Genomic DNA, 288358 nt, shown 5'->3' with positions numbered 1-288358 from the left:
AACTTCTAAATGAAACTTAGATTTTTTTTTATTTATTTTTTTTTCTTTTGAAGCAATTTTTCTCTAATGGAGTTTCCTGAAGAATGGAGACTAAGATTTTTGTAAAATTTATTCTTTCATATTTTGGCAGGAAAATTGCTTTATTCTTAGAGCATAAGCTATAGACACCTTTGGTTTTATTGCTTTTGTGAAATAAGTAGACGATTGTATCCATCATATTATGCTAGTCTTAATCTTATAAACCTTTGATATGACTATATAAATTGTACTGTTGCAGAATTAACGGTATCTGTTTTTAGAAAGACGGGCTAACCTTATCCTCATTTGAAAACAAACTGTTTCATTGTTCAGCTCTGTACTTGCTTATACACACCCTGTACATATATGTGCGTTACGTGTTTTATGTTTTGTATATGTATACAGAGTTTATAATAAAGTTCTCTAAAAATCTATATGCATAAATAATTATAGTCTACATTGTTTCTTACTGTTGCCATCCGTGTAAAACACTGCAGGCAGCAGTGCACTGCATAGCATAGAACTTCAACATAGCTGTCCAACTGAAGGTTTATTTTTTAAGTATTTTAATAGAATAAGCAAAACTTGCGCTTCCTGAGTGACTTCTATGTCAGACATGTAAAATATCTAGCAGACACAGATACAAGTTTTATCATGGAAATGGTTTAAGGTGACTTATTTTAAAGTTACTAATTTTAAGAAGGAGTTTTTATTACTCCTAGTTCTGGAACTGTGCCTTTAATTTAAGGTATGCTTCTGTGTTTCTTAAATGTCAGAGCAAACACTTTATATATTAAAATCAAGAAGCACCTTGCCATGTTTCCTTGTTCTTGTACTGGAATGAGATTACAGAACATAACTGGGAAGATATTTCTGTTCCTTTCCAGAATCTGATCTCATTGGTTTAGTCAGCTTTAGCTTTTTGCTCAGTTATGACTGTGTCAAACATGGTATACATTGTGGAAATAAACTCCTGTTAAGCTGATTCCATTAGTCCATCTCACAGCTTTGAAAAAGAAAGGTATTTCTTCATGTATAGTATTTTTGTCCCCAAATATGTCTGTTGGGTCTTCAGAGTGCTAGAAAGAAAGCAGCAAGTCTCCTACAATTACCAGCTTTGCATCTTTCAGCCAGCTCAGATGGTTTCTAATTTTCTGGGGCTAAGAATGCTGCTTTTAGCAATTTTTTTATCCAAGTCACCTTACATGCTGCAGACAGAGTAAAGCAGATCTTCCTTTTTTTTCAGATCGTTAGAAAACATTCACATGTATTGGTCTAACAGTGAACAAAACAGGCGCTGTGATGTTTCTTTTTAAGAATTGGTAGTGTTTGTCTGGAACAAGAACAAGATATGTTCTTATTCTCTTAATGAGGAAACTTAGAAAGACACAGTTTTCATCACAGACAGATCAAAATGTAAGCTTCAGAGCAGGGATGAGGTGGAGCAGATATGCCAATGCTCATTCATAGCTGCAGGCAAACAGCCCATTGGCTACTGTAGGAATAATGAAACAGCAGTACTTGAACAAAGTATCTGACAATAACAGCTACTGCCAGGCCAAAGGTCATTTTGCTGCAGTTTTAAATGTTTTAGAAGGCAAGACAAAAAAAGCTATTTGAGCTCAGCCTTGAACTTTCCTTTTTTCCATCTGTTTTTAAATTTGGTGAAGTAGCTGTAGAAATAATTTTCTTTAAAAAGTTTATCAGTGCTGTTTATACAGATGAGGATGGTAGATACTGCGTATTCAGTACAATAATTTCAACTGTACTCTTCAGATTTTTTACATACCATGATATCATGATTAAGTTGCTTGAGTTTTTCTCATTTCCTCCGAGAAAGTCATAGTATGGAAATTTGGGTGCCGATAAATTATTCCTAAGAGCTGCCAGCAACACGGGATGAAGTAACTATTTGAGAGTCCTGAACTTTGGTGGCAGAATTTCTTTTCCTACAATGTGTTTCTTTAGTGAATGTTCTGGCATATGTCTGAGGTAATTATGAAAAGACGAGTCATGATGGGAACCGTAAAACTTACCCTTTTCTTCCTTCTTCTTATCACATGCATTTCTAGTACTTCCATCTTCCAAAGACTTTTTTTCTTTGGGTGGTATAAAAGGGCATTTGTACATGCATTGTCATAAAGAAGAGATAGGATTTGTAAAATTTCTCCAAACTACTTTCGTTTTCCTGCTTATTTGTACACACATTTTCAAATTATAAAGTGTCACAAAAAATGTCAACAAGATTCAGTAGTAGGGTATTTAGTTGATATTTCTCCTTTCCTTATTTATTCAGTGAATAAGCAACTTCAGGGTAAATCTTCTGTTTATCCTCCAGGGGTTTGATCTCCTCATTTATACTTTATTATTAGTACTTTTATGCTGAAATCTTACCAGTTTTGTAGTGGAGACAGAATTTATGCAAGTTTCCCTAATTGTTGCCTAAAGTGCTTCCAAAGGGATATAGAAAGGTCTATGGAGCCCTTACTAAAAGATAGAAATGAAATTATAAATTTTGTAGTGCAGTATCTTTATAATTTTAAATCTTAATCTCAATTTTTGGGGGAAGAGCAAAGTTCATTGTAGTATGCTTAGGAGGTTAAACACAGAAAAGTCTCGTGGTGCGTCACAGTAGCAAAGATTTGATTCTACTCTTTTAATGCTTAAGATTACACTCTCCTTCTCTACTCCGAAAATCTGCAAGATAATAAGCCATAGTCTTACATCATGGATAACAAAAAAGTACCCATTTGGATAGCAAATACAGTTATGCACACTTTGAGGAAAATCTCACTAATCACATATCTTATATTCACTGGCAATGTAAATGTTTCCTTGGGAGACAAAAGGGTTTTTCTATGTGTCATTGTGTGGATCTGGCATGGAACTTACTTCAAATTTTTTAATATTTTTTAAGGCACCTGTACCACCAGCTCCAATGCAATGATTTTAATGGTATTCTATGTCTTATAGTGAAACAGACAGAACTAAATTATTTGTTGTAATTCATTTTACAACAAAATTCAGTAAACAAATAGTTTGATCCTCAAAACTATTTCTCATACTGAATTTATTTGCAGTTTTTTCAGCAATAAATACTTGATGAAAGAACTTGGTATGTATTCTTATGTTACTTGATTGGATAACATTTGTTTAGTATGTATTTGGGATTTTTATATTCCATTGAGTAGTTGTACTTATAACTTCATTTTAAACAGCTTTGTAAGAAGTAAAGGCATATGTTCACTTTGTGTATCTGCAGGTGTCTATCTCCATGTCTCTTTGATTCCTACAAATTATTTTCAAACCCATTCTTCAGTTTCAGCCGTGGTTTATTGAGCTGTAAAATCAAAAACAGTGTGTTCCATCAATTTCCATGAAAACCAACAACGGGGTAGAAGCATGAAATTAAACTACACACTTTAGCTTTTCATTAACTAGCAGAAAATCTAGAGAACTGTACAAAACTAAGTTTAAGTACTCTTAACCAGAAATCATTGTTAGTTGTATAAAACAACTGATCCAACAGGGAGCAAAAGTAGTAGTTACTGGAATTATGAAACTTCTGCAACTTCTGTTGTGGAAATCGCATAGCATTGTTTCTTTATAATAACTCAGAGAACTCTCTAGCATACAGAATTTCAAGACTGAAAATCTAAGATTCAGAAAATCCTTTGAAGAGTATTTTAAGCAAGTGAGCTGACAAAAAAACCAAAAAAGATTAAAAATACCCACAACTCTTTCATAAAACCACTACAAAACTTTTAATTGCATAGTTCTTTCATTTTAAGAGAACACCATCGGCAATCATCTACCACAGGTGTTATGAAACTACAGGCAAGTGAATCCAAGTGACTCTCAGATTTTTAAAATTCTTTTTTTCAAAAAAAAGATGTTTTCCTATTTGTAAGATAATTGTGAGATGGCAAAATTTGCTTTAAAATTTACAGGCATTTATTTAATCACAGTTGACATGCTGTTAAAGGTTATATCCTCCTGTTGGAGGCACAGAAAAGGGCCATGATCTTCATAACTTCACTAATAGAAAAAATAAGGTGGACTTCTGTGCTGATTGGAGAAAGTGATGAAAGCTTGGGATCTTTTGCACATGAGAATACATTTATAAAAAATATTGAAGTAGTAGACAGGAAAATGATTTTTCCTTCTGTAATGTGATTTTTCCTTCTGTAATGATTTTTCCTTCAGTTATGTGATGGGATATATTTACAAAGTGACAAAAAGAGTCTGGGACACATAAAGTTCATAGTGGAAAGATATGAGAAAAACAAGTGAAAAAATATTATTGTAGATGATTTCATCACTCAGATTTAGTCAAGGTGCACATCTGGTAAAGGAGATTAAATGTAAAAAATACAGTCTGATATATTATTAGAATGTCTTATCATTAGAAAAAATGCAAGAAAACTGAAGTCCTTGAACTAATACTCGCTAGTCAGAAGGAAATATTTCTGATAGAACTTGAGGGCAAATAATCAGCATTTTTATCAGCCTTGGGAAACAAGATAAAAACAAAGCTGAAAATACCATTAAAAATGTAGAATCTGTAGCCCCATCTATTGGCAGATCTGAAATGTTTCTTACTAGTATGCAATAAACAGACAGCTAAGATAAAGAAATTATGAAAGAAATCTGATATTTGGGCCCTGGTGAATGACAAACCACGCTGGTACTATTCATTTCTTACTGCCTCATTGGAGGGTTCATTGGGAGTTGTGATTCTGCAAGAGGAGAGAAGAAACAAGTGGTGCTGATATTGAAACCACACTAATCATTCTTGCACAGAGCAGAAGAAAGCTAGACCACACAGTCATAACAGCTTTTCCATACCTATCCTTCTAGTAGGGAAGATAGAAGAAAGGAAGAGAATGAGGAACCAACAGAGAAGTTCTAGTGATTTGGAAAGTAATTGAAGCTAATATGGAGTGTAGAGCCGAGTGGCAATAATCATACACTTGCAGTCTTCTCTGTTTCACCTAGGTAGAAGAAATTTGTCTGTTCTAGCAGGATAAGGGTGGGATACTGATTTAAAAAAAATTAGAATTTAAAACCGGTCACTATAAGTCATAAAATGCTGGAAAACAAGATAAGGATGGAATAAGATTCTGCTTATGTGGTATTCTCTATTTTTTCTGTGCACTGCTTTTGACAGTATGCATGATCCTGGGCTTCCTATTAAGCATCTTTGAAATCACGTGACCTTTTGAGGTCTGATCAACACCTTATAGAATCAACCCTGGTATGCCAAAATTTCTTGGGAGGTGTCGACATTCCAGCACAGATTGTTTTTTAATTTTGCTGATTATGTTAGTTTGGTTTCTTTCTTTGTTTAGTTTCTCCTTTAGTGATGTTGAGAAAGTAGCCTACAGCTTGTGACCTGCTGCCACTCCTGCTTCTTCTTATTTAAGACAATGGATTTGATATATAAATATGATGGAAAACAAGACAAAACAAAAAAACCCAAAAACCAAAACCCCCTAAAAGAAAGGCTGTGTCTTTTCAAGGAATGCTAGCTGAGAGGTGAGACACTTGTTTGCAAGTGTCTTGTTCAGTTAATATTTAAGTACTATATGCAAAGTGGAATAGTATCCAGAATAGAAAACAAAATAGACCTAGTAATTCATCCTAAAATACCATCTAGTCTGATGATTGCAGCCTCTTTTTTTGAGTTGGCACAGCTGTGGGATAAATATGAGTCTCTTGTACAGCAAGCAGCTGTCTTGATCCATAGGCAAAGTCTCCTTGAATATTTTTCTGACTAAAACTTGTTTTCCTGGTTTTGCCTTTGTTAAAATATTCTAACTAGAAATAAGGTATTTAATCAGAATAATTGAAAATTTCACTTGCACCAAGGAGGAATTCTTAAAACAATTTTTTTCTGCTAAAGAAATGGAGACTGATTCATGAGAGTTCAGACTTAAAGAAACTTCTCCCCACCCCCAAATTTTCAGTTCAGCCCTGATTATTTTCATAGGTCCTTCAAAGAAGCTGTCTCAAAATCACCTCAGTCATTAAACACTGTCTACGTAGGATGGTCTAGACGAAAAGGAGTCTGAATGAGGATATTAACCAGACTATGGGGAAAGAACAATGCAGTGGGTCCACAAAACTGATGAGTCCTCTAGTCAAAAAAAGGCATTTGTAGAATGAGATGCAAACAGCAGATACTTTCAATTCTCATACCTGCCTGTTATATTGCCATCACAAATGGTAACACCACCCTACATCCTTTCACCTTGCGGCTGCTAAAAAGTACTGTGCTCAAACATTTAGTTTGACCTTTCCTCTCCTCCTTAGTTGAAGCTGGGCTGCATAAAAATAAAATTAAAAAAAGGCTTGATTAGATTCCCAACTTGTTCATGTATTGTAATGATGTTTACAATTATTATAATAAACTTTCTTCTTTTGAGAAAATCCAACATATTAATATAGGAAAATTGAACTGACTAGGACAACGAGGGGAGGAAAAAATGAGATAGACCCAAAAAGAAAGTGTACAGTAAAATATCATGCCCTGCAGGCAAAATCTATTCAGAATCATAATTTTGTTAGCAAAAAATGAGAAGAAGAAAGTCTAATGGCAATAATAAGAGACTGAATGTGTGATTTTGCTTACTCACAATCAAGAGAAAAATGTCAGAAGATGCATAAAGTTGGCAACTGAACACTCATATACACAATGATTCCTATTTCCAAGATTCATCATATAGAACATGATTATCACACAAGTTCTCAAGAGAGTAACAAGAGAAGACAGATACAAAGAATAATCACGTGCACACAATGATTCCAGTGGGTAAAGAACTACATCATGAATAGAAGCATTGGACTTCAGCAAAAAACACTTTGAACATAGTATACATGCACTGACATATTTTATTCACTGACAAAACCTGACAGAATAAGCCTTATTCCTTAACATATTCAAAGAAATGTGATTTTAAACATGATTTACAATGATATAATTTGCAGAACAACCATTTCTCCCCAAGTCTTTAGTAATTTTCTGGAGACAGACTAACGACCAAGCGTAAAATGGTAAATGGATGATTACCTGAATAAGTAGCAAGTCAGATATCAGTAACTCCAATCACTGTCACAATACCATGAGATCTTTCATTTTGTTGGACTTAGAAGTCTTGTTGTCCTTAGTTTACCTGTATTGAAAAAATGGTGTTGGTGTGGGGTTAGAAGAGTGGAGGTTGTTCTGGCATAGAAAAAGTGGTAGTTTTCTTCACACAAGCAAGATATTATGAAAACATGGCTCAGAGGGAAAAAAAATACCATGCACAGCCTTTGTGTAGTTAGCTTCTGCTAGCTGAAAAAAGCTTTTTGTCTCAGATATTCAGTGGACCTAAAAATATAGAAAGATATATTAGAAAAATAAAAGAATAACCAATCAAGACCACTTACACCTAAGAAGTTCTCCTATTGTATATATATATAGATCTCAAACATTCTTCTCAAGAATCTAAAGAACAAAGCTTTTTCTTTCTTTTTTTATTTAACTTGATAAAATGAAGTTCACTTAAAGGGCTGATTAACGTGAGCTAAGTGTATGTGCTGGTTAGAAAAAGAAAGAAAAGGGCAAATAGATTCCCAAGCAACTTGAGATCCAAAGGACTCCTGATCCTCCCAGTTTACCCAGTACTGCGTTTTTCTTTGTCATAAATATTTTAGCCATGCTTCTTTAACATTCTTCAGTGCAAATGGAAAAAGCTGTAGATGGGGAAGAACGCATCTCTCTAGGATGGTCTTTCAGGTAAACATTCATATGAATTTTCATTTGTTATATGAAATGGTGGAGTACTTTCTGACACAGATACTAGATCTTGTCTTAGGTGTTTATAAAGAAGGATTCCAGGACAGAACATAGAATCTGGGGTCTGTTTTCAGGAGACAAAACATAAGTTAAGGAAACAGAGGTAAAAATATTTATGAGGAAAGGGATGTGTGTGAAGTTATTGGCACTCGCTGATGCTAACAGCTTCTAGCTCAAAGTAAAAAGTTTTCTTAACCCGTTTATGCATACCTTTCTCTGCTCTCCTTAAAGTAATATTAACTGAAGGATTGTCAATGCACTAATGAATTTAGGAGTGTGCCACAGTCATGGTATTTGATGTCTGTAGCAAACAAATCACCTTTGTTACCATCTGTCATTACCACTATTGATTTTCCTTAGCTATTTCTACAATTTAATTTAGTTTTATTTTGTTCTGGTTTTTTTTAGTCTATATATTTTCTTGCAGTCTGTGTGGCTGTGGCCCTAGCAGAGTTCTCAGTGAGAACTATTACTTCTATGTGAAGTGTTTTCAACCTCAAAATAAATATTCCCATTTCTGAGGTTTTGTGTTTGTGGGATTTTTGGTTTTTTTTTTTTTATTTCCTTTGAAATTCCATCTATGTTTTCTGTCTGGGTATACTGAAGACGATTAAAATTTTCTCTGCAAGTACTGCATTGTGTTTTTGGATATCTCATTCATCTTTGCACCAGAATCCCATTTCTGTGTAGTAAGAGAGGTATTATATTCAATGTGATATTTCAGTCGTTATTTGTTGGATTCATTTGTCTGTCTGATTCATTTGTCTGTCTGTCTATCTGTAAACCTCATGAGCAGTACGGATGTCTACAGATGAGCAAATTCCTCTAGGCTGTCTATAATCTCCCCCTGTCATTAATATCAACTGAAGAGACCATTTAAGGCAATAGTCATCTAACCATAAGGCAGAAGTCTAAAATCATGTGAACTATTGCTTAAAATGGCTGTTTATCTCTATTTACCATAGAGAGATTTTAAGGTCAACGGTTAGAATTACTTTAGGTACTTGAAGTTGGGCATTTTTTCATAATCAGTCTTTAATTTTTATTTTTGCAAAATAGTAAATCTGTCCAAACTATGGACTTGGTTTTGGCTTGTGTTTTCTTCCATGACAATGAAATGTTTTATACAACTTCTTTAAAACAATCACTTCAGCAGATTTCCCTAAAGGGTATTAATTTTCAGAAGTTTCAAACCTGTTACAACACCATCAGTTGTTTGGGGTTTTTTTTGCTTGTTTGGTGTTTTTGTGTTTGGGTTCTTTTAGAAGTTAAAAATAACATCTCCCAAAAGCCATAAAGTTCTTGTACAAGGGTAGAAAGTCTTCCTTCTTGTATTACAAAATGTTTCAAATTTATGTATTTTGTCTGCAGCGTAACCTCTCTTCTTCAGTAATCTAGAACGCAGGAATAATATCTTCACCTGCTGGCCTAGAATTCTTCAGGACAGTGACTTCCTGAAAAGAAGCATGAGAAAGACAAAAAGAGGCATCTTTTGCCTGAGCAGTCCGGCCAGCCTGCTCCTTCCAATGTCTTGTCCAGGATGAGGAGGTTGAAGGGGCCTTCTCCGGGCAGCTGAAAGTAGCCTCACAGTCCTGGTTCCTGTGGGGGACTTCAACCACCCTGACATCAGCTGGGAAGATCACACAGCCAGGCACATGCAGTCCAGGAGGTTCCTAGAAAGCACTGATGATAACTTTCTGATGCAAGTGGTGGAGAAGCCAATGAGGGGAGGCATGCTGCTGGACCTTGCACTAACAAACAAGGAGGGACTGACTGAGGAAGTGAAGGTTGGGGGCAGCCTCAGCTGCAGTGACCATGAGATGGTGAAATTCAGGATCCTGCATGGAGGAAGCCGGGCAATAAGTAGGACCAAAACCTTGGAATTGAGGAGAGCTAACTTTGGCATCTTCAAGTACTTACTCGGAGGAAACCTGTGGGTTAGGGCTCTCGAAGGCAGGGAGGTCCAAGAGAGATGGTCGCTATTTAAGCATCACTTTCTCCATGCTGAAGATCAGTGCATTGCCCTGAACAAGAAATCTAGCAAAGGAGGCAGTAGACCCTCATGGGTGAGAAAGGAGCTTCTAGCGGAACTCAGATGGAAGAGAAAGGTCTACCCAATGTGGAAAGAAGCACAGGCCACTTGGGAGGAGTGCAAGAATGTTGTCAGAGCATGCAGGGAAGCAATGAGGAAGGCTAAGGCCTATCTGGAATTGAAGCTTGCAAGGGATGTCAAGTACAACAAGAAGGGCTTCTTCAAGTACATCATCAGCAAACAGAAGACTAGGGAAAATGTGGGGCCACTGCTGAATGAGGTGGGTGCCCTGGTGACGGAGGATGCAGAGAAGGCGGAGTTACTTTTTTTTTTTTTTTTGGAATAGTAGGGGTTGGAAGGGACCTCTGTGGGTCATCTAATCCAGCCCTCCTGACGGAGGCCTTGGAACAGGCTGCCGAGAGAGGCTGTGGATTCTCCTTCTCTGGAGATATTCAAAACCCACCTGGACAAGGTGCTGTGCAGCCTGTGTTAGGTGACCCTGCTTTGGCAGGGGCTTTGGACTAAATGATCTGCAGAGGTCCCTTCCAATCCCTGTCTTTCTGTGATTCTCTGATTCTGTGATTCTTTTTAATTTAAAGATAGATATATCTCACTGCTTGAGACAAAATAAACATCTACGTGTAATCTAATCTCGTGTGTAGTGTAAATTGTAAACCTCAGCTGTGAAGTACTCTTTCAGTAATTCTGAATCTCTAGATCCAATACACTCATGTCTTTCAAAGTGCTTTCTGTTTCATTTTCCATTTAGAGAATCTTTCTGTATTAATATCACTAAATGCATCCACTTAGCGATTTTTAACTTCTTTTCCTTGTAATTTTAGACAGAGAACTATTTACAGATTAGTCTGTATTGGTGTTTGAAGCACTGTGAAGGTATATGAGTCTTCTTTAGAAAAGCTACACTTTATATTATATACATTTCCCTTTTAGGCTGGGTTATTAGAGCTAGAGAGTCATTTACCATGCCATGCACTGAAGTTTGGAAACCAGCCTTAGAAGGTAATACATAAAAAAACTAATGTTACTGACTTTTCTAACTCTTTTCGCAAGCAGTAAAAAATAATCAAATTTAAGTGTTCTCCATTTTATGTAATACTCCAGTCAATTTATTTGCACTTGCAAAAGTCCCACAGTATTTGTTCCGATGAGAAATGAGTAGAGATTCAAAACATGAGAGCAAACACAACTATCCAAAACTTGCTAATTTTGTCACTTCTTAATTAGCTGAGAAATCCTCTAGAACAATATTTATTACCGTTATTATCAATGGAACTAAGATGTATAACCTCAGTAAATAACAATGCAAGATATAACCTGCTCAGTAAGTGAAGCTTCTTTTTAGGAATCTGTTTCTTGAAGATTAAGATCTGCTAAATTTTATTTTAGATATTCATCACTTTAACACTTAAGACATCTGGATTTTTTAACTGAAACTGTGGAGGATGTAGTTACATTAAACCAGGATATTTTCTTTTCTTTATTCTTTTTCATTACTCATTCTTTCTTCAGTTTTAAGTTCCCCTCTCTCCTTGATTAAAACTGTATGAAAGTCTGGTGAAAAAGAATTATCTGGACACCTTATGTCCCTAAAAAGTTACAGCCAGTGAGTAATAGTTTACATTGACACAGAAAAAGAGTGCAAAGAAAAGGCAGGCATCCTACAAACTCTTCGACATGTGGAATATGGAAATAACACATGTACGAGATCAAAAGAATTTCAAAATTGCATGCTATTTTGTGTTCCATCTCTTAAGAAGAAGTCTTCAGAAGATTTCAGAATGTGTATGCTTTGTTCCCCCAAAATGTGCATTTTTATGAATCGTCTGAATGCAACAAAATATAAACCTAAATAATATGATTGTATTATGAGGCAAAATTCTTTTTGAGCACTTTGAATTACTTCTTGCTAATTTTTCACAGTGTATTTTTTTGTTTATTTGAGAATAAATTAAATAATCACTCTACTCCCTGGAAATTCTGATGAAGCCTTTTACTATTAATCATGCTTGGCTATGACCAGGAATAAAATGTTTATGCATGTCTGGAGAGATCATCCAGTATTTCATGGTGTACTGTTTATTTATGTTGTTCTACAAAATTTTCAAACCATTTTACCCAGTAATTTCTGGATCCATTAATTCATTATACTCTCAAATTGCATTGTTTCATGGCTGGTAAGTGCTTTTTATTAGTTATTGCTTGCATATGTCTAAATTGCATACTTATTCCCTGCCAGGGACATAGTAGTTTGTAGCATTAAAGTGCTGAAGTGAGAGGAGAACTCCCAAGGGAAAAGTATCATCACTGAATTAAATCGGTTCACAGAAAGAATGACTTCACCCTCTTTTTTTTTGGGAAACTAAGATTGATATTATATCTCTAGGTTGTCATTTCAAAAGATGTAGTTGCAAAGCTAATGAGCTAGGGTCACAGAGACAAATTAGATTGAGGGAGGCTTTCTATTCTTCTTTCAGAGTTTACGTATGTGTGTCGCGTTAATTTGGCAGAAAATAAAACCCCTTGTGTTCTAACTCTCTTCACCGGAGTAAGAGGCTAGGTGCGGCTAGGTTTAAATTCTGAGTGATGTACAATTTGCCACTACCAGTCCAGTCTCATTTAATATGTATATTAAACTACCATGATTCTGGATACACTAACACCAGTCTGCACTTTCAGTCCAGTTGTGCTCATGAACTAGCACGGCTGTGTTTGGTCGCGTTCAGTGAGAAACTGTGACAACTGGCTACTTAAACAGTGCAGTGTCATTTGTGCAACACGTGTAGAGGTTTTTTAAATTGCCGGTGATAGTAACTGTCCGCAAGAAAGCACGTGCAAATATAAAACGCATGAAAAGATTATAAGTAATACAGCCTGGCTATAAACATCAGGGATTAACTATTCCTGAGAAAAGCGCTTAGTTTAAGTCTCACCCAAGGCGTCCCAAGGCAGGGAGAAGCAAGGCTCAGCCCGTCGGCCAATCCCGGCTGTCGGAGGCAGTCTGAGGTGGAGTTTCCCTTGACTTGTTCACGGTGATATCTTCTTTTCCTCCGAAAATCCCCTATTTCCCTGGCTATTTTTATACTCTTTCTACATTTAAGGTGGAGTTTGAGTGACTGTAGTTATACATACCTTTTATCATGATTGGTGTATAATTCTCTCGCTTCACGTTTCAAGGTATAATTTGCAAAAAATTGAGGGTGCAGACTCAAAGAGGGGTGGTCGCACCTCAGAGGCGGGTAGCCTTTGGAATGGAGTTGTGTTTTGGTATTAAAATGATATTAAAATGAAAAAAGTTCATGAGAGGATAGCACTTTGACAAGGTTTCTAAAACCTGTTGGCTCAGGGGGCCAGATGAGCTGCCTATCAGTTCTAGAGGACCATTTCTTCCTGCTTTATCATCACGGAGCAGGGCCACAGATTCTCCCCTCCGTTCCATCCTCTATGGTACATTGCAGGGAGTTGCTGTGTTAGTGGATTCCTCACATGCCTGCTGCAGCTGTGTCCCATCCTCAGAGCTCCTTTTGATTTCATGCTTTTCCTCAATGGGTGATCACTGCTACATTTTTCATATAAACCTTAATTTTACTAATAATTCCACAATGTGATGTAAATTACTTATTTTATTATAATGAGAAAACATACGTCATGCAAACATGGCATTACAGTGGTGACAGTTCCTGAATGGAATTCTAGTTACAACTTTGGGCTGGGTCCCAAACCCCTTCTTTGTACAGTCAGGTATCCGAGATATTCATCCTTTCCAAGCAAATAGAATTCGGAGTCTCACCAAACCTTAGCTAACATGCTGAGCTGGCTGTGTAGCTCTCAGCCTCAGTAATACATGAATTGTTTTTCTAGGAAGCAGTTGCACGGAAAATCCACCACTGCCCATGCCACTAAGGTACAAGGATTGCAAAGAAATCCACTTGCAAATACATGAAAATAAAATGCCTATATATATGCTTATCAAAGAAGTCCTAAAACACTGCTTCAAAAGAAATACAGCATACATCACAATTTCATCCTATCCAAAGCTATAACATGCCAAACATTTTTATTTTAGTCATACAATAATGACAGATTCTACTATTTGCATTTGTAAACACATAAGTTGATTCTAAATTTGGAGTGAATGTAAAAAAAAAAACTTGAATAAACAATCCAAGACAGTATCTCTTCTACTTCAGCTTAACACCACCCCCACAATCATGATAAACAGTTGGTGGGCAGATACACTGCATAGCCACCATTTTTTGTGGATTTTCTGAATACAAAAATAGGTGCTTGACAAGGTGACTGACACCAAGAAAAAAGAATATTTTTAATTGATTCTTAGTATACTTTAGCCTTTTGTAATTTTTCCTCCCATATTTCACAAATATCTCTGGAATTGCTTCACATTCCAATAAAGAAGAAATCCCTGCAAGGGTGGCCAGGTACTCCTCTGTTCAACATCCCAGGTCAGTACAACAGAAGAAATCACAGTTTCTGTTTACCCAGTGAAGAATGGCTAATAGATGTTTTCCTGAGCTTTTTGAGCTCCAGACACAAATGAATACTGGAATCTTAAAACAACATGTTTTGAAATAAATCTCATTCATTGCCTACCAGAGTTAAAATAGAATTGTTTCACACAGTTTGTAGAAGCACATTTCCAGAAAAGAGTAAAACTTAGGTCTAGGAAAAGTAACATAAAAAGATATTTTCTTTCATATGTACATTTTTACATGTTCTTCTATGTCCAATTTTTATTTTAAATGGCATGACTTCAACTGATGCACTGTTTATACACACAGAATTGTCCCCAGCTATCATTCTTGTATCTGCCATGGCTTAGTTTGTATAGTCAGAGTGAACATATGCCAATACATTTATAACAACTAACATTACTGAGAACAAAAGAAGAAACAGTCATAACTGAAATCCACATTATTGGATTATTCATCATGGTTATATCTACTTTGTGAAGAAGTGCTGTGAAAAAAAAAGTGCTATCTCAGGCTATGAAAGCAGCATAACCACCTTGCCCAGATTTACGTGTCTGCTTCTCCATGTCCCACTGTACTTTTCTGCAGGTACATTTTTGTGGTTTTACCCCAGCCAGCAGCTAAGCACCACACAGCCACTCACTTGCTCCCCCCCAGTGGAGTGAGACAGAGCATCAGAAGAGTAAAAGTGAGAAAAGTCATGGATTGAGATAAAGACATTTTAATAAGTAAAGCAAAAAACCACGTGGACAAAAAAAGCAAAATAAGGAATTCATTCACTACTTCCATTCAGCAGACAGGTTCTCACACATCTCAAGGAAAGCAGGACTCCGTCACACAGAACGGTAACTTGGGAAGACAAACACCATCATTCTGAACACCCTTCTCCTTCTTTTCTCAGCTTTTTATTGCTCAGCATGACATCATATGGTATAAAATACCCCTTTGGTCAGTTTGGGTCAGCTGTCCCAGCTGTGTTCCTTTTCAACTTCTTGTGCACCACGGGATGAGAAGAAGAAAAGGCCTTGGCTCTGTGTAGGCACTACTCAGCAATAAGAAAAAGATGCCAGAAGGGCAGGATGCCATCCAGAGGGACCTGGACAAACTTGAGAAATGGGCCTGTGTGAACCTCCTGAGGTTCAACAAGGCCAAGTATAAGGTTCTGCACATGGGTCGGGGCAACCCCCAGTATCAGTGCAGGCTGGGGGATGAAGGGATTGAGAGTAGTCCTGCCAAGAAGGACTTGGGGGTGCTGACGGATGAAAAGCTGGACAGGAGCCACCAATGTGCACTTGCAGCCCAGAAGGCCAACTGTATCGTGGGCTGCATCACAAACAGCGTGGCCAGCTGGTCAAGGGAGGGAATTCTGCTCCTCTACTCTGCTCTGGTGAGACCCCATCTGCAGTCCTATGTCCAGCTCTGGAGCGCTCAGCACGGGAAAGACGTGGACCTATTGGAGCAAGTCCAGAGGAAGGCCACAAAAATGATCAGAGGGCTGGAACACCTTTCCTGTGTGGAAGGTCTGAGAGAGTTGACATTGTACAGCCTCAAGAAGAGAAGGCTCCAGAGAGACCTTACTGCAGCCTTTAAGTACTTAAAGATAGCCTGTAGGAAAGATAGGGGCAATCTCTTTAGCAAGGCCTGTTGTGACAGGATAAGGGGCAATGGTTTTAAACTCAGGGGGGCTAGATTTAAGCTGGATATAGGGAAGAAATTTTTTACAATGAGGATGGTGAGACACTGGAACAGGTTGCCCAGTGAGGCAGTGGAAGCCCCATCCCTGGAAACATTCAAGGACAGGTTGGACAGGGCTCTGAGCAACCTAGTCTGGTTGAAGATGTCCCTGCTCACTGCAGGGGGGTTGGGCTAGATGACCCCTATAGGTCCCTTCCAACCCAAAGCATTCTATGATTCTATGATTCTTAATGTGAGGAGACACACACCATTTGTTTTGTGAGTGTAGATTGCCACATTCTCTAGATGTTTTTTTCTGATTGCATAGTGACTACTGGCGTTTAGTTATCTTATTAGCATGGCTGAAGAAAAGAAACAATCAACAAAACAGTTTGCAATTAATATTACCCATATTTACTTCTTGGCATTAATATCTACACTTAAAAGGAATAAAAGCACTGTAACTACAATTATCATTTCCCCAAAGTGCATGCTTTTCACATATTTTCATAATGGAGGAAAAGAAAAGGCTTCAGGTGGATCTTGGGCGGTGAGTTTAAAGTCTTGTCAAATCAAAATACTATTTCAGAGAGAGAGATAGGAGTTATCATTTGCTTTTTAGCGTTTTTCAATACTAGCGAGTCAATAGTAGCACTAGTAACAATTGTAGTCATAATAGTAGAACCAAGTCAGAAGTACCTTGTAATACAGATTGGAAAAGGGTGTCACTCTTATTCTTACTATAGTCCACTGTGGCAAGAACGGCAATGAGCAAAATCACACAAGTCTGCTCTTTCCCGACTTTTGAAATTAAGATTATCCCACAAAAGAAAGAAAAACAGCAACAAACAAAATCCACAAAAAAACCCCAAACCCAAAACAAACCCTAAAAAAATAAACAACCCCTCCCCATGCCCTCAAACAAACAAACCCCTAAACCCCAACCAAATTAAAAAAACCCAATCTGTATTATTTTAATGTATTAAATTATTCAGGAGTATTTGTTTATTCTAGACAAATGCAGCAAGTGCGTGCTGAAGTAGTTTGTAACTGTGAATTTTCACAGGAGGAAGAAAGTAGATCAGCTGAGGATGATTTGGGATAGGTTGTAGCAGAAAGGCTCCTGAAAGTCAGTAGTGTTACAGGACTGCAACGAGTACTTCAGCTCTTTCAGTTCTTACTTTATTACTAAAGTTTTAAATCTAATGCCTGATGAAATCAACTGTTAATCAAATTGTTAAGATAAATGTTATTTCCAGTAACTCCTGATATAGACTTAGCAGATCCTTCATCTTACTATATTGCTTCGGAATTTCAATTACTGCTGTATCGTTGTTGTAACAGAGGCCACACATCATAAAATCCTAATTTTCATTGTGATTTGTCTTTCACAATCCAATCATTGCCCAGGTCAAATAATAATAATAACAATAACAACAACATAGAACTAAGAGGTAAAAAATGAGAAGGTTTCTTGACAAGACAAATTTGACACAGTTATAGAAAACTTCCCTCCATGTCAACTATTAAGTTGAAATACAGCCTAATGCTCTGTTAATGTATTCTAGACAGCACACTTGCCCTGTTAAGGTAAACAGATTTCTCTTAATATAGAGGCAGTAATACAAACAGAAAAAAATAGAAAACCATAAAATACACTGCTGACCTTGTTCTGTCAAAAAATTAATGAAACAATAAATGAATGTAATAAAATACTACATTTGCTTCCAATCAATTATGGAATAATTGTGAAATTCATGATGCTTGTGTCGACACCTGCACCTGTTTATTCTGATAAACACTAATTAGCTATAGAAGTCTCCTATTTAATAAGCAGAATTACCTACTTTTGTGCAAGCATTGTCATCTTTTTCTATTTATTTCTTCTTTTATACAGTACATGAGATATGAATAATAGTTACATTACCCACTGTCGAAGCAGGCAGTATTTTCATGAGGAGAATGTCCTATATTTGATGCATATTCATTTCCTTCCTGCAATATGCATTATTGGTAACTTGCATAGCAAATCTCATTCTAAGCTTCCAACTGTTGAAGGTTTTCCTTTTCAGATTTTCCTTTGCTCTTCTGCACAAATGCAAACGCCTAAGTGACAATGCAAAACATGATTTTACAGCTGGAGCAAAGGATCAATCCTTCTGCTATTTATTCAGTAGCACAGCTGAAATGAAAAATAAGAGACAGTGGCTTTAAGCCTACTAGTAAAAATTGTTTTATTTGAAATAATATAGTGGGTTAACAAACCATATACCTGATGTTTTCATTGCTTGAGACTGAGTTGATTTTGCTCTTGAGAATAACTCTCTGAAAAAAACTCTGGATCATTATTTTCAGTTAGGTAAAAAAACCAAAATCATCAGACAGTTAACGAGAGGGCTGATGAAAAACTACCCTTTTTATTTGTACCGTGGATTTTAGGCAACATAGTCTGAGGCTTCTTATAAACACTTCTCTTTTGGGAAAAAAACAAACACAAAACCAACGGAAACTCTCTGAAAATTCTAGATCAAATCTTGCCATTATTACCCATGATAAGTCATATTTAATTTTGTAAAGATTCTCATTTGAACCTAATGTCAGAGATAAGTTACTACCCGAGGTGATCCAGAAATTTTCTAGAGATTTACTTACTTCCTCACCTCATACTGCTCTTTATGTCTTTAGTGTCTCACAACCCTCAGAGTAAACAATTTCTTCCTTATATCTCATTGAAATCTACCCTCTTTAAAGCCGTTACCCCTGGTCCTATCATTACACACCCTTGTAAAAAGTCCCTCTCCAGATTTCTTGTAGGTCCCCTTCAGGTGCTGAAAGACTGCCAAAGCCATCTCTTCCCCAGGCTGAACAGCTCTAACTCTCTCAGCCTTTCCTCACAGCAAAGGTGTTGCAGCCCTCAGATCTTTTTGTGGCTTTCTCTGGGCCTGCTCCAATACGTCCATGTCTTTCCTGTGCTGAGGGCTCCAGAGTTGTGTGCAGGACTGCAGGTGGGGTCTCATCAGAGCAGAGTAGAGGAGCAGAATCCCCTCCCTTGACCAGCTGGCCACGCTTCTTTTGATGCAGCTGGCCTTTTGGGCTGTGAGCACACATTGCCGGGTGATGTCAAGATTCTCATCAATCAGCACTGACAAGTCCCTCTTGGCAGGGCTGCTCTCAATCCATTGTTTGCCTAGCCTGTATTTGTGCTTGGGATTGCCTTAATCCATGTGCAGGACCTTGCACTTGGCCTTGCTGAACTTCATGAGGTTCACACAGGCCCACCTCTCCAGCCTGTCCAGGTCTCTCTGGATTCCATCCCTTCTGTCCAGCATCTGGACCACACACCTTCTGTCCAGCATCTGGACCAGCTTGGTGTCGTCAGCACACTTGCTGAGGGTGCACTCAATCTCACCATCCATGTTGCGAACAAAGATGTTACACAGCACCAGTCCCAAAATCGACATGATTTATGGCTTGAAATGTTTTGCAATTACTTCATAATAACAACTGACAAAATGATATCCTTATTTTTCTGGTCCTTCCTTTTGCTATTTTTCAATAGAAGAGATGTAAGGTGTTTTGCAATATTTCACAAGCAGCACACTCTGGTTTGAAGGTGGTGATTCTGAGACTGTACTTTACACTGATTATAGTAATACTATTGTCCTTTGCATGTATGGTAAAGAATTACGATGGAGTGTATGTTGTGATCCTCCTGTGGACTGACTGACAAGTTCATGGCCTCCAGGTGCTTGATTCCAGCTTTAGTTGCCTGTCATTGTCTTAGTTAAGTGTGTCCAAAGTTATTTTTCTAAATAGTAGTCTGATGACAATGGCATATTTAAAGCAGATTATGGTGAGATTAACAGAAGTTATTGAATCAGACTACATATAAGGGAAAGGAAGACGATTTCATCGCACAAAGATCCCAGTCTCTTAGCATAATGGCATGTTTCAAAAGACTCACGAGCTTGCCATTGATTGCAATCTGTATCTATCAACTACTCTAATCATCATCATTTCTCATTATAAGCTTGCAAGGTTGTCAAATAGAATTAATCAAGTGTGTCTCTTTTAAGAGTCATTTTCTTATAAGTTCAGGCTGACAACTAGACAGGCAAAACATCTGAAGTTACAGGAAGAACCTAAGACATTCTTGTGGTGGTTGTTTTTCAGAACACATAAAGATAAAGAACAATAAAAATGTATTTAATTTCAGGGCATTTGTCATACAATGACCTTTATTATTGACTTCAGTTGTTTATAATAATATACAACTATAATCTCCGTATTACTTTGCAGGGATATTTTCTTCTGTGGTCCTCTGACTTCACCAGAATGATGGAATCACCTTTACAATGTAGAATTCTGACCAACGATAACTACATTGCACCCACAAAAATATTGGAAAAAAATCTTGAAGGAAAAGAAAGAGAAATTAAATGTTATGAAAATTCTTTGTCTTAAATGCTAGTTTCAGATATTTTGCATTCTTTAAGCAGTCAACTTCCTGAAAATCATCCTGAGAGTGTTGTAAAGCATAACTGCAATTTTATAGAAGGCAGCTAGGAAAAAGAAGATATCTGAGGTTGGAAAACTAGCAGAACTGGAAAAATACCAGAATGCTTTCTGACTAGCAAAACTGCAAACTTTTGTGAAGTTGTTAAAATAGAAAAAAGACCCACCATAGTTAAAAAATATCTAACAAAACCTTGGCTGCTTAAAAATTATCAAAGGAAAGCATCTTCAAGCATTTCTCACATCAAATTCATTCCTGTCCAGTGTTTACTCATAAAAGAAAGAATTTATAGGCCACAGGGGTTAACTTCTCCTGATCAGCCATATTGTAAAAAATCTTTAAGGATTTTTGCTATTTAAATGAAAAACACTAAAAACATGCCAACTGAGAAAAAATGCCCATGAATCCATATACTGACTCCTACATTCATTTTAAGATTTGGATACCATTAAATGGGTAACAATATTCTGAAAAGAATTCTTCGATCATTTTACAGTAATTTATTTTGAAGCTCTGCTGTACAAAGTGGCTGAGTCATTGCTTTTGTCACTCCACAGACTAGAAAATGATCATAGTCTTCTTAACACCACTATAAAGTTCAGTTTATCATGTAGCAAGCTGTCAATGCAATTAAATCTTGATACACTCAAACAGAAGAGACTACTAAGTAGAACTATTAAAGATAGGTCTAGTTTCAAAAAAATCCAAAATTTTAAAAAGCTCTAATTAGCAAACAATGACAAAAGGATAACTTTTCATATAGTGTCATTGAACATTGAAGATTTTCTGTTAGTTCATATGTGAACATGAACGATGTCATTGTTTGGCTGTTTGTTCACAGTTCATAGTCAGATCTAATAATAGACCACTTGGGCTACAGGAGTTTTTACATAATAATGTAAGTCTGTCTCATTGTAATAGGTAAAAAGTGAGAAACGACAGAACTTAAAAAATCCCTCTATCACCTAAGTATCTCCTAAATTTTTATTTGCTGATTAAGAAAGAAATAATCTGGAGTGATCAGTGAAATAGAAAATCAGGTTCTTACTTTTTCAACTTATTAATAGATGTTTGTCTACAATGCTTTCCAAACAAATAAATGTTGTTCTGAAAAACTATTTCCAGTTTCCTCCAGAACACCAAGAATGCTGAAGATCCTGAAAATTAACTGAACTTAAAGGTGTTTCTAAATGAAGAGTAGAGTCATGCTGTGCGCAAAGTCGTTTCCAGAGGCCTTAAAACCTTCAACTAAAAACATTAGAAACACAAGACTGAAGTGTGCCATTTTGGACAGCAACTTCCAAGTATTGTTCAGAGGTAGGAGAACATGCTATTGTTAATTAAGGGAAGTAAAAAGAGCACCAGGATGTGATCTCCATCATTAAAGAGAACATTCACAACTAAAGCAGGTGTTACAGAAACGAAGTTAATCATGGTTATGAGATTAATTACAAGGGTATACAAATATTTCAGAGAAATATCTGAAATATCAGATGAAGATTTACAAAGTTAAACTGAAAAAAAAATTCAAGCCCAAAAACATTTCAAGAAATAAATCAAATACTGTAAAGCAGGGAACACAGGTTCTGGAAATGACAAGGTATTTATATAAACTGTCCATTAGCCCAAATTGTGCACCACTTGTCTTTACTGTGCCAGTTAAGGTAAAAGGCAATTACATCTCACACTCTCCCAAAGGCTTTCCCATACCGCTGAATGGATGTTCAGGTACCTGGAATACCCCAAAGCTCTCCAGGCTTGGAGAGCTAGGAAAGATTGAATTTACACTGCAGAAGAATTTATGACTTCTCTGAGGATCCAAAGCAGTCCTTCGAGGAAAGAGTGAAGCCATCACGTCTGTTCTCCCTGGTGAAGAGATGGCTCAGGGGGACCTCATCCCAATATTCCAGTACTTCAAGGGCAGATCTTTCCATAAGGAGCCACATGGAGAAGACAAGGGGAAATGGGTACAAGTTGCAGTGAGAGAGGTTTCATCCTAACAGAAGAAAGACCTTTTTTTACAGTGAGAACAGTTATTCATGAGAACAACCTCTCCAGGGACATAGTGAAGTCCCCATTGCTGGATATTTTCAAGATGCAATTAGGCAGGGTGGTAGATAATCTCACCTGGGCTCCCTTTCTCACAAAAGACTGGACTGGAAAATCTCTTGAGGTCCCTTCTCACCTGGGATGTTCTGTGATTCTATGAACCGATACCAGAAAATACTTTATTAGGTTTCCAGACCTGAATTAATTGCCATTATCTTTTTTTCTTTTTTAAACTGAAAAGCAGTTGAAAACATGTGTTCCTCAGCCAATAACAATGGGAAATTTTTCTGTGCTTCATAATACAAATTTCTACGTGAACTCTCATGGTTTATTTCAAACATTAGGCTGAATTTGGGAAATAATAACAGAGTGTAAAAATTAATAAAGATTCAAAAGTAAAAGCAAATTCGAATTGACCTAATGTACATCTCAAGCAATTAGTATAATAGGAATTAATCCTGCAACTCAAGAAGCAAGACTGTTGAAAGAAAACAAAATACTAATCTTGTAAATCTTCTTTTCTACAGAAATTATGATGCTTTTTGCAAGTCACATGTTTTGCTCATTAACTAACATAAATCTCGTGCTGTCCAATGATGCACGCAAATGAAGGCAAACAATTCATATATATCAAAACATTCCATGGTTGCAATTTTAAACATGTTAATGAGAAGTGAATTTCAATGATTCTAAGTCAAAATATCTCCATTGTTTCGAGGGGTTTTTAATTTCAGGGCTGTGTTTAATTTTAAATGTGATAGTGAGCAGCTCGAGCTTTACATGGATATAGTAATTTTCCCTTGTATCTGTGAACAGATGACAATACTAGTCATAAGGTCTGTGCAAACAGGTTAATTCTAAGGTGAGAGCCACGTTCCCAGCAATGCATCACCATCCATACTATTTTTCTTTTTTGTGTGTATGTAGTTCTTTTCTTCAGATTTTGATTACAAGTAGGAAATATTTAATAAGAATAGGGTCCGTAATAAAATAATTAGCCCAGTTTCTTTACACGCAAGGATGGTATCTGAAATTTTGACTGAATTCTGCCCTTTTCTGCCACCTACTGAAACTAAGTAATAACCTGTTGAGTGCTTATGTCTAAAAGAAAAATGTTATATATTTTCATGACCTCTGTCACCTACTAAAGAAAAATAAGTAAATGCATGTAAAAAGATCATGAATTGCTCCATAAATTATCGATTATGTGCTTATGCCACATATTTTGTACAATATATTTTGTGTTCCATGCCTTGCCCTTTAACAGCTAGAGCTGTTGCTGGAAGGAGAAAGAAGTCAGGAAGTGACCAGAGACATATCAATTTCTTTAATAAATTGTAATAAATTTTAAGGGAAGTTTTGGTATTTTTAGTAATAACAAGGTCAGTGTTTAACTTCTATATAATTTATTTTGCTGAGCCCATGTGGAATTTGAATAATTTTCTTTGAATTTTATGTTATTTTACTTTTGTTCTCCTATAACTTTCATGTTTTTTCTGTCATTTTAGCTACACATTCACAGACTCCCATTTTCTCTCTCTCAATATTCTATGACTGTTATTATTCATGTCATACTAACATGCTTTCTGCGTTTCTGCTAGAAGATTGCAGGAATCAGGAAAGAACTTCCCACCTCCCCAAGAAACCTTATCCACTTCATGAATGGGTAAAAGAATTTTCCTCTATAGTCAGAATAGCAGAAATGGAGAATTTTCCTTCCTTGTCATTTGCCAACTGCACATATGCAAAAGTATAATATGGAGACTCCTTCCTTATGTAAAAAATATTGTGATTCTCAGAGTGGTTACGATGTGTGTGTTTATAAAGATAGTGATTGCTAGAAAACAAACAACTTTTAAATTAGAATAGGTTAAAATTCTCAGATATATTCTGCATGAAACCACTTCACAGAAATTATAAACAAATTCAGTTTCAAAAGGATTGCAAAGCAAAAATTGTAAAACTGTGCTAGTCTACTCAGAAGTAAAAATTTAGGGGGCTTAAAAAGAGGTAGTTTCACTAAATAATAATAGATGTACTTTCCGTAATTTACCAAATCTTTTACTTTCCAATAGTTTTTTCTTGTCTAAGAAGAAGGAAGAATAACAAAACACTGCCATCTCAAACTACATCTGATTTTAATTTTATGGTTTTACTTATATCACTGATATAAAATGCTATTTTATATGTAAGATGCCATTACGTATTTATGATACATAACAATATTTGTACCACAAATACAATTCCTTTAATTACTTGAATAAATGGCTTTTTCACGTTGCTTAGTTTCAGAATTAGTTTCAGATATTTATAAAGATATATATTATGTTCTAAACTAGAAAAATAAATGAGATTTTTTCAAGGCAAATTTCGTAGTGCATTCATTACCACTTATGCTGTGGTTTTGGAGTTCAAGATAATTATGCCTCCTTTTTTGCTGCATTGCTTTTGCAAAGGTTGTTCAATAACTGTTCTTTACATCTTATTTTTTTTATTGATATGCAGAATCCACACAGATGAAGGTATTATAAAGTTGCAATGCATCAGGCAGAGCTCACTGTATTATGTGAGAAGGTTTCAATCAACTTCTTTTGGGTTTGGATCAAGTTTTATTTGCTTGTCATTGTGATAGAGACACCTGTATCTACCTTATGTCAAAAGAACTCTAGTGATTAATTTGGTCCACTACTAACCAGTCTTTGATCAGTATGGCACAGAACACTAGCAGCTAGAGAGTGAAAAATGTATTTGTTTTGCATAACACTAATGAATTACGAGTTACCCCTGTCAAATTTAAGCAAATAAACCACTCTTCTTCTACAGCCAGACTGTTAACTTTGTAAAGCCTGATGCTACACGGAAATACCCAATTAAGTAGGTAAATAAATAAAGGCAGAAAATCAAACACAGGAATATTTTATTATTGTTTTGATGATATACAGAATTATGCTTCTAAGAATATTTTGAGAAAACTAATGAAATAAAAATTGGCAGCTAGTGTTGCCCTGTGCTGCTTTGTATCAGCCATATCAAAATGCAATGAGACCTTGTCTTCTACGGATTTTGTCACCTTTTCTAAAACTCCAGCACCATTTGCTGTGCGTTGTGGTAATTTGCTTGGGAACTGTTGTCCCTTCTGCCAATGCACATTTATGTTTTCACTTTTTTACGGAAAAAAAGTTTTCTACGGAGGCTTGCAATGACTCAAGCTGATCAAAGATATCAGATTGCTTTGGGCAGGTGCATTTTCACACAGCAGCTTTGTGAACTTTTAAACTGCAAAATTGTTCTTCACAAATCCTGTTTATATAAACAAACTCAAAGCAGAACAAGCTGAGAGAAACCATGTCTCCAGACAGACAAGAAATTACAGTGTTTATTAGTGCAAATCTCCTGAGAGATCACATTACTTTCTGACAGTGGTGCAAATTAAGCTAGTCTCATCATCAGTTTTTACAGAGGAGATAAAATAAGTTAACAGCTACCCCCATGTTCCAACTGCCCTCCTTGCTTATTTTTCATTTTTCTTGAATTGCAGATCCACATAGATGCTTAAGTATTTGTGTCTTAAACTCTTGATTGGTAGATCTTTGGGAGGGGGGGAAGGTTAGCTTCTCTCTACAAATCAATGTTCTGAACAGGAAGATCCATGTCAGTTTGCACAAGTTTACAGTCAACAGATTTAATCTTTCAAAGTGGTGTCATGTATGCCTAGAGCATAATAAAATCAAATTATTTCACTTCTATTTTTCAGATATCTCCTCTCAAAAAGCTGCAGGCATGAGGTTTCTAGATCATAATCAGTACTAACTTTCAGCTGTGAAAGTTGATTTTTTACCTGTCACCACTGCAAGTACAAAACCAGGTCCTTACTAGGCATCTTGATCACCCAGTACAGTTCGATAATTGAAGTCCAGCTGCCCCACATTTGGTACCCACAGATTCTGAAGCATTTTAGTGAGTTCAATACCTTAAACCTATCTTTGTACTCATCTTGCTCTGTATGAACTCGCTAAGGATTTCAAGAGTCCAGGGACTGTTGATCAGCATATTGAGCATAGTACTGCACGTGAAAGGGAGAAAATGCAAATAACAACAAATCAAATAAAACATCTATAAAAAAAACCTTGAAATGTTGCATTAATTCGCTCTTCATTAATGTTCAGCTTCACAGCTTTGCTTTTTTTCTTGGGGAAGAGAAATAGAAAGATGTTTCTGCCTTTCAGTCTTTTTGTTCAGTCATGTCAATGAAATATAGGAAGAGATTGTTAGAGTATTTTGTTGGCATAGGTCTCACCAATACAATTTTTAAATAGCGTCAGCTGCACATTTCTTACCAGGGAAGACAGGAAAGGTAGCATCTTGGATAACTGGTCATAGGAAGATATTTTGAATACTTAGACAAAGGTGATATTCAACATACAGTATACTTTGAAATAATAAATATGAAGACTTCTTATTCTGTGTTGTTCTTATGCAATGACTTTCAGAGCAGAACTTGCACTTTAAATAATAAGATTTGTGTGCATAAATCCTGAATTACTTTGAAATGTGCCTCTGAGGAACCAGTGGCCTTTTCCACTTAGCTCTGCAACTGTAAAAGACTAGAGTCAGCCTCAAGGCCTCTCTGAATAAACAGCTTTTATTCAGCCTCGGGACTGTGGAATAGAATAGGTGTTTTGTTGAAATGCAAACAGCAGTGGCCCACTTCTCTTTACTTCAGTTTGCAAACAGTAATTTATTTGAACCGATTGGCATTAGGAGTCTTGATTTCCCCTATGTGGTTCACTTAATATGTTTTTCTGTTAAGCTTCTTATGATGGGAGCATTCGACCTGTTTCCTTCAAGAGGATAAACACGACCAGATTAATCAGAACACAGATATTACCAGGGCTTTTTACTCACTCAGCAGCTGAGACATCTGCACAGCTCCATGACTTAAGTCTGAGACCCATGCCTTTTTCCCGTCTCTGCTAAAGCCTTTCTGGACATAGATGTCCTGGACGGCATCACAGTTTCACCCTTACCCAGCAAGGTACCTCAGCCTCAGTAAAATCACACAGTAAGAAGAAGAGAATTAAGCTGTTTTTTCCCATTGTACTTATTGACTAATATTTTCCCATCTACCCTCATTACTGTGAACACTGGCATTAAGCAGAACAGACTGCACCCTATGAAGCTATTTTCACCTTTTTCTTTTTTACTTTTATGTACATTAACATTGGAGTTTTCATGTCTGGTATGAATCTAAAGAAACTCAGTGTTCTGAATTTTGTTATCTCTGGTCTGGTGAGTGAACTGTGCTGTGTTAATTTTTATTTTGCTAGATAAACAGTACTGTGGAGAACTAATCAGTTCACATCTTTTTTCTCATTATTATTATAACTTACTGTCTCACACTGAATCAAGGGGGATTTCTTCTGTCTGTTCCGCATTCTGAGGAACACCCCTTTTTTGCTTACCAAAAAGATGAATGTCCAAAAAAGCCTGGGCCACATTTCCAGAGATTAAGCAAAGATTCTGAATTAATGTGTTAAATCTATTGAAAATATTTTGTTCTCTTCCCTTACACAAAAAGCTAAATCACAATAAATGGACTGGAATATACTGAATTTTCTCTTAGGAAGCTCTACTTTTTAACTGACCCTGAAAATACAAGCAGTTCCTTTCCATCCTATCTCTCTAAAACAGAATGTGTAAAAATACATACAGCTGTGTTATATTTTGAGTCAAGTCTTTGCCAATTTATTTATATGAGTTTCTGGCTTGTATGAATGGGCAAGAAGACTAAAGGGCAGAATGCAGACTGTTTGGCTCTTTTGTAGACTCAATTTATGTCTCACACTGATGTCCAACATAAAAAATTCTCCAATAGCTTGAGTTGTTTTTGGAAAGGAGAACTTCACACCCAACACAGCTTTGCCACAATAAATGATAGCATATATGCATTAGAAATTTCTGCACAACTATTGAAATTTCATCAGAGCTTCCTTTCCTTCTCTCTGAAGAACACTCTTCCAAGTAACCTTCCAGAATTAACTATTCATATTAATTCAGCTCTATGTTCTGTAGAACTATAAGTGCACTTCATTTTTTTTCCCCCAAATTACCAGTTTTCAATGCCAATTTCCTTAAGATAAATTCCTGGGACATGATCTACCCTGTAGAGTGAATAGTACAGCCATATATATATCCAGGTTAATTTTTCTGCTTAGTTTAATTGCACTCCAGGATTTGAATTTGTCTTTAACTTGTCTAACTTGCTGATCCTGCTGTAGTAGGTATGGGGGAAAGAAAAGAAATTTTGTTGCACTATTAGGCGTGTACTGCTGCAAAAGACATACTAAACTAAGATTCATATACCTCTACCTGCCGTTCAGACAGAATTTGAAGAGTCTACATCTCTTCTTAACAAACCCCAAAACACTCCCAGTGGTCTGACGTCTTTCAGATTTCTGTTGTTTAAAGCCAAAGAAATTTTCTTACAACTGAGTTCATTTACAGACCTACACACTTTGATCCATTCCTTTCTGAGTATTTTAGTATATCTAAAGAATACGAGATATGACACAAGCCACTAACATACTCAAGATTATGTCAGGGGAGGTTTAGATTAGATATTAGGAAAAAATTCTTTACTGAAAGAGTGGTCAGACATTGGAATAGGCTGCCTAGGGAGGTGGTGGAGTCACCATCCATGGAGGTGTTCAAAAAATGTGTAGATGTGGCATTTCGGGATATGGTTTAGTAGGCATGGTAGTGTTGGGCGGATGGCTGGACTTGATGATCTTAGAGGTCTTTTCAAACTATGATTGTATAATTCTATAAGACTCACTAGAATAGCTTTTCTGTGTAAGGCCCATCATCAGAGATAATATTTTATTTACGCAGATGTCATAATTGAAAACTTTTAAATGAGTATCTTGTGACTTATTCACTTACCTTGCTAAAAGCAGTCTGCTTTCCCATGTCAGTAGAGAGTGCAGTGTGAGCAAAGATGAAATTACTAGGGGCATTATACTAACAAACAAAAAAGTGAGTTTCAGTGGCTACATTGGTGGCATATGAGTGGGAAGAAATATATTCTAGAACTAACTCTGTTATTACGAACTCTTTTTTTTTTTTTTTTTCCATGTGGTGTGTTTTTCATCTATTCTTTTCTGGGACCTGATCCTTCAAACAACTAATTTAATTTTTTCTATATATATTTCCCACAAGTTATTCAGCCATGATATAAATACACTGTGCTTTCTATTCAGAAAGTGTTCTGACTGCACAAAGTCTTTACTTCCTTATAACATTTGTGGTGGCCAGAAAAATTGATAAACAACGGTAAAGATTAAAGCTGGTGTGCTGAGTGTCACAGATTTGACTGAAACAGCTTAATCCCCTTGCAGAGCATTAACGAAGATGTTAAATAAACCTGGATACAGAAAGCTGTTTCAATCAAATCTGTAGATGATTCTAAACTGAGAAGACTTGTAAATACCAAGGAGAAAAAAAAAAAAAAAATTCACCCAAACACACATAAAGAAATTAGCAAAAAGGAGAACCACAGGCAGAAGGTCAGAAGAGTGTTAGGATACAACAGGGAAGACAGCTTTCTGGGCCATCAGAAACAGTCACCTGATATTGAGTTGATAGATATTATCTGCTTAATGAATGTTACCCATTATCTTGCTATACTCGCACACTGTCCCAGGTTGTTACACCTTTTTATACTCCACATTCTTTTGTTCCGAATTCTTCCAGCTTGTAGTCAATAAGAGGGACATGGAAAAGGATTCTCTGGAGTTAGTCTGCAGGCAGAAAACTAGACACATTTTTGCAGAAACATGAAACCAAAGGACCTCACTGTAACTTGAACCAAGAATTAATATCCCATACAGTTCTCTTTTATCAAGTTGTTGCCACTGTTTATCCTGTGATATCAATGTGAGAATCTGAATGGTTTGGTGCATAGAAATTTATTGCCAAACTGAAAGGAGTGAAAAGAAGAGCTATAGGTATGAGAAAAGCTCATTTAAAAATATAATCTCTCAGCATGAATGCAAGAGTGCCAGCACGGGTAGAATCAGACAGTTTGGTAATGAACTTAAATACAGCCCAAGCATGAACAGTCAGAGCCGTAAGAAGTTTGCAGACAACAACCAACCATAATAAATAATACCACTAAGACAGTGTTCAAGAGTTAAAATATGCAAAACATTAAACTGTAAGTTCAATTCAGACCTAGCTTCTGGAGTATATGTATATAACCTATAACATACACTACAATAATCTTGGCAAATGAGATTTTTTAAAAATTCTGATTATCTGTAAATATTTTGCTCCATCTCAAACCAATATACTGAACAAATTTAAGTCAATCAGAAATACATTTAAGAATTAATGTAGGGCTTGGTTTGGCTAATGAGCTGAAAACTTAGTTATTCACAAAGCTGCAAGAAACACATTCAATCAATCCACCTACCTAAAGAATTGCTTTCAGTTTTACCCAATGCAGTTTTCTACAGTGGAGTAGTTCTCCATTCCCTATGTGTGAGGAGAAGTTATATTTCTTCTAGCAAAACTGAATGCACAGCTGCCTTCAGTCTTTTTGACCCCAAGAAGTACTGCATATTTAAGTGGCTAAGGCAAAAAGAGGTGTGTTTCCCAAAGTGTTTAAAAATGAGGTATTTCTGCAAAAATAACTTCAGCTTGTGGTCCCAGTATTTTTTTTGTTCAGGTTGCAAAACCCACCAGTTGTGCCATTCCTGCTTTTCTTGAAGATATGAATCTCAAGATGTAAAGTATTTCTTAAAATAAATAGAAACATTATTCTTAAATATAATATTTGCGATTTTCATTCATATGTGGAATTTTAAACAAATGAAGCCTGGTAGATTTCACAGGTTTGGTTATTCTATAGTATCACATACTGATGAATAAGGGGATAAAAATTTATGTAGGTACGTGGTTTCCTGGTTTTTACCTACCCGTCATTTCTCAATCAGTTACAGTGCTGGACTGTACTTCCCCTCTCACCACAAAAATGAAGTAAGAGGCAGGCTTCTGAAAAAGATTATATATTAAAAATCCCAGCAGATAGGAGATCTGCCAGTATCATTCCCTTGAAGTCAACTTTCCAGAACACCGTGGTAGTGTTTTGCTGGTGCCAGCCCACAGAAAGTGAGACATAAAGAAAGATGGATCTGGCTGCGTCTGCAACACAGGCCACAAGAGGGGACTCCAAACAGCTGGCTGGCAACCAGTTGTAGATTGTGGGGCCCCAAAAATGTTCACCCTCACTCTCGGCACCAAGGAAAGCTTTTTTGTCCCCACTATTATAGGGCCTGGCTGTCTGCCACCTGCCCCAGGGACTACAGGGCCTCTTGGGGATGGGGGTGGGGATAGGGATGGGATGGTGGACTGCAGGTTGTGGTACCCAGCCTGACCCGTGTCCCAGCAAACAGAAAACTGAGGATGCACTGGGGTCCAGATGGCATTATCTCATTGCTGCTTGCTCGCCTGCACTGTCCACAGCATCGCTCGGTGTGAGGTTGGCAATCCCTGTTTACCCCTGTCTGGCACATACAATCGAAACCTGGCTTTAAAGAGGCTCTGCTCTTGTATCAAAAGCAAAATATGTGCTCAGAGTTTTAAAAGGATTTAGACATTATTTGCTGGACAGCATTGGATGGATATGGGTTTGTTCAATGACGGAAACAAAGTTAGGGTCTTTGAAAAGCTTAGCAATCCATTACTGAGATGTTACTACTCCTTTTTGAAAATCTGCTCTGTGTAATAACAGCGAGTTGTATTATATTTTGCTTTTTTTTTCTTCAAAAAGCTTTGAAAAACTTTTAACATAAGCTCTTCTGTCAGTTCAGCAGTTATCTTTTTTAAAAATGAATCGGCCTTTGTTTTATTTAATATTAATCTAAACCTCTGTCATAGACAGAAATCGTGTAAACCTTTGATGGTTTTATTCATAATATATGCTTAGACACATTTTACTATCTCTTGAGACTAAATATTAATGTTTTAAATAACACTGAGATATAAAACTGTTGGAAACCAGACATAAGGAAAGCACTGACAAGGATTTGCTGAGACAGGAGTATGTTAAATAAATAAAGTGCAAAATGTGTATGAGAAGAATAATGTGTCAAAATACCATCTGGGAAAGAAGAAACAAACTAATTCAGTGTTGATATAAGCAAAGAACAAGAACTGATGATATATGCAATGATAAATATGAGAGCACAGCTAGTCTTTGTGAGAAGAATGCTGGTGGGGCCTCAAGTGGGTTGAGGAGGGTCGTGGGAGGAGACTGCCCTTGCTACTCTTCCGATCACACAGTAAGCTGAAATAACCAGCACAAGAAAGTAAGTTTTATTTTCTTTCTTGCTTACCAAGTTAGTTTCTTGCTTACCAAGTTAATTTTCTGCCCTTTTGGGGAGCTGAATCAAATTATGATGTGGCCAGATAAGTGCCACAGAGAGAGTAAAGTAAGGTGGACAGGTATGAGAAAAGGAAACAGGTCACTTATCTTTAAGCAGAGCAGAGCTGTTAGTTTAGCACAAGTCATCTTATGAAAATACACCCTCAGGGATTTGCTCGCAAAACCTCTTCACAGAAGAGACAGTCTACTTCTGACATGCCAAAACCAAGGAAGGGTAGGATTTGCACAAACATTTGTGTTCTTGAATTTTTAAAATTGCAGAATTTTATTTTCTGCAGCTTTTCTCTTTTGGTAGTGGTAAAACATTCTTCTGAAGACAATCTGTGTCAGAAAAATACAGAGCTACCTACTACAGTTTTATATGAGTATTTTTGTCCTTCAGGTGGAACACAGCCATTTGTATAAATTACCAAAGTTTGCTGCAAATAAAAATACAACACTGTTGATTTTAAAGACCTTATAAATATTCACACTCATTAATACAGTACTTCTTAGGAGTTGGGCAATCTGGTTCAGAACACTTCAATAACAGGTTGATCCTGAAACCAGAACCTGTGTGACAGCTGGATGTGTACACTGGTCTCTGAAGAGACATCTTCTACTATCACCCGTTACAAACTCTGGAGCTCTTCCTGGGATAGCTTTGTTTAAGGCATTCTCAGACTAGTCTTATCTAGTAAGTCATGCAGCTTGTGTTTATTTTGACTAAAGATTCCAATGAAATCCAACAGTGTACTTGACTGACTGGAACACAGATCTGGGTCAGAGAGGTCAGAAAGGTTCTGCTGACTGCTATGAACAGAGGTCAAGCTGATGAATAAAGCCTGATTGCTGCAGCGACAAAGGCAAAACCCTTATTGACGGAAAACTGGAAAGGGTAGGTATAAAGCACATGGAGCAACATGAAAGGGAGAGCCAAAAAAGAGATTATTGTAGCTAATTTTTCAGAACGTATTTAAAATATTCTGTAACTTCCTCAATTTGATGAATGATTGAAGCACTTTTTTAGTTGTCCCATTCAGCTGAGACTGCAAATATATCACAGAACAAGGATAACCAAATATTTTTTCTAATTGTAAACCATTTCTGTTCAGTAATATTTTGCAGTATGGTTGTTATGTGAAGGTTGATCCTCCATTTGAAGGAGACAGCACTTCATGTATATCATAGTCCCTTTCTTGCCAATTGGTAAATATTGAAATAGAATTTAAAGGGACTGTATTCCCAATTTGATTAGTTGAAATTATGAAACAACATCTACTCGAATGGTAAATATTTCTTACAGGCTTTTGTAGAAACTATCAATGTTTAAACAGTTTATAGAAAGTAAAAGCTTGTAAATTCTGAAGTTAAACTGTTTTTCTGAGCTTTCTAAGCAGACAAAGCTGTATTGTCTTTGATAATTTTTGTCACAATTTGTGAGCTTGGTAATTTCTTAAGAGCTGCACGGTTGCATCAAGAACTGTAAACACTCAACAAAATGAAAATTCTACTCAGCAGTAAGAAATTAAGGTCTTTATAGTAAAAAACAAACACGAAATTTTCAAATATAGCTATTGGAAAATGTATCTGTGTATTTTGGAATGTTATTCTTCTTCCCTGGTTCAATTTTTTCCCCATGTACCTTGTTCTGCTTGTAAAGGTGTTAGTAAATAAAACTGCTATATGTTACTGAATATCATGTCTTAAAAATCCATCCAAACAATTGGATGCCAGGTATCTCTCCGTCTAAAAGGTAGGATGACCCTTCTTAGGCTGTTCCTTACAGATTCCTTCCACCTTTGAAATGAAAAATCTGCTTTTCAGTTTCTCCTTGAGAAAGAAATCCATAACCCTCCTCCAGGACTGTCTTCATTGGTGTCCCTGGATTATTTTTACCTAATTTTTAGCTGTAATACATTTCCAGGCATGTGGCATTTCCAAATGTTTTCCTGAAAATGGTTCGAATGGCAGTTGGAATGTGGAGGTACCATAACAACTTTTTAAGATAAAAAGTGTGAGTATTGGCCAAAAGGTATGCACTCCTCCAAGAAAATATTTTAAACAAGTGAGTTTTATACGTAAAATCTCCTACCTATGCTTGCTGTTTTATTCCACTCTTTATCCAAATATGCTTTGGTATTTATGTCCTTTACTTTTTGAAAGCCAAGTGACAGAAGTCTTGCTGCAGATTCAGCGCTTGATCTTGCAGAATCTCATAGTAGCAAATCCACACAGTTCAAAGCAATGCCGTGTCAGATCAGATCTAGACACGGGAAATGCACATTAGGGCAAGAATTTCATCTGAACTAATAATCCCCAAGTCTCAACAGGGCTCCAGAACTGTACCATCTCTGCACCATGTCTGGACCTAACCTACATTACATCTGACAGCTCAGTGCTTCTGCTTTATGTTGCCATGTACTTTCCAGGCTAGGGTTAGGACAGATGAAGTCCATACCTCACACAAGCCCTCACAGACATTGTGCTGTCAGTTTCTCTAGGCTTCGCAAACCTTCCTCTCATATTCTAGGTTAGAGGACTTGCAACAGTCTAACATAGAGCCCAGATTTAAAATTAGACGAAAAAAATCCATCTTTACCTGTGCTGTCGCCAAATTGCAATTTAGCTGTTTCTGCTCGGTTAAGCTTAATATCTTTTCTTCCATCCATTGCCTGTGTATCTCCTTTAACGACTATCCAAGTAGCAAATAACCCACCAAGATGAATATGCACACAGAAGCAGGTGTCATGTTCATTAAAATAAAACTGATATTCCCCTGTCTGTCATCTCCCAAATTTACCATTGTCATCATGATGCATTCCCATTAATCAAATTAACGCACATTCATGGTAAAAAGCCCTCATCTTTTAAGGAGTTAGAGGCATTTTTTATGTTTTTCCACTTTTTGCACTGAAGGAAGCTGATGCAGATACCAGTCATGACAGAAAGACATAAACTATCCATGTAGCAGAATGTGTTCCTCATTTTAAAAATAGCATCCTGTTGGCCTCCTAAGGCAACTGCTTTCCTTGTGGATGCTGGTACGTACAGATTTGCGAGTTGTGGCTGTACAGGACAGGCAATTCATAACAAGCTGAAGCTCTGTGGCATTTTGAGAGCCCAAACTCTCTGTTTAACATTGCATTTATGCATTTATATTACAGTACTTGTACTGCTGGAAACAACACTTTACAGTGTACAGTTTTCTTCTGGCATTTCTATTTCATGATGCACAAATTTATTTTCTCACAGATCACTGAAAGATACAAAGCATTCATTTCAAATGCTGAGTTAGTTCAATAACATTGCTCAAGGGATTTACAGTTAATCTTAGTTTTGGCAGCAAATCAACTCAGGCACAAGTTTACTCTAGAACATAATTGGCATCTAATTTGATACAAAACAGTGACATTCTGACTTTGACATCTGGGAGATATTTCTGATATCTGACACAGTTTCCTAGCGCTGCCAAGACTGAGATGGTAAAGCGTTCCTCAATATATTGGTATTGCAATGTGATGATTAAATGCCTGCAAATATTTAATACAGCATAAAGATGTGACAAGACAGTATTCATCTTCTTCCTTTTTCTCTCCCCCCTTGGAGCCAACTGTGTTGTTTGTAACCCTGAATCTTGCATTGGCTGCTGCTTGAAGTCTAGAGGCTGTATGACCCTGTTTGTTTGGTCAGAATGCTTTTTTTATGCCTCATACATTACTGTCATTATCATGTGAAAAGCTCTTGCAGAATGTAGTATATTTTATTTTGCTGTACTGCTGTAGCTCCGTTGTAATTCAGAGAATATAGCCCATTTTCTTTGAGATTATGCATCTATCTATCAGATAAATGGAGCCTGCATGTCCAACATGAATTATGAAAAATTGTGTTTATAATGAATAGTTCTACTAGAGAAAAATAGATTAAATTGTGCCCTAAGTTACACAAAAACCTATCAGTTTATCTCTGTTATTCTCACTGCTACTCCCAGCATAATTTAGGATAATTTGGGGCATGATCCTTTGTATAACTCAGTATATCTGTACTGATCTCAAGTCACTGTTTACAAATGCTCATTACATTAAAAAATACTTCAGATAAAGGAAAATTACCATATAAATAACTTCCAGTTCTCATTCCCCTTCCTGTTTCCTACTCACCTAGGCTTTTTCTTATGATTTCTTCATACAAGAAATCATATGAAACGTAAACACATTTTATTATTATTTTTATGTGAACTGATTTTATGTAACTTGGCTAAAAGAACAGAAATAGACAATGAAATGGGCTGGTAATCTGTTCTCACTGAATAGTCAAGTCTGCCTTGATTTCCATCTGAGCACTGCACTGTTTTGATATGGAAGTTTAAAAAGTGTACAATAGTATCACATCATTTGGCAATTATTTTGTTTATATAAGGACAAAAGGATTTGACTTGCATGCCAGGATTTCCTCTACTTACTGTTGCAACTGTAGTGACCTCTGTGAATAAAAAGATGTTAGATACCATAATTAATTAAAAAATGTGGCATATGTTAATTAGCATTGACAAAAACATGCTGGTGTTCTGCCAGCTTAATTTCCTTTGGGATGCATCATTTGAACCACAGTCTCACTGCAACCTTCAAAATTTGGAATGCTAGGAAACAGGTTGATTCCTAGTTAGAGAAATCAGTAATAAGTAGTTTCCAAAGTATGCCTATTTTGCCTTAATCCCATCGCCTTCCCTACTTCCCCAGCAAGGTGGTTGCAGCATGCAGTGTGTCTCAGCTGCATTCCAGGACTGAGCTAAGCTATTCCTTTGGGCAGTGACACAAATGTCACATTTCCCTCTCTACAGGCCTTGCAAATGTCACATAATTGAGCTCCTTGCCCTATGTCAGATTTGGCTGATGGTGGACAAGAATTCAAAAAGCAGAGGCACAGAGGCAGATAACACAATTTCATAGGCCTTGTTTCTTCAGGGAGCTAGGCAGGAAATCAAATGAAGATCACAAAGTTCAACTGAAATAAAACAACCTGTGGAATCATAGAATCTGTATCTGAAAACTGATTCAGTGGAGACAAACTTCAAACAATAGATGAAGAATACAAACAATATGTGTGTTTTTCTCTCAAGGCATCAGTAAAAAAATAAAAACTATACTCACTTAAACCTACACAGATTAATGTGTTATTTAGAGGGCCAGACCTCCATTGTTGTGTTTTACTGCTAGTTGCTTTTTAATCTATGGTGTTCTAGGCAGAGATTTAACAGATGGTTTGGATTTTATCTAAGCTATCACAGCTGGCTGCTACATTGAAACCAACCCAAAACCTGTAATAAACACATCTGGATTAAAACTCAAACATTAAGTAAAATAATCTGACCTAATGCCTGTTCTGCTTGATTTTCTATCAAGCGTAAAATAATGGGAATGAAGGGCCTTTGATTACAAAGTCAGGACCAGCTACCTGATTCACTGCGACAATATCTGGAATCTAAGTTTCTCTTTCCTATGCCCTCACCCTCCCTATGCCACATGCCCTCCCCTTCTGGCATATACCATATCATCTTGCACAATAAGAGAGCTATTCAGAGCTCTCAGTAGGATACCTATCCTCATTTCTTTGATTTATAGGCAATATTCTTGGTCCTAAACCAAGAAAGATACAACAGCATTGCTTTTACTTCATTCCTGCTAAACATCAAATTCCAGAATGATATGTTTGACGCTGTATTAGATGTAGAACAATCTTAAAAGCAATATTCTTCAGTTAAACACACTTACTAATAAATAAGATTGGAAAACAAATTATCTCTCTAGCCCCTAAAGTTATTTTAAAACCCATTGTATCATTACGAGGTTCATTCACTATTTTAACAGAAAGAACTGAAGTAGCTAACTTCCAATGTTTTGGTTCAGCCTCCTTGTACGTGGATGAAGTTGTACTTTGCCCTGGCCCCAAAGCACCAGAACATTGGGGAAGATTGAAATTAGGTACAGTGTTACAACTCCTTGCCATAAGGAATAATTGCATTCTACAGATACTCGAACTTTGGGATAAACGTTACTCCAGGAGACAGTGACCACTAAATCCAAAGAAACAAAACTGTTTGGGCTGAAAATATAGTGTGTTCAGTGCTCAGTGGCCAGGAGGCTGAAAAGCTGCAGTCACAGAATCACAGAATCACAGAATCACAGAATGTTAGGGGTTGGAAGGGACCTCTGGAGATCATTTGGTCCAAACCCTCCTGCCAAAGCAGGGTCACCTACAGCAGGCTGTACAGGACCTTTTCCAGGTGGGTCTTCAATATCTTCAGAGAAGGAGACTCCACAACCTCCCTGGGCAGCCTGTTCCAGTGCTCCGTCACCCTCAGGGGGAAGAAGTTCTTCCTCATGTTCAGACGGAACTTCCTATGCTTCAGTTTGTGCCCATTGCCCCTTGTCCTGTCGCTGGGCACCACTGAAAAGAGTTAGGCCCCATCCTCTTGACACCCATCCTTCAGATACTTTTAAGCATTTGTGAGATCCCCTCTCAGCCTTCTCTTCTTCAGCCTAAACAAGCCCAGCTATCTCAGCCTTTCCTCACAGGAGAGATGCTTCAGTTCCCTCATCATCCTCATAGCCCTCTGCTGGGCTCTCTCCAGTAGCTCCTCATCTTTCTTGAAGTGGGGAGCCCAGAACTGGACACATTACTCCAGATGGGGCCTCCCTAGGGCAGAGTAGAGGGGAAGGAGAACCTCCCTCAACCTGCTGGCCACACGCTTCTTGATGCACCCTAGGATTCCATTGGCTTTCTTGGCAGTCAGGGCACACTGCTGGCTCATGGTCAACTTGTCATCCACCAGCACACCCAGGTCTCTCTCCGCAGAGCTGCTCTCCAGCAAGTCCGCCCCAAGCCTGTACTGGTGCCTGCCTGGGGTTGTTCCTCCCCAGGTGCAGGACCCTGCACTTGCCCTTGTTGAACTTCATCAGGTTAGTCACCTTATTTATCGCCAGCTAAGCTGCTGCTTGTTGACATTCAAAATAAATGGTTTAACCACTAGCAGAGCTAAAATCGGGGTGCAGAAGTTCCTTGCTCCCAATAACAATAGTTGATGCTACTTCTGGGAAAACCTCAACTTCAACAACTACAGAATTAGAAGTCAGTATGAACTCTATCCAAAGCATACTCAGAACCTGACAGAAACGATGTGTATTGGGATGAATCATTCATCCTTTTAACAAGTCTTTTAGGTACTACGTAGTGAACCAGGTGATTTATTTATTTAAGCATTTTGCCAATCACCTCTTCCTAAGCTTCCTTGCTCTACAAGAAAAGAAGCATTTAAACATTTTCATTCTGGAGGAACAGATTTTTTTTCATAAAGAACACACCAAAACAGCTGTGCTGAACATATTCTTTTAAATGAGAAAGAAAAAGTTCATGCTGTATAAAGATGGTAGTGGTCAACTGCATCTATTTTTGACAGCTGAGATCTCAAAAGGGAGACTACTCAATGGACACTCCTTTTCCCATTTGCATCTTCAAAATGGCTAAGCAATTTTTAACATGAAAAGGAATATTGAGCAAGTATTCTACATTGTTTAAGCTGTCTTAAAATGGAGTTCAGCAGCTGAAGTCCAGGAGGCGTGCCAGGGTCTTACAATGAGATAACATTGCAGAAAGAACCAGAAAATACTCTGTGGATCAATTCTTTGAGATGAGATATCAAAACCAGTCCACTGCCTGAAAACACAGGCTGATTTTCATGCTCTCACACCACAGCAACTGTCTTTGCTTCTCTTATTACCGTGGTAATACAAAGTATCTTTGCTGTAGACTGAGATGGCAGGTTTTATTATAGCTCCTTTGTACATTTACTGCAAAGTCACCAATACATAATGCTTTCAATTTTTGTGTCTGTAGAGGGATATCGTTTTGCAATTCTATTAAGAATCTGTTAGAGAAATTAAGGGCTCAAAGCCAAAGAAAAGATCACCATTGTTTTTACACCAAAAGATGTAAGAACATAATGGGTTTTTAACATGAAATATACACTTTTTAACAGAAAGATGATGATGTCCTAGGTTAGTGGACTCACCAACAATATGCAAGGCATGCATTTGACTGAGACAAGAGTTGCACAAGCCTTTCAGATCTCGTTGTTAATAGCTGCCTTGTGGCTTACAAGTAGTCAGTACAGATTCTTGTCTGAAGTAATCTTATCTACTTTTTTCAGTATAGGTGCAAGATGTTCTTGAATCTGCTGTCATCAAAATATCACTGACATTCAGGTCAATTAAGCCATTTTGATTCCAGGCTTTTTGCTTCCTGTAGCCAGCAAGAAAAATACCTATCCTGGATTTATGCTGTCGAGAATTGTTGAAGGCTCTTGTAACCTTTTAGCAAAATAGAAGATGTATGTCCTTAATTAACAAGATGTTGCATTACTTGGGACTCTAGTGGAGTGACTCTGGTTTCCAGATCTCCCAATGACCATGGAAATGTCATTGATCCAAAAGAGTAAATGTTCTTTTCTCTCACATTCAATTTAAATGTGGTTTTCTAGTTGTGCATTACTGCCAGGATACATTAGTTTTAAAAAAGGTAAAATCAGGGGGTGACTTTGCAAGTCTTCCAGAGCCAAAAAATGGATTCACAAGGCAGCCAACATGCATTTAAGTGGACAGACAGACAAGAATGCATTTCTACACAGGCTGTAAATTAAATTCCCAACTTGACTTGTATGCTCAAATGTGTAGTAGGTATACTACATGCTGTAACTCTGCAGCTAGCATGTTGTTTCTATATTGATGAAGCTGAGCAAAATGCACTCGATTAAAAGCTTTTCACTCAATAAAGCTCAGCAATAATCCAGGGCTCAAATTTTATTACTTTGGAGATATTTTTTACCCATCAAGACATGGAAAAATAAAAGGCTTTTCCTTACAAGGAACTGATTAGGTAGAATCAAAGGGAATGGAGGAAAAGAAATATTTTCTTGTCAAGTAATTTGTAGATATGCAAAAATTCCAAAATTCTTACCATAAAGTGAATTTTTGAAAAGAACTGATAGCAATAATTATGTATTGTACACTTATTAAGACCTACACCAGAAACAGATCTTGGTATCTTAACCCACACTCCAATATGACTTCATAAAATTAATCTTGATAATATTAATCTCCAAATACTTTCTTGTATCTCAAAGGTATTTTGACAGCAGACCGACAACAAGTTCTGCAACAGTGAGAATTCTTTCTTATTTACGTCAAGGGCCTGAAGTTCAAGAAAACCACAGTACAGGGTTCTGTCAAATTTAAACTGTTACCCATAAACCAAAATATATGTTTTCTTGAAGATGATACATATAGAATGACATGCTACTTAGTGATGCTATATTGCTGGAAGGGTTTTTTGTGTATCTGGAATAGCTGAAGTAAAATTACTTTTACAGCTGTGATAAAATATTGAGCATATTTTAAAGAATAAAGTAAATGAACATTCAATGGTATGAATACAACAGAGCTAAAGCCAGAAGGGTTTTTCATCGACCCTGTATTTTGTTATCCATTTTTTATAACTAGGTACCTGAGATTCAGAATTTATATTATTTAAGCTTCTATAATTAATACAGATGGTGTCAGTATATCCTGAATAGCCATCTCCTGTGTTGCAGGATGGATTAAAATGATGTTGGTTTTTTTTGTAGGTTAAGAAAGTACTAGTGATCAGTGCAAGTGTCTTACTAAATCAGTGATGGTGATTGCTATTCCCCTCTCTCTTTTGGCATGTAAAAATACAGCTTTAGAGTTATATTGTAAGAATAATAAATCACAAGAATAATAAAAAGTGGCATCTAGCTGTCATTGTAGGAAAGCTGAATTAGTACTTATTTATTTCCAAACAATAATGGCACAGCCATCCTCATAATTAAAATTCAATATATTTTGCCTTCAGTTAATGTAGCCCTACTGAGATGAAATCAGGAGTCTAGTTCCTATATGGCACACACATTGTGAAATCAGATGTGTATATTTAGGCCCAATACCAAACTAAAATAAGCAATAATTATTAAGTTAGAAAGAGAACCCAAGCCTGCAAAAGAATACTGGGGTCTCACAGAGTTTTAACTAGAAATAAATGCCATGGTGCCATCAGGGTTTTTACTTGTGGAACTGAGAGTAAAGCAAAGTTCTGTTCGTGCAAACAAACTTGCCTTCTTCTCCTGCATCATCATTAGCATTCTAAATGAAATTTATTAATTTAATTACTTTTCCCACTTGGCCATGCATCAGTTCTGCCCAAGGTTGTCTTCCTATTCTGCTCCTGGATACTGCTACTGTTCTTCCATTTAGTTTCTTCTATGTACACACCTGTGTACTTGGAGTCAAAGTCTTTCTAGTCAGTGTATTTAAAGCCATGAACATTTTCATATTTGGCTTCATTTTAGACATTTTTTTCTTTTAGATCTGCCCTAAATGAAGGCTGTTAACAACCTGACCCACTCAACAAGGTCACCTCAAACTAAAATAAAACTCACACTTAGTGAATGCTTAGTGACGGCACTGAGCCTTCCCAATTATCACTTTGAGCACGTATTTCAATAAGAAAAGTTGGACCAAGGGAAGCAGAGATGTAACAGTTACTTGTATGTATTCTTTGAGACTTTCATATTCTGGACAGTCAGCCCATTCTACTGCCAGGTGATTACGATAGCCAGCTCACTGCAGGTATGTACGATACATATGCTTTATAAGTAGACCTGTCTTCATCAGGAGAGCAGATTGTTGTGACATAAAGACCATATTTCAAAAATGTAGCCAAAACTTGCTGCACTAGAGACACCCAAATGACTGCCTAGTATAAAAGGTTGCCTCATGAGAGCAGATGTCACTGGGCAGGAAATGCTGTGCAATATCTTTTTCTTTCAAAAAGATTTGTTTTGTACAAAGTGAAGCTGTCTCAAATATCTCAGTCTCCTAAGAAATAAACAACTCCCTGGTCGCTGTTCTCAGAAGGCAAAGAAAAAAGCTGAAACCAAGTTTTCTATGTCCTGGACATAGCCATAGAAATTGTGTATTTTCTTTGAAAGAAATATTTTCTGTTTAGTTCTTACAACAACAAAGGAGTCTTCAAGAAAGTGTCTCTATTTTCAGGAAAATGTTTGGGCACTGTCAAGACACTCCTTCCAACAATATATTTTAGGGGCACTTGCAGGGCCCACCCTTGGCCTGGATAACACCACCTCATCTGTTAAGAGAAGAATGTTAGCATGAATAGTGTGTATTTGAATTGAATATACAAAAATGAACATGTTAAATGACAGAATAACTATCAGCTGAATTAAACATTAAGGAAATAATTAGAGACACTAGACATGAAGAAGGAATCAGCCTGAGAAAAAGTATAAGAGAAGCAAGAAAATACCTAAACTTAGGGAGAGAACTTAGAGTGGAAACAGCAGTAATGAAAACTCCCTATGTACCTGGAATTCATATACTGTAACCCCTGTATAAGGCATGCTCCTGAGTGGAGTATTTCTGTCAGATTGCACCTCGTTGTGCATTCTGGCTTCTGCAGTCCCATTCTGAAACAGCCACCGACTATATCCTGCATTCATCCATTCAGATATGCACATTATTTCTCAGACTCAATCAGAGGTTTCTTTCTATGTCTATGGAATACCCTGCTTACTATGTAAGTTGTTTTCAATAACATCCTCATATTTATCATGCTGAAATACTGTTAAATAATTTGCCTTTGCCTAGAGCTCTGTGTCTCCTAAATGATTTATGGGTTTCCCTGAGGTTCTTGGATTCTGGTATGAAAGACATAGGAAAATATGCTCTGGACAAACTGGACACAGATTTAGAGGCACAGGAATTTTTTGTATATAGAATATGAGGTATGTTTGTGTATTTGAGCTTCTGTTAGTGTCTGAAAAGGTACTGAAAGTGCTATTTAAGATATGCCCTTTCTGTATCCATAATTACCAGCTATGAGAAAGCCACAACTTCTGGACTGTTTTTTTATCTCGAAAGTGCATGAAACACATGGAAACACATTCAGTCTCCAGTTTTAGTCCAGATGTTGTACAAATTCTGTCAGAGTTATGTTTAATTAAGGGCACAATAACTGTCCATGTAGAGGCTCTTTCTTTTCTCTCCCTTATTTTTTTTTCTTTCTTTTTCTTTTTCTTTCTTTCTTTCTTTCTTTCTTTCTTTCTTTCTTTCTTTCTTTCTTTCTTTCTTTCTTTCTTTCTTTCTTTCTTTCTTTCTTTCTTTCTTTCTTTCTTTCTTTCTTTCTTTCTTTCTTTCTTTCTTTCTTTTTCTTTTTTTCTTTCTTTCTTTCTTTCTTTCTTCTTTTGTACTTTTAATAGCACCTGAACATTCTGTGAATATCTGGTCAGAATAACCCACATTTTTTCCGCAGGAGAGAAAATCAGTAGTAGTGACATGCCTGTAGTGATACCAATATTTCATGATGCAGGTACTTCAGAGGCTCGTTCATTACAAAGAGTAAGATGAAAACTAGTGCACTTGCAGTGAACTTAAACCAGATGTTTTGTAGTTACTTCTCAGAAACTCCAAAGGAACTTTTCTTTTCTGAAGACACAAAGCAATCATAGTTTTAATGAAGGATCCAAGAAACTGTGGTGGTACTTTGACACTCAGCTGCCATTATTCTCCTGTGCTTTTTGAAGGCTCTGGGGAGACTTTTGGACACAGCTTAGAAACTAGAATTGTAAGAGTCTCTGGGGACAGGAAAAAAAAAAAAGATGATCTTCTAAGGAATTATGGTCTAATTCAGAATACACTATTCTTTATGTCAGATCCTAAGGCACTCAATAAAATAGTGGCCGGTTACAATAGCTATTCACTAGTATACACTATCACATATTTCCAAGTAGCAGAACACTGATCCGGGGGGAAAAAAAATTTCTAAAGGCCAGTCAAGCAAATAAGTTGTCAGTCCCTGTGCTTGCTTTGAAGGATGTTACAGTACTTACGTGAGACTAGCATTTTGCCATTTGCAATGAAAGTAAAATTTTCTTTACGTGTTCAAAAAACAAATTTTCTTACTTATTTCATTTGCCACTTACAACACTTTAGCAGTGCTAAAAATGCCACCTTCTGAGTGGTTTGCATATGTCATTACCTCACTAACCACATTCCTCCAAAAAGCATCCTTATCAAAGAAATAACTAGTATGGATTCCAAGAAGTAAATGTCCAGGAATTCAAAGCTTCACAGTTATACTGAGAATCTCAGTTCTAACTGATATTGAGCGTATTCTGTTTTCAGATGACCACGACTTATATACAACCATTCTCTGAGAAGTATTTGTTTCTTGAACTGCAGCCTTAGGAAGGCTGAATAAACATACTTAGCATCATTTCTAGATTGGATATTGGAAACCGACAAAAAAAATTTGTTATATAGTCTAAAGGAAAGTCATCCTAAATTTTGTATTCTACCACATTATTGATTCATTAATGTTGCCTGAGGAATACTCCTTACTGCAGTACATATCATGTCTAATACTTGATTCCAATACTTGTTGTCATTCCATTCTTCAGCAACATATTAAACCAAATGAATTGCCCTTGGCAGGATGACAATGAAGATAAATGTCAAAACGGCTTCATTCAAAACTAAAAAAAAGTGTCTAAACATGCAGGCTCTGTGCCTGCAATCTTTGTCACTCTAAATAATATATTATCTAAAAATTTCAAACATTAGCATTGTATTTTTGAGTAACTTCTACTCCAGCACAAAATATGTTCATATAAATATACTTCTAAATAAAAAGATTGAATACCAGTGTCGCAAAAACTGACATGGTGCTATCTTGGTGGCCAGCTCTTAGTGTGAAAACAGATGATTCAAAATGGTTGAGCAAATAAAGTTATTCTGGTTTAAAAAAGAAAATTAAATAAAAGGTGGATAAATGTAGAAAAGAACCTGAGATCTGATTATTACCAAACCAAAAATAATAGACAAGAATTTATGCAGATAAAGCTGACCACTCACATTAGTTGGTTGAAGTGTTCTTTGTACCTGAGAACTTCAGATTTCAGCAAAATAAAACACCTTCAGTATATTTGTATGACAGAATTAAAGAGTATTTCAGATATTAGAATAAATAGCAGTTTAAAACATCATATTTAAATCCCTAACAGGTGAAATTTCAAAATGGATAATAATAATAAAAGACATCTCTCTGGTAAACTGATAGTTTCTATGAAGGCAAAGTAATACACAAACACACAAGCAGGCGAACAGCAGGTGATGTTTTTAGTCTTTATCCTTCTACATCCATGTAATAAGTACACTTTCATCAAAGACATGAGTCCAGAGAGTACAAGAACAGAATGCACTACCTCTCTAGTTCATGCATTTAAAAATCCATGTGTTCTTCATGTTTGTGCCTGGAGCCCCAATTTTTCTATCCTTAGAGACATCACGAACTTGCATTTCCTGTTTCAACCAAAATTAAAATACCACCCTTCAAGGACTATACTGTCCATTTCATAATAATGAGGCTCTGAAAAGATTTTGATGACATCTTTTTGCTAAGAAATGTTCATACTTAAATTATGTATTCTGAGTAAATACATCTGTCCATGTTTCTGCTGTGTCAGTATGATCCCTCCAAAAGGAAAAATACCCTAATTTCTAGGGTAGGTTCTAGAAAGAAGATGTATCAAATATTAATGCAGGCAAGCAGAGATCACAATCTAGTAGTATGTGTTGGAAACTAATGAATATGGGAAGCTGCAAAGTTTTTATCTTCCATTTATCTGGGTAAACTTTTTTTTCGCACCAGTGTGGTTTCTGATTATGGCAAATATAACAAGGCCATAACAATAAAATATTTTGTCCACTATGTTTGGCAAAAGTCCTGGTAAAAGCCAGCTTATCTATTACCTTTACTCTTAATGCTCAGTGAATCTGGCCATAAATTACTAAATTATTTTTAAACTTGGCCACGAATCATTGGACAAACTTATTTCTTCTTGGTTCATCGCTTGTAGCTTCAGTTCACTTAAGATTAAATGTCCAAACTAAATCAGCTTCCCATCTGCTCATGCTTCATGCCAGTGGAAGGATGTATATCCAGAAGATAACTGTAATTCTCACAAAACACATCTCAAATGATGAGAAGGAAACATTATTTGTCCTCATCCCCTTTCCCACTCACATTTCACTGAGACAGCTGGCCTTGATATCCCTGGCCATATTTAATTCTATCCCGGTTTTAGCTTTCCTAACCTGAACAATTGCTGCTCGGACAATTTGTCTTTATTCCTCCTAGGCTACCTGGCCTTACTTCCACCCTGTGTAGGTTTCCTTTTTGTACTTGATTTTGTCCAGGAGTCCTTGTTTGTTCTTGTAAACCTTCTGGTGTTTTTGCCTGACTTCCTCTTTGTTGGGATGTGTCACTCCCGAGCTAGGAGGAGGGGACCCTGGAATACTAATAAGCTTTCTCGGGCCCCTCTTCCCTCCAGGGCTTTGTCATATTTAATTCTATCCCGGTTTTATCTTTCCTAACCTGAACAATTGCTGCTCGGACAATTTGTCTTTATTCCTCCTAGGTTACCTGGACTTACTTCCACCCTGTGTAGGTTTCCTTTTTGTACTTGATTTTGTCCAGGAGTCCTTGTTCGTTCTTGTAAACCTTCTGGTGTTTTTGCCTGACTTCCTCTTTGTTGGGATGTGTCACTCCTGAGCTAGGAGGACAGGACCCTGGAATACTAATAAGCTTTCTCGGGTCCCTCTTCCCTCCAGGGCTTTGTCCCACGGTACTTCACCAAGCAGCTGCCTGAAGAGGCCAAAGTCTGCTCTCTTGCAGTCCAGCGTACTGAGCTTGCTGTGCACCCTCCTCAATGCCCTAAGGATGTTGAACTCCACCATTTCATGGTCACTGCACTGAAGGGTGCCCTTGAGCTTCACATTCCCCACCAGCCCCTCCTTGGTGGTGAGAACAAGGTCCAGCACAGCACCTCTCCTTGGGGGATCTTCTGTCACTTGGAGAAGGAAGATATCATCACTGCAGTCCAGAAGCCTCCTGGATAGCTTATGGCTTGCTGTGCTGTCCCTCCAACAGGTATTGGGGTGGTTGAAGTCCCCCATGAGGACGAGGGCCTGCGACCATGAGGCTGCTCCTATCTGCCTATAGAGGGCCTTGTCCGCTTGGTTCTACTGGTTGGGTGACCTGTAGCAGACCCTGACTACAATGTCACCAGTCCCTGTCCTGCCTTTAATCCTGACCCACAAGCTCTCAGTCAGTTCCTCATCCATCCCCAGGCAGAGCTGCATGCACTCCAGCTGGTCATTGACACAGAGGACAACATCCCCTCCTTGCCTCGCTTGCCAGTCCTTCCTAAAGAGCCTGTATCCTTCCATTCCAACACTCTAATCATAGGAGCCATCCCAGCAGGTCTCCATGACACCAATGAGATCACAGCCCTGCAGGCACGTCTCTAACTCTTCTTGTTTATTCCCATGCTGTGTGTGCTTGCACAGAGGTATTTCAGTTAGGCCCCCAACGAAGCTCTCTTACTGGCTAGAGTTCTTTTGTGCTGCCCTTCAGGTGCTCTCCTGCTGACCTGTGATCCTTCTCCAGGCTCTGGGCATCTCCTTCTGGATCAATGATGGGACCAGCATCAAACATCACCAGCAGTGGGATGGACTGAGGTTCCCCTCCCCTGGCATCTGTAGTTTAAAGCCCTCTTCACCAGCTTCGCAAACCTCTAACTGAACATGTTGTTCCTTTTCTCTGTCAGATGGACATCATCAGTCCCCAGTAGACCACGTTTCTCAAAGCTATTCCCATGGTCTAAGTAACCAAACCCCCGGCTGTGGCACCAGTCCTGTAAGCATTTGTCGATTTGCCAGATTTGACTGGCGCTTTCAAATCCCTTCCCTTTGATTGGGAGGACTGATAAATGTGTAGATGATGTTTCACTGAGAGGAGTCACTGACATCATGAATGGCAAAAATCTAAGCCAGCATGACCTCGGGAAGTTTATGGATTGAACTGAGAAAATCCTCACGAAGTTTAACAGGCAGAAGGGTCAAGTTTGCACCCAGTGTGGAATAGCTGTGACTGATGGAGACTGACTAGCTGAGCAGCAGCCAGGCTCAAAGGACTTCAGGGTGATAGTTGACCACAAGGCCAACATGCTCTTGCCCTGAGCTAGATGATCTTCGCAGAATGCTCAGCAGAGAACTACAGTGATGGCAAGGGGCCTAAACACATGACTGACAGAGAGGTTGAGTGAGCTGAGTTGCTTTTAGTCTAGCAAAGTTAAAGCTAAGGACCATCCTTGAAGTACAGTCGCAAAAATAGCAGAGCTAAACTCTTTGCAACAGTAGCAGACAATGTAGGGACTACACAAAGGACAGTGGCCTTGAAGTGTGAGCTGGACAGACCAGGTTGTATATATGGAAAACTTTCTTCACAGTGCAGCACTACACCAGGACAGAAACTATGGACACACTATCAGAGAAGGTTATGAAGAAAAGTCTTTGGTTGATTACCTCCAAAGCGAAAATGAAACAGATTATATCCAGAAATCCATTCTAACCAGCATTTTTACCATTTTTTTCAGTTCTCACTGGACACAGCTACCCTAACTGCAAAAGTCTGAAAATTTGAAGGCAGAGTGATGTAAGTTTCATATTTTACCATTTATTAATTTACATTTTGCAGGCCTCAGTTTCAGGAACCTAATGTTCAGTGTGACCTTTCCTGTTACTTTTCTCCATGTCATGATTTAGTTCTTTCAGCTATGGGTCTTATAATGCATTTTCGGTTCATTTGTGACTGCATTTTTCCAAAACAAATGGAATTTTCCTACTTCTTTCTTTTCTTTTTGCTTTTACAAAACTGATTCTTCCCTCCCAGCCGCTCCATAACTCAGGTGATGTTAAGCCTACAGCTTCTTTCCCAACATCCTTTAAATTTTGCCCTAGAAGCTCCAGTCTCCTTTTCTTCTGCCACAGGCACCCAGAGGGTCCATGTCCCCGGACTCATCCTCACTGTTGGCTTGCAGATGGCCCTGATACCAGATAATATGTGCTACCTCATGTTCAGCAGGCAGGCTCCTTTACAGCTGTCTTCTGACGGCCTCTGGGCCTGCCAGATGCCCATATACCAGCCTCCTACCTTCAGTGCAAGCCCTAGGGCATGGCCATGGCTGCCCTAATCCCATCCCTCCCCACACAATACACTCCCACACCAAAACTGGAACGGTTATCCTGTGGACAGGTTTTATTTACAAAGTAACTGGAGAGCCTTGCTATGGACCGAGCACATAATCCATGAGAGAAAAAAAATCTGTCGCTTGGGGATATTCATGCCATGTCACACTTCAGGCGATTGTTTGTATAAGGAGAGGGATACTTTTATAACGTCATGGTGATCACCACATTTTTGCAATCGTTTGCTTTCACTTTGCAAAATATCTGTTTGAACATATTCCCATTTTTCTCATGTACAAAAGTGGTCCTTGTCTTTAAACAAATTCAAGTGCCGAAGGTATGTCTTGTAAAAAAAATCCATAATTGTCAGCTTTTTTTTTTTTTTTGCACACCTCATAATTTCAAGCATATTGGTTGCTTCAGATCACTTTTCAGATGCCAGATAATGAAACACTGCACTATTCTGGAAGCATTTCAGTAGGCACTTCTTGTATATACAACACCGATAAACCTACAAAAGGACGCATCAATTACCATAATGTCACCTTAGCTGAAAAAGTTCTGCTAGTCTTGTAAAAATGTTTAGGTTAAGGGAAAGGAAATACCACAAAATTTTGGTCATTTAATGAGACAATCTAGTTGTCTCCTCTGGTTTGAAACTTTATGAAAAAATATTTCAGTGCTAATTTTTTGCCAACCATTTCTGAAATCCCAGTAGAGTTTTATTGTCCTGCATTGAAATGTTATCTTGGGGTAGTATCTGCATAGTTTACTGACATCAGCTCAATTTATATCCCAAAATTGAATACTTACCTAAAGATTTAATTATTTAGATCTACAAAAATCAAGAAATATGGATTTACCCCAGTGCCACTGATAGTAGAATAACACATGATACATGTGAGTGCATGAAATTTACTTTCCGGCATGAAACCCCAGCTAATGCAGAGCTGTAAACAACAGCATGTGATTGATAAGAACTATGATTTGCAGTGTCCTCTTCCAACCACATTTGTCACTTAAATTAGGCCTACATGTTTATATGTGTTCAGTATTTTTGCATTACACACATTGTGTAAAACCACTCCTGGGACCAGGTCATTCTTTTTCATATTTGCTGTATTTTTCTGAGGAAAAATGTGCATTATTTCAGGTGTTTTTGGTACAATAAAAATTTCACACACAAGCTGATGTAGAAATCAGCATAGCAGAAAATTATTTGCAAGTAGTAATGCATTATTTCACTAGATTTTTATTGGGCTATTTTCAAATATAGAGGAATGCATTCTGTTCACAAAAATAAGAGCTTTTCCAAATATTATTATTAGATAATAATGGAAGCGCTCAAATTATCATTTTGAAATTTTCTTATTGTTTCAATAATGTTGTCCCTTCTTTAAACAACTCTGAATATTAGTCTCAAACAGTAAGCTCTCCAATTTTAAAACACAGGTTATCCAAAGAGGGAGCAAAACCAAGCCCATGCAAGTTCTATGTCCAAACATGTGATTGTAATGACACAGAAATGAAATCACAGTTAAAAGACTATAAGCCAACTGTAAGCTAAAATGTGTGGGAACAAAACACAGCCATCATTCTTTAACAAATACAACGGTTTCATTTATCCATTGCACCAATGGAAATTGACCAATAACTTTCTTTAAAAAAAAAAAAAGTAGTCTAACCATGAGATGATCTCAAGTTTTGCCAAATGAGGGAGGCTAACATTCACTTAATTAGTTCATTTGGTGCTTTCATGACACACTGTAAAAGCTTTTTATGGCTTCAGAGTCACAAGCAAAGACAGAGCTCAGGTCTTTCTCCAACAAACACAATAGCATGAGCATCTTTTGCAGTAGCAGGACTTGTGGCACGTAATTCAGCAGAGCTGGCATTTCATTCATCAGCAGGTAAGGGTGCGCATGCGTGCACACACACACAAACACACACGCATACACTGGTTGGCACATTAGAGCAGAGAAACACATTTTTAAAGTATCTGCCCTTTACAAAGTTAACCCACAGATTAAAAAAGGCTTGAATTCTCCATTTTTTGTGGTTGAAAGATCGTTTTTCTGTTGCCTAGTACTTAACAGGTTCTATAAAGCAATCAGGATAAAGAAAAACTATTCAGCTTTACAATTCAGATAAATATGACGATTTAAGTGGAATATTTTAAGTGAACTGGGAATCCCACGCTTTACTCTTAAAATTACACACAGGCTAATAGACTAAGAAAAAAGGAAAAATATATTTTTATTCAAAACAGCTCTAGCATTGAAATTTTCAGTAACTCAATAACAAAACACTGCAGTAGATGGATAACAATGACTGTTCTTAACTGTGAACTGTAGTTTGTTCTAAGAAATAACCTGTTTTTCTGTAGCTTCTCAGACTGCTTGTGATCGAATAGTATCAACTTCATGGCCTTGTCAGTAAGCTAAAACAAACAAAAAAATAAACAAAAGGCCCTAACACATGCACATGGAAAAAAAAAAAAACAAAAAACACCCCCAAAAAACTGAACCAGTCTTTCAATAAAAGGAAACAGTTTACAAAAAGGTCTCCGTATAATTTGGGAAACCACCATTATCAGACTACATGCCTTTCATTCTTTAACATCCAAATCTTCACTTGCTAAAACTCACTAATAATAAAAAATCTATCCCATTATATTTTTAGATTTCTTTGTGTGGATAGTAAAATAAACTATGTTCTGAAATCAAGAGTTAAAATACCTCCTCCTGTTTTCCATACATATTTGCCTGTATAAATATACTTCATCATTTTACAAATTACAGTATTTATATTAAAGCTTTCAGTCAGCAAATCATTACAGCTTAACATGAGCAAACAATTCTTGTGTTTTGGTTCTGTCTTTAAATCATTTTTGGAGATAATGAAAACCAGCCAAAATGAGTGACTGCAAATAATATAAACAACACATTTATTTTGAAAAATAAACTGAAAAGGCTGCTTGTCTGTTAGATTTCTCCGTGAAGTATAGACAAATGACTAGAAAAATTTTATGTCAAATACATATTACAAATGACTTCTTTAACAGTAACTGGGATTGTAATGTCAATGTTCAATAGGAACATTTTTTATGTATAATTCAATAGACTAAATTTCTTGGCTGCTAATATGATAAAAAATGGATGCTATTAAAAAAGATTATATCCCCTTCTTAAATACACTTTACCATTTTGATGCTTTTTCATATATATACATATATATATATGTATGTATATGTACGTATTTATTTAAACCTAAGAAAGGACTATAGTCCTTTCTGTGAAGAGATCCCCATAGTGAAAAAGAGCGCAATTGTTTTTCTTCAGTTTTAACTTTTAATTCCTTTTGGAGCCCCGGCAAAATATAGCTTCTTGTGGTCAAAAATCTCCTGGGGCCTTCTGTGCAAATGGTGGTGCACATCATTACCCTGAATGGAAGTGACAGTGCAAATACTAGAAGTGCATTGAGATGCAATCTCTAACTTCTTCAAAGTTGGGTGGAGCATAGGAGACAGCATCCTTTTAAGCAATTCAACATCACCGATGCCCTGTTGCTGTATGGCTTTGAATATGTACAAGGGATGACAGAGGTCTTCTTTCCCCACAGACAGTAACATTGCTCTGTTACAGTAAATGTATTAATTTTCTCCTTTCATCTAAGTGCTTCATTTCTCCTTTTGGCTACATATTGAAATATTTTTGGATGCTGGATGGACCCATGAAAAACTCATTGTTTGTTACTATGGTTGCTCAGCACAGAACTCCAGTGTCAGGCTTAGAAAGATCAGTTTTTGCAGTGGGGCAAGACATTGTGTCCTCTTTATTCTTCTTTCCCACTAAACGGAATTTAAGGCTGTGGCTTTTGCCAGGATGAAGCTTGTAGCTGTCAGATCTGAGAAAAATGATTCAATGCAGATTACACTCGTGATCAGGTGTGCTCTGACTTGAAGGGCTTTTCCATTTTCCACGGAGGGTCAGGTTACTGGTTACTTCTCAGATCTGGCCTGCATGAAGTCACAATGATGAATCTGATATGCAACAAATTAACTGACGTGCCTCCAGATATAGATATTCCTTCAAGCCTGAAGGTGCTGCTAAAAAGAAGACAATGACAAAGTTATAAAAACGTTACATTAAATAGACAAAGTTAATAGCAAACAAAACAGATTTTTGAATGGTAATTCTATTTTTCACCTAAGCAACAGTTTAAAGAATTACAATATTTCAAAACATGACCTTTTATAATTGTACTTTTTTATTTATATAAGCCTTGGTTCTCTGACGAGGTAAGTGGATTTAACTTCAACAGTGTATTTGAAATCACATTACTTTACATCACCTGAGAAACCGATCTTTACTATTCTAGGTCTCCTAGTATCCTAGTACACAGGGATCTTGAAATTATGATTTTTTAATCATATTTTTTTTATTATCCTTTTTAAGAAGACTACCCTTCTTAATACACCTAATCTAACAATTCAGCTTAACAATATGCCTTGGGGCACAAAATGTAACAAGAACTCCTGAGATCTTAAAGGTAGAGACCTATACATTAAGCGTTTGAAAAAAAAAAAATCTAAGAATTCAAGTCTAATTTAACCTGAGAATCTGGATTCTAATCCCCGTTCTCAAATTAAATAGAAAGTGAATTCATCAGAAGTTTCTCACTTGACAGATAAGCTTCTTAATCACTAAAATACTACATAAAATTTTGATCTGGGTCTCTCATATTCTCTTTTGTGAAACTGCTTTGGTTTATACAGAACACTGAAATAGTCCTAGAGTCAGTGAAAGAGAACGATGCTCCAGTCTAGTGCGGAGATTCACTGGCTCACTGAATTTCCTTTTTTTATGTATTAGACAAAATAAAACAGCATCAAAAAGAGAGATCTTGGGATACTTATCTGTTGGTAGCTAGGGCACTAACTTGGATTAAATAATTAAATTCACACCTCCTGAGGCAAAGAATGAGAACTTCTTCTTCCAGTGTTGGTAATTTACAACCAGAGCCACATCATGCAAGGGGGAGGAAAAATACTTCTTTGCCGTCAGTTTTATGAATCCAGCTCTTCATTCACACTTCCTCTTATTTCATGTTAACTGGTATGCTTCAATTTGATAAAGATTGTCAATGGGTAGGACAGAAATTCACTTTTGCAGGGGAAAAAAAAAGAATCTGAAGCTGGTGTGCTGTGAACCCTTTTTATTTTTTTCCCCCAATTAAAACAAAACATCAACTATTCAGGGAAACTTAATTAATATTCAGGACTGTGACAGTGGCCCAATGTAACCCAACAGTCTACCAAACATGGTATAATAAATGTATGACAAAATTGTGCTGGAAGGAATTTTTTTTTCCTAATCTACTATTTGGCTCACATTATTCATAGGAGGAGTATCCTAAATATCTGTTGGCAGCTTATTTTTTAACTGAGGACAGGCTTCATGTCACTAGAAACACACAGCATTTTTTCAGCTGTCACAGTTTCAGGCTTCAATTACATTTGGGCTAATGATCCTTGTATGTTAATACCTCACAAAAATCACACAAAAAAAGATGGTATTGCCCTAGAACTCAGCTTAATACTCTAGAAACAGGATTAATATAGTACAGCAAAAGACATGTAAAAGTAATAACAACAATAACAACAAAAAAAGAAATAATACAAATCACATTCATTTTCTGTCAGAATTGTTCCTCAGACTTGTTCTGAACATAGTATAGTACAATGCTGCGTAGCTGTAGGCATGAAAAGCAATATAGTTTTTTTTTCCCTCTGGGTTACAGTTCCTAAACCTGTTCAATATCATGACCACAAACACCAGCATGTTGTATATCAGGTATACCTGGCTTCCTCTAAGCATCTCTCCAATTCAGTTTTTACGCCACACAACTAGATTCTTTCCCCGTTGTACATCCACCTTCATTTCATCAACATCCTACCAAAGAGGAACAGCCCACGTTTTGTTTCTTTATGATATCTCTGCTAGAAAGCACAAATTGCACCACTATGAAAAATGTGATGCAGCTCTCCACATTAATAAAGAATTTGTTCAAATTAGAAGGTTATGATTGTGCTCGCCCAGTGAAAATTCAGAAGGTGTCAACACCTGTATTAACAACAGAAGAAGCAGTTCCTCTTGCCACCTCCAAAAAATATCCGTAATTACAAATACTTGTTGTACACAAGACAAAGTGATGCACAGAGAGAAAACAGGCCAGTCACAGAAAAAAAAAAAAAAGTCTACGAATTACAGATTCCTATCCCGAATTGTCTAGCTCTTAATTCTATAGTTTCTACTATATTGACAGCAAGGATTTACATTCAAATCACTACATTTAATTCATCATTACAAAATCTGTTCATTACACCATAACTTGTCGATATCCTCCTAGTGAAAGAAACTGACCTTAATAGGGAGCCAGAGTTCAGACTGTTTATGGGAGACAGTTTTGTTCACTCACATCCCTTCTCCTTCCCTTTCTTACTTTGGCAGCATCACTGCATCATTCTCTTCCTGCCTAAATACTGATACAGCATCAGTATTTAGTTCCAAAAAAGAGAGACGCAGACAAACCAACGTCATTGTTTTCCCCATTCAAAACATGATAACTACTCTTCTGTAATAAAAAAATATCTTTTACTTCTATGTCAGTATTACCCAAAAAATATCTACTCCCTTCAGTTTCCTTCTGCTTGTCACCATTTTCTTAAAAACTGAAAGTAAGTCCAGTCCAGTCTACCATGACATGCTCCTCCTCCTCACAGCCATGACCATAGTGTCACTGTGCAGAGTGCTATGCAGAACGCTGTAGATGGAAAATATGAGGGGAAAAGGCTCCAAAAGGGAACCACCCTTTCACCGCAGATCTATGGGATGGCTATGCATACGTTGGTTAGCATAAATTGAACAATGATTCACAGGTTTGGTACAAAACAGGAAAATCATAGGAGGGGACATTTATCCAAGCTTAGCTGAACAAGCAATAAATTTTGTTTCCAAGATACTCAGATACAGAGATACTCAGGTTCAACTTTCAATATTTAAAGAATAATAAATGCAGTTTGATTCTGTAGTGGCAGGACAGAAAGACATGAAGCAAATTATACACAAGACATCACCTTTGAACTGATCAGTGCAGTGCTGACTGCCAATGATCTCAAAAAACGGTTATTTTATACGCAACTTTCTATGTTGAGTTTAGTGCCTTTTATCAAGAAAAAGGAGAAAACAACTAGGAAATGCATTTCACATTCAGTTGAGAAAGAGAGATTTAGTTGATTAATACTAAGGTATGTAATTTCCACCTCATTTTAAGTGTCTGATAACAGCACCTGAGAGACAGCCTAATTAAAATCTCCATTATTTGGGCTATTTTAGCACAGACAGCATTATTTGGACATATGTTTTCACCTGTCATATCAGAAGCACACTAGCAGTCAGAGCACATGCCAAGCTATTACCTGTACTCACATATTTAAGATTATAATAAATGTTTGTAAGAAAAAAAAAATAAAAAATTACATAGTAAGAAACCGTCCTAAACCTAGTGCACATATATTCTAGATATTGTTTAAAAAGTAATGACATCTGTTTCAGTTATTCAGTTATACCTGAAAGATACAGAAATATTGAGCTTCAGATACAGACTATTTTATCCACATTACTTCAGGTTTTTTACTCCTTTCAGATACGATGCATTACTGTGCTAATTCCTTCAACAGAAAAAAAAAAATACTGGAAGAGAAGGGAATGCTTTAGTAGGTTTTTTTTTTGCTTTTCGGTATTGTCCAAGAAATCCCCGTCATGACCCGTGGTGTATTTTTTTTTAGGTATAAATTTAAGTAACAGATTTCAGAAGACACACAGCTTCAGTCAGAAGCCAGAATATTCCAGATAAAATTGTGTATGTTTTATGATTAAAGGAATTCTGCTGAATGCAAAATCAATGCTTTTACCAAGCATTTTATTTCTCCATCAACACTTTAAATATCTAAGCCACTGCCAGCATTTTTGTGTTCTGTGGTATAGCACTGTTGAGACATCTTTCTCTGTAAAAACTAAAACAACCTGATCTCAACAACCCAGAATGTTAACAAATCCACCACAAAACTTCTTTGCAATTCTTCCTATTTTTTTCCTGAAAAGTCTCAGAATACTTATTTATGTATGATTTCCTCATCCTACTGTTTCAGTCTGTAAATAATTTATTTGCCAATAAGAAAAAAAGAATTCCCGATAGCTTATTGGAAGCTTTTCTTTTTCCTTCAAACCTTTGAAATAGATTGTAAATGGCATAAAAAATCAAAATATCTAAATTTATACCTTTTCATTTTTTCCTTTACACACTATAATGCATTTATATGTTGACAGCATGTATTAGCTTCTACAGCAGCATTATTTTTAGTTTCGCTAACCTCTCTTAACACTTCCCTAATGTGCTTATCAAGTCCTCTGTTATTCCAGCTTTGATGTCTCTACAGCTTTCTCTAAAACCAGTTCTATATATAGTTCTATGAAGATAACCCTAAATAGAAATCTGTAAATTATGTCAGAGTATACGACAAAAGCGTTTATTAAATACACTTTTCCAATTGAACTCATACTGCTTAAATAATGTATTTGTAGAAGTTTACTGTCTTTGTGTGTTTGCACAACAAAGTGACCACCATCAGAATATTTGCTCTGAGAGCTACTCTAGAATAATTTTTTTATAGTGAAAAATTAATGGTAACAGAAGGATGCAATGTCTATCAGAAGCATCGTGCTTGTCAATATATATGAAATTCACTGCTGGCCAAATCGCCATGCTGCTTTTCTCAATAATGTCCCAAACAGTTCAGATTTGACAGAAGCAATTTATGGGTCTGACAATACAAAATTAAGCCTTTTTGTTGATACCACTAGTTTCTAACACAGCTGAAATGTAGGCACCCAAAGATTCCAGGTGATATCTTAACACCATGGAAGTAAATAGTCTACATTAGGGGTTCCTGTGATGAATGCAAAAAACGTCCAAACTCTGACTAAAAAGTGCTAAAAGGGGAAAGAATGGCACTGGAAAAGTCATGATAATGTATCCTGGGAAACTCTGGCAGCTTTGTTCACTGGTCAGAGGTATCTTACCTGGTAAGAGAAATATACATAAATTTAACTAGAGAAGTAAGATCTTACTTCCTCCGCGTGTACAGAAAGGATACATAAAAAAGCATTTTTGAAATTCCTTATATATATTTCTTGCCTGAGATAATACATTTCTGTTTACTATTTTCAACTTAAATAAAAATTTTTATGCAGTCATTTTTCTGAATGTGACTTTCTTTTCATTTACCTTTTTGGTCATTCACCCACTTGGATATCGGAAAACAGCTTTGAAAATGTCTTAAAGCATGTCTTAAGATAGTATTGGTTACGCCGAGTGTGAATACATTCCTAGGAAGACCGTATCTTTTTCCATTAGCTTTTGGATATGTTACGATGCATCTTTCATGAGACAAATGCTCACAAAATGTTTCTAGGAGGGTGTTTTTTCTTCATTTTGTCTCTGGGATGCATGTTTACTAGCTCCCAGAAATACTGTTTTCTCCAAAATTAGCTTTGGACTACATTTTGTCTCGTATTTGACTAAAACGCACAGAAAAGGTAAGAAATGATCAAGAAGAGGAAATCAGCTTTTCTTTTTGTGCTAGAATAGGATATAAAATTAGAGCTATCTTTCAAAGGAACAAGGCATGGATCTTCCTAATTTTCATTTACAGTTCGGCTTCTGACGTAGACCAAGTACACTTAAATGATTGCATATTAATGGCTGTAGTAGAATATATATACATATATGTAAATATAAACATATATACATTTATGTATCTATAAGATATACTACTTATGTGTATACATACAATGTACATATATACATTAATTCCTCTTTCTTCTACAGAGTTGGGTTAGCTACAGGACAGTTCTTCAACAATGTGCACAAGGCTGCAAACAGCTAGACTGCAATTTCCAAGGTCACTTCAAAAGCCACAGTTCTAATGGCCACTGCAGTTGTACCAGCAGTAGTAGCTGAGCTACAACGTGAAAACTAGATCAGTTCTGTCTATATGGAAGTAGTCATCCTTCAGCTTAGTTAGGTCCCCAGATGAGACATGCTAATGATACTATGGAAACGATTTTAATGTATTGACAGCCACTCTAATATCTTGTGATAGTTCTTGAAGAGTAGATCTCAATTCTTTAGCTATAAGGTCTTTTAACACAGAAAGCATGAGTATTACTTTAGAAGGGATTACTGAAATAATTTATACCAAATGTTCAGTGAACAATAACAAAAGCATAAAGCTAGACTTACATATGAGACACATAATTACATTAAAGGAAATTTGGGTCCGCTTTCTGGTTTGGCTGCAGATTTTCTTTCAGATTCAAGCAATACTTTTAATCTATGTTTTGCAAATTAACAGCATTTTATTTGACCCTGTCACTTTCACTCTCTACATATTTCTGCGTCATCTTTTCAGAATGTAAGCACTCTGAAACACTGAACCTACACGCACAAACACTAAAACAAGAGAGTTTCGATGCTTGTTGAGGGCCCTCTATACTTGTGAAACAACTGAAACAAGTAAACCCTACATTGCTCATGGTAAAGAAAAAACTTGCTTCTTGCAGCATCCCTCTGCTGAATACCAGAGGAGTGGGGATACATGGTTAGGTAAACTTGAGGCTTACTGCCACTTTCCCAAATGGAGGCTCTGCATCTGAGATACACAAAGAGAATCTCTTATAGTGATATGGAAAAGAATATGGTCCAGGGAACCCACCTATTCATTCTCACTGAGCTTTTTTGGTTTAAAAATAGGCTTTTAAACATAAGAGCTAGATAATATGTGATACTATTTTAATATTTCTGCCCTTATTTTTGCCCTCCTTTTCATGTTGAATCAAAGCAAATTTCTTTAATTAGCTTGAATGCACATCCGTGTCAAATGAAGGTAGAACAAAGATGAGGAGAAGAAAGAGAGGCAAAAGACAGCTAAGTCCCTAAAAGAAGTAACTTTCTATTTCTAACTACTAGTGAAAAATTAGCTAGTAACACACTTGGGCATTTGGTCACAAAGTTTATCTATGTAGTTTAACACAGGCAATGCCATAGCAAGCAAATAATGTGTCCTGGGTGCAGCTGTGATAGGGTTAATTTTCACAAGAAGCCAGGGGGGCTGACCCAAACTAGCCAATCAAATAGGACATGTGATACCGTGTGGCATCATGCTCGATATTTCAGTGCAGAATCTGGCCAGGAGAGGGTAATTTTTGCTAGTTATTGTGAGATGAGCATTGGCCAGTAAGAAAATTGCACTCTGTACATACTTTTTATGAGTATTCTTGTTATTTTCGTCTCCCTTTGCTGTTCTGTTAAACTGTTTTTATCCCACCCCACAAGTTTTGCCTTTTCTTTCTGATTCTCTTCTCCACTCCACCAGGGGAAGGGGCGACAGAGCGGCCGTGTGGTTCTTTGTTGCTGGCTGGGCCTAAACCACGACAGCCCTTCTGGTGCCCAACATGGGCTTGAAGGGGTGGGATAATGGCAGGTCCAACCAGTGTTAAAACAACTCAGTAATAATTTGTTAAACACATTTATTATATTAGTTAAATAGTAGCAGGTCACAATGTTGTTTTGTTTGGTCACACAGTTGAGTTATGTAAATTCTTGCTTGCTGTGTGCATTCCCTATGGTGCTGTTTATCACCTCTGGGAAAATGATGAAGGTATTACCAGTTTGTTGTACTGTGGACAGTACAAGGACTTGCATCTGCTTTTATTTAAAAATTTTGAGTTTTATGTTTCAATTTTTAGAGTTTAGAGGTTTTTGTATAATTACACATCTTAAAGTGACATGTGAATGGTTTGATAATCATTCTCCCAGAGTACATTTTCCAGTTGACAGGTGTAACCTTTTCTCATTCAGCCTGGAGCTAGGCAGGGTGGATGATAAGTGAGCTGGCAGCCCTCCACTGTCTGAATTAAAAAAAAAAAAAAAAGTATATGGGTGAAAGGAGCCATGTAGGAGACAATGTAACTATCAATATTTTGGCTTTTTTTGACATTCACTGATCTTTCATCTATTTCAAATTACTCAAGAAATCCAGCAGCCTTGTAGAATTAGGTCTACTTTGCAAGGCAAAAGGACTTAAAAGACATCAGAAAACAGCTGTAAATATTTGGCTTAGCCTTTCTGTGGGTTTGCCTGTTGAGGAATGAAATAATTTATGATTCTAGTTGACAAAGGATGTTCATTAACAAGTGTTTTGCAGGATTCACTTTTTTCTTTATCATTTGGCACAAATATTTTGCCACAGAAGAAAAAAAATTAGTTTCACTGCCAGCAGAGAAATGGAGATTACTGAAACTACACTATCCTTTTCTCCCTAAGCATGCCAATGTGACTAAAAGTTCACAATGATTCATTAGTATTCTGGTTAGTCAACATACTCAAATTCAATTTTTTTCTTTACAAAAGAAAAGGGTTTTCTGTGACAGTTCTGGACACTGGGAGGTTCTGTCTTAGTAGCTAGGAATTTTTAGCTGCTAGAAATTATTGAGCAGCTCACTGCTGAACCTTGGGCAGAAGTCTACAAGAGACACCCTGAGGCCAGGAAGCAATGGCACAGTGTTTACTGTGAGTCTCTGCACTTCAGCAGCGTACTGGAAGACTTCCTAACCACCCACTGCAGGCCTTTTCCATCACAAGGCACTGTAGAAACAGTTGCATCTACTGCTTGAGACTTCATGCATTGTGAAAGAAAAATACTGAAACTTCTTCACATCTGTTTACCAAGGCTTAACCAGCTACTTTCTTGAGCTCCCAAGGAAATCACGGTATCAGGAAGAAACTGAAGGTGAACAGCAAACAATATTCTAAAAATGTAACAGAATATATGCTTAGATTGGAAGATGAAAAAAACTCCATGGCTAAGAATCTGTAAATTTTCCTATGCCTTGTACTTTCAGCAACAAAATGCATAAAAGAGATCAATTTGACACGACATTTACACTGAAGACATATGAAAGAATCTATGTATGGACAGCACTATTTAATTTCTGCAAATATTTAAATGCAATTAATGTAAACCTTGGTAAAGAGCTGTGATTTTTGAAGTGGTACATACTCTATTAGAATATACTTGCTTTCTGGATTATAAAAATAGACATACAGGAAGCTAAAATTTTTGCAAAAATGCAATGGTTCTGTGTAAACTTTCATTTTAAGTGATGTTAGCTTCTGTTTCAACAGCTGCTTTAAATACGTGTATATAAAACAACAGATGTTTCTGTGCATCCTCTCTTAAAACCTACTTATTAGCTGTCTTATTCCCACTCATCCACCACTCCAAACATAACAAACCATATGCAACTGATGTTTTAAAGGCAGAAATATCAGTAATTATCTTTTTCTTAGGCATTCAGAATGATACCTTTTCATTTGACTAATCCTAGAAGTGAGTCTCCACAATTCTGTTATATTGGTGTGACATAACACTGTATTTGAAACAAAAAGATTATCTGGGGGCATCTCTGGAAAAAGTCAAATATCAGCTTTTCAGCTTCTTATTTTGCAGATCTGCCACGGGTCACTTTGTAGCCTGCTTAGTCATTTTAAGCTGAATGCCCAGAAATCTAGACTTGAATGAAACATTTTTTTTGACAAATAGTGATTACTGTTTATCTCCATTCAGTTCTAATGATGTATAAAGTTACATACAACTGGACAGGACAGTCAAACACAAGCTTAGCAACAAATCTTTACCTCCATTTTGCCTTTAAGAAACTTAATTCCTCTGTAATAGCACAGGCATTCCTATCGAAATCTATGTATGTGAAAAATGTAGTGAAGAACTACTTCAAGTGCATAGCAGCATGGGGTGAACTTCAGCAGGAAAAGGAGATTATACAGCCAACTATCTATCCCAGTTTCAGATGTCTTTCCTTACTGCAGGAAAAATTCAAAGCCACAAAGTATCTCTGCCTTAGACTGTTCATACTGTCCATGAAATATGCTTAAAGGATTGTCTCACAGTGAACATAAAATCCTTTTTTTTTTTGTGGATGTTTTTTGGTTTTTTCCATATCAGCATTTGCAAACTTTAAGACCTTTGCCAGTGCAGACTGGCTTTCTGACGTAAAAATTGCTGGCCATCCCTGCTTCAATACAAGCTGGCTAAGGTTCTCCCCAATGTTGTTTTCCAAGCCACATTTCATACTAACAGAGTTTGCAGCTCTTCAGATAAGTCACACATGTTCTTCTGTATATTGAAACATCTCTTCAAGCATTTCCTCCTCTGCACAAGACAGAAGGCCAAAATCACTGTTAATTCTTTTTCAGGTAGGATGTACTTTCTATCTCTCATGATATACAGAAAGGACACTCGGTTTTGTTTTCTGTAATTGATGCATCCAGAAACAGTTTGCTCTTGCTGAAGTAGTCAAAATTATTACAAGAAAGTACTTAAACTTGAACAAAGATTTCCAAATCTTACAAAGTCTATGCTTACGGTTAGTTATGTGCTCAAATTTCAGATTTTCTGAATTTACTTTATTTTGTACACCATTGTTCTTTAAATCCTACCCTATAGTCTGTTAACTTCCTGTTTCTGCTGTTTGAATCCAAGCAAGTTCTTACTTACACATAATCCCAATTGTCCTGGGTTTGGCCAGAACAGGGTTAATTTTCATCGGAATCCAGTAAGGGGCACAGCCGGGGGGTGGGGGCTGACCCCACCTGGCCAAACAGAGCCCGGTATTCCATACCATGTGACGTCACGCGGGGTTCCGGTGGGGGGAGGGGCGGCCGCGTGGCGCTTTTGTTGCCGGCGGCAGCCGAAACCGAAACATTAAATTGGCGCCCAAGCGTGGGGCGGGGATAACGGCAGGGCTGAGCAGCGGGTGTTAAAACTGCTTTCTTAAATTTTGTTAAATTTTGTTGTAGGCATTCTGTGTTACTTAAATAGTCGCCGGTAAAAATGTTTCTGTCTTTCATCAGATGGTTGTGGTTTTTGAATCCGTACTTGCTGTACTTGTTCCCTGTGGTGCTATTCATCGTCACGGGGAAAAGGATCAGGATTATGATTTTACTGTACTGTACGATATCGACTTATGACATGATGACGTCAATGTGCATGAAATTAGGCTTGTGTTTGCATGCGGCACTGCGGTCATTTCCGTACCTCGGACCCTATGTCTTAGAATTTGTTAGTAATCAAACACAATCTGTGGGGAAAACCGAAGGGGATACCTTCCCCCACTCTTTCGCTCCCCCTTTCTTCCTCAGGCTGGTCCTAACTGCTTTTGAGAATTTCGAGTACCCCTGGGATGCTCAGGGCAGCACTCTCCTTTTGTTATGCCTCCTGAACGGGTTTTGGTTTTTGTTTAGGGTTAAGCAAGTCGTTAAGAACAGACAGAGACCTGCCCCGGGGCTGGATAGCTGTGAGTGGCTGGGTGTGTGGGACAGCATGGGCAAGTACCTAGGGCAGTGGGCACCTCCGGTGTTTTTTAAACTCACCCCTGAGGAAGTACAGGATCCGGACAAACTAGTAAAGTATCTGCAAAAAGTGTGCTGCCACCCTGGGAACTCCAGAGAGACACAGATCACCGCAACGTGCTGGGGTCTGGCCCACGCCTACCGAGCCCTGTTCAACACTGTTCAGTGCCTTAAGGGGGAAAGGGGGGGGAACGAAGCAGCAGGCACTGCAGCTGGCGCTGCCCCCCCAGCCGGCCCTGCAGCCCCTCCAGCCCAACAGGCAGTCACAGCCCCCCCGACCGGCACCGCCGCTGCCACAGCTGCAGGGTCTGCCTCGGTTTCCCTGGCAGGCACAGCAGCTGCTCCAGCCCCAGCTCCAGCTGCAGGCAGCGTGGCTGAGCCCAATGACCAACCTGTGCCGGTAGCAGTCGCCCCCGTAAAACTAAAGAAAGATGCAAAGAGAGCAGATCGCTCCGGGAGGGATGATAATGAGCCAGGGTCATCACGGGAGATAGAGACAGAGATCATCACCCGGTCCCTGTCCCTGGGCGAGCTGCGAGACATGCGGAAAGATTTCAGCCGCCACCCAGGCGAGCACATTGCCACCTGGCTGCTGCGGTGCTGGGATAACGGGGCCAGCAGCTTGGAATTAGAGGGCAAGGAAGCCAAGCAGCTGGGATCCCTGGCCAGGGATGGGGGCATTGACAAGGCCATTGGGAAAAAGGAACAAGTCCTCAGCCTCTGGAGGAGACTTCTCTCAGGGGTGAGGGAGAGATACCCCTTCAGTGACGATTTTGTATGCTATCCTGGCAAGCGGACCAATATGGAAAGGGGTATTCAGTACTTGAGGGAATTAGCTGTGCGGGAGCTGGTTTACTGTGACACAGATGATGAGCAGGTACCCACAGACCCAGATGAACTCCAGTGCTCACAATCCATGTGGAGGAAGTTTGTGCGGAGCGCACCCTCCTCGCATGCCAACTCAGTGGTAGTTGTAAACTGGAAAGGTAAAGACGCACCAACAGTGGATGAGGTGGCTGTCAGACTCCGGCAATATGAGGAAAGTCTCTCTTCCTCCCTTGTCTCAGCTGTGAATAAACTGTCCCGACAGTTCCAGCAATTCAAAGAGGATATGTCCTACTCCCCACCTGTGCGGGCCCGCATCTCAGCTATTAGGGGCAGGCGTTTCTCTGCTCAGGAGAGGGAATACAGAGGCTATACACCCCGGGGCACCCTGTGGTTTTACCTGCGTGACCACGGAGAGGACATGAGGAAGTGGGATGGAAAACCCACCTCAAGTCTAGAGGCCCGAGTACGTGAGTTGCGAGGTAAAACAATCACAAAAGGGGACTCTGTTAGGAAAAATGCCGCTCCAGTTTCCAAAAGCCAGCTCTCCAGACCAGGCAGACAGTTTGACCTTGATTCCGATCCTCTGGAGGGGACCTCCAAGTCATTTTTACAGCAGGTGAGCAGCAATTTCTCTGACCAGGATTAGAGGGGCCCTGCCTCCAGCCAGGTGGAGGAAAGGGACAACCGTGTCTATTGGACGGTGTGGATTCGGTGGCCTGGCACGTCAGATCCACAAGAGTATAAAGCTCTAGTGGACACTGGTGCACAGTGTACTTTAATGCCATCAGAGTTCAAAGGGTCAGAGCCCATTTGCATTTCGGGAGTGACAGGGGGGTCCCAAGAGCTGAGTCTACTGGAGGCTGAAGTGAGCCTCACTGGGCAGGACTGGCAGAAGCACCCCATTGTAACTGGCCCCGAGGCTCCGTGCATCCTTGGGATAGACTATCTTAGGAGAGGCTATTTCAAGGACCCAAAGGGGTATCGGTGGGCTTTTGGCATAGCTGCTGTGGAGACGGAAGAAATTAAACAGCTGTCCATTTTGCCTGGTCTCTCGGAGGATCCTTCCGTTGTGGGGTTGCTGAGGGTTGAAGAACAACAGGTGCCAATCGCGACCACAACGGTGCACCGGCGACAGTATCGTACCAACCGAGACTCCCTTATCCCCATTCATCAGCTGATCCGCCAGCTGGAGAGTCAAGGAGTGATCACCAAAACTCGCTCACCCTTTAATAGTCCCATATGGCCAGTAAGAAAATCTACTGGAGAGTGGAGACTGACAATAGACTACCGTGGCCTGAATGAAGTCACACCACCGCTGAGTGCTGCCGTGCCAGACATGCTAGAACTTCAATATCAGCTGGAGTCAAAGGCAGCCAAGTGGTATGCTACAATTGACATCGCTAATGCATTCTTCTCCATCCCTTTGGCAGCAGAGTGCAGGCCACAGTTTGCTTTCACCTGGAGGGGCATCCAGTACACCTGGAATCGACTGCCCCAGGGGTGGAAACACAGTCCCACCATTTGCCATGGACTAATCCAGACTGCACTGGAAAAGGGTGAAGCTCCAGAACATCTGCAGTACATCGATGACATCATTATATGGGGCGACACAGCGGAGGAGGTTTTCGAGAAAGGGGAGAAAATAGTTCAGATCCTTCTGAAAGCCGGTTTCGCCATTAAGCGAAGTAAAGGGACCTGCGCAAGAGATCCAGTTTTTGGGAATAAAATGGCAGGATGGGCGCCGTCAAATCCCAATGGATGTCATCAACAAAATAGCAGCTATGTCTCCACCAACCAGCAAAAAGGAAGCACAGGCCTTCCTGGGTGTTGTGGGTTTTTGGAGGATGCACATCCCAAATTACAGCCAAATTGTGAGTCCTCTGTACCACGTGACCCGGAAGAAGAATGATTTTGAATGGGGCCCTGAGCAACGACAGGCATTTGAACAGATTAAACGGGAGATAGTTCATGCCGTAGCCCTTGGTCCAGTCCGGTCAGGGCAAGATGTTAAAAACGTGCTCTACACCGCAGCCGGGGAGAATGGCCCAACCTGGAGTCTCTGGCAGAAAGCACCAGGGGAGACTCGAGGTCGACCCCTGGGGTTCTGGAGCCGGGGATACAAAGGATCCGAGGCCCGCTATACTCCCACTGAAAAAGAGATTCTGGCAGCATATGAAGGCGTTCGAGCTGCTTCAGAAGTGGTCGGCACTGAAGCACAGCTCCTCCTAGCACCACGGTTGCCGGTCCTGGGCTGGATGTTCAAAGAGAGGGTCCCCTCTACGCATCATGCCACCGATGCTACGTGGAGTAAGTGGGTCGCGCTGATCACCCAGAGTGCCCGAATGGGAAACCCCAGTCGCCCAGGAATTCTGGAGGTAATAATGGACTGGCCAGAAGGCAAAGATTTTGGAGCATCGCCAGAGGAGGAGGTGACACATGCTGAAGAGGCCCCACTGTATAACCAGGTGCCAGAAGATAAGAAACAGTATGCCCTGTTCACGGATGGGTCCTGTCGCATTGTGGGGAAGCAGCGGAGGTGGAAGGCTGCTGTATGGAGCCCTACACGACAAGTCGCGGAAACTGCCGAGGGAGAAGGTGAGTCCAGCCAGTTTGCAGAGGTGAAAGCCATCCAGCTGGCTTTAGACATTGCCAGTCGAGAGAAGTGGCCAGTGCTCTATCTTTACACTGACTCTTGGATGGTGGCCAATGCCTTGTGGGGGTGGCTGCAGCAATGGAAGAAGAACAACTGGCAGCGCAGAGGCAAACCTATCTGGGCTGCCCCATTGTGGCAAGATATTGCTGCCCGGCTAGAGCATTTGGCTGTAAAAGTCCGTCACGTGGACGCCCACGTCCCTAAGAGTCGGGCCACTGAAGAACATCAAAACAACCACCAGGTAGATCAGGCTGCTAAGATTGAAGTGGCTCAGGTGGATCTGGACTGGCAACATAAGGGTGAACTGTTTATAGCTCGGTGGGCCCATGACACCTCGGGCCACCAAGGAAGAGACGCGACATACCGATGGGCTCGTGACCGAGGGGTGGACTTGACCATGGACACTATCGCACAGGTTATCCATGAATGTGAGACATGCGCTGCAATCAAGCAAGCCAAGCGGGTAAAGCCTCAGTGGTATGGAGGACGATGGCTAAAATATAAATATGGGGAGGCTTGGCAGATTGACTACATCACACTGCCACAAACCCTCCAAGGCAAGCGCTATGTGCTCACAATGGTGGAGGCCACCACTGGATGGCTGGAAACCTACCCTGTCCCCCATGCCACCGCCCAGAATACCATCCTGGGCCTGGAAAAACAAGTCCTGTGGCGACATGGCACTCACGAAAGAATTGAGTCGGACAACGGGACTCATTTTCGCAACAGCCTCATAGACACCTGGGCCAAAGAACACGGTATTGAGTGGGTGTATCACATCCCCTACCATGCACCAGCCTCTGGAAAGATTGAACGTTACAATGGGCTGCTAAAAACCACTTTGAGGGCAATGGGGGGTGGGACTTTCAAAAATTGGGATACCCATTTAGCAAAGGCCACCTGGTTGGTCAACACCAGAGGGTCCACCAACAGGGCTGGTCCTGCGCAGTCAAAACCTCAGCGCCCCGTAGAAGGGGATAAAGTCCCTGTAGTGCACATGCGGAACATGTTAGGGAAGACGGTTTGGGTTAGTCCTGCCTCGGGCAAAGGCAAGCCCGTCCGCGGGATTGCTTTTGCTCAAGGACCTGGGTGTACCTGGTGGGTAATGCGGAAGGATGGGGAAGTCCGATGTGTACCTCATGGGGATTTAATTGTCAGCGAGAATAGTCCATAAATAAATTGTATAAAGTTAATTGTTAAATAACCCTGTCACTGTCTGTTATCACTGTTATAATTGTTATATTTTGTACCAGTAGTAGCATAGTAAGAAGACCATAACGACAGATGGAGCCTGAAGTCATGGATTAAATGAACTCAATGGACACTTTAGAGTGATGATCCATAGACTAAAGGAATGATATCTGGAGACAGGAGAAGTGGTGGTGATCAACTGGACAATGGGGGACCTGGGCATGACGTAGATGGTATGGAATAAGGGGTGGATAATGTCCTGGGTTTGGCCAGAACAGGGTTAATTTGCATCGGAATCCAGTAAGGGGCACAGCCGGGGGGTGGGGGCTGACCCCACCTGGCCAAACAGAGCCCGGTATTCCATACCATGTGACGTCACGCGGGGTTCCGTTGGGGGGGGGGGCGCGGCGCGGGGGGAAGGCACTCACGGCTTGGGGGGGCGCAGCGCCGGTCCGGTTTCGGGAGAGCGGCTGTGTACGGTTCGTGGTTGTGTTTTCTCCTTATCTGTATCGTTGTTGTTCCTGTTTTCCCTCTGTTTGCTGTTCTGTTAAACTGCCCTTATCCCGACCCACCAGTTTCTGCCTCTTTCTTTCCATTCTCCTCCGCACGCCGGCGGAGGGAGGGGCGGTCGCGTGGCGCTTTTGTTGCCGGCGGCAGCCGAAACCGAAACACCAATGCTTTACACAAACCTATGTCTGCTGCTGTGACCTTGTATGGGAAGGTGATCTCTTCTCTTGAAGTCATGGGGAATCATCACTGTTTTGATGCTTCTGCAGATGCTCTGAGAGGCATCTGTGTGTCCCCAGTGACTTCTCCAGTGCCCCTATTTTCTTTCTGTGGAATGGAGAGTGTAAGAATGTGTAGCAATACAAGAAACAAAACCAAGAAACACATCAGGCCCCAGAAGCTCTGTGGGGCATCTCTGTCACAGCCTCGAAGAGTCTGGAGGACAATAAACTGCGATCTCTCTACCAGAATGATTGAAAAAAAAAAAAACAAACAGACCCTGACAAGTAGATAATCTCTGATTTTTCTTAATTATACTCTTTTCCTGTGTTCCTTCTTTCCTTTTAATACTAACACATCTAAAAAAGGACTGGTGTTAGTTTACACAGACAATAGTACCCATGTAAGACACTGACCATGCATCAGCAGTTCAAAAGAGCAACTTATTTAAGGTAGGGCAACTTCCAGGAAAAGGACAATTGACAAACACTTATGACAGTGCTGTATCAAATATGACAATAGGAAAAATTAAATATATTTGGTGAAAAATAGCACTTTGGTCACTATGACAAAACTAGATAAAGGAACTTCTACAGTGGGTTATCAGTTGCCCTGATGGTGCAGTAAGCCAAATATAAGAAAACAAAGAAATGTAATACCATAAAATTTAAGTAAATTAAGTCATTAAAAAAAATTCATTCTTTGATAAACTTTGTAGAGCCCAGACATGATTTTAGACATCAGTGAGAAGAGCGTGGTGGAGACAGCATGCACCTTGTGTTAAGCACTGTGTGACAAAGCAATATACCCAGAAGCAAAAGAGGAACGAAAGCCTGCTGCATCCATAATTTGGATAATTCCCTTGCAAATAGTTGAAAATCAACTCTGCTCCAGTCACAACGGACCTTGTATTATTTTGGTAGGTTTTGGGTTTGTGGGGTTTTTTTTGTGCAAAGAACTGTGCTCCGGACAGCACCATGAAGAGGAGAAGTATATATTGGAAATTCTCATCTGATTAAAATAACAATGAAAAATAAAATAACTCTGTATTTCTCTTGCAAATCCAACAACAGAAGCTGGAATTTTAGCCTGATGAAACTTTCTTCTACAGTTAATACTGAAAAATGTATTAAGCCTTAATATCACCATTTTAATTACCTAAGACTTATAATTCTTAATGCCTTAAAGAGCCTCTAATGAAGAGTGGTACAAAAAATTCTAAGTGAAGAAAACTGGTACAGCTTGCTTTTACTTCCAACACTTATATTTCATATTCTCAAACGTGTCCTGAGACAATAAACCAAGATAATAAACTGAACCATCTGCATCAATAATTAGAAGTACATGCTTACTGCTTACGAAGAAATACTTAACTTTCAAAACACATTTACTAAAAAAAGACATCAACGTGTAACCACCACTAAAAGTAAAGATGCTAAATTTACCTTTGTAAACTGTTTTACCTGTGTCATAGTGATTTTCCAGTAAGAAAACCAGGAAAAAAAAGCCAGAAAGAAATATAACAAGCTCTGGGCATGTAGGTATATAAATCACTGACTAATCACAACTGTACGTCAATGATCAGCTGAAAGCTCATTGCTGACATAATAAAATCTTCACTTACCATCTCAAGCCTGTAAAGTCTATAATGGATAAATGGCAAGCTGACAGCTGACTTCTGAAAAGCATTTTACCACAATACCAGCCTCCATTTTGAGTGAAGTCTTGCCACTCCTCCCACCAACACAGAGTATGTGCTGAATGGTAAATTGCTAGCTGCATGCTCCTGCAATCTTCTATTAAAGTCTTAGTATAACTGTGAACTTAATTTTCTTTGAGAACCAAATTCCAGACTATTTTGGGGAATGTCTAAACATATTCCAGCAGAGAGCAGGTGAAAAGACACTCAGCTGTCTTTTTTGCTGCAATGAGCATCAGGTAACCAAGTCACTAAGAGCATATGGCTTTCCTTAAAGGGAGGGGAAGTTAAAAAGTGTCAGAAGACTTTACCTCCTCTTTGTGGCTTGGGAAAAGTCAGCTTCTGGTGTGGGACTTAAGAAGGAAGGACAGGAGGTCAGAATTTGGTGAAGTTTTTGCTTGCAGTTTTTGGTATTCATGGCTGTTGAGAAAAGGGGAAAGCGGGCACAAAGCATGACCTGGCTGGTGGTCACGTTTGCAGAAGGAGCAGCTCAGAACCTGGAGGAATCCTGACGGAGAACTGTGGGCAATGGAGAGGCTTTAGATGTAATGCCCCAAAATAGGGAGTGCCCTTGGCAGTGTATCCACAACTGTCAGGTAAACTGAAGAGGGTATGTGTTTGTGGAGGCTGTAGAAGAGGAGTTCAATCCATCCTGCAGACATAGGACAAGCAGACGAAAAAGGTGTGCTTTCTCCTCTCAGTGTGGTGTTTATCGTCTTTCTAAAACACAAGAATCATCTCAGCACTCACTCTCTCCTCTCTTGTGGCACCTTCCTCTACGAAAATCTCAAAGAAGTCAGAGGTGTGGCCATGAGCAGCTGAAGCCATACTGCTCCAGACAGAAACACAGAGCATGCTTCAGACACCAGGGAAGCTGCAAAAATGCCTCAGGCAGAGAAACTCAGTTAGGATTTCTCTTATCTCTAGCAACAATTGGCAAAAGAAAGGCAGTCTACAAACACCTTCTCCTTCTCCAGCAATTTGTAAATCTAGCACATCTGTCCATGCTTTATTTATGAGTGAATGAAAAGCAATTGGATTTGTGTCAGCTTGAATATCTAAATGCTGAAAGGAATGACAGATTTCAGTTTTTCCTTTTGGCCATACAAATACACAGTCCACGTTTTACTTTCGGTGTGAGTCAAAATACACTGGCTTTCCTTCCAGAGTTATAATTAAACAGGATGGATACAAATGAACAGTTTGGGCCCTGCTGGCTTGCATTGCTTGAAATAATGCAGCCTAGTGGCCACCTCAGATGGAGATGATAGTGGAAAAGTAAAACTGCCTTTGTAAAAAGGTAAAACTTCTCTTTTCTTTTTGATGACTTGGACTCTAAGACCAGTACTGTTTTAGCTATATTTCTCATGTTTCTAATGTTAGTAGATATATAGCAGTAAAGCTACAGATAGCAACCAAAAAAGTGAATCTTCTATCTTGCCTGTGGGCTGAAATCAAACTATACATTAGTTAAAAAAGGGAATTATCTTCTATGAAAGGATTTTCTAAAGTAGAGATTAGAGGTGAATAATTCTTTCTGTGTAGCATTCTCCCCCCTTTACCCCATGAATAGCTCCCATCAATAGGAAAGTTCAAAAAGTGTGAACTGATTAAGAGTTAGCTGAACATTAGTAACCGACAAGAATGCACCAGCCGTAACTAAAATGTAGTTTCTGCTTTAGAGGTTTTAATTGAAATACAAGTCTTATGCTGTTCAGATAGTAATTTTTTAATAAATCTATGTGTAGAAGCAATTAGTAATAATTTTCTTTTACTGCAGCTGTCAAATAGTAGCAGTACAAAAACTAAGTGGGATGATGGTGTCTCAGATGTGTTTTTCCTTTAAAAAATAGGTAATCACAAAAAAGTAACAAAAAAGCTTCTGGAGAGAACCAATCTTCATCTTGATCAAGACAATATCACAAAGTTCTCCCTCAGAAAACTGCAAGATTAAACAGATAAAGCCCTTTTGTTTAAGAGTTTTTTGAAATAATGGCATATTGACTGAGATGGAATTAGAAGGAAAATCTAAGGAGGTTATTTATGTTATTTGTATTAAGTAAAATGTAATTCCTAATGCTGTATCCTATAAGAAACAGCCAGTACACTAATCATGTTTAATAACATTTAAATTTCTCATTTAATTTTTCAGCAATTAAGAAAACTATGTTTAAAAGTCCCCTAAGGTGACAGATCTTTAGTAAACTTAAAATCCAGCTTATATTTAGAAATCACACTTACTCATACAATTATTTGCTACCTTTCAGTACTTACAAAAATACCCGTGTACTCACAAAAACTATTTCCAAACAAAAATCAACTGAAATAATCACCGCCTAATTCAATGCTCTTACAACAGACTTATTTCTTCTGTAATACCTTACTAGTGCTAAATCCATGGGTTTTGATGGAAGATACAGAAGTAAAATATGTATTAATCATATAATTTAATCTTTCTTACTGCTGAAATGGTTATGCTCGACGTGGACTATTTCAGGTTCACTTGCACCTTTCAAATAAGACTGTAATATAGCAACTACATGAAAGGCCACTTCACCTATCTTTTATTTGTTTCAACCCCATTACTTATGGTGATGTCTGACACCACCTACATAAGCCCTGCAACATGGCTGGCAGTATAGCCAGGACCACAGTCAAGATATCTACATCAGCAAGAAACCAAACTACACGTAACTTGCAGACATAGCGCCATGGTAGAGACAGTGATGACTTCTACTGTCTTTTGGTTGACACACAAGAGTGTGTCTACGTGCACCACCGCTGGGTACATGCACAATAGCTGGTCGGGGTGCGATGTTCCAGCACCAACACCATTCTGTACCCCACTTCCCTGGCTAGTCTCAGCTTCTGCGAGGGCACGCAGACTCACAGCCAGGGTGAAGCATTTTAACTACTGTACGTGCTTTTTTACTCGGGAAAATCTTCATCTGACAAATACCCAGCATATAACAATAAATAGTGGTTTGACATTTTATTTCTTCTGATATTTACTGAAATACTTCCATCAATGCATTGTGTAACATAGGTGACATATATTTTTGCCACATGATATTTCCATCACTTATTGGACGCAGTTGGGGAACACTGCAACGAAGGATGAGGAAAAGGCTGAGGTACTTTACACCTTCTTTGCCTCAGTCTTTAATAGTCAGACTGATTAATCCCATGATATTCAGCCCCCTGAGCTGTAAGACAGGGGTTCGGCCATGACAGGGTTAATTTTCACCAGAAGCCAGGAGGGGACATAGTCGGGCAGGCTGACCCAACCTGGCCAAACAGAACAGGATATTCTATACCATGTGCTGTCATGCTGGGTTCCAGTGGGGGGAGCTGGCTGGAAGGAAGTGGGTGGCGGCTCGGGAGTGCACAGAGCACTCGGGAGTGCATTTCGCTGTTTGTTCTGCATATTCTCCTTATCATTATTGTTGTCGTTACTGTTCACTTTGTTTGCTGTTCTTTTAAACTGCTATTATCCCGACCCATCAGTTATTGTCTTTTCCTTTCCATTCTCCTCCCCACCCCAGTGGGGGGAGGAGGGACAGAGCGACTGTGTGGCCCTTTGTTGCCAAACACAGCCAAACTGCAACAGATGGAGAGCAGAATAAACCTCCCACAATTCAGGAGAAAGCAGTTAATGACCTACCACACCACCTAGACACTCACAAGTCCTTGGGGCCAAATGGGATCCACACAAGAGTGCTGAGGGACCTGGCAGAGAAGATGGCCAAGTCACTCTCCATCATCTATCAGCAGTCCTGGCTAACAGGGGAGGTCCCAGATGACTGGAGGATCACCATTGTGATGCTAATCTACAAGAAGGACCGGAAGGAGGATCCTGGGAACTACAGGCTTGTCAGCCTGACCTCAGTACAAGTGCAGATTATGGAGCGGTTCATCTTGGGTGGGCTCACTGAGCATGTGAAGGACAACCAGGGGATCAGGCCCAGCAAGCACAGGTTCATGAAAGGCAGTTCCTGTTTGACCAACCTGATCTCCTTCTATGACAAGGTGACCTGACTAGCAGATGAGGGAAAAGCTGTGGACATCATCTACCTGGACCGTAGTAAAGCGTTTGACACTGTCTCACACAGCATCCTTCTGGAGAAACAAGCTGCTCATGGTTTGGATGGGTGTACTCTTCGCTGGATAAAGAACTGGCTGAATGGCCAAGTCCAGAGAGTGGTGGTGAATGGAGTTAAATCCTATTGGTGGCTGGTCATGAGTGGTGTTCCCCAGGGCTCAGTTTTGGGGCCAGTCTTGTTTAATATCTTTATTGATGATCTGGCTGAGGGGACTGAGTACTCCCTCAGTAACTTTGAAGATGACACCAAGCTGGGTGGGAGTGTCAATCTGCTTGAGGGTAGGAAGGCTCTGCAGAGGGATCTGGACAGGCTGGATCGATGGGCCGAGACCAGCTGTATGAGGTTCAACAAGGCCAAGTCCCAGGTGCTGCACTTGAGTCAAAACAACCCCATGCAACGCTACAGGCTCTGTGAGGAGTGGTTGGAAAGCTGCCTGGCAGAAATGGTCTTGCGGTGTTTGTTGAGAGCCAGCTGAACACAAGCCAGCAGTGTGACCAGGTGGCCAAGAAAGCCAGTGGCATCCTGGCTTGTTTCAGGAATAGAGTAGCCAGCTGGAGTAGGGAAGTGATGGTGCCCCTGTACTTGGGCAGTGGCGAGGCCGCAACTAGAGTACTGTGTTCAGTTTTGCCCCCCTCAGTACAAGACAGACTTTGAGGTGCTGGAGTGTGTCCAGAGAAGGGCAATGAGGCTGGTGAAGGGTCTAGAGAACAAGTCTTATCACGGGTGGCTGAGGAAACTGGGATTCTTTAATCTGGAGGAGAGGAGGCTGAAGGGAGACTTTACTGTCCTCTACAACTACCTGAAAGGAGGTTGTAGTGAGGCAGGTGTTGGTCTCTTCTCCCAGGTAACTAGCAATTGGACTGTCCTGGGTTCGGCCAGGACAGGGTTAATTTTCACTGGAATGCAGCAAGGTACACAGCTGGGCGGGCTGACCCCACCTGACAAAACAGAGCCCGGTATTCCATACCATGTGCTGTCATGCTGGGTTCCAGTGCGCTGTTATGGAGAGCAGTTCTCTGGGTTGTGCAGTTTGTGTTGTGTTTTCCCCTTTTCTGTATCGTTGTTGTTACTGTTCCCTTTGTTTGCTGTTCTGTTAAACTGCCCTTATCCTGACCCACCAGTTTCTGCCTGTTTCTTTCCATTCTCCTCCGAACCCCAGCGGGGGGAGGGGTGGCCACGTGGCACTTTTGTTGCTGGCTGCAGCCAAACCATAACAAGGACAAGAGGCAAGAAGTGTCACGGGAGGTTTAGGTTGGATATTAGGAAAATTTTCTTTACTGAAAGAGTGGTCAAGCATCGGAACAGGCTGCCAAGAGAAGTGGTGAAGTCATCATCCCTGTAGGTTTTCAAAAAACATGTAGATATTGCACTTCGGGACATAGTTTAGCAGGCATGGTGGTATTGGGTGGATGGTTGGCCTTGATGATCTGAGAGGTCTTTTCCAACCTTAATGATTCTATGATTCTATGTAGCTTTATGAAAAATGGAAATTTTCTTTCCATGGAAATATACTTTGATACTATTAGAACGCTTCCAACTTGTTGATCTTTTCTGCTATTCCTCCATAACTACTTCGAGTGACCGGATCAGGAGGCTCTCCAATATTTCTGATCTTTTACTGAAGCAAGAGCGAGTCAGACAGTGTTAAAAAATGCTCTTGTACAGATGGGCCTATAAGATTCTTTCCACCCTATTCTTTTCATGTCTCTGGACTTTAATACTTCCACAGGCATTTATGATCCTAACATTAACATGACTTACTCTAAACCTAGGTATTGCTGTCTTTGTTCACATGTAATACACGTGAGCTTGTCATACATTAGGGAGGGGATAAGCTCAGAACATACTGTTCCAGTTGCAAACTGTAAATTTATGTAATGATAATAATATACTAAATTTCTTTCAACAAATGGAAATATTCCTTTCTATTTTGTTGGTTATCCAGTTTCCTAGCACTCATAATAGTCACTCAGTCGTCCTCTCTTCAATTTCTTAATCATATTAATTGCATTTTCTACATGTCTGATCAGTCCTCTGGTCTTACACAGTTCAATGCCCATTGACTGCTCCAACAAAGCTATAGAGAGAAGAGCATACTCCACGTATATTACATACATGTACCTTATTCCGACAGTTCTACTCACCAATGACTTACTAACTTCAAACAATCACCAGATACACAGCGAGTAATTCACCTTCTCTGTTTTCTGTCATATCTCCTTCCTCTTGCTATGGACTCTCAAGGATCTCTGGAAATGCTTTTAGACTGTCGTATAGCTTCCTGCTGCAGCTCCTAAAGAATTCTGCAGTCAATTCCGACCCTGTGTGGGGTCAGCAGCTGACGTACTCAGAAAGTAGTATTATTTAAGCATGTCAGATATATCACAGTTGCTAAAAACGCTACAGTTTTCTATAGCATAATCATTACAATATAGCTAACTTGCAGTGTTTCTCATGGTTCAGTTCTATCTCAAATTAGTAATAGATGTGTGGAAGAAAACTAGTGGAATATTCTGTTTTCTTCTTCTATAAAATACATACCTTGCTGCAATTTAAATAATGAAAAGGAAAAGTGATACTGTTATGTCCAAGTAACTTTCCTGTAGATTATCAAATTCATATATTCTTCACACTTGTCATAATATTTGAAAATATTGTTTCCAAATTCTGTTGTTTTTCTTTTTTTAAATTCTAGGACATGCACAGAAATACACTGTTTTTCTAAAAGGCAAACTTGATTAGCTGTAATGATGCAATTCTGCCTTGGTGTCAGAAGGCACAGCATTAATTATTACAGAAAATACATAAACCAGTGATACTCAAATCCTAATGCACAGCAGAGTTATCCATTAATTTTAAGAAGGTTATAGCAAGGAATCCTAGGTTGAACATAGAAAATATGATCAGATTTTAATGACTACACATCATTAACCACTTTAAGGTGTATTTCAAACTCATAAGGCCATCGTATTTTGTACCCACTGCACAAATCGAGGACCAGAACTTGCTAAATAATGTATTTAATAATTTATGTATAGAATATCTAAATGCAAATAACTGCAAAGGATTGGAATAGATGCTCTGATATTTAAGCCAGGGTCTAGTTGAGAAATGCTTAGGTTACTTAAAATTTCAGTGTTTTAAACTTATTTTCTGTAGCTTCAACTAACCTACTTGCGTTAATTATAACCTACTTGAATTAATTTCACAGTACATTCAGGAGGTTTATTTTTTTTATCCACTACCTCGTTTCGATAATGCCTACTGAATGCACAATTACATTGATGCATTTTAAAGATAATAGGAAGATAATAGAAGACTCTGCAGAAGAAATAGTATACAGATAGTTCTTATCCATAAGAACTTAGAAACCTGGAGTATCGGAAATTCACCTCTGCTATAGAATTAATTCACTCCTGTGACCAAACTTGTTTTTAATTTCACCCTCATTAACACCTCAAACCACTAGTTATACTGTTTTCTACCTGACCTGCCTAGTTCCCAAGGGAAGAAAAGCCTACGGGCTATTCCCATTCCTGCTGGTGATCCTACAGTGACAAAATCGCTACATCATTTACACGCTAACAGTCAACCACTGTTTTTCCACCAATCCCCCACAAGATCAGAAGGGCAAAAAAGTTGTCCTATAACTTACTCTGAAGTAAACTGCAAGATCAGCTTCTTGTTCAGGATCCGAGTGTACAGCCTAAGAGGGTACTGGGCCCCAAAGAGATGAATGCAGCAGCCATATATAAATGCTGCAGAGTATTTTGACAGTGATTTCTAATACAAAGTATTTTAACAGAAAATTCTCTGTTGAACTTGCCAAAACAGCTTGTTGAGAGAAAACTTGGGTACCTTTTAGACTTCAATAGCAGGGACAAACTGCAGAACCATTCCCAGCATCATCTGTTTATCCCATCTGCCTGTGGTGGTGCCACATAAGCAGCACCGGGCAGACACCTTTGCTGGAGGACACTCTGGGAGCAGATGGGATTTGTAAGAAGAATGAAGCCATCATATGGCTATGATACCAACTAAACGTAGCGATGCTCATCTAAGCACAGTCTTTCCTTAAACCAAGTCTTCAGTTCCAGCAAGACAGGACAGGAAAGAGATACATATGAGGTGGCCAGGATGGAGCTATTACCATTAAATCATATATACATGATATCAGAATGGTATGTAATATTACTACCAAGGTACAAAAAAGAAAGCTGTCAATAGCAAAGTGAAATCTTTGCACATTCAAAAGCATACACCAAAGTTGCGTTATGTTGAGGTGGGGGAATTTCAAACTGTTGGGAAACTAAAAAATGTCAGAAGACAGAAAGAGCAAAAGTCTGCTTCAGCCAAATTCTATTTTGATTTGCATTATAAGTCTTTATGCAGAATTTATATCAATTCTACCTATAAAAATACAGATGTAAGCTAATGAAAACAAATTTCAGGGAATCTAAAGTTAATATCCAGAACAAGAATTCTTACTGCTGCTTACTTCTAAAGAAAGCATACTGTATACACATTCTCAGCTAAAATTTCCAAGACACAAGATAGTATATAAAAATAAACGGTCACATCACGACTTCAGTTTTGCTTTTATAGGCAGGTATAAGGTATCAGCCAACTGAAAGTTTAATCTCTGCAACATATGTTCCATGAAAAGTAATTCCAACTAGACTATGCCAAATATTCAGGAACAAACAATCACTTCCAGTAGAAGTCAGCAGCGAGGAACATTGTTCTGTCAAAGTGAAAAATGGTAAACAGAATAACAAAAATATTTAATCTGAGTTTTGTTCCTAGACATATCTGAAGTTTTCCAAAGGTTACTAGGATTTCAGGTAGTGATGTGGTACAAACCCACTAGTTTATCTTAGAAGGGTCATCTGAAGTTCATCGAGTCCCATCCAACATGCTACACGTTAAATCTCATGGTACAGATACCCAGAAACCAACACAAGTATAGAATTCAAAAAAGCCTGTGTTTACCGACTACTGAATCTTGGAGAAGCCTTTAGTTAATAAGTGCTGCAGCTTGCAACCTCACGTATTTTGGGTTTTGTAGATCAGCAAAAGCACTTTGCAGGGCTGAGCCACTTTGCCCAGCTGACATTCATGGTTGACTGGGATTCAGAAACAAACATTCTTTTATTTGACTTCCATGTGAACACAGATTCTCCTAGCAAAAAGTGATCGGATGACATACACTCAAAATGACGTGATTGTCCTTTTTTCCTTTGGAAATGTGTCCACAGAAGGCACACAGAAGAGAGAAGGAACAGAGACAAGAGAGGAAGAGATGAAACCAGATTTTAAATGTTAAAATATCCTTCTAGTAGTGAGAAAAGCAATGTTCATTTAGCTCCTGTCACTGGATTTTAATCCCAGTCTTCTATTTACAAGACAATCATAATTCTCAATTACAAATTATTTTAAGAATGGGATTCTCCCCCATTGTTTTTGCTGAAACTATGGAACTTTTACAGAAAATAGTGCATGAGTCACTGAGCAAGAGAGAGCGTGACTGCAGTTAACAACTCACTACAGGTGATGGAAGGATCATGATGAAAGAGGATGATAAACAAAGAAACACATTTTATACTATAACCAGACTTACTTCCTCTTCATTCTGTCCTAATCCTGTGCTACCCAACAGGATTTTGACAGCTACCCTAGAGCAGTAAGCAGAGAAATTACAAGCAAAAATGCGCTCTCAGAATCTGAAATGGGATGCAGTTTTCAGGTGGATCTGGCAGCTTCTTCCTTAAATTGAATATGCTTCAGACACCAAAAGGTCTTTCAATTTTTAATGATTGGTTTCAGTAGGGCCCCCGGAATAAGGCAACATTTGGAAAAGACAATTTGGATCTGTTATGTGAGACTGGATCAAAATTAAAACGGTTTTGAACAAATCTCCCCTTGTCAGGATGACCCTCCAGGCTTGCTCTACATTCAGTTTTTTCTTGTGGCTTCCCACAGGTCAATAAACCTCAAAAAAACCCACTTTTTTTGTTTTTACAAATGTGTCTTCCTTGGAGTTTGCCAGCGCAACAGTGCTAAACATTCTCTGCCCATTCCAAAATTTCTAACCCACATGCCCAAACGTCTTGCTCTGCAGCACCCTTTGCTCTTGTCCCAGGAGGCATAGTCTACCCCCATTACCTGCTGTACCTGCAGTACTTACACAGTGCCCAAAAACTAAAATGAAAAAAAGGACAGACAGAACAGTCATACCAGCTGTCACACAGACACATAAGACGTCCTAACACAGTCACTGCAATTTACAGATGAAACAGCAGTCTCATTATGGAGTTCAGCCCAAATCACCCACATCGTTGCCTCCTCATTTTGTATTCTTCTTCACTGCTTCAACTGGTAATTTCTTGAGTATTTGCAAGACACAAGAAAGATCGGCATTTCTTGTAAATGCTTGACTTTTTGGTATACAGCAATATAAGACAGCAAGTAGTATTTCCCAGTTAGACATTCTTCCAAGATCTACTGACCACTAATAAATAACTAGATAGACAGACAGACAGAAGAAACATACTCCTACAGATGGGAGCAATAGAAAATGCCAGATAATCTTTTCCTCGGGTGTTTCTCTGGAGAAGTTTTTCCAGGTAATGAACCCCTGAAAAAAGATTCTAGATTAGGGAAGCAATCAGCAGCTAGGTTTCATGTCAATCAATTTACTGCAGTAAGAAGACTTGGGGAGCAGTTGAGTGCTGAGATTTCACATAATTTCCACCTATTTGTGTTCATCTGTACATGCAAAGAGCCTGAGCTGCTGTCTATAGTCATTTAATCACTACAATTCACAACCATTCATTTAGCCTGAACATTTTATGAGCTAGCTTTGGGATTATTTTACGCTCCTGTGATTTTCTTTCTCTGCAAGGCAAATGAGAGTGCAAAGTACATGAATACTTTCATGAAAAATTATCCAACAAGATCTGCTGTTACTTCAGAAATTACACTAATTTTGATCTGTATAAAGAACACACTGCACCACCAGGTTGCTTTATTGCATATGATACTGAAGACAACAATGGCCTGCCAGTGCTACTGGAATGCTAAGTGACCAACACTTTTGCAGAACATTGAATTGCTATTGAAACATGGACTGACTCAGAGGTTGACTAACTGAAATGTAACTTTATGTGTTCATCTGTTCCCAGCACAGGCAGAGGCAAAGCTCTTCTTTTGGTTTTTGTTCTTAAATGGACACATGATATTTTGCTCAAACCCTGTATATGGACTGTGGGACACAGCTCCACCACTTTTGTGATGTGTCAGAAAATTCACTGCCATCTCAAGTCTTCCCTATCACCCCAGCCTAGCTACAGGGCAAAGGCTTTTCACATCTGCAGCCTGATTGGCCATGGTTGGCCAGCAACAGGACAAGAACTGTTACAAACGAAACTCACCAGGAGCAGCCAAGAGACCACACCTTGAAGACTCGCGGGTGCAAACGTGATTGGTGTAAAAGTGACTGGTGTGAAGGTGACTGGTGCAAGGTGATTGGTGTGAACTCAGCACCCCAGATTGACTCGGATATAAAAGGACCCTCTGAGAGACTGTAAGTGTGCACTCACCACCCACTACTGAGAGACTGCTGCCGAGTCATCAACGAAGGAAGTGTGGGCTGGATGAGTGGTCAGTGAGGTGGATTGAGAACTGCCTGAATGGCAGAACTCAAAGGGTTGTCATCAGCGGCACTGAGTCTAGTTGGAGGCCGGTTACTAGTGGTGTCCCCCAGGGGTTAGTACTGAGCCCAGTCTTCTTCAACTTCTTCATCAATGACCTAGATGAAGAGTTAAGAGTCTACCCTCAGCCAGTTTGTTGATGACATAGAACTGGGAGGCGTGGTGGATACACTGGAAGGCTGTGCTGCCATTCAGCGTGACCTGGATAGGCTGGAGAGTTGGGAGGAGAGGAAGTGCAAGTGCAGGGTCCTGCCCCTGGGGAGGAACAACCCCAGGCAGGCACCAGTACAGGCTTGGGGCAGACCTGCTGGAGAGCAGCTCTGCGGAGAGGGACCTAGGTGTCCTGGTGGATGACAAGTTGACCGTGAGCCAGCAGTATGCCCTTGCTGCCAAGAAGGCCAATGGGATACTGGGGTGCATTAAGAAGAGTGTGGCCAGTAGGTTGAGGAAGGTTCTCCTTCCCCTCTACTCAGCCCTAGTGAGGCACCATCGGGAGCACTGTGTCCAGTTCTGGGCTCCCCAGTTCAAGAAACATGAGGAGCTACTGGAGAGAGTCCAGCGGAGGGCTACGAGGATGATGAGAGGACTGGAGCATCTGTCCTAGAGGAGAGGCTGAGGGAGCTGGGCTTGTTCAGCCTGAAGAAGAGAAGGCTGCGAGGGGATCTCACAAATGCTTACAAATATCTTATGGGTGGGTGTCAGGAGGATGGGGCCAGAATCTTTTCAGTGGTGCCCAGCGACAGGACAAGCGGCAATGGGCACAAACTGAGGCACAGGAAGTTCCGTCTCAACATGAGGAAGAACTTCTTCACTCTGAGGGTGACGGAACACTGGAACAGGCTGCCCAGGGAGGTTGTGGAGTCTCCTTCTCTGGAGATATTGAAGACCCACCTGGAAAAGGTCCTGTGCAGCCTGCTGTAGGTGACCCTGCTTTGGCAGGGGGGTTGGACTAGATGACCCACACAGGTCCCTTCCAACCCCAAACATTCTGTGGTTCTGTGATTCTGTGAAGGACCCATGGGACCCCCTGGGATTCAGGGTGGTGACTATCACTCTTTCTTCCTACATGTGCACCCACCACCGACTGCTGAGGACCATCAACGACGGACCCACAGGATGCTGCAGGATCCAGGGTTGTGACTATCCCTCTTTCCATTCCCATTGCTAATCTTTCTCTCTCTCTCTCTTCTCTCTTTTCTCTTTGTTTCCTTCCTTCGTTCTTCCTCTCCTTCATGCTGCTTGTGTTAGACCATCACTTCCAGAGCTGTTGTGAATAAATTGTGAGGTTAGTTCATTTACTGTTATCATGTCTCGATTGTGCTTTGTCCAAACTCCAGGATCGCAAATCTATTTTATTATCAGTCGGGGTTCAGGAGGGACTACTCTAACCGCAGGCCGGTAGAGCACCCCATTGGTTTCACAGGTGGGCTCCACGAGGGGCTGACAGCATTTTGGTTCACAGGCAGGCTCTGTGAGGGGCTGACGGCACTTTGGTTTCACAGGTGGCCTCTGCGAGGGGCTGACTGCATTGTTTTCCAAGTTAATGTCATATGACTGTGTGTGAATGAGATGTACAAACAAGTACAAAGTGTGTGTGTAGTTCTGATCTGCAGTTCTGCTCTCCCACTAGGGAAGTAGCCAGAGACGAACGAAGCATAAGAAAGGAGTGAATGTTGATCTTTCAATTAATTATCACATCGTTGTTCAAAACCAAATATTGTACCCCAACATGCATATGATAAAATTACACTCCATGCAACTTTTATTACTAAATTCAAAAAGGAAATGCTTCTTGTAGGCAAAAAAACATTCCATAAAAAAGCATCCTTTTTTGACCAAGGCACTTCCTGTGTGGTACCCATCTCTCAAAAACCACATCCAGTCACTAGCTCAGCACACTACTAAATGAATTCATTGGGCCACAGCACCTATAGACAGTACACCAACAATATCAGTTAACACCGGAGCAACAGTAGGCATGTTTGTATGATTGTGTTAAGGAATGGAAAGGCAGGTATGATTATGCTCAAAGACATTAATACTTGGTAACTCAAAGAAGCAAGTTAATGTTAAATTATAATACCGCTGACATTGTCATTAACCAGAACTAATGAAATTCCTGATGGTTATACTCTCTGCTACAACTACAAACAACAGTGACATATGGTACAAATGATAGAGCAACACAGTGTTTTCATTTCAGTTCACAAAACAACACAATTAAGAATGTATAATGGTGGTGGAAAGACTAAATCAACTGTGGAAAGCATTCAATGAACAGCCTGAAGGGACAGACTCATATACTTGGAGCAGATATCCTTAGAGCAGGAAAAAGAACGATGCTAAACATGACTTCAGATAACAAACAGTGTTAACACAGAAAGACTGAAACACAATCTGCAAATTTATGAGGGAAATTCAGACTCACAGAAAAATACAGTTCACTTTCTTGCCACTTTTCAACTAATTCAAGAAAATTAAGAATGAGAGAATTCTAATATATGTTCCTCCAGATTCCTAAATCTGAAATAGCCCATGGTATACACATGCATCAATAACTACTACGTTTCATGACATGTTAATCTCTGAGAAAAATCAGGCTTAATACATGTTTTAGAAAATATATAGTATCAATGTCAAAGATTTCACCATTAAATTAGGCATTATTATTAGTATCTGTCCATTAATGAAACTCCACATATTGATGGATGCTGGACAGGCAGCAACTTTCCAAGACAGTTTCTTCAGATATTTTAGTTACCTCCAACCAGCTCATTGAGATAACAAAATCAAAGAAAAACCGAAGCTGGAAGGAATAGGTGGAGTTCAATCCAAAGCAGAGCAGACTTTAGTTAGACCAGATTGTTCTGGGTCTTGTCCCAAAGAAATTTGAATATTTCCAGGGACAGACACAACACAACACTCCAAGCATCTGCCTCTAGTGCTTACCTGCTCTGAGCATAAAACCATATCCATAAATACCTCTGTTTTCTGATGTCTGAATGCGTAACTGTTCAGAATTCTTAAATTCTGGAAGTGTTCAAGACCAGTTTGCATGGGGCTTTGAGCAACCTGGCTAGTGGAAGGTGTCCCTGCCCATGGTAGTGGGTAGCTAGATGATCTTTAAGCTCCCTTCCAACCCAAACCATTCTATGTCTCTATGAGTCTATGATGTTTGGACATCATTAAGTCAGTACTTATAAAATAAAAGAATTAATCTAAAAAGGGGTCTGAAACTAAGACTTCATATGTCCACTGTCTTCTGAAAAGGGATTTTGAACATAGCATGATGGGGATTCCATATTTAGTATTTTTTTGAAGTGCAGTACATATGCCTACAGTGAACCAAGTGGTCAAGAGTTTCTCTGTATGTGAACCTGCTGTTTTCTTGTAAAAAATGCTTTTTTACAGTAATACGATTTCAATGTTATTTGTTGTTGAAGGATATGAAGTAAGAGGAAGCCTTTTCAGAATTGAGTATCATTATTATTCACAATAGAATTCTTAATTTATTGCTATGAAAAAATGCTAAAGGCTCTTATGACATGCTCATTTTCTTCTACTCTTCAAAAAAACCTCTGTGATAGAAAGTAGCCTGTCTATTTGATTCCTTCACTGTTTACACTAAAATGTTTGCATGACTCATGATTGAACTCATGCTGTACCTGCAAGGACACTTACCTGAAAGAGACAGAATTTTAGCCCTTCCTTTTAATCATGCCTGTTTTCCACCCATCCTCCACGGTTTCTCTACCCACAGCTCACTATGCTATTTTGCTTTTTCTTCTCCTTTACTTAAATTTTATCCTTCCTCAGATCATGAATGTCAATGTAATTTGGGCTTAGGGGCAAAAAAGCTTGAGCAGAAGTAATCTTTACAAGCATAAACATCTAACACAGTACAAATATATTTTATTTATAATATTGTTTTCTAGAAAATTAAATGTAATTTTCAGTAGAAACACAGATCTCTGCAGAATTCACATGACAATACAAGAATAAAAATTGTTAATAGCAACATTCCTTTGGCGATGTTAGTAAAGTATAAAAAGAAAAATGTAACTCTGTGAAATGCAAAAATATTCCTGGGTCTTTTAAAAACAGATATTTGGTACAAAAAGGATTCTAGATACTGTAGCAAGTCCAATTTCAGGATGGTTTTGCAAATACAGGTATGAAGTGAAATTACATTCCTGAAATGTACACAGTTTTGTAATTCCCAACATATCTTTCATTTTTACTATGTGAATTTGTAAAGAGATCTATGTTCTGAGAATAGATACTTTAGTGTATTTTTCAAGGTATGTCTGTATCCCCGAAATTTTTCAGAGGATATTGGAATTTAATCCATAAAATAAAAATACCTAAGAAATATCCACCAGTCTGCATTACAAAGCAATACTAGTTATCTAGTATCTCCTTTACTGTTGCTTTTTATATGGTAGGTAAATATAAAAAAGAAGAATATACAGAGAAACAATGAATATGAAGAATAAATGCCACTGATGGAAGCGAACTGCTTCTATGCAAGACGGTATAAGCCTTGGTAACTTATAAATCTGCATGAGGTTTAGATCAGCAATACATTGCTGCAAGGCTGGAGAACTGTATATCTGACAAATATCAGTATGGTCCAGAACAGTGTATGTGAATCACAAATCTACTTTGGAAAAAAGAAGCATTTTGATAAAACAGTGTAATAAATTTTCTCAATTTATCAAAAACGTCTTAATTTTTTCAGGTGGTGTGGTTTTATTAATTTATCCTTGAGATTAATCTTGGAAATTTCCGCGGCGTAAGTCTATTCAGTTGATCACTACAAATCTGTGTGTACTCACACCTGAACCGTCTGGCTTAATTCTGTTGAATAATCTCTTCCAGACCTTGCAGAACATATTTTGTCAGGAAAGAGTAGCAGGGCACCTTATGCAATTGCGGTCAGAGGCCATACCCTAGGAGGAGCTCTCCTCCACTTCCCAGTGACTCTGTGGTGGAATACAAATGTGCAGCACCTTTCTGTGATTCTGCCAGATGCTTGCAAATGTCCATGTTTCAAATTTAGGAACTATGCTGCAGACTTCCGAGAGTTTTCTCTAAACAGGAAAAGCTAATTTACTCTGACAGCCCCGTTTAGGAAGTCATTCTATTTAAACAGGCAACATAGTCAAAATTTTATTATGCAGATTTTATATGGGTTAACTTTGGAAATATGTGTCATTTGAATGTAGCCATGTTCAATAAATACTTAATTTATTACTTTAAGTCGTTTAAGACCTTACCACCCCATTCCTCTACTACACAATTTGGCCCTCTTTCTGAACTATTACATAAGCTGTTCCAGACTGAGCCTATAACATAAATGCCTCCATTTTCAGAAGACAATTGAATATAGTAACAGTTCTTAAGAAGCAATGTTTTTATAACTGTGCACAGAGTTAAGATTTCTGTCACAAAGCGAGTAGAATAAACAGCTTATGTTCTCCTGTGAATTAACCTTTTTTAAGATTCATTTTGATTTCTTTTAATTTTTGTAAGTGTACAGCAAACTAATATCATTACTCTTTACCTTAACTCTAGAAATGCAATTTTACATCATTTTGCCCTACTGAACGTGAAATTTTGCTTAACAGCAGCATTTCAAATAGGATTCATTGTTGTTCCTAGAGATGGCAAAGGAAACAGTTTTACATTAAGTCTTTAAAATTTCAGAAAAAGCAGGCATAAAAAAATATTGAAAAGCAATGTCCTTTTAAACCAGTCCAGGTGAAGAGGTATCTGTACTTGAGGAAAATTAGAGTAACTAATCTTCAAGAACTCAAAGAGACTTTTCCATTGTATTACACGACTGCTAAGGAACATTTGAACTGGGGGAAAGTTGAGTACAGGTCTCATCATTTTAGTGGACCAAAACCACTATTTGTATAAATGGTTGTGCTTACACCAATGAAATTTGCCTGCTTCTCTCAGTGCTGAATTTGGCTGCAGGTTTACAATCAAGAGGTTGTCCTGAGCTACAGCCATGAATTATTAAATATATAAAGGCAACAGACTGAAACTTACTGCAGACTCTACAGTGGAGAGGATTTTCATAATGATACACAGTCATTCACCTCTCTGTTTGAACTTCAGAGAGTGATTACACAATAGCAGGGCACAGTTATTTGTGGCTTTAAAACTTGAACAACATTTATTAAAAACTACAACAAAAAACCCAAACCCCAAACTGAATAATAGTATTATCTTTGTAATACTTTCAACAGTTTTATCATTACATTTCAACTACACTAAAATACAGAATCTGACACCCCCCATGAGTATTTGCATTTTGCAAACATAAATCCAAAGTACAAAAGAAAACATTAACGCTTCATATTCCTTTCTTTCAAGAGGTAATTTTTTGGGGGAAAAAAAAGCAATGAATGGTACCACAAGAATAAATTTCCAAAGTAAAAGTTTCTCTTTCTAGGAAATCAGCATGACACTTTTGTTATCTTTGAACCAGACAATGGTAACAGAAGGTGCCTATATTGAATGAAATTTGGTATATCCAGTCAAAATATACCATAAAGAAATTTACATAGACAGTGATCCTAATTTTTAAAAGTCCTGATTTCAAAGACAAAATAAATGGATAGTAATTTTTAAACAATTAAACCATAAAGGGATGGAATAGCAACTGAAAATGAACTACTCAAAGTCTTCAGGGCCTTCAGAAGTTTTACAGGAGGACCAGGTGAGAACCATCGAGGGAGGTGATTCTGCCCCTTTACTCTACTCTCGTGATACCCCACCTGGAGTACTGTGTCCAGCTCTGGAGCCCCCAACAGAAGAGGGACGTGGATGTGTTGGAGAGGGTCCAGAGGAAGGCAACGAAGATGATTTGAGGGCTAGAGTACCTCTCCTATAAGGACAGGCTAAGAAAGTTGGGGCTGTTCAGCCTGGAGAAGAGAAGGCTCTGGGGTGACCTTATAGAAGCCTTCTAGTACCTGAAGGGGGCCTACAGGAAGGATGGAGAGGGACTTTTTACAAGGGTGTGTAGTGATATAGGACAAGAGGGAATGGCTGTAAACTAAAAGAGGGCAGATTTAGATTAGATGTTAGGAAGAAATTCTTCACCATGAGGGTGGTGAAACACTGGAACAGGTTGCCCAGAGAAGCTATGGATGCCCCCTCCCTGGAAGTGATGAAGGCCAGGTTGGATGGAGCTCTGAGCAACCTAGTCTAGTGGAAGATGTCCCTGCTCATGGCAGGGGAGTTGGAACCAGATGATCTTTAAGGTCCCTTCCAACCCTTACCATTCTATGATTCTATGATTCTATAAGGTGAGTGGGACCTGTTTTGTTCAGTATCACCAGAGACAGGATAGCAAGCTGGGAAGTGACACAGTTGATGCACACATTGAATATCTAACATTTTTGGCTTTATTTACTTTGAAAATGCAAAAAACAGCAGGATTTTACTCTCAGCATATTCATAGCTTTGAAAAATTCTAATCATACATGCCATTTCACTGAGTGTTGTCAGTTGTGCTATTTTAATGATCAAAATGCAATTTTTCTTGTCTAATGAACAGCAGAAATCTCAGTTCAGCCACATTACATTTTTGGTTAGGTAGTATGTGGTTTAGTGCTTAGATCAGTCCTGGAAGTAGCTTTGAAAAGGTGCAAGTTCAACAAGCTAAGCAGGCAAGCAGCTCCTGGTTAAGTTCATATAATGTTCTCTTGTTACCAAAGAGTTACTTGAAGTACCATGGAATTGTTCAAATTGCGACTTACTAGGGATTTGTGCTCCTAACCTGTACACAGACAGATCTGCCACTGTGTATGAGGCTCATAATCCATATGATACTTTTACATAACTGGTCGTTGCCACTCTAAAGAATCCTTGAATCAACACCTCATGCTGAAGTTTCTGTCCCTACAGAAAATATCTGACATTTTCACGATTATTACAATTTGGCCTAAGTGGCAAAAGATTTGGATACAGCAAACATTGATTTAAGTCTAATCAGAAATATTATCTAGGAAAAAACATTTCGGAATCTCACAATAGGCAGTTGGGCACATAACCTCAAATATATATGAAAGTCTCAGTCCCATTTTGGACAATCTAGGTCATCTTGAAATACTGATGATTTACCCTGAATGGCCCAAAACTGAAAGGCAGAAAATAAAGTCATTAAAAAACAAACAAAAAAAGAGAAGCGGGAGAATTTCTACTGTGTGACCAGTGCTTGGTGATTTGTGTTTGGTGACAAATAATCAAGAGCTATTGGCAACAACGACATTTCTTTATATTGTTCTCCCTACAAAAGGGGAAAACATTGCTAGAAGTGGAAGAGATCATGGTTACTGAAGGTATATCTTATATGAAGGCTAGTTTGAAAGAAAGCACTCAAACCAATGTGAAACAGAGAAATAACTGGACATATAGGTCCCTATGTCTTACTATCAGATCCTCAAAATAGAATGGCATTCGAACGGATATTAAAGTTACTCAACCTTGGCATAGGAGATCTCTAGAAATACTGGTATGAACCTTCTATATCCATTCTTCAGAAACTGCTATGCATCACTGCAATATCTGAACACACGGTACATAGCTTCTAACTCAATCCCCCCCCATTTGTCTTTTAAAGTATATATATATGTATATGTACTTTGCTTGTACTTGCATGTAGGCTAAAACCTACTATTTTCACATCTACAATTCCCTAAGCAATACAATATGTCTTCATGTGTACCCGAATGTATGTATTTTACAGATGCACATGCTCAGGAAGACACATATTTTATATATACACAGGGCTAATAACTTGCATGACAGGAGACAAGGAGCCCCTAGAGGCAGCGAGGCTCCCTTCTCCCATGGGTTTTCACAGTTCGCCTGTGCAATGTTCCGCACTGCCAAGTCCAACATTTTTACTCATACTAAGAACTCACAGGAAGGACTCCCATTTGTGCCACTCATCTGATGACCATCTGATGACCTAGGTTAGCAAATATCAGTATTAGATACAACATTTACTGTACTCATAGGTAAGTATCCCTTAGAAGTAATCCTGTAAAAAGTGTCCCTGCATCGGAGGCTTGCTTTGGCTCAGTACTCTGTGTAGGTAGTTAGCTTCCCTAAAGTCCTGTGAACACAGTCTTTCTCAAGCTGGAGTTACGAAGAGTGGCTATGAAATGATTTCCATAATCTTAATAACCTAGCACATTTTGAATGTTGTAAGCAATTTCAGTGAAGTGGGCCTGTGGGAACTTCATGAGGTTCAACAAGGCCAAGGGCAAGGTCCTGCACATGGGTCAGGGGAACCCCTGGTATCAATACAGGTTGCGGGATGAAGGGATTGAGAGCAGCCCTGCCAAGGAGGACTTGGGGTACTGGTGGATGAAAAGCTGGATGACCTGGCAATGTGCGCTCACAGCTCAGAAGGCCAGCTGTATCCTGGGATGCATCAAAAGCAGTGTGGTCAGCAGGTCGAGGGAGGGGATTTTGCCACTTCGCTCCGCTCTGGTGAAACCTAACCTGGAGTTCTGCGTTCAGCTTTGGAGCCCTCAGCACAGGAAAGACATGGACCTGTTGGAGTGGGTCCAGAGGAGGGCCACGAAAATGATCAGAGAGCTGGAACATCTCTCCTGTGAGGAAAGGCTGAGAGAATTGGGACTGTTGTCTGGAGAAGAGAGGCTCTGGGGAGACCTTACAGCAGCCTTCCAGTACTTAAAGGGGCTTATAAGAACAATGGGGACAGACTTTTTAGTAGGGCCTGTAGTGACAGGACAAGGACTAATGGTTTTAAACTAGATGAGGATAGATTAACACTACATATAAGGAAGAAATTTTTTACAATGAGGGTGGAGAAACACTGGAACACATTGCCTGGAGAGGTGGCAGATGCCCCAGCCTTGGAAACATTCATGGTTGGGTTGGATGGCGCTTTGAGCAACCTGATCTAGTTGAAGATGTGCCTGCTCTTTGCAGGGGTGGGAGGGGTTGGATTAGATGATCTTTAAAGGTCCTTTCTAACCCCAAATTTTCTATAGTTCTATGATTCTATAATTCAACCTATACGCAAAGCAAGATTTTAAAAGAAAGTATTAAAAGAGTTTCAATATCGCCAGTCTACAGTGAATAAGAAGAACTGTTACAGACATCAGACTTCACCTGCATAGATCTTTTTTATCTGAAGCGGCTGCTAAGAGATGTCAATCTCTCTCTTCCCCTCTCTGCCTCTCCCCTTCTTCTTGTCCCTTTGTGTTTTTCATCAACTGCTCTGCCCAGTAGCTACTTCATAAATGCATGATTCTAAAAATTGTTTCTGACATCTATTTCCAATTCATCTTTTTTCATGCCCTTTTCAAGCTCCATATCCTATCATCAGTACAGTGGGCCCAATTCACCCCTGACGTAACTAGTTAGCCACTGGCCCTAGGGATGGTTATGGTCTTGTCTGTTCAGAGGGTTAATTTCTGTATAAGCTATTTAAAATGACATTTCAATACAATTCCCTCTTAACCATCATGTTCTATAAGATGCATCTGTACTTCTCCTGTAATTTCCATTTACTCTCAGGACCACCTGTCTAGCTTTTATGAAACGCCTGTTTCATGCTGCATTTCTTTTATTTGTAATCCCAGTAATGCTCTTAAGTTTTCTGTGCTTATGTTAGTCTGAAAAGCTCAAAAGAAAACCTCCCTGTTCAGTAGCAAACTCATGAAGATGTGGAACTAAAGCAAATGTTCCCTGCCCACTCCTCACATGTTCAACCGATAAACAACAAATGTTAAATACTTAGTCATATCATGACATGTGGCCTTCAGAAAAGAAATTTTGTGAAGCCACTTAGACCTAATCTAAGATGGTGTCCTGGGTTTGGCCAGGACAGGGTTAATTTTCACCAGAATCCAGGAAGGGGCACAGCTGGGTGGGCTGACCCAGCCCCAACCTGGCCAAAGAGAGCAGGGTATTCTATACCATGTGCCATCATGCTGGGCGCCGGTGGGGGGGTGGCGCGGCGAGAACTCATGGCTCGGGAGTGTGTGGCGCTGGTGCGGTCCAGGAGAACCCCTCTGTGGGGTCGTGCGGTTTGTTCTGTGTATTCCCCTTATCTGTATCGTTGTTGTTGCTGTTCCCTTTGTTTGCTGTTCTGTTAAACTGCCCTTATCCCGACCCACCAGTTTCTGCCCGTTTCTTTACATTCTCCTCCGCACCGTGGTGGGGGGAGGGGGTGGCCGCGTGGCGCTTTTGTTGCCGGCAGCAGCCGAAATCAAAATATTAATTTGGCGCACAAGCGTGGGGTGGGGATAACGGCAGGGCTGAGCAGCGGGTGTTAAAACTGCTTTCTTAGATTTTGTTATAATTTGTTGTACATATTTACTGTGTTAGTTAAACAGTCGCTGGTAAAAATATTTCTGTCTTTGATCAGATGGTTGTGGTTTTTGAATCCGTACTTGCTGTACTTGTTCCCTGTGGTGCTGTTCATCATCGTGGGGAAAAGGATCAGGATTATGACTTTACTGTACTGTACGATGTCCACTTATGACATAATAACATCAATGTGCATGAAATCAGGCTTGTATTTGCATGCTGCACTGCGGTCATTTCCGTACCTCAGGTCCTATGTCTTAGAATTTGTGAATAATCAAACCCAATCTGTGGGGAAAACCAAAGGGGATACCTTCCTCCACTCTTTCGCCCCCCCTCTCTCCTTCAGGCTGGTCCTAACGGCTTTTGAGAATTTCGAGTACCCGTGGGAAGCTCAGGCCAGCTCTCTCCTATTGTCCTGCCTCCTGAATAGGTTTTGGGTCTTGTTGAGGGTTAAACAAGTAGTTAAGAACATCATGCAGAGACCTGCCCAGGGCCTGGATAGCTGTGAGTGGCTGGGTGTGTGGGACAGCATGGGCAAGTACCTAGGGCAGTGGGCACCTCCGGTGTGTTTTAAACTCACCCCTGAACAAGTGCAGGATCCAAACAAACTAGTAAAATATCTGCAAAAAATGTGCTGCCACCCTGGGAACTCCAGAGAGACACAAATCCCCGCAACGTGCTGGGGTTTGGCCCATGCCTACCGAGCCCTGTTCAACACTGTTCAGTGCCTTAAAGGGGAAAGGGGGGGGGAACGAAGCGGCAGGCACTGCGGCTGGCACTGCCTCCCCAGCCGGCCCTGCAGCCCCTCCAGCCCAGCAGGCAGTCACAGCCCCGCCGACCGGCACCACAGCTGCTGCAGCCACTGGCGTTGTCCCGGCTTCCCCAGCGGGCACGGCAGCTGCTGCAGCTCCAGCTCCAGCCCCAGCCCCAGCTCCAGCTGCAGGCAGCGTGGCTGAGCCCAATGACCAACCTGTGCCAGTAGCAGTCGCCCCCGTAAAACTAAAGAAAGACGCAAAGAGAGCAGATTGCTCCGGGAGGGATGACAATGAGCCAGGGTCATCACGGGAGATAGAGACAGAGATCATCACCCGGTCCCTGTCCCTGGGCGAGCTGCGAGACATGCGGAAAGATTTCAGGCGCCACCCAGGCGAGCACATTGCCACCTGGCTGCTGCGGTGCTGGGATAACGGGGCCAGCAGCTTGGAACTGGAGGGCAAGGAAGCCAAGCAGCTGGGATCCCTGGCCAGGGATGGGGGCATTGACAAGGCCATTGGGAAAAAGGAACAAGTCCTCAGCCTCTGGAGGAGACTTCTGTCAGGCCTGAGGGAGAGGTACCCCTTCAGTGACGATTTTGTATGTTATCCTGGCAAGTGGACCAATATGGAAAGGGGTATTCAGTACTTGAGGGAATTAGCTGTGCGGGAGCTGGTTTACTGTGACACAGACAATGAGCAGGTACCCACAGACCCAGATGAAGTCCAGTGCACAGCATCTATGTGGAGGAAGTTTGTGCGGAGCGCAACCTCCTCATATGCCAACTCAGTGGTAGCTGTAAACTGGAAAGGTAAAGACGCACCAACAGTGGATGAGGTGGCTGTCAGACTCCGGCAATATGAGGAAAGTCTTTCTTCCTCCATTGTCTCAGCTGTGGAGAAACTGGCCCGGGGGGTGCGGCAAATCAAAGAGAACATGTCCTACTCCCCACCTGTACGGGCCAGTGTCTCAGCTATTAGGAGCAAGCGTTTCTCTGCTCAGGAGAGGGAAAACAGAGGGTACACACCACGGGGCACCCTGTGGTTTTACCTGCGTGACCACGGAGAGGACATGAGGAAGTGGGATGCAAAACCCACCTCAAGTCTAGAGGCACGAGTGAGTGAGTTGCGAGGTAAAACAATCACCAAAGGGGATTCTGTTAGGAAAAATGCCCCTCCAGTTTCCAGCAGTCAGCTCTCCAGACCAGGTAGACAGTTTGATCTTGATTCTGATCCTCTGGAGGGGACCTCCTAGTCATTTTTACAGCAAGTGAGCAGCAACTTCTCTGACCAGGATTAGAGGGGCCCTGCCTCCAGCCAGGTGGAGGAAAGGGACAACTGTGTTTCTTGGACAGTGTGGATTCGGTGGCCTGGCACGCCAGATCCACAAGAGTAGAAAGCTCTAGTGGACACTGGTGCACAGTGTACTTTAATGCCATCAGATTTCCACGGGTTAGAGTCCATTTGCATTTCGGGAGTGACAGGGGGGTCCCAAGAGCTGAGTGTATTGGAGGCTGAAGTGAGCCTCACTGGGCAGGACTGGCAGAAGCACCCCATTGTAACTGGCCCCTAGGCTCCGTGCATCCTTGGCATAGACTATCTTAGGAGAGGCTATTTCAAGGACCCAAAGGGGTATCGGTGGGCTTTTGGCATAGCTGCTGTGGAGAAGGAAGAAATTAAACAGCTGTCCATTTTGCCTGGTCTCTCGGAGGATCCTTCCTTTGTAGGGCTGCTGAGGGTTGAAGAACAACAGGTGCCAATCGCAACCACAACAGTGCACCGGCGACAGTATCGCACCAACCGAGACTCCCTTATCCCCATTCATCAGCTGATCCGTCAACTGGAGAGTCAAGGAGTGATGAGCAAAACTCACTCACCCTTTAACAGTCCCAAATGGCCAGTAAGAAAATCTGCTGGAGAGTGGAGACTGACAATAGACTACTGTGGCCTGAATGAAGTCACACCACCGCTGAGTGCTGCCGTCCCAGACATGCTAGAACTTCAATATCAGCTGGAGTCAAAGGCAGCCAAGTGGTATGCGACAACTGACATCGCTAATGCATTCTTCTCCATCCCTTTTGCAGCAGAGTGCAGGCCACAGTTTGCTTTCACCTGGAGGGGCATCCAGTACACCTGGAATCGACAGCCCCAGGGGTGGAAACACAGTCCCACCATTTGCCATGGACTAATCCAGACTGCACTGGAAAAGGGTGAAGCTCCAGAACATCGGCAGTACATCGATGACATCATTGTATGGGGTGACACCGCGGAGGAAGTTTTTGAGAAAGGGGAGAAAATAGTTCAGATCCTTCTGAAAGCTGGTTTCGCCATTAAGTGAAGTCAAGGGACCTGCGCAAGAGATCCAGTTTCTGGGAATAAAATGTCAGGATGGGCGCCGTCAAATCCCAATGGATGTCATCAATAAAATAGCAGCTATGTCTCCACCAACCAGCAAAAAGGAAGCACAGGCCTTCCTGGGTGTTGTGGGTTTTTGGAGGATGCACATCCCAAATTACAGCCAGATTGTAAGTCCTCTGTACCACGTGACCCGGAAGAAGAATGATTTTGAATGGGGCCCTGAGCAATGACAGACATTTGAACAGATTAAACGGGAGATAGTTCATGTCGTAGCCCTTGGTCCAGTCTGGTCAGGGCAAGATGTTAAAAACATGCTCTACACCGCAGCCGGGGAGAATGGCCCAACCTGGAGTCTCTGGCAGAAAGCACCAGGGGAGACTCGAGGTCAACCCCTGGGGTTCTGGAGCCAGGGACAGAAAGGATCCGAGGCCCGCTATACTCCCACTGAAAAAGAGATTCTGGCAGCATATGAAGGCGTTCAAGCTGCTTCAGAAGTGGTGGGCACTGAAGCACAGCTCCTCCTAGCACCACGATTGCCGGTCCTGGGCTGGATGTTAGAAGAGAGGGTCCCCTCGACGCCTCATGCCACCGATGCTACGTGGAGTAAGTGGGTCGCGCTGATCATACAGCAAGCCCAAACTGGAAACCCCAGTCGCCCAGGAATTCTGGAGGTAATTATGGACTGGCCAGAAGGCAAAGATTTTGGAGCATCGCCAGAGGAGGAGGTGACACGTGCTGAAGAGGCCCCACTGTATAACCAGGTGCCAGAAGATAAGAAACAGTATGCCCTGTTCACGGATGGGTCCTGTCGCATTGTGGGGAAGCAGCGGAGGTGGAAGGCTGCTGTGTGGATCCCTACACGACAAGTCGCGGATAATGTCGAGGGAGAAGGTGAGTCCAGCCAGTTTTCAGAGAAAGCCATCCAGCTGGCTTTAGACATCGCCAGTCGAGAGAAGTGGCCAGTGCTCTATCTTTACACCGACTCCTGGATGGTGGCCAATGCCTTGTGGGGGTGGCTGCAGCAATGGAAGAAGAACAACTGGCAGCGCAGAGGCAAACCTATCTGGGCTGCCCCATTGTGGCAAGATATTGCTGCCCGGCTGGAGCAGTTGGCTGTAAAATTCCGTCATGTGGACGCCCACGTCCCTAAGAGTCGGGCCACTGAGGAACATCAAAACAACCACCAGGTAGATCAGGCTGCTAAGATTGAAGTGGCTCAGGTGGATCTGGACTGGCAACATAAGGGTGAACTGTTTATAGCTCGGTGGGCCCATGACACCTCGGGCCACCAAGGAAGAGACGCGACATACCGATGGGCTCGTGACCGAGGGATGGACTTGACCATGGACACTATCGCACAGGTTATCCATGAATGTGAGACATGCGCTGCAATCAAGCAAGCCAAACGGGTAAAGCCTCAGTGGTATGGAGGACGATGGCTACAATATAAATATGGGGAGGCTTGGCAGATTGACTACATCACACTGCCACAAACCCGCCAAGGCAAGCGCTATGTGCTCACAATGGTGGAGGCCACCACCGGATGGCTGGAAACCTACCCTGTCCCCCATGCCACCATCCGGAATACCATCCTGGGCCTTGAAAAACAAGTCCTGTGGCAACACGGCACTCCCGAAAGAATTGAGTCGGACAATGGGACTCACTTTCGTAAGAGCCTTACAGACACCTGGGCCAGAGAACACGGTATCGAGTGGGTGTGTCACATCCCCTACCATGCACCAACCTCGGGAAAGATCGAACGTTACAATGGGCTGCTAAAAACCACTTTGAGGGCAATGGGGGGTGGGACTTTCAAAAATTGGGATACCCATTTAGCAAAGGCCACCTGGTTGGTCAACACCAGAGGGTCCATCAACCAGGATGGTCCTGCGCAGTCAAAACCTCAGCGCCCCGTAGAAGGAGATAAAGTCCTTGTAGTGCACATGCAGAACATGTTAGGGAAGACGGTTTAGGTTAGTCCTGCCTCAGGCAAAGGCAAGCCCGTCCGCAGCATTGCTTTTGCTCAAGGACCTGGGTGTACCTGGTGGGTAATGTGAAAGGATGGGGAAGTCCGATGTGTACCGCATGGGGATTTGATTTTGGGGGAGAATAGTCCATAAATAAATTGTATAAAGTTAATTGTTAAATAACCCTGTCACTCTCTGTTATCACTGTTATAATTGTTATATGTTATACCAGTAGTAGCATAGTAAGAATCGTCCAGATTAAAGATGGACTTTTTGATGAAAACCTAGCAGAGCACAGCGATGATGTGACTGGACCTGGTTTTCAACAACTGGCATCCAGCAACTTCATCAAGATCAACATCTCCTGCAGACTGTGAGCTCCGGATGCAGCAAGTGACCACCCATCACCACACATCACCTCTCCTGCCACGGAAGACCGTTACGACAGATGGAGCCTGAAGTCATGGATTAAATGAACTCAACGGACACTTTAGAGTGATGATCCATAGACTAAGGGAATGATATCTGGAGACAGGAGAAGTGGTGGTGATCAGCTGGACAATGGGGGACCTGGGCATGACGTAGATGGTATGGAATAAGGGGTGGATAATGTCCTGGGTTCGGCCAGGATAGGGTTAATTTTCACCAGAATCCAGGAAGGGGCACAGCTAGGTGGGCTGACCCAGCCCCAACCTGGCCAAACAGAGCCGGGTATTCTATACCATGTGCTGTCATGCTGGGCTCCGGTGGGGGGGGCAGCGCGGAGGGAACTCACTCGTGGCTCGGAGGGCTCAGCGGCGGTGCGGTCCAGAACGCCTCTGTGGGGTCGTGCGGTTTGTTCTGTGTATTCCTCTTATCTGTATCGTTGTTGTTGCTGTTCCCTTTGTTTGCTGTTCTGTTAAACTGCCCTTATCCCGACCCACCAGTTTCTGACTGTTTCTTTCCATTCTCCTCTGCACGCCGGCGGGGGGAGGGGTGGCCGCGAGGCGCTTTTGTTGCCGGCAGCAGCCGAAACCAGAACAGATGGGATGTCAGACAGTAGTGATACAGACAGACCATTTTCCAGGTGGGCTTACTGTTCTTGCATCCTTATTTCACCCTTTGTTCTTCAACTCTGCTTCTCACTTCTCTTTCCACTTTCCACCCATCCTTTTGTCGTCTCTTAATCTTGCTTGTTCGTCCTCTCCAAAGCTCTTCCATTTTCAGCCTTGAAATGTCATGGCATGACTTTGACAATGGTCATTTGGCCAGCGTAATGTCTGTTTCTTACACCCTGTTTCTGCGCTGTAAATTGGGGGTCGGACCTTCAGAGGGCCAACTAGGAGACACGTTTTTGTTGTTCGGTGCAGTACTTGTTGCAATCAGCAGCCTCGCAACAAATGTAACCCTCAGCAATGCCCCAGGTCCAGACAACTGATGCTTAATAACCTTTTGTGGGTATTAAAGAGACCCAAATCATAACCACCCAATAAAATGTTATGTCTTAATAAGGGCAAGCAATAACAGCATAAGCTTGCAGTTATGTGCTACGATATTGTTACGTAGAGATATGCACACATAGAAATGCCTAGAAATATTTTTAAATTTTTCATGTTTGAAACAGTAGCATGCTCTTCCATTCAAGTTGACGCTTTAGCTTTTATAAATAAATCATTAAAATAGCACTCTAAAATAAAGTGCCAGGAAAGAATTTTCATATTTTGAAACCTTGACCAAAGAAGCATTTTTTCCTAGTTTTGTCTAATATTTTGTTAGCTACATTTAAATATTTGCTTCCATATAAACACAGGCATGCCATAATAGCTGGGGGAAAGAAAACACATTTAAAATTTCAATACTATGCCAAAATACTTGCCAGTGAACATGTCGAAAAAGCTTCTAATGTAAAATGAATGTGGCACCTGTACAGTTTGGGCTGCCAAAAAACTCTCTGACAGTAAGCAAAAATGATGAAACATGAGTAGGCAAAAAATCCTTTTTTTTGATAACTGAAGTCACTTTTAGCTCTTGGGTTCAGAAAGGCATGAATAAATAATGAGAAATGACCAAAAAAGTTCTCCAAAGAGGCCAAAAAAAATTTTCACTGTTGTACATCACAGAAAACAGATGGTGATAAACAAGTTACCGCAATAAATTGGACCCAAAACAAGAAACTAAGGAGTAAAGCGAACAACTAAATCCTATGTGCCTGTGGCTCATGAGCTACTCTGCTCACTCAATAGCTGCATTTTTCTCCTTTTCAATTCGTCCTTGAGAAATGGGGCAGTGAAAGAGTGCTTCTCATCACTGCTTCCTTGCACTCTTCCTGATAATCCCCTTCAATCTCACTGCTGCTTGCTTTTAGGTGGATCCGATTTGCCTAGGAATTAATTCTCCAGGGTTCATGTTGCCATTAACCAGTCTTCAAAAAAAAAAAAGCTGTGAGGAAGACTATATTCACTATTAATCTCTCCACCAGCCTACACTGGTTAGCTACAATAAAAATACAATATTTTTTATAAACTTAGTTTGTACTGTAGTAGCTGCTCTATCAAATAGCAGCTACGCTTGACTGCAACCAAAAATCACGCTTTGTTTGCTTATATTCAGTGCAATTTGTGAGATTTCTCTGCAGATGTCAAAAATGCCAAACTACTTGCTTACCTTATGTATTTCCTAGTGATGGTCAGTCTGCCCTATGATGAAAAATTTTAAATCAAATTTGACCTCAGATCCTTTATTTAGAAAGGGAAAGGCAGCTCTAGTTTTGAAAAACCTTTGTTATTGCACCACAAATAAGAGATTATACTGTAAATAATCTCATAATCAAGCCACATTTATACTCAAAGTTTCCTGAAAAACTATTTCCTGTGCTGTGTTCTACCCACAGCGTTGTTTTAATATAAAAAAAATTGAAAAACATAACTATGTGAAATTAAAACATGAAGAAAATGCTTCTTTGATTTTGTTCATCTAAAATATTTTGAAAAGAGATACGGTATAAACTGTTTCTCTGATAATCAGAAAATGCCTGTCAGTACGATGGAAGTATACAGGATCTACAAAAAATCAGAAGTGGTCTAACAAAAACAGTAAGTATGGAATCTAGATTGCCAGAATACTGTATCTTTTATATTTTGAGCATTATGAGCACATACGAGATTTCACTCAAGTTTTTACTTTTTATCATTTTTTTCTTAACATTCAATTTCTATTTCTTGGAATAGACTGAGAAACTCTTCTTTATCTTAGATTCAGGAGTACTGAAAAAATAACATCACGTAGTGCAAGAATAGTGCAAGCTAGGCATAGGTTCCAATGCGGTGTGGTGGGTTGACCTTAGCTGGCCATTAGGTGTCCACCAAGCTGCTCTAGGACTTCTCCTCCTCACCTGGAAAGGGGAGAGAAAATATGACAACAGGCTTGCAGGTCAAGAGAAGGACAGGGAGATCACCAATTACCACCAAGGGCAAAACAGAGTTGACTTGGGGAAATCAGTTTAATTAAAACCAAATCATTTAATAAATAACATATCTGAAAACACCTTCCCCCCACCCTCCCTCTTCCTGTGCTCAGCTTCACTCCCAATTTTCTCTGCCTCCTCTCCCTGAGCAGAACAGGGGGATGGGCAATAGGGGTGGCAGTCAGTTCATCACACGTTGTCCCTGCTGCTCCTTCATCCTGAGAGGGAGGACTCCTCACAGTCTTCTCCTGCTCCAGCATGTGGTCCCTCCCACGGGACACAGTCCTCCATGAACTTCTCCAATGTGAGTCCTTCCCACGGACTGCAGTTCTTCACAAACTGCTCCATCGTGGGTCCTTTCCATGGGGTACAGACTGCCAATAGCATGGGTCCTGCCAGGAACCAGCTACAGTGCGGGCTTCCCACAGGGCCACAGCTTCCTTCACAGCACATCCACCTGCTGTAGCATGGGGTCCTCCATGGGCTGCAGGTTGAGTATCTGCTCCACCATGGACTTCCATAGGCTGCAGGGGGACAGCCTGTCTCACCATGGCCTTCACCATGGGGTGCAGGGGAATCTCATCTCTAGCTCCAGAAGCACCTCCTCCCTGTCCTTCTTCACTGACATTGGTTTCTGCATAGCCGTTTCTCTCACTCCTCCCTCCCAGCTGCTATTGCACAGCTTTATTTCCCCCTTCTTACATATGTTATCACAGAGACACTACTACTGTTGCTGACAGGCTCAGCTTTGGCCAGCAGTAGGTCCATCCTGGAGGCAGCTGGAACTGGCTCTGTCCAACATGGGGACAGCTTCTGGCATGTTCTCACAGAAGCCATCCCTGCAGCCCCATCCCCTGCCAAACTTGCCACATAAACCAAATACATTGTGCATGCACTGCTGACAGCAGAGCTGCAGGACAAGGCTCCCAGGCCAAGACCAGTACGTATGTGACACAAACAGCAGATCAAGTACAAAGCAGCACTTTTATTGAATGTAGGGACAGCCGAAAAGTGGCAAATCCTGCAGCATGCAAGGCACCCATGGCGTCTTTGTGCTAGAAGAACAGCAAGCAGTCAATTATCCAAAATGGCCCAGAGAAGCCCTAGCAAGGGGCTGTGCTCAACATGGCTGAGTAAGGCAAAATCCTTCCAACGATCAGTGCCAATCTGCCTCAGGGGAAAAAATTCCTTCCTGACCCTAGACCTATGACCCCAGTGGCATCTTCATGCTGAAAAAGAAGCATCTAATTGCTACAAGAGCAGCAGACAGGAACCTATCCAAAATGGCCCAGAGGAGCCCTGGCAAGGGGCTCGGCTCAGTTCTGCAAGGGAAGGAAAAAAACCCTGGAGACCAGTGCCAATCTGCCCCGGGGGGAAAATTCTTTCCTGACCCCAGAGCTGGCGATCAGCTGTTCCCTGAGCATGTGAGCGAGACCTGCATCCCGGCCCTGTGGGGTGGTCACACCTACCATGGATGCCACCACTGCCTGACCCCTTCCAACCCACAACCCGGATCCATCTCAGGGGCTTCCGAGATGGCAAAAAGGCTCCAGATTGACCTTGGAGGCAAGAATCCATCCTGTGCCTGCCAGAACACCAGTGCTCCAAAGCCCTGTGAAAGTCTGGCTCTGATACCCCCTGCAAGATCTTTGCAGCCCATTGCTTAGTGCCACTGCCACTGACTCCGCAGGGGATGAGGACTACAAGCTCTGCAGTGCTCCTCAAGCACTGAGAATGCGTTCCCATGCTCTCCGCAGGCCACCAAGCCAACCTTTGCCCCAGCTGAAAAGGCCTGACAGTGGTGGGCACCTCCAGCTCTTTGTGGCACTTCTTCTTTGCCCAGGAGTTTGTTTCTGCTCCGCAAAGGAAGGACAAAGAAGGATTTCCATTCAGCAGATGCATCTATGAACGAGACCCTGCCAGGAGCTGGGACTACAGCAAAGAAGCTCCAGCAGCCTCATCCAGCCTCATGTCTTGCCCCCTCAGCCCCTCCAGTTAATCCCTCTGGCCCCTCAAAGATGTCCTTTCCCACGCCGTGGGGCAGCCCTGGCTCACCCTGGCCCCATGGCGCAGCCAGGCAGGCTGGCAGTGGGGCACAGGAGGATGCCCCTTTCATCCTGCCCAGGTGTGGTGACACTGCACTGCGGCTGGTGGCAATGTGACATGGGGGTGGCAGGGCCCCCCGTGCCACAGTGGGGGGCCACACAGGAGTAATTCCTTTGGGATGCTAGCCCTGTGGCGGTGCCTGTGACTGGGGCCAGGGGCTGTCCCTGCCCTTGGTGGTCATGCTGTGAGCATAGCTGGGACAGCCTGCTGGTCTCCTTCCCTGTGACCCTGTGCAGCAGGCACCTGGTGTCCCCATGGCAGGGCGAAGGGTGAGGTCACGGCCTGGACCTGGCTAGGGGCTTCTCTGGCTGCACGAGAAGCAGCTGGGTAGCTCATTAGCTGAGGGCCATGTTGCCTGTGTTCTTGGCCTGGAAGGGTCCAGCAGAGTCCTTCCCCACCAGGACCGAGGGAGACCTCCTTCATCAGCACAGGGCTTGAGCACTCCTGCTGCAATCCACACTTGCTCCCCAGGGCTCGCATGAGCAGAGGATGTCATCCAAAGTGTTGCTGTGGCATTAAGTCCTTGCAGTCATCTCCTGCTCTGCTTGTCCTGTTCATAAAGCTGAGTCACTGGCTGACCCAGGGAGTGTGGGAAATACCCTGTCCTGCCTCGTACCTCTGCAGAGTCACCTTTCCAAGCAATGACCATGGCCTGGGATTCTGCAGGAGAGAGCAGCCAGTGCCTCTGGCGCGTGGAGGGCTGCTACACTTCAGTGCAATGCTTCAAGCAACATATCACAGCCAGTGCCACTGCAGTGAAGCTTTATGCTGTGGACTCAGCTGAGACCTCAAGAAGAAAAGCTGGCCTGAGAAGGCAGGTCACATGTTTTGCCATTTGCCACTTTGCACCAAGCTGTGAAGATGGTGTCAGGCTGGTGTTCACTGGGGCTGCCTCTTATCCCATTGCACAAACACCAGCTTGAGTGCTCCAGGATGGAGAATTTGCAGGGATGCCTGCCTCTTGTTTCCCTCTCTACTCCCCTGCAAGCAGCGAGTGGCACAGGAGGCGACCATCTCAGGGCAGAGCTGGAAGTGTGGAGCAGAAAGGGGAGAACATGATGTGGAGCAGGGCAGGCAATCTGCTGTGCCACGCAAGTGCCTAAGCAGACCTGGGTGGGAAGAAACACAGGCATTGGAGCACCGGGTGCTAGAGGCAGCTCTTAGTACATCCCTGAGGCTGACCTTGAGTGGCCAGGAGGCAGTGGTTGAACAAGCCTTGCAGTCCAGCTGCTGAGTCACTTTGACTTAGGCCAGGCTTGGGCAATCAACCTTCCAGGCTCTGCTAGCGCACTGCCAGGCCCATGAGCATGAGCGTTGTGGTGGGTTGACCTTGGCTGGCTACCAGGTGCCCACCAAACTACTCCACCACTCCCCCACCTCATCTGGAAAGGGGGGGGAATATATGACTAAAGGCTTGTGGGTCGCAATAAGGACACGGAGATGAGTTACCGGTTACTGACATAGGCAAAACAGACTTGACCTGGGGAAACTAATTTAATTTATTGCCATTCCAAATCGGAGTAGGATAACGGGAAATAAGGACAATATGTTATCACAGAGGTGCTACCAACATTGCTGACAGGCTCAGCTTTGTTCAGCAGTGGATGCATCCTGGAGGCAGCTGGAAATGGCTCTGTCTGACATGGAGACAGCTTCTGGCATGTTTTCACAGAAGCCACCTCTGCAGCTTCCCCCCACTACCAAAACCTTGCTACGTAAAGCCAATACATGTAGTTACTCAGACTATATAAATTCGGGACTCCAGGAGCACTCCAAGTTCTCTAGTCCAAATCTGTGTCCCTACTATGCCAAATCACTACCTGTCAAAAGCCAAGAGTGCAGCAGTACCCGTCCTCTGCTCCTATTCCTATGCACTAGTTTCTACGCAACGAAAACGTATGATGCATAGGTCACAGCTGACCACTTGTGGTCTTATCAACGTAATTGCGTGATCATCTTCTTCCACATAAAGGCACAAACCCACAGGTCAAATTCGACAAGAGATGAGACTACTTACAAGTATATGTGATTGAATCAGATGTACAGTTCATAGTTTTTCCAGTCAATACAGATGAAGCAGAGTGGTGCAAGATTGGTTTATCAAACAGGCAATTTCCTGTTAAACAGAAAAACAGTACAATACCTTCCTATCCATAGTACTTCACAATATTTATCCTGTGTCCTGCAATCTTATGGCACTATGATAAAGCTCTCTAATTTGTATTGCAGACATTTTAAAGCTTCTGTACATAGAGCAAATTTTCCTTGAAAACACACCACACAAAACACAGTTGCTGAAAGCTCCTGAAGTATTCACTTGAATATGATTTAAAAGATTCATTGCATGTCTGAGAGAGAAACAATTGATCTCCTGCATGTATGGGTAATGAGTAATAGCAAAACAAACTTGTTAAAAGATACAAGTATATACTAATGCTTTTTTAGTAGTTTTCCTGCCTCAGCCTGTGAATTCAGACTATAAGACCATCGCTGAAGCTTGACACATTGGCAGTCTTCTTTCTAGATATCAGTGATTCAGCTGTAATTTATGTACAACCTTATTTCTTGTGCTCTTAGCCTTAAAAGAAGTGACTGCACAGCATGTCTTTGAATAGCTGCAGCTGAGTATCAAGACAAAGAAGAGGTATAAAATGAACAATACATGCAAAATGCATTAATACTAAAAAATTTACTTGTTAAGCCTTAAGTTTCTGCGAAGTTTTGCTTACGATATTTAGCATTCTGCTTCAGCTTTTCACAGAATCACAGAATCACAGAATAGTAGGGGTTGGAAGGGACCTCTGTGGGTCATCTAGTCCAACCCTCCTGCCGAAGCAGGGTCACCTACAGCAAGCTGCACAGGACCTTTTCCAGGCGGGTCTTGAATATCTCCAGAGAAGGAGACTCCACAACCTCCCTGGGCAGCCCGTTCCAGTGCTCCGTCACCCTCAGAGGGAAGAAGTTCTTCCTCATGTTCAGACGGAACTTCCTGTGCCTCAGTTTGTGCCCATTGCCCCTTGTCCTGTCACTGGGCACTACTGAAAAGAGCTTGGCCCCATCCTCCTGACACCCACCCTTCAGATATTTGTAAGCATTTATAAGGTCCCCTCGCAGCCTTCTCTTCTTCAGGCTGAACAAGCCCAGTTCCCTCAACCTCTCCTTGTAGGGGAGATGTTCCAGTCCCCTCATCATCCTCGTAGCCCTCCGCTGGACTCTCTCCAGTAGCTCTTCATATTTCTTGAACTGGGGAGCCCAGAACTGGACACAGTACTCCAGATGAGGCCTCACTAGGGCAGTGTAGAGGGGAAGGAGAACCTCCCTCGTCCTGCTGGCCACACTCTTCTTGATGCACCCCAGGATCCCATTGGCTTTCTTGGCAGCCAAGGCACACTGCTGGCTCATGGTTAACCTGTCGTCCACCAGGACGCCCAGGTCCCTCTCCGCAGAGCTGCTCTCCAGCAGGTCCACCCCAAGCCTGTACTGGTGCATGAGGTTGTTCCTCCCCAGGTGCAGGACCCTGCATTTGCCTTTGTTGAACCTCATCAGGTTCCCCTCTGCCCAGCTTTCCAGCCTATCCAGGTCACGCTGAATGGCAGCACAGCCTTCTGGTGTATCTACCACACCTCCCAGTTTGGTGTCGTCAGCAAACTTGCTGAGGGTACATTCTAACTCTTCATCCAGGTCGTTGATGAAGAAGTTAAACAAGACTGGGCCCAGTACTGACCCCTGGGGACACCACTTGTTACCAGCCTCCAACTAGATTCAGCGCCGCTGATCACAACCCTCTGAGTTCTGCCATTCAGCCAGTTCTCTATCCACTTCACCGACCACTCATCCAGGCCACACTTCCTCAGCTTCCCTAGAAGGATATCATGGGAGACTGTGTCAAAAGCCTTGCTGAAGTCAAGGTAGACAACATCCACGGCTCTCCCTTCGTCTACCCAGCCAGTCATGTCATTGTAGAAAGCTATTAGATTGGTCAGGCATGATTTCCCTTTGGTGAATCCATGCTGACTACTCCTGATAACCTTCTTTTCTTCCACTTGCTTCGTGATGGCCTCCAGGATAAGCTGCGCCATCACCTTTCCTGGCATGGAGGTGAGGCTGACCGGCCTGTAGTTCCCTGGGTCCTCCTTCTTGCACTTTTTGAAGATTGGAGTGACACTGGCCTTTCTCCAGTCCTCGGGCACCTCTCCTGTCCTCCAGGACCTCTCAAAGATGATGGAGAGTGGCTCAGCAATGACATCCGCCAGCTCCCTCAGCACTCGTGGGTGCATTCCATCGGGGCCCATGGATTTGTGGACATCCAGATCACTTAAGCGATCCCTCACACAGTCCTCCTCGACCAAGGGAAAGTCATCCTCTCTGTGGACTTCTTCTCTTACCTCCGGGGCCTGGGATTCCTGAGGGCCAGTCTTAGCACTGAAGACTGAAGCAAAGAAGGCATTCAGTAGCTCTGCCTTCTCCGCATCCTCCGTCACCAGGACACCCGCCTCATTCAGTAGCGGCCCCACATTGTCCCTAGCCTTCCTTTTGCTGCTGATGTAGTTGAAGAAGCCCTTCTTGTTGTTTTTGACTTCCCTTGCCAGCTTCAATTCCAGGTGAGCCTTGGCCTTCCTCGTCGCATCCCTGCATGCTCTGACAACATTCCTGTACTCTTCCCAAGTGGCCTGCCCCTCTTTCCACATTCCATGGACGTTTCTCTTCTGCCTGATCTCCGCTAGAAGCTGCTTGTTTAAACCATGCAGGTCTCCTGCCTCCTTTGCTAGATTTCTTTCTCAGGGGGATGCACTGCTCCTGTGCATGGAAGAAGTGTTGTTTAAAGAGCGACCAGCACTCATGGACCCACCTGCCTTCGAGAGCCCTGGCCCACAGGACTCCTCCCAGTAGCTCCTTGAAGAGGGCAAAGTCAGCCCTCCTGAGGTCCAGGGTTTTGATCCTGCTTATCGCCCTGCTTCCTCCACGCAGGATCCTGAACTCGACCATTTCATGGTCACTGCAGCCGAGTCTACCTCCGACCTTCACATCCTCCACCAGTCCCTCCTTGTTTGTTAATACAAGGTCCAGCAGCGCGCCTTTCCTTGTTGGTTCCTCCACCCCTTGCATCAGAAAATTATCATCAATGATCTGTAGGAACCTCCTGGATTGCGCCTGCCTAGCTGTATGGTCTTCCCAGCTGATGTCAGGGTGGTTGAAGTCCCCCATGAGAACCAGGGCCTGTGACTGTGAGGCTGCTTGCAGCTGCCTGTAGAAGGCCTCATCAACCTCCTCCTCTGGTCAGGTGGCCTGTAGTACACACCCACCGTAATGTCACCCTTATGAGCCTGTCCCTTAATTCTAACCCACAAGCTTTCAACTCGTTCCTCATTCGCCCCCAGGCCAAGCTCAATGCATTCTACTTGCTCCCTCACATATAGAGCAACTCCCCCACCTTTCCTTGTTGGTCTGTCTTTCCTAAAGAGTCTGTAGCCATCCATGACAGCATACCAGTCATGCGAGTTGTCCCACCACGTTTCTGTGATGCCGACCAAGTCGTAGCCGTCCTGCTGTATAATGGCTTCCAGCTCCTCCTGTTTATTGCCCATGCTACGTGCATTGCTGTAAACACACTTGAGCTGGGCTGTCAATCTCACCCCTGGCTTGGCACTCCAAGCCTAGGCTCATCCCTAGTGAGCTGGGCAATATCCCCTTCCCCCTTCGAACCTAGTTTAAAGCCCTCTCAATGAGCCCTGCCAGCTCGTGGCCAAGAATTCTTTTCCCCCTTTGAGACAGCCGAGTTCCACCTGTTGCCAGCAGGCCTGGTGCTGTGTACACCTCCCCATGATCAAAGAAGCCAAAATTTGACTGATGGCACCAGTCCCTGAGCCACCTGTTAACCAGGTGAGTTTTCCTGCCCCTTTCAGTGCTGTCCCCTGCCACTGATGGGATGGAGGAAAACACCACCTGCGCCCCTGATCCCTCAACCAGTCGCCCCAGTGCCCTGAAGTCCCTTTTGATGGCCTTGGCACTTCTTTCTGCTGTCTCATCATCGCCAACCTGCATTACCAAGAGGGGGTAGTAATCAGAAGGCCGCACCAGACCAGGGAGTTTCTTCGCAACATCCCTAACCCGGGCCCCAGGGAGGCAGCAGACTTCCCTGTGGGATGGGTCCGGTCGGCAGATCGGGCCCTCTGTTCCCCTCAGAAGGGAATCACCTATGACAATGACCCTCCTTTTTTTCTTAGCTGAGGCAGTCGTAATTCTTGGGGCTGTCTGACTCGTTCTAGGCAACCCCCTGGATGGAGCCTCACCTTCACCCACATCCTCTGTGGCTGGTCCCTCACATTCCAGAACCCCATATCTGTTGCTTAAGGGCAACTGGACAGGTGAGGGAGGCCGGGGGGAGATTCGCTTGCCCCCCCCGAGCAGGGACCCGTTTCCATTTCCCCCCCAGCTCTTAGGCCCACTCTTTCTGCTCAGTGGCAAGAGGGTAGGGGGTTCTCTGCTTTCTGTGGAGCCGCCTCCTGCTGCCTCGGCCTCAGGGAGGGCAGGGTGCGGCTCCACCAGTCGATCTCCCTCTCACACTCCCGGATGCTCCTCAGCCTCTCCACTTCCTCCTTCAGCTCTGCCACCAGGCTGAGCAGGTCATTCACCTGCTCGCACCGAACACAGCCGTTGTCTCTGCTGTCCTCCGGTATGAGCGCCAGGCTCAGGCACTCCCTGCAGCCAGAGACCTGGACACCCGCGTTCTTGCGTGGGGCCTCCGTCTGGGTCCCCACACTCCTTCTAGCAACAGCTTTACCACGGGTGGTAACCATGTCTAGAATATCTCCTGGAAGAGCGATGCCCACTACTTGAGTTGCCAGAAGGGGCGGCTGTACCCTGCCAGTCGCCTTCCCCGCTCGCCCTGCCTGAGCGAACTGCCACGCAAACTGCTGCGCCGCTTCCGGGCTGCTGTGCCGGCTCTGTTTGCCGGCTCTGTTTGCCGGCTCTGTTCGCCCGCGCTCCCTGGGGGCTGCTCTTATCCGTGAGGGGGTTTGGCCGCTGTCACACTCGACTCCGCCCCCGCTGAGTCAGAGCTGCCGCTCATTGGCACCTCCCGCTTTCCCGCTCGGGGGGTGGGGTGGGGGGGGGGGGGTGGTAGGGCTGGGGTCTCCTCTCTCTCTCTCTGGGCGCTTTTTGCCGCCTCGCCGCTGCGGTTTTGCCACCAGAGAAAGGGTCCCTCGGCGCGAGCCTCTGCTCCAGAACCCTTCACCTTCAGTAGCATCGCCGAAATGGCCGAAATGGCCCTTGTTTAATGCTCCTTCTGCCTCAGCAATGCAATTCAGACTCTAAAAGCTGTTTCCCAAGTGGAAGAATGGCAAACAGTTTTAGTAAACATACTCTCAGTTGTGAATGTGATCAGAATTGACCTAGGATTATACCAAATTATAAACTACCTGGAACAAAGTCTTTCATTTTCTGTATTTTTTGCACTGAACACTGGCATAATTGGCCTGTAAACCACAGTAAGCAGCCCAAACCTAAATGACAGTAAAACAAAATGTAAATAAATGCATTTTAAGATGCCTAACAAGACAAAGTCAATGTTAAGTGCTGGCCTTCAGATGATGACACTGCATTCTTATTTGTCTAACGTGAGCTTCTCATCTCTTCCTGCCACTGAGACACGATATCCTTTTCCTCTGACATTTTAATGCACATACATAAAAATTTACTCAACATATTGTAATAAAATATTTTTCTAATTATAGCAATGTTTTGTAAGAAAAGGATTGTTTCAGTGTTTATGACTGTTTTCCACGTTTCGGCAAAACTCAAGTTCAAACAGTTTTCAAATAGCACAGCTAGTCTCCAAGCAGTGTAGATGTACAAGTCTGTAAGTTAGGCACATGCTTGAAGTACTACTCCTGCATTTAAAAAACAGTTCACCACAGGGAAAACAAAAAGAAGAGAAATCATCAGTCTCTACAGGATTCAGGATCATATTCAGTTGTTTATAAATATTTCAAGTACATAAATTAGAAATTCTGAAACATCATAGCTGTATTTTTTCATTTATCATTCAGGAGGTGTGATTACTGAGAATTTTTAAAGAAATTTTACATGGGAGTACTAAATCTTTATTACAAGAGTCTCTTGCCCAACCTGTTCAGTAATTGCTGATATTATGTATGTTTATCAAAATTTCAGTGAATTTATTGTTCCGTTGATTGCTACTCTCATCTTTTTGGAGGTCAGTTTTTCACCAGTATTTCAACTGTCAGTTTCTCAGGAGGAGACAGTGTCAGAATTACTACGTACTTAAAAATGTCTCAATGTGTTGTGTTATATATCATAAAGAAACCAAGAATATTGTAGATATTTTTCTCTCTCTCTTCCATCCCCTCCCCCCTCATTCAGTTTTAGATGGAAAGAACCCAGAAAGATTTAAAAAAAAAAAAACAAACAAAAAACTAGTTCCTCCTCACACTTTGTAAGACAAAAACAAAGAAATCCCCCAGTAAGTCCTTAGTAGAAAAAAGCTTACTACTATCTTCTTAATGCAAATACGAATGGTGCTATTTTTATTGCTAAAATCCATTTGTGTTTCATGTATACCTGCAGGGATTATGTTTTAGAAAATAAATATCCATAAGAAGCTCTTTCTTATGTACTCATTACTGGGATTTTGACAACTTGGTGCAGAAATGTCATTTATAAATTCCTTGGAAGTAGCATGCTAGTTTACTTTAATTCTTATGAAAGACACATTTTACTAGGAAAATTACTGAAAGCACATCAAAACACAACTTTCACAACTTAAATTCTTGTTTTGGTTATATTTTCTCCTCAGTTACACTGGTGAAGCCCAACCACCCATTTGAAATATATCATGGTATGTATTCATGCAAACATTTCCCCTGCATCTTTACATGCTTTTTAGATACTAGTCAAGCCAAGACAAAAACCCACTTCCATCTGACCAGGTTGATTCTCTTATTTAATGTAAAATAAAAAAAAGCACACAGGCTCAGATGTCTATTTTTATTTAAACCGTTCATTAGGTCTTTGCTTAACTCCTCATGGACATAATCTTAGTGTCGAAAAGCAAAGCCATGTAAGCATTAGATGCCACAAACAGAAAAAAAAAATCCACCCTCTCCTGTTTCATAGACTGCCTCACCAATTTTTTCAGACAGCTTGGGTCACTCATCTAATTCACTGCTTCAAAGTCAAAAGGTCTGCAGATGACTTGTTGTAGGGATGACACAAGAACGCGCACTGAAAGTGAGGCAGGATGGTTTTTCAAAAAACAGTGCAGGGTTAAATGTGTATTAAGCCACACCAGCACTGAGAATTTAAGAGCGTTCATCTGTGGCCATATCCACTGACTGCTTCTGGGACTGATTCCTGCACAGTCAATTAGCACATCAGCTGCCAAAGACTTTGTCACTATGATTGATCTGGAATATGCCGTTCTGCTGTGGATTTTACATACAGATACAGAAATATGTTTTGTTCCAAAATCATAATTCTAAAAGGTAGAGGGGCACTTACATATATATCCATAAAAGGCATCCAACCCCTTCATTTCAAGTCACCATACAAGTAGAAGCAATTCATTAACACTCTGCACAATTTGTAATGTTGTGCCTGTTTATGAAAAACAAAGTTTGACATTTTAATTTTCCATTGCTTCGGCATGCTTAACAGCTGTTTTTCATCTCTCTTCTTTGTCAAGCACAAAACTGCACCTGCTGGAAACATCAGAAAGGTATATTTTTCATCCATCTTTTAATAAAAGGCATATCAGTTCTTTTAATGGCTAACAGAGAGCATTAGGCTAAATTACTTTGCCCTCCTGCTTACCACTGTAGATCTTCAAAGTGATTTCCTCAGACTTAGTGTGTCTCTTTCTAAGAGACATCCAATTTTAATTTAAAAACTTTGTAATGTGGATTACTGACCACTTTTCCATGTAAGTTGCTCCAAAAGATAAGCACCTCATAGGGACAAATTTTTTGCTTATTTCTAGTATGATTATACTAACTTAAGCAAGGGTACCTTGTGTTTTTACTACATTAATCGTCCCTCTGCTTTTGGAAAACTTATTTCCACTTAATTCATGAATAAGTTTCCTTCTGAACATTTCATTTGTTAAGTTAAAGCAACTCATAACCAGAAAACTTTAACTTCCAGGAAAGCTTTAAGAGCATGAAATAACTTATTTTTTTCAATTTTATTTTTCAGTTTTCCAGTAACAGCCTCACTAGATCTTGCCACTCTTAGACACTGCTTAGCTGTTCAACTTGCTTATAAGGACTAGTAAGGCTCTAGGAATCACTGCTTCAACATACAGCCACTGAAGTGGGCACGTCTAACTCAGGTGGCCAGGCATGTGGCCTGACCTGTTCTTTACCACATTAAAAACTGATTCTCTGTAGAGTAAATCCCATTTCATACTCAAGCAGAAGAGATTTGTGCTAAATACTTTCTTTGAAAGGCAGAGTAACAGACTAACAGAGGACCTTTGTCATCTGCAAATGTTTAATAACTGCCTGCTGTAGTAGCCCCTCAGCATACATTTTTCACAGAATCATAGAATATTTCAAGTTGGAAGGGATTCATAGGGATCATCGAGTCCAACGCCATACTCCTTGCAGAACTACCTAGAAGTGAACTGTATGACTAAGAGCATCATCCAGATGCTCCATGAACTCTGACAGGCTTCGTGCTGTGATCACTTCCCTGAGGAGCCTGTTTCAGTAACCGACTACCCTTTCAGCAAAGAACCTTTTCCTAATTTTCCCAGTACTACTCATCTTTGCTCCAAAGCCTAAAGAGTTTTTTGCATGACAGCTAAAACATTCCTATCCTTATTTTAATCTATTCACTTTGGTATTGTGACAGCTGTGATTTATTAATAACTTTCTCATAGAAGGATGTGCTCTGACCTAGTAAAGCTGGTACAACATGGAGATGTCCACTCAGTGGAAGAAGTCTCTGTTGATTTAATCCAAGAGTTACACTACTAGCTACCATACTACCACTATACAAAGACATCACTGTGGGTATACCATGACTCATGTAAGATGGCATCAACATTAAGTAACCTCACAGTCACAGGCCCTGGTTCTTGTGGGGGAATTCAACGACCCTGACATCTGCTAGGAAGACCACACAGCCAGGCACGTGCAGTCCAGGAGGTTCCTACACAGCATTGATGATAACTTTCTGATGCAAGTGGTGGAAGAGTCAACGAAGAGAGGCATGCTGCTGGACCTTATATCAACGAACAAAGAGGGACTGGTTGCGGATATGAAGGTTAGGGGCAGCCTTGGCTGCCTTGACCATGAGACAGTGGAGTTCAGGATCCTGCGTGGAGGAAGCAGGGCAATAAGTAGGATCACAGCTTTGGACTTCAGGAGAGCTAACTTTGACCTCTTCAAGGTTTAGAACCATTACCCCTTGTCCTATCACTACAGGCCCTACTAAAAAGTCTTTCATCTTTCTCCGTCTTTCTTGTAAGTCCCCTTTAAGTACTCAAGAGTCACAATAAGGTCTCCCCAGAGCCTTCCCTTCTCCATGCTAAAGAACCCTAACTCTCTCAGCCTGACCTCATACAAGAGGTTTTCCAGCCCCCTGACCATTTTTGTCGCCCTCCACTGGACCCACTCCAACAGGTCCATGTCTCTCCTGTGCTGAGAAGTCCAGAGCTGGCCACAAGACGCCAGGTGGGGTCTCAAAACAGTGGAGTAGGGGGGCAGAATCCCCTCCCTTAACCTGCTGGTCATGCTGCTTTTGATGTAGCCCAGCATACGGTCAGCTCTCTGGGCTGTGAATGCACATTGCCAGGATGTATCCAGCTATTCATCCACCAGTATCCCCAAGTCCTTCTCCTCAGGGCTGCTATCAAGCCTTTCATCCTGCAGCCTGTATTGACACTGGAGGTTGCCCCAACCCAGCTGAAAGCGCCTTGCATTTGGCCTTGTTGAACCTCAGGAGGTTCACACAGCGCCACTTTTTGAGGTTGTCCAGGTCTCTTTGAATGGCATCCCATCCCTCAGGTGTTTCAACTGCACCACTAAGCTTGGTGTCATCTGCAAAGTTGCTAAGAGTGCACTCAGTCCTACTGTCTATGTCATCAATGAAGATACTAAGCAGTACTGGTTGTAGTATGTACCCCTGAAGGACACCACTCATCACTGGTCTCTGCATGCGACCATCCAACCAATTTCTTATCCACTGCATAGTCCATCCATCAAACCGATGTCTCCAATTTACAGAGAAGAATGTTGTGGGGGACCGTGTCAAAGGCCTTACAGAAATCCAGATAGATCACATCTGTTGCTTTTCCCTTGTCCACTGATGCAATCACTCCATCATAGAAAGCCACTAGGTTGGTCAGGTAGGACTTGCCCTTGATGCAGTGATGCTGGCTGTCTCAAATCACCTCCCTGCCCTCCATGTGCCTTAGCGTAGCTTCTAGCAGGATCTGTTCCATGATCTCCCCTGGCACAGAGATGAAGCTGACAAGTCAGTAGTTCCCAGGTTCCTCCTTTCTACCCTTTTTAAAAATGGGTGCAATGTTTACCTTTCTCCAGTCACTGGAGACCTCACCTGACTTCCATGACCTCTCATATATTACGGAGAGTGGCTTGGCCACTACATCAACAAATTCCCTCAGGCCTCTGAGATGCATCTCATCTGGTCCCATAGACTTAAGTATGTTCATGTTCCTCAGGTGATCATGAACCTGATCTTCTCTTAGAGCGGAAGGGACTTTGCTTCCCCAGTCCTTGTCTTCCAGTTCATCCAGTCAAGAGGTGCGGGAAGAGAAATTGTCAGTGAAGACCGAGGCAAAAAAGTTGTTGAGTACCTCAGCATTCTTCTTGTCCATCGTTACCAGTTTGCCAGTCTTGCTTAACATGGGGGTATGTTCTCTTTGACTTTCCTTTTCTGGTTGACATACCTGTAGAAGCTCTTCTTATTCTTTGCACCCCTTGCCAGGTTCAGCTTCAAATGCGCCTTGGCCTTCCTGACACCATCTCTGCACAACCAGGCAGCGTCCCTATACTCTTTGCAGGATAACTGTCCGTGCTTCCACTGCCTGTGCATCTCCTTCTTTACTTCAACCAGCAAGTCTCAACTCAGACACGCTGGTCTCTTCCCTTCCTTGCCTGATTTCTTACACCTGGGGACTGAGAGCTCTTGCACTCTGTGGCAAGCATCCGTAACCATCTGCCAGCTCTGTTCTGCTCCCTTGTCCTGAGGACCATTTCCCAGGGGGTCCTACTGAGTAGCTCCTTGAAGGACTGGAACTTTGCTTTCCTAAAACTCAGGGTCCTGACTTTAGTCTTCGCCTGACCCTTATTTTTCAGGACTGCAAACTCCACCAGTGCATGATCACCACAGCCCAGGATGCCTCCAGTCTTGACTTGCATTAGCTCTCTTGCATTGGTGACCAACAGACCCAGTAAAGTATCCCCTGTGGAAGGGTTGTCTATTACCGGGCCTAAGAAGTTATTCTCAATGCACTCTAGGAGTCTCCTGGATTGCCTACAGCTTGCCATGCTACTTTTCCAGCAGATGTTGGGGTGGCTGAATTCCCCCAGCAGGACAAGAGCCTGCAGATGCCATGTCTCCTGTAGCTGAGTAAGAAGGCTTCATCAATAGGCTCCCTTTGATCAGGTGGCCTCCAGTAAACACCAACCACAAGGCTTCCTTTGTTGCCTCAGTCTAATTCTTACCCATAAGCTTTCAACCTGCTTGTGGCTGTTCTTCAGAGACAGATCTTTACAACCTATTCTATTCTTGACATAGAGGGCAACCCCTCCGTCCCTACTTCCTTGCCTAACCCTTCTGAACAGCCTGTAGCCATGAATAGCCACACTGCACTCATGGGATTCATCTCACCAAGCACTTGCCCTGGGCTGTTGGCCGTGTCACCTTTTTAGAGGAATACACCTGAACTCTGAGGTATTTCAGGGGTGTTCCCTTTTGGCCCCTACTATCGCAGGAGCCCCTGGCTCATCTCCGTAAGACTTTGTGTGCTCCAGTGTAGCCAGCACATCTCAGAGCAACAGGCTGAGGGCCCTCGCAAACACCCTGTCCCTCTAACCTTGCCGTGTTGTCCCATGGCTTGTCAGAGGCAAGCCTTGTTTTATTCCCCTCCCCCTGCAAGTCTAGTTTAAAGCTCTGTCAATCAGCCTTGCTAGCTCATGAGCAAAGACCCTCTTCCCTCTTTGAGAAACATGAATCCTATCCAACACCAGCAGGCCTGGTGCTGTGTAGACCATCCCATGATTGCAAAACCCAAAATTCTTGCAGTGACACCAGCCACACATCCATTTATTAACAGACTGGGCCCGTCTGTTTCTTGCAATGTCACTGCCCGCAACTGGAAGGATAGAGAAAAAACTCTGAAGTAGGCTTACAGCAAGACCAGGGTTAACAGTGAACTCCTAAGTTGTCTTGTTCCTTCTAGGAGAAGCTTAGTTGTGTACAAGCTGAAACATGAAAACCGAAGATAGAGAGGATCTGGCAGTGTCTTCAATGCTCTTCCAAGACCTACCACTTCAGCTGAGGAAGAATGAGCAGTGGATAGCACATGGTGCACCCAGCAATGGCAACGTGACACAGACACCCAGAAACACAGACTAATTCAACTGAAATATCACCAGGCCTGCACAGGAATAAGGCTGTACAGCTGCAAAGCTGCCTGGCAGACACACATCCACTATAAACAATCATGGAATGACAGCCAAACGAGCAACACCTACTCCCATAGAAAAACACAGGGAACTCTATATGTACCATCCACTTTCAGCTTCTCTGTCTAGTTCTGTTGCACAGGGTTGACCCCAGTACGTACGTCTACATCCACCATCTATCTTGCAGTAAAACACAAACCTTTGTATTTTAAACACATTACTGTTGCAAAGGTAAAATAAAATGTGTATTTTGATCAGTCGGTAAAATGTTTTTATGTTGCTTTTACTTTCTCTTCCCACTTTTGACAGCTATTAGCAGGATTCATTAATCTGTTTTTCCTACAAATCACTTGATTTTGCCTCAATACCAATAAAAAGTGAGCTTTAAAATCATTGTATACATAGCTAAGTGTGAGAAGTCTGTCATTTACCTCTTTGGTATCCTTTTATTTCTTCAGGTCCCTCTATACTAAAAATGTATTTTTTTGGAGGACTGCACTCTATACAGTCCATACAGTTTTAATACTTTCTTGTTCCTAAGTCAGCTAGTATAAAATTAGCATGATGGCGTCACAGATTTCTCGAATCTAGACTAGTAAATTCTCTAGAGGCAGAGACTGTCATTACCCATTTCCATCAGGAGTACTACACACTTACAGGTTAAAACCTGGACAAGTGGAGACATTGCTGAATGAAAGAAACTCGGTATTTTTTCCCTCACATTTTAAAACTGCAGAGTTAGGATATTTTAAATGCCTGATTCCTACTTTCCACTCAAGGGAAGTTCTAAGCATGTTTAAGCCCTATCAGTAAATATATTTTAGGAGATATTTGCTGATCATATATTTGGACATTTGGAATATGAGAAGCTTGCTTTCCCACATTTTACTGCTTGGCACAAGCTACACATTGAATATTACAGCAATTTGGAAACAGATGAAAGAAGTAAGGGTTTGATTTGCAATACAAAAAGAAAATTGCAATTCCAAATTTGTACACAACGTCCTCTTAACATCCATTGGGGAAACAAGGGCTGATACGAGAGCAGCAAGCAATCCGAAACTCCACTAAACAAATACACAAGACCATTGTTACATTTGCAGCAGTCATTCTGTAAGATTTTCCTGTGCTTGACATATGCTGCCTGAAAGACTTAACTTGTCACAACCTAGAAGCACTTGTATTGGCAGGGAATTACAGCATATAGATAGAAGGTTTATTTCACTACAGAACAATAAAGAGCTACTAAAAAAATAATGGAAACAAATATACCATTAAAATTGTTTCAGGAAAGAAGTATTTTATTTCAGTCCTTTGACAGATTTACTACTACGATCTACAAAAACAGACCTCCTGAGCTACTAATACTTTGGCGGGAAGTTGAGAGCTCCATGGAATGTCAGCCTTTTAGTCTTCAGGCTAAAATCAGAGTCTAGAAGGCCAGGCCAGTTCTGACAAGAAACTACCTAGGTTTCTGATGGAAAGCTTTTGATGTTGCTCAAAGAGATGATAAAGTATGTCCACTCTCTCCTCTCCTGCAATATTCAAGCATGAAGGGTGGTGTCAGAATCTTTATTCTGAATATGTACAATGAAAAGCACCGACCATAATGCTGTGAATATTTTCGTCTGTGACAGACACATCAAGGAGCCCCTTCAATCTGTGAAATACAATACCTTTAGAATGTGACAACCACGGATACCTTAGTTTCAATCATCTGCTTAAAAGCAAACTCAGTGATAGCACAGGGAGTCAAACTGTCTGTCCAGTATCAGTCAATGCATGCTAAAGCAGGGAAGGTAAATTGTTTTCTCTCTCGTTCAATTCCTAGCACTGACTATTGATGACTGGCGTGTTTCCAGTTGAAAGTGATCTAAGAGTATCTGAATATACTTTATAAGCATTTTTATTGTAATATTTAATAAATTTTAGTAATATTGATCAACACTAAATAAAGTTAAACACTTAGATCACAAAACTTTATCCCATTCTTATCCTACTGTGCATTTGTGAAGGAAGAAAGGCAGAAGTAAGGAGGGAGAAGATAATGAATGGTACAAAAAGCCAAACTTTCAAACTACCCAAACACTATAATTGTGGTAGAATTAAAACCTAGGCTGAGGAAATTGTGTGTTTTATATTTTCTGTAGTGCACTGAGGCACTGCCTTCTCACTACACTGACCGGCAGATGTGTCTGGCTATGCAAGAAATACCGAGATATAATGTCCCTTATATTTCACTTAGTATCATGTGTAGAAATGCTGCAGTTCTAGGAACACAGTCCCTCCAGGAAACAGTTTATCACTGCCTCCCAGTGCTCCTCCTGGGCAGTACGGCTAGGCATCACACCTTCTGCTGCATCTAAAGGACAAGTCCCAGAGATACTGAAGTGCTACTAACTCATTAGAATCTCCTTTTAAATTTATCATTTTCCCGATCCACAGGTCAGGATTTAAAGCACTTAACCACACTTTTCTTTTATTTACTATATATTATTAAACCTCTTGTTTTCTATGCATTCATTAACAGCTTCTGCATCCACTTGACAACTAATAATAAAAGTCTCCTCAACCGCTAATTATAAAAGTCCTATTGAACACCACTTAGCATTATGTATTAGTTCTCTGTCTTCAAATCTAGCACAGGAACTTATTTTTAATGAGGATATCACCCTTATTTTTCAGTTATATCCTAAACAGGAAAAGTGACTTTTATTCCTTTATTTAGTCAGTGAGCTAAAAAGAGAGAAGCATTTCAAATACTTTCTTGTCTAGCTAATGTAGTACAAGTTAAGGTATCAGAAGATTTATTTATTAACATTCATCAAAACCTCTGTACTTTAAAACTTCTGGAGTAAGTGCAGGCAGCTTTCGAATACAGGTGAATTTTGCTGTTTCCAGCATGGACAGAATGGCCTGGCCCTATTATTTCTGATTCTGTCTGTGCTATACTCACTGCTCCCACTGTGCTAGACTCATTTCACAAGCGTATGCATGTCCCATGCTTTAAATAAATAAATAAATTAAAGCATCTGTCTCTTACAGATACAGAAAAGCCCATACCATCTTCTAACCTAAAATCAAAGAGGGAAACCAAGAAAAACAAAAATCATTTTATCGTTCATTTTTTGGTACTGATTCAACTGGACTGGTTTAACAACACAATATGAGGAAGTTGGTCCACACAGATATGGATAAACTTAGAAGTTGTCTCTAGTCCATTTCCTCCACACATTTCATCAGTACAAAGAGATGTATTGCTATCCAATGCAAAAGAAATGCATTTTCATCTGTAACAATTACTACACAGTAGCATAAGTGCCTTTCCTCATACATGTCTTGTCAAACACTATTGAGAAATACCTGCTCTATAGTTTTCTCATAGGAGTAAATAACATAATATTGTGAGAATCAGTGAGCGTTTTCTTCTGCGTTGTATTATCTTCAAAAAATAAGTATTTCCTAATACAAAATATTTTCAAACCTATGATTTACCAAAGTAGATGTCACTGTGGAATGTTTTTTATAAACAAGGATGAAAGTGGAACATACAGACATACAAACAGCTTTTTATGTAGTACCAGAGAGATTCTGCAACCAATCCTTTTGCAGTGGGTATGAGGAAAGTACACTGGCTTTACTTCAGAAGTCAGCTGCCATTGGTGTTCATCTTAATGACTGCTAAACACAATGTTTTGTCTCATATGGGTCTGAAGCCCAAAATTAACATTATAACGGTGAACCATGTAATCATGTTGAAATTGTGAAAATGAAGGAAAACAGTAATCCATTAAAATTACAGTATGTTAGTTACTCCTTGCTGACAGAAGATAATGTAAGTGGTAGCTCCTGTATACAATCATCACTGTATTTGCAAAAAATGAAAAACAAAATATTCTCTAGGCATTAGAGATTCATACAAAAAGGTATTATCATCATTTTCTGTATTTCACATGCTAATTTATCCAGGAAGGAGACTGACAAGCATTAATAACTTTTACTTAGCAAAGGCAACATTGAACTGGAAAGGAAATAAACACTCCTATGAAAAAATGTGCCACTGACTGACTTTTTTCTTGTTCTCTTATGCTTAAAGTGATTGAAGATTAAGTTTAAAGTAACAATCATAACCCTACTTAAAGAAAAACAAGCTCTGGGATTAATGTAATCATCATTATGCAAGCACTGCTGAAGAATATACCTAAACATATTTGTTCAAAGTTCCTCTTTTTTTCCATAATTTGCCTATTACTTTTCCCTTCTTATGTAAATTATTTTTTTCCATTATTGCTTGCAAGATTGCATAAGAAGTCAGCCAAAAGATCAGGCAAACAACATAAAGGGACACATCTGAGATCGGAAAACACTTACAAAACTATGATTTCTTATTATGAACATAATTTACAATTAATAGTGCAGCAGCGTGAGCTCAGTTCCTTAAAGAATCTTAGTATATAAATCAAAAACTTCAAGATGAAAGAACAAAAATGTTCTTTTAAGAAGAAGAGACAGCAATTTCTGGATCTCCACTCTTTATCTTCCCCAAGCAAGGCAGCAGAATGGTCCTGGTCTTACTCATTGTTCAAAGCACTGCTGCTGGCTGGCCCTCAGGTGCAATTTATGTTCTATTTCTTTCACTGGATCAGACCTGAATTTTTTCTCATGTATTTATAAAAAACCATTTTCACACCACAAAAGAGACATAGTCCTGCAATAACAAAAACAGTCCTGCAAAAACTGAAAGGTTCCAGTTCCCCTTGGTCATACCTGCATGAGAGATTCTCACCTTATTTTTACAACCTGACAGGAGACTGATGATCTTTACAATAAGAGAACTCTGCTTCAAAATTTCCAAAGATTCAGCATCACAAAAGACTGGGCTGTAGCCTACTTCATTTACTTTATGTAACATTTTAAATAAAATATTGATTTAGTAATAAAAAAGGAGGATGAGATTTAATACCTTGTCTTGTAACTATGAACAATGGATGATGTGATGAATGGTGTGATGAAAGGTGTAACAACTCCAGAAGACAAGCAAGAAAGAAGAACACTGACTTTTATTAGGTGACAAAAAGATCCACGATCTCTTTGAAAATTCTTTCCTTATGTGCTTAAAAAGGATAGTTACTGGATTTTACTCTCCTAGTGTTCCTTTCTCATGAACAATCCATATGCTAGCTTTTATTAATCAATGTCATTATTACAAACTAAGAATTTTTCATTGCTTATTTCCATTTTCCTAGGCTCGTCCCCTTCATTAAATTGAAAGAAACCACTTTCTTCTGTTTGAGAAGTATAGATCTGGACAATTCAGACTTTAAAATACCTTTGGGGAATCAAAACAGAGCAGCAGTCTGAAATTATGGTAAATGTTGAATTAAAGGTCTGAGTACTGTTACTGGCCTTTCAGTTTTTCAGGTAGTAACATCTTTGCAAAACACTAAGTTTAACCTCAAAGATATCACATTTAGGTTTCAAAGGCAGACAATTCCTGTCTGCTTCTGCTTAGTTTTCCTCAGTAAGGTGTGAAATATGCTATGTTCTAGGTGTTTAAAAACACTTCACAGAGACTACATTCTTAATCTAAATGTAAAAACACATTGCTGGCTGAATATAGTACTGCATTCTTTTTTATGCCATTTCTATTAGAAGTTTCCAGACAGTGCTGCAAAGCTGAAAGATAGTTATTTCTTATGCTTTGCAAGTTTACCTGTTTTAACTTCAATTTTATTCTGTCCTGTGACTATTGTAAAATTGTTATACTGACAAAATTACCTTACAATAGGACACAGGCCAGATGTTCTAATTAAAACAGAAGAATCAATTCATCATTCATAGCACAATTTAACAGAGACCTTGAAACACACTGGTGCATTAAAGAAAGTCTGGGTTAGCAAACTGTAGAAAAACAATGTATTTCCTTCACATTTGGAAACTGCATTTCTTGCCAAAAGCAGTACTGCATTTGAGAAGCTGCAACTGTTGGTTTTATAGCATAGCACTTTTGCCCCCGTGAAAATGCACATAGAAGGGCAGTAGTTTGTGAAACGAGGCATGGGGAAAGAGACAAGAAAGTGCCTGTGAAGAGAGGATCAAGTGTGGGCTGGAAGATGCTGGATACCAAAACTGAACATGAAATGCTGAAAGTCAGATGTCACTTAAACTTTTCAGAGCTGAGAACTGTAAACTTCACACTGCAACAAAGCTGAAATTTACATGTGTATCAGTGGACATCCCTAGAGTACAGCATCTAATTTGCAGGCACTAATATGTTCATGAGACTCTGGCAAGCGCAGGAACAGAATCCAGAGGAGCAATACAGTGCTCTGCTATCAGAGATGAGTGTAAAGTGGAAACACTGAGCCAAGTGAGGTAAGACACACAGCAGACCTGCCTCCCTAAAATTATTCAATGTTATTTTCTCTTATTTAAGATGAAACAGAAATACATAAAATATGTAATGTTTGACTTGCATTATCCTACAATTTCTTGTACACAGTAGCTCTTATAAGAAGGAAAATAATATTAAACTAGCTTGTAACAGTTGGTATACGATGTCCAAAGTAGTGATAAAGTCTACAAAACAGCAAAAGTTTTCTTTTTAAAAGAAAAACCTGTAGATGCACAATGTGGTTATGTCCACACATTGTTCCAGTGATTTTAAATGTAATTTTTTCAATGTGTGAGCAAGGGAGATGCTGTGTTGACAGAAACTTCATTTGAGCAGCAACGTTCGTGTACACGTGCATAGTTACTGCCTCCTGCTGCAAGCACTAGGACTTCACTTGGCAAAAGCTCTCATGATACTAAGTATAGTCAAACCACACAAAGTGCAAAGTGCATCATGAAAAGCATGTGAGGAGCATCTGGGAAAGCATGATTATGCATTTAGGACAATTTCCTTGCTTTGCCACTTTTATGCAAGGAATAAACCACAAAACTTTAGACCCTACACATGTATTTGCGCAAAATACAATCTTTGTTTACTGCAAAGGTTTTCAAAGGGTAGTTGTCTGCTAGAATTTCTGTTATAATTATTATTATTTTGGTTTAAATACCATAAATGTACTATAATGTGTATACAGGGAAACTCCTTGAAGATTGCTTTTCAGTTTAATAGTTATTACTGCATGTAAACAGAACTTGTAAAAATCTGTTTTTTCTAGTTTTGCGTGTTTTGCCATAGAGTATGTTTTACATTTCAGCTGAAAAAAGCATACTGCTTTTATATAACATCTGCTGTTGGACCATTTGAGATTAATTTGGCACAGTAAATAACAGATTTATTATCAGATTTTCTTCACTGATCGGATGTTTTTTAACTCTAGTTCCCACCAATTCTCTTTGTGAGAATAAGAGAATGTTCTTTCATAAAATAATTAAAAACACTGAGGATTTTTTTTCAACTAGTAAGAATATTAATTGGGTTCACCATCAAAATGTGATAACATGTAAAATATCTTGTTTTGCATGTTAATGGTTCTTAATTGCACAGAGCTTTTCAACTTCAAAGCTCTTTACATGAATTAAGTGGATGTCCCTGAGGGCCTTCAGCAAAATTTTCTTTGCCTTCAAAAAGAGGTTTGCACCAGAGAGTAGCTTTGTGAAAAGCACAGGACTGCGCTTTGTTGTTCTTATCTACCTCCATCACACGTGAGATAAAATATTAGCACCATTTTGCAGATGGAGTAGTGGAAGTAGGGGGGAACCGAATGGGACTATCCCTGCTCACCTGAAAACTCTGTACTTCATCTTGGCTGTGGCACATTGCGCAAGTGAGAAACAAAATGTGAGATAATTCATTTTTCCAAACTCATGTCAACATTCCTTTCAATTATTTCTTTACTTCCCCACCAAAGATCAAGCTGCCTAAAAGTCTGATGATCACCTCCCATTGCTCCACTCCACACACCATGCCTTCGCTCAAGCATGCAGGCAGAGAAAAATGCATTTGCTAGAATTCAGTCAAAAGCTGTTAACCAGCACTCCGTTTTGCTTTGTCAAATAATATTAAACCCAGGAGCAGTGGTTACTCCTTTCTGTCAGATAGACTGAAAGCTATCACGAATTGCCACTGATTTTCAAACTGAACTTTCTTTTCACTGTCTTTTAAACCATGCCACAGATATGAAACTGCAACAGACGTTTACAATCTACAAGCTAAACATGAATAAACATGGATATTTTTGCAGTATCCTTTGCCATAATGACATTTTTAGGTGACTACGAGTCAGATCAACAAGCACTCCTCTTTCTACTTACCATGTGATTTTTATGCCACTTCACTGGACACAGGGAGTAATACATTGGGTCTTTTATTGCTCAAGTAGAAAGTGCTCATTACCTATTTATGTTTATATATAGGAAAAAACAAAGAGTTGTTTCAAGTGGCATACATCACACTGTTGTAGTGGTTGATTTCCTCAAAATAGTCTTCTGGGGTTTTGGTGCATTTTGTGGAGGCACAGTTGCAGGTCTTGGAGGAGGAAAGCTATTACTGGGACTTATCCCCAGCCCTCCATTTTCCAGAGGAAACGGAGGCAGCGGAGGTGGTGGAGGTGGCAGAGGAGGGCACTGGTGTGGCAGCTTCCCCACAACATGGGCAGGCTCACTGTGCAAGTGCACCTCCCTGTTTTTAATATTATACCGAACATCACAGTCTGGGCAATAGCCGTGGTACTGCACTTTTTCACTAAATCGTACCCGTTCCCTTGCTCCCGGCTGAGGACACCGCTCTTTGTCAGGTCTGTGCATCAGAGGCTGCATCACAACTTTCTCCAAATTACTGTTTGGTGTACAGCATATATCTCCGTTTGGGATGCGGTTGGGCCCAACTGCCAAGCCCCCGTTTCGCAGCAGGGTACCATTAGTCTTGACAGGGTTGGCCGAAGCAGGCAGCCTCGGAGGCTTGTCACACTTGACGGGCGTCAGTCGTGGTGGAGGTGGGGGTGGATTCGGCTTCCGCAGCACAGTGAGGATAGCAGAGGGGTGTGCAGGTGGCTTGATGAGAGGTGTGCTGCCCTGCACCTTGACCTTCTCCAAGCTGGAAGCTGTTGTGCTGCTGGAGCTGCTGTTGAGTGTGTCTGTTTTGGAACTGTCTGTCATCTCATCCTCCAGCTGCAGGTCAGATGTCAGTGTGTCAATCTGGTCGACCACCTGCACAAAAGCCAGAGTAAAAACAATGAGAAAAGCTTGCCCCAGTGAAGGCACAGAAAAACAAAACCACTCTGCACTATCAGTTTTGTCCTTTCCAGAACTGAAGCATCTGATTTTTTTTGACCACTACTTCTTTTTTCTTGCCATTGTAATAAAATAATAATTATAATAATAATAATGATGATGATGACAATAATAACAACAACAATAATAATAACAACAATAACAACAATTAGTTGTCTACCTTATCACCTGAATACAAAAGAAATACAACTTGAAACACTCTGGAATGAAATTCCATTTCTTTCCCTCTAGGGTTTACTCGGCAATATCATTGTAAGTGAACTATAATCCTTCAATATAATGTCTGCCTTCCAGTGCAGGACAAGACTGCATTATTCAGCTTCTACATGACAACTTCTGAATCCAAAACTTCTGCAGAGTATCTTTTAACTCTGACCTTTCACATAATCTAAATTTAAATATGAGTCTCTGTATAGGCGATATTACACACCTACAACTCTAAGTCTGGTACACTCTTTCCTGACAATTTTTAGCATAAATACAGTACTGAGAAGCAACTGCCCTCTTGTATTAGTCTGCATTATCTTGCCTTATGGATATTTTCCTTAAGATCTAAGATCCTCTGAAGCAATCCTGAAATAGCATTTACTGCAAGAAAAGAAGAAAAGTAGCTTGGTTCCCAAAGTTACAAACATTTATTAACTTATGCACTTTATTCCAAGATTTCCTCCACCTCCTGTATTTCTGTTTGTAGCTTCTACAATGTCAGATCTCTCCCAGTCTTACAGGCTCCTTTTTCTACTCTATTTTTCATTAGACATGCAACTGATGGTGCCTTTATAAGGTACAGAAAACTTGTCACACAATAATTAAAAGCCCTTCCTGAAAACTGCATTTCACTCAGTAGCTAGTTGAACAACTGTGATTGCAATCTACAGGTAGCTACAACACATGCCACAGGAAGTAAGCACACATTTAAAAACTTTATTATTTTTATTTATTATTACGTATTTATTAAAAACATTATCATTTACATCCTCACAGAATATACATAAAGTAATCAGTAGCTGAAATGTTTTTAGCTAACTTTGGTGCATGAATAAAAAGCTTGTGCCATTCCCTGGGGTCCTTATGGGAGATCTGTTGACATTCTGGAGAGAGAGGTGGGAGAGAGGTGGAGGGGGCACCTGAGTATATCTGAAATGAAACTGGATGCCCGCAGTTGTGCCACTGAATCAATCCTTCTTACCCATTTGAGACTTTAATTTCTACTTCTGCTTCCAATAATTTGGTCCTAATGCTACTGATTTCAAAGTAAGCCTATTTTTGAGGAGTATAAGCCACATGGTAACTGCAAAAAGCTGAAAGTCATTACTGAAGGCAGCGACTCTTTATTTGGTCAAACTAGTACTCCATTTACACGCCCAGTGGTAAACAGTAAATAATGAAAGCAAAACCGCTACAGAATGAAAGACCACTTTGGCTTCCATTGCTATACTGTAGCTAAAAGTTGTGTGACATAAAACTCATAGAGATCATATGCAACAGCTCAGTTCAGTGCCTTCTTTCTCCTAAAAACAGCAAACATGCAGATAACCATGATTCAGGAGAGCTTTCAAGCATCTTTGAAAAAAAATTATAATATTTTTTCTCTCCAAGACTGAAACAACTATTCATTTGTTCACTATTCAAAGCTCAATACCATGTTACATTTCAGTTTCTATTTTAGCATTTTGATTTTTCTCCATTAAAGAATAATGAAAAAATATACCCTTAAAAGACAGACATTAATTCCCCCAAATAATCAGAATTTAAAATATTAGCCTAGAAGTTGAAACATACAGTTGAACTCTGGTAACTGTCAGATTCCAAACACTCCCTCCCAGGGTACAGCATATGACTACTCTGAATAAAGGCAGATGAACCACATCTGTACTAAGACAATGCAAAATTCATAGCAAGAAAGATAGTTTACAGGAGAAGGAACTCACATTATCACCTTACTTTACACATGTGAACTAAGGCAGAGAGAACTTCTCAAAATGAAACAGTAAATCTAAAGGAACACGGAAAAGACAGTCCTGTTCTTGGCTCTAAGCCTGAAATTCAAGCACCCCTCTGCAAGTTTCGTATGAGTTTGTGTAAATATTAGGGTCTGCCTACACATGGCTAAATATACTGTTGAATACTCTCCTGGAATCCAGTATGTAATCTTATAACAAGCTATAACAGCTACAGAATGGATTGATGCAACTTAAACCAAAGAAACTCCTTGGCAAGCAAAGAAACAAAAAAAGAGCTGTTAAACAGCTGCAGGCAAGAGAGAAAGGAAAAACATATCCATAAGGATGCTCAACACAGGAGCACTGGATAGCTTGTACATGTAACAGTACACTGGCCTATACTACAGTATTAGATAACGTTAAGTGATAATATTTGGCCTCTTCACATTGCTTAATAATAGCTATATTAAAATGCCAACAAAAAATGGTTTCTTTTGCAATTGGCTTATTCCAACAAAACCTAATTTTTCTTTTCCTCCATTTACTACCCCGATAGCTCCCTCAAAGGGTACCTATAAACATACAGGATCTTAGAAACCAGAACCATACAGGTGAGGCAAAAGACAGCTACGGACCACTAATGTGGTTATTACATAATTAGCTATGACTAGATCTCATCGAGATTATCCAAATAATGTATTAAATCTTCCTTACCGTAATAAAATTTACTCAGAAATGCATTTCAATGTTATTTTAAGACATACACAAAACTCTAATCATTTTATGTATTTTTTTTCTGCAGAACCAGTCACACATAATGGCTTCATTGCTTTAGGCCTCATGTGTAACAAAGAATGTCCCTGTTCCATGCTGTACAAAATAAAGGTACTCCATGCAAAGTAATTCTAGAGAAACAAAACCTGGTGTTTATTACATTAAGATGGGCACATTAAGCGTGATATTCCACTGGTGCTGTGAGGATATAGCTGTAATTATGCACACGTGTCATAAATTGGCAGGCTCCAGCGATGAGAAAATCTGCATCCATTCAAACTGTCCTTCTGACAGTGCAAAAAATTATCTGAAGACTAACAGGAAAGCCTGTTATGAACTGTCCTTGAATTTAAATAACTGCAGACTTTAACTCTTGCCCTCTGGGCAAATTTGTAGTACACATTGAAATTTTTTTGTCACCTACTCATTTGTAAAACATAAAACCAGCTTGAAATGTCTCTGACATAACAACACAGTCTATCTGTCCAAATCCATTCCCACAACAAGCTGTGATTCTGTTTAGTGTTATTTTCTTCTGCTTTTTTTTTGTCTGAGAAGGAAAACCTCAAATAAGATGAAAAAGTAACAGAGAACTGGTGACTCACACAGTGAAACTGATGTAGTTAAAAAAAAAAAAGCTGTTTGATAAAAATAGCCTCCATTTCACAATGCACTTTGCATAGAAGAAAGTCAGAAAATATTTAGAAACAAAAAAGTTGCTCTATTTGTGCAGTATCTGTCCATTTTTTCAGTTCTGGAATAAAACAGGACTTGATTCACATGTACAAATAGGGGGAGATATGCTTTTATAGCCTGAGGAGCTCCTTCGCCATTAACCGGATTTGAGGTCTGCAGACATGCCCACTTATCCCCTGCTAGTGATATCCTAAGGCTTCCTTCAAGCTCTGTAGGATCTAGTGTGACACTCCTGAATGAACCAGGACATCAGCTCACTCCAACCCTCTTTCTGGGTTGTTACTGCACAACAATTTCAGGTGCCCAGCGGGCATGGAGCTGGATTTCTCTAGCTGACCCCAAGAAATTAATCAAAGTCTATTAACACATGTAGAGACCCAAAATAGTTTATCCTGAAACATAAATCATTATAGCATCACTTTATCCTTGGAAATCACAGAATCACAGAATGTTCGGGGTTGGAAGGGACCTCTGGGGATCATCTAGTCCAACCGCCCTGCCAAAGCAAGGTCACCTACAGCAGGCTGCACAGGACCATGTCCAGGTGGGTTCTGAATATCTCCAGAGGAGACTCCACAACCCCTCTGGGCAGCTTGTTCCAGTGCTCTGTTACCCTCAGAGGGAAGAAGTTCTTCCTCATGTTCAGATGGAACTTCTTACGATTCTATGACTCTATGATTATACTTCAGTTTGTCCTGTGGACATATGTGTGGAGTTTTGGATGGATTTTTTTGTCGGTGGTGGCAGATTTTTTTTATTTTGACAACAACTGGGTATCTTCACCACAGAAAAATCAATTGTTTGGATAAAGCAAATTTCATGTAGATATTATGTTCATCCTTCACCCCCAGTTTACTGATTGAAAATTATTTTGTGCTTTCTTGTCCTTTCAATTTTTTATGTAAACGTTCAAGCCTTTCTTTCCAGTAATGCTCAAACTAAACAGAAGATCAACAACAGCATCTGTAATACATGCACATAAGAATTTATAAACACAATTAGAACCAGCAATCAATTGGCGTGAATTAAATTTCATCTCTACCTAAACTCAAAACAGCAGGGGTATGTTTAAAAGACAACACTAGCTAACAGCAATTTACCAAATACAAAAAAAAACCAAAATCAAGCAAAGTAGAATTAGAATTATGATTCACAATTATTTTGCTTTCTCTTCTTCTTTTAAATTTTAATGTAGACACTCAAGCCTTTCAGTAGGTTTTGGGGAAAAATGTTAATTCTGAACATTCCAATCAGGAAACAGCCAAGCACTCAAATGCACCAGTGTTACTAAATCATTTAACTCAGAGGGGCTGACTCTGCTTGTAAGCTGTCTCCTAGTTGAGTACCTAACTACAATCACAGCTTCAAGGAAAAAAATCAGTGTTGTATGACTACAGGAAGATCACCGATCATTGCTAAAGCAAAAGAATACTACTGCTGTTGAGTTCTTGCTCATCAGTGCACTAACTTTTAACACTTTTAAACACATTTTTTAACTTTTTTTTTTGAAATCTCTATTCCAAAAGGTTTTCTGAAGACATCTAATATAACCATTTGAATACTAACAGAGTGTAGAAAATGTAACTGAAAAGACTGTAGGGGTACTTTCCTCATACCAGCAAAATCCACATCTTTAGAGAATGTCACAGAAGCTTGAGATGTTTTGCAGACAAGCAAAACAACACACTTCTCTGCTTCAAGAGCTTTCAGATTTGGATTTGACACAGAAAGCTAAAGAATAAGAATAAAATGAAGCCAAAAGGAAAATGATAGACCTGTGGTTAAACCTGAAATTTGTGCTTAATTTTGTTGAATAATTTTAACGTTCATTTTTCTGCTAAATAAATGCTATAAATAGTATCCACCAAAGACGTACAAATGAAAATAACAAAAAAAAATGGTTAGAAGCTCTTCAAAGAGGACATGTGGAAGTGAAAACTCCACACTCCAGAAAAGATACAAATGAAATAAAGTACTTGTGCAGGAGCTGACAAACAGCCACTGTGAAAAAGAAAAGCAAACATGAAGTAACCAAGGATTGCTTCATGATGACAACTTCCCAGGCAATAGTTACTAAAAGTAGGCAATGAGGCAAGATCACTAGATTTTAAAATGGGAGCGCAAAATAAAACGGTGACTGCAGTCTGGATATGATTGAGCAATGCAGCATAGAAATTGTAGAAGGCAAAGTGAATCAGTGGATGAATGTTGTAAACCTGATTCCTGAGAGTGAAAGAATAGTGTAAAGAAAGCTAGGAAAGAAAAGGCAGCCACGTAAGAGCACATTTCACAAGGAGCTGACAAAACACTGGACTTGCTGGCTAAAGTTCTAGGAGCATTTGTGAGAAAGACTGCATACAGAAGTTTAGAGACATAACTTCTAAATTTATACAATATGTAAGATCTATAGTAACATTACATGTTTTTTTATTCCCACTTCACTAAGATTAAACATGAATACGATTTGTGTGACATTTGTAAGAGAGAACCATAAGGAAACTGAGACTAAAGATACCTATTTGGAGACAACTTTCCTCCCTGTTGTCTGTGGGAGTGCACAGCATATTAAACTGTTAGAGAAAATGTAAAGCTCCTTGTTGTAAACAGAGGTAAGATTACATTATGTACTAATGAAAAAAATCCTTACCAATGTGTATTTACACTCAGAAATGCTGTGCTGCAACCACCAGTGTACAGAGAATGAATCGGTACTATCAAAGGAAATCAAAAGGACATAAATACTACCCACTCCTGATAAAAAAGAAAAAAGATTGGAAAAACAGAGGAAGACATTGAAGTTGCAAACAAGTTTCAATGGAAAGATATCGCACAGTTAACCCCATCCCTCAATGTTATCAAACTCTTACATTAAATTTCTTAAAAATAAAGAGCTAGCATGATGTATTGCTTTTGCACTGAGGTCAAACTGCAATCCCTGTTTAAAGTAATGGAGAACCTCACCCAAGAAAACATTTTGGGATTATCAAAAGCAGCCTATACTGGCCTAATATTTCTAGGTGTATTTACCAGTTTCGTCTGGTTTTTACCTTGTCTGCCAACGCACTTCTGTGCATGAATATCCTAACTTGATTAGACCAACACTCAAAACTCCGTATTTCTTACTGGATGCCAGCATTTCATTACAAGAATCTAACTTGGCAATAAGAAGACTAAAACATGACACAGAAAGTAACAATTTCTTCTGCTTCGTACTTGTACCTCTAAACTTCCCTGAAGAGTATCTACAATTAGTCACAAACACTTTCTGCAGTGCTCCTGTTTGTGGAGTTACATGATACACATCTACAAATGCATATGCAATCTATTGAGAATTCTAATATCTTCTTATAACAAATGTTACACCATTTCTTTTCCCCTCCTGTTTAAAGGCAACTGGAAACAACGCAGTAAGGTACTGATGTCCAATGAATATATAAAACCACTAGCTGCACTAAACCCACCACAGACAATTGTGGTTTTTTTCAACTCCTGAATAAAGAAGCAAATTGTTTTTCAGAAAGAAAAGTAGTATACTCTTAAAGATTCATAAACTTTTACATTCACAGAACTTCAAAATTATACTTTGTCCTAAAATGTCCAGCCATTTTAGGACAAAGTCCTAAAATTTTAGGACAAATGTCCAGCCAACTGTTTCATACGTTCTTCAAAGTTTCACGTGGATTTATGAGTAAAATTTCTTTTTTTAAAATAAATCCCTTCTGTACAGGCTAGTACCTCTCAAAAAAGTTGCATAAGCAAAATGGAAATAGTACTTAGCCAGGATATTATTTCTGAGATTGAGTAGTTATAATCCATATATTACTGGTTAGTACTTGTTCTGGTTTCGGCTGCCGCTGGCAACAAAAGCGCCACGCTGCCGCCCCTCCCCCCGCCGGCATGCGGAGGAGAATGAAAAGAAAGAGGCAGAAACTGGTGGGTAGGGATAAGGGCAGTTTAACAGAACAGCAAACAGAGGGAACAGGAACAACAACGATACAGATAAGGAGAAAACACAACAACGAACCGCACGACCCAGACAGCCGCTCTCCCGAACAGGACGGGCACCGCGCCCTCCCAAGCCGCTCGTCAGTTCCCCCGCGCCGCCCCCCCCCACCGGAACGCAGCGTGACGGCACATGGTATGGAACACCGGGCTCTATTTGGCCAGGTGGGGTCAGCCCCCACCCCCCGGCTGTGCCCCTTCCTGGAGTCCGGTGAAAATTAACCGTGTCCTGGCCAAACCCAGGACAGTACTACACCACATCAGCGTGCAGCTATGAGATTTAACAGTTTGCTGGAAGTTTTCTAGAAAACAAGTAGTTACAGACAGATACTGATCTTGATCTAAAACCAATGGAAATCAAGTCAGATCTTGAGACTAGCACAAGTTTTTGCTTTCTTACTTTGAAGTAAAAAATCTACAGGTGAAAGGAACAAAATTAAGTTATAGCCTTTAATTACAAATAAGTGCAATCAAAATGTCTTAATGTCATTATTTTTGAAGCAATTCTAAAAACTTGTGAAGTTTGCCATGGATAAATTTTGTGCTGTGTGTGCAAAAATTAACTACGTGAGAAGCCAGAAGAAACATGTAATTAACAACAAAACAGCAATCAGCTCTATCACAAAGAGGCTAGATGCCTTGCTTTAGTAACTGGCAAAAATGCTATGTCAGTAGCTCTAATATCTCATGATTGCATCTCCAATTGTACAAGAAATTGTTCACTTGCTATAATTACTACAGGAATCTTTAAGACAAGCTGTCAGACTATTTACCTTCCTGTTATCTTAGCTCATTATTTCCTGTAGAGTTACCAGTCCTTTGTTGACAAAAATGAACGTTCACTGTGAGTAAGGACACAATTAAGCTTCTTTCCCACCAAGTCTTTGCCTGTAAATTCTGAACCACCACAGAGCTAACAACAAATGAAAGTGTGGACCTTATTAACAGTGAGAGAGACAGTACTCCCCTCTACAGTTTAGGCTGCATAACATCATAACAACACCCTGTTCTCAAGTGCTTATATTCCAGCTTCAGTCACCCACGGTCATATCTTTTGCCACAGCTAACTTCCCTACACTGCCCCCAGCCCCATCCTCAGTGAATACAGCTTCCAGGTCAAGAAGAAATGGAGCTAATTTAGACTACAAACATGGTTACAAAGTTGTGCGAGCCAAAGAATTGCAAATAGAAATAGGAGAGATAAGTGGTCTACTTAGTATAATATTGTGCAAAAGCAGAAAAAACAGGTGCCCAGGCAAGAACACAAGAATAGAAGTCACACAGAAATATTTCTGTAGAATCTTATCCCAGTCTCAAATAACTTCTGTCTCAAGGATTTCTTAACAGATTTTGTGTTAAGTAGACCTTGACTTATTTATCTACCATGAACATGCCTATTTCTGCTTGAACTCATACAAGCTTTTAGCATCTGCAATATCCTGCAGCTTCCCATCTTCATAATATGGATATACCACCTACTCCTCTTGCTTGAGGAAAAAACACAGAAGCTATTATTATAGACAAAGTGTTTCATGGGCTTGCATAATATTTAAGCTGTATCTGTTTTGCAAAACCACAGCTATGAAAGCCCTCTCAGTCATGGATTTTTTTTTTTAATCGAATACATTATAAAGGTCTGTAGAACAGAGAGTAATAACCTCACACAAGGAAACAAAGGCTGAAATGGCTGACTACACCCAGCAGTCCTGCTACCAATAATAAGTTGTAACAAACATTTTACGGTGCATCCAGCGGCATCTTTGCATCTGAAGCTTTATTAATAAATAATCATGTCTTTTTATGCTAAGATATTCTCGTACAGCACTAAGGATGAATGCGATAATTGAGTTAATACACACTTCCAGGCAGAGTCAAAGTTCAACTTTCAGGAGATGACTCTTACAGTAGCATCACGGACAGTTCAGTCACCCACCCCGAAGCACCAGCAAAGGGCAAGGTTAGTGCAAGACCTGTCAGTGTAAAGATATCTAAAAGACCAACATCATCCTAAGCAAACTTACACACGTCCCAAATCAACAAATAATAGAAAAAAACCCATAGGCAGTTGTTGCCACCAGAAAGCTTTTGCTAAAGAATACACTAGTAACTTCAGCAAACTAGTATTACACTTTGGAGTACATTATACAATCACTAATTCACCCTTACCCTCTGCATATAAACAAAATCAGAAATACATAATTTTCAACACCAGGCTTTACGAAACTGTACTCTGACATTTGGAAGTAGACTGAACACCAAGTTAGGCTGGATGCAAAGGTATAAGTGGAAATTTAAGAATATGCTGGACTTCTGGGAATCTACCCAGGCCATGAAAGCTCAGTATTATTAGCTGCCCATGGTTTGGATGGGTATACTCTTCACTGGATAAAAAAATGGCTGAATGGCCAAGTCCAGACAGCGGTGATGAATGGAATTAAATCCAGCTGGTGGCTGGTCACGAGTGGTGTTCTCCAGGGCTCAGTTTTGGGGCCAGTCTTGTTTAATATCTTTATTGATGACCTAGCTGAGGGGATAGAGTGCTCCCTCAGTAAGTTTGCAGATGACACCAAATTCAGCGCGAGTGTCAATCTGCTCAAGGATAGGAAAGCTCTGCAGAGGGATCTGGACAGGCTGGACTGATGGGCCAAGGCCAACTGTATGAGGTTCCACAAGGCCAAGTGCCAGGTGCTGCACTTGAGTCAAAACAACCCCACGCAACGCTACAGGCTTTGTGAGGAGTGGCTGGAAAGCTGCCTGGCAGAAATGGTCTTGTGGTGTTTGTTGAGAGCCAGCTGAACACGAGCTAGCAGTGTGCCCAGGTGGCCCAAGAAGGCCAGCAGCATCCTGGCTTCTATCAGGAATAGTGTGGCCAGGAGGAGTAGGGAGGTGATCGTACACCTGTACTCGGCACTGGTGAGGCCGCACCTGGAGTACTGTGTTCAGTTTTGGGTTCGTCACTACAAGAAGGACATGGAGGTACTGGAGTGTGTCCAGAGAAGAGCAACAAGGCTGAAGGGTCTAGAAAACACATCTTAGGAAAAGTGGCTGAGGGAGCTGGGGCTGTTTAGTCTGGAGAAGAGGAGGCTGAGGGGGGAACCTTATTGCTCTCTACAACTACCTGAAAGGAGGTGGTAGTGAGGCAGGTGCTGGTCTCTTCTCACAAGTAACTAGTGATGGGACGAGAGGCAATGGTCTCAAGTTGCATTAGGGGAGGGTTAGATTGGATATTAGGAAAAATTTCTTTACTGCAAGAGTGGTCAGACATTGGAACTGGCTGCCCACGGAAGTGGTGGAGTCCCCATCCCTGGAGGTGTTCAAAAAACATGTAGATGAGGCACTTTGGGACATGGTTTAGCAGGCATGGTATTGTTGGGTTCATGGTTGGACTTGATGGTCGTGGAGGTCTTTTCCAACCTTAGTGATTCTACGATTCTATGATTCTGTGATTCTAGTATCATCATCCTGACTTGGCATTTTAGGGAAACCAAACTGGGAATGCCATATGCAAAATCTTAAAAGGAAAAGTCTTCCTATCCATGAAGGAACAAAAAAAGATACAGAAAAGGCAGTAAACTGCTCTCTGTTCCTCTTTAAGAACTTAACATAGCCATGGTAATTCCTCAGTGTATCCTTCTGGATGAATTTTGCTAGGGAAGCTGCTTGGAAGGTAAGAGCGAGAGATGAAGGCAGGTATGTGGCAGGTATTCATAGCATGAAGAATAGTACAATTGTAGTTCCTGTCACATACAAAAGAACCCTAGTAAAACTACGATAAACAATCAGAAACCCTGAGAAAATAAGTAAACAAACAAACAAAACCCTTTCTAGAAAAGCAAGCTCAAAGAATATTTGTAACAAAAAAATAGCTTTTCTAAAATATTAACAGAAATAAGCCAGCATTCCTTACAAATGGTAACAGAACTTCACACTTCCAGTGAAATATTCACATTATCTTGTATTTGGCAATATAGGAAGCAACTAATTGCGTGAAACTAAAGGGGACTAAATCTGGTTTCATGCCCCATCTAGAGACACAGAGAGATGACACTTGGCTTAACTCTGGTAAGGGAGTACCAATGATTTCACACAAAGCTCTTTGGCTGAAAGACAAACTGAAACTCAGACTCAACACTAATAAAACAGTCTCACCCTGAATTATCAGTCATGCTTTTCCTTTGCTTCCCTCTCTTGCCCATAATGATGTAGTCACCGAACCATGTAAGCACAGCAAATCAATCTGCATATTTGAAACAACACATAGGATGTGTATCTCTATGGGCAGCAGTGTTAACTAAGAGTTGTTCCAAGAACAGATTCCAAGACCAGCAAGTGAATCTGGCACTGCTCGTTCTGAAAGTCAACAAAAGACTCATAATTAGAAAAAAGGGCTTTCAAGTACTGCAGAAATGCATGAGGACTACATAATAAAATAGAAAGAAGGTTTAATTTCATATGACTCACAAAGAAAAATGCAACTTAATGAGAAATCAGCATTTTTCCCTTTATTGTTATACTGATGTCATCTATATTTTTTTCTTTTTTTTTTTCACTCTTCGAGTTTAGGTTTGACAGTGTAGATCTAGCCTGTGTGACTATTTAAGCTCAGGAAAGTAATGGAACAAGTCTCATTTTCTTTCTGGGGACACTGATAATCTACTTCTTATCTCTGAATATGGCTAATGTAAGACTATATTAAGGAGACTGTAAAACTACTTTATTATTTGTTTTTCATACATTTTCTCCTAAATTTGTGGAGTTATAAATTATATTTTTGGAAACATAACGACTGCAGACCTCTATTTGTATGCTATTAGATAAGAAAAGAAAAAGCATTGAAAAGTATGAAGTTGGAGATGGTACATTTGCACTCGATCAACTATTTCTGCATACAGACTCACAGAATCACAGAATCACAGAATAGTAGAGGTTGGAAGGGACCTCTGTGGGTCATCTAGTCCAACCCCCCTGCCGAAGCAGGGTCACCTACAGCAAGCTGCACAGGACCTTTTCCAGGCGGGTCTTGAATATTTCCAGAGAAGAAGACAACCTCCCTGGGCAGCCTGTTCCAGTGCTCCGTCACCCTCAGAGGGAAGAAGTTCTTCCTCATGTTCAGATGGAACTTCCTATGCTTCAGTTTGTGCCCATTGCCCCTTGTCCTGTCACTGGGCACCACTGAAAAGAGCTTGGCCCCATCCTCCTGACACCCACCCTTAAGATATTTGTAAGCATTTATAAGGTCCCCTCGCAGCCTTCTCTTCCTCAGGCTGAACAAGCCCAGTTCCCTCAACCTCTCCTCGTAGGGGAGATGTTCCAGTCCCCTCATCATCCTCGTAGCCCTCCGCTGGACTCTCTCCAGTAGCTCCTCATCTTTCTTGAACTGGGGAGCCCAGAACTGGACACAGTATTCCAGATGAGGCCTCACTAGGGCAGTGTAGAGTGGAAGGAGAACCTCCCTCGTCCTGCTGGCCACACTCTTCTTGATGCACCCCAGGATCCCATTGGCTTTCTTGGCAGCCAGGGCACACTGCTGGCTCATGGTTAACCTGTCGTCCACCAGGATGCCCAGGTCCCTCTCCGCAGAGCTGCTCTCCAGCAGGTCCACCCCAAGCCTGTACTGGTGCATGAGGTTGTTCCTCCCCAGGTGCAGGACCCTGCATTTGGCTTTGTTGAACCTCATCAGGTTCCTCTCTGCCCAGCTTTCCAGCCTATCCAGGTCACGCTGAATGGCAGCACAGCCTTCTGGTGTATCTACCACAACTCCCAGTTTGGTGTCATCAGCAAACTTGCGGAGGGTACATTCTAACTCTTCATCCAGGTCATACATACATAATGTTTTAATTCATTATTACAAATCAGGAAATTCAAAAGACAAACTGAGAAGCAGCATTCAATGCTTAAACTCCCATGAAAATACAAGTAAAAAGGCTCCCCCATAAAAAACTAAGAAAATTAATGTGGAACGCTTGTGTATGTGTTTCAGTAACACTCTGCGACAGCAGACCTCTTTTGTTTAATATAAAGAGGCCAGGGAACAGAGAGCTGTGAGAGTTTGGTGTGTCTTCTGAATCAAATGTATCTTTCTAAATAAACGTTTTAGAATCACAGAATCACAGAATCACAGAATCACAGAAGCTGAGGCTCACTACTGCTTTTCCCTCTCAAAACAGGTAACAAAATTGAAAATGGCTTCATGTCGACAAAAACTAAGGAATGGTTAGCCTGTGCATTCTCATTATTTCTAGTGTTTTCTAAGTAAGTGTTGTAAAGCTGCTGAAAATGCAGTACCATAAAATGCTGGAGATTCTACTTGCTATGTAACAACTTTGCTACAACCGTTGGTTGATAATGACTAAAAGTACAGTGATTTGCCTAACGATACATCATATTAATTTAAAAGAATGCTAAATACTTGTCTAAGCTCTTAACTATTAACGTGAACAGCATGTAGAAGTTCCCTAATGTATGTGCACCCCCAAACTATTAATGTTCACCATGGAGACTGAAACTCCCCGGCAGTGTGCCCTTGTTCCCAAGAAGGCCAGTGGGATCCTGGGGTGCATCAAGAGGAGTGTGGCCAGCAGGGAGGTTCTCCTTCCCCTCTACTCTGCCCTAGGGAGGCCCCATCTGGAGTACTGTGTCCTGTTCTGGGCTCCCCAGTTCAAGAAAGATGAGGAGCTACTAGAAAGAGTCCAGCAGAGGGCTACGAGGATGATGAGGGGACTGCAGCATCTCTCCTATAAGGAAAGACTGAGAGAACTGGGCTTGTTAAGCCTGAAGAAGAGAAGGCTGAGAGGGGACGTTATAAATGCTTACAAATATCTTAAGGGTGGGTATCAGGAGGATGAGGCCAGAATCTTTTCAGTGGTGCCCAGCGACAGGACAAGGGGCAATGGGCACAAACTGAAGCATAGGAAGTTCCATCTGAATATGAGGAAGAACTTCTTCCCTCTGAGGGTGATGCAGCACTGGAATAGGTTGCCCAGAGAGGTTGTGGATTCTCCCTCTCTGGAGACATTCAAAACCCGGCTGGACAAGGTCCTGTGTAATCTGATCTAGGTGACCCTGCTTCAGCAGACGGTTTGGACTAGAGGTTCCTTCCAACCCCTACCATTCTGTGATTCTGTGAGACATAGGATTAGAAAAAAATGTTCCACTCATCACATAAATAGTTTCCTAGGTACAGTCTTCAGATACGTTAATAACAGCTATTGTGGGGAAAAAAAAAAAAAAAACAACCACCAAAAAAATCCCAAACCCTTGTAATATTATAGGTCTGAAAAAGTCATTAAAATTTGTAGCACACCCAGAAGACTTTCTGAGATGTTTGTAAACAACTCCATTGCAATTCTTTCACATTAATTCCAGTCTTACGCACTAGGTATTCTTCTCTGACTTTGAATAAATCACCTCACCTGGCAAAGTAGTGATCAGCATCCTTCTTTTTCCTCTGACAATCTAAAAGAGACTGCATTAAAAAATTGTTTAACAACTTTTTGTTCTAAAAACAAAAAGACATTCTTGAGGAACAGCCAATATATCTTTTCAAAGACCCAATTTTGGGCTGGTGGATTTTTTGATTAAAAGGATTTTATTAACAAAATACTACTCTGAGTCTAGATGGCCTCCATATTTTAATATTTCAGCACCATTTCTATTACTGCTCCAAAGCCATCTTTAAGCTCAGATGAAATGTGAAATGAATTTACATTAATCTGGAAGGACTAATTCCAAGCCTGTTGGACACTTATTAAAATACAGTTTCAATTGAGCTGAATCGAGGATTTAGCTTAGTAGACACATTTCAAACCAGTCCTTTTGGCTTCAAAATATAATCCAAAACTGCACAATCCATTAAGTTTCATTCTAATTAAAAGTTTGAACAAATCCAAAGTTCAAAGCAAATTTTAGATGAAGTGACAGCATCTTCTGCTTTTTACAGTGAAAAAATACTAAAGCAGTAGGCTTTTCTCCTTCGAACATACCTGCAATTCTCTTTCTGTTGATATGGTTTCATTGAAGGAAAGAGCTTCTGTTTATGCAATAGGTTGAACAATCTGCCTGGATAAAAATAATGTTGTTGATAATGATAATTATTATTAAAAAGTTGAATAAGTTTTTCAGCTGAGAGATCTTAAAATGAGTAAACTGCCTTCTCCTTCTTGCTCTCCCGCTGAGCTGCTGGCGACATGTGGAAGTAACTGTGCTGTAGATGTTGTTCCAAGAATGAGAGAACAAAAAACTTGTTGTCATATTGACCCTACTAAAGGCTTCTTATGACTCAATTTGACTTTCTCCATCTGGATGTCCTGGGCACAACATGTAACAGGAGATAGCCCCTGGTGAGCTTACACTACCAATAATAGCAATGAATCAGCCAAAAGCTGCTACCAGAGAGAGTACTTGCTATGAACCACATAGGTTTGAAATTGGTTGCCTATTAATTATTAGTTGCTCCCATTTAGATGACTTCTGCTCACACTGCATCACAACATATTTAAGCAATTTAATTAAAAGTCACAGAATATTGTATCTTAATATTTATGGATAAAATTTGTTTCAGATTCCTTTAAATAAAATGTTACATATGCATAAGGGAAATACAAAATTAGGAATTTTATCTCGTCCTGAGTCCCTGACATATTATACAAGTCAAAATCTATATATAATAACTACCAAACTTTATTGAGTCTCAGCTTTTCATGGCTTTGGCCTGAACCACATGTTTTATTCTATATGCTAATTATCTGAAGAAAGCTAATAATGATATAATCTAGTCAAAACCTTTGTTCCCTTAGGCAGACACATAAATCTGATCCCCTCAAGCCACTAGTACAATTTTTATATATTTTAAACAGTGAATAAGTGCAAATTGTAGCCAAGGTTTTTTTTTTAATAAATAATACAATTAAATGGTTTAGCAGTAATTACAGTATTCAAATTAGCATAATATGAACATTGCAAAGACAGCTATTCAAACAATTCAAAGTAAATAATAGAATTTCATGTTACATGTTTACATAGACATTTGCTTACTTTATAGTGAAAGCTGAATTTAATCCAAATGACATATTTCAGAGCCTGACAAAAGCCTTCCAGTAAAAAAAACCAAAACCCACAAATACTATATATTAAGGATGCATGGGGAGCAAAGGTGAAGAAGCAGAGTTTACAACTAATGTTTGCAATGAGATACACACTCAGTTTGCTGAGCCTTAAAAATCTTTATCTAACATGGAATCACAGAATCATAGAATGGTAAGGGTTGGAAGGGACCTTAAAGATCATCTAGTTCCAACCTCCCTGCCATGAGCAGGGACATCTTCCTCTAGACCAGGTTGCTCAGAGCTCCAACCAACCTCGCCTTCATCCCTTCCAGGAAGGGGGCAGCCACAGCTTCTCTGGGCAACCTGTTCCAGTGTTTCACCACCCTCATGGTGAAGAATTTCTTCCTAATAACTAATCTAAATCTGCCTTCTTTTAATTTACAGCCATTCCCCCTTGTCAAAGTCCCTCTACATCCTTCCTATAGGCCCCCATCATGTATTGGAAGGCTGCTATAAGGTCACCCTGGAGCCTTTTCCAGGCTGAACAGCCCCAACTTTCTTAGCCTGTCCTCGTAGGAGAGGTACTCCAGGCCCCTGATCATCTTTGTGGCCCTCCTCTGGACCCGCTCCAACACATCCACGTCCCTCTTCTGTTGGGGGCTCCAGAACTGGACGCAGTACTCCAGGTGGGGCGGAGCAAAGGAGCAGAATCACCTCCCTTGCCCTGCTGGCCACGCTTCTCTTGATGCAGTCTAGGATATGGTTGGCCTTCTGGGCTGCAAGTGCACATTGCTGGCTCATGTTGAGCTTTTCATCCACCAGTCCCCCCAAGTCATTCTCCTCAGGGCTGCTCTCGAGCCACTCTCCGCCCAGCCTGTACTTGTACTTGGGATTGCCCTGAGCCATGTGCAGGACCTTGCACTTGGCCTTGCTGAACTTCATGCAGTTCACACAGGCCCACCTCTCCAGCCTGTCAAGGTCCCTTTCAATGGCATCCCTTCCCTCCAATGTGTCAACCACATCACACAGTTTGGTGTTGTTGGCAAACTTGCTGAGGGTGCACTCAGTCCCACCGTCCATGTCACCGACAAAGGTATTAAACAGCACCGGCCCCAGTACCGACCCCTGAAGCACATCACTTGTCACTGGTCTCCACCTGGACATTGAGCCATTGACTGTAACTCTTTGTGTTCGTCCATCGAGCCAGTCCCTTATCCAACGAGTGGTCCATCTGTCAAATCCATGTCCTTCCAATTTAGAAACGAGGACATCATGCGGGACAGTGTCAAATGCCTTGCACAAGTCCAGGTAGATGACGTCAGTTGCCCACCCTTTGTCCACCAAAGCTGTAACTCCATCATAGAAGTATACCAAGTTGGTCAGGCATGATTTGCCCTTGGTGAAGCCATGTTGGCTGTCCCCTGTCACCTCCTTGTTGTCCATGTGCCTTAGCATGGTTTCAAGGAGGATCTGCTTCATTATCTTGCCAGGCACAGAAGTGAGACTGACTGGCCTGTAGTTCCCCAGGTCTTCCTTTTTTCCCTTTTTAAAAATGGGGGTGATGTTGCCTCTTCTCCAGTCAGTGGGGACCTCCCCAGACTGCCACAACCTCTCAAATATGATGGAGAGTGGTTTGGCAATTTCGTCCGCCAGTTCCCTCAGGACCCGTGGATGTATCTCATCAGGCCTCATGGACTTGTGAACCTGCAGGTTCCTTAGGCAGTCTCAGACCTGGTCTTCTCCTACAGTGGGCGGTTCTTCATTCTCCCAGTCCCCGCCTTTGCCTTCTGCAACTTGGGCGGTGTGGCTAGAGCACTTGCTGTTGAAGACTGAAGCAAAAAAGTTGTTAAGCACCTCAGCTTTCTCCACATCCCAGGTAACCGGGTCTCCAGCTTCCTTCTGGAGAGGGCCCACATTTTTCCTAGTCTGCCTTCTATCACTGACCTACCTATAGAAGGCTTTCCTGTTCCCTTTGACATCCCTGGCCAGATTTAATTCTGTCAGGGCTTTAGCTTTCCTGACTTGCTCTCTGGCTACTCGGACGATTTCTCTGTATTCCTCTCAAGCTACCTGTCCTTGTTTCTACCCTCCGTAGGCCTCCTTTTTCTCCTTGAGTTTGGCCAGGAGCTCCTTTTTCATCCATGTAGGCCTCCTGGCATTTCTGCCTGACTTCCTCTTGGTTGGGATGCATCGCTCCTGAGCTTGGAGGAGGTGATCCTTGAATACTGACCAGCTTTCTTGGGCCCCTCTTCCCTCTAGGCCTTTATCCCATGGTATTCTACCAAGCAGATCCCTGAGGAGGCCAAAGTCTGCTCTCCTGAAGTCTAGTGCATTGAGATTGCTGTGCACCCGCCTCGCTGCCCTAGGGATCTTAAACTCCACCATTTCATGGTCACTGCAGCCAAGGCTACCCTTGACTTTCACATTCCCCAACAGCCCCTCCTTGGTGGTGAGAACAAGGTCCAGCATCGCACCTCTCCTCATGGGCTCCTCTGTCACTTGGAGGAGGAAGTTGTCCTCAACGCATTCCAGGAACCTCCTGGATTCCCTGTGACCTGCTGTGTTGTACCTCCAACAGATATTGTACCTCCAACAGATACTGGGGTGGTTGAAGTCCCCCATGAGGACCAGGGCTTTTGAACATGAGGCTGCTCCTATCTGCCTACAGAGGGCCTCACCCGCTTGCTTGTTCTGGTCAGGTGGCCTGTAGCAGACTCCCACTGTAATGTCGCCAGTCCCTGCCCTGCCTTTAATCTTGACCCACGAGCTCTCCGTAGGCTCCTCCTCCATTCCCAGGCAGAGCTCCAAGCACTCCAGCCAGTCATTGACACAGAGGGCGACACTTCCTCCTTGCCTCCCCTGCCTGTCTTCTCTAAAGAGCCTGTATCCTCTTTAAGACATATTTGAGATTTAGCAAGTCTTCTGTTTTCAAATCTAGTATTTGTACTACTAATCACCCCAACAGAAAAAAAACAGGAAATCTGTAGCTCAGAAATTTCCAGCACTTTTGAAGGAGGTAATTGTTTCAGAGCGTGCCAAAACACAGTATGGTGGATGTTTTTTCAAGCAATGACTAATGAATTTTTGTCTTTGTAAGACCATTAGCTCATGTTTTTAACACTATTGCCTGCTGTTCCAGTTCTATTTCTGGCTAAACCTCAGGTAGGTCACAATGTAAGAAAACAGAAAGTTTTTCTTTGCTTTTGCACAATCTGCAAAGAAGCTGGGCCTGTTACGCCTGTAATGTGTTTACTTACACTCACAGCATTCCTGAACTGTTAAAAGAGAATCTGGCCATCTCACATGGTACGTGGTGTTGTACTCAGTACCACAACACTGTATTTTTACTGCTTGTGGTCCAGTCCCTCTTCTGTGTATTCAGTTCAGATGCCTCTGCATCTATGGCATGTGTTTCCCTTGGGTGTAGTTACTCTTGCTATTTTTAATGCAAGAGAGAGCTATGACTTATCCAAAGTATTAATTAAAGGCTGAAAGTGAAATTCAAGAGGTCCGTTCACCTCAGTAAATGAATAGTTGCACTACAGTAGGAAACTGCAGTAATAGACTACAGCGATGCAGAGAGCAGAAAAACAAGTCCAATCAGATTTGCAGAACACAGTAGTTTGTGGGGTCAGTGAGCAACCCTCAGCATCGGGCACGCAAGGTAGTAAACTTCAGTGAACATTCAGAACAGCTACTCCAAATTTCCAACCATCGTCAAAATTACTCACTCCTTGAAATGATTGTTGATACTTAGCCCTTGAAGCTTTGTTCTGGTTTCTGGCTTCGCTATGAAGCATTTTCAGTTGAGTTAGTATGTTGGTAAAAAGCTCTGGAATACTTATTTTAAAGTTATGCATATTAATACATAATCCTGTAGTGACTATGACAAGACAAGAAAATCTGATCCAAACTTTGTGGAGAGAAGAGAAGAAAAAACAGTTTTCTATTTTTGCCGGACTTTTATTTCACATTGTTTTCTGGAATTTACAAGTCATGAATACTTTTTTCCTCTTTTTTTAATATATACACTAGGTAAGCAGCACAACTTCTTCTCAGGTTAATTACGCAATCCCTCAAGTACTAAATCGTTTCTTTGATTGCCACCCACATTACTAATCTGCTTTGAAGAGTCCTTACATCCTGTCCTTATAATTCCCAATCCCTTTCTGATAATAGCAGTACTTGTGGCAGCAGGAATGAAATGTTTTGTACCTATTATGTTGAAGTGGTCCTTAGCTGTAAAGAGTGGAATTTTTCCAGTGCTGCTGGCACGATGCACAGAGAAGCACTAGGAAGACAGATCAAGTGCTTGCTTCTGCTACTATCCTATTGGGGTCATCTTGCTTTGTTTTATTACAAATAAAAATCTAGACATACTACTCAACAGAATACGGCTGGCAAGAAGAAAAGACGTTACACACAACAGACCTTTGGTATTATGCATTAAAATTTTACCATAAATCTCAATCTGCTATTGCTGTATACAACATAATCAGATAGCAGTGAACAAATAATAATGCTGTTTTCTGGGTTATTAGTGAAAAGAAAATTATACAGGTAAGCTTTCTAGCTACAGTTCATATTTTAATACTGAGACCTAGAATTTTAGAGCAAAGATTTGCCCTTTCAGCAAAGCAAATATAAGCTGCAAATGTAGATACATGGCATTCAGACTCATAAAACAAGCCTGTATATTAAGATAAAGAGTATATACGTCTAACACACAAAGCACTGGAAACATTCAAAAGTATCATCTGCACTTGAAAAACAAAGCAATTCTGAAATGCTCAAAGAAAAAGCAAGTTCTGCAAATCATTTTAAAGTTTTAAATGGCAATTACTGAAAAACCTACGGAATTGCATTAAGATTGTTAAAAGGCATGAGAGGTTATTAGTTTTAGTCAAAACCACCACATTTCTTTAAGTTAAAAGTGTCAGATCTGACACATTCGGCAGCTGAAAAAGACAGAATTCTCTATTCACAGCTAGGTACGTTGCATCTTCCTGGCAGAATTTAAGACATTTCTTTTGCACTAGATATAACATACTAAAAATAAGACTTCAGAGGTAAGGAAAACTTAACATTAAATAACATTTCAATTTAATTTAAATTATTTTAAAAGAGATTTTTGTACATCTAAATTAATATTAGTTAATTATTGGTATGACATTAGTACTATATACTAAATACTGCTATTCAATACCTGTGTCTGATTTCATCATTTATTTCTGTGCGGCCTGTGCCTGATTCTGACACACAACAACTACTTTCTGGATAGAAAGTACTAGAGAAAATGTCAGGTGATAATCACAAAATCACAGAATGGTAGGGATTGGAAGGGACCTCTGTGGATCATCTAGTCCAAACCTCCTGCCGAAGCAGGGTCACCTACAGTAGGCTGTAGAGGACCTTGTCCAGGCGGGTCTTGAATATTTCCAGAGAAGGAGACTCCACAACCTCCCTGGGCAGCCTGTTCCAGTGCTCCGTTACCCTAAGAGGGAAGAAGTTCTTCCTCATGTTCAGACGGAACTTCCTGTGCCTCAGTTTGTGCCCACTGCCCCTTGTCCTGTCACTGGGCACTACTGAAAAGAGCTTGGCCCCATCCTCCTGACACCCACCCTTCAGATATTTGTAAGTATGTATTAGGTCCCCTCGCAGCCTTCACTTCTTCAGGCTGAACAAGCACAGCTCCCTCAGCCTGTCCTCATAGGACAGATGTTCCAGTCCCCTCACCATCCTTGTAGCCCTCCGCTGGACTCTCTCCGATAGCTCTTCATCTTTCTTGAACTGGGGAGCCCAGAACTGGACACAGTACTCCAGATGAGGCCTCACTAGGGCAGTGTAGAGGGGAAGGAGAACCTCCCTCGACCTGCTGGCCACGCTCCTCCTAATGCACCCCAGAATGCCATTGGCCTTCTTGGCAGCCAGGGCACACTGCTGGCTCATGGTTAACCTGTCGTCCACCAGGACGCCCAGGTCCCTCTCCGCAGAACTGCTCTCCAGCAGGTCCAGCCCAAACCTGTACTGATGCATGGGGTAAATATAATAAACCACAACTTGAATGTACAAACAAAGATCATAGTTATTTCTACTATTCTTAACATCAGAACAGTTAAGACAAAAGCAGCTCTGCAAAACATCACAAACATTGTTAAGTGTTTAAGCCTTCCTCAACTCTTCTCTCTTTTTATATATGCATTATTATACAAGCATTGTTAAATGTGTATATTGAATATTATACACATATTTTACACCTGCTATCAAATATTTTTAATATATCTGGTTAACCTGGTGATCACTGTTACTTTATTTGTTCTTTTCACTAGGTTAGTAACATACAAGGGCTGGATTACATTTTTAGCCTACCAAGATAGTGGCCTTTTCGCATTGATAAAATCATTACAAAAAAAGATGTTCACTGCTGATTCCTCTCCCCATGATTACAGCAGGTAGTTTTGTTGCTCTTGATTTTACCTCCTTAAGTATTTTTACAGTCAAAAGTTTCCCCCTCCCCTAGATCAAGAAGTAAAACCAACATGATATTGCAAAAAACCAATGCCATTAAGTCACTGAACATGCTATCCAATCACAGATATTGCAGCAGCACGAATAATTCATAACATATTTTTAATCTTTTTTTTCTGTTTGTGACAGAAATTGTTTTAAACTTAGTTGTTACCTATTCAAATAATATGTATACATAAATAAAATCTACAGATTATCTTGAAAGAGATCACAAGAGGAAACAGATGGTTTCTAATTTTTAGCTCTGCCACTGACTTTTGTCATTGTTAACTTTAAATCAAGAAAATCAAAAAACTGTTAAATCAAGAAAGGAGCTTCATCTTTATGTGACTCTGTTTTTCTCCTTACTCTTTATCTCTCATCCATTTAGACTGTACACTCTGGAACAAGAGCTACACTTCTCTTGTGTGCAACCCTTCCTGCAAAATATGTGCTACTTGTTATTATTTTCTTCAACATTATTTCAGAGCAGAACTTTATTGGCTAATCTTGTTGGCTACTCTTGTTGGCTAATAGGTTCCCTCTACAGCAGGACAAATAAAACACTTATAGTCAAGTTTCAAGTAGATGTTTCAAAATTCAAATATGCTTTTCATTAATACTTCCTTGCAACATATGCACTAGAACATTTATTGAAAAAAAAAACCCCACTCAACACTCACTTCATCTAACTGTATTCTGTTATATTTATTATGTTAATTATGTTTTAGGCATCAGCTATTGTAAGTAGTTGTGGAAATTACTTATTTTCAAAAGCAAGGTGTAAGTATATGACATATTAGGCTACATAACACTAAATGTCCCCACAGCAATTCTGTACATCTCATACCATCCCTGACCACTAAGCCATGTTCTCACAGGCACTGATCGGTACACTCATAGCACTACTTGGGGTCTTAGATCTTGCTCCCATTCAAGTGCTACTCACATATGCCCAGACTCTCAAGAAGTGCTTTAAAACAATTGTCTCAGAATCCATATTTCAAGAAGAAAGCAATACTTCTTCTTTTTTAAAAAAAAAAAAAAAATCCGGAGTAAATATATGCATTAAATGAAAGACAGGTGAAATGCTCCTGTGCATGAGTTGAGTTGGAAGTTTACTCAGGAAGGGAGCCTACAAAATCTGTTGCAGAAGATGGATATGGGGTGAGAAGAAGCTATGTACAGCAACAGCAAAGCAGCAGGGTGACCTGTCTTAGCAGTTAAGCCATGTTATCTTTGATATTGAAAGATAAAACTTTCTGATGAGTTTCAGAAGGATCTCAGGCTTCCGCTTTCATAGGATTACCCATCTTGAAATCACCACGCTTTGATGGAAGAGGACAGCAAAGTGTCAGATGGCAGAAGTCCCCACTGCCACACTTGTCATATTTTATGTTGATCTCCCAAGCTACTTCTGCTTCGTTACCATCTGGCTTGGTGGTCCAAATTTCCATGCAGTCTAAGCAATTTATACAGCAAGTTAATAAAGGGATATACAGTTTGTGTCAAAATCACTCTGACTTTCTGAAGCCATCACATCTCTACACCCTCTTCATTGTTGATTTGCGAGGTTACCTAAATTATAGACTATGAATTCTCTGGCCTTGCTTGTTCCTAGATCTCAGGAAACTGTGAAAGCTCTCTGGTATCCGTAACTGTTAATAAACCAGGAGTAATAAAAACATAAATATCTCTTGACATAAAATTGTTCACAAATTCTCCACCAAGTAAGCTTTTCCTTACATGTTAACCAACACGATCTTACCCATCTCAGCATGAACAGCTCCCCCCAGACATCACTCAGCTTCTGCCACTGAGTTCCAAGCTGCACCGAGACCCATGCACTCATTGGTTACACAGCACACAGATGATGCAGCTCTAACTTGTTTAGATGGCTTTAGTCATTACAGAAAATACTACTTTTTCTCCACCAAGGACTATCAGAATTCTAGTGAGCATTTTTTCCAATGAACAAAAATAAATACCAGTATGGTGTCTCAGTGACTCGCAGAAATAATTAACATGCTGCACAAATACGCATTCCTTTCAAAGCGGATATTACATCGAATATTATAAAAAAATAAATATATGTTGCACCCATATATACAAACAGTCACAGCAGAAAGGTAATGAAGCAAATGAACTATAAAAATTGCTCAGCTTATTCATAAACTTGCATTGTGTGGGCTGCCTTATGCACAGGTGTATAAAGAATTCAAAATTTCTAGCACCTCTGACATATAAAAATAGAAATCCTAGAAGCAGGATAGTCTAATGTACCATAAAAGAAAAATGCTAGAGTGCTACTTCCAAACCAAAAAAAACATTTTCTGTTTGTATTAAAAATAAATACAAAAAAAGCAATTAAAAACTGGGCGCCAAGAAGCATTAGCTGCGGGATATTTCACTTAGACCTTTAAGTAGGCCAGGTTCACTATGAAAACTGGAAAAAAAATCACTTTACACCTTTGAGATGGAAGTGAATGAAAAAAAAGATGCAGAGTGTCCCACTGATGGACCCACTACTTCAGGGACATCCAGTAACAAGGCACTAATATACCCACCAATCTGAGATAGAGAAAGAACAGCCTGTAAATCTAGGCAGGCATGGTAACATCAAATAAGCAGTGAGCGTAAGGCAGAGGCTTTAGGGTTTTTTTTCTTCTTTGTTTTCTTTTCCTTTAAATAATAAAAGTAATCGAGGTAAGTAGTAAGGATGTTCATCCTCTAGTGAGGAAGCCAATATGCAGGTCTTTCAGAAGCTTAGCAAGGACAAAGCACAGTTATCTTCAGACTATCTAACTGCAGTTTATAGGCTTCCTAAAATTATTAGGATAAATGGAGTTAACAGGCAGAATAGAATCCTGACAGTTAAAAGATTGAATCTTTTAAGGATTGTGACTGTAGTATGATTTCTGTAAAAAAGTACATCCACATCACAGATAATGAAATAAGGACTTTATTCCCTTCTTAATTTGATCAATGTGTTTCTGCTTGCTGGCATCAGATTCTGATTCCACAGATAAAACTAGGATCCTCACAACCATTAAGTATAATCTGAAATGGTAGCACTGTTACCTAAAAAAAGAGAAAAATAATAAAGAAAACATCATGATGATACAAAGGAGGCAATAACAAGGGAAATCCATGAGCCAAGATGTTGTGGAGATACACAACACGTTCATTCATGCTGACAGTTTTTATTGATGGAGTCGAAGAGAGAACTGCGGAGCATAATCTGTATTTTTTCTCACTGGGATGTAGTAAATGGTGAATCCTAATTGGGAAAAAAAAAAAAGCAGTAATACAGTTCTTTACATTGCTACTAACATCAGTAGTTACCTTTAATCCATCTCTCTGAGGGCAGAGATTAGATAAGAAAGTCCATGAACATATAAATAAATAAATCCAGGCTGTGGGAGTTAATCTTCTGAAGAATACATATTTATGTCCGGCTGCAATTATTTGTTGTATTCATAATAAACCAGGAGAGTTTACTGAAAGCTATAAATTAGACTTTAATTTAAAAAAAACCCTCAGCTTAGCTAGTGGCCCAAGTACATCTCACTCTCAGATTAATGTGTTTGCTCACAAAAAGCAGCAAGCCGTAACATCTTTAGAAGACCAGCTGATGGCTGGAACAAAGCACTCTGGCTTTCGAACACACAGGATCTTTACTAAGTAAAAAAAAAGATAAGACACAGGATTTTAGATTTTACTTCTTTCCAGCTTTCTTTTTTCTTTTCCAGCTTTGCTTTCTTTCCAGCTTTTTCTTTTATACATCTGCTTCCTTCTTTCAATAAAACAGAAACTTTGAAAAAGAAAGAGGGAAAAAAGCAGATTGGCTCATCCATATTCTTTACTAAAACCAGACACTCTGCTGCAACTTTTCACTTTGTGCATTCTACCAAAAGAGGAGATGAAAATTAATTCTTGTGATCTCAGAAGTCAGGGGAGAAATAATTTCTTTTCATTATGAAAAATGAATACATAGCTGTCTTCAATCCATGAGCTATGAAATATTTTGATCAAAGAAGCAACATGTGACGAAAATAAAATTAAATTCTGTTTTCTGTTGACTCACATTGCCTTGTCAAACCTTTTGAAATCTATTCTGTGCAGATATTGCAAAATGTCTGTTACATTGTCCACTTCTATTATACTATTTTTAATCCTCCACCTTGTTTCGATTAAACATGTGAGCAAAATTAAACATAGTTTTTATGATCTCAGTATCTGACATTTCACAGACCTACTTGCTCTTCAGATCTTTCACTGTTATCTTTTGCCAAACAACTTTCCTGCAGCCATGCGTCCAGTACAAAATATTTAACATTTGAGCGAAAGCATAAGTAAAACCGCGTTAGTTCAAAGTGTAACTGACATTTACACTGGTCAACCATTAAAGCAGCTGTAGCTAAACTGAATAAAAATCACTTCATTAACACGCAGTAATAAAAGAAAATTAATTATTTTTCTATTGAGCTCCTGTTCTGCTCATTGGCAGAAGCTACTATGTTCATGTTCATAAAATCTGAACACGGAGATTTGCAAATTGCTATGGTTGCCAAGGCATCAGTATTCCAGATTGCTCCACTGTGAGGTACCAAAGTAATTGCACTGATAATATAAAACTAGCCACTAAAATTTTCATTCAACAGTACCATGCATGTGCAACATCCACACAGCAAGTAAAAGTTCAAGAACGATTCAGATTCCTCAAAGCTTAGTAATCATTAGTAGTACACAACTGTCGCATTAAAGTGGGTAAGGAGAGTCTGATATGCAGCAAAAGGAGAGCCCTTCCGTTGAGTCACAAGATTCAGAGAAGACCCCCTTGCTTTCTAAACTCCCTCTCAGAGGAGAGTCTAGGTGTGGCTGGATCTACTCCTAGTCTCAGACTTGGTCATCGGTTTGTGTCTAAAGGGTTAAGTGCGTAGCCACCTCTCAGATTCAGCTTGCCTGCCAGAGCCCCTCCAAAGACTTTCACTGAAACAGTTTCGCAAAGCTGAAACAATAGGTAATTTATTCAAGCGACAGGTATCACAGGTTCGGGATTGCTGTTGATAAATGCACTGTCTAAAAAAGTTGAGCTCAAAGTAACAGTTTAGCGCTTTAGTTAACCGTGTGTTCCTGGGGATACCTCTGACAAAGTCAGAGGCGCGACATCTTAACAAAAAGGCGTCCCTTCTTGGGGGGGGAAGAGAGGTCCAGGCCCGTCGACCCGTCCGTCAGGTGAAGTTCTCGCTTGGTGCCTCCTCCCACAGAGAGTTTTCAACTGCCAATTTTTCTATGTTTGGAAAATCTTTTTGTGAGGTGGGACTAAGTCAATTATTGTGTATGGATTGGCTCTTGGCATGGAATGTCGTGTCATCGGAAGCAGGACTCAGCAGTGTGACACGCCTTTGGAGCCGGCATCTTAGTATGCACTTCCAGGGGCCATCTGTGCTTTATCCCAAGCGATCTGTGGCTGCCCAGCCCCCGTGGCGCCCCACAGATCACTGGGTTTACACTGATGGGCTATCCCCCCTTACTTTTGTCTGATAAGATAAGCACCAGTTAATTACTCCCTTTGTTAGCCCTTCAGTCAGAGCGTGTCTTTTGTCTTGCATTTGACAAGTCCAGCAAGGCCATCGATTACAACAACTCTAAAAAGAAATATGCTGACTGTCCGAATAGTGCTCCATTCTTCAAAGCTACACAGGTCATGAGCTTCAAAGTAGTGAGTGCTTCACTGCATGATAGATAATGTTCTTGCTTTCTAGTAGACAGTAAGAAGAATATACAAGAATGCATCATTGCATGAAAGAGTGTAACACACCTGTTTCTCTTGGATTTCTGATAGCTAGAAACACTGAAATAGGCAGAATGACTGAGGGGAGGAAACTGTCATACAGTGATCACATACATCTAAAAGTAATGATACTATACAAATCAGCCAGTTATATATATATCTATAAAATACATATATATATCTATAAAATATAATCTCTTTCTCACTTTTGCTAGTACATTACCAAGGGAGACATTGAAGAGCAAAACTTCTACAAGTTTTACATGTTAATCATTAAAAATAACTTAATAAAAACTCTCCAGAGGATTTTGAGAATCCATTACTGTTGGAAATGGAAAAAACTGTTCACCGCCTGAATGTAAAGTGACTGTGAAACATATTGTGCAGCATTCACAGATCAAAACCTCCGCCTTACTTTATTCACTGCTCCTGTACCAGCACTATGCACATCTGTCAGGTAGCACCACGGAGACCCATGCAAGGGTCGTGCCCAAGTAGCCTCCCTGTGCTGCCCACCCTGTGGCCAACGGTCTAACGATAGGCATCACGCTTCAGACCAGCTGCATGCTATAAAGTTTTGCTGGCCTAACCACATTACCTAGACCTTGAAGACCAGCCTTCCCCTCCCTAACCTATTCTGCCAGTAAAACCATGGAGCAAGCAGCAGCAAGCCAGTGAAAGTGAGCTCTTGTTGCCTTGTGGTCTCTGCTGTGCAGGGTGAGCAGCCAAGCCTGTGGAAAAGCCTCCTCCGCTGGCCTGTGCTGTGACTGCACTAGAAGAGTCCCTGCTGCGATCAAGACACAAGGTATAAACAAGTCAGGAGACTTTACGGTAGCTTTGGAGCAACTTCATATATCTAAAAGTCATTCACCTGAACTGAAATGTAAGTAGGCAAAATCTTCAGTGTCACAATTCATGCTCGATCAGCAGAAGTAATGTAATGCTTGCAGATTTTTGTCCTCAACCCTGGAAGTCCCAGCTCTGCCCACCATCCTGCATTTTCCTTTAGTTCTCCTGAGATACCCATGAGGTGGAACTGACATCCCTTACCAATTGGTACCCTACTGATGAACAACACTGCAGCTTCTCTTGCATCATTGGTGTATCAGGTTTGGAGACAGAACAATGAATAAGAAGTTACTTTGTCCCTTACAACCCCATAGCTCAAGTCCAGGATTTGTTCTGAGGGAGGATTTTGTGAATGTGGCTTTTACTATCTTCTGAATCTTCTGAAGAAAATAATTTGGCTGCCTTGAATGACAGAACCACCTATTTAAGGGTAAGAAAAACTCCAAAAATATGATCAGTAGAGAAAAAATAACCAGGTCTTCTAATTTGATGCCCTAAAAGTTACATTGTGTCAAAATACCGGTATATAGGTTTGACAACTACTGTACAATTACAATTTATTGTGGTTAACGTACAAAATAACTTTTCATACTTTCCTGGAGAGAGGAGCAGATGTATTTCCATTATCTTGGTTTACTGGGTTCAAATTAAATATTGCTTCTGATTTTTCTTCATGAGATACATTTGCACTAAATACTATTTCTGATATTAATGTTTTTACTGATTACATGAACGACACAAAAAAAACCCACCAAATGTCTCTTCTTGCTCGTAATTGCTTGTCATTCTTCCTACTGCTGCATAACTTTGTTTTTTTAAGTTTATACCAAGCTTAATGATAATATGGTGTGTTGGAAGTGATACTATGCTACAGAAAGCAAGATACTAAACACATTTTAGGGAGATTTTCTGTAGACAGAAAAGATGGCTTTAGAAAGTTGGCTCTGCTATGTAAAGGTTTTATATAACACATTACCTGGATTATTTTCATTCACCTTCAAGGTGTAAGTAACTGCCCATAAAGAAGCCACAGAGTTATGCAAGTTCACACACCAGCGAAAATATTTCTTCTGCCAATGTAAGTGTTTGTTTAGGTACTTTTCTTAGAGAATGAGAGAAAAATGATCAATAGAATATTGTACTTCTACTCCTAGAAAAGATGGCCTAGTATTATATTGGAAAATATTATGATCTGGGTTTATTTCTCTGCAAAGCTTCTTATGCGTCAGAGAAGATTTACATGAAGAAGACTAAAGAGTACTCAGAACACGGATTACTATTTCCTTTGAGAAGGATATATCGTCAAACATGAGTTAACTTTTTAATACATTTCATTGGTCAAATGGCATTTGTGAGGTGACTGAAAATGAAAGTGATTGTCCTGTTTACAGAAAATATTATTGAAATTGCCATTCCCTCTTCATGCTTGAATTATCCCACATGATAAAAAGAGCAGGAAGTTTTGAAAAAAATGAACTAGTTGTTTTGAAAAAATAAGGCTTTACACTGAATCCCCAAATTAAGCAATTGACATTTACAAACAAAAGACCTGGACCTCTGGTTCAGTTTGGTTGGCCCAAAGGACAATTTAATAACCCAAGGAAGAGTGATCCTCCACTGATTCACAGCATACCCTATATTTCTGACTTTAACTTCCTAGGGTGACATGGCAAAAGCTGCAGGGACAAACAGCATCAGGATCGCCTGTACATCACACTCTCCTGACACAGCTCCCTCATTTCATACGATAACTGCAGATTCAGGCAATTCACAGGAGCATCAGTGTACTGGCATAAGCCTGAAAGCCTGTTTCATCAGGTAGGCCCCACGGCTGAGGAAGTGTTGATTGGCTGTGCATGTCCAGGGATATGATTTGTGCTCCTCAGTCAAATCCTGGGAATTTTCACTGCTTTTCAATTCAGCTAAAGTCGGAATGAATCATTTAGAGTATTTCACTCTTACTGAATGCACTGCCTCATCTCAACATTAACATGTATTTCTCCTGTCTATGACAAATGCACTTCGTCTTCAAACAGCCTTATTTTTCGATTTATACGCATATTACATATACAGTTTATTATGAACATTCACACAAATATACACATAAATAAATATATATATATAAATATATATATATATAAAGACATCAATTATTCTGTTAATATTGCACAAGTACTTGCAAAATAATAGTCTATAGAAGCATAAAATGCATTTAACTTTGCCAGTTAACAAAGAATGAAACATCAGGAAAAATTTAGTTGGTGGTAGTGATGGGGAACATACGGTCTCGCAGAAATTATTTCACTTCATTAATGAAAAATAAAATAAAAACCCCCTCTTTTGAAGATGCATGCTTTTTTCAGAGTATAGCACACATATAATACGCTCCATGAGGCAGCAGATTAAATCATTCAAAATCACCTAAATTGTTTTTAGACAGAAACATTTTCTGAAAAGTCTTTAAATTATTAAAGCATCAACTAGATCTAAGCATCCCCTTACATTAGGCACCCCAGGTCTGATTCCCAGATCTCATCCGTAAGGACCCAGGCAGGTGGATGAACCCAAGGCAAGAATCTGCAGATTTGGAAAGAACAAGGCGGTGAGTGGGATATCAAAGTGGCTGGAGCAGCAGCTGCTCCAGGGACGACACGCAGCCTTTTACACACAGCACCTGCTACCGTCTGCAGAGGATCCCCTCAATAACCACCAGAGAACAAAAAATCCTATTGTGCCTTTCAAATTTTAACAGAAAGGGAGGGAGTGAGGTGGGAGGAATCAGGTACAGTGAAGGCATGAGAGGAATGTGGACAGTCCTAGCCCAGGAAACAGGAAAACAGAAATCACCAAATCGTAGGGGTTGGAAGGGACCTCTGTGGGTCATTTAGTCCAAACACCCTGCCGAAGCAGGCTCATCTACAGCAGGCTGCACAGGACCGCGTCCAGGTGAGTTTTGAACGTCTCCAGAGAAGGCAACTCCACAACCCCTCTGGGCAGCCTGTTCCAGTGCGCCATCACTCTCAAAGTAAAGCAGTTCTTCCTCATGTTCAGACGGAACTTCCTATGCTTCAGTTTGTGCCCGTTGCCCCTTGTCTTGTTGCTGGGCACCACTGAAAAGAGTCTGGCCCCATCCGCCTGACATTCATCCTTAAGATATTTATAGGCATTTATAAGATCCCCTCTCAGTCTTCTCTTCTTCCGGCTAAACAAGCCCAGCTCCCTCAGCCTTTCCTCACAGGAGAGATGCTCCAGTCCCCTCATCATCCTCGTAGCCCTCCGCTGGACTGTCTCGAGTACTCCCTCGTCTTTCTTGAACTGGAGAGCCCAGAGCTGGATGCAGTACTCCAGATGCAGCCTCCCTAGGGCAGAGTACAGAGGGATAAGAACCTCTCTCAACCTGCTGGCCACACTTCTTAATGCACCTACAGAAGTCCCCTGCTCTGGAGCAGAGCTAACAAGATCAGATTCTGTGCTTCTCTGTGTGCATCTCATCATACAGAAAATATTAACAGTGTATGCAGCGAGGTCAGCCAAGGGGAAGGCTTGTAAAAAGCACAGCAGATTGGGAAATTTAAAAAATAAGCTTGACAAAGCATTAGAAAGATCTTATGCAGTAAAATTTTATGCAGAAACATCCCAAATGACTTAATAAGCCATATTTCCATAGGCTGAGGTCAGAGTTAAGTGTTGATAATTATATGACTACTTTTATGGTAACAGCATAAATTACTGCAATTCCATGTTTAGATCAGTACACTGAATTCACAAATAGGCATTTATTCATTCATAAATACTTGTGATTATAAATGACCTATTTACTCATGAAAGTTTATGAAAAGAAAATCCAATGAGTTCATGTCTAGAAATACTAAGAATATCCGTACATAAATTTTCCTACAAATACTCATCTTGCAAACCCAGAATAAAACTTCTTTGCTGCTCAGAATCATTGGTAGACTATTGCCCACCACGAGAAACACAACTCGGACTATTCTTTTATTTACTCTTGGTGTTCCTTTCGCCACTTTCCAGCTAGAACGACAGGCTGCAACACCAATTTGTTAGAAAATAGCTAAGTTTAACACTAAGACTTAGGTCCACACAAACCTGCTTAGTATGCTTCCTGGCAGAAACTTACTGAGGGTGGAATCTTCCCTTAAAACTTCTCTTTTTTTTTTTGATTCTTCCCTTACCTAACTCCCTCCTCCCCCCTGTCCCCCACTGAACATTTAACAATGCCTGGATTCTTCCTAGAACAAGTAAAGAAAAAGATAACTAAAATTTCAACAGTTGTTATGTGATAAAAGGCAGCACGCTGCTTCTATTTTATTCTTCAGTAAGATTTAAAAATCAGAATCAGAGGAACACCCCCCAACACGTTTTGTTTTGAGATTAATAAGCTCATTATTGCAGTAGCTACTTTCCAAATAAACTCTAGCCGTACGCGTTAGAGAGAACATTAAGCTCCCTGAATGCTTCAGTATGACTGCACCAAGCTGAAATGCACACTTTTACCCCTTTCCTCCTTTCCTTTCTTCTCCCTCCTCTGTCACTGAAGACGTGTTAGAAGTCCAGCAGGGAGGCACAGGACCAGTAAATCCCCAAACCAAGTTGGCTAACAAGGTAAAGAAGCTTAGTTGCAACAACAATTTCGTTACTGGCAGCAAGAGGCCAGTGAATAAATCCAAAATGTACTGGTTTTGGACTGACGTGCTTGATTCTGGGCCCTCATCCTAAAGATGACATAGTACAACTAGAAAAGGTAGACAGAAGGGCAACAAAGGCAATGAAATGGCTTTTGCAAAGAAAAAAAGAAAACACTAAATAGACTAAGATTATTCAGCTGGGAAAAGCGACAGCTGAAAGAGATATAATCAAATCATAAACTGCTATTCACCAACACTTTAGTATAGGTGACTAATCTTCTTCCTATTCACCACTACCAAGGTAAAGATTAGTCACTCACTCTCATAATGCAGAAAATAAGGAGCACTAAATGAAACTATCAAGAAGCAATTTCAAGACACAGCCTAACTGGAATTCTTGTCTTGGCTAAAATCAGTTATTCTTTTATATTTCCTAAACTCCTCTCCAGTTCAGAAAATCCATTAAAAAAGTTGAACTAGAACTTGAACGTTTTGAGTAGATTGTATGTTCTCCTCCATTAAATGTTTTTTAGGGAAAAAAAAAGTCACATAGGCTTCCCTGTTCACTTCTAATCATGCATCATGCCCTGTTCTCTCCCCCTGAAAAGGAAGAACCATGGTTTCCTGAATAAAGCTGGGTATCCAGGGTAATTAAGGACATATAATTAAGTGTATATAAGGCCAAGCTTGATCTAAGAGTAGGAGAGTCACACAATCCTCCTATGTGAATAAATGTAAAAATGTGCAGCAGGAGGCATTAATGAAACATGAGAGGGAACACAGATGCAAATAACTAGGATGAATTGCAGACTAGTATCTTTCCCAGATTACATCCCTTTGGCATTTTCCACAGAAAGAAAAAATAAACTGCATTGTCAAGAGATAAGAAGATGTTAGGACACTTACTGATTTAACTGATGTGTCCCGAAGCCCCTGTCAGCAACAATCCTTGAGCAGGTATGGCCTAGAGACAGATGACCATCAGGATAAATGGAAGAACATGTTTGGCTATACTTTTCAGATGTTAAAATTGAAGAATCAAATATACTTGCATGAAATTAAAAACTGCCAACTGATATTCTACTTTTGTTCAGACAGCTCATCGTGATGAAGTTATGTGCCTTTTCAGTTCATCTGCAATGCCAGCACATTCAGAAAAAAATCTTATTATATAAATACTAAGAAAAATACTGTTCAGATGCAAGAAGAGTGCTACTTATAGTACATCTGCTTTATTTATTGTAACATTCACTCGTGTAAATTAAGCCATGTCTTACGGGAATACAGTTATTTTGGGTTAACACAGAGAGGTGAACATATGCTTTTATTTTTCACACACTTTTGACTGGCTGCCTTCAGAATAAGTGACTTTCTAGCACAAAACATACTCGTTTTCTTGCTTCTTTTGTTTATTTAGTAGAAAGGAGGAATTGGAAAGAGCAAAATAGTGAATGAAGTGTTTTACTTAAAAACCCAGCAAGCTGTTAAATACTGAATATCATTTTTTAAGATATACATACTTTTGTACATGCCACTTTCAGAAGGTATTGCTAATTTGCTTTCATCCCTATGCACCTACCTTTCAGGTTTCTAATTTTTCATGTCTCCCAGGGAAGACTTTAAATAAAAAAATGGGCCTCAGAACAATTGAATAATGGAAATCTAAATCCAAGGCACTGTGCTCATCGCACTCCAACAGCTCTTACTTAATGAAGAAAAATATTTAAAACTAAAATGCTCTGATTGAATGAAGATGACTGAGTCCAGTTTGAGACCTTTTACCTCTGCATAGCATACCCTTTGCCTGAAACTCAGACAGACTTCAGACAATAACAATCTCAAGATTATTTTATGCAATGTTGTCCTCTACCCCAAGGCAATGCAAACACAGAACTCTCTACCTCAGAAAAATCTCATCTCCACGGGTATCTCATGACTAGGCAAAGCCACCCTCCATATTAATCCTAAAGCATCAGCTGTTTACCTGTTTCTTTCAAAGCAAAACAATTACTTTTCCTTCTTCCAGCAAGAAACTAAAACAACACATTCAAATGCACTAACAACCACTGCTTATATGAGGGTGGGCAAAAGCAGCGTGCCAGATCCGTTGTGGATTCATTTCCAAGAAACAATTGACTGGCACTACTCCCTTAGTAATAATAGTATTTTCGATGTAGCTCATGCATGTAAAGCAGTAAGGAAGAGGCCTTAAAAATTTTAGCTTTGCTTGAAACAAATATTAGGGCTTAACAGTTGAAATGAGGAAAAAAATTACTTCAAAATACTGAAAGGCAATATTGTACTAGGGATGATTTTAGAAAGAAAACACAGGAAGGCATCCTATACAGAATCACGTTTTTGAACATTTACCCTTTGTAATTATGTATTTCCTATATCTAAAAATATTCACTTAAATACAATATGTATAACCTGAGTGATTATCTTCAGATTTTAATTCATTCTCAAAAGCCATACGCATCAAGCTCAAAAGTGTTACCAGAAGTATGTTTTTGCATATATATTGCATAAGCTATATGTGCAAATCCATGCTGTTTCCCATTTAACCAATAATAACCACAAATCAGGGACAGTTTCAGCTGTGAGAAGGAAGGCTGACAAGTCAACAGCATCTTCTGTCATCTCAAACTTATGAACCATACTGAATTTACTGGATTTAAAACTGCACCTGCCACACCGGAACTTACAAAACAGTTTTAGAGAAGAACAAAATTTTATCATAATGCTCTCCGTGTTAAGATTTCGTTACAGAAAGAATGTCAGTGCTCTAATTGCCTATTTCCTAATGCATCTAAATGAAAAAAGTAAAATTAGCAAAGCTGAATAGTAGTGATGAGGTGCCTAGCAAAGATCAAGCAAGCATCCACCCCAGCCTAATCCTCTATATTTTTCATTGTGGACATTTTAAAATTCTTGGGGTCTACAGGTTGAGGATACAAGGACTAAGGAACAATTTACAGAGTTCATAGTGTGGCCTGGGATCATGTGATGAGACTTTTGAAACACTACTAGAAAACTGCTACTTTATAAAACTTGATGAAGCATAAGTTGATATGAAGAGATAAAGACCCTGTAAGCATCACGTACATTTAATTTTCTCTCCCAGGTGTCTTCTATGCTTTTGCTGAAAGGGCAATAATTTCCTACACTTTATCTTGAAGCTGATGAGTTTCAAGCTACTCTTTGCACAGAACAGCAGCAGTTCTATTAACACAATTTCTGTACTTCTTTCACTTCCCCTTTATGCAGCAGAGGGGATGAAAAGTGTTCCTACTGAAATTTTATGTACCTTTGGCAAGAAAATTAGTAATCTCAATTGCCATTTCCTTTCATCCTGAATTCAGATCTGCTAAGCCTAAAGATACTTTTCACAATTGGATATTATACCTCTTCTCGCCTAACTTATTATGAAGTAGCAAACACTTAGAAAACTAACTTTTAAGAACAAAATTATTTATTTCCATTTCAAATGCCATAATTGAGTAATACTTTCTTCTGGGAAACTTCTCCATGAAAGGAAGAACAGCGTGCCTTAGCCCCAATGCACAGAAATTATCCCTAAAGATGATTCAGATTACAAGGCAATTAAATAAAAAACATTCAAATTTTAACTATGAAGTCCCTCTGCTCCTCATATGGAGGAAGAAACTTTTCAATACTGCATTTTGATGTTTCTTTAACACGTTCTTTCCTTCAAAGCTGAGAAACACACAGTGTGTATCACTCATACCCAAACTACCCCTGAAAGCAAATACCACAGTTGCTTGATGAAAAGAAACACAGCACTTAACACGCTTTGAGGCTGATATTCTGACCACTGTGGTCTAGAGTAGGAAAGACATGACATGTTCAATAATATGCAGAGCACTGAAGTATTCAAACAAATAGAAAAGATAACTTCAAACAGTACAATCTTTGCTTAGGTGGACTGACTGACTGTATGAGCATCTTACCCCTTATTCACATTATGTGGAATGTAAGATAACAAATGTGATGTCTGCATGGCTTAAACCTCCCAAGAAAGAGCTGATCCTTCCCTATTGTCCTAGTTTGCCTGTAGCATTGCTTTCCTTATATCATGTAAGAAGGCAAGGGTGGATTTTTTTTTAATCTTTTAAAAAGAATGTACTTGAACTCAGGTTTCCAAAATAATACTGATTGGAAAGTAGGCTAAAGAGCCTCTCAGGAGTGCAGCCTTTTCTCAGAACTTGGCTGTGCATTCAGAAACGTTGATATCCAAGTAAAGGACTATCCGACTACATAGGAGTACGAAAATGGATAGTTGGAAATTTGAGTATATTAAACACTATAACTGAACTACAAAAGCCAAAAATTCTTAGCTTACATTAGAATCAACAATCTTTATATGTCATTGTAAAATTATCCAATTAATTTCTCATGCATGGAAATAAAATGCCCCATGAATCTCTTCACTGAAAAGCCTTTTCTAATTTAAATATTTCTAGTGATGTTAACGAGCACATCTATTTATAAATGGGAGCTGATAGCAGTTATCATCCTTGATATGATTTATTATTTGGCATTATGTATTATTTGACTCTACAGAGAGGTCAGCTATTCCAGTTTCTGGAATTAAAGCATGAACTTCTCATCAAATAACATTAAAGAACTTTAATTTCTCCTCATAGCTGCAGGCTACCCTAACAAATGGATTTAGAAGAGTAGAACCTAATTTCAGCCAGATGCCACCGGAAAACAGGATGTAATATAAATTCAGATTATTTACTATTTGCCAATGCTTAATTTTACATGAATGGGGAAGCTTATTGTCAAGACACGGTAGATCTCCCCTCAGCTCATAGCCACTGGGCTCCTGTACTACGGTGGAATAATCAACATCTCTTCTCATCCAGCAAGTTGTAACTTAATTTCCCTTCTGAAAAAGGAGTCTTTAAATTTGAAAACCTTCTTGGCCTGCACAATGGCCAACATTGTGACCAACTGCACTGCTAGTTGCACAGAAAATGAATAAAATTTAGCAGCTTTTTGTGAAATCTGTGAGATTTCAGTCAAAGACAGAAAAGGAAGAACCAATGCATCTAACCAAGTTCACAGGCTGACAAATGGAGAAAGTCCTGAAATCACAAAGAAGTGAAATTGCAAAGACGCATTCATAATTATTGCTCATCACATAACACAAGGTTAAACATGCAGCCAAAAATGAAAGTGTAAGAGGATGGGAGAACATGTGAAATTTCAGGTACAGGGTCTCAAACAGATCCTTCACCTTTCTTCAAAGTAGTATGAAACACCAGCATGGGTCCCAGTTTCCCAGGAGGGGAAGATAACAGAGAAGTTTAATCTTCAGAGCACCTGCAGAAGGTGTGTGCTGGTGAACCACCTGTGCCACAGAGGAAGTCAGCAGCATGAAAAACATCAGAGGTGAGAAGAAAGAGATGGACTGCATCTCCTCCAAGCCCTTGCGGCTTCACAGGCCTGAACCTCCACAGGTACCGAAGGAGAAGCAGGTGAAGTCCAAGATTATCCAGGTGGGAGTCCCATGAGGAAGAGCGATGGAAGCTCATGACTTCTGGCACCAGGTGGTTAAGCAGCTGGAAAGCACGTTTACAGAAAAGAGTCTTGGTGCACACAAGGCTGACCATGACCACGCAGACTGCCCTTACAGCAAAGAAAGCCAGCAGTCTCCTGGGAAGTGATCCTTCCCCTCTACTCAGCACTGGTGAGATACATCTGGAGTTTAGAGCCTACTGCTGGGCTCCCAGTACACGACAGTGGGTCTTTGTTTTGTTTTCCTTAACTGTTATTACAAAGGATTCACATGAACACTGCAGGAGGTAATGCCTGGTTGAAGAGTAACTTGGCAAATGATGAAATTCGAAGTGTTTCAGCTGTAAGAACAAAAGATTGTTAAAAAAGATTCTTTTAAATGCTTTGTTCTTCTCATTGAAGTTTTAATATTATTAACAGTAAATGTTCGAGAAGCTATGGTAGTAAATGTGTTTCCATGCAAGTTTCGACTGAAGGTACTGTGCTGCAATATTGCTAGAAGCAACGTGTCCCATGGCATTATATGTACATGCTTCCTTTACATACATTGCAGTAAGGTCGAAGTGACCTAGATCCAGTGTGCCATTTCACACCTGATCCTAACCAGCTCTGATACTCACAAGAGGAAAGCCCAGTAAAGACAGCAGGGGACAAGCCTAGGTTTCATTTACAAGACAGTGAGAAGAGATGGAGTTACCAGCAGAAAGGCCGGCGAGGTTAAGGCATGGTTGCCTGAGTCTGCTACAGAAATAAATCAGACAAATATGATATTGTGGCAGCAGCTTCCTCTCTGAACAACTGGGAGGAAAACACAGACAGCATTTTGTACAAATAGACAGTATCTGAAACATCTTTGATCTCATAACAAAAATGGATGAATCTCACCTAATTTTATGCATATGTCACTAGACATTCACTGTTGGCTGCCACTGGAGGCAGGTTCTTGATCTGGATACAGCCTTACCCAGCACAGCTGTTATGTATCAATTCAGAACGCATAAACTTTGGATAAAATTTAGGTTACAATTTTGGATAAAAATGCACTCATTGCCAGATCACTGTAACACGAACCCACCTCCTTCCACTACATATCACACCTTCTAGATTCAAAAAGTGTTTCAAGTTAATCTAAAAGATATCTTTGGAGTGCATCTAAAGTCAATCATAAACCTAATCACTCTTTAACCAACCAAAACTGACAAAACTCATTCTGATGGACTGGAATGAGTTTTTGGGGGGTTTTTTTGCAGGTTTGCATTGCCTAGAAAGTTTTTGGTACTGGACAGTACATTTCTTGGACGTAACCCAATTTCTAAATTTGCTTCCTTTTTTTTTAAGCAATTGCTAGATTCATCTTCATTACAAAAAAAAACTAGTTTCATTTCAGAACCCAAGAGACAATCAACCCACAATAGGGTCCAGAAATGCTGGAAGGGGTCTAAATTCTGTCACGGACACAAATCTGACTCCAACATGCCTTTCCACATGGTGAATGAAGTAAAAAATAAATTTCTCTAACATCAATGCTATTTCATTTAGTTTAATGACAAGACACTGTACACAGCAACTGGAGATGAGACTTGATGTCTCTTTTTTTAATTTTACTTATTTGTCTTCTGTGGTCTGGCACAGAAACACAATGTAGCCACTAGGTATAGTTAAGCATTAATACGAAGGCCATAAATTATCTCTCAGCCGTGTGGATTGAAAGTCCATGTATGTGTTCAGAACTGAAGAGAAAAAAACTCTGGGAGTCTGGGTGTATAATTGTAGACTCACATTTTTAAATCATTAAAGCATCTTCCTCGACTGTGTGCTTGTACTGCTATTCCTAAAAATTATCACATTCTCTCAATATTGAAATTTAGTTCCTTAACATTTTATTTCCACAGCATAGGAACTCCTGCATGCCTAGAATATATCCACAAGTTTTTAATATATGACCAATATCTCTATTAGCAGATACTACGAAAACATCTCTCAGACATACTCTTTTCCTATGAATATGGCCTAATTTTGTCCTTATCAGAAAGCATGCAACTAGATTCCTACAATATGAGTTTTTTTAAGGAGTATCCTAATAACCCTAACTGAAAATCAACAGCCCTAGAAAAAACATCTATTCTATTTCAGAGTTACTACACCAGTTTAATAAAAAAATTGTTAACTTTTTTTTTTTTTTAGAGAGAGGAGAAGGAATATGGATTCTACAGGCTAAATTAAAACTCCTCATCAAGGCTACTTCCCTATTTCAAAAATGAAAAGGGCCTACGAATCACAGAACCTATAAGCAGTTTTAGTCCTTAAGTATGCTACTACAATACTGCAAAATTTTACTAGAAGGTATCCAACTACCTTTGTTTAAGATCCTCACCAAGGATCAATTAAAAATAAATTTTAAGTAAGCTAAATTTTAATATAAAATTACTACTTGTTTGAGGTTGATTACAACATTCCTCAGGTGTTTTTCACTCTAACAAATGAGTTTTCAAAAGTCTGTAAGTAACCCCTGCTCTCTGGGCCCCTACTGCAGTGTCTCACCACATTTGCTGTAAAATTTATTTTCCTAACACTTGATCAGAATTTCTCTTCTTGCCATTTCCCTGTTGTCCCAGATCCATTTTTTATGCACGTCTGAGAAGAGTCTGCTCTGCTTTCTTCAAAACCTCCCATTAGGTAGGGGAAGACACTCACTGGGCACCCCCTGACTGCCCTTAGCCTTCTCCTCTGCATGCCAAAGGCACACAGTTCCCCAGGTCCCTCCTCACACCCCATGTCCCCAGGTCCCTCCTCACACCCTCACGCCCAGAAAGTCTCTGGGCTCTGTCCAGTTTGTCTTTCTCATATTGGGGCACCAAAACCGGACACAGGAAGCCCAAATGTGCTCTGACACACACTGCAGCACTGCTAACCACTTCTAGCTGCAACAGTACTGTTTGACACTGTTGAAAAATCAGCTTCCCTTCAGATAGCTGGCTATGATTGGAACCCACCATTAAGTAAAAGAAAACCTGTTATAACTGATGTATATTAACAGGAGTAATTTGATAGAGTGAGCGAGGAGACTGGGAATGATGCCAGCAGTTGATTTCGAGAAAAATAAATCATGTATATAAAGGAGTGATAAACACAAAGACTCTTCCTCAAGCACACCTGCCAAACTGAATTTATGCAAGTAGCATTTGTCAAAGAAAAAAAGAAGAACAACAATAAACACAAAGTGCAGGAGAATCAATGTGATTTACAGAGGCAGTCAGCATTAGCCTCCCCCAGGTACAAGAGCCCTGATTGTTAGAGTAGAATTCCTACGGCTTCAAATTGCTTTCTGGAGCAGAGACCTTGGAGAGTGCTGGTGACGGAGCAGAAGACCTTCAGATGTATAACAAAGCCAAAAAGCATTTCAAATGCTCAGCAGCTTCCGTGGTTTTACTAGACATTGTTTGTAACGTGTTTTACCAGCATTTGGGATATATGATTCAAATGCTGCATAACTAAGCAACAATTCTTTGTCACGTGCTCAGTACCTTTGAGCACATCACAATACCCTAAGAACAGGTGGCATTTAGGCAATGTTTTAAGAAATACTGCAGCTCGCAGAGACACGAAATGAGGTTCACCTATACAATAAATAATCTCAAGAGCAAGGAATTAACTTTCTCTGAATAGATACAACAACCCAAAGCAGAAGGTAAGGGCAGCAGAGCCATAAAAGGATTTCAAAAAGAGCAGTTCCTGGATAGCAATGACACATCAGTACACTGGTACTCTGTTTACAGTTTTTCAGTAGTATTATTTGATTATGTTTCATTTTTCGGAAATATTTCTTGGTTTTTCTTTCTTGTTTTTAAAATAGTATGATTTTCTGGGTTCAGTTAATTCCAGAGATTTTCAGAAACTAAACTACTAACAATTCACATCAATGATGTATCGAGTATTTTAAAAATATCTTGCCGATATAGTAAATTTCTTTGTCTGAGAACCTGCTACTTATTCTTGGAATTTCAAAGTACAGTTTTCTACTGTCATAGACAAAGCAATTCTAACAGCATCAGTTCTTCTTACACTTAAAAAAAGTTACTGAGGACAGAAATAAATCTTTTCTTTCAGGAAACCAAACCTTGCTAGGTGCAGCAAGTGTTGAAAATTTTTAAACATTTAGTGTTCATCAATTAAAATCTTAAACAATTAGCATCACTGAGATACCAAAAAAAAAAAAAAGCCACTGGAAAAATATTTTCCTGACATTTCAAATATGAATGCATGCAAGTCACTGACACTGATTGCTCCTCAATTTGTGAGCTCTGGGATTTTTCAAAAAAAATAAAAGGGATACTTCTGCTTCTCATTTCACTGCCTGCATGTCTTTCACTTTAATGCTTTAATAATTATGGTAAAAAAAAATAGTATTAGTTCTCATGGTTCAAAATATACATAGTTTTCAACAGATCAGCTTCAATATGCCCCCTGAGAGTTAGTCTGAATTTCTTATTCCTCATTGTCAGATACATTTGATAAGGTTTTTAGCCATTTATGTTCCCAGAACAAACGACAGCTTGAAACACAGCATACGGTTTTCAGACAGATTCTATTAATACAGCTTCACAGGATGTTGGTATGCAGCACTAAACTGGGTAATTTCAGTACAAAGCAGAATGCAGCAGGTCAGCACAAAAAAATTCTGTGTTAAAAATAAGCATTTTTACACATAAAACTCAAGAACATACTGCAACATAAAACAACCGTGAATGGGGCAGAATACAAAATTCTGAATTTTCAACTGATGTATTTCTTCCCTTACATTTTCCACTAGAAATATGTTCTATCCTTTCTTTAGCCAGAGACTCTCACCAAAGGTCAGGTTCTCCCACGCCAATGTGATTCTCTGACTCAGTATGTTCTGTCCTGAAAAGCACATGCTTTATTTTCAGCTGACAGAAGCCAAAATGTGAAATGCAGAGTTTTCCAGGTAATTTGCCTTCTAAAACTTTTTGGCGTTTCATGGCAACTACAATATTACCCCATTTTCACCTTTGATAGCCTCCCTTGGTAGATGCTAATTTGGAGGCAGAAAGTTTATTCTGCCTTGGAATCTTCATGTTTTGGCACTTCTGATTTATCATTTTCTGTCATTCCCAATTTACTGATATTGAAACACTCAAGAAAAAGAGACTTACGTCATGAATGTATAAAACCTGCAGTACAGACTCTTAAAATTTATTTCAGTAATATTGGTGGATCTGGTATTTCCACTGAATTCTCTTAAACCTCTAACCCAGCAACACCTAATTTGGAGAGCTTCCACAGTTAACCCTACCACTTAGAACAGTCTGTACGCAATGGCACTTAAGCTTAAATTACTTTTAAAGATCTTTAGGAAAACTATTACACATATTCCTAGATCTCACAGCATGTAAATACCTAAATTTTATTTTAATATCTGGTTTCCAAAGCTTTATAAACAAGTTCTGTCACATTTATCTTAAACTTTGGACAATTGACAATGACAGAAAAATGATAAGAGAATACACACACATTCCTGAGGAAGGCTAAGAGCTACCAGTCTAACTTCAGAGGCAGTATTTGGTCTTATAGAAATGCCAGAAAGGTTTTTTATTACCTGAACTTAGACAAGGAACCATTAAATGCTATTACTGTCTGCTTTCCTTGAAATAAATTGCATATTTATAGCCAGTATCTGAGAAACCTAAACTTATTTAGCTAATGCAGAAAATGTTAGCTTCAGTATTATTCTGCTTTTTTTAAAGTTCTCCAACATTGTCCCCATAATAATATTTTAAGAAAGTGTTTGTAAATAAAATAAACCCCTTTAAAATAAATACATTGTGTTCTGATTCTGTTCCCTGTTTTCACTGAAGAAAACCATGAGTCACGACAGCAAAACCCTTAACACTGGTGTCTCAAAAGCACTGAGAAGTCAGAACAAAGGAGTTCAGTGTGTAGAAACTCATGATTCATCACCTGTAAGACTTTCACAATTCATCCCATTGGTACAGGAAGGAGTCAAGAGACTTTAGACTTCCCTCCACCAGCAGAACGCCTATGGAAACAATATTACTGCATTTCACTGATGTGATTTGTTTTCCATATTAGATTCTTCAAACTCATACTCAAAGTACTGTGCCCCCATAAAAGAATCCATATATTTAGACAAAAGAAGACAACTTCATAATTGTCTTGTTTGATAATTATCTGACTTCTCTAGGGAGACAAACTAAGGGTCATTTCACAGGACGTCAGCTAACCTAAAGAATACAGACACATGAAAATGTAGGGTTGTGGATTAGACTTTTTCAGACATGAGAGGTGCAAGTTTTATTTTTAAGTGGAACCAACTGTCTTGTATAAGCACATCTGCCCCATTTACACTTGGGCTAAAATGTGACTCCTTCAGAGCAGTCTGGTTAGATGATTCTCATCAGTAGGTAAAGAAGAAACATGTGGCTCACTTTCCCTTCATCCCCTAGCCTATGGTGATAAGCCCTTTTCAGTAATATCTGTTAGCTGACCCACTGTCACACTGTAAATACAGGTTTAATGTACAACTGTATGCAAAGTTGTCCTATAATAACAGAGCTACTCCCAACCCAGACATGCCCCATTTTAATGAAAGGATGGTTTCACTGGAAGGCTTTCAGAGAATGATAATTTTAACAATATGTCTTATCTGCACTAGGACACTATCTTTAAATGGTTGTATTCATTTGAGAAGGAAAATTCTGGTCTTCTTAATGAAAAAAATGAGGGAACCAAACATAGGGCTAGAGATACAGTAGGAGGAAAACAATTCACAACTTGTATACATTGAGGATGGTGAAAAAAGATTCAAGCTTCATCACACGTGTAGAAACCCTGGTTACCAAGGATAGGTAGAAAAAACCCCACAACATCCTAAGAGTTTGTAATCAGCATCAAGAAAACAAATGAAATCTAATGCTTGAGAAAGTTAAAACTTCAAGCGTATACATGAATATAAAAACCAGGAACCAGTATTCCAAGAAACACTGCTTTTGTTCCTGTGATACCATTATCTACTCTGAAGTTCAAGGATCCTTTCAACAAAGGTGTTCTATATCAAATCAAGTTAGCGTAAGAACCATACAAGATTTCCCAGCTACTCAATGCAAATTTCCTGTTCGTTCCTATGCCACCTCTAATCTCTCTTTTCGAAGGCCTCTGGTTCTCCTTCCCCACAAAGTCATAACAGCGTCTACATATGTCAGTATATAAAGAGAAACTAAGCCTACATTTACACAAGACACACTTAAGATTACTTCCACTAGAGACCTAGTAATTTAATTTTCATTTAACACAGTTGTGAAAAGGCTGCATCTGAAAATAAGTTACAAAAAAACCCATAAGGAAGATTAAGATGCTGAAAGTCACCATGAATGAAGACATGCACATAAACCCATCATCAAGACTTTTAATCCCTCTAGGATATTAAAAAAATAGGGCTACTTAGGATTAGAAAATGTCAGGCTAATGTAAGTATGACACCTGAAGGTTTGATTATGACTGCAAGGCTTTCTCTGTGCCATCCACATATGGCACAAAAGACTCTTATTCCAGGACATAAGTCTTCTCAAAATCCTAGAAACACCACTCGCATACTAAACTTTCCAATACAGCAGGAAGCACTGCTGCTCTGGATCCATTTTCTCTACAGAAGAGCACCCACAATTATCACACTTCAACTCATTTGCAGTTTCAGATAAACTAAAGAGTAAAATCAAAGAAATTTCATGAAGTTCTAACCTTAAGCTTCATTTATTAGAATGGAAACAGTGCGACAAAAAAATAGGTAAATGTAATCTTCACCTATGTTTTTGTAGCATTAAGACTCCCAGCTTTCTTGTATCAAAGGTCCAGAAGACACAGCCTGGTCACCAGATCTATGATTTTGTCTGCATAACTAGCAGCTTTTTCTGAATCTTCTGCTCAAGCTACCTTGAAAGCTAGTGACGCGCTCCCCACACTCTGCTGTCCTGCCTTCAAGCATTTCTAGTCTCTGTGTGCTCAGTTTTCTGTTCTTTACTCTGCTTTTGTCTTGGACCCCTGCTTTTGAGCCAATATTAATATGGCTTTTTAGATCTACTTTTTTTTATATAGCCAATGGGGGGGGGGGGCGCTTCCTGTTTAATGAAAACATAACTTTGATGATGCATATCTCCCCAGTCTATTGCCTTTGAAGTTGGGTTGCAAGCTGGAAAATGGTACAGAGAGTTTTTGAGCTCTTTTCTTATCACCCTACCTCTATCATGTTTTTCAATTGCTTTACAGTTGGCTCTCAAACTAACTTGAAAGATCTCCTGACTGCTAAGAATTCTTTAAGACTGTTATACAACAAATTACTCATCATATGAAATATGCATTGCATATGCTTTGTATTGTCACTCTGTAGCCTTGTGACTACAGTATCACCATTGCTAGTAATAGATTTCATACTGACTCTGAAAGGCCTCGGGACCAGTCAGGCTTTGCTTGAGTATTTCTTGGCTTGCATAGAGATTTTAGCTGGTTTAGCTGTAAAAGGCTAGATGCCTACTGTCTATTTTGTTTTCCTTTTAATTATCTGTATAGAATCACATGGTATAACCATGATTTTTACATACCTACTAGTAACAAGCAGTTAGACTGCACAGAATTAAATACTTATGACCCTGCCATAATGATGCCATGTGCCAAAAAAAAAAAAAAGCACGGTGTGACAACAGCAGCCTCAAAACCAGGGACACAGGATGAAGATGAAGTGCAGACGAGTATGCGCACTAATACGCTAAGAGGGGGTAGAGGATGACACTAGAGATCCCACAGCTATAAGCCAAGCACCTTAAGGACCACATATCCTGTGGTGACAGAAGCTGAGCATAACACCAAGGAAAGGAGGAGAAAGGAGTAAGAGTGTCTATAAGAATTTTAACAGTATTGTTAAGAATATATATTGATTGTGCTGGCCTGCTACAGACCTCAAAGTTTCTTTCTCCTACTGCACTGCACACTCAGTTTTGTTGATTTTGAATGGGCTAACTGCAAAGACAACACTTTTTGAAGAGTTTGTGTGAAGCCCTTATCTTTGTATCTGGTTCCAAAATCTTTAAAACTGGGGAAGAACTACGTACTGCTTCTGAAAGCTGTAAATTTGTCAGGCTTTGAATAAAACTGGCAGCTGGACTGGTAAGTTAACAGCATAAAATTAACCACAATTCAGGTTCTCAGTTGCAAAGGCTAGAGCAGACACAGTCCTGCATCTGGGGAGGAACAACCCCAGGCAGGCACCAGTACAGGCTTGGGGTGGACCAGCTGGAGACCAGCTCTGTGGAGAGGGACCTGGGTGTCCTGGTGGACGACAGGTTGACCATGAGCCAGCAGTGTGCCCTGGCTGCCAAGAAAGCTAATGGGATCCTGGGATGCATTAGGAGGAGTGTGGCCAGCAGGTCGAGGGAGGTTCTCCTTCCTTTCTACTCTGCCCTAGTGAGGCCCCATCTGGAGTACTGTGTCCTGTTCTGGCCTCCCCAGTTCAAGAAAGATGAGGAGCTACTGGAGAGAGTCCAGCGGAGGGCTACGAGGCTGATGAGGGGACTGGAGCATCTCTCCTATGAGGAAAGGCTGAGGGAGCTGGGCTTGTTCAGCCTGAAGAAGAGAAGCATGCGAGGGGACCTATTAAAGGCTTATAAATATCTTACAGGTGGGTGTCAAGAGGATGGGGCCAAACTCTTTTCAGTGGTGCCCAGTGACAGGACAAGGGGCAATGGGCACAAACTGAAGCATAGGAATTTCCGTCTGAACATGAGGAAGAACTTCTTCCCTCTGAGTGTGACAGAGCCCTGAAACAGGCTGCCCAGGGAGGCTGTGGATTCTTCTTCTCTGGAGATATTCAAGACCCGCCTGGATACTGTCCTGTGCAGCCTGCTGTAGGTGACCCTGCTTCAGCAGGGGGTTGGACTAGATGATCCCCAGAGGTCCCTTCCAACCCCAAACATTCTGTGATTCTGTGATTGTGTGAATCACGCTAAAACTCTCCCCAAATTGTTGCATTGTGTGGGGAAGAAAAGAGGACTGGAGTGAAAATTAATTTTGAGGCTGTCAATCACCATATCAAATGCTAGCTCGCCAATGCCAAGTTTAAGGCTATATTTTGTAAAAGAATTTCACAAATCATCTGACAGCTACACAGCTAAGGAAGAGGCCCTTTCCCAGCTAAGAACTACCCTGCAGTTACAATCTAAACATAAGTGTGATTCTTCAGAAAGGAAAAGATTATGTGAAAAAGCACAGTCTGGCATACTAGGACTGGGATATTTCCCTATTTAAAACACATCTAAAAGATGGCAGAGCACATCCTTGCCAGAAAAGGCAGAAAGACTTACTCTTTTACTACTGTGTAAGACAGAATAACAATCACTAACAAAGGACTCACCCAGAATGGCTACTACCAGTCAAAGTATATACAGCCATACAAAATGAGTAGTCCTATGAACAACCAGGAATTCAGTCCCATCGACAGATTAGATAATGGAAACTATAATAATAAGGGACTATCTCAGGAGACGTACCCCACCAACCGATGGGTCCAAAGCTGTTTCAAGACACAGAAAAACAGTAACAATTGAAGCAGGGTCTCTGTCCCTCACCATCTGTGCATTTCAAATTACTCTACAAGGTGGTCAAGAGTTTGCAGATAACACCTACCTCCATACAAAGCAAGCAAACTTACCTTCAGTGTGCTACTACTGGCAATCTAAGCCAACTTGCTCTTTAAGAAGCAAAGAATAGCCTAATGAAAAGGCTGGGAGTATCCTCTGGAGTGTCAAAATAGGTCACTTTCTTCCCTGTATAAACCTTAGGCTATAATTCAGAGAGGTTCTTGGGCAGGCTCCTGCAGCTAGGAATAATGTCTGTGAACATGAGGCCAGTATGACCTCTGTCAGTCTTGAAATCAGGCATATGAAACCGGGCAGGGGCTAAAATATGGTGCAATAAGCATTATTTTTCATCAGCATAGCTGCAGGAGACCATGTATGCACAGGAAAGTACGTTACAATACAGACACACATAGGTAAGGCAGCAGCTACAGATTGTCACCAAGAGCAGAACAACCTGTTCATGTGAAATTCCAGGATTTACGGGGACGCATACACTTCCCCCCAAGCGTGAGGGAGAACTGAAGCTAAACACTGTTATCACTGTTCATTAAGGAGCTGGACAAAACTGCACTTAAGATTAAGGAAAATGAAAAATCCCATCGTCTCTCCTTCAGGGTATTCTTCCTCACAGCTACTGCTGCAACTGCAGTTCACATGGATATACCCAATCCAGCTTGAAGTAAAGTTGCTAACAAGATCTCCACGGTAACACACAGCTCAGCCTTTGCAAACCATCTCCATGATTAACAAATTGGTTACATAAAACTTGGGTAGGTTTTGCACTGCACTGCTCTTGGTGCTGGTGTGGCGATGCTGATTTGCAGAGCCCAAACCACAGTCAGTGCAAGCCAAGATGATTTTTAAATACTTGTCAGAATAAAACGAGGAGAATTTAGATGATGTTGCATTTTACCCCATAAGGAAACAACATGTAAATGTATCTTTGAATGACTTTTTTTTTTTTTTTGGTGATGCCATTGCTCAGCTGGTGAGGCTGCAGATACAAGCTGTGGGAAACAATGAAGTCTTGCCCCACTGTGTGTTTTCCCACTGCTTGCAGATTGTATCAGAAATCAATCCAAGATTGGTGTCTGCCTTTCAGTTATTCAAACTGCTATTTCCAGCTAAAATTTCTTTTCTCTGTATTATAAATGCAGTAACCAGATGTTGCAGATGTGGCAGCCTCACATGTTACCAGACCTTTCAGTTCCCTGCTGCATTGCCCACGTTTTGGGTATTTGCAAGCTCTCCTAACCTTCCTCCTACGCTATGAGACCTCACACAAAAGAAACCATTGCCTGGCCCCAGCAGTGAGCTTCAGCTTCAGCTGGAGTATAACATCACAGAAAAAGCAATAAACTGTAACGCTTCACTGTCCTGGAGGCTTTGCTGCACTCAGAGGACAAAAGATGTGTTTTTCCAGATACAGACATGTTGTAACTGCTGTTCCTCTCTAATTGTGTCATTTGCTTAACACACATAGTTCTCACATGAGCCAACACATCAGTCTCCTCTGTCGGCTGGAAAAGGTGTGAGTGCTGTAGTCTGGATAAGTATCTAAAAGTATCACTAATAAACAGTAATGGTTTATGATAATTTATACAGATACAGACCCTCTTGTGAAAAAGAGCTGTTTAACTTGTATGCAATGAGTAGCTTAATGATAATTCCAAAATCACTTTAGAACGTAGTATTTTCCAAATAAGAATTTTAACAGTTATACTGGAACCATCCCTTGAAAAAAGACTGGTTTGGCTCTCCTCAGAAGACTGTGCGTGCTGTAGATGGACAGAAATATCCCCCACTTTAAAGACAGTACATACCTGACTAGAGGGTCATAGAAAACATATATAACTTTCTAAGGAGAAGCTACTTATGGGATTTTTTTACACTGAAAAGCTACATTTCTTGCCTTCTTGTCTAGCAAAACCAATACAATTTGTTTCAAACACCCATGAGAGTAATTCAGTCTGCCACAATTTCTTAAGGATATTTACATCAAGCATTATTACCCCTTATGCCTTCTTTCAATGACGGCTACATTTTTTTAGGGTAATACGACAGAACCTATAGTGAAAGAACTGAGATTTGAAAGCAATCAGTACAGCCACAGCTTGTCAGTTAGCTGGTCTTTAGAAAATCAGTAATCTGAAATTATTTTAACTTTCACATTTCACCTTTACATGGAAAACTATGATTTTAGAGAAAAAAATCTTAGTTATTAATACATGACAGGTTGACTGCATTATAGATAAGTACAATTTCAGAATCAGATGAACCTCCTTCAAGGAAGTTTGAAGAATATAAAAAAAGAGGATGAAAACAATGTTCAAAATTGAACTGTCTGCCTAGCTAAATCTACTCATCTTTTTTTTTGTACAAAGGCAAGCATGCTTATTGTTTTGTACTATCAACAGTACTCATTAACTAATCTGCAAGATTTGTTGTCAGTAATTGTGCTTGGTTTCAGAGCTGAATGAAATTTGGAATTTTCCCTTTTTCTGAAATAAAAGTTGTGAAAAACTTTTCAGTCCATCTCAGAAAAACTGCAGTTCTTCTAGTTTTTGGTAAACTAATTTATGTATTTTTGTAAGACTATCAAGCCATTGTAGTTCGACAGTTCTAACACAAGAGAGAGTAAAGGCATGAAGCTGAAAAACTAGAGCCAGACCTCTTTAACTACCTGGCTGGGAGCCTAGAAACTCTTCAGCTTAATTGTAGGCTTTTTGGCCTGATCCTAACAGTCCACAGGATAAGAATGCAAACTGCTACAGTAGAGGATATCAGACAGCTCTTCCTCAGGTACCACCATCGACATCAAGTTGCTAAATGTGCTGGTGCCAGCTTCCACTTTGTGTTAAAATAACTTCTGAAGCATCACATATATATTACATACATTTGGGATACAAGGATATTGGTTGTACAGAAAACTATTTTCCATCAGAAAAACCTACAGTCTATATCTACGGTTATATTTTCAACTCCAGAGTGAAAGTCACATGTAAACTAACTATTTTAACAACCAACTGGATCCTTACTTTAGCAGATCAATTAGCCGTGAAACATCAGACTTCTGCAGCTGAATATACATGTAATCATGCAGTTGTATTCATGACTTCTCTGTGGGCATAAGAACTCTGAGGTGTTTGATGCCTGGCCTGTAATTTCTTATTCTGGTCTGGTTTGGGTTTTTTTTTTCATCATTGACACAAAACATCAGGAATTTCACCTTCAAAAAATTCTCAGCGTGAACTGAAGTGACAAAATAAAGAATATAACAGCTGGCTTGGTAAGTAGCAGTTACTGCCAAAAATGGTGGACAACCATATATAACGCACAATTTATTTCTGCTGAGAAAAGTCTGACCCTGTGTCTTGCCTCTCATGAATTATAACTTAATCTTTCTTGACTGAAAATAAATAATATAGCAAGATACAGCTGTCTACCGCACTTTGCTGTATTTTCTTTTGTTCCCCTTCTGTAAGGCTGCCACTGCAAACACATTATTAGTAGCAGACAAGTGGCAGTACACAGAAATCCAAGGAATATGGAAGAATGAAGAACTGTATTTCCTAGCAGGAGTACGCAATCCCAGATCACTATAGGTGAGTATGTTCATTCTGCTGAGTTGGCTGAAGCTTGCAGTATGGTTAGGGCAGTGTTCTACAGCACACTAGAAACTTGCTACTTGGCCATTTTAGGTAGCATGACAGTAACAGATGAGATTGTTAGCATGTCTGGAAATTGATTCAGAAGCATAGAGCATGTTTAAGAAGAAGAAAAACCAACAAGGCATCATTTTACACTACCCTAATCTCTGGACAGAAGCGAAGAAAAAGAGCACCGTCCAGCAGTGACTTGCAGTCAGCCCTATCAGTGGGGAGCCGTTACAGAAGAGGATTTTCTTGAGCCACAGATAGAACTGTCTGGACTGTGGGACTTGGTTTTAATCATATAATGACATCTTTTCAAAAAGAATATGGCAGTGCACAATGCATATCCAGCATCTTCCTGGCAATTTTTGATACAAAAGACTGAAAGTAAAAGCTAGAATTTAACTGTGAATAAAAAGGAAGAGCTAGTCAAAACATAAATGGCAATTCACACAACAGGGAAGATGTTATTCTTAGGAAAAGAAATAACCTCATCTGAGAAACCTGACTGAACTTCGAAACTAAATCCATTTAGAGCAGGAGGTTAGACTAAATGGCTTCCACAGGCCTTTGAGACATTTTGTTTGGGTTTTTTTTTCCACTTTTTTTTTTTGTTTGTTTGAGGGTTTGGGGTTTTTCTGGGGAGAAAGGGGGAGTTAAGCATAAATACAATCATATTCAACAAGTAAACTTCTATAAACTCTCAGAATTGATAAGCAAGATCCCATGGGAACAATGGATTAAGGAAAAAAATATTCTTGATTTCTTAAAAAATATAAAAGGTACAAAATCAATCTATTCCAATGCAAGGAAACAATTTGTAAAGGTAAATCAAATGGACTAGAACACGATTCCTTTATTCAGCTGAAACTCAAAAAAACCCTGTTAAAATGTGAACAATAAATCAAATGATTAAGGATATGTATGAAAGCTATAGCAATAGATGTGTATGGATAAAACTATAAAGGCCAAAGATTTAAAAAAAAAAAAAAATCCACAACTGCTGTGTAGGATACAGCAAATAGAATGAAAAAATAATTCCTGGAGAACACTAACATATAGAAGAGCAAGGAAATAGTTCAACTAGTAGTCAATAGCAAAAAAACATTAGAAACCTGACCCTGAGAAGGCTAACATACTTGATTCTCTATAAATGTAATGAAACAACAAAAAAACCACAACCAAGGAGTAAGACTCCAGTGTAGACTAGCTGGAGACTCTGGAGTCTACTTGGCTAAACTACAGGTTTTCGAGTTACCTGGGCTTGACAAATAATCACTCTAGAACACGCAAGGAATTGCCTGCACTAATGACACAAACCTTTAACAATTGTTTTGAAAATTTGTGACTCAAGACGACTAGAAGGAAACTAAATGAATACCTACCTTTAAAAAAGTACAGAACAGCAAACCAAGGAATTACTGAAATTCCTTCAATTCCTAAAAAAGTGCTGTAAGAAACAGTCAAACAAACTACTTGTAAACACAGACAAAACAACAGGGAGATGGGTAATAGCCAATGCTGGCTTGTCAAGAACAAACCACGTCAGAACAAATCTAATTTGCTTTTGTGACAGGGTACCAGGTATAATGGATGGGAAAGACGCAAGGATGCAGTAACTCTTGGCTTTTTCCTCATGTGTCATCCTCCTAAGCCAGCTAGGAAAATACAGCTTGCCACAGATAAGTTATTTTACTGTTTTTCCTCCCATGTGCTTATTTGGGACTAGACTAATAAAGGAACACAAAACCAAACCTTTCGTTAACGAAGGAAGAAGGAGACTAGAATATCTCAGAAAAAGAAAACGCCAGATAATGTCTATTGCATGACACTGCAAATACACCCAGTGGTACAGATGATGTGCATGATTTTTTCCTGCACAATGCATCAAGGGTGCGAATACGCACTTGATACTGATCCTGCAAGCCCCTGAGTTACACCTGTGCTCTTCTATCCATTTTTCTACATCTTCAGTGCAGGCCTCCCATTTCAGAGGCTGGAGCCCAAAGTAAGAGGATTAAGACATGAAGGCTTCTCCATGTCAGAAATACCCACCACAATCCTAGCACTTTACAAAATCCTTTCCGCTCACCTCTGCTGCCCCACAAGCTGAAGTGTAGAATAAGCCTGAATACCAGACAGACCTGGGAATATTACCCCAAAGCATGCTGTCAAAGGAAAGCTTGCCTGCAGGTATTTGCAGACTCCAAACCATCTTGTACAGAGATCCCACTACAACCCCAGCAAAGCTCACTGGAACACAGTACCAAAATAGCACCTGCCAAGAGGTCATTGTTGAACTGGAAAAAATGACGAAATGAGACTGTTCCGGTATGTGGCTTAGGTGTGCTACCATTCAGCTTTCTTACTAACAATTTAGAGCAAGGGAGAGTATCCTTTTTAAATCTGCAGAAATTGGACACTAGGTTATTTTGCAGAAGAGGATTAGAATTTGACTCACAAACTTGAGATGTGATCTGAAACAGATAGGATGCAAGCCAACTATGTGCTGCCTCTAGATAAGAATATAATCAGCTGGACAAATACAAGATGGGGAAGAACCAGCTAAATCTGAAGAAAGGATCTTGGATCCACAGTAAATCATGTATTAGTCATCAAAGCGGTTTTTACAAAAACAAACGGACAACCCACAACCAAAAAAGCCCAAACCTTTCCAAAATCCCCAACACATCAGAAAAACGTTACAACAAAAAAGTGTCTCCACTAACATTGCAAAAGACTTCATCAAAGCTACAGCAAGTCAATGGATTCAACTTTTTTTAAAAATCTTTCCCACTTTCTAATGCTAGCCAGGTGACAAACACCTATAAAAAGGTACTTGTTTGTAAAGTAATGAAGCTCCACCTTCACAGGACACCCCCTACAAGCACATCCCCCCCCCAAAAAAATTGCCTTGCAATTATAATACAATGAAGTGGACTGTAGATTTAGGAAAAGGATAAACATTTGTATTTCACGGAAGCTGTCCTTGGACCGAAAGTATGACTGAATGCAGTGCAGAGTTACTAGAAAATTTATGCAGCAATATGGTACCTCTTTATCTATGAAAAGTATGTATAAATGTTTAAAATTTCTAATTCCAGAATAAGATACAGAAGATGCATCTGGCAATCTCCAGATATTTACAGAAGCATTACCCTCAGTTACCTCACAGCTTAACCAACTTTTAGGTGCAACATGCTTTCATTGGTGCTTAAAGATACTACAGCATTAAATAACACAAGAAATTTTGACATATAACCATGTTACATATGCAGAAGATTATTCTTTGCTGTATATTCACTATTTCTCATACTTAGGAAGCCATACTGACTATAATAGATCCCTAGGATACTGTAATATTCTATCTTTTGCTGAGATTACCTTACCCTGACAGACAGCTTAAAGAGTTAAGACGATTTCTGTATTAATCCTCAGAAATTCTTGTTTCCTGAAAACACCTCACAGACACTTGAATCCTGTTGTAAAGTTCAAGCCAAGAGAAATATTAACATTTTATCGTGTCTGACCTGGCTAAGTGCAGATTTACATTGTCTATATGCAGAGGGCTTTAGAAGATTTGCTGAAAAAAAAAAATAATTTCAGAACAATCCAGGAGACTCTTGGCTAAATTCAGAGACTGTAAGAGATGGAGCACCAGATGCAAAGCAGGGCCGATGGGTAGAAAGAGCTTACTTAGATGGTCACAGGATATACATGATCACAGCAGCACAGCTGAAAGGGTTCATAAAATCATAGAATCATCGTAGAATCATAGGTTGGAAAAGACCTCTAAGATCATCAAGCCCGCTCATCAACCCAACATCACCATGCCTGCTAAACCATGTCTCGAAGTGCCACATCTACAGGTTTTTTTAACACCTCCAGGGATGGGGACTCCACCACTTCCGTGGGCAGCCTGTTCCAATGCCTGATCACTCTTGCAGTAAAGAAATTTCTCCCAATACCCAATCTAAACCTCTCCTGACGCAACTTGAGGCCATTGCCTCTCATCCTATCACTAATTACCTGAGAGAAGAGACCGACACCCACCTCACTACAACCTCCTTTCAGGTAGTTGTAGAGAGCAATAAGGTTCCCCCCTCAGCCTCCTCTTCTCCAGACTAAACAGTCCCAGCTCCCTCAGATGCTCCTCGTAAGACTTCTTCTCTAGACCCTTCACCACTGTCATTCCTCTTCTCTGGACACCCTCCAGCACCTCAATGTCCTTCTTGTAGTGAGAAGCCCTAAAGCGAACACAGTATTCGAGGTGTAGCCTCACCAGTGCCCAGTACAGGGGTATGATGATCTCCCTACTCCTGCTGGCCACACTATTCCTAACACAAGCCAGTATGCCACTGGCCTTCTTGGCCACCTGGGCACACTGCTGGCTCATGTTCAGCTGGCTGTCGACCAGCACCCCCAGGTCCTATTCCACCGGGCATCTTTCCAGCCACTCCTTCCCAAGCCTGTAGTGTTGCATGGGGTTGTTGTGACTGAAGTGCAGGACCCGACATTTGGCCTTGTTGAAACTCACACATTTTGCAGTGAAAAGACAGAATTGTGCTGCACAGACCGAAACAGTAAAATAAAACCTATTTTTCATTTGGCTGACTGTTTTTATTTGAAACAAAAGAGGACAGGAGCCTTCCTTCAAGCATGGGAGTGCCATGAGCTGCTGTGTAGCTGGCATACTCCCACAGCATCAAAAACACTGCCCAAGTCATATTATGCTGTGTTCAGACAATGGTTTAGCAGCCACAGCAAAGAATTTTTGCCACTGAGTAGCCTCACACAGAGCGCAATCACTGTGCTTCATCCAACGCTTCTGTTCACACAGAGAAGCAAGGGGTCTGATGCCAGAATTGATTAACACAGACCAGCAGCAAGTCTGTATTGTGGGTTCCTCCTTTCGGAACTCAACGTGAGCTTCTGAGACCACACCTGAAATTCAATTATCTGTTCTTGATGCTGATGTTGTGCTTACAGGAAGCAGGGCATAACATTTTAGGTGCTGCTACTTCTCTCAGTCCCTGGCCCAAACCCAGAACCTCAAAGGAAACAACCCAAGATTTTGTACAAAAGAAACTAATTTTACTTAGGCATTTGCATCAGCTATAATTGTTTGAATAAAAGAAGTGAATGGATGGAAAAGCACATTCTCATGTCAGCATCTCACAAACAGAACACTGTTTCCTTGCCTGTCTGTATACACAACCTCCACAAGGACATTAGAAGAACATTACATTGTCAAAGCCAGGAAAGACTGACATCCTTAAAAAAACAAATCCATATAACTTCTGAGATTGTTAGGGAGAACAAGAATTATTCCCACAACAGAGACACAGCTATCAAACTTAAAAACTAAAATCATGCTTATGTAAGGAATTTTTAAAATTTCTATATGATTCTTTTTTCTAGCTCCCATGCAATCCATAACTGCATGATTTCTCAAATAATTGTGTTTTATGTGTAGTACTATTCTTTATTTGTGTCTTTTCCTTATCTGTGACTTTTTTTGTAATTAACAAGATGGGAAAAAACAAATAGAAACTTCATGATAGAAAGAGACTTAATCCTTTCATAGACTGCAGTCATCTGTCATTTTGCTATATAAATCTGCTAAAGAAAATATTTTCTAAAATCATTGAAAAATAAAACAAGCAAGGTTGGGCGGTGTCATAATGAAGCATTTAGTACAGATACAGGCATGGTTGTCTGCATACTACACATTACGTTACAAGATTTAAGAACATCCACAGCTAACAGTAGTCTAACACAACAACAAAGAAGGAAAAATTTGCTATTCCATCTTAGAAAAGAAATATGGCGATTCTGCCATAGCAGTAAAATTTCAAAAGTGGGATCAGTGTGAGAATAGGACCTAATTCAGAAGAACGTCTCTTGCATTTCATTACCTCTGAAAGCTGCATGACTGACAGATCCAGAAACAATATTGTATTTCTGCGCAATACAAGTTTGACACAGGCAGAAGATGTGCCCTAGAAATTTCACTGCCAATGTACTTCAGTTCTTACCTATGGAGAGCACAATTCAGTCTTCAATATGCAGTTCTTTCTTATCTTCATTAAAATTGTCAAAAGGGGAACAAATTTGTACCAGAAGAGGACAAAATTCTCAGGTATGGCCACCTGTCCACAATAAATTGAACAAAAATCACTAGGCTGTTTCACTGAAGTGTCAGACAACAATTTCCAACCAGTATTAATCTAGATGTCATGCAAACTACCAATCCTTTAGGCTGAAGGATCAGTCACAAAACTCACTAAAACTGTAATCTCTATCTCACCATCTTATTTATACTTTTTCCTTTTTCCTTTTCTACCACTCTCTTTCCTAGAAGTCCTGCATGCTTCCAGTGCAGTATGCTGAAAAATAGAAAAAGTGATCAGAATATTCAAGAACAGTTTTCCAAAGTTGTTGCAAGATGTCTCTGCAAAGAAAACTGGAGTGAACAAGTGCTCTATACATCAAAGACGTAGAGAAAAAGTAATCAGCTTAAAATGCAACAAAGAGGACTCCATTAAGAAAACCTTTGTAATTGTAAGGTCAATGGAATGTTGGACCAGATCAACTGGGAATTTTGTGTAATTTGCATGATCTGAGATATTCATGGAAGACATGATTTTGATCCAGCCTTACAGCACAGAAAGGAGAAGGATCATCTCTTAATTTCCCTTCTGATATCAGGATGGGACAGCTAAACTACTTAATTACTTGGGCAGAATGGATCTGACAATCAGTTTAGAGTAGCAAAGAGTTCTTTTCTTAAAAATGAATGAAAAATCCTACAGTTTTGCATCTTATTACTTGGGCTATGCATTTTAACATTTTGTGGGTATTTGTGTGTATTGCAAACATTGTAAGTGTATCTCATGAACCTGAGCACAGCTAGTTTTGGTAAATACCCCTTGATATTGATAAATATGCAGACTTGCAACTTCTTAAAGGTACTATGAATAAGGACTAAGAAAAAGAAGCACACTAACAGATACTTACCTTTAACAATACAAAGAAGAAATGCTTTGCTGTTTCAATGATCCTTAAACATCAACAAACATGCAACTCGCTGGAGTTATATATTACTATCACAAATCACCACTTGAGCCAAAATTCTCAGGCTTTCTCCAGTTTTATTCTTTCAGGCACTAACACATAAAAGATGTAATAGGCTAGGTAGATGGCTTTAATCTTGTCTGTTCCTAGCACTGGAGTAGTGCAGGTTAGTCTCAACCATTTGTCCTGTAATCCTGAAGACTAAAACGCGACACGTATCTCCTTATCTACCAGTTTTCCACCTATTCACCCCTCCCCAGCACTTCCAATAAACCTACCCTGATTCCCTAGTACGGTTTGGAGTTTTTTGCACTGAACGTTGTGTAGCACCCGATGACAGCAAGCTGCTTCCCCACCAACCAGCACTATCTGGCCTCTAGCTCAATGGCCAAGGGAGAGCGGTGATTTAAACAAATGGCACAAACGTCCCATCAGAGGCTAGTCAGATATTTGTGCTAAGAAATTTTATGTGAAGTATGAACACAGGCAGTCAGCATTGAAAATATCTGCGATAACTGAGAGGTAACACCAATGAAGGCTATAGACTGCTGCGGTTTCCCTTGGCTGCAGCCTTACAATTCTTTCCTCCTTTCACTGTGTTCCAAAATAAAACCTCCCACCAGCAGAAAGCAATTATCACTGTTATTTTTAGATGCCACCTCCTATACACTTCCTGACATTTTCTACAACAAAGTGATGCCTCTGCTGTTTATGGAAGGAAGCACTCACACTAGGAACGAGTTGGACATGCAACCCGTGATCAGAGGCAAGACTGAAACTCATGCAGTGTCAAAAGCATTTTCTTCTGACCAGTTCAGCTGCCCTGTCCTGTCTGTTGTTTGTTGCAATCCCTCATTAAATGTACCTAAATCTCCTGAATCATTACACAAGGAGCTTAAGTACTCAAGTCTATGGTTTCTCCCGTATTGCAGCAGCTTCCTATCTACACTGTGTAGCAGTGCAGAGCACAGAGATCCTGAGGCTCCTTGCACACATGCAAGCACTACTTCTGACAAAAGCTAAGATCAAGGCTCACATTTCAGCAACATTCAGATGAACATGAATTGTTTCCAGACCTCATACAGCAACCACGGTGCACAGGTCTCTGTATCAGTGACATACTTCATGGCTCCATCCTTATTCATTGAAGTTGCATCTATACCACATCTGCCAAAATGAATGCTCACATGCATAGGCAGAACATCTCAACAGACAATAAAATGTTAAAAACTTTTAAATTTTCATTTAAAAATCACAAGCAGTGCAATGTGTTTAGATGGGCATACCACCAAACAGAAAAGAGATCAGTCAATTTTCTAAAGAAAAGTCAAGAAGTTTATGGCCAATATCAAATTCATTGTCCAAATTAACTGTGCTGCCTTTTCAGACTATAGTCTATGAAGCCATTTTTTACCTTCCATCATCAGTCAAATGACAGATAATACCAATGCTCTTTGAACAGAATCAGGTTAATCAAAAGGTTAAACAAAGGCACCAAAAGCCAGTAAAAGTGAATCATGACATCATGCCTACAGAGCGTAATATCCATCACTGTACATAAATCTCTCTCTCCCCTTCTCTTACATCAAATTGAGAATCTCAAATTATTTATTTGTAAAGGGAGAATTCAAATGTTAACTAACTTCCATGTTCCAAATACTAAGTATCAAGTATCTTCTATCTAAGAAAACAGAAGACTAAATTCTAAGTAATGTTTTCCCTGTAAGTTTTACTGTAATAGAAATTCACTTGTCTTGACATCGGTGTTAATTTGAGCAAGATATGAAACATTTTTAATTCCTCATCTTTAAATCTTATTCAGTACAGACCACTAGGATGCCCATAGCTGTTTAAAGGTTTACTGATCAGGGACAATTTGCTGAATCAGGTTGAAGTGAGGCAGTGACAGACAGTTTTACCTCCTGTGCTAAAAATAAAGAACCAAACCCCTCCTCTCTCAGCTTGAGCAAGCAGCTTTTATCCTCGGCTTTCTTCCCTTCTCAGCCAAGCTTCCTTCAGCTGTTTCAATCTCCTTTAGCCAGTCTAGCAGGCAGAGTAAATACGTCTGCTGTTATAGGTAACTAACCTGGACATCTATATTGTTCCAGCTGAAGCCACACCTGAGATGCATGCATGTACCATATGCATATTTTTCCTAGATGTTCCACTTCTAGAAATAGGAAGGGCTTTAATTAAGCACCAGCAAATGTCTTGACTCTGACATTCTCCTTTCCCTGTAATATTCATTCTTCACAATTTATATTCTTAAGTACTCTGCACCTGAAAATACAAACTGGAAGATGGCAAGAAGGGATACAAAAAACCCACAGTTTTTTAAAATGGCTGTAAAACACAGAAAAGATCACTTATTCCAAAAGTTGTGCCCATTTTCACACTCCAGCAGTTGATAAAGATTAGTAATTTCCTCCCTTCATTAATGTTGTCAAAGCTGCTAGCTCAGTTTCCAGGACTGGCCGGGGGGGGAGGGGGAAGACAGGGGAGGAGGAGGGAGGATTAAATGTGTTTTTTGTATTAAATTTAGACTTTTCAGCTAATGCAAAAAGAAATGGCCCTTTCAATGACCTTGCATTATAAAGAAAATTAAGGTTTCCAAGAGAAAGGGAGTGTCTCAGAGAAAACAGGTAGAAAAAACATGAGCAACCTTTGTGAATAGTATTAAACAAATGATGAAAAAACTTCTGTTTCATTGTTGTAAAGTTTAAATTCCACATGTGAAGCAGATGGCCTGAATTTCCAGCACAGACTTGATTTACCTATAGATACTAGTCATTCACCAGCAAAAGTGACATATCTAAGGATAAAATCAAAACTAATTAGGATACCCTAGCAAAAACTTATTTCTATCTTGCCGATCCAATTTATGATTTACACTAGTATCATCTCCTCCATGTCATGATTATTTCTGTCTGCCGTTTGTTGGTGTCCTTTTTAGGCGTGTGTTCGTAGAACTGTATTTTGCCCCAGGTCTGCTCCACCCATGCCTGCTGCCTGTGACCGCCTGATGAAGCTGCAGTTCAGCTGATTCCCTGTTACGGACCCAGGATCAACTTGGGTTTGGCCAGCAACTCACATACAGGTTTTATCCATATTTCACTGCTGTCTGGGGAAGAGACCCTGAATGAGTGAGGGGTCCCATAATTTTGCAAGATCTTTTCAATGCTGTTACGTAAAACATCTTGTTCTGCTACACAGAAAGGGCAGAAAACTGCATTTTATACCTGTAGGAAGAATATGAACTTACCCAAATTGCCAGATTTCTCCCACGTATACTTTTCCAATTTCCTATTAAAGTTTTCACGTGATACCAAATTCTCACTCAATTTCTAGTTAGGTTGCTTAGAAAAATCTGATCACCATTCTACAAATGTTTTGTAATTTACTATAATTTCAATACAAATTTTTCATAGGAATGGTCTGAAACAGATCTGAAATGATCTGACACCGACCTAATTACCGTATCTTTTCAGTACAGATTAGAAGATGTGTCTTTGAGTCTGTAACTAACTGAAGAATCAGACTCGACATTCTGCTTGCTAACCTCAGCTCAATATTCATAATTCATTAGGATAATACAATGCACTCATTTCTTTTTGAAATCTTCTACATAGACATACCTATATCTACATAGATATATCTATATCTATATCTGTAGAAGAGTGGCATGAAGAAATTACCTAAGTTACTGGCAATGAATGCCTTGTTACTGCAGTTGAATTCCTATCAATTGTCTTCCAAATTAAATACGGTTCTTAAAATATAGGAAGCACATGGTCTGGTTGTGATATTGGTGTGTCATTTTAAAAATTCCAAATAATTTTCAACCAGAAACTGTGTGAAGTTACTCTTTTATTCCATACTATTTTAAAAAAAAATTACTTTGATTTACAGGCTCCTAGTAACAGGCGTAACAGACGAGTAGAATTAAATAAATTGACTGGTTTTACTTTAATGCTCTCTGTACTCACACTAAAAAACAGAAATGCCTTGAGAAAGCAGCAATTAAAATCTCTATATTAAACCCATGGAAATCAGTTAAAATTGCGAAGATACAACATGCTGACATTTCTTCAAAAGTTCATTGCATTTGTTCACTGACAAGCGCAAAACACTCATTCATTTATTCATTTTAGTTTTTTTCTTAAAACAGAAGTTCATGCTTCAACCACTTTAACTAATTTACATGAGGAATTCAAGTTTGCAAAAGCAAATCAAGCGAGTTTGTTTGCTTCAGAACACCTATATCAATAGTCCTGATGCTATCAACAAAGTTAGCCACCTCTGAAAAGAAAATTTCCCTTTCTTCAGGAAACCAGAGTGATAGTTTCACTCCACTGGTGTATTTGTCCTCAATAAATACAAAATAAAATTCACCGCCTCTGTTCCCTTTAGGTACCTCTCAATAGGAATTTTTCACTTCAGGCATTGTGGTCTTACATACCACTTACACTGACTTTCAGTCAGCCTTCCCTGAAGTTGGAAAGATCTGTTTGTCCTTTGTCCATATCTGCTAGAGCAGATGAACTGATTGTCATCATCAGCAAGTTAGCGGAGTAAAACAATAGCCTGAGATCCTACCCTGTCACAGAAAACTCTCCACAAACTCACTATTAAACAAAAGCCCATCACAATGTTAGCTTTCATGTGCTGACAGCCCATATTCCAACTTCTTGTCCACCAGCTAAGACAGTGGAAAACAACAGTCTTCCCCACTGGTTAAAATAGTGCAGGACTGCATGGTCTGTGCTGTGCAGGATCTCCAAGTCAGTTACCAGGACAGACAGAGTTATCTTATAACATGGGTTCTTTAAGTCTTGCAATCTATTTAATCTACGAAGCAGAAACACAGAATCATAGAATCATAGGTTGGAAAAGACCTCTAAGGTCATCAAGGCCAGCCATCTGCCCAACACCACCATACCTACTACACCATATCCAGAAGTTCCATATCTACATGTTTTTTAAACACCTCCAGGGATGGGGACTCCACCACTTCCATGTGCAGCCTGTTCCAATGCCTGATCACTCTTGCAGTAAAGAAATTTCTCCCAATACCCAATCTAAACCTCTCCTGACGCAACTTGAGGCCATTGCCTCTCGTCCTATCACTAGTTACTGGGGAGAAGAGACCGACACCCACCTCACTACAACCTCCTTTCAGGTAGTTATAGAGAGCAATAAGGTCCCCCCTCAGCCTTCTCTTCTCCAGACTAAACAGCCCCAGATCCCTCAGCCGCTCCTCATAAAATTTGCTCTCTAGACCCATCACCAGCCTCATTGCCCTTCTCTGGACACGCTCCAGCACCTCAATGTCCTTCTTGTCGTGAGGGGCCCAAATCTGAACACAGTACTCCAGGTGCGGCCTCACCAGTGCCGAGTATGGGGGCACGATCACCTCCCTACTCCTCCTGGTCACACTACAAGCCAGGATGCTGCTGGCCTTCTTGGCCATCTGGGCACACTGCTGGCTCGTGTTCAGATGGCTGTTGACCAGCACCCCAAGAACTTTTTCCACGTGGCATCTTTCCAGCCACTCCTCCCCAAGCCTGTAGCGTTGCATGGGGTTGTGGTGACTGAAGTGCAGGACCCAGCATTTGGCCTTGTTGAAACTTACACAGCTGGCCTTGGCCCATCGATCCAGCCTGTCCAGATCCCTCTGCAGAGCCTTCCTACCCTCAAGCACTTTGACACTCCCATCCATCTTGGTGTCATCTGCAAACTTACTGAGGGAGCACTCTATCCCCTCATCCAGATCATTGATAAAGATGTTAAACAAGTCCGGACCCAAAACTGAGCCCTGGGGAACACCACTTGTGACCAGCCACCAGCTGGATTTAACTTCATTCACCACCACTCTCTGGGCTCGGCCATTCAGCCACTTTTTTATCCAGTGAAGAGTACACCCATCCAAACCATGGGCAGCTAGTTTCTCCCATCTACTTTCTCCTTTCAGAAAAAAATATACTTATTTTAGAAGGATCACACTTGCAATCATACTTGAGATAGGTTTCAATTTGGTCAAAAGGAATCAGACCCTAACTTCAGTAGCAACCCTACTTTGTGAGTTTCACCCTCTTCTGCCGTTTCATCTGGGTGGAGAGTTGCTTATTGGCCTTCAGTCCAGTTCTGCAGACTCAAGTGCAGGAAAATCAGTTATTTAAAATCCGCCTCCCACAAACTATGTTTTCTCCTTGCCTGCAGTGCTTCATGTCCATAAGGCCATGCCCTGTTTTCACACAAGAAAGAACAGGTCATCTTTCCCATTGCCTCTGCATCACAAATAACAATAAGAGAAGCCTAAGAGGAGAAGGGCATTCACCACTACTGAGATTCACATCTGCAGGCTAAGGTTGGGATCTACAACTACCTAGATTGCACATTGAGAATGCCAAGCTTTTGGAAGAAATGCAGTACCTCTACGACTAGCTACAGTTATGAAATTCAGAGTCCATATCCTGGGCCCAATTTTGTTTTGGAGATGTTTTATATCCTACATACTTCCACACTCTTGAATCAGGAAACGAATAAGTCCATTTGTGGTGTTCATGCATTTCATTTCTGCTAACCTCCTTTTAATTATGCCCATCACCTATTTGCTGGCAATGACCAATCTGGAAGTGCAATCTAGATGGGTATAAACAGCAATCAGCTAACGTGGTATTGCATTACACGCTCTACATCTTCTGCCAGTGATATTTGCCAGCCAAGAAACCCTTCAATCATCAACTTTCTTGTTTCTGCGAAGTATCACATCTGCTAAAGCATCTGTTCATACTAGGGCTCTATCAGCTAAGCATGTGGAAGCTGAAAAGGTTCTCAAAGCAATTTATGTTGCTTTACATCTTCTCCTAGGCAATACGTCAGTTCACCTATCCAAAACCAAATTATCTATGGTGAAATGGTGAAGTTCTCGATCAGGGAAGTAGAGATTGAGCTCAATTACCACAGACTTTTAGATCTGCTTTCCCAGTCCCTTGTATACTATGAGGACACAGTAACTTTGTTACAACTTCACTAGACTCTGAATTGAACAGGATATTTGAATTCCTGGCTTCTAGCGATGTATTTGTCAGCTTTTGCACTCAAATACCTGGTGCTGTTACTCATTTCTGGGAGTCCCACAGAGGGGACAAAATCAGTGAGTTTGTCTGCCATTCAGAGCAGAATTTGCACCATTCACGGAACTTTGTCCATTTCGTGGGAAGGACACAGCTAAGAGCAGAACTGAGACATGTCAAATCTAGCTAAATCTTGTCTTTGCAACACAATCATCTTGCCTAGGTCACCTAAAAACCCAAGAACAGCCTAATGACTTCACTGGGCTTCAGATCAGCCACCTTACCTTTATTTCTCCAACACCAAAATATGGGTACATATTTCATACAATACAAGTTGCTGTGGAAATAAGTAAACTCGTAAGTACTTTCTTACCAATAGAGGGGTGAGGTAAGTAGCGATTTAAGTTACTAATTTATTACTGTGTTCAGCAACACAAATCATCTTAACACCACTCAGGGATTTTCATGATAAATATTTGGAAGTGTAACAATATTCTGTCAGTTCAGATACTCACAAAGGAACTGGAAGGTGCTGATTCTTTTTCCTTCCCTGTCACATATGCTCAACAGCCAAAGCAGGCTGTCCCATGCATGTAGGTGTGCTTCCCAGGGGCAACGGCTCCAGGGGCAGCACGCGCCCTATTCCAGCTCCACCGGGGAACTGAAACATGGCCAGCAGGCTTACCATGACTTCGAAAACCAGAAGTTTCCCTGAACCACACTGCTTAAGCATATATTTACATGTTGGAAACACATATTTACAAGTTGATCCAGATGCTGATCTGGATGCTGATCCTCTGCAAAACTCCTGCTTAACAAGCTACAGACAACAATGTCTACAACGCATCTGAAAACTCACAGATTTTTTTTTCAGACAGTGAAGCTATTGAGATGCCCAGGTACTCCAAAAACACGTAAAACTCCAGAATCAGCATATGCTCATAAAACATGCAAACTAGTTTTGCATTTTATGGCTTCAGATGGTGGCATATAAAACACTGAAATGCCTAGCTACAACTCATCATTTCTATCAGCTTCCAACTTTCCCATAACTAGTGAAAATGCATTGCAGAGGTTTAGTCAAAACCTCCTACTACATCTTCTGTAAATCTTTGTGTCTACGACACCAAAATATTTCTCAGGCTTTGCTGTCTGTGACAGATGCTCTTCAGATTTCAGTCGTAAGGATTCTTGATTTTTAAGGATCACAAAAGTTTGCTCAAAGTACATGATAAAGATAAGCCCATAAACAGAGACTTAATCAATGTGTTTTGGTTTTTTTCAAGTGTTTTTTTTTTCCTTAAACTGCCCAAGGTAGTCAACTCTTAAGATTGAAATTCTCACAATATTGCCTTAAAAAAGCCATGCATGCTAAGGCAAGCCTGACAGTTTCAAATAACTCAGCAACTGTCTCCTACTGTACCACTTACTGCAATGAGTATTTTAAATATCTTTTGAATTTTGTATCAGCAAGAGATGATTAGCACAAATGGCAGCACTTAGATTTTTTTTTTCTCAAACAGCACCTATAATCAGTTAGATAGATGTCGATACATTACCTAACTTAAAAGTGCAATCTGCTGATTACAGAATTAAATGCTATGGTTTACATTTAAACCATGTGCCTTCAACATCTAGTTTCTCTAAAATTACAAGGATTACAAATATTAACATAAGTTAAACTTTCACAGAGTCCTCTCCTCATTTTGTTTTGCTTAGGTACTGCAACAGTTTGAAATAATCTTAATAGGTGTTTGCCAATGATTTTTGTTAGACTATTCATCACTATAAAAGCTTTGTTTCTGGAAAAATAAAATATATTTTTAATAGATCACAGACAATTCTTTAATGCTTGCAAAATACCTTAGTGATTACTTATCTGGGTTTTTTTTTAGTTGCTTACAGAGGGTTTGCTTATAGACAGTAATTTTTCAATCATTCTATAAAACTTTATCCCCCATGGACACAAAATATCTGCTTACCAGAAAATTACAAAATAAAATCTATCATCTGCAGAGCACTAACATGATGGTTCAGCTACTAAGTTCCTTTCATACCAATGTGCACAAGATTTTAGGGACCCTTAAATCACAGATTACTGGCATAACGGACTACATCAACTTGTGTCAGTTCCTACTTAATTTGTTCTAATCAGCATTACCAACACAGGAAAAGCATCAGAGCTTCAAAATACCCAATATGTTCTACTTTGTAAATGAAACATTTTCATAAACGGCAATACTGCAATGTGATATGAACACACTTTATGCATCACTGTCCCCCTCCAAACTGAGTGTAAATGAATATATGAACAGCTATTGCTATAAAGATGTATATTAAGCAATTTTAAGATAGCATATGCTTGGGTTTTTTTACTTAAAGCAGTCACAGACACAAAAATTACCTGAAAATTACTCAAGGCCAGCCTTCTCCAGTTTACATAAAAGAATTTAGGTATCTTTTACTACATAAAAAAATTCCAACACTTCACTTCCTGGTTTAAACTTCATAATTAAGTTAAAAAATATGGAAATACTGAAATGGAATTGAATATGAAAATGGAACACGGAAATACTGAAACTAGTTTACAGAGGTGTAACTCAGTTGTGCATTGCCTTTGAGCAAATGATGAGCAGACCACACCCTAATCCACATTTTCTACAATATCTGGGAATGCTAACACAAGATGAGGTAGGTGACTGTGTTACATACATAATTACATTAAAATACACATTTGTTTGTCTTGAATGTGAATTACAGCAAAATTCAGACTAGTGCACCACTTTGATCTTAATATCATTAAAAGAAATAACAAAAGGTAGTTTGGGATGGTGGTTCTGGCAGCCTCAACTTAGAAACATCCTTTGCATGCTAAATTGTTCAAAATTTCAATTTTACCTTTACAAACTACATCAAAACTACAACATCTTGCAAAAGAGGGTTATGTTTAATCAACATGATTTTCACTAGGATGATTTTTGTTGTCAGCTGCTGATAAAGCTGTGCAGGTAAATAATGTACAACATCTATTGCTTAAATCTAGTACTTTGAGCACTTCAAATGTAAATCTTCAGTGCACTCTAGGAAAGACTATTCTTCAGCAATGCGTTGGATATGAAGCTTGAACCAGTGGACAGTGAAGGCCAACTGCATCTTGGGATGTATAAACAGAAGGATGGCCAATAAATCAAAGGACAAGATTTCTCCACCGCTACTTAGCTCCTATTAAACCACGTCTAGATACTATGTCCAGCCTGGGGCCTGCCACCATGAGGAAAACATCAATAAACCACAGTAAGCTCAGTAGAGGGCCACCAACCTGGTGGTAGCTGGAGCACTCACGCTGTGAGGAGAGGCTGGAATACCAGGGCTGGTTCAGCCTGGAGAAGGGGCAGTAGCCCAGTGCCCTGCCCAAAGTTTATCCCATGACCCTGCAAGAGGCAGCCAGACAGGTCTGCAGGTGAGAGGCAGAGGCACCTGGGCACGGCCAGCGGCTGCAGCACGGACAGGCGGCAGCACCCAGAGTTGCTTCACAGACTTCACAGGTTTTAAAAAGATGCGAGAGCCCAGAAGCGGATTCCCTGACAAGTCTACCAGGTGGCCAACATGAGACGCTTAGCGCAACATTTGCATAACGGTTAAAACCTACATTTCTGCTTTCACTGTTGTTAAAACACACAAAAAAATATTTAATTCTTATAACACTACGCATGTACAGCAAATTGCGCTTGCCACACTTGATCACACTATTTTACCTACTACTCTGCTCTCAGACACAGGTTTTAAAGAACTTCAGCCAAACAGAAGAGGAAAAACCTGTCTTTGGAGCACCTCAACTTTTAAGAGTACCCTGCAGCCTTCAGTTTATGACATGAATCATAGAAACTAATCATGGACACATAGAAACATTTAAACTTCAGCAACTAATCGCATGGGCTGATACTGAAAATAAAAAACCCATCTGTAAACCACTTCTCAGTGACCCACTGCAGCAGAGGCCGTTACAGACCAGGACTGCAGATAAATAATTCTAATACATTATAATTTCACTTCTTTATACAACAGACAAAAAAGGAGCCATTCATTTTCATAAGCATTTACAATCTGAATGCCTTACCCAAATCTTTTTTTTTTTATTTATTTGGAATCTCCACTTTCATATGCAAATCTAACCATGTACTAGCTATTCTAAACTATCTCACCTGATCTTATTAAGTCTGCTATTTTTTCCCTTTGAAAAGCAGCTTAAAATTGGACACAGTGTTCCAAATGAATAATTTCTAACATATTACTCTCACATTTTTTAGTTTCAAATCTCCTTTTAACACATCTAAGAATCCTACTTGCATTGTCAACTCCTGTTGCTAGATGTAGTTAATGCTTAGATCAAGCTGTGATGTTATCACTGCAGGAAACACTGATCCTGTAGGTATTGCAATTATATCATCAGTATCATCACAGAGAATGATGCATGTATAGAAGTGGATGTCAATGCAGAAGAAAATGCCTTTGTTGAAAACATTTAATGCATTGGTTGCAGTTAATAACAGCCTAGTTTTGGTAATACAAATACTGGATTTTCATTATTGTTGCCAGAATGTGGCAGGTAAGTGGTGGCACAGGCTGCCTGAGGGCTGTGCGTCCTTGGGAGGTCTCAGGCTCTGACAGGATGAAACCCTGAGCAGCCTGGTCTGAACCTGCAGCTGACCCTGCTGTGAGCAGCTCCTTGCACCAGGCACCTCCCACGCTTCTTCCCCAGTGGAGCTGCCCTGTGTTTGTGATTCATATTTCAGTGCTGGCAAGAGGGAGAAGCTTCCTTGACATCTTTTCATGCCTTGAGCAGTAGGAGGAACAACCATGTCAATGACTTCCATTACAAATAATGAAATTCCAGTGTATACCATGATGCCCAGGCTGTTTTTATTTTACTCATTTAATAAAAACTTACCGCTATGTCACTGAAGTACCAACCCAGTTTATAAAATAGTATGCCACCTCTGAAAGCATGACGCCATCATTTTAAATTAAAAAAAAAAGAAATTCAGATGCATTTTATGATTACATGAACAGATTTGTCTCAGCTGAAGGTTTCTCCTGTGGTACTCAACTGAGGTTTATAAGTAACTGGAGTTTCCACTGTCTCATAAATCTCTGCACTCCACTCTATTTTGCAACACAACAATGTGCAAATGTCAAGAAAGACCTGTCTGTATGCCATTGCTCTCCTTAAATCAGGTCTATCTACATACACTTCAGCTTACACCTAGTATGTCACAACATGCTTCAAAAAAGAAAAGAAAAAAAAGTCGTACAATACTATTGACTTGGTCTTGACATAATTTATAGAAAGACTCTGTAGAGGTGTAGTAAAGGAAAAAAATATACAAATCTACAGTGGATTCTACAAAAAAGACTACCTATTTTCATCAAGCATTTTACCAAAAATATCTTCAGAAAGGCTGTTGTCTACATGAAAGTTGTGAAGTATTACAAAGAACAGAACACAGCAGTTAGAAAGGAAACATACAAGTCATTCGAATTATGATTACCCCTGGCACGATGTTAATTAATTATCACACAAACGTCAGTGTAACATGTTGCTTTTTTCATGTAAACATCTGCTTTCAAAGTGTACTTCTTTCTTCCTGTATTTGCAGAAAATCTTCCACTTTTAATACCAGCTCTCAGCCTTCTCAAACTCAGGTTTTATAAAGGTCACAACTCCCTATTATCAAATACAAATAGAACTCATACTACACTTTGCAGAGCAGAAAAATAAGGGAACTAGCACTGGTGTGCTGTTAATTCTCAAAACATTTGAGTTTCAGATACTTTCTTTTATATCCACTTTAAGCACAGACAGGTTGACAGTGACCTCCTGCCTTTCACCTAAACCTAAATCAATATTTTAAAAATTGTCATTCCTGTTAACTGGTTTTTTTTAAAGAAGTGTACAGCAAGTGGCAGAGCAAACAATTTATTTGCTCTTCTCAAACATTTGTATGAACCTGCATGACACATATTCCCTGACTGACCCAACTCTGAGAAGCCAAAGGTTTATAGTCGTGCAATGCATTTTAATGCATTTAGTATCTTTTTTCTATTATAGTTATTTTGTGTTAGTATTTTAACCTCACACCCTCTGTATACAGCCCATAAAGTGCATAAACACACTCTCTTTTTCCTGCTGCATTTTAGGTGCTTAGGTACTGCAAGTCAACTTTCTTTCTGACAAAACCAAGAAAACTAACAAGCTATGTAAATACAGTAACTTCAGAGAGAAGTTAGTGACTTTTGCATATGCGTGCACTTATAATTATGTGACATGATATAAAGCTTTTCCTGAATAAATTTTTTGTAGATAATTTTATACAAATATAAAATTTATCAATGACTAACACAGGCCAAGCATTTATCTAATTGTTTTGTTTGTATAACATCTCTGAGACAAAGTCTTGTGAATCTGTACTGATTGATTCATAAGTCAATACCATGACTACATATATGGAGTAATTACACAAATTGTGTATTCCATACACATTACATGGGCAATTCTGTTCACTGAGGCTTGGTTTATGATTATTTTTGTGTAATAAGTATAATCCATACTTTTCTGTATTTAGAGCAAATACAGAAAAGTAATTAATGATAGAATTTAGGAAGTCTGGTACTTGTAAATGAGAAATGTCTGCTCTCCAACCTACAGCTGTAAGTCTGTCTGCTGTGCTAGGCTGTGTAACTGCTGTGCCACCGTGTACGCCATCACTGCTGTCCCAGATACAGATGGATATATCTGCAAGTGGACAAGAATTTTCTTCCCCTGAAAGTCCACCTTTTAATATACATATTGAACACAAATCATTAAAGTGAGATAATCACTCTAAGATGTGAAAAAATACCTGATTCACTTCCTTAATAAATCGTGGGGGGGTTATATATTAATACTCATCTAAATTGACATTTGTCTTGACAAAGGTATCATTTAGAGGTAAGGTGAAATTGAATAGTATCTATTTCAAGAATTATTTTAGTAAATCACAATTCAGACAAAACACTGAGTAAAGCAGGTCATCTAAATCCTTACTATATTTTTCAGCCTAGCCTGACATGACCCACTTTCTGTCCCTAAATCAATCCCATGCTCAAGCTGTGGCACGAGTAATCCATTCAGATATCTGCCTCAGCATACCGAAAAGGTATACAGGGAACCACCTGAGGAAAGACAAGTTGTCAAACGCAAATTTAAACTAAGATAAGTAATGTAAGGGTTAAAGGAAATCCGTTTACAAACAAGAAGGTCATTCGCAAAACTAGTATGTAGTGAAGACAAAGCATAAGTGAGGAAGTTGCAAAATATTGTACCTGTTCATCTTTAACTTGTCATCTGCCACTGCTAAGTGGAATAATACTCACAATGTGGATCTTTATGATAGCAAACTAACTCTCAGGAAGATGAATCAACAGGAAGGAAATATGTTGTTGAAGAGAAGTCTAAAACGTTGGTAGAAGTAGGCGTGAAATGGCCCACATGGCACGTTTGTATTTCTTTTGCCACGAAGAGTGAGCCTGGAGCAAGTGTCACACAGCCATGCCTGAACTAGGGTGCATTTGCACCAAAGGCATCATTTTCTCAACTCCTACCTAACTCGGTGAGTTGACTGCTTTCAACCTCAGTAAACTGTGCTTTAGTGCAGTTCAGAGAATGCAAGAGACAGTTCTCTGGTACCAAAGACTGCAACATTTTGCTTAAATCAGCGGTGTCAAAGAGAACCATCCCACAGAGCTGCTACATCCCATTCGGAAAACACCCAGAAGGTTCAGAAGTAAGCCAACAAGACACGCCAAGTGGTGCAGCATCATGTAACTATACCTGCTTTGGCCTGGACTTGGTTTGACCTTGTTCCTGTGGCACCTGCATCAGAGTTAATGTGCCCTAAGAGACTCAGCTTTTCTGAGTCTCTAATGCCACATGAGCCAAACTGAAACAAAGGAGAGGTATAAATAAAATACATTGTCAGAAAAAAATTTCCACGTGGTTTGACACGGAGCAGACTCATTGCAAAAAATCCTGGTTTAGGCAGGAAGCACTACTCTCTCTCAGTATTTTCTTTCATCCATTGTTGGGTTTGAATATCCTCATGGGTGAAGGCTGTGGAAGCTGTGTCAAGAATCCAGCAATTTGCACATATTGGAACGTGCATCAAGTTTTCCAGTCACTTCCTCACGTCCCTTCCCTTTTACTTTATGCTAAGATAAAAAGATATAAAAAATACCTCAGAGAACAGGAGTCCGAGGTCTGAGGTATTCAACTGCAGCTTAAACTTAAATAATAAAGCCCACACAAAAAGGATTTAAAAAAAAGTTTCATATCAACAAAATGACACTCATCATGGAGCAATTTTATTTTGTCAGCTTTGAATATATTATATGTACTCTAATTTTAGATTTGCAACAGAGCGGGTCTTTTCACTTCAAGAGGCATTCACATCTTGCAAAGCAAATTAAGTTATGCTTGTTTGCCAAGCTTCCACTGTCTTGCCTTATAAAAAACAAATGGGACTGAATACTCACTAAAAGAGGCTTGATACTTCATCTTTTCACACAAATACTCCAACAAAATGTTTTTGTTTACAGATTTTTCTAAAGAACGTAACAATGCATACAAGACATAAAAAGTAGAAACAGTAATGAAATTAATTCACAAATATATCTGCTGAGTAAGAGGGGTGGTAAGCACTGGAATCTATCTGCAAAGTTGGATCTGTATTATGAGTGTCAAATAAACCCTGAACAGAAAGAATATAAAATATTTTGAAAATGGCATTTTGGTTTGCCCATTTATATTACCAAAAGACTACACTGAAGCCACACTATTTCCAGAAGAAATAGTATTTCACTTATTTACACATTGCATCGCCTATTAAAAAAAAAAATGAAGCACAATTATGAAGTCTATATCCATTTTAGAGCTAGGAGAGAAAAACACTGGCTGAAGAAGCACAGTAGACCATGAGGTAAGCAAGCTTCAGGAGTGAATATTACTTACGGTTACCTTCTAATAAGGATATGCAAGTCACAGAAAACCCCAAAGAAAGTCCTGTCACTTACTAAAATATCTTTTAATAACCTGCAGTTTGAACACTAACCTACTCTCTCCTGACTTAACATTCTGACATAGAAAAAAATGTAAGGAGAAATATTGCATTGCTTACAATGGTTGGTGTAGAATGAATGACTGTCACCACAGACAAGTGCCAGGGTTTCCCACAAAAAACTTTCCATGAAAGACTTTGCGAGATCCTCAAGAATGTGCAGTGCTGCAAAACAGCAAAGGATTTTCCTCTTTTCCCCCAGGACATTTCACTCTCCCCACTTAAGAATTCACTATAACCTTTCCCACCTGTATTTGCACTAACTATTCATTGTTTAGCACTGCTGCAGGTTTGCTATGTACCAAGGTAGCTTGCTGTTTCTAGATCCAGCTGAATTCTGAAAATGGCGGGAAACTAACCATAGTTTCAAATCTCATTAGTTCTGCTAAATGACAAGACGACTGCTTTACTTAGGCGAGTGCACAGACCGTTCTTGCACATACCCAGATAATGATGTACTAGCATATAGAAGATCCACTCCAGGAACAAGTTGTGGAAGGAAGATGTATCAACCTATCACACAGCCTGTTTCTATTCGAATTCACATGGATTATCATGGCTTTAAATTTGCATCAATATATATGGTGACAATTTACTAGTCTGCAGAAGAATTTTTCTCCACCAGAATGTTAATTACCCAGTGCTGACGCTGTTACAGAAAATGATTTAATAAGCTCCCAGGTTTGACAACCTAGTGTCCTCCTTGCCAAATGATTAAAATCTACCAAATTTTACCTCATTTGTTTTATTTGCAAGAAAGAAAATTGAAATTGTGGGGTTTTTTAATGCAACATTCTTTTCGAATAAACTTTAAAAATAAGAGACAAAGAATAACAAAGGAAAATTTTTGTATTTAATTGGCATGTATAATAGTATTTTCCAAAGTAGAATTTTGCTCTCATACCATGAACCAAAATGTCTATTTCTCTACTGAATCACAGTGTAAAGGATGCCCTATAAAACTGACTTGCTACCAAAAAGGAAGCTTTGTTACTTTTGCAATGTATTTTGTCAGTGTATTTGATTTACACAGCAATGTTTTGGTAACAGGGTGGCTACACCAAAAGTTGCCCCCATGTCAGACACAGCTAGTTCCAGACAGCTCCAAGACAGACCTGCCACTGGCCAAAGCTGTCAGAGACATTGGTAGCACCTCTGTGATAACACATTTAAGAACGGGTAAAAAACATAGCACAACAGCAGCTGGGAGGGAAGTGTAAGAAAATGTGAGAGGAACAGCCCTGGAGCCACCAAGGTTGGCGAAGAAGAAGGGGGAGGAGGTGCTCCCTGTTTTGGAGAAAAGGTTCTGCTGCATTTCAAGGAGGACACCATGGGGAAGCAGGCTGTCCCTCTGCAGACCACAAAGGACCACTCGAGAGAAGGTGGATGTGCCCTGAAGGAAGCTGTGACCCCATGGAGAGCCCATGCAGGACCAGGTTTTCCGGCAGGACCTGTGACACCATCGGGGATCCATGCTGGAGCGGTCTGTTCCTGAAAGACTGCACCCCGTGGAAGGGACCGACACTGGAGCAGTTCTTGAAGAACTGCATCCCATGGGAAGGACCCAGCATTGGAAAAGTTTGTGAAGGACTGTATCACGTGGGAGGGACACCACATTAGAGCTGCAAAAGAGCATGAAGAGGAAGAAGCAGCAGAGACAAAGTGTTGTCAACTGACCACAAAACTTAATCCCTCTCCTCCTGCACTGCTCACAGGCGGGAGGTAGAAGAGTCAGATGTGCAGTTCAGCCTGGGAAGAAGGGGTGGCTGAAAGGTGGTTTTAGTTTTGATTTTATTACTCGCTGTCATACTGTTTTATTAATTGGAAATAAATTAAATTAATTTTCCCCAAGTCAAGCCTGTTTTGCCCATGATGGTAATCACTGAGCAATGGCCCTCTCCCTGTCTTGATCTATGAACTTTTTATTGTATCTTCTTCCCCTGTCCTGCTGAAAAGGGGGGGTGATAGAGCAGCTTGGTGACCACTCAATAGCCAGCGAAGGTCAAGTCACCACAGTCAGGGATTAGAAATGCCTTTTCCGTTCAGGAAGCCCCTCTGTTGAGATGCTTCCTGTTTCACCTTCAACATGCAGCCACTAGGCAAGTGGGAAATCAATCCCTACATTAAGCTGTTCCCATCACCCAGGCCCACAGACAGCCTTTGGGAACAATGGAGCCCCTCAGTTCTTCCTTCTAGCATGAACTCTACAAAAAGAAGGATTTGCTCACAAACTATACAGACTTCAGAACACTTCTGAACTCGAAATATCTGTGAATTTTAGATTGTATTGACCCATATTTGAACAGATTAGGTATTCAGTGCACAGGTGAAACCCTGCAAATTAAAAGTTCAAGATAAATTACTGTTCTTACTTTTCGTGGTCAAAGAAGAGAATAGGGAAGAGAGGGAGCTAAAGGTTACTTTATTTACATTCCTAGTTTTATGTGTTTTGAAGTCTAATTAAGATAAAGATCATTCTCTGAAGTAAAATGACCAAGTTTGTTTTGTTAAATTTTTTTTTTTTAAAGAACAAACAGGTTTTGCTAAAATATGATGAGAATTACAATGATGTAAAGGCAATTTACTGAAAGCCATCTCAAATTTCCCAAATCTTAAAAAAATACCACACAACAAAACACTCTCCAGGCATTCAAGCATTAAAATACATTTTCTTTCTGAATACCTTTGGTCAAATGGGCTGGGAAACTAGCCTTAAAATGCTTATTAACCTAAGAACAAATAATTTCTCTTCCAAAATGACAATTAACATTTCTATCTGAGAAATCATCATATAGTTTTGAGAAATTGTGAGCATCTGGAAGATGCTTCCTTTTTACGTAATAGGGAACTGAAGGTATTCAGCATCCCTGACATAAGGTCCAAGTAAGAAAATAAAGAAATAAAAACAATGTTCAGAAAATAAATCCTTTTTAACTATTGCTGCTATCTTTTTCCTCTCTAGCCTTCTAAATCAAGCACTGAACATATGCAATACTCTGCAAAGAGATTAAATAGTAAAGCACACATGGACAGCACAGACAGATGTCCTTCAGTCTCTAGCTGCTAACCTGCCTCTAGTCATATTTCTGAAAGAGAAATATATGTCTAAGCACATTTTCCTTCACCACCATCCTGCTCACAGATATAACGTATGTATTATAAAATCAGTGACATCATCTGGAACCATTATCATTTTTCATTCTACTTAATTTCCTAAAAGACCCCCACCAAAAAAAAAAAACAAACAGAACCTACTCCTTGGTTTATAATTCTTCAATTTAACTGAGCAGCAAGTGGCTGCCGGCACTTCCAAGCAAACCTGGAGCTTTATGAAAAGCAGCAGGCTTGGGTGAACTGTCTCAAAGTGCTATAGCTCGCCCAGGGAGCAAATTGAAGACTAAGCAGAACCTGCATAAGTTCATGTTTTATAATGTTTGCGGTAGTTCTTCAAAAACCACTTACACCGTGAAGATGCAAAACTGTAACATTTACAGTTGTGTTGAGAAAAGTGCAGGCAATGCAGACACTGGAACCCACTGGGACATATGTTGTGGAAGGTCTGTCTGCTCTTTTCCTTGATTTGCAAAGCAGAAATTCCACTTCGGAAGCCCCTCATACAAGTCCCCACAGACTGAGCATGTCATCTCTGTCGCTGCACCCTTTCCAAATGAACAAATTCCACTAGGGCTGTTGAAGGGCACTGCCAAGCCAGACAGGTAAGAGGCAGAGGACAGCCGCAGGAACACCAGACTGACCCAACATCATCTTCTCCAATAGCAGACAGGCAGTTTCCTAAGGATGGGACAACTTAATACCTAGAAAAGCTCAATACTGTTTTTACGAACATCAGGTCACGCTGTTCATCAGTTAAGTTTAGACAACACACATGGGATGCGAAAGGAATATGCTGTACAGCTGCTTACCTCAGCAAGTCCCACAAAGAGAACAGGAAAACATAGCCAGGACTCATATTCAATCCCCTCTGGAAGACAGCAGCTTTATCTTTCGGGATTACACAAAGTATTCCAAAATTATTCCTTTTTTTCCTCCTTTCAAACAGTCTGTTTCTTCAGGCCTAATTAATCACCTTGTATATTGCAAGTTTGGAAATCTTGTTCCTGGAGTGCTAAGCACATTTGCATAACGATCTCTGCCTCAAGACAGATGCTTTTAACTATCGCAATAATTTAGCTTTTTTTGAATAATGGAAAAGTAGAGTGTTTTTCAGACTTTCATTTTTTAATGTATTTAAATGAAATTTAGCACAGAAAAAAAATAATGATATTTCAACAGGAAAAGGGAACTCGGCAATCACCAGTAGGTTCCCAGATTCTTATTACAGGAACTTGTAACTGATAGGACTCACCCATCTCAACATACCAGAGTTGGATTTACCAATTCCATAAAGAAAAAATTAATGTTATTCAGCACTGTCAGTCATGTTAAAAAAAAAAAAAAATCGCATTCAAGAAATTGGTTAAGCACTCCCAAGAGATCTTGTATTTCCCGAATTGCCCAATTGATATGCTGATGTGAAATTAAACAAGGATGGAAATGAGGAAGTGATAAGCCTAAAGTGGTAGTTGAAATGAGTAAGATAGGTAGCTTCTCTGAGTATTTATCTACATTATCTGAAAATAAACTATATACTTGTAGATGGTGCCTAGAGTGAGCTTTCAAACACTACTTATTACAATATTAAAATTGTCAAACCACTCCAGCAAGCTGTAAAGTATTTCCTGAACAAATGTTTCTTTCCACTTGCAAGGAAGATGGGAGGAAGGGTAAATGAGGAACCAACTGAGGAACGAACTGATGCCACCCATGTGATAGCTCTAGACAAGGAAAGGGAGGCTTACCTCTGTAAAAACACTTCGACCAGTGAAGCCACTAAAGTTGCTTTCAAAGCTGCCTTTGCATTTTAGTCATGTTCTTCCATTTCCCCTTTCTTTTTCTATCCCTGCCTCAAGTTAGATGAAACCTCTGGGGAAAAAAAGCGCCGTATTCCACACACACATTCTGCACAGAGCCAAAACACAATCTGAAAAAGAACAACCACACTTCAAAATACTTGAAAAACAAATATTTCTAGAGGACACATTTTTATAGGTTTATGTTTTTTAATAGGGTTCTTAAAGGTATTTTTCTTCAGGAGTCACTGGCTTGACATGTTGCTGATGCTTATTTCACAGAATCAAATTAAGCTGGCTACAAACACGCTGAGAAGTCATAGAGAGCTCAGAAAGGAACACATTCATAAGGATGGAGACTAACTGCCTGAACTTTCCGAGCTGCCAACTACCAAACAAGCAGTAACACAGTCAAAATAAAACATACCATCCAGCTGCAAAAAAACCCAAAACTCTACTATAATACTGGAAATACAAAAAAATCAGTGGAATTTTTTAGCATGCTCCGATACATCCGCTCATCTCCAGGTTTCTAATAAGCAATGAAAAAATTCACCCATACGACATCAGTATGTAATTTATTTCATCTTCGCAAAAGTTATTGACTATAACACCTTATGCCTAAATTTCAGTTAGGTACATTTTCCATGTCATTTACAGAAGATTGGCTAAACATTAGCCCAAATGTATCCTGTTTTATTTATACAGTTCAATAAGACTTCTACAGCTGACATTCAGCACTTGTGGTATCTAAGTCAAAGGACCCGTCTGTAATATCAGTCTGAGATTTACCCTTAATAACTCTTAATCTACTTAAAACTTCAGGGCAACTGTTAGCCAATAACACACTAGAACTCCTTAAAAAATGGTACGCAGCTGGCAGCTTTCACTAACAAAAGATATGCTTACAGAACAAGAATCACACCCATTGAAAGAGGTGACTCGTAATTTTTCCTGATGACTCACATGCCTTTTAGGATATTAAGTCACTTTGAATTATTTGAGAAAGTATTGTAAAATAATATTAAGCACATTTGTTTTAATACTCCTAACTAGTAAATAACACATCTAAATTACAGCACAGTAAGGAAATTGAACTGAAAAATATTTCTAATATAGGCTCTTTTGGTAAGCTATGTCTTAAGTTTCCTGCTGCTCTTCCTCTGTAATTGAATGGCAACTAAGAAATATCATATGATTAGACACTTTACAGTCAAAGATATAATTAGAAAATGCTGGTGAGTGATATGTAATAATTTTTTTTTTAATTCATGCTAGTAAATTTCAAGCACATGAATTTTTAAAAATACGCAAAGACAAACAAAATTTCATTTGAAATATTCACTTCTCTCAGGATCCAATGACAACAAATGTTAATGCAATGACAGAATGACAGAATGGTTGAGGCTAGAAGGGACCTCTGGAGGTCATCTGGACCAAAATCCCTGCTCATTTGTCCCATTGCCTCTTGGAAGGAAGGGGGAATTTTATAGATTCACACCATACGATCTGCAAAATTAGGTCATATGCCAGACATATAATAGTGTTGGTTACTGAATTCACTCTACATCTCTTTAGGTCTTTTTTCCAGCAGTTTGCTTTTTTCATGCTGATAGACTTGGAGACTCATTGTGTCTCTCCTCATACTTTCTCTCGATCCTGATCTGAAACTAGCTTGCTAAAATAATACAGCACTTACTTTGAGGTCATGCTGTTACATTACCAGTTTACAGCTATAGGTCCCTTGTACTAGAATTCTTAGTTCCTGCTTTTGATTGTGACATTAAAAGTAGAAAGTCAGCAAAAATTATACTGAATACTAAGCACTAGGGCACAGGCTATGTTTTGAAACATGAAAACAGATGTTACAGGTTGTGACTGCATTAAAGTTGCTGTCCTTATACACTCTGAGGCCTTGAAATAACTTCAAAAATGCTCTGAATTTGTTTCAAGTATAATTAGCATTCAGATAAACTCACTTTTACCAAGTTACAGAATTCAACTCATTATAGACACCAGTTAACAATCCTTTCATCACTGTCTTCTCATCTTGCCTTACAAGAGCTTAGCAGTGCAACCTCAGTAAACTAATCATGCTCCTCAGTGTATTTATATGCTTAAATATGTATAAAATGATCAAATACTTCTATTTGAGAGAGAACATATTCTGATTTGTGCTTTATATTTGAATTCTACAAAGTTTATTAGTTGGAGAAGAACAGCCACAGAACAGAAACTCAGAAAATGAATTATAAAAAAAAACCAACCTGAATGCTAATAACACAATCTTGAAAGTCTAGGCTACTGCAAATGAATGCTTCCAACCGTCAAATCACTGCAACTGACCACTAAGACTAGAACAGCATTTAAAATCTACCACCTTCACAGTTATTTTGCTAATTATTAGCCCTCTTCTCCTATTAAGAGATTAAAGTCCTCCCAAAAAGGAGCCAAAGCGACAGCCTCTATTTTTTTTTTTTCCTTTGCCTGATCACCAGAAAACAACCTCCAAATCTAGGATCTTCTTTAAAAGTTTACTACTTGCCAAGCTTCTATTAGCCAACTTTTTTCCTTTAAGTGGAAAGGGAGTAACAGGAGTAGAGAGAAGCCACTCTTAAAAGCATGCATTTTTCTTGCTCTGCCCGTAACACTGGCTTTCTTGGAATTAGCTTCCAGGAACTTACTTTTGTTTTCTCAGCTTTTTTCTGATGACAAGTCATGTTGTGATAAGTCATATCAGGCTGCATCAGTCATGCAGCAAATACACCGAAATGCTGAAAAACACTTTTCCCCTTGAAGCCATACTTACAGCACTAAAGCACATAAAAGAAGTTTCATAGGAAAAAAACATGCCTGCATAGTCGAGAAAAAAAAAACAGTACAGCATTAATGGCCAATTTAATCTCTACATTAATTCTGGTTATTCACTGGAGCTGAGCATAATTCATTTCTGATGCTTGTCCAAGAAGGAAATTTCAGTCTGGTTTTTTTGGTTTGGTTTGGCTTGTTTTTTTTAAAGTCTTCAGATAAAGAGGAAATGCCTCAAAATCAATCTGCAAAAGGCAAAAGCAATAGATTTGAGCAACAGCTCTGTACATACACAGAAGTGAACCCAGAAGACATACAGTTCTGTACATTGCATATTTTAAAACATCTCTCCGGCTAGCTGACTATAAGTAATACCCCACTGCAGCCACAAAGTAGAGCATTCGGAGCTTCGCTAGTAAAGGTCTCCTCAAAAAAAAATCAAGAGTGCAATTAACATACAAGATATTTTTAAATTTAGAGAACTACAATCGAACAATAACAGCCTTCATACAGGCAAGACAACAACGATATGTTAGAAGAGTTTTATAAAATTAGGGTCAGTAAAACACAGTGTTCCTGAAACAAATATTCCATATCACCTTATACACATCTGGGAAGGAAGTAAGCAGGAGAATTAAGAGGGCTTGCACCTCCAGAATCCTTAGATGATGCAATACGCATTCCCATGACACATTACACGATCACAGCTGCAAGTTCTCTTGACCCATCTGATCAGGTCCACTATGACAACTTCGTCCACTACGACAACTTCATCCACTGCTCCGAAACTTTTAAAACAATCCTGACAGAAGCTGTTCAGTTCCTCTTCCTCCAGAAAAAAAGTCTTCACAGCCTGTTGGAATTGTTTATTGGCAATGCAGGGCGGCTTCTGAGATCAGTGGCCATAAAAACTGGAGTGTCACACTACACTAGAAGGAGAACTGATAAGATCAGTTCAGCAATGTGCTAGCTACCCTAACATATGGGATGTCTTTACCTCTGAATAAGCAGGTGAAAAAATCCACCAAACAAACCAAAAAATCAGGCCCCCAAAATTCACAACAACAGCTTAAAAAATAGTTATTTCCAACAGCATACCTCAATGTATTTACTCCCAGCTCTTTATAACCTTTAGGTCTTTGCAGCAAATGCACTTCTGCAATGACAACAGCTAGAAATCTTGAAATCCTCAGCATTCACCCACCATAAAAGGGGTGCCAGGGGTGCCAGCATTTGACACTGGGTTTAGGGTTTGGAGATTTTAAGAAAAACAGACAAACAGGAATCGCAAAGCATGGTATTGCTGTGGGAGCTTGTAAACTGGGGTAATCTGACAGTGCAGCAATGCTGAAAAGGCATGTTTGGGGATGGCATCGCTTTGCATAAACAGAGCAGAGCTGGCTTTAAGAGAGGAGAAACTACTAACAACAAGTTTCTGTAGTTTACAGTCTTGTGGTGGGTAAATTGTAGGGAAAATAGAAAGAGGTGGTGATGTCACCTGTCCACCAGGATTTCTGGCTTCACCACAGAAGGCTGTACCTAATTGGGAGTAGGTGAGCCATCAATACCACTTCTAGCATCCAGTTCTCGCTGTGTTGCAACCACTTGTTCTCAAAGACAGGTTCTGCTGCCACTGACAAATATAGGCTTCCACTCCTCAAGACAGAGTGATTACTGATGGAGAAACGGCAGCTGTGTAAGAAGGTAGTTATTCTGAGATCCGTAACATCCATGTATTGTGCTGGGCACTCTTACTCATACATCCTGCTGAACAGTTTTCATAATCAATACAGGCCAAAAAAATATTTTTATGTTCTGATGGTAGAAGTCTTGTGAAAAACATCAGCGACTGCTGAGGAAGAGGGTGGCCACCAGCAACTACAGATTATTGCAATATCCTTCTCCCAGGCCTTGAGAAAGATAAACTTGCCACATCCAGAACTATCCAGAATGTTGTTGCAATGATGACTAACCTAACAAGTCTTTTTGAAAGAGGTTCCTCTGTACTGGAACACCTTTTCAAGCATTACCTGTTTTGCATTCCCTTCTCCATCTTCTACTGTATGCTATCACTTAGCCTTGCAGCAGGAACAGCAATAGCAGAGTATCCATGATTAAACCACGGTGTTAAATTTTCAAGGGAGAATTTGTAAGTTTTCTCCAATGATATCCCCCAGAGGTAGGGTGGATATTTCTGCAGAAAACCATTATCTTCCTTCTATCGCCTCCTACAAAATATGTGAAAAGCCACAGCTGAACTACTCATATTGATTAATACTGTTTTGCTGTGCTTTCATTTAATACGTACCCATTGATTTTTGTCTCATCCTTACACTGCAGACCACTGGGGATATTCTTCTAGAGTATCTGGCAAAATATGGCCCTGATAAATAACCAAATATTAGAAACTATTTTGAATCACAAAGTACTTGTGGAAGCAACCTGTGTATTTCTTTCCTTTTGCCACACAATTACTGACTGAGTCTATTCCATTTTCGAGCCTGAGGTATTTTGTTCTAAGTAGCAATGTAAATACTTGCACAAAATCCAGAAACGTGGTGGCAGGCTGTGGTTGTCCCTGAAGCAAAATTAGACAGCTGTGTACAGACTCTCTCAGCTGCTGTTTTCAGTTTTGTTTTTTTGTCCTGAACTACAATATTTCATGTATAGAACTTGAAAAGGCCAAGTTCATTTAACTTTATTCTCCTCATCCCACCCAGTTCCTGCAACACTTCAATACTTCAGATCTGCACTTCCCCCAAGGACATGCTGTAGCATCCACCTGCTCACAAGATAAACACACTCAAAGAACAGAAAAACAGCGTATTTGTTCAACATAAAATATTTTGTGTATATTTCTCAAGTGAAGGGTCTCAAGAAGTCACATGTAAAGGTTTATAGTTGCCGTTTCTTGTCTAGTTCTGAAACTTCTGCATTGTACTTCTTTGACTTTGCCTTAGCTGTAGGTTCTCCCCACCTCTGCTGCCCTAGATACTTGTCCCTTACAATGCTGATGTTAGGAGTCTTTAAAGTCAGTCCTTTATCAGTTAAATTCACTTTGGGTCACAAAAATAATTTAAAAATCCCATTCTTGGAAACAAGTGTGACATGACTGATTTAATATTGCTTATCTTTATTGTAAGCTGTCAGTTCTTTTCTCATAAAGACTTTGAATATGATATTATTCAGGATGTTCACTTTAATAGCTTGTTACTATCAGACCTGTTAAAATAGTAGTTTTGTACTAATAACCACAATCTTCCATCTCTGGAGACTGGATTACATTTCAGCAAAGTCAGAATAAGCTTCATGCTCTAACGAGGTCTCTTAGCTCCCAGGGTAAACGCCTTGACAATGCATTGACAATTCAGTGCTCTTACTGAGTGTCATAACTGCAAATTGCTTCTGCAAGGAAACTGGAAATGTCCCACTGAAGCTGCAACAAAGCATTCACGCAAACCTATCCCTTAAACTATGGCAATCTAAAACCAAATATCTTCTTGGACTTGAAACTGGCATAACACTTAAGATGTCTAATGCACTGTGAATTTAAAAAAAAATAGTTAAAGCATTATTAACATTTTCATCAACAAACCATTTATCATTACATCAAATTTCAAGAAAGAAACTATTTATAGAAAAATGATCAAGTTTGCTATAACACTAATACAGTTGAAGGGGGCAAGGATAAAAATCTTCAATCACACAAAAAATACACCCACGAGCTATTAGCCTAGCAGGCTGATCACACTTGCACTATTCAACTACTCATCTAACAGGCTTTCCATTAGAAACCAAAAGCACAGGAAAGATCCTACAGCCTCTGTATTGCTTTCAGTTAGGTCCAAAATGCTATATACTATATTATAACACTATAATAATGCAAACAAATAAGCATCTCATTGATACAGCATGATTCCAGGCGCTTTTTGCACACACAGAGGGAATCCTTACACAAAAAAATACAGCTTTACTGATTCCAAAGTCATCAGTGAAACTTAAAGTCTAAAACAGAGTTACACGTTTCCTGAGCTATGACAAGGACTTTGCACCACATTTTGCCTTCAGGATTTGGGTTTCCTATTAAAAAAACGTTACCTATTGATCCATGGTGCACTCCATTTCTGTTGCACACTCCATTTACTTTCTGGAACAAGACTTCTGTGTTGGGGGCAGGTGCCCAGGTGCTGGCAGGGGGGCTGCAGGGTGGTTTCTGTGAGAAGAGGCCAGGGCTGCCCTGTGCCAGACACAGCTGTTCCAGCCAGCTCCAATGGTCTCACCACAGGGCACAGCTGAGCCCAGCAGCCAAGACGGTGGCATCTCTACAATAACATATTCAAGAAAAGGTAAAAAACGCTGTGCAACAGCAGCTGGGAAAGAGAAATGTGAAATAAACAGCCTTGCAGACACCAAGGTCAGTGAAGAAGGCAGGGGAGGAGCAGAGATTCCTCTGCAGCCCCTGGAGTACACCATGGTGATGCAGGTTGTCCCCCTATAGCCCACGGAGCACCACACCAGAGAAGATATCCACCCTGCAGCCTGTGAAGGACCCCAAGCTGCAGCAGGTGGATGTGACCTGAAGTAAGCTGCAGCCCATGGAGATCCCACGCCAGAGCAGGCTCCTTGCAGGAGCTGCTGCCTGTGGAAAGAATCCCATGCAGGAACAGGTTTTCTGGCAGGACTTGTGACCCATGGGGGACCCATGATGAAACTATCTGTGAAGGACTGAATCCAATGGTGAGGACCCAAGCTGGAGTAGTTATTGAAGAACTGCAACCCATAGGAGGGACCCTACTCTGGAGAAGGGAAGAATGTGATGAGAAAGGAGCAGCAAAGACAAAGCATTAGGAATTGACTGCAGCCCCCATTGTCCATCCCCCTGCACCACTTGGGAGGAGGAGGTAGAACATTCAGCAGTGAAGCTGAGCTTGGGAAGAAGGGAGAGGTGAGGGGAAGATGTTCTAGGCTTTGCATTTGTTTCTCACTGTCCTACTCTATTTCCAACTGAAAATAAGTTAAGTTCATTTCCTCAAGTCAAGTCTGTTTTGCCCATGATGGTAATTGCTTAGTGATCTTCCTGTCCTCATCTTGACCCACAAGCTTTTTCATCTTATTTCCTCCCCTGTCCTGGTGAGGAGGGGAGTGACAGAGCAACTGGGTGGTGGTCTGGCAGCCACTCAAGGTCAACCCACCACAGCTTATTTTCTTTTGCTGCCAAGTAAGTTTGCTGTCATCACAACAATTATATCTGAAAGAAACCCCATAGAAAAACATTTTAATACCATTCTCAGCATTTTAAGGTTTATTAAATAAATTATTATGTTTTCAGAGGGAAAATATTTTATAAAGCATCAACTCAGGTAATTTTAGTATTTCTTTAAAACTGAAATGGAAGGGTGGGTGTCAAGAGGATGGGGCCAAGCTCTTTTCAGTAGTGCCCAGTGACAGGACAAGGGGCAATGGGCACAAACTGAAGCATAGGAAGTTCCGTCTGAACATGAGGAAGAACTTCTTCCCTCTGAGGGTGACGGAGTACTGGAACAGGCTGCCCAGGGAGGTTGTGGAGTCTCCTTCTCTAGAGATATTCAAGACCCGCCTGGACAAGGTCCTGTGCAGCCTGCTGTAGGTGACCCTGCTTTGGCAGGGGAGTTGGACTAGATGACCCACAGAGGTCCCTTCCAACCCCTACTATTCTGTGATTCTGTGATTCTGTGAAAAAAATAGAAAATTCTAAAGCCATTGCAATTCTCTGATCTCGGGCAAGAGCCAAAAAAAAGTAAGAATACAACCTAAATCATCCAGGCAGTTAAATGGTCATTCAGCACGGTCATGCTTATTCAGCACCTAATGAGATAAAATTAGGAAGATTAACTCTAATTAATACTCTTTTAAAGAACAGTCCACAAGTAAATATCTCTTTACAAAACTTCTGGTTGTCATCAAAACCTAACAGAGAAACACAGATTTTGAACCGTCAAAGATGACTTCTGACTGCAAAACAATTTTACATTTTTAAATATTTTCTCCCTGAATTACTTGAAATTATAATTTTAAAAAGCAGATTTATACATAATACATTTACACTAATAAAGAAAAGGAGAATGTAGTCTCTGTATTAGAGAGAAAAGGAGAATGTAGTCTCTCTATATATATTTAGGCTGGATATAAGGAAGAAATTCTTTACAATGAGGGTGGTGAAACACTGGAACGGGTTGCCCAGAGAGGTGGTGGAGGCCCCATCCCTGGAAACATTCAAGACCAGGTTGGACAGGGCTCTGAGCAACCTGATCTAGTTAGTGGTGTCCCTGCTAGCTGGGGGGGGGTTGGACTAGGTGATCTCTAGGGGTCCCTTCCAACCCAAAACTTTCTGTGATTCTATGATTCTATTAGCAGAAACCCAGCCAATTCTGACATCCCCATTAGGCTTTCCTTAGACTTAGCACCACCTCTTTAGCTTTTGCTATGCTGGTGGGGTCTAGTCAGCTTTTACAGACGTAGATTTAGGAAACTCTGTCAATTACTGAAACATATCCACTGTCCTCACTTTGATTTTACCTATAAGCTTAAAATTCCACGTGTGATAAACTCCAGCATTTTACCGCTGTAAGAAGTCATTCCTGCTAAGAACCACAAGCTGTTTTATGTCTTCGTTTGAATTAAGAATGAACTGCCTTTGAAACCAGCTTCAAATGAACAGCAAACTCATTTCTGAAACAGTGAGGGCTATGGTACAGAAAAAGGACCCTTCTGCACATCCGGTGTTTCTTATCGTAGAAGAAAATCCTACTTTCCAAACACCCATCACAAAATCCTTTGTGTACTGATGGCAAGTCAGCATCCAAAATCTTGAGTAAGAAAGTGTATATAGCAAATTTCCTGGTGTACTCCTGCTCCCCCCACACACTGCAGGAGAAGTGGCAGAACAGTGTTATCAGCAGATCTGACAACGTACAAGAGAATGGCTCTAACATTTAACGAGGTCCATGAATTGATCGCCTGAAACTGAACAGAGTGCCTTGGACTACATTCAACTGCAGACAATGATCACACAGTCGGGATTTTTTTCTGATGAATGAACTTCTACATGTATCAGCATTCTGCAATAATTCCGTTAATGAATTACGAATTATGAGAAAAGACAGCTGCTGAGGACAATCCCATTATTGCTCCCTATGCTAGCCATTTAGCCCAACAGCCAGATGTTAATGGGAGTTCTGCATTAAGTTGTTATAAGATGTAGAGTGACTTATAAGGAGTGTCATTCCTTGTCCTCAGTGTTACTCAGATTTCTTACATCTGCCTGTTTTGATAGGTGTTGGTTGTTTCCTGCTCCGTGTTTCATGTTTACCCAGTCTTGGAAAATGGCACTTTTTAGATTTAACCATCTTCCCAACAGTCTTGCACAGGTTATTCACGTCATGTGCTTAAACCATCTGTAGCAGTTTCTGTGACTTAGTTACACCCAACCCTGAGGGTAACTTCACACAGATAATGTTTCTGCTATCCTCCATGTATCTCAACTGTTAAAAGAGTGTTCTCCTTTCCCTGGAAGCCTCTTCTCCCAGGACTGCTTTTGCCCCCTACTCATCTATTCACTTGTCTGTACCTGTATAAATTACTGACTTACTGAACAAATAAAATACTTCCACACAGGCTGATTAAAGTATCGTCATTCTGGAAGAGTTCAGAAAGTGCAACAAACCTTCTAACTTGCAGTTTTATTTATTCAAGTTTCAGTAGAACAACAATATTTTTCATCATGATTAAAACCATAAGAAGCTGCAGTTTTAAACCTCTTGAAATGCGTGAATGAATGTCATAGGACGTATTGTAAGCAAGGTTTGTGATAGTGACTATTCCATCACCAAGTCACAACGACAGTTGAAAGATGTGGCTTGGAAGGGAAAGGTGATTTTGGGAGGGAGAGGAGAGATTTTTTTTTTTTTTTTTTTAAATGGCAAGCATAAAGAAATTGCGAAAGAAATAGTGGAAAGCAATTAATGCAAATCAGCTGAATGGCTCTAGAGAAGAGAATAAGAATACACTACATTATAAACACATTATCCTTTTACACACACAAACACTAAGAACTTTTTAACGGATCTCTAAGCAAACACTGCTTCAAACACGTTTAGGAATTGCTGATGTTTAAATTATTTTTTAAATTAAGACACATGTTTCTTACTCTGTTTTCATCATTTCATATCATGATGTAATTTATAACTTTAGGTGTACAGGTTGAAATTATTACATATAAAACAACATTAAGAACAAAATCCTTACGAATAATACTTCAAATATAAAAATTTGCTCCTCTTTTTTTTTTTTATAATGGTTAGATAATTAGTAAGTAAATACTTCAAGAAAAAACTACTAAAAGGTTTTCTCCAAACTTTCGTAATCTTTCAAACAGGACAAGGCTTGTCAGAGGGTTATTTTAGAACCAAATGCAGGACAAGAGTGAATGTAGGACCCGCACACACCTGAGTGAACTCTGCATCAGTCCCTGTAGAGGGGATGGTTTGCGGCACACTGTCCCCACGTGCCCACAGCCCAGCAAAAACACTCTTACTTTTACACGTACCTATTATCTTAAGGACCTTCTGACAAACCACCAGAATTTGACCAACACTCATTCTCTTTAAAATCCATAGGTCTTGTCCTTCTAGGAATCTACTACAGCTGAAGACCTGATATATCACCCTGTAGCCAATAGGGAATACTGAAGCCACAGTGGGGTTTGCAGCCAAAAACATTAGTGTTCAGCTTAACTCATTACCACAGAGAAGGCATGGCATATTGGTTTATGAAGTATTATGAAAGATGAATGTTACATTAAAATCCCAATGAACTGTAACAAACCCTTGACAGAAGGGTGACATAAGATGATACTCTTTCAGTGCTCCTGCAATGACACACTCATCTGTTAACACGATTTAAAGTTTATCATCCTACATGGATCTTGTTTTTTTGAGACCATTTGTAGAGCAATTTCTTCTTTTTATTTTGAGCACAACATGAATAGATAAATGAGAGAATGAGCCATAGAAAGAGTAAATCCTGGAAACCTTTAGAAACAGACACTGACAAATTTAGTGCTTTAAATCCTAGCACTCCTGTATATTTTTTTCAGCACGGTCATGAGGCTTCATTTCAAAAGCTCTGAGTACAGTGGACATTCCCTACAGATGTGTCTGTTATGTAACACACTGTGTAGAAGCACGATGCATATGAACAAGACAAAGCAATGTCTTAATGTGTTATTTGTATAAACTCTCTGTGCAGTGAGGGAGTAGGATCTAAATGGTATCACTTAAAAAGCAGACACGGATGGAATAAAGCTACAAAAAACAATCTTGCACGTGCTGTAATGCTACTATTTATCTGATAGACAGATCTGATGGATGCTGTAAGAGCAAACTTTCAAGCTCCTGGAAGGAAAAAAATCGCAATAATTATCCATAAAAGCTTAGTGAAAATTTTTCTTCCATTGGTTCTATTAAAAAGTAATTAGTGCCTGTGCAACTGCCAAAATTTGGCAATTAACATTGCTACATAGAAGAACACTGGTACTTAATCTGGTTAGTGTTCTCAAGGAACCCTCTAATGGACTAATGCTATCTGTCTATCCGTCTATCTTAGGTACTTACATGGCTCCTATTATCATAATATATAGGCATTTTACAGTCTTCAATGCAGTTATTTTTACAACACCCTGGTGAGGTCAGGGAAATACAGTCAAACCAAGTGCGAAGATGTGGAGATGAATTTAGGCTATAATATTACACAGCATTTCATTTCCAAAATCCTTTGTCAGGAAGTATTTCCAGGTGCACTATACTTGTAATAAAACTTACAGCTAAATCAACCAAGGAAAAATAATTAACTTCAGGGTTTCATTTCAAACATAAAATCAATTTCATATGTTAAAATGGTTTTCAAAAAGAATTTACTGCAGCCCAGGCTTAAAGCCTGAACCAGGGCTTGTTTTGGATGTTTGCTGCAAAACAATCCCCAATTCCCACTGAATTTAAAACTAATTCTCATTCAGCTATTGAAACTGCGAAGATGGGTCTTTCTAGCATCTGAACAGATGCACATTCAATGGAAGGACAGCAAGAAAGTTGACAAATGGGCTGTAAACATAGCAAACCTTTGACACTGCCACGAGATCATCCAGAGAGGTGACTAGATCTGAAAGAAATCACATTCTAAAAAAAACAGGTAAAACAAAGACTGTATTTGTGCATGGGTGTGCATAAAGAAGACAGACAGTACACTCAAATCAAAATTGTGCTTAAAAAACCTAGCCTAAAAACACACAAGCTATATAAAAATCAACAACAGAGCAATATCAACTTTCTTCAGTTTCAACTGCTGTCTTACTTAGGCATAATTTTAGCTACATTTAACCTAGTGATTTGTCATCTCTAAATATAGTAAAAACATCAAAAAATTCCCCCTTTCCTGTCTCTCCAAGTTGTGCTGAGCCTTTCCACATATGTGAAACAAAATACATCACCGACTTCGAGTTTATGTTGCAACCCAATTCAGGAATCAAAAACATTTTAGAGCGGTAGCTAAACACCAGATATAAGCAGAGTAAGTATTTTAAAAGATTCGTATCTTCATTTTCAGCATCCTTTTCCCACACAAGAAGTACACTACAAGAAACTTAAATGTTCCACGGAAACAAAGTAGAATGCATTACATAGTTCACCTACAGGAAGAATTTTCTTTTTGTAATATGCTTAGTTTTTTACGGATTTCAATTTAGAATTTTAAAAAGCATCTACCCTAGTTCCTTGATGGCTTTGCTCAATTAAAATTCCAGTGAAAAAAATTTAACCAGCTTGTTTTCACAGTACATATTATAATGAAGAGGAAGCAAATTCCACTTTCTTACATTTTTTTTTAAAAAAAACCCTTCATTATGAAAGTGACCATAATCATCCATCATTAGGGAATAAAAGAGTCTCTCCGAGTGTCATAGTGTCTTTAAAGGTGATTATTGATCAAGTTAACACGGTAAAACGAGTGCATGCTTCTTCAAGAGCATGACTATTTCTTTAATGAAAATAATTTAGATAATCTTTGAGCAATGAGATGAAGCAGAACTGAAATTTAAACCAGGAGATCTATATAAATTTAGACTTTAGGAGAGAAAATAATATCTCATATCAATAGTACAAAACGTTGACTTAGTAACACTATGCAATTTAGATAATTTGAAATTAATGTTTACAGTTAATCAATTATAAGCAAAAATAGTTCCATAGACTGATTAGACTCCACAGATTCTGAAATACCTTTTAAATAGCTAGCTGCTTATACCTAACACCATTTTGATCAGTGAGCATTAACAGAAGATCCTTTTGCAAAAGGTTCTGCAAAAGAATAATGAATATACAAGGCTGGAATATCTTCTCATCATTAGTTTTTTGGTGGTATTTTCTCCTTTAATGCATACAGATTTTGATAGCATTTCCACTGAAAACAGTTAACAGACAGAAACGCTATTACACTTCTTCATAATTCAATTTGTTAATTTCCACTAGCTCTTGATTCATTTTGCATAAACTAGCTCAGAACTTACCATTTTTCGTGGCTTCACTTCAGTCAGGGATTTGGCCTTAGATGGGCTTCAATATATATGATTCAGTTTTCCTAGACCACTTAAATGAATGCAAAATTTGCATCCCTTTAGTGTCCTTTCTACCAAAGTCTAAAGCTTAAAAATTAGGGCAAAAATTAGGGTCACTGCGTCAAAATTGCCCCTACAGTTTTAGCTGGAGCCCCTAGCACACATACTTTATAGTCCAGACTTGGATTGCACAATAATTTCAACGTGAATCCCGCCTTATTGAAAGGAAAAGGTCACGCTGGCCTGAGACTAGACCAATATAATTCAGTAAAAGCGCCCTGGACTACTGTGTTGGAAGGCACAAAAGCAACAGAGACTTTAAAAAAAAAGCGGGGTGGAGGGTGGGAGGAGATGTTCCAGTAGCTAATTGAACAAGTGAGTTTCAAAAATACCCTGATTCTACCGCTGCCTCTGCCACAAAGCTTGGCAGCTTGGTGATACCATATGAAATCACTGTCATCAAAATTGTACCTACCTTGCAGATGTCTATTCCTTATTTTCTGACCTGAAATACTCGTATCTGATTTGCCAAAGATAAACCTATTACAGTTGAAGTAAGTGGAGCTATAAAGGCATTAATATACTGAAAAATGAGATTTTGCACTTGGCACCCTCCAGTCTTGTATCTGTGAACTGGAGATAATACTGCCTCACTTCATAAATGTGTTACGAAAATAAATGAATTAAACATTTATGAGACTTTCCAGGACCATAATGATGCTTATCACAGAAAAGCCCAATAGAAAATTAATTCTCCAGTCAGAAGACCTCTGAACATCATACTATGTATAAGGCATAGGCTACCACACAAAATAATTATAACAACTTAGTATGACAGAGAAACAAGATAACTGACAGCAATTACACGAAGTTTCTGAGAGAGCAATGGACCTTTTACTAGAAGGTTTCACACATTTTGAGACGAAGGTGGGAGAGAGTCCAAAATCCTGGGAGCCTTTTCACTCAGCAGTCTGAAGAAAAGTGACCTCAATGCATGGATTCTGCTCAGAACTCTCAAAATTGACATCTTCTTCCCAGAGCCCTCAAACATGCACATCTCTGGTCACAGCCTTATCACCATATCAGTTTTTCATTTATGGTCATTTCCCCATTCCCCTCTGCCAACCGTTCCTTATGCAAATGTCAATTGTACATGCAGTTTATGTGAACCACAGCATCCTCACCCAGTTTACCCTCAACCTGCTGTTCAACCTTCTCCTTTCATTTCAGGTATGCATCTCTCCACCAAGTTAGCTCAGCTAAAACAGCACAAAATAAATCCTCCTCTCTTACAAGTTGGAGTCCTGGACTCAGACTTGTTCTAGCAGCTCAAGGGGGTCATTTGCATCCCCTGGTCATGTCATACAAGCTTCCATGACAAAAAAAACTATAGCAAAGGCTAGACTCCTTTGCTAGAGTAGAGCAAGGATGGGGGAAAAAAAGATTTCAAGTACAAAGATGGCAAGCATGATCAAAACAATGAAGTTTTCTCAGACTTACTGTTCTGAAGTAGATCAACCACTTCGTCTAAACTGCAGTCTTTTTAAAAAAATAATACCAGCATTAAAAAATTCTGTCTGAACTACTTGGTCTTAACAAAAAAGTTACAAACAACTGAAGATGGTATTTTATAATGGGAAGCACCTGGCAACCTAGTGATGTGTTAAACTGTCTGTAACATTATGTTTGTCTGCAAAGCAAAACAAAGCAAAAATAAATTAACAAAACCAAGTAAACTCTTCAGAATGGCATTTTACGCCCTTGAAAATGCGCCCAGCCATTTTGGACAATGCTCCTTTCATATTAATATACAGCATGCTATAGCAAATTAGTCCTTCAGACACTATTTTACTTCACTGATAGAGTAGGTTTGTACCAACATGCAAAGAAAAACATTTAATGTCACCTCTTCATAAAAGAACACCACTTAAATCTTCAGCTGCTGTTACTTTTGCTTTTAATTGAGCGTCTTGATAAAACATTTCCAGAACCTGAAAAACCTTACCAGAAGTCCACTGACTGGAGAGAGGGGAGGGGAAAAAATCTGCAAGAGAGGATGCTCCAGTTCCAACAGGGTGTTACTCTTTGGCCGTGGTTTCACAACAGATGAAACCTGAACATCAAGGAAGACAGGAAACACTAAGAAAGTTCACTCCCCTGCTGAGTGAATTGAGGGTTGCCACAACACAACCCAGGGCAGGACACCCAACGGTAGTTAATAAGAAGCATCACTTTGTCTTAGAACAAGGACAGAATTCAAGGGATGTAAATAGCCTTCATTTCCTGTGAGACTTCACAACAGAGGAGAAGAGGAAAAGATATTTTGAAAATGCTTTTGAAAAATAATCATGGTCTGAGAAAATAGGCAGAGAAAAAGCAGAAACACAATATATGTTATCTTAATCAAGCACAACACAAAAATACTATGATGTTCAACACCCAAAGAACAAAATATTAACAACAAAAATCCCCAAAGAAACAGAAACATGCTTAAGTTTATAAATAACAATAGGAGACTACTACTGTGAAAAAGGAACAGCCGATATATTCCTTCATGAAAGTAAGAGCTGTAATTTAGGGTGACTAAGAGGAAACTTTTATAGGAGGTTGAAAAAATAAAATTAAGAGTAACAAGAATAAAGAATAGCAAGGATAAATTTCACTGAAAATCCCTCCTGAAGTTTTATTCCTCACATGTCAGATTTCCTTGCCAGCCTGCACAGACATTACTCAGACTCTGAAGACCAACATCAGTTTCCTTCACTTTGTGTCTTGCCTTTTTCAGCTTGTCTCATGGCAGTCTCAGATTCTGTCATTTAAATTATTGTAACAATAACTGAATGACACTACAGCGATGTAACCATTATTTAACAAAAATCATCGGCAAACTTAGGAACCAACAGGTCTTTGAATCTATTCGACCACTACAGAATCTACTTCATTATCCAGTAAGTTACTCATCCACTGCCATTTGCACTTCCAGCGAAGGAAAGGAGAAATCATGCTTAACCAATCTGATAGCTTTCTACGATGGCATGACCTGCTGGGTGGATGAGGGGAGAGCAGTGGATGTTGTCTACCTCGACTTCAGCAAGGCTTTCGACACTGTCTCCCCATATCATCCTCCTAGGGAAGCTCAGGAAGTGTGGGCTGGAGGAGTGGACAGTGAGGTGGACAGAGAAATGGCTGAATGGCAGAACTCAGAGGGTTGTCTTCAGCGGCGATGAGTCTAGTTGGAGGCCAGTAACTAGTGGTGTCCTCCAGGGGTCAGTACTGGGCCCAGTACTCTTCAACTTTTTCATCAATGACCTGGATGAAGACATAGAGTGCACCCTCCGCAAGTTTGCTGATGACACAAAACTGGGAGGTGTGGTAGATACACCAGAAGGCTGTGCTGCCATTCAGCGAGACCTGGACAGGATGGAGAGCTGGGCAGAGAGGAACCTGATGAAGTTCAACAAGGGCAAGTGCAGGGTCCTGCACCTGGGGAGGAACAACCCCAGGCACCAGTACAGGCTTGGGGTGGACATGCTGCAGAGCAGCTCTGTGGAGAGGGACCTGGATGTCCTGGTGGACGACAAGTTGACCATGAGCCAGCAGTGTGCCCTGGCTGCCAAGAAGGCCAATGGGATCCTGGGGTGCATCAAGAGGAGTGTGGCCAGCAGGTCGAGGGAGGTTCTCGTCCCCCTCTACTCAGCCCTAGTGAGGCCCCATCTGGAGTACTGTGTCCAGCTCTGGGCTCCCCAGTTCAAGAAAGATGAGGAGCTACTGGAGAGAGTCCAGCAGAGGGCTATAACGATGATGAGGGGACTGGAGCATCTCTCCTATAAGGAAAGGCTGAGGGAGCTGGGCTTGTTCAGCCTGAAGAAGAGAAGGCTGAGAGGGGACCTAATAAATGCATATAAATATCTCAAGAGTGGGTGTCAGGAGGATGGGGCTAAACTCTTTTCAGTGGTGCCCAGTGACAGGACAAGGGGCAATGGGCACAAACTGAAGCATAGGAAGTTCCGTCTGAACATGAGGAAGAACTTCTTCACTCTGAGGGTGACGGAGCACTGGAACAGGCTGCCCAGGGAGGTTGTGGAGTCTCCTTCTCTGGAGATATTCAAGACCCGCCTGAACAAGGTCATGTGCAATCTGCTGTAGGTGACCCTGCTTTGGCAGGGGCGCTGGACCAGATGATCTCTGAAGGTTCCTTTCAATCTCTATGTCCAGTAATATATGCAACATTGCTGTCATTAATGGTAATATACAAGTATTCCTGAGGGTGAAACCAGACACACCCTTCTCAACTAGTCACTGCTTCAGTAAGAGATCATATCATTTCAGACCTTTCAGGCCCTGTAGAAAGAGGAATCATAGAAATGACCCTGCATATAATGACAGCAGATTAACACACTTACTTTAGGAAAAAAAAGAAAGCATAAAACAGAACTAGGTCTTGAATTTAAAAGGTTGACAGAATACAATTAATTAACTAATTAACCAATTAACAAGGTTAACTGAAAAACTCACAAATCTGGATACAGAAGACTGCAATTTTTTCAAGTAAAAATACAAAACCAATCAGAACTATCATAGCCCTTCACTTCCAGAACTATTTCATAAGAAAGAAGAGCACACAGAAGTATATAGTCCACCAAGACTTGTTGAAAATACAGTCTATACAGTAAAGAAGAATATATTGTTAAAGAGATAATTAACAACCTAAATTAGACTTTGCAGCTGACATTAAGTAGTGATTCTTCAGATTTGCTGAAGAAAAGTAAGGTATATAGTTGCCAGTATACTTTAAAGACAGGTGCCTCTCAAATTTTAATTTTTATTAGCTTTTACGTGTGCTGGCTGAACTACTTAGCTTTTATTCCTACACTGAATATCAGTTATGTCTATCCAGCAGCAAGATGGACAATGGCAATCAAACTCCAAGCATCAGAAAGAAATGAAAGCCCAGAAATTCAATGCACTGAGGTGAGCAGCGTGGGATAAGCTCAGCTGTGCTGCTCTAAAAGTGCTGACACAGTTATCTCCAGGGCCAGCAGTAAGACTTTTTAATCTTGACAGTCAAATGAGATACCAGGTGACGGAGAAAAAGTATTGTATTACAGTTATATTTAAATGGAAGGATGGCACCTACAGGCTGATAAACCTAAAATGAAAACTCTTAGCTTTAGAAATGCCTGTGAGAAAGAAATAAAGACAGTAAATAAAATTGGCTAAACTGTGATAATCAAACTACTTAAAAATGGCAATACTGAGTGAGATTCTACTAACTTCTATTTAGCCTACCATCTTGTCTCCAACAGTGATCAAAGACAGATGCTGAAGAGCACAATGAATAGTCTCCTTAAGCACTCTCCCAGGCTACAATGACTTGAGGCCCGGGTTTTTCTCAGACTTGTGCTTCATTCTATATATTTAAGTGGCTTCTAGGCTTTTCTATGCATTTAGAGAGCTCCCTCTCATTAATTTTGTCCACTGTGATCTTCAACACATGAAAACTCATATTTTCCGTAATACATAGTGTCAAGATGATCCACAACTTAAGCATATATTGTTTGAAAAGGCACCTCCAGGTGGATTGCTGACTACTTTATAGTTAACTGGTTTTCTAGATATGTAAAAAGTAGTAGATTTGGGTCAGGAGGAAACAGCAGTGAAACTTAACCAGACTTTGGCTGATGTTATGCAATATTTTTATTCATAATCCTGTCACAAATGTTTTAAATGCTCGAGGAAATCTGCTGATCCAGCAGAGACAGGAGACAACACACAGTGGTTGAAGTAAATCTCACAGATGCTTAGAAGTGGAATAAAATTCCCATTGTGTAATACACAAGATTATAACCATGAGGACAAACTGAATAGCTTTGTGCAACAGACTGGACATTCAGAATAGATGGCCTTTAAAGGTCCTTTCCAACCCAAACCATTCTATGATTCTATGATTCAAATTCACAGATCTGTGTGGAAAAGACCCTCTGCACAAGGTGATCATGCATGACTGTCAGCTACCAATGTGACACCAAAATGGAAGTGCAGCTTCAGGATACAGCAAAAGAGATGGTTCCAGTAAAGATAAGGAACACTGGGCAGAGCTCTGGTTAGACCTCACCTACAGTATTGTACACATTTCTATGAAGATTAACTCAATCAAATAGAGATAGAAAAGCTTTCTGTTTTGTAAAAGGGAGAGTCTACCAAATTAATAAAAGGAGTAAGACTTTCTTTACTGATGTACCAACATACAAGTATAGGCAGAGGAAGAAATACTCAAAAGCTACCTGAGCTGAATGTCAACACCAGAAAAAATCCCCTAGGTGTTAAAAAACATAAAAAAAAAAAGATTAAAAGATTCCAAGTTCTTACATCAATTGTTATAAAATAATATTCCAATGGGAACTGTAGGAAGGAAAGAACAACAAAAGAAATGGATATATTTAAAATGGAGCTAGATAAACTCACAAAGAAACACGCAATCTGCCTCCAGTAGGAGGGTCCTGGATTCAGACACATAGTTTGCTCTTTCCGGTCACCTATTCTTAAATGAAGCACTGACCACCACACAGAAAAATCGTGACATTTCAGATAGTATCATAAGCTGAGTGTATGGCTGGAATGTCTCTTACTCCAATTTCATCTTCCTTTTCTAACTGGAGAAACTGTTAGGCAAAGCCTTTTTTCCCCACCATCTGCCTTCCTTAGCCATCGGCATCCCTCCTTTCTCCCCCTTTCTTTCTCCCTGCATTTTCTCAAGGTTCTTCATGCTCTATCAACAGTTCCCGTATTTGTGACATCCTAAGGTTTTACCAAGAATTAAAAAAAATTCACAAATAATTCTTATTCCTACTTTTTATAGTTATAATTTTCTTCACACCTGCAATGAAAATTACCAGTCTTGTCACACAAGGCAAGGATGAGCCACAGAGGCCCAAGAGCAGTCTGCAAATCAAGATGATAACACCGTGTCAACATTCATCCAGAATGTATTCTTTGGAGAATAACACTACAGAACCCTTCTAAAAAGGAAACTTAAATTGTTGTTGAAATGAATGCAACCTGTTTGCCTTCTCATTTATGTAGGTAGACAGTTCACTTTCAAGAATTCTTTCCTGATAATGTACACACTGCAATGATACAGAGAACCACACTACTACCTCATCCTGCAAATACTTCTACTCAGCCTCTACAGAGCCTTTACAGTTTCATTATTCCTCAGATGTGGTTCAGAAAACACTAAGGTAATTTGTTCCCCTTTGATGTCCTTAAAGAAAATCATTCCTTCAGAGAAATCTCATTCTACAGAGCGAGAAACAGGATGTGCTTCCTAAAGAAAAAGAGGATGCCTTATGTATTACCTGCACCCACTTCCACTAGAGGACATAGATGCATGAACAGAGAAAAATTATGTAAAGTACATGTCTATGTCACAGGAGACAAGTTCTTCAAGTAGTCTATCCACAACAACGCCGTGCTTTGTGTATGTTAATTTATCATACATGTATTTTGCATCTCAACTAAATGCCACACAAAAATCGGAAGAAGTAGGAAATCAAAGATAAGGGTACTGTGATAAACCTCCTCCTAATCTCTACTACTACTAACATTTTAAGAAAATTTTATTGTCGCTGTTTATTTGTTTGCCTGTTAGGGTTTTTTGCCTAAACAGATTCCACTCACAAAAACATTGTACTATGATTCCTATGTCCATATTACATGGCAGTAGAAAACATGTGAAGACTCCAAGAACTTCTCCTTCATTGGAAGAAAACCTTAAAGCCACATACACTTGCTACTGCTCTATGCTAGAAGAAAGCAAGAGACTTACACCTCATCCTCTAGCCATACAGGCTCCCAAAGTCTAACGCAAAGTTCGTCAATGAAAAATAGTACTGAAGCGTTGCAAGACTATAGTTACTCCGCAAAAAGCAAGGAAATAATTTAATCTGTTCAAAATAGACATTTAATTATCATAAAACTGACTTGATCAAGACTTCTTTGCAGTATATTAGCATTTATGTAACAGATAACTTTGTTTCATTATGTACAAGAAACCATGTATAAAAGGAAGACATATCCTATCTGTAATTCACCGTGATAATAATGCCTCATTCTTGATTAATAAATTAAACTGAGAAATGACAGATGAAAATGGAAAAAGTACTCTGCCTGTACAAAACAAGCAGTTATTAAAACAAGAACTTGATTTCCAAATGCCGTCTTAAGTTCCAAATGCCCTCTGAGCCTCACCAGTCTTCAAAAGTTAGCTATAAAAGAAACCAAAATCATTGAAGAAGGTGTCACATAATACCAGGACGTTAATGATATATTATGAGATGTCACTGTTAGAAGTGGTGAAAACTAAACAGAAGCATGCTTCACATTTAGCAAATGATCCACAAGATCTACACAAAATAGATCATTCCTTCTTTTCATGATAGCTTATTACTCACTACACCTGACCCCATAACACAAAGCATCAAGCCAAGGTTGTTACATTTCTCCCAAACAAATTATGCATCCAGAGGCTTATCTATTAACTTTTTCTTTTGGTGTTTTATTTTATGCCCTTGGTTGACTCATATATGCTAAACATTCAATCCCAGAAATTATTTATATTCTAAGACAGACATAACTTTGCACCAGACTACCAAATTATGGAGAAACTAACTGAGTAGGTACATTTAATATTCTGTTGAAAGTATTATGAAAGTTGCCCCTGTTTCTGAGGTGGTGTATACTCAATAAACTTTGACTTTGACAGAGCTGATTTTTTTTTAACCTGTAAGAAACCTGAAGTAGAGAATCACGTTGCTAGCCAAGTGTTCATCTCCTAGAAATAGTATACAGCAGTCATTTATTAAGATACAGTCAGGTTTTCTACTAGGATGCTACCTGTAATACTTACAACCTTGCAACAAACACTCAGAAAAGATTCACTAGTTTACAGAAGATTTTAAAAGTCCCTTTAGGACTTTAAAGATTTTAGAAGACATTTTTAGAGATTTTAAAAGACATTTCCATTGATTACCTGACATTAAATGTAAAATTCCTACATATGTCTAGCTTTCATCAATCTCAGACTATAATTCTTTGGTATGCAATGAACTTCAGCCTTAGATAAAAGAATTGGAACCTCGCCATTGCAATTCATACATATTATTGTCTGTACAAGTACTGGGGTTCTAATTTCTCCTGAAGAACATGAATCACGTGTATCAGACACTAACTTCATACACACACACATATATCATAACACCGGAATCAGCTCTATCCAAGTCAAATTAAGCTTATTCAGTGTATACTACCTTAGAAATAGGGGGAAAACAGTCATTCAAGCCACAGTTCTAATTGTATTACAGTGTCCTCAGTTTCAGTATATCCTTCAAACCTTTCTCAAAGACAAACCTGATATTTTCAATGTATCATTTTTTCCTGTTTGTTCTTGCTGTTCTAATCTGAAGAAAGAAACAGACTACATAAAATCTGTACTAAATAAAAATTCTCACTCCTCTGCAGTAGATTTTTTTTTAGTTCAGCATCCTCAGCACCTGAAGTACTAGGACTTTTGGTGTGCAATTTATCCCTACTTCAAAGATTACTGTGTGTAGCAATGTATTGGCTTGGGGGTTGGGTTTTTTTGTGCAGCTATATTGCCTACTACTTTGCAGTACACTGTACTATCCATGACACTCCTCAAGTTAATATAAAGTCTCAGTTTGGGCAAATACCTTGATGGTTACACTGTATCACATTAGCAGAGGCTCTGCTTTCTAAGATTTAAGACAGCTAATGAAAATAATCAAATGAAGTGTTTTTACATGGTCTAACGCGCTTACAATCCAACAATTCAAATTCTATGAATTTTTTCTGAATAGACAGAATCAAATAACCAGCTGAAAAACAGGCACATACAAATCAATTGTCAACAGAACAAACAAAAACTAACACAAAAACTAATCATAATCTCCTCATTCTCCTGCCTCAACATCAACCTCCCAGTCTGGTCAAACACCAGCTTTCTGTAAGCGTTACAGGTTCATCATACCAGCTGTACTTTGATTTTCAGAAACAAAAGTTATTACTTTAGCAGAGGTACATACGCTTATGTAGTTTCCTAGTCTTAATAAATTGTGCAAACTATCAGACACTTTGTTCTTACATATGATATTTCTTTATCCAAATGCCACAGCTTTACTGAACCTTAAAACTGTCCCATAAAATCACCTATAAGCAATGAAAGTCAAATAAGCCTAGAGTGTACCACTCCTCTTATCACAGATAAAACTCAGTAGCGCTAGCACAGACCACCTGCTGTCGTAAACTTATCCCACTCAAATGGTCTCTGCATTCATTAGTAAAAACACCTAGAGAATAAAGTACACTCTGGTTGGTAACTGAAAGTCATTTATTTAAGCAAGTAGCACTGTAGTATTTTGAGAAAAGGTGGAGTGAATTTTAAATAGTCTGGATGCTCAACTTGAAAGCTGGAAAACAATGTTAACTTAAGCTATCATGGACATTAAACAAAAAGCTTTCATTTGTAATAACAACCCAGGTAACTTTGGAATCCAAACAACACAGCTTCCAGTTGCTAAACCAGATTGCATATTACGTCAGAAAAAAACACTAACAATGCTTCCAGATCCTACACAGGAGAATCTCCTATTAGCATGCAAAATGTGCATGAGGAGAACAACTGTGTTATTAAGATGAACACCCGAGTCACCTGAAATTCTTCAGACCAATCTTCAAACTTTGATGTTGACTTTCCTGAGTCAACATTCAAGAACACAGAGACAAGCACTCTCATGTTTAACAACCCATATGTCAATTTGATAGCCACTAACAGTGAGGCCGATAAAGTTGCATAAGCACCAGAAACTGTTATGAAGGAAAAAAGGAACCGGCACTAGGAAAAGAAAACAAAGAGCCTCATAGAAATGGAGAGATTAGTATGAAGCAACAGAAGATGAGAAATCTAAGTGAAAATTGACATCTTCAGGGGTTGGAGCAGAGGGGCAAAACTAATCTAAATGGTTCACAAAGTTAATTTGAGCTATTACATCAGGTTTGCCTGGACAATTTCATTTGGACGCAGGGAAAAGGATGTATTATAGTTTCACAGAGAGATGTACAGAGCAATGGCATTCTTGTAAAAGCAGAAAGAGCTACAGCCCTCCCTTCCCATCATCACTGTCTAACATCACATACATGCTCCAGCGGGTGCACTCACTACTGAACACCAGCTCCAAAGCCTTGGTGTATGCATCCGTTATGTTCATATAGGGAGTTATACTGCAAATCTGTTCTTTATTCTCTTGTCTGAAAGCAAGTAAAATCCAGACTCAGATCACAGGCAGTAAGAAGTCCATAACCATTTATTACTGCAACTTTAATGAAAAAGTAGAGAATATGTTTTTCAGGTAATTTAAAATTTTCAGATAAAGAAGTATTTACTGAGAGGAGCTAAAGTTTGTAACACAGCATTTTTACTGAATATATACCTGATTTTTTTTACCCCATGTCTTGGGTATTGTGTGCAGTTCTGGGCTCCCCAGTACAAGAACACAGTTGGACTTAGTCCAGCAAAGGATTGGGAAGATGACTAAGGGGTTGGAGCATCTCTTATATGAGAAGCAGGAGAGACAAGTAAGGAGACAAAGCCAGACTCTTCTCAGTGGTGCTAAATGAAAGGACAACAGGCAACAGGCACAAACCAAAATACAGGAAATGCAAGACAAAACATTTTTATTGTAACGGTGATTCAACACTGCAATAGGTAGTCCAAAAAGGTTGTGTAGTCACGATCTTTGAAGATACTAGAGATCAAGATCCTAAGCAACATGCTGTAGTTGACTCTTCAATGTGATGGACAATGTCCAGGGGTCCTTTTCAACCTCTACAAGCCTGTGATACTATATTTTAAAATAAATATATTTTTTCCAATTATTTGTCCAATAACTACTGAACTTTCGGTAGTCAGTTTTGCCTGACAATTATTCTCTCATTAGCATGTGCCCTTACAAGAATTCAGAGAACACTGAAAACTGTTCTTTTTGCCCAGTTTTAACAAAAAGGCAAGAAAAAGCAGAAAGCATATCACAAAAAAGAGAATCTTGATGACAAAGCATGCAAAGAAAGAATTATACTGGGTTTTGTTACACCACAGTAAAGAAAAAACATACTGATCTTCATTTTTCACATTTTCACATTAATTTTATGCAGACATAGTTACATGGTATAAACCAATAAATTATAATGGAGAAGCAAGCCCAAACTGTTCATTTGTTAGTGTTTTCAGTTTGTTTGTTTTTTAAAATCTGCATCTTTCAGGCCACATAAGCTGCCTGCTTTAACAAAGGGCCATTTCCAGTAAAGTATAACCTGCTATTAGATAGCAAAATTTTGAGTACTTTAAGCACTTCTCTCACCTTCTGCAGTTGAAAGGAAAGCCCAAATCTAGTTTTTGGTTCCCCATCAAAGTCCTAGAGCACCATGCAGATGGTCTCACTTCAAACAAATAATCAACTTCTCATACTATTTTCAGAAGTATTAAATTATCTTCTGCTCTTACTTACAACACAAACTATTACAGTGCAAGTAAGGATGTCTTACTCTGCTTCTACCTGGAACCCATTCACCAAAAGAACTGTAAACAGACCACAATAAAGAGAAGAATATAATACCATCATGGGTGAAAGACTAAAATAAATACTGCAGATTTATCAAAAAAGATTTATGGAGAAAAAAGTGAAAGGTGTTTAAAAATTACAGAATTTTTCAGATTACTGAGAAATAATCTACAATGAAATCTGGAAATGATTCAACACCAGTGCTCTCAGTCTTCATAATGCAATGTGGCACATGCTGTACGAAACAATGGATGAGCTTGTTAACCTTTGAAGACATATGAACATACCATATTTTTTGCAAAGCAACAGCTGACAGTACTACTCCTGTTTGGAGGCAACTGCTCCTCATTACTCCCATCAGATGTAGTACAGTAATTTTAAACCAAACCAGAATGCCAGCGGCTCAGTCACCGAGCCCTCCCACCCCAGTCACTCGACACACACTCAACCTGACACAGGGACGCTGTAGTGAGAGATCTGCTAAAGGATTTACTCAGCCCTTCCACAGTGAAAGCAGGCTTTGCTTTTCTTCTTCCCATGAGTACAGTAAGAAAGGGCATTTTGAAGCATTGCAGGCAGCTGCAGCAAGAATGACCAGAGTTGAGGTGCAGAGCTGGACATGAGCTGTGACAAAAGAAGGCGAGCATAGGCTGCAGCCCTTATCATACACTCATGGCAAACATACTAAAGATTCAGTAAAACACATAATATGCACCCTACATTGAAATTTGAGTGAAATACTACCTCAAGACCTGCACCTTAATAAAACATACATTGCCTGCTGTTTAATGCATCTATAAGAAAACCAAACCACAAACAAAAAAAAAACCACCAAAACAATAAATCAAAACAAAACGCCCAACTGGTAGCAGAATAAAACAAAGCCCTATCTATGTATAGGTAACTAAGCTAACGTTAACCTCTGTGGCTCAGTGTCAGCTGCAGGTTATGTGGCAAAGACAGCAGTCCATACGCAAAATAGACCCCTTCACTCTGTCTGCACCACAGCAATAACCTCTACTGAAAAAAAAAAAAAATGGGGACATCTGAGCAGGATATACACAAGCTACCCGTTAGGTCACCGATCATTCAGTTCACCTGCCTTTCAAAGAGCAGGTATAATATACAGAGATTATGAGACACCAATATTTTGCAGCTCTAAAAGAAATGAAAACCAGAAGAGGATTGTGAAATAGGCACTATGGGAAAGATCTCTTTAAACTCAGGGACAATATTTGCACCTCTCCTGCACTTCCTCCAAGAGGAGCATTAATTAGTTGTGTACAAATCAACTGTGAGTAGTAATTTGGCTGGAAACTTTTGACCGGATGTGCCAAGGCTATTCCAGAAATTTATCCAATGTGAGTAATGGGAACAGAAACATTGTTTCACTTCCAAAGGAAAGTGGCCAAAATCCGAAAAATTTCAGTGATGGTGCTCAACCAAGTAATTGTTTGTGTATGACGCATTCATACATACACATGGCAGCAACTGATTCCTCTGAATTCTGAAGTTTTAATAAAAATGAAGCAGCCTAAAACTAACTTCTGTCACCCTTAAACTTACTTTTGTTCCTACTGAAGTTGATCGAAAAATCTGACCGCAACAGACTGAACTTTGTGCCTCAACTACTTTTGTTTTTCGCATCACAGTCAGTAGTGCACAGACTGTGAAGTTCAAAGTTTACCACAAAGATACATATTTTCACTGTGGTACTGTTTTTATTTGAAAATTGAATTTATATATGCTCTATTTAGCTCACAGTTGCACAATACACATTACTATCAGGAGCTTAGTATTGCATAAAAGGATGAAGTAGCTGATGTGAGTGTTTATAAAAACAAAATAGCTAGCCTAAATTGACAGCGTGCTTTCCTCTGTCAAGCAGCTTGATATTAACTAGCAATGCTCTATGTGTACACTAGCTATTATTTACATTGTATTACACAATATTATTACTAACTCTTGGTAGCTTTGGTCACATATCAGATGTAGAGCAACCTTGTCATATATCAGCATTTAAAATGCTCCTGACAACCTTAACACATGGGGTTACTATAAGGTTCACAGTTACCTTTTAGCTCTATTAGCTTTATTGACACTACCAGTGTAAGAATTTTGTCTTAACCCGCACTTTTCAGTTGTGTATAACTGTATAAATGCTTCATAGACCACAAGAAATAAAAGGGAAGGAACATTATGATTCAGTTACCTGCAATGACTATTCATGGCCCTGTCTGGACCCCTGGGCAGACCACAATAAAGCTGCTGTGCAGTGCTTCTCTTGTGTAATGAATCATGCTCTGCACTTACAATAAACATCCAGGTACAGTTCATGCTTGCATTTGTGACTAAGGACTGTAATAAGAAATCAGAAAAAAGTCTGCTGCTGGAGAGATTAGCAAGTTTCGGAATGGGCGATGCCGTTAGTCATACAACACCTTGGTCCTGGTGCCCGAACTGGACCGCAATTCGAGCTACAGCAATAAAAAACACAAGAAAGCTTCAGTCACACTCTCATCTCACTGACCAGACCTGCACAAACAGAGAGTGCATCCACTGAAGCAAGACTCCAAGAGGAACACTGCTAGAGGGGCCAGCATCCAGAATCCATACGTAAGATGGGTATCTGCGTTTATGGGATTGGAACAAGTATGCTCAAAAACCTTGTCTTTCTTCAACTGCCACTACATACCAAAAGGAGCAGCAGGTCCTTGACATCCGGAGACACCCAAAAAGGAGAAGAGGCAGGGATCAGCAGGAGAGGAAGGAACTGATTAAAATGTTTTGCTATGTTTCTAGATATTCTTAGGTTTCTATACAGCATATTTTGTACCTAAGATGTAATACTTCCCCCTCTTGCCTTCATGCAGTGATACAAACTCAAAACATTTTTTGAATTGGCATTTGTATTGCTGCCTGCATATCAGAGATACTAATTCATGACTGCTGCTCTATTCCTCTTGGTGGATACAGACTGCAGCTTTCTAGTTTCTGGATTAACAGGCAAGCATCTGAAGTGCCTTTCTGCCATCTGGATCATTAGCTGAACACAAAAACAAAAACGGAATGGAAAACATAGGTGTTGAAATTGTAATATGCTCCTGCAGGCCTGATCCAGAAATGAAGACCATGGAATACATGACCATCTTCCACTTCAAAGCACAATGACTGGCCTGGTTATGGAATCAGGTCTCCTACCCCGTAACTAACTTTGTTGTGCTGTTTAGGGGGAGGCAGTCTGGCATTTGCTAGTTCCATTATCACTTAGAAAACATTATTTGTTAAGTCATGCCCAAATTTTATAGATCACATCTTTATGGAAAATAAACACATCAGCTAGATGAGGGAGGATTATTCACTCTTTCTGTCAGCAAGACATTTTTGGAGTATTTAAAGCAGAGGAGGTAGATTCAGAAAAACTGGAAATTTACTGATGCATGTGCAATGCCTGTGAGGGCTTCTGCTGCACCTCCATTTTGGATTATTCTAAACATTGGCAATAGCTACACAGCTGCTTCCTTTAGATAAAAGGTTGAAGCGTATTTAGCCAATTAAAAGCTATGCAAATGTTTCACACACAACTTCCAGGAATTTGTTCTGCATGATGAATTTTTATTACTCCAAAAAGTATTTATCAAATGATTTATTTAAGTATTTCCTTAATGTAAACAAGTGCAAGGCTACAGAAATGTGCAACATTATCATAGAATTTGAAAGCAGGGAAGTCTTAAAAAATACAACACCAGCACTAAGATGATACATATCTCTCTGCCCTGCTGCCCACAGGTGCGCTTGCACACCCCCTACAATCCCTTCTGAAGTCATCAGAGAATTAGGGCTACATCACGCATTTTACATTCAAAATAGTTTAATTAGCATACATCTTCTGGTTTTCAGTAGTGTTCATCACCTCAATACTTAGGTACCAGACAGACAAATATCATCTGAAAGCAAGACCTAATAACAACCATCTTTCTAGACAAACTCCAGAGAAAAAGGTCTTTTATCCAATCCTCTACAGAAGAATCAAAGTTTAAGGCTTCACCAACTTAATTTTGAAATACCCAGGACTAAAGGAATAGCGTTACTCCATCCTCTGGCACCCCTTTGATTTTTCTTTGGAATATTCATAAATAGCAGCCACTCAATCCATTTTAAATCCATGAATTTCTTCCAGCACAAAAACATATCCCATTGTTGGTACACACTCACCCAATGATTCTTTTTAGCAAGGAGACAAATGGGGTCAAGTCTCTCCTAAATTAACTGCACCCTAGAGAGGATTAGCCACACGTGAGCTCAAACTCTGGACTTAGGACCACCCCATCCTAACATGTCTTCCAGTCACCCCCCTTACCCACCCTTAGTCTTTTGACTTTACCTTAGCTTAAGCAGACCAGGCCAACAAATAAGGCAAAAAAAAAAAAAGAGACAGATGTTCCACTTCTGAGACACAGTAACTCCTAACATGTACTTGTTTTAATCCACATGGTTTAGTCATGTGTTTGTACAGAAAACTTATAAGCTTCATGGTTTGTGCATCTGGATTTAACACTCCATCCTGTCCCCATGATGTTCAAGCATCAACTAGAAAAAGCTTTGGAACAAAGGGCAGATGCAAATACATGAATGTAAGTAAACTACAACAAGCTAAATGTAACAAGACATACAAGTCTTCTACAGCCATGCTTCTTATTGTTCTAGAACAGTTCACTTTTAAGCAATGAAACAATCTTTCAATTTGACAGTACTTTGAATATAAAATCTTACAAAAGAAGACAGAAAGCCTGAAGGAGAGGACATCCAGTCTATCTCAATGCACAAAGTGATACATTAAGTATAATCTAATAAATAATTAAATAATTTATATTTAAGGGTAACAAATAGGTAGACATAAATAGAAAAAAGTGTTCTACAAATGCCATATTTTCAGTATCACAACTAAATATTACTGTAACTTCACAAAAAATACGCTTCATGCCCTACCACTGTAGCAGAATTGAACTCTTATTTAACATAACAGTAATAACAAGAATGAAAGGCTGTTTTCAGAATACTATCCTAATTTTAAAAAAAATAGTAAAAGGAACGAACAACAGAAAAAGTTGTAGCACAACAGCTGGACTGCAACAAACACCAAATGAAAAAAAAAAGGGTAGCCAAAACTTTTCCAGAAGAACACAATTTGTAGTGAAAATGGAAAGTGCGAAATTTATCATTTTGCCTGGCATTATCATAAGGAACCACAAATGAAGCACAGGTATACGTCTGTGTGTAATACACCCAAACTGACTATAGACCAACTTCCTATACTGATAATTAGCTTATAATATCACCAATTAACTCACTTTCACATAAAAAGGTATACACTGGAGATGCATGAAGAGTGCACATTTAGTCCATACTACAAAAGGGAGGCAACTGGAAGTACTCAGATGGCAAACTTCTGTGGACTTTTCAAAATAAATGTCATACAAAGTGCATTTAACACATAATGATAGTATTGCAAGCAAGCAGGTAATTGCATATTCAACCCTTGTTTGTCAGGGTATCACAGCTGTCATCTTTAGAAGACATATTCAGAGAAAAGCGTTACTCAAAAGCTCATGTGTGGTTACCAACAAGATTTAACTATACTTTTTATAAAAATACTTCTATTTTCTCCAAACAGATGCTCTTGGCAATGCTTCCACCCTTCAGCAGGTACACAGTACTTACTAGAGTTACAGCACCATTTCTCTACAACCTCCCTTTTCCATTTCACTCTACTTGGGAAAAGGAGTTCCACACAAGCCATTTCCCCATCAAGCAGAGGTAAATCCGGTTCCCTTTCACAGCTGCAGTCAACCCGAACAGACAAGTTTGCATAGACAAAACATGCCACAGTAAATGATGACATACGACCTCCAGCTACAGTGATCTTGTTTGCTCACTAGAGGAAATCTAGGGCTGATTATGTGCAGAGAATGATGCACATTCATGGGACAGATCACAGTATATCCTCTCCGGGTCCTGAAAATGTGCTTCTGCAGCAACAGAAGCCAGTTTCACTGTTGGTCTTTAAAGCATTGAAAGAACTGCCCTGCAAACAATGTTTATCTCCACTTCAAAATAGCTCAGAAAATCACAAAGCACAGACATCAGCACATTAAGGAAAAGCGAAATAACAGATATATTTTCAAAAAAGGAAGAAATCTGGAACTCTGGGTGAGCAAGAAGTCTAACAGCTGTGATCAGTGAGCCGTGTGTTTATACATCTTTCAACATTATACAAAGCACTGGGTGAATTTGAGACTGTCTCAGATGGCAAAAGTCTGTTGAATGAAACTTGTTGACAATGTTGTTAAAATAGAGAACTAATATTTGATAGCAAAAAAACCACAGCCTGCTATAAATGTCAAATACGGGATTATAAAGCAATGCACAGAGATTCTGGACTTCAATTTCGGTGCATAATCCAACCATCTGTCAACCAGTTGTGTAGGAAAATCACGATAACGTGGAAATCTCCAAAAGGACAGACAAATTCTCTCCCTTCAGCTACAGCATTTCTCTTCTTACGCACACGCCCGCGGTAATCGCACTCTGCCTGCAGATTAACCTGGGGGAGATGACACTTGCCATGGGCAAAAGGAAGATTGCAAAGGCAATCTTGCCAGATAGGCAAGATAAACAGGGCGCTCGGCGCCCGGCGAAGCAGCCTACGGAGGCAGAAGCAGACTTCGCCGCGCCGGTACTACCGAACCGGGCACGGACCCTTCGCCCAGGGCGGCGGGTGCGGGGGGGTCCGGGACTCCCCCAGCCCTCCCCGCCCGGGAGATCCGAGCCGGACTCCCGCCCGGGGGTGAATACGGGGCTGGCACCGTGCAGCCGGAAAGTTAAACCCGCCGGAGAGGGAGTGGAGCCGCTCCTGACGCCTCTCCCACCGCCGGGATGCCGGCCCGGAGCAGCCCTGAATCGGGCAGGGCTGCGGGTCCCGCAGCTCCCCCAGACACCCACCTCGCCCCGCGGGGACCCCGCCAGAGAGACACCCCCGGCCTCCCGGGAAAAAAAAAAAAAAAAAAAAAAAAAAAACACAAACTCCGAGGGGCGCGCCGAGGTGGGAAGTCCCCGGTCAGATGGGGGAGCACGGCCGGCCCCGCGGGCGCACCGCAGCCGGGACACGGGGCCGCAGCCGCGCCGGGCCGCCCCGCTCCGCACCGCCGGGGCTGCAGCCGCCCGCCCCGGGGCACGGGCGGGGGCCGCCCCGCGCCCAGCCCGCACACCAGTTGCTCGCCCCGCGGTGAAGAGGTGGTGAAAGGAGCGGGGGGGCGGCGGCGGCGGAGCCTCGGGGGAAGCAGGAGGCCCCGGCCCACGGGCGAGGGATGCTCGCCGCCCACCTCCGCCCCCCCACGGGGCAGACCAGGGGGGGTCCGCCCACGCATCCCTCCGCTTCTCACCTCCTTAAGTTCCTTGGCCACGTCTTTCAGGTCCCCCAGAACTAATTCCAGATCCTCCACGATGATCTTGATCTGCTCCTTCACCTTGGTTTTGGAGGCTGCCGGAGGCCCCTCGGACGGCGACGAGGAGGAGGATGCGGTCCCCTTGGACTGGGCGGACATCCTTCGGGGCAGCCCGGCTCGGCCAGGGGGGGCACGCAGGTCAGGCGAGCGCGGCGGCCGCCGGCCGCCCGGCCCCGTCCCTCCGGCTCCCGGAGCTGCCGCAGCCGCTGCCGCTGCCGCTGCCGCCGCCGCCGCCCGCCCGCCCGCGCATCCCGCGCCGGGGGCGCCGAGCCGCGCCACGCTCCGCCGGGCGGCCGCGCTGTGCAGCTGCCATCGGCTCCCGGGAGCAGCGCGGGGGCCCGGCTGCAGCCCGCCGTGCGCCGCGCCTGCGCCTCGCCCCGCCCGCGCCGCCGCCCGCTCCGGCGCCGGCCCCGGCCCCGACCCCGGGCCCGGCCGGCGAGAGGGCCGCCCGCCGCCCGCGGCATCGCCCCCGCCCGCGCTCCCCGGGGAGCGGGGACGGGGGGGGGGCGACGGCTCTGGCACACGCGCTCCGCCCGCCTCCCCCCTGCCCGAGCGCCCGCGGGGGCGAGTGCGCACCACTGCCTCCGCCCGGAGCCCCCCCGGTGGGTCCCCGGGCGCGGGGGCTGGTGGCACCGGCTCTGCCGGGGGAGAGTATTTACCCGCCAAAAGAGCCCCCCCCCACGAAGGGACACTCTTGGAGTGGGTGGCCCTTTGCAAAATTCCTGTTGAGGGAGACAACAACATTGCCTGTTTCTGGTGAAAAAGGTCATAAATTGGGAGGTGACACTCGCACACCTCCACACCCTGAAGTAACCGCTCTGGCTCCTCTGGGCTGCACCACGCTCGGTCCGGACGTCGCTGCTGTCGGGAGGCCACAGCAAGCACGGTGTTTTGCAAATGCCACCGCACTGGTAAGAGGGGCTTACATGTCCCTGCCCACCCCATACACTGTCCCGCAAACACACAGTGACCAGTGGACGCTGTTCTAGCCGTAAAGTGAAGGTTATGCATCTCGTCAGATGGAAATAAAACTCCCCGTGAGCCATAATACCCTCTAACAACATGCTGCCTGGTCCTTTCTCTGAAGTAGAGGCCCGCAACACTTCTGAACACACACTTTCCCTAGCATTATTCAGAGATGGGTCTGCAAGGCGGAAGGATGAGGTTGCTCACATCTGGCGAGTTTTCATCTTACTGCAACAAGGTGGCATGTTCAGGTGGAAGGAGTTGGTTTAGGTATTTCTACCTCCCACTGGCTACGAACAGCAAGAGGAGGGTGTGCCGGCAAGCCCTACTTCAAGAGTTGCCCTTGCATGGTTGCAACTGACTTCGATGCTGTAAATGATTCTGAGGATTTTGGCAGCCTGTGATGTTTTAACCTAGCTGAAGCAGGAGCGGACAAGCAGAAACCTTGCCCAGAGCACTGTGTCTGCACATGGTAAAAATCTCACTTGGTGATGAACTGCTTGTCTCTGGGAAGGGTGTGGGACTGGGATAAGAATAGACAGGGGCTGACAGCACCTCGTACTGTCTTGGGTTGGGTGTAGTTATCTTTCTGCTTTTTACCACTATAAAACCTACCCTGTTTGGTTGAAGTCATTTGCTAACGGGCATATATTGTGATTTTTTTCCACCCCCCAAGCATCTCACAGACCTTTTAAACAATTTCAAGGAGGCCATGTTCAAGAAAAGCCTATGTCTTTCCTCTTGAATTTCCTCAGATTTCACAGTACATTTTTTTCATCTCAACAAAGCAAAAGCTTTTCCAACACTGACTTTTAAAAGCATTCCTGCTGGTTATTTTTGCTTAAATGTTTCTGTATGAGCAACAACATCATATGATTTTTGAAACTAGCTAAGTAATACGGTCTGAATTTCCAAACTGCAGTCACCACTAAATTAGGAAGAAAGCAACCCACAAGTTGTTGAGTAAGTTTTAATTAACGTGTTTGAATACTATTCCTCAAAGGTATTGTATGAACAGAAAATATAAAACATTTATGAAAAGCTATCAGTGAAATCATCCATGCAGAAGACAGCACATTTCCAGTTTATAATTAGAGAAAAAATTCTATTTTCTGACAGAAGTTAAGGATACTGTGTAACAGTATGCTATACACACCTACACATTACATGGCTTAAACAGGTAAGGGATAATTTCTACCACATTTCTGTAGAAATCATCAACATTGTTGCAAAATTACTACCAGATTTGCTACAGACCCTCTTAATTTTGTCTAGCCTAGTTGAGAATTCACGATTAAACATTTTTCCTACACAATTACTTACTTTTTTATTGTCTCTGTATAAAGCCTTGGCACCTCTTACTGCAAAATATTTTTACTTTAAGAAGGCAAAACTGATTCCTATTCTATCTCGTCCTTCAGTTTTAAGTCAGGACAGGACTGACTTACCCATAATCCAGTGGTTATCCAGTTTCCTTAGTCCCGTGACCAAGTCTGGAGACTTCCTAAACTTTTGAAGATATAGATCGTGTCCACTTCACCAACACCTCCACTTCTGTAGTAGCATTCTTAAAGGAGTTATGCAGGATTATAGAGTAGCTAGTATTTTGTATTCATCCATATATCTACTGCTTATCCATGAAAAAAACTCACGGCTCTTCTAAGTCCATTTCATTGTCCTATCGGTCTTGAAAACAATTTTACGCTTTAATAAATGTGCTATACCTTGCTAAACCATGTCTGTGTTATCGGTTTAGTCTTCTTGAAGTCTTCCTATCTGCACCTTCACCAAACCTGAAGCAGCTAATCAGGGAAAAGAGGAGTAACTCCTTACTGGATGTCTGACCTCTGTAGGCCGTTGAGAAGATGCAGAGGGTGCACAAGAAGTCTCCCCAGAAATCTTGGAGGAGAAAGATGTTTTGGAAGTAAAACCATAAGACATTCAAATTGCAGTTCACTGATCTTCCACTAACACTTTTTAGTCCAGAAAAAAGCACCCAAACAAGAACAAAGCACACATTAAATGAGTACTTAGTGAAGTAATGTGGCACTCAACCACACAGTTGCCAGCTGTGATCTCATTAAAGTTCACAAGTTGAGTAAGGCTTGGCCTGATCAGTAATTGGAAAGGACATCTCTCAGGAAATTCTCTCAAAATGCTGCAAAATATTGTTTAGGTGATTCAGTAGATGGCACTTTTCCTTCTGGAAAAAAATACCCTACACCTCAGCTCAGTGTTACAAGCGGAACAAAGTGAACAGACCCACAAAGAAGTCATTTTATCATGCTGTTTTAATTATGCTATTTATTTTATGTGTGGAGTCACAAAGAGAGTTGGACTCTATGCAGGAAATCATGAGTAATCATAAAATGTACATGAATAACAGAAAAAATTTTTCATGTGAATCAGACCAGTCGTATCAGAAATACAGAAATGTAATTACTTTTAAATTTAGTCACTCCTCTTGTTAAAAAAAAGACAAAATAATTCAAAAAAGCCCCAGATGCTTACCTACTTGGGAGGCGCTGATGCAGTACCATAAAACTTTCAAACTTCTTCTTATATAAGAATAGAAACCAAGTAAGTACTCTACAAATTATACATGCAGAACTAGGTCCCACCTTCTCCAAGTCATTAGTATTTCAGACAAATAAATTAAAAATTAATTTGCTACTGCATGTTGAAGGTATTTTGTTTGGGATTTGTGTGATTTATCAAAGGTCGAAGTTGAACAAACTATTTTAGGTCAAAAAAACCATTTTTTGTTTGGATGTTCTGATTTATTTTAAACATTTTCAAACCTTCCGAACAATATCAAAGAATTTACAAAGCAGAAAGATAGCTGGCTGAACTAGCTATTTTGGGGAATGAGAAAATGAAACCTTAATTTATTTTCTATCCCTCTCTTGAAAATGTCCCTAAAGAAGATATTCCACATACAAGACAGTGAAGCACTGAAACAGTAAACCTGTCTTTTGCATCCCAGATGAGACTGTGGAAGAAAGCTTAATTCAATTGCTGCATGCTTGCATATTGGACACATATTAATTAAAATATTTATTGAAATCTTCAAAATTAGTCATGAATTAAATTAAAACCATGGATTAAGCTATAGTACAATGCCACTAATTTACATTCCAGGTGCTTGTTAAACCCAAGTATTCATCTTTTATCTTTTCTATTCTCAAATGATAGTGGGCTAATCTCTTTCCAAGATGGTCTCATGTTTAACTGAATGTGGTATTCTTTGCTTAATTCTATAACAATCCTTTAACAGTTATGCTGAGGAAGTCACACTGGCTGCTTTTGCTCCAAACTGTAGCATAGTAGTTCATTTGGATAGAGGCTGAAAGACTCTTCAGTTAAAGGAAAAAATTGAATACACTTTCTGAAGTGTGGTATAATTAAATATCATTATGCTATTTCACTCTTTAAAAACAGTAAGTTGTTCCCTTAAAATGAAACTCAGGATGTCACAAAATAAACAATATTCTTCTGAATTAAGTTCGCTCATTTCCAAACATTATCTAGCATACATAATGGAGTCAGGATTAAGGCAAAGTCACCCTTTGCACCAAGTTCTTGTCTTACTTCTCTCCAACTTTTTTCTTCTTGATATTGATTTAAAATCAAGCATACCATATGTACAGTATGAAACTAGTCGTGTCGTTCTTTCAGTCAAGTGCAGAATCCACACATATTTCTCATAAGGATTGGCATATTGATAAAGATGATACGGGTCTGGTTATTTGTAGAGCAAAACTCTGACCACAGATCTAGGCTTTTAAGAAACTTTTCATGATTTAACCTGGCAGCCAGCAACTAAGCCCTAGACAGCTGCTCACTCACCCATCCCATTCCATCACAGCAGGATGGGTAGGAGAGTGATTGAAAGGAGAAACTCATGGGTTGAGATAAAGACAGTTTAATAAAGCAACAAAGGAAATGCTACGACTACTACTAATAATAATGAATACGCAAAATACATAATGAATACGCAGTATACATACCATGATTTTCTCACTACCTGATGACCAATTTGCGGCCAGCCCCTGAACACAGAATTTGTGAATTTTGCGGAACTCTCTAGAAAGAACAAACTCCCACGCAAAAAAAAAAAGGATCATGGAAAAAAAGGAGACTCGTGCTCCCTGGACAACCCCCATTTATAAACTGAGCATGGCGTCTACTGTATACAGTATTTCCATTGGCCAACTTGGCTAGCTGCCTGGCTATGCTCCCTTCCAACTTCTGCACACCCGCCCATTAGCTGAATGTGAGAAACTGGAAAAAGTCCTTGATCTCTCAGGAACAACTATAACCATCAGTGTTATTGACATTCTTCTGGTACTAAATCCAAAACACAGCAGGTACTGGGGGGAAAATTAGCTCTATCCCAGCTTCAAACAGGACTAATCTGAGCTGACAGCTTTGTGTGTGGTGTTATCCGCTAGAAGGAAAAGTAGAGCAGAGTTTCATGAAATTAAAATGTGTTTTCATTGTGTGTTGTTTTTAATGTGTATAATCAGAGAGGCAAAAAAAAGTTACTTTTCTGATCTGGCAAATGCTTTGTGGAGTGATGTTGTGGAAAGAAATTACTAACTTATTTTGGCCTAACTTAAAAAAAATATATGCAAGAATTTCTTTATTAAATATGAATAAAATGTCTCCCATGCATAACTCATGTTCAGTTCAATCAATCTGCTCAGGATGGAGTGTCACATTAGTTAACACAGTTCAAAGAAAAATCTGTATAATGTTTCTGTACTGGAATGACAACTCCATGTGTTTATTACTGCTTAACAGGGAAATAAAAAACACTACCTAGTTGGAAGATAAACTTGCTGAAACTAACTCCTCTTTGAACCACTTATGTTCCATCAGGCTTCCTTGGTGATCTGTAACATAACAATAGCAAATGAACTATAGTCCGTATGGGATATTCCCCAGGCTCTAAATTGCGTTGGGCTTTTTTCTGTTAAATTTTATCTGGTGATATTTCTGCAAAAAAGTCAAAAGCTCTGAAAAGTACACAAGAGAAAGAATTTAAATTTTTTATTTTCTACAAACTAGTCCCTCAGTTCCTAGATAAAGGAGTGGACTATCTTACTAAAAAATATGAGTATCAGTTATATCCGTGATTTATTTTAATTCAACAAAGTTTCAGCTTTCAATGTAAAATTCATCCAAGTACAGCCTATGGATTTAGTAAGACAGGATAATAAAAACAAATTCAGTCAGAATACAAGTACCTAAAGGTGATGTGATGTTATGAACTTTGTCTAAGTTATGTGGACTTTATCCACTCATGTTATACAATGGCTTCGAAGATTGTATAAATAATTCTCTGTGCAATGCTTTGACTTGATGATGACCCACTGGATAGGCAAGAAAAAAAAAAGTCAAATAATTTAAAGTGGGAGAATAAGAAAACTGAACTATATGCATACACATCCTTGAAAGACACAGAAACGTATTCTCTTTCACAGTAGATAGTTCAATGTTAGTCTTTTCGTAGAGAGAATGAACAAAAATGGCTGTCTTAATGCAAAGCAATAGAATATTAAACATGACAAAAAATAACTAGGAAATGGGTAAGGAAAGTAGAAACACAATTACACCATGCTTATTTCATCTCTCTTGCAAATATCCATCAAAATGTTTTTAAAGTACAGGAGTATTGGGAGATAAAATGTATTTTTCCTCTGTTGAATACATTCTGCACAATCGCTTGGAAAGCGTAGAATTTGCTTTTGTTCACTACAAAATTGAAAAGTAAACAGGTAGTAAGACTGAAAGGAGATTTAAGATTCTGTCATAACCCTAAAACAATAGTTTATATTAGTAATTTCTTATGCTTGTTTTTCAAACTCAGCTACTGGAATTTACTTACTTAATCTAATTTTACCAAGATTACTTCTTTTGTTACTGGTTAACTGTCAGCTACCAAACTGGTGCCTTTTTTTCCCTAAGGAGCTATTGGTTGGTGTCGGATGCAAAGTATTTCCTGTGGAGGAATATCCCTTTACTGCTGGCATTCACTTCAGTAGTATGTTATTGCAAACATCTGGAGCACATAAGAAAAACACTGTCTGGATTCTTTCCTAAAGCACCTCAATCAGAATAGTTCGAGCAAGAGAAATGCCAGATTGAATGATTAACCCAAACATGGAGAGGGACTAGAGTACAGTAGCAACAATACAAAGGCAAAATATGCAACTTGGAGGCCTACAATGGATTTATACAGCCTCTGTCTCAAAGCCCACTCCAGATACCGCAATTAAAAAAAAAAATTTTTCTGTGTCATACACTATAAAGCAAAGGTGAATATTCATACATTCAAGGCTTTCATTTTAGATTGATGAATTTTGTGTTGACAGACAATGAATCTCTGCCACTTTTTCCCCTACTCTCTAGATTCAAATTATGTTGAAAGCCATAGTATAGACTAAGAGAAAGACGCCAGAAACATAAATGGGAAGGATCCATTATTCACTGATGAACATACAACTGGACTGTCTGAGTGCCAAGTAGTCCCTTGAGGTACTGATTGCTCTCCAAGTGATGGTGGGAGAACAAGCTGGTTCTGTCCATGTCTCGCTGACCTGGGTACATAGCATCACAGACCCAAGCACCCAGGGGCACCATTCAGAGTCTTCCAAAGTATAGAAAAATATTCCTATATTCCACTCCTAAATTCAGGTAATTATAGTTGAAAATATGTGCTCTTTCCGTTATTCAGTGTTCACTAGTTATTATATAATGTTGATGTCATCTGCTATTAATTTGGTCATTAATGTTTTTCCACTAGCTTGGGGATTTTTTAAACAATATTTGGTATGAAACACTATCCTCACAAATTCCCACAATCAATTTACCTGCAATCAGCCACATCATTTCTACCAGTCTCTCAGGACCTACGACCTGTCTTTAAAATGTCCGTTGCACAGTGATGCATACTGGTATGCACATTTTATCTAATGCTTCTTTGAGAAGCCAGGTATTTTCCAGGAGGTAATATTATCAGTGAATATCCAAATGTCTCATGCACCAGTCATTCGAACAGCATGGCTGTTCTTGCTTACCTCAGCTTTGAATTTGTTCTGGAGGATATGCAATTCTCTGTAGGTGTGCTGGGAAAACTCACAACTCCACTTCTCCCTAGGTAAGAACTATTACTAACAGAAATCTTCAGAATGAAGTGCATGGCATTTGCTTCCCTGGCAATAGCACCGGTCCATTTTTAGCTACTTGTTCAGAAAAAGGAGGTCTACAGCCTATGCACCCTGGATTATAATCCCATCTGAAAGCTACAAAACCAACACAGTGATAGAGATTTAACTTTTTCATGACATTGAATACTTGTTTTCTTTCAAAACAGAGTTTCTGATCTTTTTAGCAAGCATTAGGAAAAATTAGTAGCACTCAGGTGACAACAAAAAGCAGTTCTACCATACTCATTTTTATAACATTTTTTTTTTTTTAACAGGACATAATATTGCAAAAGTTTAAGAAGAGTCACTTTTTTTCTCTTATGACAGTACTACTTTCTCCCAAAATTATTTTTTCTATCTGTTTTTGTTCCTTGTCACTGGATTCTCATTCAGATGGAATTTTCAGTCCCTAAGGAGAATAATAAATATTGAGGATGTGCGTATCCATATTGTAATCATTTTTTGAGAGTTTTTGTACATTATCACAGGTTGAGAAGAGGTAACACATTAAGAAAAAAATCAAGATTGATCACAGGTATAAATTCTAATCCACACTAAAAAATGAATTCATACAACCACAAAGACTAAGGTATAATCTTTAACAGCTTTGTTGAATAAAAACATATACTTTAAATCAAAATTATTGGCAATCTAAGAATGTATTATATCAGATGCTGAATAATATACAGAGCAGTTCTTTGACAATGAGGAGCAGATCATTGCCCTATTCTTCAGGCTATAAAATCACACTATTAATTCTTCCTTATGACCTTATGTATCTTGAGGGTTTTTTCTGCTCAGTGTGACACCTTCCTTCTCTGATTCCTTAAGACAATTCCCAATGAGGCAAAAGGTGTATATTTGAGTTTAATCAGGAAGATTTCATGGTCTTCAACATCTTCAGTGAATTCTCTGATCACTCATAGCCACAATGTGTAACAGCTCACTGTGTCTAGCAGTGCTTTAAATCCTCATAGTGCTGCATTGCTCTTGGAAAGACAGACACAGTGCCATACTTTCTCAAGTGGTTCTCCAGCAGATGGGAGCTCCTGTCGGTTATTCTCATGGGATACACTCCTGTCCTTAGTATTTGCTGTTGGTTAACCCTAAGCTGTTCTTCTGGGAACATATTTATGCGCTTTTTCTCTGTGAAACACAGAAGAGCCCCCTTGCAACTCACAGTGACTTCTGGTCTCCCTTCCACAGGTCATATACCTTGGAGGTGATGTCACAATGCTCAAACTGTTGTTTCTTCACATTTTTCTTGGGAGTTAGACATATGTGTAACAGAATCATTGGATAGGTCTGTTCTGTCACAAAGGAAACAGATGGAAACTGAGGACAAGCAACCATTACCAGAATAGTTTTCTGACCTGTGCTCTGCTCACTACCCATATCAAAGGGTACTCAGGTGACAATAGATAGGGAATGTCTTTGGAATGTATCTTAATGGAGCAAAGTTACTTCAAAGTCCATAGAGATGAAACCCCATTCAGATATGAAAATACATGATATAAGCTGTTGGCTGTCATGCACAGATCAAGTTTCAGGTCTGCTGTTCAGTCTTCAGGGAACAGCTGTTTTCGCACATTTGTCTGACTTTCTAATGTTAAAGTTAGTTAGACACTCCACTGTTGGACATACCTGGAAATTTCTGATACAATGTCCAGGTCTGGGGAGACCTGAATCTGCATCTTTGTGGAGAATTCCTTAATCAAGATTGTCAATGGCAGTGGTCCTCAAGCTTTCTTCCATTTCAAGCCACAAAATCTCACACAGATAAATTTGTGGGCTAAACAGACAGTAAACCTTATGCCCTGAGGATACAGGTCAATTGTATTACACATGAGGAATCAGTGATGCACTGCACATGCAATATATTCAACACCTCTCAGTTAACCTGATAAAAGCATTTACTTCTGTTTCATACATCCATGGACATGGCAAAGATACTCAGTATACAGGATGGTATAGATAGAAAAATCTGGGCTGCCCATTCTTGGTCTTCTCTTTTTGTAGATATAAGCTGTAGACAGGCTGCAAATCAGAGAAAATGTTCTGCTTCTGGTAGCTCATTCCCATCTACCATCTTATTTCAGGTTTCATGAATCCTATCCCACAATAATTATTGATGTGTGCTATTAATGATTGTAGTATTGTCAGTTAGGTTGTACCCAGAGTCTGGTGTGGATACTACTGCTCTCTTACAAGCAAGGATTAATACCAAGTATTAAATAGCCATACCAAATATTAAATAATCATACCAAGTATTAAATAATGGTTTCTCCCTTGCTCTCTTTTTGTCAGGACTTCAGAGCTTCTACCTTAAGCTTCTTATCTTTGTGAGACTATTCTTCTGTATGAGATCTATCAGTCACACTGTTAAGGTACCTAATTTGGTTGATGTTTTGGGCAAGCTCAGCAATGCTCTGGCAAGGATAAGAATCAGTTTTAATGGAAGAGGCTTCTCATATCTCTGGGTGAATGAAAGTGGGATAAGCTTCTTGCATGTATGCATTTCATCCAAAAGAGCTCAGATTTTGAATTCCTACTTCAAAGTAGTGTCACCTGGAGCAAATCACAGAATTTGCAGAGGGAAGTAGAGATGAAGGCTAAATACCTCCCAAGTTAGCAAATGAACTGTTGAGGACCAGCCTCACAAAAGCTTACCTGTCCCTAAATATTGAATAAGGAGTTTGAATACTGAACCCAACCCAGAGGTTTCTACAGCAGAGATAGGAGCCCTCTTAAATTCTGCCTTGCTGAGGTTAAATCATTCTTGCAGACCTACTCCTGAGCTTCCACTTCATATTTAAACAAACTTTTGTTTAGATAGAACCTTGCTTTTTATCTATAGAATCTTGATTTCAGACAGTTGTATCACCATGCACTTTACTTACAGAAATGAAATATTTACTAAGCAGATTTAAACAGGTTATCTCAATTTTAAACAGTTAAATTATAAACGTAATTAACAAATAACGCTGAAAGCATTATGAGGTCTTTAGAGTAATATTTAAATAACTGTGTCATGCCACAAATGCCAGTTGAATAAATCCTTTTAATTCTGATTTAATAAGGCAAGGTCTTTTACACTTGAAAGTCACAGGTTATCCACTTCCTTAGGTTAAAATATTTTAAGTTGTATTATGTAAAATATTTATCTTAGTTGAATTAAACTTCAACAAATTCAATATATTCCTTGTAAACACATATTACCAGCACATATATTTCAATAAACGGGGAATACAGCCTCTTGTCACAAAACAGTAGGTTCCAACAGCTCCAGCTTTCCTAATTCACACTTACAATGATTGAAGCCATCTAATATGCACAAAAGAGCAGTGGAAAATTAATTTAAGAACACATTTTGTTTCACATATGTTTGCAATAAAACTGTTGTTTTAAATGACTTAATTAGAAGAGTTTGTCATACTTACTGGAAACTAGCGTAACGGCATTGTTGTGACCACAAAAGTCAGAGAGGGAGTGAAAGGACTGGGAGTGGAAGGAAGAGAGCAAGTGTTTTAAAATTCCCAAAGAGTTTAACTGTTCCAGAAATAATACCCAACCCTCAACTCCACTCACACATCCCTGTCTGTGAACACACATATGTGTTTTCTTAAGGGGAGAATTGCAGATTTGTTTTCTGCAATGTATTTCATCCTCAGTAAACTGTAATTACTAAATCTGGTTTAAGCTGTGCAGTGTCACCACACAGAAAAAAGGGAAAACATATAGCCACTGCCTTGGCTTTTCCTTCACAAGGTTTTCCACTTGCAGCTTTAGTTACCAACAGCATTTGTCAGAAGTCCTTCCAACATATTATAGAGGGAAGGTTTGTGGAAGCATCGTGACATAACAGCCATCAGTAGTGACGCTCAGCAGAAGTTTCTGGAATTCAAATTAAAGTCATTTACTGTGACTTCTGCTGATGTCCCCAGGGCAGCTTTCTCCTTTCAGCCCTGTTTGAATCCAGGCTCTGACCTGCAGGCTCTCTGCACTCAGGTTTCCTCACTAGCCAGCAGCTCACCTGGTAAAGAATTTTAAAGGTTGCCAGATATAACTTTCTTTCCCCACAAGCTCACTTACCTTATTTGAATGCTTCAAGTCATATGTTCCTGTTTCAGGTAACTTTTCATAGTATCAGCGTTGATCTGGACAAACTACAGAGCCCAGCTTCTTCAGACAGACCCATTTAGGCTGACACCTTTCATTATATCTCTCCCTCTTCTTTTAAAGTAACTCTAGAATATGAATATTATTTGAATTTATAAACAAGAAAAATATTTTCATATTCTCCTTGCTCTTCCAGAAACTGAAGGGATACCTTTCAGTAGCTAATCTTTCAGCCATCGCAGCTCCCACCTTCCCCGATCATTATTACAGGCTTCTGTCAAGACTGATCCCTTCAAATACACTGTCACATCAGTGGTATGACATACAAAATTTTTGTGTTTGTTTTCACAGTTCTTTGTATTCCTCAGAAATCTGATACTATGAGCATAATATGGAAGTTTAATCACACTAATGAACAGGCATCGAAATAATGGATGTACCTCAAAGCATTTTAAAGATCAAGGAATAATACACAGTAACATATGTTACTGAGCCAGTTTTAAAAGATATTTAGATATTTCAATAAGAAATTGATGTCTCGAGAGATACTCATATACACTGAGAAAGTTAATTGACATTGCCGGAAATTAAGGTTAAAGAAGTGAGTATTTTTTAGAGTCTTACTAAGTGGTTGAATGCTAGAGAAGAATGAAAAACTGAAATTTCTTCCCATCAGAACTTTCATTATAAAGAAATACCCTGCAGCTGAAGATAATTCAAAGCCATGAATTTCTTTGTTTTTTATTGACCTCTTCCTCTAGTACCAGAAAATGAAAGCAGATTCTGTCCCCTTTTCCCCTTCCAATTTTAGTATCTTCAAAGTAGGTTCACAATCTCTTTGTCTTAAGACATTTTCAGTGTCACACCAATTAGTGAGGTAGGCAGACTGAGAAAGCAAAGACTTGCTTATCACTAAGAATAACATTCTCCATGGTTCCATACCAGACACACTTTCCTTCCTTCCTCTGTAAACTGAAAAAAAAGAGAAAGAATGAAAACTTTCTTGGGACAGGCTAGAAATTGACAGAAAATTCCCATTCAAATACAAGTTACTTCCCCTCTTCCTCAATGGAGGGGAATTTAATGTTTTGGGACTTTATACAGCTTAGTTTTTCCCCCCACCTGGAAAATAAAGGGGCAAAACCCCTAAGGTTTTGTTGGTTTTCTGTATCATAGAAATGCTTATTGTAATCCATCTTTTGATGTAATTTTTCCCTGAATGTAAGAATGCGAAATAATGTACAGAATTCAACAACCTGGAGCCACATTAATCATTTTTATTAGTAAAATCCACACACTTGAAGTGAAAAAAAAAAAGAATTAGGAAGAGAGCAGCCAATATCAGCATCAGTCTCCCACCCCTGCTTTTTATCAGAAATTGAAGCTTTTATGATTCTGTCTGCCATAGACACTGACTAAAAAATAGGAAGGTTTTTGCGTAGTCCTAAGAATTAGCAGTGAGTTTGAATCACAGATGGAGTGAAATAGAGAGCTCTTGTCTCTGTCTTAGTTACATATGTCTTTGCTCAAACAGAAATTACAGTTTTCAAGTCTGTAGTATGGCTTTTTTCCCATCAGCACAATCTTTAGAATTAAACACTTCTGTGCTGAGGAGAGCCTGTTGTACAGTTTCTTTCTTTCTTCCCCCCTTTAGTCTAAATTCCATTAAAAAAACCTTTCTGAAGCTAGAAGGTTACTTTGATTTTTACAGCCTCTGGAGAGAGAAGGAATTATATTATAATTTAAGCAATGGAGAGCCCTGGCAAGATTAAATCTGATCTAAAAGGAAGAGGCTCAGGAGAAAAATACTTAGGATGTAAAAAAACCTCCTAAAACCACCCACCATCACCAATTTTCAGGATAAAGTTTGAATTCTCTCGTTCTCAAAAGCAGCTGTGCTTTCAAGAGAATGTCCATTTTTTGTCTTTAAAGAATCTATGTAACTCCAAATGAAGTATTTTTTTCTCCACCTCTGCTTTAGAGTAGAAAACACACAACTCCTGTTCAATTGCTGGGTATGAAAAAGGCAAGCAGCAGCAGTCTGTTAAGGAAGAGGTGGTGTCAAATGGAAATCAGTGGTCATTTGTTCTTGAGCCTGAGTAGAAGGGAATTTATAGAATCAGAAAGAAAAAGAAGGTTGTTTATATGTCAGCATGTTTTATAATCTTTCTGCTATGGTTATTTTTCTCAACATATTTACCCATGCTGTTGCAAGTGTTCCAAGTAGTGAGGTTGGTTAAAAAGATGAACTTTTCTGAGGAACTATTTATAGTATAGTATTTATAGTTGTTAAAAAGAGGTGGAAACACGATGTGGTACTAACATTCCAAATGTGTGCCTAACTGAATGATAAACTATCATCAATAAACAGAGACTTTATTCTAAAGTCTTGACAGAAATGTCACATGGAAGTGTTTAAAGCTGTGGATAGGTGCTAATACTTTAAAGTTGTTGTGCAATAACATGTTGACCTAGTAATCAGACATCCTGTTCTTTTCTTATTACATGCTGTTAGACTTGTTGAAGTACACATTGAAATATACTAGGAAATGTATCTTAGTGCAGAATAATAGTCATTTAAAGTGGAAAAGGTCAGTGGAGGGCTTTTCTTTGTAGTGTTTGGGGTGAGAGGGTTTTGGCAAAAAAAGGAGTATTGAAATGTTCAAAAAGCAGACATAGGCCATCAGACTGGATTTTTTTTGTCTTTTCAAAATGGACTCTGAATTTTTTTTTTTTTTCTTTTTTTTTTTTCTTTTATTTTTCCTTGTTGTAGAATACTTGAATATGGCACTGGCTTTTATCCAGAAAGCTCTGCTCCTCTAAGAGAGTGCTCATGCACCTGTTTCTGAAATTGATGATAAGCTACAAGTCACTTCTTAGTAATCGTGGGAACAGAACCAGCTCAATTCATTATGATCATCTGTAGTGAGCTTAAAGAGAAACTTAGCATCTTACTAAAGTAATAGACAAGGCACCAAATTCATCTTAGGTCAAATAAACATTCTGCAGAGGAATGAAGATCTTACAGTAGACATGTGGTAGTAGACTGCTTCTTGTTCATGTATAGTTTTTGTTAACTATTTCTTTTTCCAGACACAACAAGAAAAAAATGGTGAAGACAGATCTAGAAGAAAGGTATTTAGGACAGACAGCTACACCTACCCAGATTAAAAACTTCTGGAAACACTGGAGAGACATCAATCTGTTCGGAGCAAAGTTTTAAACTAAAATAGGGCAGATTTAGACTCGGTATAAGAAACAAATTTTTACAATGAGTGTGCTGAAACACTGGAACAGGTTGCCCGGGGTGATAGTGGAGGCCCCATCCCTGGAAACATTCAAGGTCGAGTTGGATGGGGCTCTGATCAACCAGATCTAGTTGAAGATGTCCCTGCTCGCTGCAGTGGGGGTTGCACTAGATGTCCTTTAAAGGTCCCTTCCAACCCAAAGCATTCTATGATTCTACAAGATTCAAAACATTTTTTTGAAGTTTCCAGAGATGATTGACTTCCTTCCGCATATTAAGAGAAAGCAGGAAAAAGCTGTAAAAGTAAGCCAGGTTTTGCTTTTTTAAGTAAGAACATCAAAAAACTGATTTCTAGTCGCTTTTCAAATCAAGAAGTATTTCACAGGAAATTGTACCTTTCCACACATAATGATCCAGACTCCGCTGCCACCAAGACTAGTGAAATCTTACATTTAAAAGTGATAAAAATGGTAATTAGGCTATCATGGAGTGATTTTTTTAAAAAAATACTTATGCAAAAAAAGCAACCAGTATTCTCCAAAATAAAAGGAATCTGGTTTAAAGAAAACTTCACCTCTGATTCTTCATTTAGCTTCTGTTTTTTACCTTCCTGGATGGGAAATTTTAGCCTTCACAGCCCACAGCATGGAAAGTTCTATAGAAATATGAAATATTACATCTCTGCAATGTTTAAAAAAAGATTTATCAGGGTTATGAATCAGATCCAGCACCTGTTTTCATCACTTTGATGATGTATTTCAGTTATATGATTGAGTTATTGCAAGTAGCACCATGTAGCATGTGAATGTTTCTTTGATGGATTGGATAAAACTAACAAACAGTTACAGGGTGAAGACGTTATCCCAACCAATAGGCTGATTAAGGTTTTATGCAAACTGCATTACTCTGTTAGAGAAAGCTTCTGGCACTGTCTTCCAGAAAACATCAGATCTTCTGTGAATGATTTTTTTTCTGGTGGAAAATGCTGGCTTAGTTGAAAATAATATTTTTGACAGGAAAAATGCTGCATCGCATTTTGGAAAAAAAAACCCACTATGACTATTTTCCTAACATTATATGAAGCCACTGCCAAATGGTTAGTAAATTTACCATTTCAGACAGAGGAGTCACGTGACTTGCCCTAAAATGCATGATTTTATGTGCAGTCAAATCATCCATGAGACAAAGCTGATAAAGAGATTGTGAAAGGCATTGTGATAGTTTCCCTCAGGTCAGACATGCAATTTGTCGTCACATGGCAGTGAAGATATTCAAAGAAAAGCAAAGACGTAGTTTTTCAGCTGTTAGTTACAAATAGTTCCAGTTCAACTACGCAGATATGAGCCAGGACTGGGAACACACTGTGCTATGTCCTGTGGGTGAAAACATCTAGTGACATTATGAAAGTTCTTGCACTCCGAGCCCCAAGAGAGAAATCTTTCGGCACACAGACAGCTTGCTCAGGATCCTTATTTCTAAAGTATTCTGAATATATTCTGCTTTAGTCTAAGTATTTCTCTGCAAATGTTGCATTTACAATAGCACATTGGGTATTCATGCCAGACCCAACAGATCTGAACACAGGAAACCACGGAATCAGAGACACAGAAAGACAGCTGTACTTATAAATATATCAGTTAGCAAAGGAATTATAATGGTTTACTTACTTAAGCGTGTAATATTTGATGGAACTAATTTGTTTCATTTAATCCCTGGCAGAGGTCACAGGAATCCACGTCATAGGAAACGCACTTTATTGTCAACTGCTATATAAAGTAGGCATCTAAACAGCAGTAATCTAACAAGTTTAGCTCCATCCCTTCACACATCATGTTTAATCTTGCAGAAGTCAATATGCTGCAAGTCTACACTTCAGGCAGCTGCTTTGCACTACCTTATAGTACAGGCCACTGCACTGGGGCTAGACTTGGGGCCAGAAAGCTAATTTTTCCTTTTAAACATTTCCAGTCAGATTTTAAGTAAGCCTCCAGTTCTGTGAACACTACACAAAAATAGAGTCAGAGATTTACAGCATCTGCACCTTAGACTGTGTGAGTGCTCATAACCTACTACACACACCACAAGTTATTAATGTTCCTTCCAGGCTGCAAAGGAGAAAGGAGTGCACAACGCAGAATTCTGGCCCAGGGCACAGATCCGCACTGCTGGTGCCGGCCCTGTGAGCTTCAGCTGCATCCTGGGTGCTGTGTTTCTAGGACATTCACTGGACATGAAGCCCCTTTTTCATGACAAGACACAACCCCGTTGTAATGCCTTTCAAAATGTACGTAAACCAAACTTGGATAAGCCTTGGGATAAAAGGCAGGAATACAATAGAGAAAAAAAAAAGTTTTGAAGCATTTTGAGAATTATTTGTGCCTTCTACTCCTAGTACAAAAGTCTTTTAAATCATTCTGTGAGAAGCAAAAAAGATTTTTCTGGCAGTTAAATGTAATTCTTCTGCTCTGCATATCAAATGACCACTGCTTAAAGTGATGTGTTTGAGGGATTTAAGAAGATACAGATTCCTTATCAATCAGATTATTGACTAGTATTTTTTCATTTTATCACAACATCCAGATTGTGAAAACATAAACATTGTACTCGTTTAATAGTTACTCTAGAAAATAATATCTTTTAAGTAAAACATGACTTGGTCCATGAAACTATATGGAATTAATTGTCTTTAAAAAAGGAGATGACAGGCTTAGTGAACATCTCTTCTGGGAGTAATGTAACACAACTCACAGTTTAGTAGACTTTGACAAGATACAACTATAAGGTTATTTGTTTAGAAAAACTGAATGCATTTGAAGGGATTGCAGGTTTTGCATATCAAAGCTTTTATTCGCCTTCCTGGAGGATCTTTACAGAGAAAGAAAAGAGAACTAGTTTCTGTAAGTCAAAGAGAAGGGCATGTGCAGATATGAAGTAACAGTTTGTTTTTAGTCACAGTAAGAAAATGTTGAAATTTAAAATCTTGGTACCCTGCATAGAATTACAGATGACATGACAACCAGCTTCACCCTTGCATAATCCAGTACTTGGTCAGTTGCAATGACATTTGGCAGGTGAATATATTCCTGTTTGGTTTCCTTAAAAATGTCTAGAATTCACTGAGTTTTTCCAAAGTTCAGCGTAATATCTCTCACACACATGTGGTCTGAAAGATGCACATGAAAAGTGCGTACATCGGTATCATATCAAACACAAACTTCCCACAGGATTTGACAGTGAACCATTTAGGAGTAAATAATATTTTCAATCATTTCAGAAGAGTGTTGAGAATATACTGGGATAGCCATACTGGAAAAACTTGAAAACTTAAAAATTCTGTAGACCTGTCTCTTCCATCTGAGTTCCACTAGCAGCTCCTTGCTCATCCACACAGGTCTCCTGCTTCCTTTGCTAGATTTCTTATTCAGGGGAATGCACCGATCCTGAGCACAGAGGAAGTGATCCTCAAATAGTGACCAGCTTGCTTGGACCCCCCTACCTTCTAGAGCCCTGACCTATGGGATTCCTCCAAGTACCTCCTTGAAGAGGCCAAAGTTAGCTCTCCTGATGTCCAAGCTTCTGGTCCTACTTATCACCCTGCTTCCTCCACACAGGATCCTGAACTCCACTGTCTCACGGTCACTGCAGCCGAGGCTGCCCCCAGCCTTCACATCCTCAACCAGTCCTTCTCCATTTGTCAGCACAAAATCCAGCAGCACACCTCTCCTCATTGGCTCCTCCACCACCTGTGTCAAAAGGTTATCATCAGTGCTCTGCAGGAACCTCCTGGACTGCATGTGCCTGGCTGTGTGGTCTTCCCAGCAGATGTCAGGGTGGTTGAATTCCTCCATGAGAACCAGGGCCTGTGATCATGAGTCTACTTTCAGCTGTCTGTAGAAGGCCTCATCGACTTCCTCCGCCTGGTCAGATGGCCTGTAGTACACACCCACAACAGTGTCCCCTGTATGAGCCTGTCCCATAAGATCTTGACTCGTTCTTCATCCGCGCCCAGGCAGAGCTCCATACATTCCAGTTGCTCCCTCACATAAAGACCAACTCTACCACCTCGCCTTGTTGGCCTGTCTTTCCTAAAGAGTGTGTAGCCATCCGCGACAGCATTCCAGTCATGTGAGCTGTCCCACCATGTCTCTGTGATTGCAATGAGTTTGTGGCCCTGTGACTGCACACAGATTTTTTATTCTTCCTGCTCATTTCCCCATGCTGCATGCATTGGTGTACAGGCACTTCAGAGACGAACTTGAGCATGCTGGTTTCCCTGGAGGGGTGCAAAAGGATCTGCTGTATCCATACCCACACTTAAGGTTGTTGATCTTCTGGTTCTAAGTTTGGAAGGCAGATAAGGAACATTTGTCACTGCTCTGGTTGGCCACACTTATTCCCCAGCCAGATGAGATGGCTTGAGCATCATGACTTTGCACCTCACCTCCCGAGCCCTTCAGTTTAAAGCCCTCTTCCCCAGGCTGGCCAGCCTGCTGCCAAAGATCCCATTGCTTTCAGACAGGTGGATCCCATCCTTTCCTAAGAGGTTATAGTCATTGAAGAATGTCCCATTGTCATAGAAGCCAAAATCCTCATGAAGGCACCAGCCATGAAGCCAGGAGTTGACATTCATTATGTATCTGTTTCTGGCATGACCAGAATGACGGTGTCTCGTGACCAGAATGATCATGATAAATACAAATAAGATAATACAGATTTACCATAATATAATACAGATTTATAACCATGAATATGTACTCTGCCCTAGTGAGGCCCCATCTGGAGTACTGTGTCCACTTCTGGGCTACCCAGTTCAGGAATGGTGAGGAACTACTGGAGAGAGTCCAGTGGAGGGCTATGAGGATGATGAGGGGACTGGAGCATCTCTCCTACAAGAAAAGGCTGAGGGAGCTGGGCTTGTTCAGCCTGGAGAAGGCTGAGAGGGGACCTTATAAATGCCTATAAACATCTTAAGGGTGGGTGTCGGGAGGATAGGGCCAGGCAATATTCAGTGGTGCCCAGCAACAGGACAAAGGGCAGTGGGCACAGACGGAAGCATAGGAAGTTCCGTCTGAACATGAGGAAGAACTTCTTTACTTTGAGGGTGATGGTGCACTGGAACAGGCTGCCCAGAGGAGCTGTAAGTTCTTCTTCTCTGGAGATACTCAAAACCCGCCTGGACAAGGTTGTGTGCAACCAGCTGTAGGTGACCCTGCTTTGGCATGGGTTTGGACTAGATGATCCCCAGAGGTCCTTTCCTACCCCTACCATTCTGTTATTCCGTGATCTAGTAGATGCTTTTAGAACTAATATTCAATAAAGTATTTTGAATATTTACTGGGATTGGAAGAATCTGAAAGTGGTAGTATTTAAGGAACTGGACAATGTATCTAAATAAGCAGCCTCAAATAACACATTCATTTCCTATGATTATTAAAATAATAAACACTTTTCTTGTGTCTTCAAGTGTAAGCATTTCAGTGTATTCACTTTCATTATTCCAATTTTTAAACATTTTTTTGTTTGCATTATTTTTCTTACACTGCAATCTGTCATGTGTATCTACAGTTAAACATTACGTAAAGAAATGAAAAAAGGAAAATATTCAAGGGGCCTCTTCATGGTGGCAACCTGCCAAGCCCATGTGGATTATATATGCTTGTGGCAAGTCCAGGTGGTGGAGTTAATGGTGGTCTATGACTATCTGGGGCAGCTAATTACTAATATCTGCCCACTAGCTCATGTCTATGGAGTCAGAACATTGTCTTAGCTTGTAGCTTAATGAAACTTTTTTGACATCTATTTTATCTGTGTCAGGTTCTGAGGTTTAAATCCTCAAATGTGCAAGATGCTATATTTTAAGAATCAAAAGATATATGGCTTTAGTTTCCTGATGAAAATTGTAAACTTGTCACACATCCTGCATCTCATTATTTAGAACGAAGACCTATGCAAGAAATCTCAGTACTGTTCTGTTATTCTTACCTCTTTGTTCTTTGTATGGGTGTGTGTAGTGAAAGTGGTTGTTAGAATAACCTTAATTTATTTGGGAATTCAGTGGCTTTTTGGGTGCTATAGTTCACGTTACTCTTTTTTGACATTTACTTAACATAAAAATAAGTCATCATTGTTGATGTATTTTAAAATTCCAGTAGACTATTCAGACAGAAGATATGATCATCACAGAACAACCTGAGTGTTTCCTACTTTGTTTCAACGAATTTCACTTCATTTCAGGGGCCAAAGAAAGGCCACTGCCACAAGATTGCTATGCCATTATTTCCTTACACAGAGGGTTTGGGAAATTTAAATCTTCCATTTCAGTTTGTTGCTGGACAACTTCAGCAGTATTTCAGTAGTCCTGTGGAGCAGACACCATCACCATAACACATCAGTATTTTATGTACCACTTCTACAAAAATCTGGAATTTCTGATGTTTCTGAAAGGTGAGCACAGGCAGAATTATTCCATGGCATTTTTTAAGAAAGAGGGAAAGAGGAGCAAACATGTATAGAAACTTTTCTACAGCCACTATCCGAAACTCAAAAGCAGAAAATCAGAGACATAAATATGAGTCTCGAAAAAAGCACTCTGAATACACCCTCCAAGCATAAACACATCACTAGTATTAGAAAATGAACATTGGCTGCTGTGAGATGACAATTCTGAGACATTCTGAGATGACATTCTGAAAGATGCAGCTTGAATAGAAAAATAAATTTACAGATAAGATAAATATACCACAATTCTGTGCCACATGGATGCATTTGCGTGATAAAGATTCAATTATTGTATTAATAAAGATGCGTCTTTAATGAGTAGATGCTCCTGTTCTGATTGCACAGTGGTAGAAAGTTTACTGTGTAAATTTGTTTTCCTTTGTTTGAAACAACAGCCGCAATAATTTCAATGGTTTTCTTTTGGTTTGGAGCAACAGTGTCACAAAAACCAAACAATACTGTATTGATTTTTCCATGATAAGGAAGAAGCACTTGTATTGCGTATTTAGACAGTAACTTTATCACATACCAATACATGATGTTTTTTGTGAATGTCATGAACTGCTATTTGGATAAATCTAGCTCCAGAAGCAAACCTTTATTTCTGTTTCTGAATGAAATGTTTCAGGTTAAAAATAAGGAGGAATTGGAACTCCAGCAATAGTTTGGTGGTTCTCCAGCCCTTTGGAGCCTGCAGTCCCTCCTTCTATTCCAATAAATAATTAAAAAAAAATCTAGTTATGAGAATTAAATAGGCACTGATTTAAAAGCAAACAGAAAAATTCCACCTCTCTCTAGTATCCAAAAAAAATAACAAAGAAACGTGAACAGAAGTTGTTGGATAAAGCAAGTCAACAAATATCCCATCATGGAAAGATACAAGCCAAGGAGGCAAAGCTGGAGAGTAACAATCATCACATACTAATGGGGTCCTAAATCTTCAGAGAGAAGAATCTTGGAAGAAATACACATGATTCTGTACTGTCTCTACAAATAATATTACCTACATGTATTTTGAGAACAGTACGGATGCCACAGATTCATCACCTCATAGCATCAGATTAACATCATTACCACTGAAGCTGTGACACTATGTCATGTGGACCCTACTCCTGGCATACAGATTAACACACCATGGCGGAATAACAACAAAGTGTCAGTGACAAAGTTTTTCATACCTAGTTTTTAACACCTAGTTGGAACACCTCTGAAACACCCTCTCTGGCAAGTACTCAGGGCAAAAAAATTAACCTGCTTGAAAAAGAAATCTCTCAGTCATTGACTAAAGGTCTTGTAAAACAGCATTCCTCAGAGGATGGTTCTTCCATGTGGCAAAAAAAGCAGAGGGCTTAAAGAAAATGTTTTAGTTAGGGACATCTTTCTCCTGTTAAAAACACATCTCCTTGTCATTAAACTGGCCAGGATGGAAGAGCTCAGCTACCCGCTTAGTTCTAAACAATCTTGAATTTTTCATGAAGCTGTCAGAAATGACCATAATCCTTAATTTGCAAAAACGTGCATTCGTTCTTTCCAGCTCATCCAAGTCAGCCAGATTTCTATTCTCCAAAATCACAGCAATAAAAAATGTCATTATGTACAGATACAAATTTCTCCAGGTCTGATGCATGAACATCTGCTGTTCGCAACCTAGCTGAAAGTCCTCTGCTCTCTGCTTAATAACAGTGAAGCTGTGCTATCTAGGCCTCCTGTTGTTGAGGGCCAAAACTAAGAGGGGCAAGTAGATGTGTGTATTAACAGCAGCAGGGTTTAGACAAGACTAACTAAAACAAACAAACACCAAAACCCCCAAATTCCCACCACTTTCCCGTTTTCCTCAAATATTGCTTTCATTTATTGTTCTCAAGAAAGTTTAGAAGATTTCACCCTGCAGTAAATTACCATGCTGTCATGAATATAATCTCAATCTCTGGATGAGAACAAAAATATAAAATTATGAACAATTGCTTGTTTATAAAAAGCTGCATGTATCTTTTTCCCTCATGAAAACAAGAAATCACAAGTCAAAGGCAAAGAATCAGCTATGATTTTTTTCAGAGCTGTTACGTAAGTGTGACAGTTAACAGAGAAGAATATGATAAATATAATAATAAGGCATCCAGATTGGTAAAGAGGTGTGTCTGTGTGCATGAAGAAATATTTATAAATTGTATTTTCTCAAAAGAACATAAGGGTGCCTTCATATGGAATCAAATCAGTGAAATGGAAATCTTTTCCTTAACAAATTTAACCTTTAATGAAGCTTGGTGTTCTCTGTTCTCTGCTCAGTGTGCTTAATCACCCTGCTCTTTAAATAGTCAGAGCATTCACTAGGCAGTTCAGAAGGAAAACCACATACTCTTTAGTACAACTCACAACAGCCATGGTGTCAGTCTCATCCATGCTAGGAATCTGCGAGAGAAAGAAGATAAAAAATAAAACCCATGAGTATCAGTACTATGCACATCAAAGGCTAGGCCTGAGCAACTGTAAGGGAACTCTGCATTTCTCTTAGAATAATCACCCAAAAAACTATTTGCTTTAGTAATTAATTTGTATTTTCAAAGCTCTTGAGACACAGAAGATTTGGAGCTTAGAAAACTGTAGAAACATTTCAAAAGTTCAAACTATCATCAGAAGAAATGTGATCCCATTAGGATATTTTCCCTCTTTTCCCTTCTGTCTTCAATTAAGATAGATAAGAATGCTTATATAATCTCCAACCTGTAAACATAAACTCAATACATGTTATATCAGACCTAAGTGAATAAATACCAAATTAACTTAAGCCTTTGTTATGGGTTTGTGTGGCAAGTTTTTGGTAGTGAGTGGGTTACAGGGAGGTGCTTTCTGTAAGAAGCTGCGAGAAGCTTCCGCCATATTTGATAGAGCCAACGCCAACTGGCTCTAAGATAGGCACGCCACTGCCCAAGACCAAACCCATCAGCGACAGGTGGTAGTGCCTCGGGGATAACATACTTAAGGGGAAAAACCTGCTGTTGGACAGCAGTCAAGAGAGAGGTGTGAGACTACAGGAGGGAAAGAGCTCTGCAGACAGCAAGGTCAGTGAATAAGGAGCGGGAGCAGGTGCTCCAGAAGCCGGAGCAGGGCTTCCCCTCCAGCCTGTGGTGAAGACCATGGTGAAGCAGGCTGTGATCCTGCAGCTCACGGAGGTCCACTGTGGAGCAGATCTCCACCTGCAGCCCCGGGGAGGACCCCACCCCAGAGCAGGTGGATGCCCAAAGGAGACTGTGAGCTCGTGGGAAGCCCGAGCTGGAGCAGGCTCCTGGCAGGACCTATGGCCCCACGGAGAGAGAGGAGGCCACACTGGAACAGGTTTGCTGGCAGGGCTTGTGACCCCATGGGGGACCCATGCAGGAGTGGTCTGTGCCTGAAGGACTGCACCCTGTGGGAAGGACTCACACTGGAGCAGCTTGTGAAGGACTGTCTCCCGTGAGAGGGACCTCACACTGCAACAGGGGCAGAGTGTGAGGAGTCCTCTACATGAGGAGAAAGGAGTGGCAGCGACAAACGTGTGAAGATCTGACCGTAACCCCCATTCTCTGTCCCTCTGCACTGCTCAGGGGGAGGAAGTAGAAAGTCAACTTAAGCCCGGGAAGAAGGAAGGGGTGGAGGTGAAGGTTCTTTTAAGATTTGGTTTTATTTTCTCATTATCCAACTCCGATTTAGTTTGTAATAAACTAAAACTTTTTTTCCCCATGTTCAGTCTTGTCTGTGACTTGTCTGTAACAGTGATTGGTGAGTGATCCTCTGCCTGTCCTTATCTCGACCCATGAGCCTTTCATCATATTTTTCCTCCCCTGTCCAACTGAGGAGGGAGAGTGGTACGGAGGCTTTGGTGGGCACCTGGCATTCATCCAGGATAAATCATAACAGTCTTGTAGATATAAGTATCAGACAGTAATTTTAGAGTGGATCTACCTAAGGATTCATCCATTGGGTTTTATTCTGAGATGAAGTAAAAATAACTGGTGGTTAAATCTGCAATGATGGATATTGTTGAATTACCATAGCTGTATATTATCAAATGCAAGTGATCAGAGAAGTCAGGGCTAGATACAGTGTCTCACAACTTCTGTTTCGGAGTGGATTTCCATTAGGGCTAAACACAGCAATTGATAGGATAATTACGTAAGACAGAGTAGGTTGTTTCTTTTCCTGTTAGCTTGTCCAGACACTTAAATCAAATCTTAATTCAAAGCTATTTTGCAGATTCTGATCTAATGTAGAGTTCAGATTTCTAGACTCCTTACTTTTACAGTCTCTTCTAGAAAGGAAATGCAAGAGCTGGAATACTTTTCCAGCCTTTGGGCATGTACTCAAAGACTGGATCTTTCAGCAATTTTATGAGATTTTATTCTTAAGTTAATTGGTTAACTTCTGGGATAATCATAAGTCTGAAAGTTATAAAATGTAGAAATTCATTGTGTGCTAGACAAAAGGCTTATAGCTAAACAATACCAGAAACCTAACTTCAAATCCCCATAAACTGGATCAAGGTTGCAATGCTGTAATGCAAAGGATAATGAGTCCCTTTAAAAAAAAAAGATCTTGAATAAAATGCTTACTTTCAAAACAATACGTATGAACTGAGGTGCTGTGGTGATTGATGGTAACAAAGTAATGGCCTCTACAGGATCCCAAAAGTGAATCTTCAGGGGAAAGGGAAGGATTCTGACCAGCTTGCCAGTACTTTGCAAGGATTCCATATTCTCTACAAGTGAAAATCTCAGTCATAATTATTTAGTATATTACAAACACATGGCTAGATAGGGATGTTGCTATCCCATTTTCCAGAGGAGACATGCATTTCTAGTGGCAAGCAGGCAGCCAGCCCTGAAGGGTCAAAACTGAACATACACCCAACATTCTGTTTTAGCTAGATAAGTGAGAGATAAACCATACTGTCAAGAGTAAAAGTAGAAGATATAAGCAAAGATTTCATTTGGAAGTTTTACATACACCTGGAAGAAGTAATTAGACCCTTACTTAACAATTTTCAGCTGATGCTGAGAATGTAACCCCCTTCACCCCCACACTGTACATATTTATACATGACAGAGTATAAATCTTAGTGTTCAGTAATACAAGAATCATCTTATATTTCTAAAGAATGGAACATAAACATTTCGTGAAACACTGGAAGAAAGTATGTGGCTTTTTCTAGGGTCTTGCTGTAGGCTGCGGTACAAACGACTGGAAACTAGCACATAGAGCAAGGCTCTTTTATTTTGTACCATCATGTTTTCAGACACTTGCCTACAGGCTGCACAGATTTCTTTTTAGAGCTTTTGGTTTTGACTTGCTGCACACATATTTTTAACTGCACTGCTCTACAAATACAGTCAGTTTCTTTGTGCTACAGTATAGTGCCAGAGTGGTGCAATTAAGTACATTCTTCCACTTGCAAATGCTTCAAAGTCAAGACAAAAGTATCAGTAGTGTAACGTTCTTGGAACTGAATAATGGGAGAAAAAACAAACAAGGCACCATATTACAGGGGTTGAGATTTTGAACTCATAAATATTCAGGTGTTCCTGAACTCATTTTTTTCCTCAGCTGTATCAGTATAACCTGTTAATTTGAAGCGGGACTTAATGTAGATAGTGAAACAGGAGTGGTTCATTTACAGAAGTAACAGTCAACTAAAGAGAAAGAATATATTTTTTTCTCAAAACAGGCAATGTTTAGAGAAAGAAAATGAATTTATTTATTTATGGAAGAAGAAAATGCTCATTTTTATAAAACCAGTCTTCAGAATATTATTTTAAAGGATACTGTTACAAATATTTTTTGTATTATGATAGTGCTGTAGAGGTTCCAACTGATGTCTGGCAATTTTGTGACTATCACAACAAAGCACAGTGTTAGGAAACATTAATCTAATGACTTTTTGCACTAAGCGTGTTTCTCCTATTTGAGCATGAGAGAAAGAAGAGGTGTGCTAAAAAGAGGGATGATGGGAACTACTATTATGAGCCAAGTGAAAGTGAGAGTCTGTGAAATTGATAATTGATGAAAATGGAAAGGAAAAATGTAAATTACAGATTTTGGGGGTCAAAAGTTAAAAGAAGTACATGACACTAGTGAAATAGGCATAGATGACAGGATGAAAATCAAAAGCTAAGAAATTACTGCTTGTAGCAGGATTCTGACTCATGTAAGCAAAGCCACAAAAAAGGGTGCTACAGAAACCAAAACAATGTGTCTGGAGGAGAGTTTTAGCCAGATGGCTACTTGGGAAAGAAATATCCAAAACACCCACATCTTAAGTTGTTATACTCACAGAAGCATCGGTATTTTAAGCACAATTCAGATACTAAAATTTAGAAATTGAAGACGAATGTCATAACCGCATTATAGATTTGAGTGATAGGCAGGATGGTAGTACTGTCAGTGCCAATCAAAAAATAGAGAAAGTGAGAGAGACAAATAGACGCTTTAGATAGATGAGAGAGGGGAAGAGACACTGATCTGCAAGTTGTTGTCATAGAGATATTCACTAACTTCAGGTCTATAGATTAGATCAAATTTAGAGAGGAAAATTACAAGAGTTGCCTGAAGAACCATTGAATTACCTTCTGATGCTGCACAGGTGCAGGGAACAGCTATGAAGACTGGAGACAAATCAGTAGATGACACGGCCAGCCAATAAAGGACAAGATCTTACAAGGAAGAGCACAGATGATTTTGGATGAAGAGAAACAGTAGTTCTGAAACTTGTTAAAGAGGAAGAGTCTTAATAAAAATCTAGTCAAGGGAATTCAAAAACAGTGCAGGGAATTAAACTGAAGAAATTCAAAAGTGGAGATGGGAAACTTGACAAAGATATCAGTGAGAGTTTTAAAGCAGTTTGTAGATGAAAAAGAAGTAAGGTCATTAGGCTGTTGTACATTATTTGTACAACATTATTCGTACAAAATAACTAATTAAGTGAGAAAAGTAAGGACATAGTGTCTTATTTAAATACACAAGAGTACTATGTAACTTTATTGCATACTGTTAGAATCTCAACATTTTTAGAGCAGTATAGTCAATGTGAAAAAATCCTATTAGGTTCAGGATCAGTGATATGAAAAACTGGTACAATGTAACAGGAATAGTCAGGAGATAATTGTAATCCTTTCCAATCTCCAGTTTAAAGTCACTGAAAGTGATTCCAAATCTACAAACCTGTCAATTCCAAAGCATATACAGTATTGCCTTGGCAATGAATTCTTAATAACTCACTTGAATTGAACTTAATAACTCACTTGAATTGAACGTACAATGGACATTAATTGTCATATCCCTATATGTTGACACATCTCTGAAAAACTTGGCTCCATGTTCACCTGCAGGCAATAAAGAACCCTGAAAATATTGTGCAGCTCTGGGAAGGGTAAGAACAACAAGAAGGAACACATCATTTTGCCCTATAGAAGACCTTGCTGCGCCAACATTTTGAGTACTTTGTGCGGTTCTGATTTCTGCATCTCAGGAAGGACATAAAGCAATTAGAAAATGACAGAGAAAAAAATAATATGATCAGAGGATCAAACAACTGCCTTGTGAGATGAGACTGAAAAAACAGGGATTCTTCATATAAGGTGAAGCGTGATGTGGAGTATGGCCAAGATTTACAAAATCGTGAAAGCAGATAAGGTGAGTGACATTCACAGAATTCTACAATAACTAGAATTCAGTCAATGAAACTAGAAACAAATCAGTTCAAAACAGTTAAAGGAAAGTACTTTTTTTAAACAGCACCTAACTAACTTCGGGAGTTTATTCCTAAATAAAGTTGTAGAGGAGGTATCACCAGATTCAAGCAGGCATTAGACAAACTCATGGCAAAAAAGTCCATAAGAGATAGGCAGGGATGTACCTTGCAATATCCATTATGCAATAGCTGTAGACATTGGCAGAGGTGAGCACTATGGACCATGGAGAATGGCTTGGGTTGAGAGGTCTTGCTAAAGAGACGTCCCACTGCCACTGGCTATCAGAATTGCTGCACTTACGCAGAGGGGCATGTCTACGTTTTTATTTCTAAACAGAGATTCTTTAGAAAGGAAACACTTATCAAACTAAATACACATACCACACGGATGGTATCACTGAAGTCTACAAACTGACAAGAGTTTTGTAGTGCTAGTTGAGCTTTCTATACAACTCCAACGTCTTTTCTTTCTGACATGGTGAGTATCAGAAACACCCATACCTAATACTTTTACATCTCTAATTAACGACAGCATTACCATAACTTGACTCATCTTTTCTGAACTCTCTCTTCTTGCTCTTGGCTTGGTTTCTAGTGTTTTTGTTTACAGTGGGAGTATGCGAAATGACATTAGCAGAATAGGCCTTTGTTAAGCTCACCTTCTGTTACAAACTCATTTCACAGCTCTTACCACACAAAAATGTCATCATCAGCACTGCTTAGAAATAGACTGCCACATCATTTCTGATTACTTTATTGCACAGTTCCTTTAGTAAACAAAAATGGGAGCAATCATTCCTGAAAGATTTCAAATTCCTTTAGTAAACAAAAATGGAAGAAATCATTCCTGAAAGATTTCAAATCTTAAACAATGAATTTATTCAGATAGGGGTTGTTTTCTGCTGGGTTTTTGTACTTATTCTTTGAAAATGTATTTCTATCTGATTTAGCTTGGCTTGTTTGTTTTCCCAGCTGGACAGCAGAACACAATTTGAACACTTGTTTTCAGGAGTTTCCTTCTAGAACCTATTTATGCTCCCTTGCCTTATTGCTGAATATTTTTTGTCAAGGATTCAATAGAACGCTTTTCACTATCTTCTTTTCCAGTGATTTAGAAACCATGATGGTCAAGGGCATAAATCAGGCCATAAATTTTACTGATATTGTACATTTTTGAAAGCTTATATACATATAAATACCTATAAATTGATTTTAAATTTCTGTAGAAAAGAAAATTTTCACTCTTAGTATCTATAAGTTTATGCTGAAAAATCTTGTGCAGATATTAGTGATTGCACTCAACTGAAACTGATAAAGGTGATCATATTTCACTTGAATAACATTGTTTTAAAAACATTGTAGCTATAAAAAGAAAAAATGGATGGAATTAATATACACTATGATATGAAGTGCTATAGTTAAAAATGCTTACAAATAAAATAACATTGTGTGTTTAAATCTTTTAAATTATGCAGAGCATTAAATCACATACAGCACTCTGTCCCTGCTTCTGGTGTTGTGTACATGAGGAATTGGCAATTCTCTACTAAGTTCCGTAGAAATGCATGAGTAAAAGGAGGAAAGATTTGCAGTTTTCTGAATTTTATAACAAATGCCATCTGGACTAATTTGTGAATCCAACAGCACTGCTTCAGTTCAGCTCAATACTCAGGGAAAAGTCTAAGTGGGAGTATGGTCATGGAGAGGAAAGCTATTAACCTTACCCCTAATTTGTATGCTTTAGGAGTCCTCTGGTGGTGTTCAAGACATTCTCTTCAACAGGTTACAGCACATTTAAATAAAGTATTGCAAACCATTTGTTCTCACTGGAAATTAAGTCCCAGCCTTAAATAAATTGCATGTATCAATTTGTCTTCTGGTTTTGGGCATACGGAAGAGTTCAGTAGGCATGCTGCTGTGTGTATTGCATCAGCTGTTTGTCACATTTATGTGACTGCATTTTGGATCTGCTTCCATGTTGCTACCATCTCTTTAAAATTTTACTTTCGTACAACTGCCCATACTACTCGTTACACCATAGCCTGACTTCCCCAAACAAAGTATGAAGCCAAACTTTTCTGGGCGTTAAATAATAGCTGTCCTCTTCCTATTTCTTACCATCTGCTTGTTTTAGACACAATGCAGTGTGTCACACTTCCAGCAGTTCACATGTGCTTCCACTGTTGATCCTGGCCATACTAAATTTTTCCTGTAGTTCTAGAAATTACCTAATGAAACACCCAATGACAATGTGCCACATACATTCACTGGCTTTATTCAATATAAATATCTGGTAATTTAAAGATAAACTTTTTAATACAAATAATCTGGGAATATTCAGATGTTGCTTACTGTGACATCGGTTTTGATAGTTCCTGATTTTTAAAATGCAGTGGTGGCCTAAAGAAGAAAAAAACCTCTCTTTTGAAACAGAAACATGCTGAATAATTCAGATGAAAATGTACATTCTTGCTGATTATTTCTTATGCCAAGAGTGAATCTCAGGTATTTACAAACATGAATCAAGCAAAATGTACCTCATGTTTCTGATTTTGCTTCTTTGCCAGTTGGAAAAGAACATACTTCACAGGACTTACTAAAACTGTATTTCCATTCAAAATCTAAATTACAGCAATACCCAGAAAATGGCTAATAAACTTAAATTTATGGATCTCACTATGATCTTATCATTCTTTGTGCCATATAACAAATTCTATTCTTGTTACATCAAACAAGCTATTGCAATCAGATGTTGCACATTACAACTGGGATTTCTCTCACATTGCACCATGTATAATGAAAATAGTAGATGAGCCAAAAAGAAGTATTGTTGGTAAGAAAAGACAATGTTTTTGAAGCTGTTTGGAGGCTTGTTATGTCTCTAGGTACCTGAACGTCTTTAAAAATCTGCATTCCACAATAATTTATTGCTGTGGAACGCTGAATTGACTTTCTGATTCCGATCAGTAATAAAACTTGACAAGGCATCTAGGCAGGCTTTGACTAAGAACGCGTTTCATTACCCACTTTCAGTGGGAAAGTAGCCTTTTTTTGCCTAAAAATTAAAATGATTTGGTGCAGGAGCAATGTTTAGAGATTGCCTGGGGCCTCAGAGGTGCACTTTAGGACTTTACCCAAAGTGCCAAAGCTCAGTAAAACCCTGTTTCTGCTCCTTGGGGCTGTTCTAGGGGACAGTACTTTGTTGAACTTCTTCAGATTCCTGTCTGATGCTTTCTCCAGCCTGCTGAAGTTCCTCTGAACAGCAGGATGACTCTCAGGTCTATCATCCCAATTTCTTAATTTCTGTGATCTTGCTTGGGGAGCCTCTTACCCCATCATCCAGGTCGTTAATGAACATGTTGGACAACATTACATACCACAAGATTTACAGAAAGCAAAAAAGGAAAAATCTGTCAGCACCCAGAGAGCACCAGCAGGCTTTACCAGCCCTGCCAGCCTCCCCGTGGTATCCCCTATCCCTGCCTATGGCCCAGAACCCCCCCTTAATACCTCTTCCTGGTTCTGTCGGTCCATGTCCCAGTGACGCTGCAGCAGGGCTGATCTCCAGATTCCTGCAGCCCTGCCCTGCCAAGCCATGGGCCCTACTGAGCCAATCCACACCCACAAGCTGAGGTCCCATCATGGCCTTGGCCTGTCCCTGTGCCCATAACCCTGCTCAGCCACCACAGGTTGTGTCTGACCCTGGTTCCCCTCCATGGGCCTGATCCTGACCCCCACCTGCATGCTGACATCCCATCCATCCCAGTCACCATGGCCCTGTCCAGCCATCACTGAATCTGGTCCTAGCCTTGGCATGGTAGACTGACTCCCCAGCTTGACCTCACACCTGCTTCATGCCCATGGCACTGCATTATGATCTGAACCCCTTGTTGTTTCTGGCCACCACCTCCAGGTCTGCCCTGCTGGCCTCCCTCAGATCCTCACCTCCCTGTCTTCTCAGTGAGCAGCCCCTACCTACACTTGCTGCTTCCCAGCAAAAACAACGAAATAGTTTTGCAGGCACTCTCATTTGTTATACTGCTAAAACAGGCAAAGCTAATGCATATATAATTCATACATGGGCGGATGCTGCAGCACTTTCTGCTGGTGTGCTGAGCCTATGGAAAGAGAGATTCACAATTCAATATGTGATTTAAATGGTCATAACTCATTCAAACTAAACCAAATCTCTTTCACCATACAATTTTTTTAAAAAGTGCCATTCTTGTGTCAGATTCCCACTTGCGAGGCTGAGCTCTTTTTCAGACGAGTGTTCAAAAATAGGTCAGTTTTTTATATTGCAAAAACCTTATTTTCCCCCACTTACTCTCAGAAGCACTCTAAATTTACTTCATTAGGCTTTTAAAAATCAGTGAAAGGCAAAGATCAAATAACAGAAGGAAATATTTAGGAAAGAGTTTAGAATGGAAACCCATAGGCAACTTGATTTAAAATAGTAATTATCACTCTGCTCTACTAAAGAGGGCAAAATTTCCATTGGATTCCAACAGGCTTATTTGATGAATCTTTTAACTGATGCTCTTTATTCCTGTGTATTTTTTCACCCCAAAAACTTTCCAGAGGTGCTACTATCAAAAAGATTAGCTGATCAGCTACAGCAAAATAACAATTTTGCATCTTCTTGGTGACAAAAGACATGGAAGAGGTCCCTGATACCTTCTTTGCCTTGATCTCTCTTGGTAAGACCAACCTTTGGGAATCCCGGGTTCCTAACATGAGAAGCAAAGTCTGGAGCAAGGCACACTTACTGTCAGTGTAGGATGAGCAGGTTAAAGAACATATAAAGAAATTGGATATACTTCGGTCCATAGTACTTGATGGGGTACTATGGGGTACTATGGGGTACTATCAGCCCATAAATGCTGAGCAAGCCGTTCAGTGTCTTTTGTAGACCACTCCTGAAATACACAAAGGACAAAGAGGTTACTGGGGATAGTCAGCATGGATTTGTGAATGGGAAATCCACCTTAACTGACCTGAGAGACTTCCACGTTGAGATAACCAGCTCAGCAGATGAGGGAGAACAATGGATGTTATCTATCTTGACTTTAGCAAGTCTTTCAACACTGTCTTGTCTTACTCTCATTAACTGACCGATAAAGTACTGGTCCCATGAATGGACAGTGAATTGGACTAAAAAATGGCTGCACTCCCATACTCAAAGGATTGTGATTAGTGGCAATGTATCTCCAGCTGGCAGCCAGTCACTAGTGGTGTGGTCCAGGGGTTGATACTGGGGCCAACAGTGTTTAACATGTTCATAAAAGATCCTGATTACTAGATAGTGTGCACCCTCAGCAAGTCTGCAGATGAGAAATAGATGTGAAGAGTCATTGACACACTTTATGGCTGTGCTGCCATTCAGAGGGATCTCGACAGGTAGGAGATAAAAGCAGGCAGCTGTCTGATGAAGTTCAAAAAAGTGACACACATGGAAATTATGCAGCAAGTCCAACAAAGAATCATGAAGATAAATAAGGGCTTCAAGTAACTGACATAGATGGAGAAGCAGAGAGAGTTGGGATAGTCAGCATGAAGAACAGAAGGCTCAGGGGAATCTTACCAGTGTGTAGAAGTAGCTGGTACAGGGAAGTACGGGACAAGGGGTGGTAGGTGTGAAATGAAATACAAGAAACTATTTTCAAAAGTAAGAAAATACTTGTCTACTGTGAAGGCAGTCGAACACTGTACAGGTTAACCAGAGCACTTACAATGCCTCCATCCTTGGAGATACTAAAAATTTGACTGGACATGACCCTGAGCTGTCTGCTGTAGCTGACTCTGAGCGAGGGGGTAGGACAAGATGATCTCAGGAGGTCTCTTCCAGCCTCAAAAATTCTGTGATTCTGTGTGAATTTCTGATATATACACAGGCTTCTTCCTGCGTTCCAGAAAAAATAAACATTGACATCAAAATTATGTTTAAACTGATTAATTGGCAAGAAAATGTGAAGGATGTAGAATGTAAACTATTTTTGGACTGGATGCCATTATAAAAGTTTCATTCTATGACTCACAATACATGTAAAAATCCTGCCAGTGGATTTGTTTTAAGAAGTTCTGCAACATAATTGACTTTTTCGTGTTTTTTCCTGAATAAATGTGTGATTTGTTATTGTAAATGACTAGCTGAGTGATTAAACAACATTTTGTTTGCTTATTAATTGTAAAAATGCTATATGTTTATTCCCAAAGACATACATGGCAATATCAACAGGCAGTTCAAGAACTTTCTTGAACTTCAAGAACTCAGACTTCTTGACAGATCTTTTCACATGGAGAATGACATTCATATCATCAGGTGTGTACCTCTCTGAAAATTTCCTGAAAAACTGTGGGTTTGAGTTCATTTAAATTCCACACTGACCATATCAAAGAAATAAATACTAAAATATTGCTAAAATACTCTTACTCAACTACATCAAAATAATTATGTAAAAAGGTCAAATAATTAAAATAAATTGAAGCAAGTATACTGTTTCCTAATGAAAAAATGCTGGTGTAAATTTCTTTCTGCTCTGACACTTCCAGGCTGTGCTCTGAAAGATGTAGAAGTCCCTCAGGAAAAGAAGACTATGTGATGATGTAACTAACGACAGCTTCATACTGTATATGCGCAAGAAAAAATCAGAGTGGGAGAAAAAGTGAGGCTACATAGCAAACCTAGCTTTGACTTGTTTGACTATTTCATATTTAATATCATTAATTTTTATTTTTATAAAAAGTTATGTTTACTACACACTTATAATGAAGAAAGGGTTATGTGAATTATAATCCTTGCTTACGTCCATCATCACAGTTTGATTCCAAACCTTCATCAACAAAGCATAGACTCCTACAACTTTTAGTATTCAATAATTTCACATAATTATAAACTTACATATACACTTATATGAACTATATTTATTTTCTCCTCCCCTCTCAGTAGAATACTGCTGTAAAAATAAGTATCTGTTCAACTGGTAGCAATTTTTCAGTCAGCCACTAGAATTTCACGCTGTGTTAATTGTTCCAAATAAGAGGTAGAAAATCATGAAGCATAGTTTTTTGTCACTCATTACTTATTAAATGTAGCTATGATTGGTAAGGTGTACATTGATCTCCACATATGAGGAAAGCAGATTCTAATTTGTTATAACTATAATTCAGGGTTTATGCTTGACAAAAATTTCCAATACACACTGCAGAACCTATTTTTAATTGTGTTTAAAATTTACTAAAATAATTAGTTGTGAGTTAGAACTATAAATTACACTGGCTCATCAATTAATTTCATGAAATTGAATTTTCATAATTAAAGTGGTCTCAGTGGTGATTGCTGGCTGACAACAGAAGCAATAAACATATAGAGAAATATTTCCTGTCCCTTTTTAAAGAGAGAAGAAACTGCGTAATTCTAAAAGTACCTAATTCTTTGATTCAGAACCTTGAATAGGTAGATAACTGGAAGACGTACAGTCAGGATATAAATAAAAGATAGAATGAAAACAGTTTTGTTATAAAAATAGAACTACCTGTAATGTATGTGGATTCTTAGCAAGTACAAAGTTACTGTTATGGTCTTTCAGGAACAAGGCAGTGGGACATTTGCTAATAACTTCAGTATCTTTAGAGTAAGAATTACAACACTTGTTGAAGTTTGCAAGAAAACAAGAACACCATAACGTATCTTTTCTGGTGGAAGATATACAAACACAAAAAGCGGCTGAAAAGAGAACATCGGTACTCGGTTGAAAAGAGAACATCGGTACTGACCACTTAAAAAGAAGAAGACTGTGCAGTGGCCATTGGTAATGCATTGCCTTGAGTTACAAATCTCTACAGCATACTTAAATCACTTTTTCAAACATATGTCCAACTTTGGCCATGTTGATCTCCGATGGACTGTGGTAAACTCAACAGTGCTCATCTCCTCCTTGTTGGACTATACTAATGCTAAGTCCATCTCCTTGCCAAGAACATTGATTTACAGGAAGCAGCAGAGGGAAACTCTGCTGCCGCTTTGCAGAGAGAAAGGGAGCTACACATCCTTCAAGCAGTCATTTGACAAATGATTCTTCTGAGGATCTTGATCTACCAGGTTCATCAGCTCAGTCTACACTGAGATTTATTATAATCTCTGAATGACTGCACCACTAGTCTAAGCAACAATGACAGGAACCTGGCATCTGACCCACAGCAGCACTAATTTTTCCTCCACAAATACAACAGCATCAGTTGCGGTATAAAACCAGAGCATTTCACTCAGAGTCTTTTGCTGGTAATTAGGGTCAGCACCCTAATCAAGAGATGAAAACACTTTCCTAAGTTGTGCGGTAACAACTGCAATAAAGTGAGACAATATAAAGATTTTAGGCATGAATAACTAGCTAAGACTCTGCATTTTGCAAGAACACTAATTTGCCACTTTCTATTGCATGAGGAGGTGAACATGTCAGCATTCTTCATTTTCACGAGGCTTTGATACAGGACTTTTCCCTGTATGTGCCAGAGGGCTTTGGATCCCAGAAAAGATATAATTCATATCCTATGTCTTTTCTTCATTTTGTTGTAGCATTTGAGACCATTTCAAACAAAGAAGACAAAATAATAAAGGTAATTACTTTGTGGCAGAATCTCTATTAGGATCTGGCTTAAAGTCCTGAAATTCAAAAAACAGAGCAACTTTCAGAGTTGAAATTTTAAAACCCAGCTTGATATATAGTGGTGTGAAGTGTTGCTTCCAAATAGCTTAAACCAGGTTTTGTTAATGAATTTTCAAGGATATTTAGCAGCATTAAAGGACTGAAACTTTGTTTGCTACGTTGCTAAATTTATTGTTTCTACACATGTAATGTTCCTGTTCCAGTTCTGACCTTAATTACAGAAGGCATTTGTCTTCATTGGAACATTCCACTATAAAACTGATATGATAACTGCTCTGGATAAAGCTTGGAGTGATAAACAACTGTTCCTGTAGGGTGACCAAAATAGTGAACAAAAATTTAGCTAGCAGTTATTCTTATATTCTACTTCTACTTATTTTTATCTTTTACTTCCAGCTGAATTCTGACTGAATCTGCTTGGTTGATATTATTTATGTACCCTTTCACCAGGGAGCGTTTAGGTTGGAAAGAACTATATCTGTACTATTGCCCTGTTGTATAACTTCTCATGCACATCTAGGACATGGTGATGCAATTGAAAGGAATAGGTTTCATAGCACATACAGGTCTACTGTCTGAATGAGCTGATTATTGCACTGGTCAAAGAAGAGCTGGTGTAATCACTGTATACCCTTGCACGTGAAGGAGCAAGAGAAAACACCCTAAATCTAAATAAATATCTCAATTATTTAATGTCCACTGGTGGAAATTGGTTGGAGTTATAATTTATTTTCCATTTTAGTGCGTAGTTCTTAATGATTAACATGTTTGTTGTGATAATACTGCCATGCTGTCACAGTTTAAAGCAGGGCATCAATAAACTGAGTCACAGAAGCTCTCTATTAAGCCTCACCCTCCCACCAGAGGGAGGAAGGAAAAGGAGGAGAATGGAGAGAGACTTACATATTAAATATAAAATGTTTTTTTAATAACACTAATAATATTAAGAGAAATAAGGTAAAATATACAAAACAGATACTGAGTTCCCCTGAGCTGGGTGCTGGGTCTCTGTTGTCCTGCTAGCAGCTGCCAGGAAGCACCAGGCAGTCCCGGACTGGACTCGGCAGTGGGCAGGAACTGGACTCAGGGATGCACAGATTGGAATCTGTATCAGGATCGTAGGTAGAACAGTGAGCAGGGTCCTCTACAGAAGACGACCATGGACGAAGAGAGTGAGGCCCTCATGATCCCCCAGCTTAAACTGAGTGTGATGTGCACGGCATGGAATACCTCGGTGGTCAATATTGGGTCACCTGTCTTGTCCACCCCTCCCCACAAGTACAACCCTTTCCGACTCCTCACTTGCATGACCTAAGAGATCTGTTGGTGACTTTGGCTGCTGTAGTGATAATTATAAACAGGGGCGTTTTTCTGCATTCCTTT

At 39.9% G+C, this 288358-nt stretch overlaps 1 protein-coding gene across 1 annotated transcript; it reads right to left on the bottom strand.

Annotated features, from left to right (window-relative positions):
- Nucleotides 1-53023: 53023 nt before the first annotated feature.
- On the bottom strand, nucleotides 53024-249009 carry PRR16 (proline rich 16). Its single transcript, XM_075410929.1, is given in 4 exon segments — nucleotides 53024-55350; nucleotides 130639-131532; nucleotides 248483-248674; nucleotides 248677-249009. Coding segments are annotated over 3 exon segments (1284 nt in total). The 3' UTR covers nucleotides 53024-55350; nucleotides 130639-130773.
- Between the last annotated feature and the right edge of the window lie 39349 nt (nucleotides 249010-288358).

This window comes from Opisthocomus hoazin, chromosome Z (assembly GCF_030867145.1).
Source record: "Opisthocomus hoazin isolate bOpiHoa1 chromosome Z, bOpiHoa1.hap1, whole genome shotgun sequence".
In the NCBI taxonomy this organism is placed as follows: domain Eukaryota; kingdom Metazoa; phylum Chordata; class Aves; order Opisthocomiformes; family Opisthocomidae; genus Opisthocomus; species Opisthocomus hoazin.
Note: the sequence above shows the minus strand (reverse complement) of the source record. Positions and strands in the feature narration are given on the sequence as shown.